This window comes from Periplaneta americana, chromosome 15, assembly GCF_040183065.1.
Source record: "Periplaneta americana isolate PAMFEO1 chromosome 15, P.americana_PAMFEO1_priV1, whole genome shotgun sequence".
NCBI classification, from domain to species: Eukaryota; Metazoa; Arthropoda; class Insecta; order Blattodea; family Blattidae; genus Periplaneta; species Periplaneta americana.
In genome coordinates, this window is record NC_091131.1 from 100637259 (window position 1) to 100925616 (window position 288358).

At 35.1% G+C, this 288358-nt stretch overlaps 5 protein-coding genes across 20 annotated transcripts in view; 3 read left to right on the forward strand and 2 right to left on the reverse strand.

Moving 5' to 3' along the window:
* Nucleotides 1–55408: 55408 nt before the first annotated feature.
* On the forward strand, nt 55409–65677 carry LOC138715222 (facilitated trehalose transporter Tret1-like). Its single transcript, XM_069847911.1, has 9 exons — nt 55409–55915; nt 56711–56846; nt 59211–59346; nt 60130–60354; nt 60692–60926; nt 62521–62734; nt 62845–62971; nt 63076–63266; nt 64187–65677. The coding sequence occupies exons 1-9, from the start codon at nt 55908–55910 to the stop codon at nt 64493–64495; spliced, it is 1581 nt and encodes a 526-aa protein (XP_069704012.1). The 5' UTR covers nt 55409–55907; the 3' UTR covers nt 64496–65677.
* A 2951-nt stretch (nt 65678–68628) lies between these two features.
* On the reverse strand, nt 68629–223486 carry LOC138715219 (receptor-type tyrosine-protein phosphatase T-like). Of its 7 annotated transcripts, XR_011336189.1 has the most exons (31): nt 204552–204699; nt 202989–203029; nt 195968–196084; nt 194707–194841; nt 191453–191733; nt 191026–191224; nt 186730–186911; nt 186234–186363; nt 183253–183366; nt 180214–180360; nt 178067–178149; nt 175167–175236; nt 174842–175041; nt 171205–171401; nt 165581–165728; nt 157237–157496; nt 153389–153450; nt 148788–148948; nt 144583–144670; nt 143955–144031; nt 142304–142438; nt 140602–140742; nt 137556–137680; nt 135902–136037; nt 132993–133242; nt 132491–132705; nt 130857–130994; nt 128844–128995; nt 127385–127520; nt 75692–75825; nt 68629–70057 (listed from the first exon to the last, which is right to left on the reverse strand). XR_011336189.1 is itself a non-coding variant. In XM_069847903.1 (30 exons), the coding sequence occupies exons 1-30, from the start codon at nt 204572–204574 to the stop codon at nt 75757–75759; spliced, it is 4212 nt and encodes a 1403-aa protein (XP_069704004.1). In that variant the 5' UTR covers nt 204575–204699; the 3' UTR covers nt 70535–75756. The 7 variants fall into 7 exon arrangements, 5 of the variants coding, with proteins under 5 accessions (XP_069704004.1, XP_069704003.1, XP_069704002.1 ...); XM_069847903.1 differs by lacking the exon at nt 68629–70057 and having other exon boundaries at nt 70535–75825; XM_069847902.1 differs by lacking the exons at nt 68629–70057; nt 75692–75825; nt 204552–204699 and adding exons at nt 123533–123890; nt 223449–223486.
* LOC138715217 (platelet glycoprotein V-like) lies at nt 82509–89870 on the forward strand. 5 transcript variants are annotated; one of them, XM_069847894.1, is made up of 3 exons: nt 82509–82744; nt 84569–84834; nt 84961–89870. In XM_069847894.1, the coding sequence occupies exon 3, from the start codon at nt 85002–85004 to the stop codon at nt 86127–86129; it is 1128 nt and encodes a 375-aa protein (XP_069703995.1). In that variant the 5' UTR covers nt 82509–82744; nt 84569–84834; nt 84961–85001; the 3' UTR covers nt 86130–89870. The 5 variants fall into 5 exon arrangements, with proteins under 5 accessions (XP_069703995.1, XP_069703996.1, XP_069703992.1 ...); XM_069847895.1 differs by having other exon boundaries at nt 84569–89870; XM_069847891.1 differs by having other exon boundaries at nt 82511–82744; nt 84569–89870.
* On the forward strand, nt 95327–125713 carry LOC138715221 (uncharacterized). 3 transcript variants are annotated; one of them, XR_011336191.1, is made up of 6 exons: nt 95327–95463; nt 96756–97886; nt 103513–103584; nt 110582–110644; nt 114610–115146; nt 115441–125713. XR_011336191.1 is itself a non-coding variant. In XM_069847909.1 (5 exons), exons 2-5 carry the CDS (start codon nt 96756–96758, stop codon nt 115093–115095), a joined length of 1752 nt encoding a protein of 583 aa, XP_069704010.1. In that variant the 5' UTR covers nt 95327–95463; the 3' UTR covers nt 115096–125713. The 3 variants fall into 3 exon arrangements, 2 of the variants coding, with proteins under 2 accessions (XP_069704010.1, XP_069704011.1); XM_069847909.1 differs by having other exon boundaries at nt 114610–125713; XM_069847910.1 differs by lacking the exon at nt 103513–103584 and having other exon boundaries at nt 114610–125713.
* Nucleotides 223487–225824: 2338 nt separating the features above from the next.
* The window catches only part of LOC138715218 (receptor-type tyrosine-protein phosphatase S-like), a 476906-nt gene continuing 414372 nt past the window's right edge, over nt 225825–288358 (reverse strand). For all 4 annotated transcript variants that reach the window (XM_069847896.1, XM_069847898.1, XM_069847899.1 and 1 more), the window contains 19 exons: nt 287893–287968; nt 283748–283959; nt 278023–278225; nt 276515–276662; nt 267697–267974; nt 265686–265747; nt 262205–262380; nt 261868–261955; nt 258164–258240; nt 255461–255595; nt 253479–253619; nt 251473–251600; nt 250033–250168; nt 247615–247864; nt 241057–241271; nt 238310–238447; nt 235047–235198; nt 230689–230824; nt 225825–228144 (listed from right to left, as the gene is read on the reverse strand). In XM_069847896.1, coding sequence (XP_069703997.1) covers nt 228070–228144; nt 230689–230824; nt 235047–235198; nt 238310–238447; nt 241057–241271; nt 247615–247864; nt 250033–250168; nt 251473–251600; nt 253479–253619; nt 255461–255595; nt 258164–258240; nt 261868–261955; nt 262205–262380; nt 265686–265747; nt 267697–267974; nt 276515–276662; nt 278023–278225; nt 283748–283959; nt 287893–287968 — 2826 coding nt within the window. In that variant the 3' untranslated portion in view covers nt 225825–228069. The remainder of the gene's footprint in view (nt 228145–230688; nt 230825–235046; nt 235199–238309; nt 238448–241056; nt 241272–247614; nt 247865–250032; nt 250169–251472; nt 251601–253478; nt 253620–255460; nt 255596–258163; nt 258241–261867; nt 261956–262204; nt 262381–265685; nt 265748–267696; nt 267975–276514; nt 276663–278022; nt 278226–283747; nt 283960–287892; nt 287969–288358) is intronic.

Below are 288358 nucleotides of genomic sequence, written 5' to 3' on the forward strand. Positions count from 1 at the left end.
TCTAGCTGGCTTGAAGGTCATTGAAATCAGTCCGGCTACATCAAAGGTACCGACGCGAAGTGTCCATTCTTTATAATCCCTATTCGCTGGTTACAATTTGTTACTACGTCATCTGGTAAACTGTAGTTATGACAGCATTTACTGACTCTTTTCAAGCCGAATTTAACACACACAACAGCATGACGCGTTTCAATTTTCATTCTATTTCTCAATTTAAATTTAATCAAATTTCCTAAATAAACAACATCGGCATTGAGTGTGGAAGGATTAGAAATGATAAAGCACGTGTAGCAAGTTCAAAAAAGGAATTTTCACTAAGAGTAATATAAATCCACATCGCACTTCTCTTATAAAGTGCCGTAAAAATTAAAAAAAGCCGTTGCGTTGAGGAAAGTTGCCACAACTAATAAACAAAGCGAGCTCCTAATGAAACAGAACAAAGATGCACTGACTTCTGTACCTGTTTGTCCCTACTTCCTGATTCCTCATGCTCTTGAGAGTTATGACCAGGGAAAGGAGGTTCATGCCCTAAAAAGGTGAAGAATATGTATGCATTTATGTCGTAAAAATAGATAAATATGCTACAAAATATGCATTATCAGTCTGAGATTATTTTAACAGAATAATAAGGTATAGGTAACTTATGTTTAGTCTATGGATTTTGAAGTGCTTGCCTCATTGCTGAATGCTCCATTTATGCTATCACAGTTCACAACTAAGCAGTGACGTATGTTTTCTGTTGCCATTCTTCGCCTGTTGTCTCTCAGCAAAGCTTTGTAGCGCGAAAAACTTCGTTCTACTTCACAAGAAGTAAGAGCGGCTTGCACAAAAGCTGTGAGCTGTTCTACAGAAAATTTTGTTGCTTTTTGGGGTGCTTTTCCTGCGAGAATATCTTTCATATCTTTAAGTTGATAATAGCCAGGGTTTTTGGAAAGAATATTTGCTGTTTTCTCGTTCACTTTATTTCCTACATTTCCTGGAACTGATGTTAAACTGGATATTGTTCTATCGAAATCTGCTAAAGACTGGAGTAAAGGAATACCAATTGCTAACTTGAGAGGCTCCCTATGAGGACGGCATCGTTACGTTCAAAATTCATAAACATAAATTAGTCGTGTTTACGAGGTTACACACTTTTAAAAATGAGGGAAAGACAAATAAACACACATAATATCAGTTTCCCTGCATAAATGTTAAAATGTGGTGCTTTTATAAATAAAGGCAAAATATGCACTTTTATGCACAATAAAAGTAATATCACTGTATTCAGAAATTTGTGATTCATGTAGATAATCTATCAGCATATTCACACAACGATAGCGAACAAAATATCCAAATGCATGAACTTCCTTTCCCTAGTTATGGCCCCATAACTCCTATACTGCGAGTTGATGGAGTGATGCAATCACTATGATGTTGAGGAGAGGAACCCCCACATGGAGACGTTACACATTATTTTGAAACGCTAAGTGATGCCAACCTTTTCCCACTCAATTAAGATTTAAGATTAAATAAATGAAAAAAACAGAATAAACAAATATTAATGTTGTGCGTCCAAAACCCCAGATATAGGCTATCACTAGACATCCTTTAAAAATAATAGAATTTCGACATGTCGCTAAATGACGTTTTTGGCACCAAATGGCTTCCAAAAAACACCAGATCTGGTGACGAAATCACAAAATTGGCAAAACTGCGTGCGCTTGGCCGTTATAACATCGAATATAAATGTTTATGAGGAGTAGGCGCAGATTCCAGCTATTTAAAGAAGCGTTCCTGCCACTTAAACCTCGTGCTGGGACTTGTATATATTCATTGAAAAACTAGTAGCGTGCTTCTTGCTTGTCTTAGATCCAAACAACTTGTTTACACCCTCCTGTTGATTGTATAACGAAATACAGCAGCGGTGGAACTTTGCTGTGCGCCATACGACGACGTAGAAGGCAGCGACGCGACGTAGAGCGTCTGAATATCGATGTTACAAAGCGAAGATGTGGTCAGCATCAAACTGCGAATTCCTTTACTTCTGGAAAAAGATCAGATGTGAAATATATTACGGGGTAGACTTCACAATCTTTCTGTACTGTTATGGCGAGATAGAAAACCCCGGCACCGTCCAGGCTTCCTGTCCATATCCTTTCGCTTTATCCATAGAGCCATCTCATCTGCTCTTTTATAAAAGAACGCTGAATTATTATTATTATTATTATTATTATTATTATTATTATTATTATTATTATTATTATTATTTCATCACAATTTAAAATCAACTAGATTACTAGATTGTAGACCAGGGATGAGACGATATTAGCTCCCAATCATGGTAGAAGAGCTCGACCTTGATCACGAGCGCATAGCGCATTCACTGTAACGCAGACAACAGGGATGTACATGCACATGCAGCGAATAAAGGCAGCAATTATTATAATAACTTGCGTTACTAAATTTCTGGCTATATAATAAGGCTAATTACTCAGTTATTTAATATACAAGTACAGCTGTCAAAAGAAAAAGTGGCCGCTCTCCTGAAACAAAGTTCCCTTCGGGTATCTTCGCTATAATTCGGAAACAGGCGATGTTACATGTTGTTGGACCACGTTGCCTGATATCTACAGTTATAATTGAAGTATTCTCTCTGTGATTCGATAGCGTAATGGTAGCGTTCAGGCCTCTTATTCATGAGGTCCTGCGTTCGACTACAACCTCGTGCTTTTTATGTTCTTTTTTGTTCTGTTTTTGAGAGAGACAAACTAGATATAATGGCTCCTTTCTCTTTTATGATTATTTTAGTAATTAACATCAGGTTCATTAATATATTATGCCATGACTTTATCATTATGATATTGTGACTGCAAATGGAAAGAAAAAAGATTTTATTCTCAATAAAAATATCTTTCGTGGCATAAACAAAACAAATTTACTGGCGTCAGCCTTAAAACATTCAAACAATTAAGCGTTCAAAAAACAAAACAAAAAGCCACAATTCAATATTTAGTCTATCTTCCTCTTATCTCGATCATCTTGCAGTAGAGTGGGCATGGAATCGACTAGTCTTTGCAAATAGCGACTGTTCTTAGACACGATATTCCAGGCATTATGAACATACCCACATACATAAGTGTTCTGTCCATGGGCAGGTCTTTCAATGCAAACCCAGCAATCTCCAATCTTTCCTACTTTCTGCCTTCCTCTTAGTCTCCGCATATGATCCACATATCCTAATGTCGTCTATTATTCTTTTCAACCAGAGACCCAACAAACTCCTTTTTCTCTTTCTAATCAGTTTCAGCATCATTCTTTCTTCACTCACTTTTTCAAACACAATTTTATTTCTTCTTCTGTCTGTCCACTTCACACGCACCGTTCTTCACCACATCCACATTTCAAATGCTTCAATTCGTTTCTCTTCATTTCGTAGTAATGTCCATGTTCCTTCCCCATACAATGCCACACTCCACACAAAGCACTTCACTAGTCTCTTCCTTAGTTCTTTTTCCAGCGGTCCACAGAATATCCTTCTTCTTCTATTAAAAGCTTCCTTTGTTCATGTTTGCAGTTTTTCTTGGGAAGGATAGGCCTAAATGCGGTAACATCCCGTTGCTTTCCGCACACCACTATCTCTTTCGCATCTTATTAAATTCCAGGGGACCCAAAGCGTGGAGATGAGGAGAGTGGATTTGACTAATTGGGCCCTCCGGACTTCACCGAAAGTCACGGCAAGGGTTAAATATTAATTCTATCAGGATGCTTGACCCGATCAGAGACCGGGAAATCTCAATTAGCCTTTGCCCCCCGCATCCTGGACTAGCTTCTACGAATCATCAGAAAAACTTAGAGTGTTATTGGGCCAATTTTGCCGAAAATGTTTCCACACTTTTGCCCTCGTAGCTCAGCGGACGAACGTCGAAATTTAGATGTCAACGTCTCAGGTTCAATTCCTCGTTACTCCTTTTCATTTTATTGTGGTTCAAGATAGTATAATGTAATAATACAAAAAGAAAAACTAATACCAGTATTATGCAACTGGATTTTTCCAAACCTAATATTAAATTTATGTTATTTATATCGCTAAAGAACGATTACAATATAAATAACTTGAATATTATTTATACAATATCACTAAAGAACGATAACACAATATAAATTATAAATATCGGTTTGTTTAATTAATATAAGATATTATATAATACTTATTTAATTATCTAAATAAAATAACCTATTTTACAAAGAAAGATGGTTATTTGGGTTATAATAATTACTTACATAAAATACAGATTATTTATATTGCGAAAGAACAATAACAATATAAATAACTTGAATATTATTTTATAATGCTAATGAAGAAAAACAGAATATAAATGATAACTTGAATATTATCTATATCACTAAAGAAAGATAACAATATAAAAAACGTGAATATTATTCATATCGGAATTTCACAGATTTATTACAGATGTATTTAAGAAATTGTAGAAGAATAGTAATTAGTAACAGTGTCCTATTTATTCTTCTTGGAGCCAAATTTGTAACTTTTAAAAGTGTGGTTACTATGTTGAAGTGTATGTGTTGTAACGGATGCTTGATTTGTTATGTATGTGAGTCAGTTATGTGATGCTTGATGTCGTCGCAATGTCGTAATTATAGTTTGATTGTGTTTGTGTGACTATTGCGTATTAATTTATGATGTATGGTACGGAAAGCTGCGTATTTGTGTTATAGAAGTGTTACGTATGTGTGTTGTTAATGTTTTTATATGTTTTAAATGGATACCTGATATTTATTTTGCAATCGCAATGCCTAATTTACGGTTTATTTATGTTTTGTTTACATCGCGTAAGATAATTTAATTTTCTTTTCCATTTCTCTTTATGCTTATCTTTTTTTGTGTATGAAACTATAGCCCTAACATACATATGTAAAATAGGGCTAACCACCATTGGAGATACAATAATAATAATTGTTATTCATATCGTTATAAAACGATAACAGAATACAAATGATGACTTGAATTTTATTCATATCTCTAAAGAACGATAACAAAATATAAATAACGTGATATCCATAAAGAACGATAACTGAATATAAATGATAATTTGAATTGCATTTACATCGCTAAAGAACGATTAAAAAATAAAATGAAAACTTGAAGAAGGCCCGAACCCACAACCTTTGAATCATTAAACAAGCACTCTACCGCTGGCCTACGAGGCGCAGACATGGAACACTTTCATAGTTCGGGAACTGCTTGTACAAGCACATGCATCGTGTAACATCGCCGCGACCCGAAGTGGACTTTGAAAATATTCGCTGTTCACGAATGCGGCCACTTTTTTTTTTTTTTTTTTTTTTTGACAGCTGTACATATATAAACAAATCGCAAAGGAAAGGGTTTTTAGAAACAAAAAGAGAAATAGGAAAAGTTAATTGTATGTAAACCATTTTATTGTTAAAATCAATTATTTATTATGTAAATACTTCACTTTATTGGTTAGGAGAAACTAATAGGGTCTACCTGCTCGACGTGTGTGATCTCTAAGTACTTTTGAGTATTTGTTGAAAAAATAATAATGGCAATATTGATTGAAATACAGTATATTGATTGTGTGATTGTGAAAATGTAGTCCTTACTCTCCAGTCGTGATTATGTAATGAGTTTTCTTAGAGTGATTTGTGAGATGCACGTAACACGAAAAAAAACAAATTGATTAAATTAAGATATTGAGAGCTATCGTAATTTTTGCGGTCAATCATTTGAGGGGATATGTATGACTTAAAACTTCCACAATTTCGGTCAAAATTGGTGAAATTTAAATTATATAAACAGATGTATAAAAATATTATCATCTGTACAAAATTTTGTGCAATTAGGTCTAATAGTTTCGAAATTATATTTTTAAGTATATTTTATATTGACGTTACTAAAAAAGCTCCTTGCATCAAAGTTTTCAAAATGTTTAGTTCATATTTGCTAAAAATCCTGAAAATAGTTATCGGAATAACTAGCATTGTGAGTTTAGTAATAGTATAAGTTGAAGTGCAATCAAAGACAAAATATTATTTCTAAATTAAAGAAACACGTAGTCTAATAAAAGTAAATATCCAGAAACAAGCAACAAATAAAACATCAACAATACATTTAAAATAAAGAAATAAAAGGAATCTAGATACTATCTGCTGACCCAAATATAAATTAATTTACCTTCAATGTCAATTCCGAAATGAATTTATTTCTCTCTTCTCCTGAATAATGCCTATATTTTTTTCATGTTGCGTCTCATAATGCCGTTTTATGTTGCTTTTTTTTTTTACACATCAAACACTGGACTTCATCTCCATATTAGAAGCATATATATTGTATCTTCCACTTTTCCTTGAAAGCTTTAAGCGCTTCCGTTCCGTCATGATGCGCTGTGTTCTAAGATCTGTACATCCTTTAGCAATGTTTACAGGTAAAAGAGCTCCGCGCGCGCGCAGGGGGCATAAAATAGCTCTCGCCCGCAAATATTAGTCACCATCGCAAGACTGTTGTAGATCCTTCACACCGGAAATGCATCGTCTAATTCTGCAAGGTGAAAGAGATTCTTTTTGGAAAAAAAGTCCTGGTGCAGACTTTCTCATAACAGTTTCGTTTTCCTGTCTCATTGCACTATTTCTTAATAATTCACTTCTTCACACTCTTATCAGAGATGCCAATAGTAACAGGAATCATTGCATTAATTCACATTCAACACAAGATTCGATCAGACTTCTATCATCGTGCTCGTCTCGAACTCCGTTACAGCTTTTCTTCAGACTTAAGAGCATACATAGCAAACGGACTCCCAACAGCATAATCTTCCTCCCATTGAAACTGAGTGTAACATGCTTCGTGTTTATCGCATGCTGTTGCAAGCGGTGGCTTGTGCCATTTGTCTTCGTGATTAGAGTAACACGCTGTTCATGCATGTCTAAGGTTGATTCATAATCACCGTAAGATTGAGGACAGAGTCACGAGTCAAAAACCCAAACCTTGAAAGCACTATTGTTGTCCTGTTGTAGTGGTGATAGTGATTCTATTATAGTAGCAGTAATAACATTTCTATGGTTATACTAACAGTAGTAATAGTAGTAATACGTACTTGTAGTGCAGCAATCCTATTGCTATAATAGTAGCAGCAGAAAATTTACTGCAGTAGTGGTAATGGTGGTTGCAGTTGTGGTGGTGGTGGTGGTGGTGGTAGTGGTGGTAGCACCAACACTATTGTACTCATGGACGTAGTAATAGCAGCAGCAATAACTATTGTATAATACTCATAATAGAAGCATAATAGTAATAGTAGTAACACCGTTGTTATAATAGCAACACTATTGTAGTAGTAGCAACACTATTATTGTAGTAGTAACAACGCTATCGTAGTAATATTAACACTATCGTAGCAGCAATAGCAGTGGTAGTGGTAGAAGTAGCTATCAGCAATACCAACACTATCGCAGTAATAGCAATATCAACACTATTGTAGTAACAGAATCAATAGCAACACTATTGCACGTAATAGCAGAAGCAATATCAACACTATTGTTACAGCAGGAGCAATAGCAACACTAAACAAGAAGAAGAAGAAGCAATAGCAACACTACTGTAGAAGAAGAAGCAATTGCAGCACTACCGTAGAAGAAGCAATAGCAACACTACTGTAGAAGAAGCAATAGCAACACTATTGTAGAAGAAGAATCAATAGCAACACTATTGTTACAGCAGAAGCAATAGCAACACTACCGTAGAAGAAGCAATAGCAACACTATTGTAGAAGAAGAACCAATAGCAACACTATTGTAGAAGAAAAATCAATAGCAACACTATTGTAGAAGAAGAATCAATAGCAACACTACTGTAGAAGAAGAATCAATAGCAACATTACTGTAGAAGAAGCAATAGCAACACTATTGTAGAAGAAGAATCAATAGCAACACTATTGTTACAGCAGAAGCAATAGCAACACTAAACAAGAAGAAGAAGAATCAATTGCAACACTCTTTTAGTAGCAGAAGCAATTGCAACAGTACCGTAGAAGAAGCAATAGCAACACTATTGCAGAAGAAGAATCAATAGCAACACTATTGTAGAAGAAGAATCAATAGCAACACTATTGTAGAAGAAGAATCAATAGCAACACTACCGTAGAAGAAGCAATAGCAACTCTATTGTAGAAGAAGAAGCAATAGCAACATTATTGTAATAGCAGAAGCAATAGCAACACTACTGTAGAAGAAGAAACAATTGCAACACTATATAAGAAGCAATATCAATATTATTGAAGAAGAAGAAGAAGAAGAAGAAGAAGCAATTACAACACTATTGTAGTAGCAGAAGCAATAGCAACACTACTGTAGAAGAAGAAGAAGAAGAAGAAGAAGAAGAAGAAGAAGAAGAAAAAGAAGAAGCAATTGCAGCCCCACTGTAGAAGAAGCAATAGCAACACTACTGTAGAAGCAATAGCAACACTATTCTAGAAGAAGCAATAGCAACACTATTGTAGAAGGAGAATCAATAGCAACACTATTGTAGTAGCAGAAGCAATAGCAACACTATTGTAGTACCAGAAGCAATAACAACACTACTGTAGAAGAAGAATCAATAGCAACACTACTGTAGAAGAAACAATAGCAACACTATTGTAGAAGAAAAATTAATAGCAACACTATTGTAATAGCAGAAGCAATAGCAACACTACTGTAGATGAAGCAATAGCAACACTACTGAAAAAGAAGAAGAAGAAGAAGAAGAAGAAGAAGAAGAATAGCAACACTACTGTAGAAGAAGCAATAGCAACACTACTGAAAAAGAAGAAGAAGAAGAAGAAGAAGAAGAAGAAGAAGAATAGCAACACTACTGTAGAAGAAGCAATAGCAACACTACTGTAGTAGCAAAAGCTATCCAATAATCGCAGAGGCTGATATATTAATTACGAAGGAAAATACAGCATACTATACTTGTTCTCATTAACGACGTCACAGTTTGTAATGAAATTTAGTTGGAGGCATAATAAAGGTGGGCAACGCCATTGACATGGTAGATTAATACTGTTAAAGACACGTGTTTTATTACTAAATATTAGCAACGATTAGCGTGTAATTAGTTTTCCATTTGCAAACCAATAGATTTGGAAAAAATAAACAAGTTTAAGACACAATTTGAAGTTAGAGCTAATTAACAAATGCACATATGGGCATTGTCGTTTTATATACAACAGCAAGGTAAGTTCAAAACTTTTTATTTTGTTCAATGGCAGGGCCTTTAACTTGTCTTCATTCGTCCCGACTCTACAAATGAGCTCTTAGACATCGCTAGTGTCGAGAAGAGTAGATCACTTAGTTCGTCAGAGAACTATCCAGAGTGCATCAGAGGCAGTGGATCTATACATTAAAATCGGTGATGGAGAATTGTTGGGATGTCACAGGGTAATCGGAGTACCCAGAGAAAACGCTTCTGTTGCCTGGGCCACGGGCTTCTCAACATAAGTTAGACCTATAAATTCGGGTGGAACAGGATTTGAACCCGGATTAGCCCAAAGCCCCCGTAGCAGCTAAAGTAATGATTCATCTTCTTTATCCGATTATTTAACTCCGTTCTACTGAATTTCAATGCAATGTAGAGAATGTCTTCGGACCAACACTATTCTCTGTCACAATACGGGCATCTCTGACTGTGTGATGGACAAGATGCAGGATCACCACGAAGGCGTGAAAGGACAAGTACAAGACAAGGGATAAACATCCAGGCCCGTGAAATGGAGATATATCTCGGCCCACGCCGGGAATAGAACTACTGACATCTGTTTAGAAAGAACATGCGCTGTCCATTATGCCATAGCGGCGGACGAAAATAGTGATCTAAATATAAAATAACGGAGTAATAGAACACTTTGGTTTGAAATATTCTGAATAGTCGTAATTGCACTTTCTATATTGGTGTGGATTGGGGGAAAAGCAGTTAGATAGACAAAGGTTAACTTCGGGTGAAACCCTCTGGCTACCTAGCCCCTCTTTATGAAGGAACGGTGAAGTCGCGAACATGAATTCAGCATCAGCGTGCACAGATTTTTCAGTATTTATCCAATACATCATGTAACAACAACTGAAATTCGAAGAAAGTCTAGGAAAAAGAACTCTAACAGGTATTAGAAATACGTAAACTAACCTGATCCAAATATTCACTTCTTACTAAGTCTGTTCTAAAGTGCGGGCAAGTTACAAGAAAGTCAGAAGAGGACGGCTGCCCGAACACACTGTATATTTAAAGCCGTCATTTTGTTTTACTTTTTAGCACGCTTCTTGGAACAGTCTGAGCCATGTGTCAAGCCGGCCAGAACTCGTCCTCCTACTCACAAGCCGGTACTTTTCCTCTCAGTTTCGCGAGAGCCATGTTTTATCTCCATATGTTCTACATAGACACACAACCTATGAAACTATGCAATGATATTTACATGTAAGAATGTTGAAAGCTGCAGAAGAACTCGGATATAATAACTAGAGTTATGATCTCGATACCGTCGCTACTTGGGAGTGTCAAAAGCAAAGATAGTTTTGGGAAAAGGACTCGATACTTTTAGTATTTTTCAAGAGTTCTTTCTTTCCTTCTTTCTTTCCTTCTTTCTTTCTTTCTTTCTTTCTTTCTTTCTTTCTTTCCTTCTTTCCTTCTTTCCTTCTTTCCTTCTTTCCTTCTTTCCTTCTTTCCTTCTTTCCTTCTTTCCTTCTTTCCTTCTTTCCTTCTTTCCTTCTTTCCTTCTTTCCTTCTTTCCTTCTTTCCTTCTTTCTTTCTTTCTTTCTTTCTTTATTTCTTTCTTTCTTTCTTCCGTTTCAGCTGTGAATAAGTCCACTATATCAATGTTTATGGGTTCATATGATTTATCCATCTCTTTTCCACGTTTTACAGAAATATGTTCTCCTTTTTCTTCTTTTACTTCTTCATGATTTGGACTATTTGATCCGTCTCGGTTCCATATTCTTCGGAACGTCTCTTCTTTGGCCCATCCGGGTTTCTTCTGCCTTAGAGTTGGTTTTTTAAGGCTAGTTTAAGGATTCTGATTTCCGTCATTCTGTCTATATACTCGTATATGTCGTAGCCATTATTCCAGTTTTGTTTGTTATTTCATTCAGTTCTCCTATTTCTAATTCTAGTCGGATATCTGTATTTTTCTTCTTGTCAAGTTTGGTGTTATAGATATGACTAATTTCTGCTGCTTGTGTTGTGGATGTATTAGCAGTGCCCGTTGATAACGGGAAATTAGCAAAATAATACATAACACAACATTCAGTGTAAGAGCTATTTTATGAAATTAAAACATAAGCGAATTCTTCCACTACATCTCAAAAGGCCAATGTACTTTATTTTATAAAGTATATTACTTTATACGCACGTTTTCAATTGAATTCTGTATTACACATCTGGACAGAAGGGCAACTTTTTAACCTAATATTGTGGCCATACATCGTCCATGCACATTTACAGCGTTCAACCTTCGAACGATTTTAAAATACAGGTAAGTAGCTAAAAACCGTGATGCAACGTTGAGAGAAATCAAGGCAAAGTGTATAGAGAAATGTATGAAGTAGTCACTTCAGAGAAAATACTTTCCCTTCATTCGCTGATTTTTCTTTTTGTGGAAGGGAAAGAATTTTTTTTTTTGTCCAGAGGAGTTTTTCATTCATAGTTTTCTGCACAAAGGCACTGCAAACCCAGCATTCTCCAATCTACTCATCTTTATTTCTTTGTATGTTATTTACATCTCAGGTTATTTAGCGTCTAAATGATATGAAGGTGATAATGCCGGTGAAATGAGTTCGGGGTCCAGCACCGAAAGTTACCCAGCATTTGCTCAAATTAGGTTGAGAGAAAACCCCGGAAAAACCTCAACCAGGTAACTTTCTCCGGCCGGAATTCGAACTCGGGCCACCTGGTTTCGCGGCCAGACGCGCTAACCGTTACTCCACAGGTGTGGACACTCATCTTAATTCGCTTATGAAATGCATTAGTCAATTTAACTTGATATTTTGTAACATCTGCTAAGATAGCCAAATTTTTTGGTTCAGGGATAATTATTCGGAATACATTGCATGGCCATCTTTACTGGTCTTCACCTGTTTCTCATCTCCTTTAGTCCGAGGTTCGACACAGCACGGTCACTAAAGCTAGTAGAGTTTGCTTACCTGTATTCTAAAGTTTAGCGTTTACCTTCTTAAATTATCCTTTTACACGAGATAACACTAATTTACAGCATATTGAATACAATACTTCATAAAGACATAATATAAACGCGGTTCCATATATTACCGGTATGTTATTGTTTTTAAGTCCTTACGTCCCACAGATTAAATTTCTCCAACTTAGAGTACTTAAGGGTGCACAATATGCGAAGTGAAAATTCCTTTATGATCCTTCATCATTGTTGTTACACCGGGGACAGAATTACTAGAGGCTTCAGGACGTCACTACAGAAGAACCCACACACAGCAGAATTGTTCTTTGCACTACAAGCTAAAAACGTTGACCATCTACCTTCACTGATCCAGCTGCGCTCTCACAATACAATAACGTCTGTTCAGAAAATGTTTTGCAGCTGAATGGTACCGTACCTGGTAGTGCGGGAGGAAGGGGTGGTCGGGCAGCTTAAAAGTAACCGTCTCCAAGCTTCTAGATGTTCTGTCTCCAGTATACACCTAGTATAAGTTTCTGGAAGGTTGGAATTACAATTCAGTAAAAAGAAGTCTCCGAAGAATTAAAAAAAAAAAAAAAAAAAACATGAACATTTGTGAAGCTTTAGGGTCTTACCTTACTTTACGTTTAAGTATGCGTTGTTACCAATGTTCCTGTTAAGTAGTCAAATTTATTTGTTTTATTATTAATGAGATCTTCATTTTGATACAATATTTTATAACAGTAGGTTGTAAAATAATCCTCACCCCTGACTGATTAACCGAAAATTTCAATCCCCGGTCGTGGGGTTGGGAAATCCCGTATGAGAAACTTATACGGAATTATGTTGTATGTACAGTAGTGGCAAAAAAAACCGGACCGACCCTTGTAGCTGATTTCAGAGCCTTGTTCACTCCAGAGCACGATAGACTGGTAACTATGACTTTCGTGGTTCGAATCCTGCCTGGGAAGAAAACTTTTTTTTTTTGTTCTTTATTCAGATTTATTCCCAATACTTTTCGATTGCTGGTAAAATTCATGTTCTGGGAATAATAAGTTAATTAAGTAGTAAAATATCGCTGCAATCGAAAAGTATTGGGAATAAATTTGATTAATGAACAAAAAAAAAGTTTCCTTCCCAGGCAGGATTCGAACCACGAAAGTGTTAGTTACCAGTCTATCGTGCTCTGAGTAAACAAGGCTCTGAAATCAGCTACAAGGGTCGGTGCGGTTTTTTTGCCACTACTGTACATAGGTTTAATATTGTCACCTTCCCTCTGAATGGTTCGATCAGAAAATAAAAATGCAACTTGTATGAGCTTAGTTCAAATGTCAGTCGTATAACTTAACATAGTAGAAAACAATGAAAGAAACAACATTAATTAATTCTATTTTGTTGCGCAAGTGAAATCACTAACGTAGTTCGGAGTAACCGGCGGCATGTGTTTCATTTCCGTTCACAGGAGTTACAATCATCGTTGAGATGTAAGAAAACGGTCAGTGGAATGGAAGTGAAAATCTGGAATGGAAATCACGTTGACATTTGTACATATATTTATTCCCGATTCGCATGAAGGTACTTCGAATGATAAGCAGTCTGAAATGCCTTCTGGCCAAGAACGGAAAGGCCACCTTCATGGCGTCTGGCTTTTGAAAACGCTTCAACCGGACCTCAAAACCGGGACATTTAACGACTACCGTTATTAAACACCTGTGCAAGAATCTCAATATTAAGCTGCACAATTGAACCTACCATAAAAAATATACAGTTCAATCTACAGCACCGGATCGAATCTCTCTACTCTAGTGTTTTTCCCTTTGTGGCCTGACTCAAAGTTCGACATATATGTTGACATAATATATTACATCAACTGCCATTATACAAGAGGCGCACTCAATTAAGTGGCTTGGTGGCCGGGATTCCATAGTAATATCCACTGTTGGGCGAAGAATCTAAGTAAAGGTTAATTTGTTGGTTCTAAAGAGTGTATCTGTTATAGTGCTGTGAATTGAATTTCGGCATAGCTCAGTGGTTAGAGCACTTGGTACGTAGAACCAAGGACCCGGGTTCGATCCCCGGCGCCGGAGCGAATTTTTCCGCTCTAATAATCATTAACGATACAAAAAACATGATCTTTCAGATGGTATTAAAAAACTCATTCATTAATAGATTTCTGTCCAAGGGCAAGCTTTTTACTACAAACCCAGCATTACCCAATCTTTTCTATTTGGTCTCTGATCGAGTCAAAAACCCTGATAGAACTGTTATTTAACTCTTGTGGTGAAATCCGGAGGGCCTAATTAGTCAAGTCCACTATTCTCACTTCCACGCTGGGGCCCCTTGGGATCTTTTAAGATGCGAAAGAGAGAGTGGTGTGCGGAAAGCAACGGAAAGCTACCGCGTTTATTTATTTTTTAGTAGGTTATTTTACGACGCTTTATCAACATCTTTGGTTATTTAGCGTCTGAATGAGATGAAGGTGATAATGCCGGTGAAATGAGTTCGGGGTCCAGCACCGAGAGTTACCCAGATTTGGTCATATTGGGTTGAGGGAAAACCCCGGAAAAAACCTCAACCAGGTAACTTTCCCCGACCGGGAATCGAACCCGGGCCACCTGGTTTCGCTGCCAGACGCGCTAGCCGTTACTCCACAGGTGTGGACTACCGCGTTTATCCTTCCCAAGAAAAACTACAAACATGGCATTGTGAGTCTTTGCACGGTAAAAGATTTCGAACGTAAGAAAACTGTAGAATGTAATATTAAAATATTCTCGATGACGTCGCAACTCGCACAACAATAATCGAACAAATATTTTGTTTCCATAGATATTCCTCCCTAAATGCTATGTTTGACTTGTCTGAGCTGCTTCTTAAAAATCCCCTCATTCAATCTATCCGCAATATGCGGAACCCGAATCACGTAAAGTGAAATGGGTAGGCATTGGATACATTACATATTCAATTTTAGTTTCAATTATGCGTGACTTTTGGAAAAACCATGTATATTATATGTGCAATATATATCGACGAGTCTTCAACCCCCAGCACGGTTTACCCCAAGTATACAGTATGTATTTTAAACTTTTTTTCGACTGAGATTTCCGTGACATGAGGTCAATACGATGCCGTGTCTTCACATTAACTCTAAAGCAGCGGTTCTCAACCTTGTCCACTGACGTACCACCATTTTTAATTTAGGATATTAGCTGTATCAATTACCAAATTTATTACGGGAAAACGTCATGTATCGCTCCGAGGATCACAATTTGGATTTATATGTTCCATTACAATAACTGATTGCTTTATTTAGGCATGTTTAATTAATAAACAGTTCCTCTTTGAATTTATTCAATCGGGTGATCCATAACATATATACAGAAAAATTCCTATAGGGCTAACCCTATACATTACATAATGGTAAATCATTAAATACTCAAAAATAAGATCATAAACCCATACCCTGCTGATGCTACTCGTAGAATCTGTAACTGGAAAAAATAAACACAGTTTCAGTGTGAAGGTTGTGCCCATTTAGCAAAATAACTTACTTGAAGGGTTCAGAGCCATAGTGGGCTAAGCGCCAATTATTAAAAACGAAGAAAGCAAGGGGTAAAGTCAAGTGAATACCATAGTTTATTGAAGATTGATATATCATTTAACTTTAATGTGTATACTTTATATTACTTGCTATATGTTTCCATTGAATTATGGTAATAACTTCATTTTAACTGTTGTTTTCTACGGTTTTAGTAAATGGCCCACTATGGTTCTGAACCCTTCATTTAAGCCAGTTTCAATTGAGTTATTTCGATTCTTAAATCAGGTTCAACATTCAGCCTTATTCCTGTACTTATTTTTAAAATAAATTAGAAAAGAAAATCCACATTGACAAAAGTAAATAGTTGTGAACACCACAAATAGTTTTACAGCCTTTTCTGAGATGAGAGAATATTAATTTCCTCTAAATCCATTCTCTTGATTACTTGCCTTAGACTTCTATCACAAGAAAACTCGTCTTTCTCAGGAGTAGTTAAGGATTCTGACAAGGTGTCAATAGAAAATGGGTCACTAATTCAAATATTCTGAAGTCACACATTATTGGAGTCATTTTACTTAAATTTTTAATTATTTTAAATTTTGAAAACAGGCATATTTTTTTTCACACTTTGAAGTACCATAGGTTGAGAACCGCTACTCTAAAGCATCAAACAAAGAAACATTCATGCCAATCCGTGTTTCGAACCCTTAACTGTAGGCCTATGTTCGACGCATCATTAAAGTGTGTGTCAAAGTCGTTGCATATGCAACAATCGGTTGTTACTGTTGTTGTTTAGTCAACTGTCCGAAGACAAGTCTGAACCTCACAAATGATACCAACAAGGTACCACTTATGAGGCAACTAGGCCAGGAGATAATGGGGTAAGATGGCCAATTCCTTTCCCCCGCTATTACATACATCGCCGATTAGCTACATATTAAACTAATAAGAATACAGTTGCAGACAAACAATTATTATTGTTCTTGAATAATTTCAAGGGAAAAACTATTCCGGGGCTGAGTATCGAACCCGAAACCTTTGGCTGAGCGCGCCAACGCTCTACCGACTGACAACCTAGGAACTGTAACCGATACCGTCTCAATTTTTCCTTTTATATCCACATCCCTCAAGTATGTATGTATTTATTCACACTGCAATGGGGATATACACTCAATAATGACAATAATAAACTTATTAATTAAAAATACAGTTAATAATAATACCAATAATTAATACAAATAATTAATACTAACAATAATTTATAATAATAATAATAATAATAATAATAATAATAATAATAATAATAATAATAGGGAATATCCTAAATTAAATGAAGCACGATCACTTAAAATAACATTTAAAATAAATCTAATTTGTATCTTAAATCTAAGTTCGAACTAATACCCACGAGTATGATATGTTCATATCTGCACAAGTACCTTTCCACTCATTTCGCTGTCAACTCACTCACTGCACTGGAACTACGACACATTTCACTGATTCTATCCTGATTTCACTAACACTTCAAAAACATTTCACTGTTCAAATACTTTGCACTGCCACTGTAAACTATAAAGCTTCCCTGACAGGAACACGTTTCACTGACACAACACACTTCACTGACACAACATAATTCTTCACTGATACAACACTTCAATAACAAAATATCATTTACATCCTTTACATATTGTGTATAATTACCGTCTATTAGTAAAATCCTTAAGCTTATTTTTAAATACGTTTTTGGCTGTTGGTAAAGCCTTTAGTAAGTCTGCAGGTAAAGTATTCCAGTCCCTGATAGTACGATTGAGAAAAGAAATCTTTCCAGTGTCCGTACTCTGTCTTCTTTCCCTCAATTTATATGAGTGGTCGTTTCTTTAAGAGTAATTTGGCGGCTGCTACCTATTTTTTTATTCCTCTCCAGGCAGGCTCACCTCTGTATGTTTTGAACAGTGCGCATAATCGAATTCGCGTTCTCCTGTCCTTGAGTGTGTCCCATTTTAATGGTGAATTTTTTTGACAACACTTGAGAGCCCGTTTTTTAATCGTTTCCAGTGTCTTAATATTTTCTAATCTGTAAGGATCCCAACATGCAGCACCATATTCCATTACTGGACGTACTAGTGATTTATATGCAATCTCTTTGGATTTATCAGAGCCTTTTCTTAGTAACCTCATCACAAAGTGTAACGCTCTCCACGCTTTTCCCGCTGTGTCCATAACATGTTCCCCCCAGCCGAGATCGATGCTAAATGTTATTCCGAGGTATTTACATTTGTTAACTTCCCGAATGGTTTCACCCCCTAACGTATACGATGCGACTATTTTATTTCTTTTCCTTGTAAAGCTGATGGCTTTGCTCTTTAGAGAATTTATTTTCATTTTGTTGGCTATTGCCCAATCGTTTATTCTATTTAGGTCAGTCTGAAGAAGAGTAGTCTCTTCATAACTTTTTATTTCCCTGTATACCATACAATCATCCGCGAATAAGGGAACCCTAGACAAGATATTAACTGGCAGATCATTTACAAAAGCCAGGAATAGAAGAGACCCCAAGACACTCCCCTGTGGGACTCCGGAAGTAATTTCAATTGGGTTCGATAATTCCTCCCCTACCCGTACTCTCTGAGTGCGACAAGTTAAAAATTCCTTGATCCACTGGAGTACTCTGAAGTCAATCCCCGTTGATTGCAGTTTAACCAACAATATATCGTATGGGACTACATCGAATGCGTGTGAAAAGTCAATAATCACTGCATCTACTTGGCTACTGGAATCTATTCCGTCTTCTAAATCCTGACATACAGTTACTAATTGACTCTCACATGAATAGCCCCCACGAAATCCATGCTGACAGTTATGTAATCAATTTGAGTTATCCCAGTGCTGCCTTAGATAAGCTGAAATAAAGTGTTCCATCTGTTTGCAAACCACAGAGGTGAGGCTGACCGGTCTGTAATTTTTTGTAGTCTGACAAGACGCCAGAATGTAACACCGGGTACACACAAATTCTGTGTGACTTGAATTGTGGTTTTCTGTTAACAGTGACGTAGACTATATAGCTATATCTGAAAGCCAGATTTGCATATCATACGTCACTGTTCGTTAACAACAGAAAACGACAATTCAAAAGTCACACAGATTTTGTGTGCACACAGTGTTGGGCTCTGGCGTCTTGTCAGCCCACTTGAGGTATGTGGATATAAAGGGAAAAAAATTGAGTCTGTGACGGTTACAGTTCCTGGGTAGCTCAGTCGGTAGACGTTGGCGCGCTCAGTCAAAGGTTCCGGGTTCGATACCCGGCCCCGGAACAATTTTTCCCTTGAAAAAGTCAGCTTCACAGGGAGCTATACCTGAAAGCCAGATTTGCAATTATTATTCTTCCTTTGACACATATCGTCAAGTGAGATGTACTGCCTGATAATAGATATACATATCAGCCAAAACCTCAATCAGTGGCATGGTTGTTATTATACTTTTGTATTTAAGTACCGTATGATATTTATTTTCATTATTTTATCTTCTGTTTAAATGGCATGGTTATTATTATACTTTGGTATATAAGTACCATACGATATTTATTTTCATTATTTTATCTTCTGTTTAAATGACACGGTTATTATACTTTGGTATTTAAGTACCATTGGTATTTATTTTCATTATTTTATCTTCTGTTTAAATGACATGGTTGTTGTTATATTTTGGTATATAAGTACCATACGATATTTATTTTCATTATTTTATCTTCTGTTTAAATGGCATGGTTATTATACTTTGGTATTTAAGTACCATTGATATTTATTTTCATTATTTTATCTTCTGTTTAAATGGCATGGTTGTTATTATACTTTGGTATGTAAGTACCATACGATATTTATTTTCATTATTTTATCTTCTGTTTAAATGGCACGGTTATTATATTTTGGTATTTAAGTACCATACGATATTTATTTTCATTATTTTATCTTCTGTTTAAATGGCACGGTTATTATATTTTGGTATTTAAGTACCATACGATATTTATTTTCATTATTTTATCTTCTGTTTAAATGGCACGGTTATTATATTTTGGTATTTAAGTACCATACGATATTTATTTTCATTATTTTATCTTCTGTTTAAATGGCACGATTATTATTACACTTTTGTATTTAAGTACCATACGATATTTATTTTCATTATTTTATCCCCTGTTTAAATAATTTATAACAGAGCTTACACGTATCGAAAGAAAAAGATGAGTCAATCATAAATCGTTCGAACTGAAATAGCTAAGTTTTCCAGATTTGGACTAGTCCATCTTCAAGCAGCTGTAAGAACAATGTGGTTCTGAATTCCTTGTAGTGAAAAAAAGATTAGAAACTCTGGCGCCAGCCCTTCCCTTTTCCGTCTTTTATGGCGGTATATACAGTATATTATTTCCTGCGCTGTAAGGCGATACAACTTCCGGTCAGCTTGTGTAAGAGTTGTAAGTTGCTTATTTCAAGCGTATCTATCTTCAGAGACGGATGTACAGTATATGCCATCACGAGACACCAATACAATGATTGTGTGTCAAATAAACCATCTGAATGCATAATTAATAAAACTACACACTAGCAACAATAACTGTAAATACAGCAAAAAACACGATTGTGCAGAAACATATGCAATTCGACATACGGTAGAGTTAAATTGTTATAAGCTACTTCATCTGCTTCATTCTCGAATCAATTTCCCCGTACAGATAATGAATATTAATAAAATCCGTCTGATACGGTAGTTCAGGAGAAATCACTGTAAAAAAGGATAGATTGCAGCCCAAGACCACTTCTTTCGGTAGAAGAAAATAAAAAACGAATACACAAAACTCAACTTCCAAGAAACGAGAACTGCGAATATGAGTATGGTTAACTCCATGAACACGAATGTAAAAAATTGGGTTGCGAAGTTACTTACAGTATACTGTTCTCCAACCAGGAGATCAACCGTGAAAGGAATGTGCTTACTATTGCGTCATCTATTGGAGCGAAGTAGATAGATAATATTATCGTTATAACGTCAATTTAAAAACCATGCGCTCTCCTGCGTATGTTATTTCCTGCATGGAGAGATTAAAAGACCAGGAGATTAACAGTGATCTAATTTTGTAACTAGGGTAGTATAATATGTGTGTGTATCAATGTTATTGTTTGTGCTGTGAGAGCTAGCCAATACAGATACGAGTACCTACATGTGTGACCTTATGACATCAACATTCATTTACAGCATTACCCCACTTCGTCTCAGTCCCCAAAGACTTTCTCGTGGTTGGAGTAGTGTGTGTTAACAGTTAATTAATTCATGTGGGCTAAGTAATTAATTTGCCAATGTGATACTGTATCACTAAACCGAAGGCTCACGTAGATGGATACGGAAATGCATGGGAACACAACAATCGACAATCTATTGTGCTGTGTTTCTAATGCGTAAGTTCGTTTAGCAAATGTCCTTCACTTCCCAGGCAGACCGCTGCCCCGTCAGTTTGTTTACCCTTTTGATGCTCTGGCACAACAACTCCACACATCAAACTGTTGCGTAGAACTTATCGTAAACAATCATTATACTCGGTCCAACGCTTGAAGCTATATCGATTTTATTGTGATTATAACGCAGTATGACATAATTTGTTTCATTTAAAGATCGGATTGTTAATAATAATAATAATAATAATAATAATAATAATAATAATTATTATTATTATTATTTAGAGCAGCTGGCTACGGACTGAAAGGTCCGGGGTTCGATCCCAGGTGGTGACAGGATTTTTTTCTCGTTGCCAAACTTTCAGAACGGCCCCGAGGTTCACTCAGCCTCCTATAAAATTGAGTACCGGGTCTTTTCCGGGGGTAAAAGGCGGTCAGAGCGTGGTGCCGACCACACCACCTCATTCTAATGCCGAGGTCATGGAAAGCATGGGGCTCTACCTCCATGCCCCCCCAAGTGCCTTCATGGCATGTTACGGGGATACCTTTACCTTTTCATTATTATTATTATTATTATTATTATTATTATTATTATTATTATTATTGCAAAACCAGTGAAGGTATTCGATGTAAATATGGTACTGTACGACAAAAGACAAAATTCGTATTGCTCAAAGCAGTGCAGTTCTTTGAACAGAGTTGGCCTAAAGTCCATATGTGGATTTTCTTTCTCATTCTGAAGAATACACGGTGGGACTTAAAATGACGTACGACGCAGGGCCTCGCCAACACAACAAATGACAGTGACAAGCTCCCATGCCCTTGGACAAGCAAGAAAAAAGCTGATTAGTTGATTATATTTGATCAATGCTACGATCTGGAACTTATAAAATAGAAGTTGATGGCAGTTCAAACAATTCTTAATGTCAACTTCATTGTTCCCCATAATGTCATAGAAAATAGAAGAAGCGATGGTTCCATTAACGGTTTCTGGTCTGGTTGCAGGTTTGGCCAACCATCTCTTTCACAACAACCTTTATTACAATCTCTTTTACTTCAATTGAGGTTGAATTCTTACTTTTCCCAATAACATTTCAATTCATTCTTTCGTATAACAGTGACATCATCATTGTTTCTATTTAATTCGGAGAGGTGTGACAACTACTTTGCCATCCAGATAATGATCGGAATTCTCACTCATTTCTTGTGCGTACGCTTCTAGCTAGCAATTTGACAAACTGAGCCGTTAAGCTGTGTTTTACGAATGGTGGTGGCAGTCGGTGTGCAACCTAATAACTGGAGATGTACATTATTATGGGTTTGCTTTATTCGTAATTTCATTGTAAAAGCGAACGTCCATCCTTATATTCCTTACTTATTTTTATTGGTTAAATCTATGTATATTGCATGGTTTGAATGCAATTTTCAAAATGTAATATATATTCATTTCATTCAGACGCTAAATAACCTAGATGTTGATACAGCGTCGTAAAATAACCCAATAAAAAAAACTATACTGTCGTAACTCCCAAAACACTGTTTGAGAAAATCGAATTTAAAGATTTGAAACGCACTTCAAAATTCAGGGTTTTAAGATAAACATAAGATTTTTTTGTACACAGATTTATATGTCAATGGGGCATTGAATTTTGAAGTGTGTTTCAAAATTTTAAACTCGATTTTCTCAAAGCAGTGTTTTGGGAGTTACGACAGTATAGTTGTGAGGGTGTGATATGTATATATCTGCAGATTAATTGCAACCACCTATAAATAATACAAGAACGACAATTGAGTGATACAACTGTTTGAGATTAGTAAACGTGCACAAAACTGAAAAATTACTACGACGAGCTGGAGTTTCCAAATCGTTTCTATGTTGTGGGATTCATATTTTAGTTGAACTTTGAATTTCGAATTTCTTTAACATCATTCTTCACAAAATATTCCAACGTGTGGGGTTCAACATAACTCGTAACGTCTTTGAAAATTCTCACGCACAAGTATATTCAATATAGCCTACAATAAAGTAAACGTAATATATTCGTACGTATTTACGTATTTGCAATGGACCATACAACTGTTACAGCAACAAGCTGAATAAGTACTGAACGAGCATTGCACTTAATCCAAGTTACTGTTTGTAACATTGTGTTCCAGACTTCAAGCTCCTAAAATAGACACTTTTTCCCATTCAATTAAAGATACGTAACAACTATACAATCTTAATTATATTTTTTAATGGTTCTGAACTGAAGAAGTTATCTTCACTATTACTTTGTACAGCATTTCTTCTTTGGGAAAAATAAATAGCAATGTTGTAACAATAATGAATTCCTACAACTTATAATTGGAGGCGCAGATAAAAGTAGTCCGCCTCCCGTTTGAATGCGAATGCGATGTTTTGACTGGTTGAAATTCCATTATCGACTTCTATCGTATCGTATCATAACGAAATTAGGAAACGGCTACAATAATGGACAATTTTTTTGCATTAATCGATTGTTCCCGTCAGTATTTCATCAGTCATCAGTCGAATTACACGTGTCTGTTCGCATTCTGTAAAATGACTTACTGGAAACAAGAAAGAGTGGAAACTGTGGAAGCATATGTGAGAGCAGGTTCGATTAAGGAAACCCGTGAAATTTCCAGGGACAAGTTTCCGGATAGAGGACAACCGGCAGAGAACAATACAGTGTTTGGTTAAAAAGTGGCGCGCTATGGAATCTGTGCAAGTGTATCTGAACACGATTAGACGTGCACAGCTGTGTATTGATGCTGCAAGGAGCCACTTTCAACATCTTGTATAAAAGGAGGGTCCTTTTCAGCACTCTGCTTCTATATTTTTCTTCTATATTTACTCTGAACTTACATGGGCTACTTTTATCTGCGCCATTCTGTATTTTCACGTCTCTAACGCATCCGGAGTGCAGTAGTAAAGTATTAAATTACTATGATGCAAGAGATAACTATTTAAAATAAAAAATACGGGATATAGATATTGGAAATTATTGCCAGGTACCGTGCACTACGCAATGACTGAAATGTAATTTCTGCTGCAGGGTTGTGGCTTCGAATCCCTGCCAATTATGCGGATCTTTGTCCGTTGCCAATATGATGTTCTTAATGCCTTAGTTACTTTGAGGCCTGGAGTCGTATGGATCTCACGTAGTGTTAGTCCCGCCACGTGCCTCTATCCAAATGTAGTCTAGGGCTCTAAAATGTCAGCATAACACTTAGGTCAAGGCCAACAATTTCGACGTTATGCGCAAAAGAGCAGGAATCGATAATTGCAAGAGATGATGGTGGATACTTACATTTTTTTCTAAAATTTAAATCCAATTCTCCTGGTCCTAGAGGTCTTTAAAAGCACTTCGGCCTTGGACAAATTGCAGCTTCGGACCGAAGCTCACGATTCGACCTTGAGGCGGCACGCGCCTGTGACAGACCTGCTTGCACATGCTTGCCGTTAGGTTAGGTTCAACTCTGCAGTGCTTGGGAAAAGTGACGTAAGTCAGTTTCCACAAACCTTTTTTGACTATTTCGTTTATATGAAGTCATTCCATTTCCGACCAATGAAGTGTAATGAAATTTTGAATTCCAACCAATCACAGTCAGACTTTGCGATAATTTCTGCAGCTAGATTTATCGCTATCAATTTATCGTATGGTCGTTCTTTTGTTTAGTCGTTGTCGCCAACTGTTTCCCCGTAAATTGATGATCATGAATACATTAAGATGCAACTACACGGATAAACTTTTCTTTCAACTTTAAAGCAATGAATGCAAGATTGATATTTAATATTAATTAATATATTTACGCAGTGAAGACCACTTTCAAAACGGCGCACCATGTAGACACAAAATCTTTATGCATCTTAATTGGACGTACCTTTTAAACTTGATTCTTTCAATATTCTTCCTAGATTGCACGCATACGCGATTGGAATATTGAACTGTGTAGATGCAGCTTTAGTTCCGTTACACACTATAGCGAGAATGCGTTTGTCGAGCTATAAAAAATGCTTTCGTGTAGCACTCATTGTAAGTAACGGTCGAAACAAGGCACAGCTAACATTGGTCCTGCTTCCACAGGTAGGCCTAACGTAACCTATAAAATTGTAGCCTATAACATTTGTATTGAAATTAAACAATTAATAGACGTTCAAATTTATGTAACATTATCGATATCAAACTCAAAGACCTTGCATAGTAATAATGTCTTTGATCAAACTGCCTTTCGTATGACGTAATAAAATTCGTGTTTTAATTAGGCCTATCTATACAGAGATGGCTTCACTGTGTAGCAACATGTCTCGCTGTGAATACATAACCATTGGTATATAGCTGTCCCCACTGTTACTGTTAAATTAAATTATGATTTCAGCAGATAATGAAAATGTATTTGTTATAATAATAAGAGAAAAGTGCAGTACATATAATTAACATTTTTAAACCTGTATTTCGCTTTTCGCAATTGGCATTACTGAATAATAACATCGAATTTCTTTATTGCAATAATCGATATTCATCTACGAGTATTTCAACTTCACAATGTCTGAATAGGTTAAGTATTCGTTAATATACAATTATTAACATTTTGTGATCGAATTTTAGGGATATATTATTAAAATTTTTATTTTATTCACGAAATAGTCCTAATAAATGTCACTCGAGGTCTGAGATTTCCCAGATAAATCCACTCGCTTCGCTCGTGGATTTATCGGCAGATCTCAGACCTCTCGTGACATTACTACAGATAATTTATTGACAACTTACACTGGTTTATGTCGATTTGATTTTTTTCTGTATGAATTATTGTAATGGGAGAAATACTTATGTATTTTTTTTTCCAAGCGAGCAGCTGTTCCGTAAGTTGTCAATAAATTATCAAAAAAAGTTTGTGGAAACTGACTTATGTCACTTTTCCAAAGCACTGCAGAACTCGTATTTGCAAAAAGTGAATTCTAGTTTCCGGCTCTTTGTCATTTAATATTCTCTCTTCTTGTGAAGTGGGTTGATGCAATTAGAATGAGAAATTGCATACTGAGTTCAAGTTTACATTCTTCAAATTCGCTCACAACTAAAAAAAGAAGGCTCTCGATCCTTTTCAATATTATTTTCGATTTATACAAATACAATACCAACACATACATACAATACAATACACACATAGGTCTACAATACAATACACACATACAATATAATAGTCTACATTACATACAAATCATACATTACAATACACACATACAATACGTACATCTAGTGTCCTGCAATGTTCGAACATGAGAGAGGCAACCAAGGCATTAAAAACTTTATCTTATTTTATATGAAAAAATAATCGCAAGATCTGTGCAAAAATCCTTAAGCGGTTAAAGCATGAGTAGAGGACAGCGAATATTTGTATAATAAGGTGAAACAAACACGACAGGCCTCTTTCTGCAGAGCGAACATCGGCGAATATCGAACTTCGCCATACTCGACAAACTTGAACCGAACATAGCGCCTGTAATGCACGACGCTAGTACATACAATACAATACAATACAATACACACATACATTACAATGCACACATACATACACATCAGTGGCGTATGCTGAACCTGGAGTTTGGGTGTTCTATTAAAAATATATAGTTGGTCTATCTCGCACAATTATTATAGGCCTAAGTGAAATGTCGGGTCAACATTAACTGCCATTTTTAATATATAATTTAGTATTATTTATAAATAGAAACTATGGGGCGGATGTTGATGACCTAAAAATATACTTAAAAGTATCATTAAAATGCCCTTAAACTAATGGAAAAATGACATAAAATTAAAAGAAAATGACATTTAAATATTATTCAAAGTACCGGTACTCGCACCACAACTTCTTAAAAATTAATCACCTTGTTTCAATGACTGCCCTGGAAATGCCGGAGAAAGGAGGCAACTACAAATAACGTTATTCAAAATTGCATTATTTATGATCAAACAATAACCATGGCCAGCAAAATAACCTGTTTGAAGTTCCAAAAACCGCTAACTATTCTACAATTTCATATTGTGAAATAGAAAAATGTCTAGTGTATTGTTCGCTTTTTGTTTTATATTGTTGCACTAAATTCGGAAGTGGCGGGGTAGGTCTACTCTTATTCACTATATGTAATTTCTCTCCTAGTGGGAGAGAAGAGAATGGCTTTTGCAAAAGATCTTTTACAGTGTACATTTGCAAATGCTATTATCATTAAATAAGTAATTTAATTGTTCACCTGCGCTGGCACACAACTATGAACCCTAGTAAAGCCTAAACACAGTAAATTCACTCACACAAACAGTAAACACACACGTCAAACACAATATTTTGTAGCGCTATTGACAAGTTGAGCTGCCTGTATACAGGACGACCTGCGAGCTTGAGAGAAGCGAGTATCCCCACCATGCCACCTTGCGCGCGCAGAGCATTATAGCAGTAACTCTCAGCAGGGGATGTTCTTTTGTACGGACAGAACAACCAGACCAGAACTCATCCCACTTCGTCAGGAAGAGCGTAAGTTTTAAAACGAAAGCCGTTCTGGGGATGGTGTGCACATTCAACCAGCAGGCATTTAAAATATTTAAATGGTAATAAATTAAAATTAGTCTTGAACTATGTACGTCAACTTCCAATGAGATTACCACGCATTTAAATTGTGATACATTAAAATTATTGTTGCATTATATAAAACAACTTAAGATAAAACATGAGATTACCGAATTTACAGGGTATCCAGCGCACACCTTGAACACCCGCAATATACGCCCCTGATACACACATTTACACTAAAATACTTACACACAATACATACATACACACACAGACCGATTATTTAGTCCTGACAGCTCAGCGACGCGAAAGAGGGGAAGTAATAGGAGTAGTGGGGAGAGCTCCGGAGTAGAGGTTAGGGCGAGCAGTTGGTAAAGGAATGCAGTACAGCTTAATTGTACTAGAAACATACCGATCTACCGCACGCATGACATCCGATCGCTCCGACGGCAAGCGAGAGACTAACCCAAACACCCCTTGGCGAAACTAAATGGACTCGCCTGACCCAGGCGCACATCGCAGGGGGCTGTCAGGACTAAATAATCGTACTGTAAATACATGGTTAACAAAGCTCAGTTACACCACCAATCGGCATCGGTGCTGTCGGCTGGCACGCTCGTATAGGAGAACGTTGTGAAATGTATACGTTTAGTGTTTAGTATGACGGTGTGTTTGTGTTCAATCACTGAGCTTTGAATAGCCCTGTTTAGAAACTGCAGTCTACTATACAAAATGAATTTATATACGAGTACGATTCATGCGAGTCAATCCGGAATTACAAAGGCAATTTCAAAAGAAATTCTATGATCTTGTGAATAAAATTGATATGCCGGTAAAGACAAAAAGCGCATGCAGCAGCGTATGGTTCACAACGATAATCTGAATAACATTTACATGTAATGCCGCGAGTTAGCAGTCAGAAAGCACTAAGAGATGCTAGAAAGTTTACAATGCTGGAAAAAGTAAGTGTCGTCTACGATACACTTTTTAAGTCGGTTATAGAACAACGCTGTACTAGGTTATCTAGCGTTGATGAAATTGGTGATAGCGAGATATTAGGCGACGGGAATCCCTCACTGTTAGGTAAAACCTCGGAAAAACCCAACGAGGTAATCAGTTCAACCTGGATTCGAACCTACGCCCGAGCTCAATCTGACATCCTCAGCTGGAAAACGTGTTATTGCCTAAGCGACACCTGTGGCTTCCTTGATAGAATATCCGTGTTTGGAAATAATCTAACGCAATCATGGAAATGTGATTATACAGAGTGTTAACTTATTTGTAGAAAACCTTTGGGTACTAAAAGACCTAAAAACGAGCAAAAAAAGTTCATGTAAATGTATAGACAAGTTCGCCTTGTTTTTTAATTGTACTGTAGGTACTTTTTTAGTTCATACATGTTTTCCCATTTTATTACAACTTAATTTCTACAGTTTTTTTTACAAAGATCATGCATAACTCTACAGACAGTGTTCAAAATGGCCGCAATGAGTTCTAATATAGGCTTCTAAGCGCCTCATCATGGACTATGTCTTGCTCTCGCCCATATTCCAGATGTCTATTGTTGATTGCTGACATCCTTCTTCAATACGCTGGCAAAGAATTTCAATGTTCTCAATAGATCTTGAATACACAATTGCTGAGGTCAGGGGAACGAGCAGGCCAGGATCTTGGTCCTCTACGACCTATCCATTTATTGGAGAGTCGCTGACTTAGAATCATTAAAGGAGTAAGAGAAAAATGAGGCGGTTTCCCGTCATGCATGAACCACAAACGGTGAATTAAATGTAGTGGAACTTCTTTTAAATGATCCATTAAAAATTCACAGTATTGTATTCCTGTAAATGTTCCAGGTAAATAAAAAGCCGATTAATCTGTCATTAATTATTCCATTCCATATATACTCGCAATATTAATACTGAACTGCTGTTGGTGTCTCGTTTCCAAACATGCAAGTAGATTTTCGTCAGTTCATACATGAGTATTGTGAAAGCCTACCCTTCATTCCTGGTAAACCTTGCTTCATCGGTGAATATGTACTGTACAGTGGTATGGCGGACAGAAAGCGTTGGTCCTGAACACGTAACTGCAGTAACTAAATACAAAAGGGTTGTCTAGGTTTAAAATCAACTTCGCTAAGGCCTTTAGATGATGTAACAAGAATTTTAAGAGAAAAAGAAGTACCAGAACAGATAATTGCAGTAATAGAAGAAATGAATAAAAATACAATAACAAAAATTTGTATAGAAGAACAAATGACAGACGAGATAAAATGTCAAAAAGGAATAAGACAAGGTGATTCCCTCAGTCCCTTATTAGTTTAATAATGGACAAAATTATATATAGTGTGAGAGATTTACGGGGTTATTTGATGGGAAATAAAAATTTTAATATAATAGCTTATGCTGATGACGTGGTACTGATGGCTAGTACTGAAGATGATTTACAACGATAGCTATATAATTTTGTAAAGAATACAGAGAAATATAATATGAAGATATCTACAGAAAAAAGTAAAATTATGTGTCTCTCAAAAGAACCAATAAGATGTAAACTGGAAATAGAAAAAAAAAAAAATGATCGAACAGGTGATGAGTTTTAGATACCTCGGAGTGGATAAAACGAATGATCGCCATGTAATAAATGAAGTAAGATATCAAACACAACAAGCAGCTAGAATTTCAGGATGTCTACGTGATGTGGTCTGGAAAAATAAATACCTTATTACAGAACGTAAAATAAAAATATATAAAACAGCAGTTAGACCAATTCTAACATATGGTACAGAAACTAGAGCAGAAACCAGTAAAACCAAACAACTTATGAGGACAACAGAAATGAACACTCTAAGAACAATACTAGGAAAAACAAGATTAGATAATAGTACATTATGCAACGAGCCTATAATGGTAGTAATTAAGACGCGAGTATGTTTATGAAACGACTTTTTATGCTCGACCATATTTATAGCTTGAAATTATTCATAAGTATTCATGTTATTCTTATCTGACTGGGTAGCGGAACTGATCTTGTGCAATATCTCGTAAATTGTGAGATGTGCGCAGACGCGAAAGTATTGATTTTTTCCGAGAAAGAAATGTCATTGACCTTGATATAATCTAGAGAGTAAAATAACGTTAATCTTGATATAACCTTGAAATTGATTTAGACATTGAAAAACGAGATGACAAATTGAATTTATTTGAATATGTTTTACAATTAACGCTAATTATTATAGTAACAGAACATAACCTTCTGCGCCAGTATTGGATTTCCAGCCTCCGTGACGTTTCGCTAGTTGTCTTTCGATTGCATATCCGAGAATAATCGATACTTGCGCTTTCATATTGCTACAATGTGTTTTCTGATTGGTGGAACACCTGAACTTTAATGAATAGGTGTACTTTAATGATGTCCATTAAAGGGCTGCTACCAGGTGTATAATTACTACATTTCGGCATGGTCGAGCATGAAGTAAAAAATGAAACAGTCCGACAAGAATGTGCTATAATGGAGGTGATTAAATTCACAAAAGCAAGAAGACGAGAATGGAATCTCCGTGTAGAACGAGCAGAAAGAAATAGATTGATCAGAGCAGCCAGAGACTTTATACCACGCGGCAGGAGGACAAGAAGTCGCTCAAAGAAGAGGTGGAAAGAAGGATGTCTTTCATCTCCGTCAGATCAAGCGTGAAGAAAAACAAGCGAAAGCTTAAACAAAAGAAGAAGAAGAAGAAGAGCTAAGACCTTGCACTATCTGAAGATGGATGGATAAAGTAATTGACTTCAAAGGATTTTCCACACCGTCACATGACTCACATTCTCAGTTTTTTCTATGTGGCTGGTGCTGTAACGGTTATTGTCTTCAATATTGTCTTCTTCTAAATCAGATGTTATAGAGACCCTTGGTCTTTCATAACATGAAACTCCTTATTTCTTAAAAGAGCCTCTTTCCACAAGACGTTCATGTATTCTCTTGAAGGTCTTGTTGGATAAACGTCTATTAGGAAACTGTTCAGCATACAAAAACCTTCCTTCATTCGCATTACAATCAACACGTCATACAATATGAGATGCATACATGTTATTTCATGGTTAGAATACATTTATACCACAAATACAGTAGTAAATAACAGATACTAACAAATCTCAGTAGCAATAACAAATTCCGAAGCTTCCACTATCCCTTGTATTCAGTTACCCTACGTCACAAAGAGCGAGTGTCCATTTTTGTTATTTTCGGATTATTAATTATTCTTAATAAGAAAAGACTCCTCTATCACATCAAAAAGCTGGTAGTCCAACTCCCAATAGTTCACGAGAATCTATTTGTACAAGGTAGGAAGTCAATGTCATTGTGGGGCACTAAGGGCGAATGTACACTTCCAATTTCAGAATTAATAATAATAATGATAATAATAATAGTAATAATAATAATAATAATAATAATAATAATATTTTATGGACAGCCGACTAGATAACACGGACAACCGCCTTTATGGTTTTGCATTGTATTGTATTCATTTTACATTCCATGCTACTCGTACATCGCTTCACAGCTAGAATATGGAACATGTCAAAAAAATCTTAATAGTACCACAGTCTAGTATATACAGTCACGAAGCTCAATACGTAGTAAATGCATCCATAGATAGTTGCTGATCGCTACTATCGCTTCATTGCAGACAATGCGAAATAGTACCTGCACAGTCTATTGTTCTTAGTACCCTCATAAACTCAAGCTTCGTGACTGTATATACTAGACTGTGATAGTACTATAAAGTCTTAATTATAGTCACAGTCTAGTTGAAATATACACAGAAGAATTTTACAATATAGTCTACTAGTATTACTCAACCAAGCTCGGAATAGGATGGACTAGCGACGCTACTATAGCGAGCGACAGGGGGAATGACGGCCGGAATGCAAGTGTACGAGGGTTGTAGTTTGCAAACTCGCCGATTCTATTCCGAGCTTGGTTGAATAATACAACACAAAGGCTTAGTATCAATACTTAATACAAGACAGAAATATTAAGTGTTGTTGTTTATTCAGCTGTCCGGAGATAGATCTGAAAGATCATAAGTGAAAATAATAAGGAATCATTCATGAGGCAACTAGGCCAGGAGATAATTGGGTAGGGTGGTCAGTTCCTTTCCCCCTCCATTGCATACATCGCCAATTAGCTACATGAAAAGAAGGCGTGAGAAATTAGGTACTTCTTTAATTTGGCCCTAAATATTCTTATGTTTTGAGGTTGATTTTTTATACCCATAGGGAAGTTATTAAAAATTTTTATTGTCATATAACGCACTCCTTTTTGATAGCACGATACATTTGTTGAAGAAGTATGAAAGTCATTTTTGACGCGTATTTATGCTATTAACTGTTGAATTACTTACAAAGTTTTCACCATTACATACGAGTAAGTTTATTAATGAAAAAATATACTGACAGGCCATAGGCATTATTTTTTTGGTTTTTTTAAAATGGTCCTATACGATTCCCTAGATTTTGCACCCAGTATTATTCTAATTACTCTTTTTTGTAGTAGGGTTATACTGTTACTAACTGTAGAATTTCCCCAGAATATTATTCCAAATCTCATTACCGAATGGAAGTATGCAAAGGCGTATATTGTTTTTTAAGGTATTGATATTTACTACCTCTTGCATAAATCTAATAGCAAAACAGTTTTCTTCGTGTTCGTAAGGCGGTAGTCCTCTATCAATTTCATTTCGTTTTTGCCTTTCCTGAAAACCTCAGAATTGTGACAATTGTCCTTAGTGAAATGAGGTAATCTATACAAATAATAAATCTGTAGCCGAAATTTTTCTAGTAATTTTCGATTTTCCAAAAATAATTGTTCCTGACATATATAATTAACCACCCTGAAACCGAAAATCGCATTTTTGAAATTTTTGTTTGTATGTCTGTCTGTATGTTTGTTACCTTTTCACACGATAATGGCTGAACCGATTTATATGAAAATTGGAATATAAATTAAGTTCGTTGTAACTTAGATTTTAGGCTATATGGCATTCAAAATACTTCATTTAAAAGGGGGCTTATAAGGGGGCCTGAATTAAATAAATCGAAATATCTCGCTTATTATTGCTTTTTGTGAAAAATGTTACATAACAAAGGTTTCTTTGAAAATGATTTCCGATAAGTTTTATTCTTTACGAAATTTTGATAGGACTGATATTTAATGAGATAAATGAGTTTTAAAATTAAAATAACGCTATCTAAGACGGTGCAATGAATTAAGAACAAATGACTTCGTCCATAAGGGGCCTTGGACAACAACAATCGAAACAGGGGCCTTGGACATCAACAATCGAAAGCTATTAAACATAGCCTACAGAGAATGTTTCTGTGTTTGTATGAAGTAATATCAGAAGCTAAATTAACCGATTTGTATAATTAATTATTATTTCACCATTGGAAAGTGTAGTTTCTCTAAATGGACATAATGCTATCATGTTATTACAGTAACGTCTGAGTAAATCGAGGACAGGTAAGATTAAAATAGCTTCTTATGCACAGAAAATTTGATAGGCTATTTTGTACATTCGTTTTCTGTATTTCTTAAAATAATATTTATGTACACTCATTTTAATCTCAGAGAATTAACGAACAACGAGAGTGTATTGATTTAGTATGCAGTAATAGTACGTTAGCTTAGCAATCCATTATTTTATAATTCAAATTTTAACTATGCTCAATTGAATCGTGTTAAAATACATAAAATATATATGCAATAAATGCAATGCAAAAAAAATTGGGTAATGAGCGAAGCAGATTATCTTGCGCTGTTGTAAAAGTTGTTCCCTGGATCAAACGTCCTATTTCAATTATACAATTACTTTATATTTATTTCTAACAGGTGCAGCGGAGCGCACGGGTACGGCTAGTTTATAAATAAATGACTATATCTTTTTTTTACAGGTCTACTGAATTAATAAATATGAACAATTAATGTGAGAACTAAACCACATGAAGTAAGAAAGTACCTGCAATTTAAAGAACAAAACGAAGTTTATAATAGGTTCTCTATTTATTCCCCAATGTTTTCCTACATATTTTTAAATTATATTTTATTTAATGACGCTCGCAACTGCCGAGGTTATATCAGCGTAGCCGGTGTGCCGGAATTTTGTCCCGCAGGAGTTCTTTTACATGCCAGTAAAACTAGTGACATGAGCCTGTCGCATGTAAGCACACTTAAATGCCATCGACCTGGGCCTGCGCCACCCAGGGTGACTCCTACACATTAGTTAACACCCTATACAACATAATGCGACAGAATATAGGTATGTTTATTTGTGAATTTGGTTAATAATAGCAATTATTACAACACAAGTATCAACTGTTCTAATCCAGAAGTTTTGAATCTCACTTTCATGATCAGAAAACTCAGTTACGAACTCAAGACAAACACCGAGAAAGTTTAACCTGGAGAATTGGCTGCAGTTCAAGAACAGAGTCCCAAATAAGCTTGGACATAACTTTGTATGTTTGTGATATGCGAGGAGCCCCCATATGCTTGGTACATACACGAACACACGCATCTTTCGAACTGTGATGATTGGCAAACACATCGCGACAAGGCAGTGCACGAACTGCTCTCGTGATTTGTAATCGAAAGATCAACGCGCGATTACCTTAATCCAGGGAGACGTTAGGAAATTTCCTTATGCCGCCGTACAGCTGAGTAACCCGAATATAGGCCTATGCTAAGGGGAAATGCCCTCCGGACTTAAGTAGATTAACTTCTTAGAAATAATACTGTTAGCTAATCAAGTGTTAATATGTAGTTCCGAAGTTGATAACATAATAAGCAACGAGGCACTGTGTCGGAAAATTCAGGGACCACCTCGCAACCATCTTTTGGAGCCCTTCTTTAGTCATCGCTTATCAACAGAACTCGAGTGGGATTTAATTGACTATTACACGATTAGAAGAAAGTATATAAAAATTAAAAGAAATAAAGTACTCTAGCACAATAAAATATTAACTGACTTGCTAAAATTATATTCACTAAAGTGGTTTCACCAAAACATTTGAACGGAGCCGCCATTTTCGACTATCTATGCAGGGAACAAATGACGATCGCAAAGCATGTTTTACGATACCGTAAAGAATTTTCAGTTTAAAATGTTGGCAAACAAAGAAACACATGGTAGAGAAGTGATAAAAACAGAAGAAAGTATATGAAGACTAGGAGAAATCAAGTACCGTACTCTAATACAATAAAATAGATATTAATTTGTCTTACTAAAATTCTATTTCACTAATGTTACCTTCACCAAAACGTTTGAACGGAGTCGCTATTTTCAGTCGACTACCTATGCGGGTAAAAAAAAATTACGATCGCAAAGCATGTTTTATAGTACCTACCGCAAAGAATTTGCAGTTTGAAATGTTGGCAAACAAAGAAACACATGGTAGAGAAGTGATAAAAACAGAAGGAAGTATATAAAGACAAGAAGAAATCAAGTACCGTACTCTAATACAATAAAATAGATATTAATTTGACTTACTAAAATTCTATTTCACTAATGTTACCTTCACTAAAACGTTTGAACGGAACCGCCATTTTCAGTCGCCTACCTATGTGGGGGGGAAAAAATGACGATTGCAAAGCATGTTTTATAGCACCGTAAAGAATTTTCAGTTTGAAATGTTGGCAAACATAGAAACAAATGCTAGTGAAGTGATAAAAACAAATGCTAGGGAAGTGATAAAATTGTGTGATAAGCAGTCATGATTGGCTGAAAGACGCCCTTTCGTACCGTTTTATTGGTAAAAAGTAGTATGACGTAGTAAAAGTGTAATAGTCAATATAATCCTCTTACAGTATGTGTGATGTTAACAAACCAAACTGACGAACTCCCCTTTTTGTGTAATTGAGTTACATCGCAGAGACGTTCCCTTTAGACCCCATGAAGACGCATGGGGGACATGGAAGAAGAGCTCCAAGATTTCATGACCTCGGCACTAGAATTAATAATAATATGCACCGACAGCAAAATAAAAGTGAAATGAAACAATGTGATACCAGATTAATAATGAACTTCGGCAGAGCTGTCCATTATCACCAACCCTACTTCAGATTTACATTAATGAAATTATTTCCGAATGGAACCAAATCTATGCACTAGGCATTGCCTTGACAACATCTACAAAATAAAAAAAAACTTCCTTTTTGGTGGATGAAGGCGCACCGTTAGCCGAACGGCTAGAACAACGGCTTTCCACGCTGGTAACCCGGATTCGAATCCCGGTAGATCCAAGTGGAATTGGAGGTGGACAAAATAAGATGTTAGGTGGTAGGTTTTCGCGGGGCACCACTGCTACAAAATTATCATGATCATTACACTGCTGGTGCGCTGTAGACTACCTTTCATTGTGCACCAAGGGCAACGCTCTGCGGCAAAGAGTTTATAAGCGTGGTGGTGGTGGTGGTGGTGGTGGTGGTGGTGGTGGTGAGAAATTAGGAAGAGGTGCCGTATTTTATATTTTACTCGCCAACAACTTTATCTTGTCTATAATATTATTTCAAAGACTAGTCAAGTCTCTTTAGAAAGATAATACAATTTCAATACAATCTTCGATTACATAATTAGAGTCAAGTAGGCTAATATGGTACAGTTAAATATGGTACAGTTAATTTTATACGGACTTTAAAGCGTGTCAAAAGCTCGGTTTGAAAATGTTACAAAAAAGCGATTATGGAAGTAAATTTCATGCTTTTTAAGAAGCAATATTGAGAAGAATTAAAAAAATTTATTATCAGTCTCATAAAATATGTATTAAAAGAAAAGACAGTTTTATGGCTTGAAAAAACTTTGATGCAATACTCGCCTACCTTTATTATTGATCTTAAATGAATAAAGATCCTACAGGTATAATAGTTTTAAATTCTCCTTTTACTCAGAATTGTGTCAGCTTCATTTTTCTCCAAAGAAAAGCTCTGGATGTTGATCAGTCTGGCAGTAATTAGTGTATGAATGAGAAGAGCTATTATTATACAATTTTTAGAGCTATTATGATACATTTTTGGGCTATTATAATACGCTAGAAAGTCTATTATGATATGTTTACTATAAAAGAAATTGACCAAGTTGATTAACTTTCTAACTTAAAGTAATTTATTACCTCTTGAGGGGTATTTTATAATTTCTCAGCTCTTTGGAGATGTCTGAATTGACATCTTGAACCTACGATACAGTATAAGTTAAAAAAATCACACATGGAGACTTATATTTCCTTATTTATCTATTTACCTAACAATTTTTGATAAATAATTCTTCCTACTGCTAAAATTTAACAAAACTTTGGAAAATATATTCATCATTATTTAAAAACGTATTTTAATTTATTTTAGCAATACAAACTGTATCATAATTTTCTCAATCTATTTCCTTACACAAAAAAGCTATTTCGACTTACTGAAATTTTCTAACATTGGCAGTAAGGTGCTAAATTTCATCATTTATTTATTTATTTATTTATTTATTTATTTATTTATTTATTTATTTATTTATTTTAGTTGGTTATTTAACGACGCTGTATCAACTACTAGGTTATTTAGCGTCGATGAGATTGGTGATAGCGAGATGAGGGCGAGGATTCGCCATAGATTACCTGGCATTCACCTTATGGTTGGGGAAAACCTCTGAAAAAACCCAACCAGGTAATCAGCCCAAGCGGGGATCGAACCCGCGCCAGAGCACAACTTCAGACCGGCAGGCAAGCGCCTTAACCGGCTGAGTCACGGCGATGGCCTAAATTTCATTAAACTGTATAAATTTTAATCGGAAGTCCTTACGAAAGTTGCTAAATCTTAGTCAATTTTAATGTGATTTCAACAAAACATTTACAGGTGATACATTGAGCATAAGGCTATAGCCTTACTTCATTGATCTGTATAATATGGTCAGATTTATAGCACTATATCAGAATATCCCTATAGGTGTATCACAATAGCCCACACAGAAGGCTATTATGACACACTGGTTTTGTTTTAATTTTATCCACTATTACAAATAAAAAATAAATTTAACTGCACATACTTCACATGTGTCTAAAGTAGCACATGACTTAATTTTTTTCTTTTCAAATTTGTATACGCTTTGACAAAAAAAAATTACAGCTAAAGATTGATTTTCTTTTATCGTAATAACCCTGCTTGACCCTACTGAATTTCACAATAGCCACCTACAATTTTCTACACTCCACATACTTCGTTTTTCCGCGAAAGCATGATCTTGTGACGCTAATTATTTTCCAACAGATTCCTACATGTTAACCTTTATATCAGTACGAATCATATCTCAACCACAAGCCAGAGAGATAATTCCTTGCTGATGGTGACATCATATCGTTGTTGCTACTCCATTAGGCCTATATAGTTATTTAATATCTACGTCCTCTTCCTCTTACAGAAAAGCGTAATATTATATCAGCTTGTTAATAGTTCACTTTTCAGTTATGTGCCAAAATATGTACAAATACGGACTTCCCGATTATGTGGCCATCCTAACACTATAACCGCACGAGAACACAAAAAAAGATGACTAGATGGACTTGAATTCCTTATAGGAAGGAAAAAATATCAAATTATTTCGCCATAAACGGACTCGAATTCCGACGCAAATAGCAAGAGTAACAGCACGAATGTTGTACATTTGAATAAATCTACCAGCCCAGAAGCGCAGATACGAGTGAATTTAAACCGAAGTAAATGCACAGGACGAGCGGTGTTTTTTTAAATATTTCACGAATATATTCCTTTATTATCAAACACTCCCTAAACAGGAATTGCCTAGCAGACAAATTATACCATTTACAAAACAAAATTTTGAATAGTACAGTAGTGGCAAAAAACCGGACCGACCCTTGTAGTTGATCTCAGAGCCTTGTTCACTACAGAGCACGATAGACTGGTAACTAAGACTTTCGTGGTTCGAATCCTGCCTGGGAAGGAAACTTTTTTTTTTTGTTTCTTATTCAAATTTATTCCCAATACATTTCGATTGCTGGTAAAATTCATGTTCTGGGAATAATAAGTTAATTAAATAGTAAAATATCGCTGCAATCGAAAAGTATTGGGAATAAATTTGAATAAGGAACAAAAAAAGTTTCCTTCCCAGGCAGGATTCGAACCACAAAAGTCTTAGTTACCAGTCTATCGTGCTCTGGAGTGAACAAGGCTCTGAAATTAGCTATAAGGGTCGGTCCGGTTTTTTTGCCACTACTGTACATATTACATGGATAATTTGTTATGAATATAAAAACCAACGCAAGAAAGAGAAAAAAAGAAATTACAGCGCAATGTCTTATCTGAGGTGATTTCTTAACAATGCAATCGAACCTTTCAACGCAAGCAAACAAACATCGGTAATTATAGATGAAGACAAATGCAAAGCCTTGCAAAATCAACAAACTGCTTCGGGATGGATCCTCTTGCTCCGACCATCAAGCCTATTACTTCTATCTGTTGTAATTTATATTTCTCTTGATAATACAGGATTGTTGGTTCATATATGATTGTTTTTCCTTATGGACATCTTGCGGTTGGCTCTTGCAAGTCTCGAAACGAACTGTAGGGTCAATTATAAAACCTCTACGTTGGTCTTGAAAAGCGATCCTATCTATCCTATGAGTGCTGCCGGTGGTTGATAGACCATGAACCTCTTCGAAAACAGTAAAGCCCGTTATTACCCTAGATAATATATACCCAGATTGCTCGGCCTTATAGGGTTTGACGGTAACAACTTTTGTCAGGTTTACTATGCTGCCATCTAGTTGTTACATAAGGAGTCACGTCATAACTCCCATTTGAATTGCATTAGCGACTGTACTGTCATCTCATGTTCGTTTACGGCGGACGGGTGGCGATCCTGGCGGTTGTTCTTTTCAAAGTGCTACCGATTTTAACATAGGAATGAGCAATCTGTTATATATGTGATCTGGGGTATTACGTAGTGTTTGAGCAATGACGCTTCTTCCTTTGTGGTGTCTGGTATTGCGCAAAGTCTCGCCACGCGGGCAAGAACCGAGGACAACTCAAGAACTTTTTCAATGCAACTGGATCATTGTCGAACTTGGGTTTATAGGCGTCCTGACGTCGTATGCTACCAGATATAAACAGATTTAATAACCTAGCTTACTACTTTGTCATCCAGAAGTTGAAATGGAAATGGCACTGTCGAAATATGTAAATAGTGGTAATGAAGGTATTTAGGTGCCGAACATTCGTTTAAATGTGATTAATATGTCGCAACATAATACAAGGTGGTGCTATCGGGCATTCGGTTCGTATTGATCATCTGTACGATGATTTCGGTTTACGAACTGCAGTGACCTTAAGACCTTGACTATAACTGATATACATTATAATATACTAGTTAGGTACAGACAGAAAAATCAGTACTTCATTTCTATTGCGTAACATTCAAATTATAAACTTAATATGAAGAAGCTATTGAAACACAACTGCAGCAAATCTTTCATAAATAAAGAAGATAATTATTTTAAATAATTCAAAATATGTAGCAAAATTATAAACTCGGTTTTGCGCTTCTAATTATTTCCCATAAATTCTCCCGATCGGTCAGCCATTTTTGTTTTGAATGTCATTGCAATTTGATGCATATTAAGACTGTAATGTTGGTTCCTAGTGATTTCTCCGAAAAAAGAAATGCCGGCTAGATGCGATAATTTTGCTTTGTTCTATATGGCTCTAATTGGCTGAAGTTCAACGGATACTTACAGTCTATTGGTGAATGAATGGTGACTGTAGGCCTAATAGTTATTATTTGAAATCTTTCTACAAACCAAACCAGTAGAAGATGTTAAGTGTCGTCGACACACAATTCTTCATGTCGTAATCTCTCGATTTTATATACTGCCAACTCCTGGTTTTGTTCAATAAAGAAAACTTTCCTCCGTTAATGCTGTCATCATGAATATTAAACTTTAAGTCTAAAAAGAGGTTTATGTTCACTAAATTACATAACTGACTTCAAGGCTTCTATATTTTTTATAATTGAAAATCTTTATACAGAAGTTTAGTGCTTTAGTGATACCAAGAACCAGCTACCTTGGCTCCGTGAATAACGTTCAGCAGTTTGACTCCCGGCATGGGCAAAGAATTATCTTTCGTTCATGAGACTGGGCGTTTGTTCCATGTTGTATACTGTCATGTGTTGCCTCTGCGGTAATTATTATTTTGTCTTTTCGCCATACTAAATTTGTTCAAAGAAGGCAATTCTTTAAAAGAAAAATAAATATAAAAATTCCAAATACATTTATATTGACTCGCTTGAAGTAAAGCATATATATCGTGGGCTTGCTTACTTACTTAAAAATGCCTTTTAGGGAACCCGAAGGTCCATTGGAACCCTCACATAAGCCCGCCATCGTTCCCTATCCTGAACAAGATTAATCCAATAATTTCGAGGGGAAAAATTGTTCCGGAGCCGGGTATCGAACCCGGGACCTTTGGTTTAACGTACCAACGCTCTACCATTGAGCTACTAGGGAACTCTAACCGACACCGACACAATTTTTCCCTCTATATCCACAGACCTCAAAGTGGGCTGACAACCGTCAAGCAACCAACTTCGAGTGCACACTAACTCCGTGTGACTTAAATTGTAGTTTTCTGTTCACGAACAGTGACGTGTATTATGCAAATCAAGATTTCAGGTATAACTCCCTGTAAAGTTGATTTGAATAATTTCGAGGGAAAAATTGTTCCGGAGCCGGGTATCGAACCCGGGACCTTTGAGTTCCCGAGTAGCTCAATGGTAGAGCGTTGGTACGTTAAACCAAAGGTCCCGGGTTCGATACCCGGCTCCGGAACAATTTTTCCCTCGAAATTACTCAAATCAACTTTACAGGGAGTTATACCTGAAATCTTGATTTGCAAGATTAATCCAGTCCCTACCGTCATATCCCACCTCCCTCAAATACATTTTAATATTATCCTCCCGTCTACGTCTCGGCCTCGCCAAAGATTTTTTTCCTCTCAGGTCTTCCAACTAATACTATACATGCATTTCTGGATTAGCCCATACTTGCTGCATGCCCCGCCCATCTCAAACGTCTATATTTAATGTTCCTAATTATGTTAGGTCAAGAATGCAATGCCTGCAATTCTGAGTTGTGTAACTTTCTTCATTCTCCTGTAACTTCATACCTCTTATCCCCAAATATTTTCCTAAGCACCTTATTCTCGAACACATTCAACCTCTGTTCCTCTCTCAAGGTGAGAGTCCATGTTTCACAATCATAGTACAGAGCAAGCGGTAATATACCTAACTGTTTTATAAATTCTAACTTTCAGCTTTTTAGAGAGCAGACTGGATGAAGAAAGCTTCTCAACCGAAAAATAACAGGCATATCCCATATTTATTCTCCGTTTAATTTCCTCTCGAGTGTTATTTATATTTGTTACTGTTGCTCCAAGGCACTTTAATTTTTCCACCTTTTCAAAGGATAAATTTCCAATTTTTATATTTCCATTTTGTACTATGTTCTGGTCACGACACATAATCATATACTTTGTTCTTTCGGGGTTTACTTCCAAATCTATCTCCTTACTTGTTTGAATTAAAATTAAAAATTATGATTTATTTAACGATGTTCGCAACTGCAGAGATTATATCAGCGTCGCCGGTGTGCCGGAATTTTGTCCCGCGCGAGTTCTTTTACATGCAAGTAAATCTACTGACATGAGCCTGTCGCATTTAAACACACTTAAATGTCAACGACCTCGGCCGGGATCGAAACCGCAACCTCGAGCATAGAAGGTCAGCGCTATACCAACTGCGCTACCGAGGGCGACGGTTTCAAGTAAAATTCCCATGTTTTCCCTAAGAGTATGTGGATTTTCTCGTAACATATTCACGTCATCCGCATAAACAAGCAGCTGATGTAACCCGTTCAATTCCAAACCCCCTCTGTTTTCATGGACTTTCTTAATGACATATTCTAAAACAAAGTTAAAAAGTAAAGGTGATAGTGCATCTCCTTGCTTTAGCCCGCAGTGAATTGGAAAAGCATCAAACAGAAACTGGCCTATACGGTTTCACCGAGACACATTTTAATTAATCTAACTAGCTTCTTTGGAATACCAAATTTAATAAGATCATTATACAAAACTTCTCTTTTCACTGAGTCATATGCATATACCGTAGGCTTACCGGAAAAAAATTTGGTAACTACATAGGAAAGAAATGAGACTTACCAACTTTTTCCAATAAGCCCACGATACGATCATTTAGAGAGAAATGATTTAAAGACAGTAAATACAGTATTGTTGTTCAGTCAACTGTCCGAAGATAGGTCTGAACCTCACAAGTAATACCGGCATGGCACCACAGGCCAGGAGATAAGGGGTAGGGTGGCCAATTCCTTTCCTCCTAAGTACAGTATGTCACTACATAGGCTATTTGCAGCAAATACAAGGAGCTGAAATAAAACTTTCAATATTAATGCCAATAAAGTATTAAATCTAATCAACTATTTTAATGCAAATAAGTCTGTGTAATCAAAAGCAGTGCACATAATACTGATCATTTTTCCTTGAATATTAGGTTAAACGGAATTGATTTCTAAGATCTATAAAAAAACAAAATTTCTTGGTTTGGAATTGGATAAATACTTGAACTCGAAAACACAAACTGCACGTAATACGATTAGAATACATTGCTCCTAAATTGTTACGTTATTCAGTTAGCGAATTCTTCCCTCCATCAAAAGACAATACCATACCCATCGAATGTTTCAACAGCTCTCAGCTTGTGTATTACGTAACTAGGACGCTGTTAATTTAAAGTGCTCTAACACTAATTGTTCTGTTTACTAACTCAACAATTCTTAGTAAGTTAGATTAACTCCTAACTTTACAACTGACGTATTTTAAAATACGTTCACATATTGGCTTCTACCAGATTAATTTCTAGAGAGTTCTTTGAACAGGGACTCGCCATAGCAATCAGATGACGGCTTTTCACTGAAGGACAGCGTTTCGTTCCCCGGAAGACTGACGGTAAACGAAATAGCTGCAAGACAGGGTTTCTCCTGCTATCTCGCTTTTCATTCCACAACTGCTCCATTTTCATTTCGTCAATAGTAAATGTACACGCTTAAATAAAAATGTATTCTGTAATTAAAGTAACTTAAGCGCAAGTAATAAAATTATTACGTGGTAATGATTTGTACTTTGTTGTACGAAAACTGATCATTAAGTAAGAGTCTTACTTTGCTAAGGGTTTGAGGTAAAACTTATGCACAAATTATAATTACAGTATTAAACTGCAAACTGATTACTATGTTTCTACATTCTCCTAGACGATTTATACATGAGGCGTTCAGAGCTAAAGTGGATCAAGTTGCAAATTTTTATAAATTGAATTTAATTCACTTTCTGATTATCTGAAGTTGGATCTTTTCCGAGCAGTAATGAATCAAGTCTTAATTCCAAGCATTCGCCGGCAGGTGACACCAGTCACTTTTGGCTCAGATTATTTGTTCACGATGTTCTGAGCCATAGTGGCTCTAGTCACCAAAGCGCTGCATCAATTAACATCACAATTTTTTATATTTTATAAATATAGAATTTATTTGAGAATTGGGCAATAAAATTATTGCTAGTGAAATTAGATAATCCACTAGAGCAAGTTAACTTTAAGTCCTAATCTCAAAACTACGTCTCATGGACTTGATCCACTTTAGCTCTGAACGCCTCATATAATATGTACACTTTCCTATCGCGGCATAAGCTCCAGATCGGGCGTCGGAAACTGCACACCAAAATTTTCTACCTGGATTTCGGTCATATAGGAACTGCACACCAACATTTTCTACCTAGATTACGGCCATATGGAAACTGCACACCAAAATATTTTCTACCTGCTTTGCCAATACTGTAGATAGTTATAATTTACCAAACTGTTTTAATTTTGTTCTAAATAGAGCGTCTGTTTACATCTAAAAGTGAACGGGGTAATTGAGTACTGGTATATGACGACTGTAAATTTTATAAAGCCAAGGAATTGAAAAATTATTAAGTAATCTGGAAGTGTTGTGTTAGAAAATGCAAAGCAAAAATTTATAGCTTGCTGAACAATATGGAAGTTATTAGAGAACGCGGTAGACATAACATGTGGTGAACATTAGTATATTAAATCGCCAAATAATTAATGCAGCTACGAAAAGAAAAGCCATCGATGTTGTTAATAGTAAGTCATCAAAAATATTTCATGCTGTTTGTAAAATCTTGCCTACAGAAAACCTAAAAGTGCGTGACTTATACAAATCGTGGAGGAAACTTCAACTTACCTACCTAAATCGCAACCCGAAGTTCATGACAGACTGATTCATTTAAACTTTATTACTAAACGAAGCGAAGATTTCATTCTTTTCAATAACAAGAAGTCGGGGAATTCTTCGCTATGGAACTAGTTGAGGTAAAAACCGATAGGTACTAGACTTGAGAAATTTGCAGATTATTTAGCCTACTAGAAATGTACATCTCCGAAGATGCAATTTTCTCTCCTACTGTATGGGCAGCCCTGACTGCATCGACCTCTCGCACAACAAATGACTGTGAATCATTTCACAAGCATTTTAATGTCAGTTTTTACAGCTGTAATCTTTCATTGTATAAATTCGTGAATCAACTTTTGGGCATACAAACTGAGACTTGTATTATTAAACTGCAAAGCACTGAAGGAAGTAACCGAAGTTTCAATGTAAAGTCAGCCAAATGCAAAAGAAACGTATTTTGTAAATTGTTACAGTTTCCGGGTAAGATTAGTAAAACCCTCGTGAATCAGTGTGCAGTATCCGGATCAAAGTGTGCAGTTTCCATTTACCCCTTCAGATTCCCTCTCTTTACATATCCGACCTTTGATGTTCCAACCAATCTTGGACAGCATCCTGTATAGTTGCGTCATCCAAAAACCCGTTGCCCCCCCCTTCAAGATGTTTATTCAGTGGCTCAAACAAATGAAAATCGAATGGGGCTAAATCCGGGCTGTAATGAGGATGCTCCATAATGCTCCAGTCAAAGGACTGTAAATTCCTGTATGTTCGCTGTGTGAGGTCTGGCATTATCGTGAAGATGTATAACAATAATAACGAAGTATTTATTTAAAGCTAGCTTATATTCAATAAAAGATAAATTTCACCAAAGACAGACAAAACTAGGTAAAAAAAATTTCATTTTGCCCACAGATGCAATGAGAAAATCGTATAAATTAAACAATATTAAATGTTTATATAGTGCAAACACACGCTTTCAGAGACACTGTGCTTTCCACTGAAGCTCTGTAGTGAAAATATCTTGAGATGCTTAATAAATGTAAGAATATTAATCTAAAAATACATTCGAATTTCTTCCTGCAATCGCTTTTGTTAACATTATGTATTAGTCGTAGTGACAAAAAATAATTCGAAGTCTTAAAAAATGTTGAACTCTATAAAGAACTCAGGTGCCATATAATTTTTAGTCGCTATGGCTAACTAATGCCAGGAACTTGTCTACCCCTCATTTCTACAATAAGTAAAACGCATCTAGATACTTTAGATTTAATTTAAGTTTGGAATTAACAAATGAAAAATCAAATGCCATCACGAACTTGAAATAAAACAAATAATTGTGAGTGCGTGCTTTACGATCTCTACACATTACAATAAAAGGCTGTAAACATTTTAAGAGTTTCAAATGAAAAATTTCTCCTTTCTGAAAGAAAAAAAAATTAAAAACATATTTTCATCTTTCCTGATGAAGTGCTCGCTACCAAAATTCTTCTATTATAGTAATCTCCAAGCATCTAGCTTTGTTTTGTTTTCGTATGTTCACTGAACAGCAGACCTTAATGTGTAAGTAGGGTTGGATGCCGCCGAGCTATATTCCATACTCGTACGTACTTACACTATTGCGGATTTCTTGATAGTTCTACGTAATTAAATACAAGATTCTAATGATAAATAACAAAATTGGTAAGCAGACATGTAGATGGGCCATCAAACTTCTCCAAAGTGTAGGAGCGGTCTTCTACTATGTTCCTGAAAGCTTCAACGGCAGAAGATCCGCAGCTCAACTGACTGAAGTCATAAAAATCTTATCCAAATATGGAAACTTACAGCAGCATGACATTTCAGACATCGATATCAGTTCTAGACTACGCTGATACTTCACCCATCATTCCCTGATGCCTGAAATTTCTCACAGCTGCAAAACCGCATAATCATGCCACGACAATCTAACTTCCGTCATCAACCGCATCTTATTAAATGAGTCAAGGTCCAATTCCGGTTCGGTATCAATTAAGTCATCGTAGCTGAACATAATAAAATTGCCACTTCTGGTTATGGAAAAAGAATCATGGATACAGCTCTGACTGTGATGCTAGTTCTGCCCTCCACTGCACTGATTATGAGATGCGCTTCGAACAGGACTACATGCGCGTCCTACGTACAGCACAGTTGGCCGGGAGAGCGTGTAGGTTCAAATGGGCCAGCTCTCAGGTGCTCTTCTACGCGATTGATTCTTTTGTTATTTTACGACACTTTATCAACTGCTGTGGTTATCTAGCGTCTGACAAGGAAACTTTTCATCTTCAATTTTAATAGAATATAGCTCATTTCGAAGATCATAAAAATGAGAATACGAAACAATCTTGAAAATATGCCGAAGCTGTTTCTAAAGGGCGTAAATCCTAGTTATAAGTTACTACATGCCAATAAACATTCAATACTTTATCATTATTCCATCGTTTGCTTAGCTAAACCAGTTAGTGACGCGCCTTTAGAGTAGAAGTTCTCAGTTCGATTCCCAGCTACTTCTTACTTTTTGTTCTTTTAAAAACAAAAACGTGTAGAGGGCAGAACTTCTCAATACCGATAGAAATATGAAGATCCCTCCTCACCTGGTTCTAGCTGAACGGGCAAGAATATTCTTGCTGTGCAACTATTTGATCTTTCAGTTTGTTTATTACGCACGGTGCATTACATCTTGAATTGGAGACTATTTTGGTTGCTAGATGAATCCGTTAAATACAGCTCTTAACTTTTTCAAAGTAGTGCATGATAATTTCGAAAATTTTGAAGTGTTCTAGTTCCCCAAGAGATAACACTGCTGCCGAGTACTTGTATAAGGACTTATTACACTTAATTTACATACGGAAATAACAAAAGTACTTTAGTACCCATCATCTACGCAGACAATAGGCTAGCGATCGCAATAAGCCGTAATCAGAAGGCGTAAACTAATGACTGGAATCTCTAGATGTGGTTAAAACTCGAAGGCTTCCAGTTAAATCTTGGCTTGTGACAAATGTGGTCGATAGAGTTGTAATGATGATAAATAACTCACTTTCGGTTAATCAAAGTCTGTTAGCGTTAAGGAAAACTCCGTATAAATGCATCAGTTGTTGACAACACTAGTTCGACATCAATGAACCGTGAAGTAGTATATCTTCAAAGTTTCATCAAACACATACAGTACTCTCAAATCCAAAGCGATTTTGTTGAATCAGAGGTTGTAGAGTACTACCCAGTGGTATATTTTATTTTGCCTGGATTACGTAAAAAAAAATCCACTTTTCAGAGCGTGTGACAATCCTAATAAAATCGCTGGTCAAAAGGCAGATATCAAACCGTAGAATACTATAAAAGAAAAATATAGATTCTAGAAATAGGCTGTATCATCACAAAATACACAATTCAACTGTAGATTACAATAAGAAAAAATGTGAATTTTAAAAGTGAAATAAGTCTTGTAAATGTAATAGAACCCTACCGCTAAACTAAGGAATATGTTACGAAAAAAATATAAATTTTAAAAACATAGTATAGTAAAGTAGGCCCTATAGGTTTGCCAATTTTGGTTAACACGCCTGTATGAATTTATATTTTATTTTAAATTTACCTGGCGTCAATACAAAATTCTACTACCTATGCAAAGAAATTTATAGACGAATGATAACTCACATAGTATATGTGTGTGTCGATCACTGCCACGAGATGGCAATTTCTCTACTCCGCTGACACAGCAGTTCGTGTATTGCGTCACGAAAGTTTGTCTTCTTGGAATTTCTCCAGATTCTGGAAATGAAAGTACCGGCACTTCTGATTATTATGTCACATCTTGACTGAAACAATTCAATTTTATTTTTAAGCAGAAAAACACTGATATATGGCTTATTTTTTTCAACACAAGCAAACATTTAATCCATTGTTAATATTATGTGAAAATATTAACAGAAAAAAATGTTTAAGATAGGTAGTTTTGCCAAATTTATGAATAAATATTTATCGTACTGTCTTTTCCCCGAAATCTAAACAAATGTAAATAGTTTCACTTATATTTAGTAAATTTTAAGAATATCGGTACATTAATAGTGAAATTATAGAAAAAATAAGGCTTTTGAGATAGTCATCACTTGCGTTCGATAAATTTGCAATATTTGTATTTACAAATGTTTCAAGTCTGTCATATAATAGCTATATAGCTCCTATCCTTTTTTCTCAGTACTTAATAATTTTCTAGGGTTGTAGACCATGATAACATATGTAATGCTTATAAGCTATGATTCACATACTGCATCAAATTCTAAACAGTTCTACACTGCTACTTTGCTCTTTAATGTTGTGGACCTATTCTTAATTTCATTGTATTAATATTACAATAGTTTATTTAGCTCGCGAACTAATCTACTTACGTATGAAATTCTAAAACCATTCGGTACAGGATTATTTTATTCGAAATTACACGTAATATTAAGACTTTCAGTGCATCGGTACGGAAATTCGCATGGCAGCACACACTGCTCTTAACAAATGGCGTATAGAACTGATCTATGCTCACCAAAATTTAATCACTTGTAGAAGTCCAATAACCTCAAGAAATTCTTGTCTTAATTAATGTTACCACAATAGGTTAATCACAATCTTAGCACGCACAATCATGTAAACAGCAATACAAAACCATACACATGGACACAGAAAAACTTAACCAACAGAATCTCGACACAGACTACATCCATTGCGACTACATTACGCAGACAAATGAATAATTCTGATCCATCCCTCTTTTATGTCATTTCCTACTTTAACAATCTTCCAGTAGGTAATGTTTGCCTTCAGATCAGTGCTGCTCCCATGCGGCTACCTGAATATTACTTGTATTTTGATTAGATGGGGGTTCGTGATTGAGCGGTAATTTCGAACTCATCAGAAGATATATGAAGATGTCATGAATGATGGATGTCACTTTCTTGTCGAAAATGAACTAAGACTGTCAATGCATAGCTTAAGACATATAGAATGTACATACAGAGTTATATGGCATTAACATTGACAATCATTGTCCAGTATTGATCGGAAAATCACAGTTGAGCGCTAAGCATTTCAAACTTTCAATTGCTTCTCCTGTAAAATGTATTCCAAATAACATCCATCATTCTTGCAGTGGACTCTTCATATCGTTGTTGTTCCTGCAATAATTTCTATGTGAAATATTTATCGAGTCTCAGATTTTTTTGCTCTTTTAAATAACTTAAATAGTGATACAGCAAATAATAAAATCTCCTAGGGTAATTATATTGATTTGTTTCGAAAATGTAAGAATTCACAGTATCCTATGTACGGCTGCCATAGGACGAATAAAAGTGTTTTTTCTTCCTACTGGAAATTTTTATATTTTTCACATAGGAGTTATTGCAGAAACAACGACAATATACAATGCAACACTTTCTTCTTTCGTACGCGATTTATCTTCATTATTTGGAGGATCATCGTGGGTGCCCATAACAGAATAGCATACGTCGGAATTCCGCACTAATACCACAGTCTAGTACGAGTATAGGCCTATACAGTCACGAAGCTCAATACGTAGTAAATATGCATCCATAGATAGTTACTAACCACTAGGATCGCTAATATCGCCTCATTACAGACAATGCGAAATAGTACCGGCACAGTGTATTGTTTCTAGCACCCTCACAACTCAGGTTTCGTGACTGTATATACTAGACTGTGCTAATACTTCGAATTGTACCGACATTTGATCTTACTTACTTTAAATGTATAATCTAATAAATTTTGGCGTGAAACGTCTAAATTCTACAACAAGAAAAGAAAATTTGTAATGTTTTGAGAAGAAAAATGTACTCTGACGTCATACGTAGTACGTAGGCCTACATGGTAACAGAAATGTACATGAACTTCTTGTCTCGTCGTTTTCCACACGGTTTTCTGGCTAGTCCGGCATCCAGCTCGATGGATGTTACCATAGCAACTGAATCACTTACATTCAGAATGAGGATGGCAAACATGCCTCACTCCCAACCACTCTCTAAGACAGGAACACACTTTCCTTTTCCCCCTTGGTTAGAATACTTTCCCCACATTATACTCCTCAAGGGGTTGGGCCATATTTTATTAGCGCCAACTCAAAGACAATCGGCTAGTCTCGTAAACAGAGACAACTCACCCTATCTGCGGCTTTCCTAAGACGCTAAGACAAATGTCGGAATGATCCCTAAAGTAAATGGACCACAGACCTACATACCCACATAAATGTCGGTATTTTCCAAATTAAAGCCTTAAAAAATTGGAACCTTGATTTTCGCTTCTCGCCCTGGGTACGATGCGACAGAATGAGCTTATTTGGTTATTACTCTCCCAGTGCTCGGATCCCTTGTCTAGCGAGGAGAGCGACGCCCATTCTCAACATTGGCTTTGCCCAGGCTTTTAACATATTCCGCGACTCTGTACTGCTGCTGTTCAGTCGTGCTGCTGATCGTGTTTGCGACATTCCTCTCCTTCACGTGATAGCTATTATATTACGTCCATTTTCGGCTCGTCCACTTCAAAAATTATCTTAAGTTCCTTCAACGGAACGGTAAAAAAAAAAAAAAAAATGGAGACAGACAGGTGGCTTCGAGTTCAGAAAGATTATTTCTTACATCCCACATTCCCTTGCAAGGATGTGCGATCAGTGCCTTTTTGTTATTTTTCCTCCCATTTCCCTCTTTTTTCATTCATTCATTCATTCATTCATTCATTCATTCATTCATTCATTCATTCATTCACTCTTCCGCACGGTCCACCTCGCTACATTTACTTATTGGAGAGGGTGTACTCATCCTGCCTGCGGTAAAATAATCTTTTGCGCAACAGATCATAGAGGATAGGGACCGATGGCAGGCTTATGTGAAGACGGAAATGAACCTCCGAGTTCTTTGAAAGCCATTTGTGAGTGAGTATACCTATTTATTTTTTTCGCGACTGAGAAATTATCTGTTCCGGTCTCTTCCTAATAGCTATCGATTTCATTCTCTGAATTCTGTGGTATCTTTTTCTACTGGTTTGAATGTTGTAGCCCTACATCAATTTTTAAATGTGGAAATATTTACATTATTTTCATACATGCTGCATTCATTGTCTTTGTATTGATTCGTTACTATCTTAAGTTAATAATTACACATTTCTACCTTGCAAATTTTAATTGATGCTTTCTGCAACTGCTATAAAAACTTAATTTGTGAAGTTTGTTTCCTGTATCTGTTCCTTATTTCTGTAATCCATGCTTAATATTAGTACAGGAACATAGTTTTTAAAGGATTCTTACAATAGTTAGACATATATGTTGAAATTTATAGTCTTGTTTTCTTGTGTACCAGTGTTCATCGTCGTCGTCGTCGTCGTCATCATCATCATCATCATCATCATCATCATCATCATCATCATCATCATCATCATCATCATCATCACCTACTTCAACTTCAAGGATCTAAAAACTGATCTCGTTTTCCCTCAGTTCTGTAATCGTGAAATTGTTTAGAGTATCTGTCGTCCATTCGATGCAAATGCTTCATTTTTGTTGGGATTTTTTATCTCATCAACAAGGCCGGATGCTCAATTTTTCTCTATATCTTCATTTCCAATTCGGTCACAGCTCCTGTATACAGTATGCCAGGACAGATCTAAAAAATCTCATCTCTGCTATCTGTATCCTATGTTTATGCTATTGTGATCAGGGTCCAGCTTTCTGCTCCGTGGGGATTTGTGGGGACTATCATTATTTTAACCTTCAAAATGTTTGAATATAAGCTTCACCTTATAATTCATTTTAATTGTATCGCACAAACATTGCAATTTTTTTATTTTCAAATAATTTCTTCAAAATTGTTTATATTTAAAATATTTCAAAGTACAGGTACTTAGAATCACTGACCTATTCAACAGGAGCGTCTATTACAAATTAAAATTGTTAATTAATTAATTGCGTAAGTATGCGTCATTAAAGATATAGTTTATTATAAAACAACCTCTTGAATTTGCAGGTTGCCGAAAAAGACAAGGTAAACAAAAAATATAATAATAACGGGAATTAAAAACTTAGGATTTAAGTGTATACATAATAAATGTTGAAGAAAAAGATGCTAAATTAATATGAAATCGGGGATCAAAATAACATTTACGTGTTGCCTCTAAAAATTATTATATAAATGATTTTTTAATATATGCAAGGACCCATTACAATGACAATGTTTTTAATTTTGTTAATGGATAGTCCGAGACTTTTCCAAATTTCAACAAAATAGCATGATATAGCGTCGCGTGCTCCACCATCAATCCGAACACCTGTATCTCGCCTAGCTTGTATTTGGCTTTATAGTAATCCAACGTAGGCTCATAAATGCTCTTCTTCTCTTGTTCACCTCGTCAACCTTTGTGATGTTCAAACCTAATGGTAGAGTCGAGGATGAATCCTTTAGAACTATTTTCTTTAAAAGCGATTATGTCGATCCTACGACAACTACCATTAATGGTAAGGTCATGGACTTCTTCGTAAATGGAAAAATCAATTTTCTTAAGTTCTTCAGCTATGAAGGAGCGAACGCGATGGTGGCGTGATTTCCAGATAAGTTCGCCATGAGGACAGGACCCTACGACATGAGCAAGTGTTTCTTTCTTCCTGCGACAATGCCGACAGAGTTCAGATTGTTCAGTTTGTTTGTAACTGTGCAGAAAAAAATCATACCTAATAGAGCATTTTTTTTTCATTTTAATTTTTGCATATAACTACCGATTTATCCCAAGTAGATAAGAGCAGCTATAGATAGACTTTCTCTATACTGGTTCATTTCAATACATTTATAGTGAAGACATCACAGAACTCATTGTCAGACATCAACATATGCTGTGAATACCGTAAACTTTTTAAAAGTATTCCGAAAGCTTATCCTTGATCCTTAAGCTCATCATTAAACTCATGAAATCAGAAATAAATAATGACTGTGTCATAGCAGTATTAGAAGACAAACGCAGATTGAAGCCTCGTGATATTACAATGGAAAGGAAGTGGTGAGTTTACAATAGTGCTTTATTGTGAAGGGAAAAGCTTTTCTAGTCAATTGCTCAAATTTCTAGGAGCAAGTGTGCACCGCTATAATAGTAATGTGCGCATTTACTCTCACGTGTGCCCCGTCTTCCGCACCCGTGCAGCTCCTACGAGCTCAGGCATTACACTACTTGCGAAGTCGAGCTACCAGAGACTTTATGCACTATCGGAAGAAACGGTACCTCTTCGTACCGTGTGTGGTGCGATGATAATAATAAAATAATCTAATGAATCATGTACACAAACTGAACTTTGCCCAACTAATAAAGCATATGCCGCTAACCTTCTAAACCAGATGATGGTAGGGGACTGGGAACAGGCCTTTGTTTGTTGACGTCACACACTGGCGGGCGATTATAAATAAAACGTGAGCGGAGGGGACTAGCGTGCTCAGTTCAACTTTGCAAGCCGAAGAGATAAAAGATATGCGTAAAGAGTTAACACGTGTTACTACACAGGAACATAACTTATTTTCAAGTTATCATCCTCATTGGACAAACTGTGGTTTAGTCACTCTGATGTTGAGTTACTATTATTCAAGCTACTCTGTGAATTAGTTTTATTTTATATTACTAAATTTAATTCAACTCAACAAACTAAAATTTAATTGAATGGCGATTGTGTCGTCGAAATACGTGAAATTAAATTTTAAAAGTCAACTTATCTGTGATAGAAGAACCAAGTCATCGTTATCATCAACATCATCTTCATCATCTTCCTAGTTTTTACTGAAAACCAGCACCTGCCAACATGAAAAGGTATGTACGTAGTAAAGTACCCAGCTGATAACTAAGAGCGCACTACCATTGTTGCGCTGATTAATGAAAACGCATTGTTCTGTTTCGGCTGAATTAACAAAAGTGTCTAATTTTCGAACATGCATCTAATTGTGAATATTAAATTTTAAGGATCATGTTGCTAGAAGTGAAGTGCAGTCATAAAATCTTAAATTTATTTCGATCGTATTTTTCGATGTTTAGTAAAGCTAGAAACTTCATAATTTTCGCTCAGTACCCTTTATTCACTGATTATATTAAGAAAACAATAATTATAAGTTGTGTTTTTAAAATCGGACCCAAATTATACGTTTAAATGGCACTCGTAGCAAAATCCTGTATGAGATTTGTTTTTTGGAAATACATTTAAGTTTTAATTCGGATGCGTAAATTAAAACTGTACTTCAATTTTTTAATTTATGTATGTGGCTATGAATGCTATGATACAATGTCTTTATGACAAATAAATGGCTAATTTGTTGGTTTTCAACCATTCTGAAACAAGTGAATATGTACTCTTCATTGCCACAAAGTCGTATGTAGGAATTATAAAGTGCAAAGTAATATAGTATTTATTTAAAGAAATATACATCATTTGAAATAAAAACTATAACATTTATTGGCAAGCACCCTTAAAAAAAAATCTAGTAGGCTATATTTGGGTATATAATGTAATTGCAAAAAATCAGCACAGTAAAAGAAAACAATACGATATAATTAATTTATATTAATAATCTACATCTGGGAACTAAATAATAATTTTTTTTTGTCTTGCAGCACAAGTGTGGCAATCGACGTGGAGAGCAAGGCTCTTGTGGAGTCTGAAAATGAGAAAAACGCCACCATTGTTGGTGTGAAGCCACCCGGCTACAAGAATGAAGCCAAACTGCAAAGGGGTAGTGCTCTCAAACAGGTAAGCACAAAAAAAAAAATATATTCCAAATTGACGAGTTGATTATACTGCGAGTCGAAATATTCGGAGAAAACTTTCCCTACAACAGCTTTGTCCACTATAACTTTCACAGCATCTTTCAGTGTTCTGGCCAAGCTTTATTTGTACAGTGCGCACGTGTTATTGCTCGTATATGTGAAGAACTTAGAGAAAAATAAAAGATAATTCTTTGAAACACTAGATCGCTTTAAATTCCATAAAAATGTGCTCATTTGTCGTCAGTGCAACTCCTAAAATTTATTTAAATGGAAACATATAAATTTTTACTAATGCATGGCAGACAATGTTAAAGGTTTCTACTACATTTAGAGTTCTTATCGTTGCGGGAAGTAAAGGAAGGCCAGAGGAAAGGGACATTATCAGAATTGTCTTCGCGAAGTAAACAACGTGATACAAACTTCCTTAGATTAAATCCCGTACAAACACTAACATATCTAAGCAGAGAAACATTAAATACTATATTGAATTTTCTGTATTTAAGCTATTCTGTATCATTTGTCTATGAAAGAAAGTATGAGTGATTTTCAACTTAAACATAATACTGTTTGTTAATGGAAGACTTCGCAATTTATTGTTTCCGACACAAAGAAGAGAGAAAAATTCAATGTTCTTGGACTTACCTGTCAGTAATTTATTTTCAAGACCAAGAATATGCCATCAGAACTTAAAATTGCAATTACTGACATCGAGAGACTGAAAAGATTCCGTTTGATACATGTAATATACTCAACAATTTTATAAAACATAATTATTTTCTGTTAAGTAATCCCCTGATTTTAAAGGGCTTCATAATGGGAAATACTCCATAGCCTAAATGTTTGCACTTCAAGAATATGTATTAGAAATTGATTTTATTTGGAAAGTGAATTATCTTTAGTGTGTTGCTAGTAGATTTACAGTTTAACATGCATAATTGATCATTGCCGGTAATCATACTACAATTACTAAAAGAAGCACAATATCTGAATTGGCTATATGCTTTCAAAGTAAATAACATATCTCACGCCAACAATTGTCATTATCTTGGTAGCATATTTTAAGCTAAAATATACACATTCGAATCTTAATTAAGATTAAAGACATGTTTAGTACTGAAAATATGTTTGATTAAAGTTAAAAAATTGTACACAACCAATTTTGACAATCATATGCCTTAAATGCGGTCTAGTTATATCCAGTTATATCCGTGTCCGTTTTTATGCTATATTATCAAAATCATAAAATTCCTTGTAGGTCGAAAACTTTAACAATGAAATGCGAAGTACACAAGCTGTATAACAATTATTAGAATAGCTTATTGCGGGGCAAGTTTGTAGCATATGAATGAATCTTATCGCATTGACCGAATTTCACCAGCAGAATAATCTTGAAGTCTTTACAGTTTCTACCTTCAGCTGCAGATGGCTCTGCAAACTAAGTTCTGATGGTGCTCTCTGGTATCTAAAAGTAGAAACGATGTGAAAATTATTCTGCTTAAGGCATCATCCTCACCAATCATCGCGGCAAATGAATTCAGATTACAAGTGCCCTATTTCAGGAATGGAATTCAATTCTACTAGTGTCGGTATATTCTCACAAAAATGTCTGTTTTCTATAGATACCTAGAAACAAATTTTACCCAATCACAACCTGAAGTCTATGAAGTTATGCACAATTCACTATCATTTTAAAACTTTAGAATAAATTAATACTGGCTATCTAACAGTGCGGAAGATATATTAAATGCAGCTTTAAGAACTGTATATAAGGAAAATGCCTTAAGATCCGATCTGTAAAACATGATGCAGAAATAAAGTACTCTTAATGTTTTATTTTTACGAAAAATTTTCAAGAATTTATTTAAAAATGCTGAAGCATCAGTTACTATAAATTTAATCCTACAGACAGTAGTGCAAAGGAAGACTGACACTAGAATTTTTATCGTGTATTATCACTATAGATATGATTTCAACAAACAACAGTGATAAGCGAAATAATTAATTTTTTAACTGTTAATATAATAATTAAATTCTATTGTTCTACTGATGTGGAAAGAACTTCACTGTGGTGCTTATGATGTTAATTTTATTTCATAATCCGATGTTACAAAAACTTTCATTCTTTCCAATCCCAATGTTATATTTCTGCACTAAGTTCAATCTATGTTCACTGCAATTCACATCATATACTAAGACAACTACTACAGCAGATAAGCAGTTGAAGTTTTATTTCTTACAAAAGTAACTGAACAGAAACATTACCATCACTTCTTGTAATACATTCCCATGCAATAAATATGTATTTCGGCAGTGTTTATGAAAATATTTCCATTTTTAATTTTTGCAGGTAATTGCAGCATTTATAGCCAATTTGGGAACAATCAACACAGGTCTAGTGTTTGGATTCTCTGCAGTCGCAATACCTCAACTTGAAGAAGAAGACAGTGTTATTAAAATCAACGATGAACAAGCTTCGTGGATAGGTAAGCAAACAAAATGAGTAAATCCTTCTAATGACCTTGAGTCCGATATGTGCAAAATGTTTACAAGTCTCTCTATTTCCAAAGGAGTGTCTGTGTAACTAAGTTATCATACATTGCTAATAAAATAAATAAAAGGTCTTCATGTCGGCTGTAGTTAAAGACACAAGAAAATAGGTCAAGTGTAATCTATGAGTAGGCCTATGGTGAATCATGCTATGTAATAAAATTATTCTCACAAATTTATGGAAGTTTCTTACAAATAAACAATATAGAATACAACTCAAATTACAGAAAAAATATTTAGTTTCATATTTAAAAGATGTATGTTTCAGCATAGTTATGCTTGTTGTTTTTTTTTAATTGCCAGCTTAAGTATTTTAAAATCATGACTGAACTTAAATTGAATGATTATCACAATCATTTAGTGCAAAATATCTAGAAAACAAAGTTTCGCTATACTGGAGAATTACCATGGTAGCTTTGAACCGTGCCATTATGTTTACCACCAAATTGAACTAAATACACAATGTTGCAAACATAAGAACATGATTTTGGTCTGTGGTGTCGTTAGAAGGAGAAATTTGTTTCTTTTTCTCCCTACTCTTTAAAAGATTTATTTAGTTTATAAAACTGAACTGTTATATTTTAGTCTAAATTTAAAGTTACGACATTTTAAATTATAACAACACAATTGGTTACAATCCAGTTCTTTAATATAAAAATATTACTTAATGTAAAACAAATTAAGATAAGCAACTATAATGTTATATTTGCTCTTTCCAGCGAGTCTTTCATCTGTGACAACACCAATTGGCTGTATTGTGAGTGGCTATCTCATGGATCTCATTGGGCGAAAGCGGACACTCATCATAACAGAAATCCCTCTCATTCTTGGCTGGATATTAATCTCAACATCTTCGGCCGTTGAAATGATCTACGTGGGAAGACTGTTGGTCGGACTTGGATCTGGAATGGTTGGAGCTCCAGCTCGGGTGTACACTGGAGAAGGTGGGTCAACTATCTTTCACTTAACTTTAAATGAGCAGAATTCCTCTGAGAGTTAAAAAGGTTTATAATAAAAAAACAAAAACAATCCACATTCGCAGCTAACAGTTAGAATGGACAGTTCCCAGGTATCTGTATTCATCTTTTCAGGGGTCTTCCATTCCTCCTCCTATATAATTTTTCCCCGCTTTTCACAGAAAACTCTTTATAAAATAACATACTTCTCTATAATTCAAATTATTAGTAGAAGCTTACAAATGGTTTCTTTAAGGAAACTATACTGGTATCTTTCCCAGCTATGGAACTTTGCAAGAACATGTCCATGGTTTGTGTTCTTCAGTGACCCAACCTCACCTGCGAGGCATGCTGTCTGCATTGGCATCTGTGGGAGTTTCACTTGGCGTCCTCATTGAGTATGCCTTGGGGGCTGTCGTGACATGGCAAGTGCTGGCTGGTATTAGTGCTGCCATACCCATGATGGCACTTCTCCTCATCATGCTCATGCCGGAGACACCCAACTACCTTCTGTCTCGTGGACGCACAGAGGAAGCCAAAGCGGCGCTGAAGAAGTTCAGGTAAATGATTTAATCATGATTCATTTCATAAATAGTAAGATTTTAAATTCGTAGTTAACATTTTGGAAACCCTTGCTACAAAAAGCTACTTAAGCACCCTTCCTTGGTAGAAATGAGTAAATAAACTGCATTTTTGTCTCTGACAGTCTGTTCATTTAACACCCTTATCATTGAATACAATGTAAAACAAACTTAAAATATTTCAACATGAATCAATATAATATGCTTACATTTAGATTGGATGTTTCGAGTTTTCGAAGACTTACAGTACATTAATTTTACGCTTCTTTTTTTCGTAAGAACGAAAATAATATGTAATAATAATAATAATTTAATAATTTATTTATTTAATCTGGCAGAGCTAAGGCCAGTAGGCCTTCTCTTCCGCCCAGCCAGACTCTAATTCTAATTAAATACATTTGCTTACATAGTTATTACATTAATATCTAGATCATAAAACAACATGAAAGTAAATGATGAAAATTGGATAACTAATGTTAGTGTGACAATAATAAACACTGGTAAGAAATAGTTATAATAATAATGATAATAATAATAACAATAATAATAATAATGGTAATTATAATAGTAATAATAATAATAATAATAATAATAATGAGATAATTTATATATTTATCTGTGATATATATAACCATTAAACACTGAGAAACCTGAAACAGCTTGGTACTGAAAACTAAATAACAGTACCGTATTTACTCGAATATAGTACGCCATCGAATATAATACACACCCCGATTTTTATCCTAAAAGCCAGAAAAAATACTGGCGAATAAAATACGCACCTGTGCTAAAAATCACTGAAGATTAAAATTATATTATCAAGACAGGTTATAAAGACACCCTCACCTCTAGCTATACATCATTCATCCTCACTTGCAGTATCACAACTGCAACTTTCTGTCAACAAATCTGGGTTGATGTCAGAACATTGATTGATTGATTGATTGATAATGAGTAATGACTAATGTCATATTACCCTTTCAGTAATTGGTAAATCCTTTTGTTTTATTTAAATACGCTTAATTGTTAAAAGTTCTAATATAGCCTACTATCTCAGAATAAAAGAAGTCATTACCGTAGTTGAAAATAATTTTCGTATTAATAATGACTGTTGTCAAAAATGGATATGAAATTATGAATGAAAAGTGAGCAAAAGACGAGAAAACATGAACCCACAATGGCAGTTTCTGTCAGCCGTCTCCAGTGAGTATCTTGTATCATAAATAGAGCGTTAATTAAAATTTTTAGTCTAGTTGTGTGTGTATGTGTGCAAATATAATAGGCACTCCAGTTACCAAGACGACATTCTATCAAAAAAGGCGCGTATTATAATCATGTAAATATGGTAATTTTATCTTTCCATCTTGTCTCTACTTTTTACCAGGTAAACTGATAAGATACATGAAGTAGAGAAAGTATCATAATGAAAATAATGTGAACTTTTTCTTGGCAGTCAGGAAGAGAATTCTGTCTTATCTATTTCTGTAAAAGCAAAAACGTTTTTCCACTCACTTTCCCAAATGATTAAGAAAAACGTCAATCAACCATAACATTCATATATTTTTTGTTACAGAGGAGAAACGTGCAATGTAGACAAGGAAATTGACGACCTGGTGTGTTTTGCTGCCAAGAATAATGTTGTTCGACTAAAGGGATGGAAAGAAACCCTGCATGCCGTTCTAAGCCCTGCTGCTCTGAAGCCTTTTGCAATCCTCTTCGCATATTTCGGCATCTACCAGTTCTCTGGTGTTAATTCAGTCACCTTCTATGCAGTCCAAGTCTTCAAGGTGAATACTTTTCATTTCTATAACTATTAAAAAACACAAATAATGCTAAAACTGTCACACACTGTTAAAATTATATCACGCATTAAGAAGATTATTTTTTTAAATTTCAGGAATCTGGAACTGAAATGAACAAATATCTGGCAACTGTGTTGTTAGGTGTTGTACGTCTGTTGTCCACCATTGTTGCCTGCATCTCTCTCCGCAGATGTGGTAGAAGACCACTCACAATGATATCAGGTGAGCATACAACATACATGTCAAAATAAACTCTTTAATCACATAATTATTTAATATGAAACTATTTCAGAACTACGGTATTTAATGATATCCTATTTTTATAGGAATTGGATGTGGATTGACAATGGTTGGACTCGGTTCCTACATGTATATGAGGGAAGGCTGGGCTGCAGAAGGTATTGAACCAGTAGCAACCTGGTTTCCTGTGGCATGCATCTTTATCTTCACAATTGCTTGCACACTTGGTTTTCTTGTTGTACCATGGGTCATGATTGGTGAAGTCTACCCAACGCAGGTAAATAAAACAAATGTTATTTCCTTATCATGACAGTAGATCTTGTAAGATAAAAACACTTCTTCCCCCTGAAATTTACTCCATTATATAACAAATGTCTACAAAAACTTAATTTTTTGGACATGAAAAATGATATATTTATTAGTATTTCTATCTTTGAATCTGTCAGTTTCATTTGTTTTTGAACATTTCTAGTCGAAATGTGACTTATTTTTTCGGAGCAATGATATTATTATTATTATTATTATTATTATTATTATTATTATTATTATTATTATTTGTAAATGTTGTGAAGTATTGAAAAAATTAAGAGTAAATATGATTTCTATGTTTTTATGCGCAGAATACATTTACGAATATATTTTGTTTCTTTCTGTATACAAAACATTACACAGTATTTCTGTTATTTTTTTTAAATTTTGTCATAAATGGCCAGAGAGAATTAAGACAAATCTCATATAATCTCAAGAATAACTGTTGTACTATATTGTTTGCTTTCAGTTTAGGACAGAGGAAAGAAAATCCTTTCCCCCCCACTTTTCATTCTCTTATGTAAAAATACTCTTGTAAAGCTGTTTAAATTTTAACACTTCATTAAATTTCTTAATTTAATTTTACAATTCAAGTCTCGGAATGCAATTTATATGCAATACTTATAATTGATTGTCTTTCATTATTTTATAAGAACGATTTTAGTTAAAATAAATTCATATCCAGAATAAAATTTGTAGTAGTAATATACAATAATCACAATAAACACAAAGATGACAGTAGATTCCGTACACTTAAAATATTATAACACTTGTAACAATATATAGTTATAATCTTTCAAATAATATCGTTCATTATTGTCTCACGTTTCTTGAAACTTTAAAGTTACTTATTTGTGGAGTAACAGTCACGATGATTTTATGTTGCAGGTGCGTGGAATTGTAGGTGGCATGACAACTTGTTCTGCTCATCTATTCGTGTTCATTGTGGTGAAGACATTCCCTCTTCTCCAGCAAGCAGCCAGCAGCCATGGAACTTTCTGGATCTATGGTTTCATCTCACTCTTCGGAACTATCTTCTTCTATTTCTGTCTTCCTGAGACAAAGGGCCGAACATTGCAAGAGATAGAGGACTACTTCTCAGGCCGAACAAAAACTATTGGAGGCGAGCCAATTACCACTCTCACCGGACACAAGCCTATGATCTTGGAACCACAGAAAGGAGCAATGCTTCCTTAAGTGCCTTCAAACACTCTCAGTCCAAATCTCTGGTGCTAAAACACACTTGCGATGAAATTAAATTCATCAATCTGCAGTAGGGTTGTCACCACAAAATGTGATACAAAAAGCAGGACAGAAAAGAGTACTTCTATACATGACTCCACAGCAAATGATTCTATAAGGAAGAAAATGAATTCTTCTGACTGCTGTGAAAGTTACCAATGTCAGTTTTTTTGTATTTGGTAACACATATTTATATTATATTTATCACAGACAATCAACAAATGAACTTTGAACGTGGAAAGAGATTTTAACTCTGAAGGAATGGATAAGTAGTTTTAGTGTTTATAAAATTAATATGAGAGTTATTATAATATTTTAAAATTCTCAAAAGTGCTCGCATTTAGCACAAACTTCAAAGCAATAGTTCAGTTCCTTTCAGTATTCGAGAAAAGTGACAAGAATTAGTGTAAGTGAAATGATATTTGTTTTGAATTGCAGCAACATTGTAGAGACATGAAAGCTGAGAACAGTGATCAAGAATAACATTTGTATTTAAATACTTCTGAAACTGAGAATTACTGTAATACTTTCAGATTTTTACAAACGTTCGTTTCATTAGTATGCTCTTTTATACACTGGATTGTGAGTATGTCCGTAAGATATTATGGATACTGCTCAGCTTAGTAATGGAAGGAGTGAAATTTTCAGTGAGTGGCAACCCAAAATGCAAGTAATGTATTTCCTGCTGAAGCTGACAATATTAATTATATACTAATTTCTGTTCGCCTGCAGTTTACGTGAGATCCTTAATGGTTTTTGTCTGGAGAGATATACAAATTCATACTTAATTTATTTGTGATATTTTATTTAGGTTAATTTCCATGTTTTTATGAAACTCTTGACTGATATAATAGATAGCAATAAATGGTACAAGATATTAGTGATAGGTTTTATATTTTACACAGCCATACTGAATGCACTGTGGTAATGCAAAAGCAATGCAGAATTCAAGTACACGTTTACTGTTTAATAATAGTGATGAATGTGACTTAACTTGTGATATGTATGCGACGTTTTTGTAAGATGTGTGTATGTGATAGTAAAACCTGTACTTCAATCGTAAATATTTTTATATAGTGTGAAAAGTATTACTGTATTGTTATGCAACTAGTGAAATTACAGTATTAATGACTGCTATACACATGTAAATTCTTTTTTCCTTGATTTATCCTTCCAACATACAGTTCCTGGATGATATACAATTGCTCTGTGGTTTAACAAAACCAATGTTGAATTCAACCTTCAATTTCGTTACCAAATAAACCTAAATTCTTAGTACAAATATCTAAACAAAACATAACAATTTTAAGAATTTATCTGGTAGAAGTGAGCAGTTCTTTCCAATTTGAATATTTGTGATTCTGAAGAAGTTTTTTCTTTTCAGTTTATCCCGACTGAGTACTATACAACAAACATATCTGAAACCCCGAGAAATATGTGAACAAAACTACCTGATTCTGCTTCCTTGTCTGCAACCATCTCCTCCCCAGAACCTGTGCTCCTCTCCAAGCCTGACCATTTGTTTAGTTCACAAATCGAGATACTACCTAGTGAGAGTCTGTGGTTGTCCATTTGCTAAATCTTCCGCTTTTCACGTCACGACTCCGTGGTGTGTGCATCTGTATATAATATTAATAACATATGTAATAATTAGTGATAAAACAATTTATTTTATTTTAAGACCTGCTGAGAATAACTTTGACCATTTGTGTGGACATTGTGCCACTGTCATACTTCTATGACGCAGTGCATGAGAGTAAACCACTAGAGGCCCTGCCAAGACTCTGGAATTCATTACCTGCTAGCATCAGGGACTGTCGAAATAAAATTGAATTCAAACGCAAGCTTACTAGGCACTTGGTCAGTAATTGAGACTCGTTCAGACATGGTTTCTTGTAAATAGTTCTCTTAATCTATCACAAAATATCTCAATATATGGTAATTTCATCACTATAGAATTTTGTTATTCTAGGTTTAATTTGTAATTCAGTAAATACAAAAATATTCTTTCTTCTTAACTTCTATGATAAATTGTCTAGCTTTCATTAATCAGGTAATCTTGTCGTACTTCAATTTTTATTGTAATTGTAATTGTAAATTTAAAATTAATTGTAATTTTATTCTTCATATTATAGTTGTAATCCCCTGGCAGAGGGGCAGAAAAGCCCTGATGGCCTTATCTCTACCAGGTTAAATAAATAAATACTACTACTACTACTACCAAATACTACTAGAGGGAACCCAAGAGCTGGAACTTAAACTGAGAGGATTCAATCCAACATTGGGATGGGAATGTGGTGTAGCTTAGTGGATAGAGCGTCAGCACGTAGAGCTGAAAACCCGGGTTCAAATCCCAGTACAGGAGAGAATTTTTCTCCATTCCACTTATCTTTCATCTATTGAAGATTTGAAGTTATGAAATGTGGCAAATGGCAACTGGCAACACCTATTAATTTGTTGTCCTTGTCCTTTCCCTTGTCGAGTTTTATACCTCTTTAATGAGCTGAGTTATGGTATGGGGTATTTTTGCGAAGGACAGGAGGGACACTACCGTTAAGCTATTTGGTCAGGGTTTCAGATCAGTTTGTCGAAAATACTGGCATCTACACATTCATTTAGATTACTGATTTACCAGATCAGTTCAGTCATATACAGAAACGATCTCATATCTTAAGTCTTCTCAAATGTGTAAGAGCTTTCCTTTCATAAATATATGTGAATAATTTTCTGTATCTTTTAGTTTTTCTAAATAGTAATAGAAATAGAACCTATGCAAATTTCACCATACCTCTGCACATACTCTTCAAATGCTCGTCTCCAGTGGTTGTGGCACTATTGACATTAGCTAAGTTAGTAATTTATAATGTCTGAAGTGAAAAAAATTAATTGAAGATTTCTTTTAAAGGTTTATGACCTCATGACGTAATTAAACTTTCGTTTTGGCCATTAAGCTTTTTTTTTTTTTGCATAATTTAGCCTTCATTGCGTAATTTCAAGCTACAGCTGATGTGTGATAAGTGCGGTAACAAGGTTATAGGGTGTGGTTCTCCCTCTATATCTGTCATCTCTCCCACTCTCTGCCTCATAGGTACATGTAAGAGAAATAGTTAAACTGAAAAAATAGTAATGATACCAGATATAGTATGCTAAAGATATCACATCACTTTAGAGCAAGACAAAATTGCCTCTTCTTTACAGTGACTATATGAGAGCCACTGTACCTTTCTTGACTTAGACTGCCATCTATTGACTGAATACAGCACTTTTTCCTCTTTGACTCGTGTATTTTTTGCAACAGAATTTACATGCAACAGCTGTTTTATTAGTTACTGCTTAGAGCAGGGACGTGCAAACTTGGCTAAAATAGCAAAATACGTACCAGCATGGCGTAATACCTTCCCCCCACCACTACAGCATAGGTACACACTATCTGCCAGACAGAGGACAGTGGCGTGTATGTCACATCAGATGAAGGAACAGATGAGTCGCAACGAACTGTTTCATTATGCATCTCTGAAGGCTTTGCCAGATATTTCAGACGACAGACGTAAAGAATATAGTAATGTTCTTGAAAAACTACAAGGAAAAAAATTTAAAAAAAAATTGCAAGATTTCAGAAATTTAATAAAAGTTACTTAACTGTATGTAGTTCATTTTGGAATTCGTTTGCATTAGAAAATACTGAGGTTCATCTCAAGTTACAAATGGAAGTAATTGAACTTAAACATGGCATGCACATCAGGAATGAGTCTTCGTCTCTTAGAGGAAAGGATTTATTCAGGAAGTTGCGGAAAGATAAATACTTGCAGATCCAAGATTTTCGTGCTAGGTTAATAATGGCAATATTTGGATCTATGCATGTTTGTGAGAAATTCTTCTCACACATGAACATCACGAAATCTTCTGTATGGTCAAACATAAGCAACAGAAACTTAAATCCAGCTCTGCGACTTGGAATATCACATTTTATTCAAGAATCGTCTTAACAATTCAGAGAAAATATTAATATTGCTTTTCGTAATATTAATACTGTGTACATTATTGGGTACAGTTTATTAAAAAGTTAATTTCATATAAGCAACTAATTAATAATTTATTTAATGCAGAAATTGTCAAGAGGTTTTATATTCACATTATTGTACTACATTGTATTGCAGCAGCTAAGACATATAATTAATTTATTATTTTTCCTCGATAGCTTAGTTTAAACGTTTTACTATATTATGTTCTATGATTAAAATTTAAAATAATTCAAACATAAAGCGGTAATTATTCTGTTATATTCATTAATATGCCACTTCATAAATATACTACTATTTATGCTTGAACCTGGTTGAAACAAGTTACCTGATTGGGTTTTTTCCGGAGTTTCCACTCAATTTCTGGCGCTAGACAATGGACTCATTTCACTGGCATAATCATTTTCATACCATTCAGACACTAGATGACCATAGTAGTTGATAAAGCGTCGTAAAATAAAGTACTAAAGAAATTACTTGAACTGTATTAATACAAAATGCCGTGATTCATCCAGAAAAAAAAAAAAACAACGATGAACGATATTATGATCCACCACTGCTTGTAGTAGTATTCTTTCTCTCTTTCTATCAAAACCTGTTTTCAAGTCCCCCACTTTTTGTGTGTCCTCCCTACTCCCTTCCATACCCATACTTGACTTAGAGCTTAGGGGGTATCCACAATAATTATGGTAAATAGGTACTCCTGGGTCTCTGGTGTTGGACATTGCTGATACTGTCCAACCACTGGTCATTCAGCTGGTTCACTCAAACTGCTTGTTAAATTTGTCGCAGTTCGTAGAAATGGCTGTTAAATCTGTGGTGTTTGGGTAAAGGGAGATAAATCATAAAATGAGTTTCGAGATAAATGAAAATTAAACTTGGAACCCTTATTCCAAATAATTTTCTGCACAAATAAAACACATCAACTGCTAGTATTTAACTTGTGTGATCATCTGGGGAACAAATTTCTATCTGCACAAAAAATGACTTCTCCCCCTTTACCCGAACACCACAGAAATGTTTTAAGTTAAAAATGGGCTGCTTACAGAAAGGAAGAACATTCATTTAATACGAAATTCTCTAGCTCATTACAGTAAACACAGCAATTTTCAGCAGGATGCCAAAATGTGCATGACAAGGAGTGCAGTGGGACGCCAACCATCATCATAGACGACCTTGTGGAGCAACGCATGACGTTAGGCCCATAGACCTGGCACAGCTGACAATAAATTTCAATCGGCGCTATGCCATGTGCATTCAAAAACTTCATCACTGATCGCACTTCACACGCAGCGGGAGCTGAAATAGGAGCGTCCATCTTCAACCAATGAAACGAAGCTACTGAGAGCACACGGGAAGTTCCGCTAGTGCATGTGCCATGCCAGGACATACTCTATCATGTACATGCAGGCGCTTCACGTAACATATGGTTTGCTAGCTGTGGGACGAGTGGGAAAGTTACTTTATGGACGCGCCTTGTACAACAATGGACTTTCAACTACAAAATATAATATTAAGCACATCAATAATAAACTTTTTTGTCTTGTTTAAAATTTCTGACACAATTTATTATTCCATTTGAATGAAATAAATCATTTCATTAAGAGTATTGAGAATACTGTCTGCATTATTGATCACTGGGCTGGTAGCTTTAAGCTGCCCTTACGTTTCAATCTAATTTACAGAGAGCAATCAGTGTAGTGCAATAAATTGTTAAAGCGTTCAATCAAGTTTTTTAGTAGTGATGGTAACAATACTCTAACAAAAATAAAATAATGATATAGTAATTGATATTTCGGAAAGTGAAAAGTTAACTTGGTAAATGTTCAGTATATCACCTTCACTTCGTAGCAATGTCATATTGTATTTTGGTCCATGAAAAATACTCGTTTTTTAGAGAATCATTTACCCCTTCTATTTCGTAGCAAACCCATATTGTTGTTTGCGCTCTCTTTGTGTGAAAATAAAAACTGCATTTTTGTCTCTGACAGTCTGTTTATTTAACTCTCTTATCATTAAATACAATGTAGAACAAACTTAAAATATTTCAACATGAATCAACTGCTAGGATAAGCATTCTGGCAGATGAGTACCCTGTACTAGATTTACTATGTTAAGATTATTTAATAGACTCAATGAAGAAAAAGAAGACAGAAGTGCCATGTTCTTATCAGTAGCGGCTCGCCGTAAAAAAAATAGGTGAAGTGCTGTTCACATACACAAATGCATAAACAGTTTTACTAACATAATGAGTAGGCCTACTATTCGTAAACTGCGTGCAATTTTAATACAGAAGTTCTAGATCACATGCAAACAGGAAAATTAATTTATTTCACAACTCACTCAATTTCTTGCATACCAAGTCAATCCTCCTATCTTTTAAAGCAACAAACCTGTCGATGATGTCTTCATAAAATGTCTGAGTTTAATTGTGAGTGGACAGTATATCTCTATGCAAAGCTATGGAGCTAATGATGAAAGTTTGTCCTGTGGTGCAGCATTCCGAGTGAAATTTTCAATATTTTCAAACAGAAAAGCTTCTTTTATCGAAAGAATTTGTTTAAGTTATTTTATACAACTTCTCTATTTGCTTAGCACTTTTTAAAACAAAGAACAAATGCAATTGTAGGTTGTTCAGAATTTAAAACATATTTTTTATCCTCATATTTAAGTCTGCAAAACGGCATTTCTAATTAATTACAAACCGTGTCATTTTCGAGATACATATTTCGCACTCATTTATCAATATTTTCTATGTACTGGTACTTAAGTATCTGTATAATAGCACTATAGTGTTTAAACATATAATATACAAGTACACTATGATGTAGGATTAAAACACTAATATACTCTAAATACATTAAATAATAAGTTAATATATATGTACATAGTATTAAACTACATGTGTACATTTGCGTGCACTTTAAACTTCCAAATACAAGAGCTGGAACAAAACTGGCAAGCTCATGAGAAGAAATAATACACGCCGCGGAAAACAACTTTTAAACTTTGCGAATGTATGTGGGGTGTATTCCTGATGAAATAACATAGAGCCAGCTAATTTACCGCTGCAAGGGTGGCTCTATGGACACAAGAAATGAGGATACTATTCTCGAGTCAGGTAGTACATACTGTAAAATTTCACAGTCCTTAAATAATAGCCCCCGGCCTTGGAGACCAGGTTCAACCCTTCTCTATTATTAGTACTGTTAAATCTGCAAACTGGTTACTCCACCTGCAAGTCTGACAGTTCTTCGTAACTGAAAGGCTCAGAAACGCACTTCACTCATACAATCTTTCTTTAGTGCGTGACGTCACGTTACCATGGAAACCAAGTGCTGTATGAGAATGGGAGCCCAAATAATTTCACCTCTACAGTACTGTAAGTTCCAACAGACACCGCTCGGCGCTCGTAACAGTTGACATTATTCTAGTCAGCGGACGGTTACAGGTACTATTTATACAACTAAACACTGTTCATAATGACTGAAAATAAAACTTTTTTTTTTTTTTTGTTTTAGAAATATTGTACTGCTAATAACTAGAATTAATGATTAATACGAAATAAAATTATGTTTTACGAGTAAATAGGTGAAGTCGCACTTCACCTACTTCACCTGAATAACCGCCCCTGGTTCTTATAGAGGAAAAAAATGAAAATAAATGAAATTGGAGTGGCCTTTGAATGTAATCCTTACAATTCTCTGAGGTGTTTAGGACAGCAGACAAGAATCTATAATGCATCTGCAGCAGGGGCGTATTTTGCGGGCTACCGGCGGTAGCCCAAGGAAATTACAAAAGAAAAAGTTTATAATATAACGTAATGTAATAATTTTGTATTATTAGTTTTACCATAGTAATTAAAATTAAAGTAATTGTTAGATATATTTTGTGTAATAATAGGGTCAGCGGTAGCCCAAACCCTTTAACCAGTATACGCCACTGATCTGCAGCTGAGTGGTAACAAAATTATTTAAAATAACACTGTACAGAACTGTAGTATTTCATGAATTACAGCCCCAATATTGTAACAACAGGCTTAACTTTTGTAATTGTGTGTTAGAGAAAGTTGTTGTTGTTGTCTAGTGCCTTGCATTTGGCAATGAAGCCATTAGCAGTCGTGCTTTCCAATACTTTTGAACTGTAGTTTCTTCTGATCTTAATGCTTCACAGGTCTTCAAGTGGTCTTCATTCATTTCTGCTGGATCGTTACACAGGACACATATGGGTGAAGCTGAGATACCTATTCTGTAGAGATGACTTGCTAGACAGTCATGATTTGTCAATAGTCTGAAGGCTGCAACTGCTGTTTTCCTTGGTCTCTGGGGGATTATATCTGGGTTGGAAAGTAGTGTAATCCATTTTTTGTCTTTAGCATTTGATTCTATTTCTTGTAGGTATGAATGAGAAAATTTTGTAGTGATCAAGCGTTTTATTGAGGAATATGAGAAATTAAATTGAGATTTTTGTTTTATTGTTGTGCCTTTCTTGGCAAGTGTGTCTGCGGTTTCATTCCCCATGACTCCACAGTGTGCTGGAATCCATTGGAGACGGACAATCTTATTAACTTTTTGGAGTTGTGTTAATATTTTGTAGCATTCTCTTATTTTTGTTGACTTCTTTGTAGCATTTGAACATATTCCCTGAATTGCAGCTTTAGAATCTGAAAGAATTACTGTCTTGTTATATTTATTTAAGGGAAGATTTAATAATTGTCGGAGAGCAATGTGTATAGCCTCTATTTCACCATCACAATTTGTTGTCTCTCTGCCAACAGAATGATAAAAGGAAAAATGTGTACATGTAACTCCAGCTCCAGTAAGGTTTTCTGTGTTTGATCCATCAGTATATATCTGTAGCCATTCTTCTGTAGGGTATCTAGTATTGATCGTTTCCAGTGCTAGAAGTTTTTGTATTTCTTTTGGCGTATCTGATTTACTTATTTAAAGTATATAACGAAGAAATTGATTCCAAACTTTAAATAAAATGTATAAAACGAATTCCCATATGCTAGATGAACTGGAAGAAAATATATAAAAAGGAATTGGGTCCATTAAAATAGAAGAACTGATGTGTGTGGATGACAGTTTCTTGAGGCGTGAAATATGTGTGCCTAAGACAGGCTTGCAAATAAGCAGACGCACACACATCCCAAACATCTATATTATTTTCGTGGGCACCTTAGATATCAATAACAAAGGTGCCAGAATTTGAAAGAAAATCGCCGAAAATTATCCAATGAATATTTCAAATTTTTAAAACTTTGTATTATTTGGCAATCAATATTTGTTACGTTTCCTCTTAAACAGGCCTATGTTTGTTCTTAGAGCATACTTCAAGAATTTTCTTCAGTGGATTTTCTTTTTCTTCAGTGGGATAAGGATATAGAAGTTACATCACTCACTATTACCACTAGATGGCGTAAAAGTTTTATTAGCAAGAAATGGGACTGAAGCTAAACAATCAGTGTTATGAACTTTGTGTGTGTGCTTTCTTTTTTCTTTTTGCTAAATATAATGGATATTAGTTATTATTTAGAGGAGACTATTTTACAAACGGATCGCAAGACTATAAATAATAATGAACAAGTCTACTTGAAAAGAAGATTTACTAATAAATCTTCTTCTTTGTCAAACATGGAGGTTTTTGACACAGCTAAATGGCCAGTAGGACTTCATTTAACTGAAGCTGGAAGCTAAGAAATACTGGAATTGGCGGAACATTTCACAGATTTCCTTCCTAAATTCAGTGAACATCAGTTGCTTGATGGATGGTTTGAGTTAAACAAGTCTACGAAGACCTTTTGAAACACTGAACAAAAATATTACAAATCAGCCTAAGCATTTCAAGATTTCTTGTGTATTGTTGTAAATTGTTCCAACAGTGCCAGTGACTACAGCTGTGTATGAAAGTAGTTTCAGTTGTATAAATAGAATAAAATATACCTACAGAATCATACTAATATTTTAAACAAACTGCCATGATTGTACCTGTCATCAACTTTAAGATATACATACAACAATCTTTGTAAACTTGGAAAAAGAAATGTAATGGGATGGGATGGGAATACCTGTGAGAAATGAAACAATTTATACATTGTTATTTGTAGACGACCAGTCGGTCATAGCCCAGGATTATGATGATATGAAATATGAGAAGAAAACTTATAGAAGAATATAATAAATGCAGAATAAAAATAAATTCGGAAAAATCATATATATTATGTGATGAAGAAACAAGAGTTTTAATTTTGGAAGAAGAGAAAAGCTGTATCAAAGACTGAGATGAATATCAGGTTTTAGGCATCAAAATTAATAAAAATGGCCGGCAAGATGGATACAGAACAATGGATACAGAAAGTAAGATCAGCAATAGGAATATTAACTGAAGTGTTGTGGGACAAAAATATAACAAAAGATACCAAACTGCAAATTTATATCTCAATTATTCGAAGTACTTTAACATATGGAGCAGAAAATGGCAGTCGAATAAAAATATGAAATATACACTATTTAAGACTCTCCACAAGACATTCTACATTGGAAAAATTTAGAAATGAGGCAATAAGAAGAGAAATGAAAGTTTAAACTTAAATTTTAGATTTTGTAAAATATAAGCAGTTGGAATGGTATGGGCATGTTTGACGAATATTACATCAGTGGCTACCAAGAAAGATTCCAGAGTGGATACCACCTGGAAGAGGAAAGAGAGATTGTCCAGAAGCACTTGGATGGATGATATCAGAACACAGATGAGCGAAAAAAGTTTAGGAGAAATGGACTGAGAAGGCAGAACAGAATGAAGAAAGAAAATAGAACTGGAATAAACTTTGAACACAGGACGATGTATTTACATTGTATAAATACTCAATTTAATGACTATTAGCACGAATGGAACATCTGTCACCACCTTTGACACAACAGAATGCATTCAAAACTGGTTTGTTAACAAATCAAGCTGGCCTATCTTTAAGATGCAGTAAATCAGGTACCTAAGAAAGGGGATCTACAGATTTTTTGGGGGGCCTCAGAATATTCCGTGCTTATTTGCAAGACTGATCTAAGAGAAAATGGACAAAATACAGCATCATCTGTGAAGAGGGCGAGTACTGAATGTAATGTGTTACATATACCTAAGTTTCAATCCTGTTAACTCACGAGAGCACGCATCCTTGTTTAGCAGTAGAGACCTGACTGCCTATCTGGTATGCAGCCGAAAATGTCCCAATCTGGATGGCTCAGCTGCACTGTATATTATCTGTAATGCCTGTAATCATTAAAATAGTCAATCTACATTCAATGAAAAATAAGTGAAAAACGGAACAGGTCTGTGAAATAACACACAGCTTAACATGTTACACAGAACTTCTCAAATAGGCTACTGTAGTTCCAACCAATCTACTTGTTAGAACTCATTCGTTTTTGCGCACATATCTTTTTTTTTTATTTTAGTAGGTTATTTTACGATGCAGGGTTTTTTTTTGTTAATTCGCTTTAGAGTTGTTTTTAGTGATTGATTAAATATTTTTATTTTACTTATTTGGTCTTATATTTATGTCTTGTAATTGATTTTCTTATTGTTTGCTGGTAATTTGATTTATCAATATCTAAGGTTATTTAGCGTCTAAATGTGATGAAGGTGATAATGCTGGTGAAATGAGTCTGGGGTCCAGCACCAAAAGTTACCCAGGATTTGCTCATATTGGGTTGAGGGGAAAACTCTGGAAAAAACCTCGGGCAACCTCAACCAGGTAACTTCCCCCAACCAGGAATTGAACCCGGGCCATTTGGTTTCACGGCCAGACGCGCTAACCGTTACTCCACAGGTGTGGACTTTTCGTTATAGGTTCCTATTAGGTTTCATGCTTTACTATTGAAATTTATGTACAACAGAGAAGTTATTTGTTGAGGGTGTTAAAGCTTTAAATTACTAAAGAGAATTAAAACTGAATTAAGCTAGCATAGTCGAATCAAGTTTTTGCCTCTCACTTCTCGGTGCTATTCGTGTCAAAGAGCTAAAAAAAATAAAAATAAAAATAAAAAATAAAAAAAAAAATAAAAAAAAATCTGAAATTTCAAAAAAACAATTTTCCTCGAAATTATGCGTAACCACTGAACTTTCTAAAAAAAAATGGCTTTTAACATATTCCTTCTTATAACTTAGACTTATCACGTTATCATTTTTATTTCCTTCCACTAATATTCACTAATATCCACTAATACAGCATGGTGTGGAAGAGAAGGCCTGATGGCCTTAACTACACCAGAATAAATAAATAAATTGTATATTGTACACGATATACAATTGTATATAAATTGTATATCGTGTATCCTGCTGACGATATTTAGTAGTTCTACAGTACTGTTAAAAAATCTGTAAAACAAAACCAAGGCAATTCCATCCATTGTTTCACCTACTGCGTATCAAAATGTAAAATACACAAAATACACAAATAAGTACGGTAGGCCAATATGAGTCCATGTAAAGACTTTAATGCTTACAAAACATTCACAGTTTTTAAGGAAACGAATGACGACATACATCTTTAACATATTCACTAATTCATTCTAGGTCTTCAAGAACGATATATTATGGTAGCACACTAAACTGTTATTAGTATCTATCCACATTTCATCTCATTCACAAAATGAAACTAACTGATAGTGCAAGTAATGATGATGGAAACAAATGTAATATTTATTATTTGATTCCCAGTTTTTGTTTGATTATAAAGAATGGAAGTCGTTTTCCTTTCCAAGTTCTTGGAAGTGGCATTTCATGCGCTTTTTGTAATCTTTCTTCAACATACTTCTTCGCATCGAACTTCTCAGCCTCTTTAATTTGGGCAATGAGTTTTGCCTGAAAAGCCTTCTCTTTTCTCATCTCTCTACGCTGACGAACTTTTGCCCATTCATATTTCATCCTTATACGCAACTTCCTTAATTTGTGTTTCTTCATCTTCCTACGCCTTATTACAATTAATCTTGCTGCTTGTTTTTCAATTACATAATTCAGAGTAGGCGCTTCGATGTAATGTGTTGGTTCATAATTTGATTCTTGATTAGGGTTTACAGGTGGTGCTTTTAAAATATCACTATTTGAAACAACGGGTAGCTCAATTTTATTTTGTGGTCTGTAAAACTGAGATGATAGTTTCACCACATCATCTTGTTGCCGCAGTGTAATAGAATTTAATTTACCACATAGTTTCGCCACATCATCTTGTTGCCGCAGTGTAATAGAATTTAATTTACCACTTAATAAGAAGTTTACTGGTGCAGTTTTAAAAACGGTACTATTAATAGCTTGCTGTAAACCATGATCCATGGAATATGCTGCCAGCTTGTCGCATCTTCGCGAAGTAGATACAGAATGCATGTATTTGTAATTACTGCATAAACCAAAGCAAGTAAGCCCTGTTGAAGAAAATAACCTTATTAAAATTGAAATATACATAATTTAAGTCATGAGACACAAAATAGTAGGCCTAAAGTTTTCCCCACATAATACGAATGTATAACGTTCAATAAACTGTCTGAATTCTAACACTGTGTTTACATCCTTCCTTATTAAAAATTGAACATAGGTATCTGTATAATTTTTCGGTAATTCGGTAGAAAACGTTGCTCAACATGACGCACATCGAGTATCAGTGGCAAGTTAGGTTTCGTTTGTTTAGGCTTTTGGTATGTCTACCAAAAAACATGTGCCGGTATACAAGGTATATCAAAACCTCAACAAACCAAACCTAATCTGACACTGATCCTCGATGATGTCACTGATGTCCATCATATTGACTAATGTTTTCTACCGAATTACCTATTTTTCTTTCGTAGATGAAATGTTGGATGAATCATGAACTTTTCTACTGATAATACCAACTGTATTTACATAACTATTACATGCTGGTAATTCTAAAAAGTTACTTCCATAACCTAACTTATCCTACAATATCAAATCTATGAAGAATGTAGCGTAAAGAGAAACATTAATTCTTAAACATACTTGGTAATGTAAATCTTTGAGTAAATATCTTTTGCAGTCTAAACATTACGCCTATAAAATTAACTTCTCTAACAAACAATAACAGAATACTTTAACACTTCCAACATGCAAACTCCGTACGCCCATCAGAATCAATGTTGCCATCTCCAACTCGAAAATTTCCTCAACCAAACAGGCAAACATTTCCCCAAATTTCCTCAAAACGTCTGCGAATTTTGAAATGGTGCAGAAAATGCCTCGTAATAGCCCTGATATATATGATGAAGATATTATTACAAAAACACCCTTGTCAAAATTGCTATTTTTCAGGAAAACAATAAAAATAAATAGAACAACACATGTCAGCTGTTTCCGTATAACTGTTTATCCTTGTGGCTATTTCACCTCACATGTGTCATTTTTGGAGTCTATAAACATTTGAAATAGTAGCAAATGTGTCCTTAACTCAATTTCATTAAAAATGTCTAGGGCTGTTTTTGTAATAATGTCTTCATATGGTCAAGGGTAATAGGAATAAAGAGATAGTTTCATCAGCAAATGTGGTGTTTTACCTATTATAATATCTAGAGCTTTCATATTGTTATATTTCTACTGTCAGTAATGATGTAGGCCTAATAGTAGGGGTAATATCAAATACCTTATACATAGTTGGTAACCACTAGGATCGCTAATATCGCCTCATTACAGACAATGCAAAATACTGTAGTATCGGCAGTCAATAATTGTGGTAATATTATAATTCGTGTAGATTTGTAAGTACGTCGGAAATTGATGTTAATTTTTAAACGGGTTTTCTTAAAACAACTTTTTTTTATGTATATATGCACCTATATCTCAGAAACTATTAGTGTTACAGAGCTGAAATTTTGCACACTCGTATTATAATGACTTAATGGTAGCATTTTTTTTTTTTTAATTTATTGAGTATACCCCAACGAGTATAACTCATAGTATTGTAGGGGCTATACAAGAACACACACATATGTTATACAATATAATTGAAAAGTCATGAAACTACAGTCTGTGAAAAACAAACAATAACACAAGAATTTATGAAAGAAATAAAGCAAAATAAGAACAAATAGTAAGATAACATAAAGTTTTGGGCAGAAAGAAGAAAAAGTTTTAAACCATAAAATAAAAAAATTAACTGAGAATTAAAATAATCTTCCCAAAAACGTAGTTTTAAACAATTATTAAAACACCGGAAATTTGGTAAAAGTCTATGTTCTAAAGGAAGTTGGTTAAAAGTTGTTGTTAAAAAATGGTCAAGTCCTTTCGTTCCATAAGTTACGGAGCTATGCTGAGAAAAATATATATTGTCTTTTTGTCTTGTTAAATAAGTATGTATATCTTTATTAAACTGAAATGTAATATTACTATGTATTAAATTGTTAATAACTTTGTACATGAAAATAGCAGCACCTAATTTGATAATTGATTCAACTGGTAGAACGAAAGAAAATTGATATACTGTAGATATTTAACTGGAGTCAAATAATTAAAACCCAATAAATTTCTTAAAGCTCTATTTTGAATAATTTGTAATGGTCTCAAAGCAGTTTTCTTATTATGTCCCCAAATAAATGACATATACATTAAATGAGAATGGATAAAAGCATAATATACATTTAAGAGACAAGATATAGGCAAAGATCTTTTAAGCCTTTTCAGCGAAAATATGCTTATCCCTTGTTAAATGTTCATCAACAATCAAACCTAAAAATTTAACTGATGCAACTTTTTGTATTACAGAATCATTAAACTTTAATTCTTTCGGAATAATATAATAAAATGAAGGTTTATTAAAAATCGTATACACAGTTTTTTTTCAAATTCAAAGAAAGCCTATTTGCGCTTAAGCAGTTTTCAAGAGTAATAATGTCTGTCTCAAACTTTTCAAATAGTTCTTCAATGGAGTCAGTAATATAAAATACACTAGTGCCATCTGCAAAAAGAGTGGCAGTCCCATGTAAATGAAGAAATTTTATGTCGTTGACATAAATTAGAAAGAGAAGAGGTCCCAAAATTGATCCTTGCGGCACACCGCATGATAATAAGAGAGTATCACTTTCCAAGTTATTCACTGAGACATATTGATACCATTCACTTAAATAACTCCGAAACCACTGTAAAACAATAGCTCTAATACCAATAGATTCCAGTTTACGCAACAAAATGGAATAATTAACTGTATCAAATGCTTTTCTAAGATCAATGAATAAACCTGCTGGAATTTTATTTTCGTCCAGAGCTTGTTCTATACATGTAACCATGTCAACAACAGCATTTAAAGTAGATTATGATTTCCGAAAACCATATTGATGTAAAAAAGGTAAAAGTATCCCCGTAACATGCCATGAAGGCACTTGGGGGGCATGAAGGTAGAGCCCCATGCTTTCCATGACCTTGGCACTAGAATGAGGTGGTGTGGTCGGCACCATGCTCTGACCGCCTTTTACCCCCGGGAAAGACCCAGTACTCAATTTTATAGAAGGCTGAGTGAACCTTGGGGCCGTTCTGAAAGTTTGGCAACGAGAAAAAGTCCTGTCACCACCTGGGATCGAACCCCGGACCTTCCTGTCCGTAGCCAGCTGCTCTACCAACTGAGCTACCCGGCCACCAAACCATATTGATGAGTATAAAAAATTTTATTCTTGTCAAATAATTATATAGTCTTTTTTTTCATACATTTTCCAATATTTTAGAAATAACAGGCAATATTGAAATAGGACGATAGTTTGTAGGATCATTACAATCACCATTTTTAAACATTGATATACTATGTATTACAAGATTCAGATGTATTTTTGTGTTGAAAATGTTAGGTTTTTCTCGGTACAATTTTTATGAAAGTGTATGAATTTTTAAAAAATTTTGCTAGTAAACGTAGATAAGTATAATATTGCAAATATGTATAGAAAATTTTAGCCTTGTAGACTAACCATTTTTCAAGAGCAAGGTGCATGAATTTAATATTTTTTGTTCTTTTTTTCTTGTTTCATTTGAATACAACTTTTTTAAAACTCAATTAAAGCAGTTAATATAACAAACTAACAACCAATGTAATCCTAAAAGCATGTAGAGTAACGTGTAAAAATTTGAAAATAACACCTTTTATACTTTAGGAGAAATAACCTTTTAAAACCAGAATTTGCAAACTATGGAAACACCTAGACTACTTTGTCCCTTTAATTGGTTATTTAACGACGCTTTACCAACTTCTATGGTTATCTAGCATCTGAGTGAGATGAAGGTGATAAATGATAATGCTATCGAGATGAGTCCATGGTCCAGCGCCAAAAGTTACCCAGCATTTGCTCTTAATGGGTTGAGGAAAAATCCCGAAAGAACCTCAACCAGGTAACTTGTTCGGAATTTGAACCCAGGCCTGCTCGTTTCACGGTCAGACGTGCTAACCGTTACTCCACCGGTGGACTTTAAGCGATAATAAATAAATATGTAACTTAAAGAGTACTTGAAATTAGTGTTGGGTTGTGGCAGCGGTTTTTTGGTGACTTGTAACATTGATTTTATTGCGTGAATACTGCACATCTATGTAGCATGTAACACAGAAATCTGTGAAGACAACATATTCTTAAGGGCTGTCGAACTTCTCACTTCCCAATGCGAAGTTAGCGATCTGATAGCATAGAAATCTGTGATGTTGCCTCCAAATTTTACCTGGAACCTTCTTTCTGGAGCAGGTTTCTTGTATGGCACATGAGACACCGAGTTTAACTTCCCTTCCAAGGGAAGCCATATGCTAATAATATTTCATTGACATTAAAAACTCATTGCTCTCGGCTGGGCTTGAACCTCGGATCCAACACTCATTTTAGTGAGTTGAAGGTAAAATGTAATGTGGACAAGACGATACAGGGCATATAGTTTATTCCCTCTCATGCAGCAAAGAAGCAATGGAAATCCCTGAAATTAAAATAACGCCTAGAACGAGAGACAAGCAACTTGATGATGATGATGATAATTGAAGACAAAGGCTAGTAATAAAACCAGGAAGACTCGGTGACACAGAGCCAGGATGTGGTCCGCACTTTCCTATGAGATATATAAACTACCAACTTTGTTGTATCTCCGTGCACAGAGTAAAGGCGGTAAGTATTGCTTCTATATAAGTTCCGAATTTCGGATTTTATACGCCTATAAAATTAAATTTCAGGTGTGTTTGAACTATTTTACTTACATATCATTTAGCTGTGTATTTGTGGTAAGTATAACTTGAAAACAACTGACTAGAACATTAAGGAATCCTTTATTCTTAGTCATACATAACGTCGGTTTACAAGCAAAGTGTATTATCTTAAAAATATCATTTCTGAGAAAAAGGCGTACCATAATGTATGTGTATAAACTTAGAAGTGGAAAATTAAATATACATAAAGAGAAACAACTTACTAAAAATAATATTTTGAGAATTCAGTTGTGTCAAAAACTTCCAAACGCCTTTTTCTCAGAAGTAATACATTTGTGTATTTTTGACATAACGTGTTTTGCTTCTAATCCGACGAGTCAGGCGAAATAACAATGGCTTTCTCCAAAAGATAAGTATCTTTCTTCGGAAATTACAGATAACTACAATTTGTGATTAGAATAAAAAAATATAAACTCCTGTGCTTGCACAATACACTGCTATCGTTATTGCTGTCATGATGGATGTTGGATAAGAGAACCGAGAAGCGAGAACCTGCTGGTGAATAATCAAATCGTTATTCGAATGATAAAAGAATTCGAGAACATTTATTCGAATAAATTATACGAGAACTGATTATTCGATTCTGCGCATCACTAATCTACTTCAAAAGTGTGAATCAACATAAACTGTACAGTACTGTACACATGCCACTATTCTACAATCTGTTAACTTTAAAACTACATAGTAATGAATTAATGGTCTACCTTAGTGAAGAATACCGGTAGTGTACTATCCGTCGAGTAGGTCTATATTATACGTGAATAATAATAATAACAATAATAATAATAATAATAATAATAATAATAATAATAATAATGTAATAATGTCTAAATAAAAAAGCAAAGCATTACCATAAAATCCCCAAAGAATTCTCTCTCATCTTGAAAATTAGTCGGAAATCATCAGTCTCGAATCCATTGCGTAGGCCTAACTACTTCACTTCAGATTTACTACATTAACTTAATGAAAGGACTTTCTTATGCGTTTTTTAAGAACTTCGGGTTTTGGTATCCGTAAACGACTATCTTGGCCTTGATTTTTGCTACTTAATTACTTTGAGCATAATTGAGAGAGAAACAGACGGACAGATAATATCGAGAGAGATCAGAAGAAGAGAGAGAGAAATGGGGAAGGACAGAGTGTGTGTGTGAATCAAAAGATTTACGGTTCGATTCTCAACTCTGCCAAGGAATTTTTCCGTGGTTAGGAATTATTCCCTGGTATGTATGGCTTGGGTGTTTGTGTCGTCCTTCTGTTTAATTTCGAATTTGATAGATATAAGCGTATTAATGACATCACTTCAGGTTCACCCTATATGTATTATCGTAATCATCATGATCATTAATATTCTTGTTTAATTAAAATCATCCTTGTGCTAAGTCGGCCTGGTTGACGCAGTTGGTATAGCGCTAGCCTTCTATGCCCGAGGTTTCGGGTTCGATCCCATGCCAGGTCGATGGCATTTAACTGTGCTTAAATGCGACAGGCTCATGTCAGTAGATTTACTGGCATGTAAAAGAACTCCTGCGGGACAAAATTCCGGCACACCAGCAACGCTGATATAACCTCAGCAGTTGCGAGAGTCGTTAAATAAAACATAACATTTTTTCCTTGTGCTAAGACCTCCAAGCCATTTCTTGAACTCACTACTGGGTAACAATAAAAGTGATCAAACGATTTCAAGTGCTGTAAGACTCTTAAGATCACCAATCAATGTGACTACATTATAACAGATTTTTATTCAACAGAACGACACCCAGTGGATTTAAATAAGCTATTCGTTTGTTTCAGGAATGGAGAAATTTCTGTTCACAATGCTGGCACTCATAACTTCAGTGACTGCCTATTGTCCCAGTAATTGCCGATGCACGAAGTACACTACACAGTGTTCTCTGGCAAAGCTTTATGGGATACCTCAGAACTTACCTAGCACAACACAAAAGCTGGTGGTGAAGAGTGACAACATTACAGAGCAGGGGCGTATTTTGCGGGCTACCGGGGCTACCGGCGGTAGCCCAAGGAAATTACAAAAGAAAAAGTTTATAATATAACATAATGTAATAATTTTGTATTATTAGTTTTACCATAGTAATTAAAATTAAAGTAATTGTTAGATATATTTTGTGTAATAATAGGGTCAGCAGTAGCCCAAACCCTTTAACCAGTATACGCCACTGTTACAGAGATATCCGCAGAACTTCTGTTGTCTACTGATCCAGAGACCATGAGGACACTAGAGTTTCACTACACAAACACATGGACGGTACAAAATTCCACATTCCGTGCCATGACGCAGCTGAGTACTTTGGTGATCACCCATAACAGAATCGAGTCTTTCCCTTACAATACATTCTGGGGGCTACGCCTCCTCTACAGACTTATTCTTTCACACAACCATATCCAAACTCTCAATCCCCGAATGTTCATGGGCCTGGGGCATCTGAGTACATTAGATCTTAGCAACAACTATATTAAACAGTTGCCAAGCGAGTGGTTGAGTAGGATGAGAGACCCAAGCAGTTGTCTTCTGGAAATGACCAAGCGACAAAGGATTAATTTACTGGACTTGTTGAAAAACCGTATACAGAATATCACTACAGGAACATTCCAGGGTGGGTGCTCTTTCACCCATTTAATCTTATTAAGGAACGATCTGGGAGTTCTTCAGGAAGACATATTCACAGGATTGAGTTCACTAAAAACACTTGATCTAAGGAACAGTAAGTTTAGACTGCAAGGGTCAGGAGCATTCAACGGACTCAGTTCTTTGAAGCGTCTCACAACTGAGGGATCCACCATTAAAACTGTCAGTGGTGACTTGCTGCAAGACATGACACATGTGGAACACTTGAACCTGAGCTACTCCCAGATACGAAGTTTGGAAGTCTCCGAGAGGGAAAATAGCAAGGAGGCTGCTCAGACTGCAGTCACGATCACAGGACCATTTTACATGCAAAAATATCGGAGAGGCCTTTTCATGGATGGAAATGCTATTAAACACTTGAGAACTAATGTGTTTGTAGGACTTTCGGACCTAACTAGTCTTTACTGCTCTAACAATAAACTTTCAGTTTTGTTCCCCGGTGCATTCAAGGGACTTTCTCAACTGAAGATTCTCTTATTGTTCAGCAATGAAATACGTATTATATTTCCAGGAGCGTTTGAATATCTTTATGAGCTCCGATATCTAGATCTGTCTTACAATCGAATAAATGCTATAGCAGAAGATACATTTATAGGGCTCCAAAATCTAAGGAAATTAAAACTGACAGCCACACAATTGCATACCATACATGATGACGCCTTCAGAGGACTTGGCTTCCTCAAGAGTTTAAGTCTCGATTATAACTAAATTACTGGGATCGGCAACGGAATGTTTCTCCACCTAAGAAAACTTGATCAATTCGATATCTCAAGGAATTCTGGCCTTTTTCTTTACACAGATGATTGTAAAGACCTCCAGGTGGTGCAAAAGTTCACTACGAGTATCGTCAGAAAAGAATACTTGAATAGTACGGGAGGCTCTCTTATGCGTGACTTACTGCGGGATGAATTTGTAGAAAGACTGAATTTCAATCAAATTGAGTTAACGTTTAAGGGTCAATTCATGGACTTGCAGTTCTCCACTCTTGAAATACAATTTGGCGATATAGAAATAATCAGACGACTAACATTGATTGGATTGTCAAAATTAAAATCTTTAGTACTTTATTCATCTAAGATTCACACTATTGAAATAGGTTCTTTTAACAATTTGCAAGAGCTAACGAGTTTGAATCTTGGTTATAACAAAATAGAAGAACTGAAACCAGGTGTGTTTCAAGGGTTAATAAGCCTAAAACGTCTTAGTCTTATTAACAACAGAATTTCAGAAATTACCGAAGGAGTATTTAGCGCCTTCTGTGGAAACGAGACTACTACAAAACATATTCACAATATCTCACTGTGTTATTTATACTGCTACAGGCAGAAACATTGTAGAGAATGATTCTACTTGCAGCAAATTCTATGCTCTTATAGAGTTAGAACACTTGAAGTTGGACTCTAATAGAATTGAAACAATACATGCTCGAGCTTTTATACACAATCAGAAGCTACAAGTATTGTCTTTGCTTGATAACAGACTGCTTGGATATGAATTTAGTTTCATTCATGTTCCTTCCCTTCGAGAATTGCGCTTGAGTCATTGTAACATTGTGAAAATTACGTCTGATGCATTTAAATGTGTTCAAACTTGGAAGTCATAGACCTGAGAGTCAATGACATAACATCCATTGACGTAAAAGCTTTCAAAGAACTGAGAAATCTTAGATTCGTAAAACTTAAAGTGAATCGCTTGCAATGTGACTGTGATATGTTATACACATGGGAATGGTTTAACAGAAGAGGCGTAAAGACAGACAGTCCCAATTGCTCTGGACATCAGAATTTAATGTGGGACGACGTATTTTCCGATATGGAATGTAACTATTCTCACATACTTTATGAAATATCAGATATTTCCAAGATCTCAGTAGACAAACTGGAATTCTTTAAAGTTTATGTGGAGCCCGTAATCCTTGGTCTCATATTTCTAATCGGTATTATCGGAAATAGTTTCATCATTTTCATCTTCGCTGCGCACCCAACATGCGCACTGGGCCCAACGTGTGTATCCTGAACTTGGCACTCGGTGACTTCCTGTCGCTCGTGGTGAATCTGCTCCTGAGCTACTGGGACATACTTCACGTGAGCTGGATCTAGGCACTGCGATATGCAAGCTCTTTTTAGGTGCCAGAGACGTCTCGGTGGGCGTCACTGTGTTCTCGGTGGTAGCGATGAGCATACAAATGGCACCGGGTTGTGGCCCAATCATTTCAGAGAGACCAAGGTTTGTGCGGCTTGTTCCAGCACAAGACTATGCTCATGTACACGTTGTTGGTGTGGGGCATCGCTTCCGGATTGGCCCTGCCCACACTGTATACCGCCACCGTGGACGTGAGGTGCCTGTACGCCTCGTCCGGGGACGATTACATTCGTCGCACGTGGACCATCCAGCTGGTGTTGTATTGTGTATTGCCCTGTGCGTTATCACTCTCTTGAACGTCAGGACGGCTCGCCTGCTGAAGCAGAGCGCGAAGGAGATGCCCGGGGGGACGCAGCTCTCCGCAGCGCAGGGCAGGGAGAAAGTGGCCAACATGGTGGTGGTGCTCACCCTGGTGTTCAGCGTCAGCTATGTCCCAAATTTCTTGCTGAGGGTGTTGTTCGCGTGGGCGGTGTTGGAGCACGACTCAGACTTTACGTTCTTCGTCAGCTTCGCGTCCTTCTGCCTATTCTTTCTCAACTCTTGCTTCAACCCCATCGCCCTCCTAAGCATCAGTATACCCATCAGAGATTTATTCCTCAAGTATATCCGATGGCACCGGCTGAAGACGAAAGACACACAGGTGGTCCCAGGGGAACAAATTCCATTTCAGACGATTGACGAAATTCGCGCCCGACGTCTGGCGGCTGCTGCTGCCTGCAGACGCACTTCACGAATAGGAGAGACAGTTCAGGCTGCAGAAATATCCATACACGTTTGACAGTGTTGTGAGTACTTATTCAAAGAAGCGACAATGTGCTTCATCATGTTTATTCCACGGATTTCCAATCTCAGAATTATATTTAGGTGACTAAAATAGACAAGTTAAGTGGTGTAATTTGGCTTTATGTAGGCTTACGTTAAAAGAGACTCTTAAAATTAAAATGAATATAGAGTCAACATTTTTTGTTAAAAGTTGATTTAATCCCACAATAAAAGTCACAAAATAGTGATGCAAAAATTTCCAATCAACGAAATATCACTCTGTTTACGAAGTATACGTGCTACTGTCCTGGAATGTTTGAACATTAGAACGGCAATCAAGACATAACAAATTTCGTTTTATTTTATATGAAAACTAATCGCAAGATCTAAACTAGAATCCTTAAGCAGTTAAAACACGATAGAGTGGAAGTAGAGAACAGCGAATTTTTTTATAACAAGTTGGAACAAACGTGGCAGGCGCTCTTCTGCAGAACGAACATCGGCGAATATCGAACTTCTTCATACTAGACAAACTTCAACCGAACATAGAGTCTGTAAATGCACGACGCTAATACGTACTATATATTATAAAGGGTGGAAGTGAAATAGCCTTGGAGATTTTCAGACCAAATAGCTCATGTTTTATGTAACAAAAACTATAATATCATATTGGTGGAAAGTTAATAGTTCTTTCAGAAAAAAAAAATATATATATATATTTTTTTTTTCTCAAATGTTTAACAACCTCTTATTCGGTAACTATTGTGAGTAGGATCGTGATTTTTATTCATATCGAAAGGGAAATTAATAAAGAATAATTTATCCTTATGGCGCAGTGTGGAAGGTTTTCGTGTAAATTTAATTTTAAAACCCTCTAATTTCAAGCCACTGCACTTGCGAGTTGGTTGCAACACAGCACCAGAGAACAGCTCATCTAGCGAAACACACCGAGTTCGTTGATCCTCTACATCTGTTAGAGGCGATGTTCCCCGACTGGTGAAATTTCAAACTTAATTTTCCAATTAACCGTACATTTAATCACGAAACATAATGTAGTTTTTCTATTCATTTCAGTGTACCCTATTGTCCTTTTCAATCTCCATGGTTATATATATATAATTTCAGTAAAGATGTCTTCATATTTGCAATTGCAGATGTTACACTTTCACAAAAATGTACTACAGCTTCACGTCCACATAAAGATATCTAGAGAAAGAATTTCCCAACAAGTTTATTTGAAAATTCTTGAGACATTCTAAACTTTGACAGACTGCAATTACGCACTAAAATGATGATCGTATATTTTCACATAGAAAAATTAGTATTCACATATTAATATATAGGCCTAAACTATTTTTTGTATAAGATTAGTTTGCAAAGTAATGACATTTACACTATGTTTTTCAAGTGCATTATAACTAGTATATAACCTTCAAGTGTTAAACATTATTATACGAGTAACTATGTATATTTTACAATATTATAATATTATTTATAACTGAATGTGCAGATTGCTCTCTAGAGTGTTTCGTGCTAATAAAAAGGACGTAATCACAATTAACATATTTTATTTTATTGATATAATTTACGGACGCGCAAAATATTTGTTTCGTCTATTCTTTACCTATAAATTAAATAAATGTTAATAGTGTCTTTTAGTTTTGAGCAGACAGGAAATCTAACAAATAAAAATATACTTTTGTACGTACTTAGGTCTACACGTTGTACGATAGGCCTATAAAAAAACTTACATCGAAATATAGTATCGGTACTGTCGGGACCTTTTCTAATTGCCGAATAAAGGGAATGTTTTACACCAGTGGTCGTCAGCACTCGCTGAAATGTGCAACGGGTAAGCGGTGCCGTCCCGTGTGCACCGTCGTGCAGCAGGAAGAGGTAGAGAGCATACCCGTTAGCAGCTACGAGTGCACCATGGTGCACTGTGTTCTCTGCGGGTAAAAGACGATGGCCCCAGGGTGCTCTGCGCTGACGACCCCTGTTTTACACACTCAGTGACTCAGATACATTTATAACCATATACTCGTAATATTCTAATAAATAAATTGTAGTAACTCGGGGAGTTCTCAGAAGTCTTCGAAATGAGAAAAAACGAAAACAAATTAAATAAATAAATAAATAAATAAATAAATAAATAAATAAATAAATAAATAAACGAACGCGTGGACGGATAGATAGATAGATAGATAGATAGATAGATAGACAGACAGACAGACAGACAGACAGACAGACAGACAGACAGACAGACAGACAGACAGAGAGATAGATAGATAGATAGATAGATAGATAGATAGATAGATAGATAGATAGATAGATAGATAGATAGATAGATAGATAGATAGATAGATAGATAGATAGATAGATAGATAGATAGATAGATAGATAGATAGATAGATAGATAGATAGATAGATAGATAGATAGATAACTGTTATCTGCTGTTACTATAAAATAGTCATAGTGCAAACTTCAAGCTCGAACACAAATACAGGGTTAAGAATAATATTTTTTATTATTTAAATGGGTAGCCTATTCAATGCTACAAAACTGTATTTTTCGAAGATAAGAATTGGATCTTTTTTCCCCTGGTCTTTTATTCTTAAATCTGTTATTTAACAACGCTGTTTGTACTCTGGGGTTATCTAGCGTCGATGAAACTGATAACAGCGAGATGTGTCTGAAATTTGTCATAGAATTATATTACATTCGCCTTACAGTCAGGGGAAAGATCGGAAAAATAACCAGCAAAATAATCAGCCCAAAGCGGGTTTCAAACTCATGCTCGAACAAGTGTGTCCTGCTCGCCACCTCTAGACTACGTTGTTGGCCTTCCGAATGTATTATTTTTCACTAAAGAATCGTATTGGACTGGACAATGATAATTCTCTTTGAAGGAAACAATCTCAGAAATACCATTCGTAAACATAAAAAACTTTAGTCCTTTTTGTGTTTTCCTTAATCTTTTAAGCTCTGAAAGCGCATTTATAGATAAACAGTTAAAGGTCAGTGTATTATGTCATAAGGAAATGGTTAAGAACAGGGAAATCTGACATCAACTTGCAGGAATATTTGTTTCTTTCATTAGGAGTAGTTTCCGTTCTGTTAAGGGGTTAGGTACAGCTTACAGGAGTAAAATTTTTGGAAAAATTCAACATTTTTTTCCTCCATTATTGTATCTTGTACAGTAATGAAAATTGGTATGTGAAAAACACCCATCCTTCTGCTATATGAAAAAAATATATTTACGATTTAGAAAAATTATTTATATATATTCTTTTTTCAAAATTCAAAATGGTGGTAGTTTACTGTGCAGTAATGAAGCGTTTCCTGCATAACTCAAACTTGTTAACTTTTTCATGTTATCTCTTTTATTTTATTGCTAAAACTCATGTTTACAATATCATGCTCTTTCAACTACATTCATTAATAAATAATATATTTTTTTATTTTGTGTTAAAGAAAATACTAATATTTGACCATTTTTTAAAATGAATTTATTTTTTATCACACAATCTATCAAAGGCAGAGAAGTAATCTTGCATAAGTACACACAAAAAATTTCATCACAGAATGTTGGATAGTTTTTGAGTTATGTGGGAAAAGCTTCATCACTGCACAGTGAACTGAATTTTGAAAAAAAAATGTAAATAATTTTTTTAAATCACAAAAATATTTTTTTCATATAGCAGTATTTTACACATACTAATTTTAATTATTGTACAAGATACAGTAATGGAGGAAAAAAATGTTGAATATTTCCACAATTTTACTGCTGTAAGCTGTACTAACCCTTAACAAGAACTGTCGAAACTTGAATTCTCCAAACGTGAACAATTTCGAACAAATTGTCACTACGCGGATTTCGACAGTTTATACAGAAATTATGACTGAGAAATTGGTGTTGTAGAAGTTTTCCTCAAAGTATTTTTTCTCCCCTTTCATTGCCATTCCGTCACTACTTCATCAGTCATCACCGCAATATCTCACCTGTGAGTAGCTTATTTAAAAGCTACATAGAATAAAGAAATGTATGTACAGAGTTGGTTTTTAACTTTTCCCAGGGTCCAACGTAAAAGCAAACCCATATAAAACACTTGTTTATTATAACTTAGGCCTATGTAATTATTAATTTTACACATATTCCACAACAATAATAATGTGTGTGTCCACCATTTACCTCCCAGACAACAAGTAATCTTATGTCGGTTATCAAAGAAAGAAAAGTGTTTTCACTTTAGAGAGATCATGATAACACTCTTGATCCTCAGGAGATTTTCTTCCATAGCATACCCGAACGCCGGCTGGCGACGCACGGAGAGGGCTGGCCTAGGGACGAGGAGGGTTGTTGGCTCGAAACATGGGTACGCAGCGAACCCTAATGTATCAGCACGTTTGGGTTTTGGAATGCGCCTTGACAGAGAGTTAACTCAATAGATCGTGAAAAGTTGAAGTGCTGGGTCGTAGTGGCCCCATCCCGAAATTACATTTCATTTCATTCCATTCGATACAAATCTTTGTCACGCTATTACGAATGATTGCGTGCTGTCAAATGGTGGACACACAAATTACTAATGTGTTTATGTATGTTTGTTTTTACGTTGAACCCCTAAGCAAAGGTTATGAGGTCATGTCCAACACAGTATAGTAGGGCTATTCCACAGCATTCAGATGTAAGTTGAACAGAACAGACAGCATGTTTATTATAGTTGTCAAGAATGGCTCTTGAAGTCATGGAGGCTGATGAATGGAAGGAGTAAAACGCGCAGGAAACATCCTACTTATAAAAAAATTGAGTGTCCCACTTCATAATAAATTAAATGTAAACAACTCGCCACTCGCCGTGTTGGCTCTTCTCATGTCGATGAGGAACGAGCAATGGTGATGCGTTCAATGTGCATTGTCAACTAGAAGTCTGCACGGGCCGAAATTCTTAGGCCCGGCTCGAGCTGAACCAGATCCGAACAACCCGAGACAGACCCGAAATCCGAAGACAACAGGAGTCAGGAATAGCTGCAAGAGAGATCTCTCCAGGAGGGGCATGAGAAAGAGTAATCTCCCAGTCTACCAGGTAAAACAAATAAACAGAGCTCTGCGTCTATGACAGAGTAGAGACGAGACAAATTGCTGTTACAAAATACGAAGTCGAACTAAACAATAACTTACGATACCGATAGTCTACTTTTCTGCTAATCGTGCTTGCATTAAAGTTTTCGTATTATTTTTTAATCGATATATAATTCGCGGGATGAGGGAAATAATTTTTCGTGTTTTTAAGGCCCGAGCTCGGCCCGAACCCGAGAAGTATAAATCAACTCCGGGCCGAGCCAGGGTGTGCCTAGGCCCGCGGACTACATCCGAGTCCATGCAGATCATCGCCCACTTGGCCGTATCGCCTCTGTCCGTATGACCGGATTCCATCCAGAATTCTGGCCAAAGAATCCTGAACGGGTTTCCGTACGGTCCAAGATCGAAATATTGAAGGTGTAAATGAAATGGATGACGCGAAGCTTATTTTCTTAGTCCAAGAGATTAAAGAGCTTTACAAGTTATCAAATTAGAATTACAGCAAAGTAATACGCAAAAACAACATACTAGGGCTGGATAAAAAGTAATGGCAACAGTTCGATATTTCTGACATGGCTTTATTCACAGGGGTACAACATTTACGCACCTTCTATAATAGTCGCTCCCCTTATTTATTACCTTTTGCCAAATGTTTGGAAGGCGTCGTACACCATCAGCGCGTCCATCTTTGTTGATATTCCGTATTGACCGCCATATAGCACGGATAAGGTCCTCTCTGGTATTGTACCGGGTACCTCGCAGTGGTTCTTTCACTTTGGCGAAGAGATCGTAGTCGCATGGACTCATATCGGGTGAGTACGGTGGATGTTCCAGAATCTCCCATTGCCAGCGGCGCAAGAGGTTCTTGACAGCAGCAACGGTGTGACTCCTTGCATTATCATGAAGAATGATGGGATTCTGTACCACCAAGTGTCGTCGTTTTCTCCTGAGATCTTGACGAAGGTGGTGCTGCAACGGCACATGCTTCACGCAGTCCTGAAAACATTCTTGTGCACTACGACCTCGTGTCACTTCAATTTTGATCCAGGAACGTTGCTCTATATTTGTAAACATGGTCTTAGGGCGCTCGCACCATACCTATGAAAGTCAACGTTCTATACACTGCAGTAGATTGACAGAGTACTGTCGCCGCTGGCTGCACTAACTCATCTAACAGTCCTTGTTCATGTCCACATAGTTGGCAGCTCTCGAACGTACCATCGTCACGTGACAGCAATGTTGCCATAACTTTTTATCCAACCTATGTATTATGGGATGAGATTTGGAAAATGTTGAATCAACCAGGTATGTTCTTCATAGTTTATTTAAGTTACAGAGCTATGACGATTAATTCGGAAATGCAGACAAGTGAGCGAGTAGAGATAGAGTGGACTTGCCGTCTGTTTACATGTAAATCTGGCAGTAGGTGCGGCAACTCTAGCCCAGTCCAAGGCCGCCGTGGTCCACTCTATCTCTAGTCTAGACGCACTGTATAATAAAAATCCGAATGCACCGAACGAATTTTCCGTTAAGTGAGCGCCCATTTTTAATCTGCTTGCTATTCGTATGTAGGCCTATTGCATATTTTTATAACATTTGGAATTATTGCTCCAAATCTCAGAACTTCAATGATGTTGTAAGATCTATGGAATAAGCTACAATAAATGAAATGAAAGTTGAAAATGATAAAGACTTTCATCGTTCTTAAAAATCGAATTGAGCTGCGAACATCGAAACTAATGGTAACCATTGGACCACTGTAGACAATTTTCCAGAGAACACCGCTTAGTTATGCGCATGTTAGACTATAAAACAAAGTTTTGCATTCGGATCTTTTTCTCCACTCTATGCACGAAGGTTGCAATGGCAAAAATTGATAACCTTTGACGATAACCTAATATCGCCTAGCCAATGTGATCTTTAAAAGTCGTTTGTAAACATGGAATTTCAGTTATACAACAACTGAATATTGTGGCGAACTGACTTGGTCTCTAGTTTACATTTTACACAGCAAGATTCTCACAACCGTCAGCAAATTAATGCTGACATTCTTAAAAGGTAAGAAATATGTATTAATTAATTATTTATTAGTCGTTCTAGAACGACTCTTTTAAACCACTGACGTTTCTATCAGGCGCCTTCATGGCGTATAAATTGGATACCTTCACATTAATCATATTGAAATAGAACTTAATTTGTAAGCCCTCTACAGAAAAAGTGAGAGGGGATTTGAGAAAATCCCTATGATAATGAAATTATGATAAATAGGCCTAAATACAGTTTGCTGTTAGACTTAAGTTCGTCTAATGAAAGGGATGAATTTAAGCTTTAAATAACAGTCAAGACATAATGTACTGTTAAAAGGACAAGTAAAAAATTATTTTTGAGCCACTTCGAGATTCATCCTTCGAAGAGGTGGAAAAATTGAAATATCTTGAAGCAACAGTAGGTAACAAAAATACAAATGACATTCGGGAATCATCTAGTCTGCTGTCAAAAGATATTAAAGTTTGGATTTATAAAACATGTATATTACCGGTTGTTCTGTATAGTTATGAAACTTGGACTCTCACTTTGAGAGAGGAAAAGAGATTAAGGGTCTCTGAGAATAAGGTTCTTAGGAAAATATTTGGGGCTGAAAGAGATGAAATTACAGTAGAATGGAGAAAGTTACACAACGCAGAACTGCACGCATTGTATTCTTCACCTGACATAATTAGGGACATTAAATCCAGACGTTTGAGATGGGCAGGGCATGTAGCACGTATGGGTGAATCCAGAAATGCATATAGAGTGTTAGTTGGGAGGCGGAGGGAAAAAGACCTTTAGGGAGGCTGAGACGTAGATGGAGGATAATATTAAAATGGATTTGAGGGAGATGGGATATGATAATAGAGAGTGGATTAATCTTGCACAGGACAGGGACCGACGACGGGCTTATGTGAGGGCGGCAATGATCCTGCGGGTTCCTTAAAAGACATAAGTAAGCAAGTAAAATAATAGTAGCCTACTAAGTTTGCCTTGTCCGTTCAACCGATCTATTTTGATGCGTAAGAATGTGTGTACGGAAAACTGTTTGTGATATGCTTCTCGGAATTGTTGCTACTGTAGGGATAGCTAATCGTATCTGTACTTAATTTATTTGTAATACTGCAATGGTACGGCCGTAATATAACTTCTCAGCATAATTTTATTCTCTGCTACTCTCATTTCACTATAGCCAAACCACAATCTCAGACAGTCTAACATTCTCTTCGGTATAAAAGGATCGTTAAGTTAAAAAAAAAAATCTAAACCGGTTTATCTACTTGTCGAGCTATCTATATACTGAGGAGTGTTTTATGTTTCAGATGACAGATATAATAGACGCGCAGAACCTCGGAGCAGTACCTCCTCCTATCCAGATCCTGATTTTACAGCTATTTTCTCTAGCATTTCAGCAGTTGAAAAACGTATCATTAGAGCACAAAGGCGGTATACAAGACTGGAGAGAAGGACAATGTGGTCAAGGGGATATGATTCTGAGCCTCTTGAACGAAACACAAGATCAAATACAAATGTTAATTAACATTAGCAGCAGTAGTGGAACACTAGCGGAAAGTAGATTATCGGAGCAAGAGCTATTATTGAAAAGTAAGTTGCAAGAGCAAGACAATAGACTCAACCAATTTCTTCAAACTAAGTTCCAGAAACAGGGAGACAAGATGGAATTCCTCGAAATGAAACTTGATACTCTGTTGTTAAGAGACATAAAAGGTCAGGACAATTTAATAGAACTTCTTAGTTCTAAATTGAAACAGCAGGATATCTTACTGCAGGAAAAGTTTCAAGAGCACCATAACAAGTATGACGCAGTGCTTCAATCTATTATGCAGCAACATGATACAAATTTAAATTCATCGCTTGAAAATTTATCCAAATGGAATTCGCAGCTAGAAATCGCATTTCAGGTACAAGAAAAGAAATTGGAAACTCTGCTTCAATCAAAGATACAACAACAAGATAAGAAATTCAATACACTGCTTCAAGATACAATACAAGATGATATGACCTCGTTGATTCAAGCAATAGAGCAACAAGGTAACCAAATGAATGCATTGCTTCAAGCTACAACCGAACAAGATGATAATATGGATACAATGCTTCAGACAACGAAACAACAAGATAAGAAACTGGATTCCTTACTCCAGGCTACAACCCAGCAACACGATAAGGTTAATTCTGTGCTTGAATCAATTAAACAAGAACAAGATAAGAAATTTAATTCGCTGCTTGAGTCCATGATAGAACACGTAGATAAGAAATTTGATCGCTTGCTTCAAACAACAACTGACCGACAAAAAGAGACTTTGGAATCGTTTCTCAAAACTGTAGTTGAACAACAAGAAAAGACAGTGGAATTTATCGAAGAGAGAACTACGACACTTCAGGAGAAGTTGGAAAATTGTAGCACACGGCATCATAGCAGCGAGAAGAGCCAGGTAAGAGTAATCTAGTATTATTCTTATTATATTATTCAGAAACACTTTGCAAGAACTCCACTTCCATGCTCACCTACATGGCGTATATAGGAGATACATTTACCTTATTATTATTATTATTATTATTATTATTATTATTATTATTATTATTATTATTATTATTATTATTATATAACTTAATTTCCTCTGTATTTTAGACCAGTAATTACGTAATAACAGAGCGTTCTGTTCGGTTCCCGGTTGGGACCACCCTCACCAGACATTCTTGCGTTCATGAATCGATAACCCAGACATATGCCGCGTCATACTAAGCTCAAGGTCAGAGAAGACACGTGTTAAATTGTATTACAGGTCAGCTAATTTCCAACCTGCAATGTGATGTTCATAACTCTCTTTTAAAGTGCAAGTGTTCAAGTGCATGTGTGTTTTTATCAAAGTTGATGGTAGCCCAGTACGGTATTTATTGATGTCACCCCACAAGTTTACATCAGAACACACAATTTTCAAGTATGAACTCAGATATCGTATAATATAAGAAGAGAAACTGCAAGCATTACGAAAATATAATTTTGGCGTGTGAATAACAATTTCATCATAAGATGTCGCAAATGTATGAATGCAGACGGACAACACTTTGAACAATTTACATATCATAGGTTGGTACTCATTATGGAATGGAAATACGATTGTATACATGTCATTAACCAAACTTACACGAGTGACTAAAAGCACACGGGAGGTTACGAATCGATAATGACTCAGTCTACTTCGGCCATGCAAGCATGACTGATGCGCGTTCCTGGCCAGGAACCGATCTGAATGCTCTGTCTTTGCCTCAATAGTGCAATGATTTGTCGATGCCAGTGACTTACTATCGTAAAGCTCTGAATGAGCTAAGTTACTTCTTATTAAACAACGTTTTTTGTACTTTGCATAGATCAAATGTTTAATAACGTAACAATGGTAGAATGACTGGAATCAGACGTCATAAATCTTCAATCCAGTCGTGAGTACCCAAGAAATAAAGACTATCGGAGGATCGTACAACAATCTGAAGGAAAAACGAACCTCTGGTCTTTACGAGATCGCAAATGAATAATAATAATAACAATAATAATAATAATAATAATAATAATAATAATAATAATAATAATAATAGCTACAAGTGAATTGACTTTTTTTACGAATATAATAATATATAATAGTATCAGTAAACCGAGCGAGTTGGCTCAGACGGTAACGTTTGAGATTCGCGTTCGGAAGGTCCCGGGTTCAAATCCCGTGCCCAACCATCTGACTCGAGTTTTTCATGGTTTACCTCAGTCACAAAGGCAAATACCGGATTGGAAATTTACATGCCATGATTCATCACAGACTCAGTCATCAATATCATAAACATTAATAAAAATCTAAAAGTCAGTTACATGAACACAAGCAATCTGTAACACACGACAATAGAAACAGGAACTCAACACAGTACAAAAAAAAAAGCTTACTGGTATACTCAAAGAACCTAAACACACTATATGACCAGAGATGTTAAAGCGTGTATAAATAAACTTTACAAAAAATAGTATCAATAAGTGATGCATATAAACAAGAAGTATTATTATTATTATTATTATTATTATTATTATTATTATTATTATTATTGTGGCTTGGCGATGGCAGTAGTGGAATACCATAAGCCAGAGAGTAGGGGTAATCTATTTCAAGACTACAGTTTTCTTTTCTTTGCTAATGGCAAGTCCTTGACCTTTCTTTCGTCATTCACACATGAAGCCAGTTCTGTATAATAGATTCATTTGTTGACAGAGCCGTTGCTCAGGGTGCACTATAGGAGGCTGATCGAGACTAAAGGTTTATTTATTTATTTTTTATTAATTTTTTAACTAACGGCGGGTACTTTACCGTTCGTCATTCACTCATATGAAGTCATTTCTGTAGACCAGTAGTATTCAATCTTTTCTGCTAGCATACCCCCAAAACATAATTTTGTTACATTTGTATCCCCAAACTGCATTGAAATTATGAATAAGAAATAACAAAAGAATATGCCCGGTAGTTCAGTTAGTACAGCAGCTGACTGCGGAATGGAAGGTCCGTGGTTCGATCCCGGGTGGTGACGGGATTTTCTCGTTGCCAAATTTCCAGAACGGTCCCGAGGTTCACTCAACCTCCTATCAAATTGAGTACCAGGTCTTTCCTGAGGGTAAAAGGCGGTCGGAAAGTGGTGCCCACCACACCACCTCATTCTAGTGCCGAGGTCAAGAAAGCATGTGGCTCTACCTCCATGCCCCCAAGTGCCTTCATGGCATGTGAAGGGACTACCTTTACCTTTTACAATAGTAATATGCGTTACAAGAGCGGTATGTTGAAGTTTTCATGTTCGAGGAAAAGTTTGAAAAAGCGAAACGTAGTTATTTTGTGCGAAGATCGTTTACAGTATTACATACCTGAAAGAAGAATTTCTAATTAGTTGCAATGAAATCTCCATCTTGGTTTCTGTTCAATGACGGCAAATTTGCAAAACATAAATATCTATCTTCAACATTGTTGCTTTAAAATGTTTTCTGTGTTTACTATACTCCAGCAGGCCGTGATATACGTCTGTCTTCCCCCCCCCCCCCCCCAGTCTATAAATGCGAACTTAAAACAGACGGTAAGGTTATGTAACTTGTTGATTTTTTCACGGCTTCCTTAATGTTACTTGCATCACAAATGCAGTAACTTTAGTGGAGTTGTAGTTTACTTAATTTTTGCAAATATTTAAAAACAATAATTAACAGTGCAATTTAGGTGAAATTGCAGTGGTAAGTTTCCAATTTATAATTATTACTAAATTGAACGTCTCTAAAAATAATATGTTAAAAGCCTAAAGCAGTAAAATGAATATGTCACTTAAGCGGTAAGAAGAGGGAAATTGTTATGTGTTAGGTTGGGAATACTGAATGTGGAATTTTATACTTTCCGCGGATTGGTTTTGTGCGGAAACCAAGTAAATACGCACGATCTCGCACAAAAGAATATGATTGATGTTGCATGTAAATAAATGGTTATTATTGTACAGATAGAAGTAAAGTTATTGATATAATAATAATAATAATAATAATAATAATAATAATAATAATAATAATAATAATAATGAATAATGTAAAATTATATAAAATAATAATAATAATAATAATAATAATAATAATAATAATAATAATAATAATCCGTGGTGCTACAACCCATGAAGAGCCCAGACCTAGTTATTTAAGCAAAAAAAAAAAAAGAAAAAAAAAAGTCAAGAGTTGATATTGTAAAAGAAAATACGTAAACTTCAATAATTAGTATAGTAAAATAAATTTGTCAGCATAAGTTTTCGGTGGGATGCAACTTGGCGTAATCCTGGGGGTATGCGTACCATAGATTGAATAGCAGTGCTGTAGACCATTTTACTGACAGATTCGTTCCCCGGGGTGCGTCATAGGAGACTGGTCTATGCAATATCCGTGATGGGATGATTAGGTTTTGTTGGGATACCACAGGACAACTGAAGCTTCCAGAGAAAACCCTTGTGTCATCTGTACCAAGGGCTTTGCACAACTCAAGTCATAAATCAAGGGTAGACCTATGTCGAGAATCAAACTAGGATTCACAGAATTATGAGTCCGGTGCTCTAGCCACTGGACTGCTGCTGTGGCGGCTAGACTAAAATTTAATTCTGGTTAATTTTTGTCGTGTTTAGCTATATACATAAAGAATGTGTGTGACCGGTAATAAATGTTAATTACATAATCTTTCTGGTTTTGATAGAAAATGCAATTACAAAACCATTCTAATTCTGATTTCACAGTGAAAAGCTGCTGTAATCCCAAGTGTTAAATAAACGAACAATCATAATTTTAAGTAACAGAAGATACTGATGGGTGATGAGTATGTGTCGATTAGTTTTCTTCATTTCTTCAAATATTAGCCTAATCATAGCTTTACGTTGAATTAAGTTATTTTGTCCAAAATGACTGTAATTTACTGGTAATATTAGTTGTAATATTTGAGAAAATACCTTACAATTAGTCTGAAATGGTGAAATTTTATTCACATATCGGTAACATCAATAATCCATCACGGTATGTATTTATGTAACAAAATTTTATGGCATGTTTGCAGGAATTAGCTTTTTAAATAATATTTTTGTTCAAGCAGTTTGACATATTAGCCTACAAGAGATAGACACTACTGGAACAAGAAATTCTGCACTTTCAATTGCACATTTGATGGATAATATTAGGTTCATTCATAAGTTCGTAGCGTTTTGTTCACCACAACAGTGCATTATTACGAGATTGTTTTTCTTTTGCATTTGATTTTGGAATGTTGTGCTTGTAAATACATCTTGAATTAAACGGATTTGAAGAAACCTTGTGCTATATATGGGCTAAAAAAAAAAGATGGAGTATCAAGTGGGGAAAAAACTAACACTTCCGATATATTTTTCCGTTTGAGTTTCATAGAGGAGCAAAGGAAGCGGAGGCGGCTCGAAACATTTCTGCTGTGTAGGGGGAGAATGCTATTGGAGAAAGGACTGCAAGAAAACTGTTCTGTCATTTCAACACTCAACACCCCGTACATAAGTTAGTATACATCCGCAAAGATAATATTATGCGTCTGGTGGTATAAAGAAGGTGTCGTGTACTACGAACCGCTTCCCAGGAATTTAACCACAATTGCTGAAATTTATCGCCAACAACTCAAGACGCCTTGCGGCCGCAATTGAAAAGAAATAACCGGGAAGACTACATGAAGTGCTGCTGCAACATGATAATGCAAGCCTGTACACTCCGCCTACATGACGAAAACAGATAACCAGGAGCTTGGTTGGGAAGACATTCTACATTCTCTATATTCTCCCGATCTTGCGCCCTCAGATTTCTACCCCTTCCGTTCTCTATCTAATAATCTTCAAGGGAACTCCTTTGATAACGAAGATTATTTACAAATTTGGCTTGATGTCTTCTTTCACACAAAACCAGCAGATTTCATCAGACGCGAAATCGAAAAACTACCCCTGCGTTGGCAGAGGATCATAGATGATGTAGGAGAATATATTAACCATTAATTTGTCTTCTCTTCATCTCAAATAAAAATTGCCACGGCGAAAAAACGCTACGAACTTTTGTGTCAATCCAATAAATAACCTGTGTATCTTGCAGACTGTCAAGAGTTTTGAACCAAGAATGTACAAAGAAAAATAGGTAGAAAAGAGTCACTTGTAACTTGTCAATTTAAATTGAAAATCAGTATTTGTCAACTTCGAAAACGTTTTAATGAACTATCATGCTGCTCCTAAATAAATGAAACACACACTCAGTCACAGTAAACAAGATAAACCTCAGGTCTGCGAACACACTACGTGACTTTTCAGAAAAACAAATATGAACAGGGGAGATAGTAAAATATTAAGACATTTTGTCATTTTTCTATAACAATAAAAGCTCTAAAAATTCTGTCTTGTCAAACTATGAAGGAAAGCGAATTTTTCAGTGACATCTGCATGCAGCTGAGCCTGGCAATTGAATATAAGTTAGTGTTCAGCAAAACATTGCTACTCAAATTGTAAATGTGTCTATTGTTATTACAGACTCAAATACCTACGACGGAAGAGGAAATGGTGACCGAAAAGGAGATTAAAAACATTGCAACAACAACAACGGTAGGATGATGGAATCATACGCTATAAATTTTCAATTCAGTCGTGAATAGGCCTAACCAATAGATAAATAAAATCAGAGAATCACTGAAAAATCTCAAGAAATAATATATCTCTGGTTATTATGACAATGGAAGCGACTAACAATAATAATAATAATAATAATAATAATAATAATAATAATAATAATAATAATAATTATTATTATTATTAATAATATTAATTATTATATTATTATTATTATTATTATTATTATTATTATTATTATTATTATTATTATTATTCCAAACAGGTTTACAATGTAATATCATATATTCCTGTGACCAATGTCTTACGTTCTTATTCTTTTCCTCCAATTCTATCTTTCCAATCCCGTTCTTGCAGTCCTTTCTCTGCCAATGCTTTATTTATGTCTTGCAACCAGGTGTTTTGCGGTCCATCTCTGCCTCTCATTCCCTCTGGAATCCAATCTAAAACTCTTCTCGGTAGCCTTCCATTATCCATTCGCTTTACATGTTCATACCATTCTAACTGTATATTTTACGAAATCTAAAATTGAACTTTCTTTATTCATATGTTGTCTGATCACTTCATTTCTTCTTTTTTCAAGTTTAGAATGTCTGGCCGAACGTCGTAAAAAATCCATTTCTAATGCTAATAATTTTGACAGCAAATTTTGATTTAGCTTCCATGTTTCCGCTCCATATGTTGTCAAACTTTGGACTATAGACAGATAAATATTTATTTTTGTTTCCTTAAAGATATTCTTGTTCCATAATATTCCATTTAACATTGCTGTTGCTGATCTTCCTTTATTTATCCTATGTTTAATATCATCATCCTGTGTAGCATTTTTGTTAATCTTGACTCCTAAATATTCAAATTCATTGCACCCTTTGATGATGTCTATTCCATCTTGCAAAACCAAATCTCTTGTTTATTTTCACCGCATCCCATATAGAATGTCTTTTCAAAATTTATTTTTAATCCCTATTTGTCATACTCTTCAATCAATTTTCTAAACATACACGTATATTCTGCATCATCATATTCTTGTGCTATTATTACTTGATCATCCGCAAACAGCAATGTATTATGTTTTTTTTCACCATAGGGAGATCCATTCCAGAACATTTTCTCTTCCAGATTTCCAGGGACCTTTGCAAATACATTTTTAATAATATGGGAGACACACTACACCCTTGCCACAGACCTTTTGTGACCATAATATCGGCTGAAAGATTTTTTCCTATTTTAACTTTTGATATCGCGCCATTAAACATATTTTGTATTGCAGTTATTAAGACCTTGTTGATTTTTTCATTTTCTAATACATTCCATAATTTGGCCAATGGAACACTATCAAATGCTTTTTCTAAGTCGACAAATATAAAATGAATCAAATACAGAATATTATGATCTCTGTGGTTCTGAGAGAATTTGGTACACATAACACGACTATTGTCCATTCTGTCGCGATATTCGCTATTTTTGCAGAGCGTATGTAGTGATTAGTTCGCCATAATATCGCAAAAATGCAGTACTCACTTTGACAGTGTGTGTTTCGACAATAACGCACTTGCTTTTGCAAGTCTGGTTGCTTTAATTCCTGCACTACATGCACTCTGCTCGTAAACGCAATTTCTTTGCTGCTCTCTGACATGTGCCATATGAGTAGCCTGTCTCATGGCTTAATCAGTGCAACGATTTCTTTGGTGAGATCGTAAACTCTCTCGAACATCGTCCACAGACATTGCAGGTCTATGTTTTCCATTGTCACTAAAAAGCAAGCCAGCTGTCTCCAGTTTCTCACTATCGATAAAATTGCTGACTTTGGTGAAACATTGTGCACACTGAATTCTGTTCGAAATACCAGTTGCGTTTTAAGCAGGGAATTTGTCATCCAGTATGTTTTCAGTACAAAAATACTCTGTCGAAGTGAGTACTTTTATGTTTGCGACATTACAGTGAACTAATCACTACATAATTATATTCTCCAATAATATCCAATTCCCAATATCGATATCAACAATGCACGACAATCGTGGCAGAGGTACAGTACGATTATTTAGTCCTGACAGTTGCCGGCGATGCGCGCCTTGATCAGGCGAGTCCATTTAGTTACGCCAAGGGATGTTTGGGTTAGTCACTCGCTTGCCTTCGGAGCATTCGGATGTCATGCGTGCAATAGAGCAGTATGTTTCTAGTACAATTAAGCTGTAGTGCATTCCTTTACCGACCGATCGCCCTTAATCTCTACTCTGGAGCTCTCCCCACTACTCCTATTACTTCCCCTCTTTCGCGTCGCTGAGCTGTCAGGACTAAATAATTGGTCTGTACCAATATAAATTTTCCCAGAACCATAGAGATCATAATATTGAATTTCAAGTTTATACTAACTCCCATAGAAAAATTATAACTCATTAAAATGACAAAGGTTTAGATGACTCGCACTGTGAATGCATTTATCCAAAGAGAATGAACAGGACAGGTGTTATTTGTTTAGACTTCAATAGAGCAACAATTAAGAAGACATACTTTTGAGATAACAGGAATCAAAGTTTTTCTCTTATTTTGTAAACAACTGAAAATGTTTCTGCATGGAATCAAAATGAGCATGTTTCAGTTCTAAACGGAAGTTAGTCGAAATGTTGTAATGAATGGCAGTTAAAAATAAAATAAAAATATTCATACACAGAATTACACCCTCTTATAACTGCAACACTGTGGATTTTGGCTTACTTCCCATACATATGAGAAATTGTCTTATGATCAATATCTACCTAACAATAACTCCAAAAAGCCATTTTTTTATATGTTTCTGTATTGAACTGGGCCATTAATATGATAACATCAATAAATTAGGTATATAAATAAGAAATGTTTAAAATACCACCACCACCGCTGCCACCACTGCTGCCGCCACCACCACCACCACCACCAACATCACCACTACCACTACCACTACCACCACCACTTGACGATGGTGGAATACATAAGCTATGAAGCTGGTGCAATCTATTTAAAAATGTAGTTTTAAGGACAGCATGTAGTGATTTGCGTTGAAAAATAATGTGTTCTTTTTTTTGTTTTTAAAAGGTACAGGAAGGCATAACTAATTATATTTTATAAGCATTATGCGTATTTTTATTCAAATATATCGAATTTATATTCCAATAGAGAGAACTTATATTTAAAAAATGAAATGGAAATCCTCCAAAATACAGACACCATCACCAAGCAAAATTACTTCACATATAATAACAAATACTACATTCAAACCGAAGGCCTACCCATGGGATCACCCATCTCCAGCATCCTAGCCGAAATTTACATACACAACATAGAACAGACATACATTCTAAACAAAGACAAGAGCAAACACGCAGACATCATATACTGGCACAGATACGTAGACGACATACTAATACTATACAAAGGAAACAAAAGACAGATTGAAAACCTACACAAACACATAAACGAAATATACCCGAAACTACACTACACACTAGAAACAGAAAACAACAAATACAGACAACAAACACATGTTCAAAAAATACAGGAAACCTACCAACACAGTAACACACATACACAACATTTCCAATCACCCCACACAACACAAACGCGCAGCATTCCGATCCATGATACAGGTACCGTAATTTCCCATAACTATGGTCCTGGAATACAACTATTCAAAGAACATTATTCAAAGAACATAGACCGTTTGTAGATAGCTGCAGTGACTTGACTTCAAACTACAGTACAGCAAAAATATAGATAAACGAGATACAGTACTACCAGTACATTATAGAGTACAAAATTTGAATGAACCATAGTTGTGTTCCAGGACCATAGTTATAGGAAATGACGGTACACAGACTCATCAACATTCCTATGAACCAACAAGACTATAGTGAAGAAATATACACTATCAAATACACAGTGCAGGAAAATGGATACAATCCCAACATTCAGTAATAGACAATATCATAAGAAAGACTAAATGCAAACAAGAAAATGCCACACAAACATAAGGAAACAAATATATCACACTAACATATGAAAACAAGAACACATAAAATTACATCATCATTCAAGAAACAAAAATACAACATTGCATATAGAACACGAAACACACTACAAAAACATCTTAACACACAGACAAGACACACAAATAATACAACTTAACAGGAATTTATAAACTATCATGCAACAGTTGCAACGACTTCTACATTGGACAGACTGGAAGAGCATTTCAAACACGTTACAAGAACATATCACAGCCATAACCAGACTTCACAACAATTCAACCTACGCAGAATACATCACAAGCTCCAACCACAGCTACAGTAACATAGACAACAAATGAAAATACCTGTAGTACATCCAGCAAAAAAACCAGAAACTTGACACCCTAGAACTGAAATTTATAAACATACTAAAACACATCCACAACACATCGTGAACACTCAACTCAATTTCAAAACACATACCCTTTTCGACACAATCATGAACACACCCCACAACAGGAAACCAGAACATAGTGCAGGATCTCCACTAGGCTTTGGACAATGAAGCACAAGACTTCGAAACTAGTCAAGCAAGGTAAATCCTAAATATTAACACGGTAAAGAAGTTGGAAATTTAATCAGTGATATGTAAGTGTTAAAAGTGTATATACTCGTAGAAAAATGAAGAAAAAAATATCTTGGTCTGAATTTGTGATATTTCCTTCACATATCAATAACATCAGTAATCTATGGATATTTGTTGTTTAGTCAACTGTTCAAAGACATGTTAGAACTTCTTACATGATTACCGATAAGAAATCATTAATAAAACAACTAAGTCAGGAGATAATGGGATACGGTATTTTCATCATATTTTTATTCCAACGGCTTGGCAGATAAATTGATTTGAAAGTGGGGTAAAGACCATGAGGTTCTGTGCACTTACACCTTTTACAGGTCCATTGTGCCATCTGCAGTACAGGCTGATAGTGGTTATAGGCAGTGGCGAAGCTAAGATGTAAATACTGGGTAAAAAAAAAGGTATCCCCGTAACATGCCATGAAGGCACTTGGGGGGCATGGAGGTAGAGCACCATGCTTTCCATGACCTCGGCACTAGAATGAGGTGGTGTGGTCGGCACCACGCTCTGACCGCATTTTACCCCCGGGAAGGACCCGGTACTCAATTTTATAGGCGGCTGAGTGAACCTCGGGGCCGTTCTGCAAGTTTGGCAACGAGAAAAAATCCTGTCACCACCTGGGATCGAACCCCAGTGTAAATACTGGGTAGGCTGAAAAAATCTGCTTTCATACAGATAATATTTCTCGCCTTTTCTATCAAAATTTTTTGTGACACAGATCCCACAAGATAATGACCATTCATTTTCACTCCCAAACAGAATACAGGGATAGCAATATAACTTATTTGTCTCAAAACACCCTGCTAACCAAGGATATTTCTTATACTATGAAAATTGAAAATTTCTATTTTGTCTTCTTTCATCCGCAATTTTAATATGTAAATGTGGTGTCGATCTAATATCTTTGTAAGCACATTTTGTTTCATATATCCAACTTGAAAACAGTTTCTCTTTTAATTTTACAAATGACCTGAATGTTCTTTCAGTATGAGCCATTTTTCATAAAATATATAACACGCACACATGCATGCAATTTTAATTAAACTAACGCAGCACATTCATAGAACACCACCAATATAGCATAACGTATTATTGTGATGGAAGGCTAGCCTCATTTTATTCGGAGATGTTGCGAATCAATACTCCCTTCCTGGTCGCCCCTCAAGCTTGCGAGTTAACGTCATAGCCATGACTTTAGAAGCTTCTGCCACAAGCTTCGGACTGAACTTTACAGAGAACAACAGAGAAGTTAATATACGGAAGGATTGGAGTGAAACCGTTATTACGAACTTATAGGACTACTGTTACGAGATATAACTCAAATTTTTTGGGTAGGCTAACTGCTAAGCCTCAAAAGCCTCTTAACAACTTCGCCACTGGCTATAGGAGACTGGTCTTTGTATAAAAGATCATAATGTCTCTAGATCTATTACCAGGCAGTACATCTCATTTGACGTTGTGTGTCAGAGGAATTGTTTGTATGCATCAGCAATGAATGCAATGGAGGGAGGAAAGGAACTGGGCACCCCACCCCATTATCTCCTGGCTTAGTTACCTCATAAGTGGTGCCTTCTTTGTATTACTTGTAAGGTTTAGATCTCTTTGGACAGTTGACTAAACAAAAACAACAATGTCTCTAGCTTCACTCGCCTGATATCTTCTGGTTCCAACATAGGTTTGACACATTACATTAGATACTATTCGAACAAAATACATATATATAACATATATATATATATATATATATATATATATATATATATATATATATATGTACTTTCAACTGCACATTTGGGTGTTAAATAAATAGCCTCTGTGTCTTGCATACCATACACCTATCAGAAGTTTCAGACCAAGAATGTACAAAGAAAGAAAGACAGAAAAAAGTCACTTGTAACTTATCAGTGTAGGCTGAAAATCAGTATTTGTCAGTTTCGAAAACAACATTTTAATGAACTACCATGCTGCTCCTAAATAAATAAAACACATACGCACCCATAGTAAACAAGATAAACTTCAGGTCTCCGAACACACTGCAGGACTTTTCAGACAAACAAATATGAAAGTGGAATAAACATTTTTTAGACATTTTGTCATTTTTCTATAGCAATGAAATCTCTAAAACTTCTATCTTGTCAAATTATGAAGAAAAGCCAATTTTTCAGTCACAGAGCAGCTGCATGCAGCTGAGTTTGGCAAGTGAATATAATAAGTGACTCTTCAACAGAACATCACTATCCAAATAATTTGATTATGATGATGATGATAATAATAATAATAATAATAATAATAATAATAATAATAATAATAATAATAATAATATTGTAAAGCTTTGTACTTTTTATTGCAGACTCAAACACCCACCACTGAAAAAGAATTGGAGGCCAAAAAGAAGATTGAGAAATTCATACAAGTAAGTCAGTTACTGAACATTCGAGTTACACTTTCCAATTTTTACACGGGAACTGACTAGTCTATTCGTATTTCACTAAGTTTCACGCTTCTTTTTTCTTGATATACCGTAACAGAAAATGGAAAGAGCTCTACTAGGGACTACAGCTACTGTCAAAATTAGTTCCTAATTCATGGGGTAGATGCATGGACATTGATGGCATATATTATAAAAATAAAAAAAAAAAGAGTATGAAATTTCTAAGATCATTGGTGAGTTACAATATTTTCGATCATAAATGGAATACAGACGTCAGACAAGAGTTTAATGCTTTATAACAAACATCATATATATAACAGATTACACAAGTGGATAGGGTGGTAGACAATGTACTTAGGAAGGAAGTAGTACTATAGTTTTACAGTGAACTACGAACTACAAAAAAAAAAAAAAAAACGATATGTTGGATGTCCTCAAAAGCTACGGAATGATCAGCTGAACGACTCAATTGAATATGTGGAAAAATAAACAAAACAATGAAGAATAAACAGGATACATAAGTTATATGGAAGCAAGACATGAGCAACGAATAATAATGATAGCAAGAGGCAGCAAATGAATGAAATGAGATTTTTATAGCAATGTTGATTGTAACTAAACAGAAGGTGAGAAATGAGAATGTAAGACAATAACCGAGATTATTCAACAGCAATGAAAATGTGGTAGAACATAAGCAAAAATGGCTAGACTGCTGAAGAAGAATGTGTCAAAAGACACTACCGTACAAAATATAAGTGGCAGTTCGTGATAAAATTCATACGTGGTACCTAGCAGTTAACTTACAGCTATAAATTTTGCATACTGAAAATGCCTTCAAAACATGCAACATAGCTTTAATCCCGACAGAAAAGATACATAACAAAATATGAGGAAGGGGGTTCATTTTTTACAATAAAATTACAAATAAAATATAACTATGTAGAACAGCTGTTATTAAAATCATTATAAACAATAAAAATGTCAAATAATACTGTACACATCATACTGTCATATTAAATATCTTCCTTAGTTCTGCTCGAAAAGGAAGTCCATTGCTATGAGTCAAGTTATCAATAACTTCCTAATTGAAATTGGAAATGTTTATGATGATAAAATCTTTTTTCACTGAAAGTATAGCTAAAACCGAAAGCTTCTCTTGTCCCATGGTATTTTTTTATAGTCTGCTCTATGTTTAGAACTGGAGTGGTTAGTCCTTAAGTTCTAATTTCCAACTTTTCTTCTGCTGAATGCAAACTGAAGGGTTTTAACAGCAAATTGAACACTGAATTCATGTTGAAAATACATTAGTTGAGCCCCTGTCGAGTTTAAATAAACATCACTAACAGCAACAAGACTATTCAATACCGCCTTGCCACCAGAATTCGCAATGTAGAACATTTTGGTTCAAGTCGTGAAAGAAATAGGCTAAATGTGCGCGCACAAGAAACCAGTGAGAATTCCGATCGTTTATACAGTGGCAGAATAACTGACACACATCGCTAGATTGAACACAAACGAAGTTATGTTGCTATTGACTCCCGAGAGTTTTAAAAGAATCGCTGTTCAGAAACAATTAATTTCAATGTCATGGGGAAGAGAAACAGTTTAATATCGATTCAATTTAAAAGAATATAATACAGGAGATGGTAAAAGTAACGGTTATGCAAACCTGCAACCAGACTAGAAACCACCACTGAAAAATATTGAAAAACACACTACACTACCTGTACATAGAAGAAGATTTGGTAGACAAAACGAGAGATGGTTGGATCAATGAGATATGACATGACATATCATCCAAAAACCAAAGAGGTAAAGCTGCTCTTTTTCCTCTAATTATGTTGCAAAAACGTATAATCAAAATTTGTTTGAAAAGGCGACTGGATTATCCAACAAATTTGATCCATTCTGAATTGAATGTTTTTAGAATTGACCAAATTTATAAATACTCTTTAATGAAATTCTATCATAAAAATAGAATGAAATTTGTAGCTCAGCCACATGCTCATAATACGAGACGAAATGAAATTCTTAAATTAGTTGAACCTAAATGTTTCACATCCGCTGCTTTACTACACAGTACAAATTATGGTCCACGGCTATATAATTCGATAATAAAATTTCATCCAGAATTGACTACTTTAAGCAATGAAATTTTCAGATCCAGAATTAAAAAATTTATATGACAGACTTCCCTGTATATATATTATGTACCATGTATTGTAAAACAAGTTTATTTCTATCCTAAGTGTATTTTTCTATTTTATCTTGGTTACTATATCAACATGACCTGCACTAATTATACTACTAATAATAATTTAATATTAATCCATCAATCTAAACATCGTCTCTTTTTTCACTCAGTTATTATTAGTATTATTATTTACTAATTTTATTACAATCTTTATGTGAGCTTTTTTCTTAAGTATTTTGTCTACAAAGTATGTGTATCTATGTAACGGAACTGTCCCCGAACACGAGCTTTGCTCTTTCGGGGTATTTTAATGTAACGTTTTTATGTATATGTTATTATTAAATAAATAAATAAATAAAAAAATAAAAGCGTGATGAAGAAAAAGATGATCAGTTTTTAACTTAATTCTTCTATATGGAAATGAAACAGGTCCGGTAGTAACAACTGGCACAAAATCATCTTTCCTTAAAGACAAGAATAAATGTCAGCTCAAATGGTTGTCTAATGGTTGACTTCCAAAGCCGAGCTTTTGATAACTAAGCTTGTGGCTCTTTCAAGCTAGTTTCGACGTAATATCCATTTTCAATTTATGCACATTGTACATTTGCGGTAGTGTGGTATTTTCATACAACTATGGATCAATGAGATTTTAAATATCTTACTATGAGCTGAAAACAAAGCTATGGCTAACATGGACAAAGAATTTGATTTTATTAATTTCCATTCTTAGACAAACGATCTTTTACATATGTACTAATATGGAATCAACAACTTTACTTCATTTTTTGACAAAAGAGCACTTATAGACTTTTTTTGAGCAGTGTATAATGTAAACCGGTACCATATATATATATATATATATATATATATATATATATATAACTTATTACTTAACAGAGGTATACCTGTCACTGTTAGTTGAAGATACTATGAATGTTATGAAAACATAGGACACACCACTGGTACTACATTACATGATGACTGGGGCAGGGTTTATTTAAACTATATTCTGTTGGTCCACGTGTGTCTGTGTGTATGCTTGTGTGTGCATGTGCGTTTATGAAACATCAGTCCAATTGTTAGGGTCGGTCCATTGAGAAATTTTCCAAAATTTCCAAATCCGCCTCTGACTATGAACAAACCATTACAAGACAGACTCTCACTTCAATATGTGGTAAAACACCTCGAATAACGATAAAACGTTGCCTTTGGTTTAGCTGTTTCAAATATATATATATATATATATATATATATATATATATATATATATATCCTATAGCTACTCAGTGGCAGATTGACCATGCACAGATTGTCCCTCTCCAACTGTGTGCTGTGTATGAGCTCATAAACAACGTGATCTTGATATCAATGGTATCTTAAATGTGGTAAACAGTAAAGGAAGAAATAATTCACTGTGCTATAGCATTACTCGAAAGAGCTTGCAATTAAATTCAATACTGGTACTGTTACCAGCAAACAAAATTTAATGAAACATAAACCAACCTAATAGTGTGAACACTTTTACCAAAAATGAATAGGCTATCAGTATGCATTACGACAAGTCGTGTAGTAACGCCTTGTTAGTGGGATCATTTACACAGTGCAATTGTCAGGTTATAATTTTGCAATAACTATCTTATTCTCTACATTTCACGCTTCTTTTCCCTGTCTCAAGTGCTCCTAAACTATTACTTCTTTAGTCCTAATGAAAATCTGGCCTTATATGTATTATGATGTCTCCATTTGTTCATAGGAATTGGCAACCGTTGACACTGCTGAACGGGAATCTCGGCTGGAGAAAGCAGCAGCTGACGACAACGTGTTACTGGTAACTGCATTATTGAAAATAGGGACAGACCCATCAAAGCAAGGACATCGGAAACGAACACCTCTGCACCGCGCAGCCAAGGCTGGTCACCTTGAGGTGTCGCGTCTGTTACTAGATGCTGGCGCTCCCATAGAGGCAGAAGACGATGCACGACACAGACCATTGCATGAGGCCACCCAGTCCAGGAATCTGGCCCTCATGAACCTGCTGCTTGACCGGGGCGCACTTGTAGACCCTCGTAATGTGTGGAACCAGACGCCACTACACTGGGCGACCACTATTTCTGTTGCAGAGACCCTCGTCAAGAGAGGTGCCAACATTAAGGCGAAAGACACAAGTGGAAGAACCCCAGAGCAATATATGAGAAAGCACGGATTTCACAAGGTGGCCGACTGGCTATCCGAACAATAGCATAATGTAGCACGTTTCTAAGGAGAATGAAGTGTAACAACTCACTACAGGGTAAATAAGTGATTCAATTATACCCGTATTATAGGCCTTCCTTGTGATCAATCTCGTTTCTAGGAGTGAATACACACTATAGACAGAGACCTCAACTCATCTCGCCAAAAAATTGTATAAAACTCTCGACTTGTTCCACATCTTACAGCTTGAATGTTAATGTAAGATCTATGGAGTACAAAAATTAAATTATATGAAAAAAATATTCCACAGATGAAAGAGAGAAACTTTACATTCTCAGATGACCATGCACTACTACTTTGCAGTATTATATATATTTTTTTTTCTTTTCAGAGGAGGGCCTGCAAGCAAGCATCACAGTCTTAGACTTATTGTGCAGCCTCTTTATGTTGGAATGATTGCTGAAGTCCATTTAAGATCGATCTTCAAGAGCATGATTCACTGCTAGGTGCCATCATATCAGCATCCAGTTCTGACTGGACACTGTTCCTCCGCCTGCCTGTGATATTATTCTGCACCCTCCTCAGATCAATGGCATCTGTTCGCAATTCATGTGCCTGAATCTGTTGCATCCTCAACCAGAAGGCCATGCTGCTGTCGATTCCACGACTCACCAAGACGCCATCTATCTGTGAGAGCTACACTCCCCTGACCTAACCGCAATCCACTTATTGAAGCCACTGCAGCTTCTCCGGATATGTGCAGCTCCCACAAACAGATGCCATCTGTAGGTGAATCCTGAAACCACGTCCGACATGTCCTCCTGGTCAACCTGTAACTATTAAAGATGATTAATGAAATGATACTAATGAAGGTGAAATGAGTCCAAGGTCCAACGCTGGAAGTTACCCAGCAATTCTGTTTCGAGTGGTTGAGGGATAACCTCGGAAAAAACCCCAACCAGGATTTGAACCCGAGTCTGCTCATTTCACAGTCAGACAGGCTAACCGTTACTTTACAGCAGTGGTGAACTAGTACTGTATTTGAAACAGCTAAACCAAAGGCAACGTTTTATCGTTATTCGAGGTGTTTTACCACATATTGAAGTGAGAGTCTGTCTTATAATGGTTTGTTCATAGTCAGAGGCGGATTTGGAAATTTTGGAAAATTTCTCAATGGACCGACCCTAACAATTGGACTGATTAGGATCTCTCTCTCTGTCTCATAAACGCACATGCACACACAAACATACACACAGACACACGTGGACCAACAGAATATAGTTTAAATAACCCCTGCCCCAGCCATCATGTAATGTAGTACCAGTGGTGTGTCCTATGTTTTCATAACATTCATAGTATCTTCAACTAACAGTGACAGGTATACCTCTGTTAAGTAATAATATATTTTTCTTCCATCTCCTTTTCTTCCGCGACGAGATCGCAATGTTCATTATTGACTTACTTCACACACATTTCAATTAGCACTATGTTAAATAAACAGCCCTGAGTCAGTAATGATCTTTACTCTGTGAAGTGTGGTATGGTTAGCAGAGTACAGACCCTACTGTATGTCACATTGTTTTCTCTTAAACAGTACGGATCAGAGTCAGATTTATAATTCCGATTTAAATACATTTTTTTTCATTTCATTTCATTTATTGTATTCCATAGATCTTACATTAACAATGAAGCTTTAAGATGTGGAACAAGTCAAAATTTTACAAGATTACAGTTACAATTATTTGGCGAGATGTAGTGAGATGAGGTGAGGCCGAGGATTCGCCAACAGATCACCTGGCATTTGCCTTATGGTTGGGGAAAACCTCGGAAAAAACCCAACCTGGTAATCAGACCAAATGGGGATGTAGTGAGGTGAGGCCAAGGACTACGATAGACCACTCAGCATCCATCCCACGGCTGGGGAAAATCTCGGAAGAAATCAACCAATCAGACCAAATGGGGGATCCAACCCAATCTCGAGCGCAGCTCCAGATCAGTAGGCCAGCGAGTCTACCGACTGAGCTACGTTGGCAGTTATACTAAAAATATACAGTTCATAGCCAATCAGATTATTAAATTTACAAACCCAAACGATCATTCATCAGTTGAGCTATAAAATATAATACATAGCAAGTAAATTAATTCTATTTAAAAGCATAAACAATTCAATCAATTGAGATAGTCTATACAAAAATTGATAATACATATCATGCAAATTACTTCAAATTACAAGCGTTAGTATTCTATAATGGTTCGGTAGCTACAGGTATATGACTGACCAGATTTATAAAAAATTAATTGCTGTTATACATTCTACATTTTCATCAGGCAAAGAGTTCAGTTAATGGCTGTTCTTAGTCAATGCCATATTGACTGGGAAAATTGCATTGATAAACTTGTGAGACATAAACAGGCAAGGGGAGTACATAGATTTTCCATAGCAGATTCATTACAATACTTAATGACATTGCCATGATTTTTCGGGATTCTTACCTTCGAATGGAAAAGTACCGTACTAGTCAAGATGCCCATCATTGAGATTAAACATGATAGGACAGAGCTTTGAGGAAAGTGTCTAGATCGTTCTTCGGTCTATGAAAAGATCTGTATTAATTTTAAAGATTATTATGATCATTCATGCTGTTGAAATAAATGAAAAACCAAAACCAGATGCATGACTAAATAGACTCTTCTAAAATATGATTCGATTCTTACAGCTCAGCTTTTCCTGCGCAATTTCTATTTAAGATTCCACTACCAAAATACTTGCAAATGAGCAATTTTCTTAAGACATAAACTACTACGCATAAAACACAAAAAGGCTTACAGAAATTTAGAACAGATTTTAAGACATGATAGCTTTGTTAATGGTGTGAGTGAGAAAATGGAGTAGATGAACTTCGACTTGCAAATTGAAACTTCGATTCCTGAAAAAGAAAGTGCAGGGAAAAAGTTTCACCAGTGAGATTGCTCAAGTCGAAGAAAATAAAGTATGAAACATGCTTCACTCGTTCCCTAAAAATTGACTCGTGCCATAATGTATAACATTATAAACTTGTTTCATAATGTACTATTGCTCAGTGTGTAAAAACTGTACCCTATACTGTTTCAAAATTTTAAAAGTATACAACTTATTGACTAATTCTTATTCTGTTATTGGCCTTGCTTATAGTTTTTGTTTAGCCTCCCCTATACACAAATTGCATGTAAAAGAAGTTTTAAAATTTTTAAGTTTTGTTAAAAACGGGCTTAGAAACAGCATGAGTAAAGAGTATTTGGAAGTATTCATGTTCATGGCAACAGAACGAGATGTTCTTAATAATGTTTATTTAGATTTCTGTCTACTTTTTTCATAATGTGCTACGACATTATTCCAGATTTAGAGGCCTTTTTCCTTAAGATTTTAACAGTGAGATTGGTTTTACTGTATTTTGCACATACTGGTTTGTAAAAGTAGCAAAAGTAATGTAGTGTACAGTATATAATGGGTCGAATTTTATGTAATTTCTTGGTCGAACTTTTGTCCCAATCCAACCCTAGTCACAGGATGTTTGAAGTAAGAGTATTATTAAACATCTGAGTAATAATTTAATAGCAATAACAGTAGTAATTTAATATCAGTAACAGTAATAATTTAACGACGTAACAAACTGATAGTTGGTATATGAGAAACTTACACTTTACTGAGTTGGTTTTGCTACACTGTGCCCGAAATCAAGTTGTCAGTTTATCACTAGTGGACAACATTTTGCACGTGAAATCCAGAAAATTGTTCCTTTCTCTCTCTGAATGTATCAGTGCTGTACTCGCTACTTGTCCTAACCACACTCTCCTCTTGCTTAGAAAACTATTAGGTTGATTCATCAATTCGTAGCATATCTTTTTTTTGGTAAATTCAGAATTATTTATTTTACATGGAATATATAAAATAAAGCATTGTTTATGACTGACTTCCAACATTCTTCTAGTTTTTGATTCCATGTCTGAAGAAATCTGGTGGTTTTGAGCTGAAGAAATTGTCAAGCCAATTTTGAAGAGCATCTTCTTAAAGGAAATTCCCCGTAGGTTCTCAGATAATGATAAAATCTATTGGAGCAAGATCAGAAGATTCCAGTGGATGTGGAATAACCTTCCACCGAGCTCTTGGATAACAGCTTCCGTAATATTAGCAATATGTGGATGGGCATTATCATCCTATAAAATCACTTGATGCAGTCTTCCTTGTCGTTTTTCTTGAATTGCAGCCCTAAGGATCGCACCATGAGCATGTTGATAATGGAATGCTGTCTCTGTCTGTGCATCCATGTCAGCATCACTGACATGCAATGAACAGCAAGGCTTGAGCTCTAAATCACATTTCATAAGATCCATCATGGTCGAACAAGGAATGCTAGGCTCTGCAGACTTTTTCTGAGTGGACTTCTGTGGATATTTCTGCACTTATGTCTCAACAGCGTGGTATGTTTCCCTCCTCACTATCGGTCTTCCACTTCGACAATGGTCTTTCACACTGTCTGTTGCGAATGCGAGTTTTTCCCACCACAAAACTGTTGCTTTTCTTGGCAGTTCCATACCAAAGCGGTCTCAAAATTTCAATTTCACAGGATCTATGGTGTAACTAGAATGAGATCTTTCATGAAACCAAACTGCCGTCACCTATTTCTGCTCGATGGTATATGGACTCTGATCAGCCATGTTTGCTTATTACTCCCTCTGCATGGTTACCACAGTTACTAACACGTGAACATAAACCTTCGCAAAATAAAATGGGATATGTCCTTTTCTCAGTCACTCACTATATGTGCATCTTATTTATAAAGCAAGTCAGTATAAAGTTTGCTATAGTATATTACTTGACGCTGCATGGTCCTCGTTGGAAACAATGCAGGCTGTTCTGGAGATTTTATTTTTTATTTTATTTTTATTTAAACTTCACCACCAACAGAAGCAAGCTACTACAGTTGAAATTGTCTGTCGCAATAAATAATTATAAAATGGCAGTCAGTTTGTAAGCATAACTTTTAATTCATCTGTACTCTGATTCTGAACATTATTATCATCATTTGCTATATTGCCAAAAAGACAGCGAGGCAAAGAGAGAGACAAAGAGAGACAGAGAGAGAGAGAGACAGAGAGAGAGAGAGAGAGAAGGACTGAGAGCAAGCGGCAGAACTGTAATAGTAGGGAGCAGATTTTTACGTGCTAAAAATTTTAATACATTTATTTTTTATATGCAAAAAATAAGAAAATATTTGCTATAATGAAAAAAAAGTTTAAATATGGCAAAAAATAGCCTGCTTAGTTTGAAAAAAATGTACTCACCAGTCACACTTCAGTATCAGTTGCTTGTAGTTGTCCGAGAAATGCAGTGAACAACAAAGAACATCTTCAAATTCTCCATCACAAATTCATGCCAATTATCTCTGAACAACGACTTATACTGTGAAAACGATCCTTCCACATCACAGGATGTGATACATGCATATTTAAAGAGAGGAATGTCATAAAAACATACACAGTCAATTTCTGTCTACAAGCGCACCCTCCAATACTTGAGCAACTGCACACAAGTTTTTATATCCAATGCTTCTCCCGGACACTTTCTGAACTTTGTCCAAATACGTTTTTAATATATCTACATATTCCTGAAGTCGCGATCTCAAACTCGATTTGATTTTCAGCATTTTAAGAGGCTTATTCTTATTGTAAATGTTTCTAAATACTAACAGTGCCAGAGAAATCCTTCTTATAGCGACACCACTATATTGTCTAATGTTAGTAAGGCCAGTTAAAGGTTTACTAATAGAAAAGTTCCACTCTTCCATCATGCAACAGGCTACACACACTAAGCACCTTGTGACCCAATGACGGGGAATCAACACAATATGTTACTGAGTTATTTGCTGGGGCATTGCGTCACTTTGATGTTCCCAAATCTGAGCTTTGTTTATACTTGAGATCTTATTGGTTGTGTATTTCAAATGAAGCCAGCGTCAGCAATAATAAACATTCCTAGAAATTATATGTTGCAAGACCTCTCGTTCTTGTTCATGTGAATTCATTCTCCAGTAATATCGATAATATGCTGCCTAGCAGTTATCACTTCTCTGAACTTGTGGCATAAATATTACGGAAGTACAGCCAAAGATACTGAACAAACAAAAAAAGGATCACGCATACACAATACAGTATGTGAAAACCTAAGAACATAACGTACATCTAATTGATAAAAAGTGATTTAATTTTAAAACATTAGAGGTTCTTCTAAAAAATTAATGAAAATATCCAAGATTTCTGTGTTTATAATTTAACAGATTTCCTGAAAATAGGTACGAATTTTCATAATTTTTTGTGAGTATATATGTTTTTATGTGAAATGAAATTCGGCTTTTACACTTGAAACTTCACATTCGGATGAATTGTACATTTAGATTTCCAGAAAATATGTATTTACATTAATTTTTTTTGTCAAAATGTGTGTTTTATGTGAAATAAAATTCAGTTTTTACGCCTGAAACTTCACATTCAAAATTTTTAACTTTGTTATTGTGTTTTCATCATGTGAAAAAAAAATAAATAAATTTTGAATCCAGTTGCTAGTAATAAGTTATTTACACATGATATTTTTAGAAAAAAAAAATGTCGTATCTAATAATATACGCTAAGACTTATATTTCTTTTAACTTTATTTTATTTTTCACTAACAAGCTTTGTAATAGAGTCCATAATTGTAATTACCTATCTTTAAGAAGGGGGGAAAAGACTAACTGTAGTAACTTTCGAGGAACACCACTTTTGTTCACGTCGTACAAAATTTTGTCTAATATTCTTTTGAGAAGATTAACTCTATATGTAGATGAAGTTATTGGGGGTCATCAATGCGGTTTTAGGCGTAGTATATCGACTACTGATCAGATTTTTTGTATTTGACAAATATTGGAGAAAAAATGGAAGTATAAGGGTACAGTACATCAGTTATTCATAGATTTCAAAAAGGCATATGACTCGGTTAAGGGAGAAGTTTTATATGATATTCTTATTGAATTTAGTATTCCCAAGAAACTAATTCGATTAATTAAAATGTGTCTCAGTGAAACGTACAGCAGAGTCAATATAGACCAGTTTCCAATTCACTGCAGGTTGAAGCAAGGAGATGCACTATCATCTTTACTTTTCTACTCGTTGATAGGAGTCAACTAGGCCAATGATTAAAAAGAAATAAACTAAAAGGTTTTACGTCAAAGACTCATGCTTATATCAGTCCGTCAGCTATTTGAAATCGAAGTGGCCAGATTTCAGTCCCTAGCAGACTCTGTAAAACCTGTGACGGACAAAGAAACTCGTAGACCACTTGCCTTCTAGTTCTTCTCTGTTGTATCAATCCATCATGTCTCTAAGCAATAGCCAAGAATGAAATGATTTTTAAATAGCGAATTATTAGCCTACTTATATTTATTTACTTTTTAACTTAGCTCTAGAATATGCCATTAGGAAAGTCCAGGATAACAGAGGGGGTTTGGAATTGAACAGATTACATCAGCTGATTGTTTATGCGGATGACGTTAATATGTTAGGAGAAAATCCACAAACTATTAGGGAAAAGACGGGAATTTTACTTGAAGTAAGTAAAGAGATTGGTTTGGAAGTAAATTCCGAAAAGACAAAGTTCGTGACCAGAACATTGTACGAAATGGAAATATAAAAATAGGGAAATTTATCCTTTGAAAAGGTGGAAAAGTTCAAATATCATGGAGCAACAGTAACAGTTTATAAACGACACTTGGGAGGAAATTAAACGCAGAATAAATATTGAAAATGCCTGTTATTATTTGGTTGAGAAGCTTTTGTCGTCCAGTCTGCTCTCTAAAAAAATGAAAGTTAGAATTTATAAAACAGTTCTGTATGGTTGGGAAACTTGGACTCTCACTTTGAGAGATGAACATAGGTTAAGGATGTTTGAGAATAAGGTGCTTAGAAAAATATTTGGGGCTAAGAGGAATAAAGTTACAGGAGAATGGAGAAAGTTATACAACACAGAACTGTACATGTTGTATTCTTCACCTGACATAATTAGGAATATTAAATCCAGGCGTTTGAGATGAGCAGGGTATATAGCACGTATGGGCGAATCCAGAAATGTATATAGAGCGTTAGTTGAGAGACCGGAGGGAAAAAGACCTTTGGAGAGACTGAGACGTAGATGAGAGAATAATATAAAAATGGATTTGAGAGAGGTGGGATATGATGGTAGAGACTGGATTAATCTTGCTGAGGATAGGGACCAATGGCAGGCTTATATGAGGGTGGCAATGAACCTACGGGTTCCTTAAAAGCCATTTGTAAGTAAGTAAGTAAGTCTTTGTAATAGAACCAGTAAGGAAGAAGGGAAAAACCCTCACGAACTTTTGGTGAAGTGGAAGATGGTATATACCTCAATATCCCTCCTCTACTTCTCCTCCTGAACATATCGTGGACGTGCAAGATTATTTTTCTAGAAAGCTGTATTTATTAATATATTAACAATATGAACAATTAATTTGTACATAATAGATGTCTAAATGGTGTGGTTATAAAGTTACCATTCACAACATACCGAGCATTGCATGAATAATAAAAATTTAGCAATATTTTACATTTTTGTTTCTGCAGTTGTTATTTTTCCTTTGTATGGCTAAAATATTATCACCCGTAAACTATCATACATGTAACGTTAACAGCAAAAATGTACTGCTTAACTGAGTTTAAAACATCTCTTTTTGTGATCTATCAGTTAAAATTCGCATATATCTGGAAAGAGTCCAAATAAAGGAGAGCTGCTTGGTACAGGAGTTCAAATTGTCCCTGAAAAATAAAATAACAAGAAATAATATTGTTACTAACACGATTATATTAAAAGTACTATTTAAAGTTGTCATAAATTTTAACTCATAAAGAAAGCTAGAAATTGGCTGGATCACTGGCTAAGAAGAAACTGCCTACTGAAGGATGCACTGGAAGGAATGGTAAACAGGAAAAAAGTTCGGGGCAGAGGAAAATGTCAGATGATAGATGCATTAAGTGATATGGGTAGTATGCGGAGACTAAGAGGAAAGCGGAAAATAGGAAATGCTGGTTTGCAGTAAAAGACCTGCCCTTGAGCAGAAAACTATGAATTAATCAATAAATATTATTGTTCTATATATACTTTTAACACTTTATATCACTGATTAACTTTTCAACTTCTTTACTGTGGTAATTTTTAAGAATTTACCTGACTGACTAGTTTCGAAGTGTTGTTCTTCACTGTCCAATGTCTAGTGGAGATCCTGCACTATCTTCTGGTTTCCTGTTGTGTTCATGATTGTGTCGTCATGACAATGAAGAACAACACTTCGAAACTAGTCACCCAGGTAAATTCCTAAAAAATTAACACCTTAAAGAAGTTGAAAAGTTAATCAGTAATAAATTTTAGTTTAATCTCAATTGTGAAGGTGAAGATATTTATAACCTTTCAGAATTTAATATGTTGGCCATCTAAAAACTTTTCTAATTTTCTTAGGACATTTTAAGTGAGTATACAATCTATATAACATACACATTATGGGAAGATGTAGAAAATGATTATAATTATTCAGATATTATGATCTGAGTAAAAGACAGCTAATTGAACAGCGTAAATGTTGTACCAGTAATTGTTGTTATTCTTCTTTCTAAAGTCTGGCCACTAACAGAATAAAGTCGTACACTGTAAACACATGCAGATGGTTTTAACGTCTCTGAATTGCCAGTGACTCTTGTTTGTTGCCATATGAACTTATCTATTAGTGTTCTAAGACTTACATCACTTTATTCTTTCGCTGGACAGAGTATGTCATATCTTCAAAATTACTGTCATCATCATAATCATGAAACTAATACAGTGATGATAATAATAATAATAATAATAATAATAATAATAATAATAATAATAATAATAATAATAATAATAATAATAATAATAATAATAACTGTTACCACCATTATATATATTTTCTTCTTCATCATTATCGTCATCATATTTTCATCTTCTCAATGGCATGCACTACTGAATAAAGTTTGGGCACAGTCTATCTACATTCGAAAAATTCAATTTGGGCATAAATAGACGTAAGAAATATGCAATAAGTGCATCTTATACTGTGGCCTATGGCGTTTTTAACACATTTGCTAACAAGGATAACCATAGTTGATTAAGTGTGACTTCTGTTGTGCATGCTAAATGACTATCATAATCATTTCTACTATTTACTACTGGTACTAGAAAATGATTGAGCTGAGCCAGGCTACCTCTATGAAAGTACGGAAGTAAATGTGTTAATTTTTTTTCTGTTTATTTGTCAGATATTTTTTTTACTTATATAATCACTGATAAATAATCAGTGTTAAAAGGGTGTACACAAGAATGAATTTTTTTTTTAATTGAACAAGTAATAGCTGCTTTACTGTGTTAATATTATGGAAATTAGCTGGCTGACTAGTTTCGATGTGGTTTGCGTCATTCTCCGACAAGTCAGCCAAGGTAATTTATCATAATATTAACACAGTAAAGCATTATTACTTGTTCAGTGATTATACAAGTGTTACAAGAAGGATGAAGCATTTTTTAATTTGAAATACAGAAAACAATAAATTGTATACAACTTTGAGTAATCTAATTATTACACTAGAGAACACCCGCTCTACTCCATAAGGAATTCATTTTATCCCCCTCCTCCAACATTACCATCACCATCAACACCACCACCATAATCAGGGACAAGGAGTTCCGAAAAAACAATATTTTTAAAAACACATGGCATTACATTGTTAATGTTAAAATAGTGAATGAGTTATCGAATAGAAAATAGAATAAGCTGGTTTCATACTTCATAGTTTTGCATATTTGGTGCATCATTAGCCGAACAGTTATGACTTTTCACGCTGGTAATCCCAGTGGATCGAAGTCCTTGGCCTCACCTTACTTCATCCCTGTTTGGTCTGATTACCTGGTTGGGTTTTTTCCGAGGTTTTCCCCAACCATAAGGCAAATGCCAGGTAATCTGTGCCGAATCCTCGGCCTCATCTCACTACATTTCACCAAAAATTGTAATCTTGTAAAATTTTGACTTGTTCCACATCTTAAAGCTTCAATGCTAATGTAAGATCTATGGAATACAACAAATGAAATGAAACTTGTGATGAATAAAGACAGTGTTTGGCGGTAGATTTCGGGGTACTCCTACTTCTCCTAGATCCACAGTTAAGGTGCTTTGCTCCTAGAGGATGTCACATGGATAAAGAAGTGCAATTTCGTTTATTTACTGGTAATGCATCATATTTTCTAGATTTTAACATTCTAGTGCATGTTCTATGTATTTTCGACATTTTTGGCACCATACTTCTTCTATAATTTTTAATACTTAGTATATTTTCATCTTTTATATGTTTTAGTCATGTTAAAAAATTATGTAGCCTACCTAACATTACATTTCAAATGCAAGGGATTTCCGTCATAAACAATGGATTATCAATTTATATAAAAACATCGAAGAAGAGTTGACACCATAGGATGTAACCTGCTGCAAATGCAATTAAACAACAATTTTGAGACATGGAACGGTCTTTTGCTCTGGTAACAGATGATAGGCGAAGTTTCATTCTTCACAACCAATAAATGACATTAATGTAATCTGCTGCAATCCTTAAGGTACCATTTGTAAAATTGAAATTGCCATACTTACAGTAATGTTATGTTATGCTGGAATAGTCAATTACTGCATTCAGTTGTAAAAACTTCAATTTTTTAAGTTCACCATTATGTTTAATGAAAATGCATTTGACTTAGACATTTCATTCTATTAATCAAAGAAAAATTTTAGACAAGATGAAACCATAGTGTACCGTATATTTGATTATTCATGTACATATTTAGCATACTTTATACATATTTACATGCAGATTTCCTCACTTAAACTTCAGTCGTCATCATCATCATCATCATAATCATACAATTGCATTCGTCTTCATTTTAATTATTACGACCACTATCATCAACAAAAAGTATCTACCAAAAATTATAACAACATTATTAAAAATATGTTGATATGTATGATGGAATTGATGGTGGTTTTGTTTTATATGCAGAAACAGTAAATTAGTAAATAAAATGTAATGAATATGTTACCAGGGAAATGCTATAATTGTCAATTAATTTATACTTTTGATACTAGAATTTCTAATTTCAAAATGAAAAAATGCTGTCTTGGGTATTCGTGTATTTATAGAATTACACGTGTAACAAGGAAAGGATATGCATTGAAATTACTGAAAGTACTCACATAAGATGGTACAAACTGCTCTCGATTTTGACGCACAGTTCGCACGGCATGGCAGACATCACACTCTTGAGTCAGTTTAATTTTGTCCAGAAGGAATGCCAATGATAGGAAGTATCCACAGGCCTTGGCACCATCACTGTAATGATTACAAAATGTATATTATAAGTAGGTCCTACGTCCATTTTATTTCCGGGGTTTTCCCTCAACCCAATACGAGCAAATGCTGGGTAACTTTCGGTGTTGGACCCCGGACTCATTTCACCACCATTATCACCTTCATATCATTCAGACGCTAAATAACCTAGATGTTGATACAGCGTCGTAAAATAACCCAATAAAATAAAAAAAAAAGTCCATTTTATAACTTCGTTTTACTGTTACTTCTGTGCTACATTATTACTGCACTACTTTTGCTCTTATGGCGTCACATCCAAATATGAAGTTGTCGGTGCCATCTGTAACATTTTCTGTGGTTATTTGATCCGTGAAACTTTGTACAGAGTTTATCACGTATGACGCAATCGCCTGCCCACATCTCCCACAGCATGTTTACTGCATAAGCCTAGCACAGTTGCCGTGTCACAGCCTGGTTTGTCTCCCCTGAGTTGTGCGTAAACTAATAATGTGACTAGATTAAGCTTACAGCTTTATTTACAGAAGGTGCCTAAAATGATGTCCCTCGGCTGCTAGAGAAGTCTAATACCTTTTGAACACGTTATTAAACACTTAACGAATTTCGGCTGAAATTGTTGAAATCACAATCACTGAAATGCTAAACGAGGCAACGATTTTATTGGACTATTTTCTACGGCAGCTCCTATCTCGTCTAATTTTTGCTTGGTTAGAACGCTTGGTTTTCTAGTTTCTTTTAGGTTTAACACGGATCCAGTCTCTTTAAATTTTTCTAATAATCTGCATATTGTCGATTTATTGGAAATATGTACTCCAGGAAATTTCTGTATAAAAGCAAGCTGACATTCCACATACGGCTCTGTTCTTGCATAGTTTAACACAATAAACACACGTTGCTCTGTAGTTATAACATAGTGAACGAAACAACACACAGTAAGAATGAACAAACGTGTACTCAATCACACAACAAACGAAACTGAACGAGGTTGAGTAATATGCACTATTTACAGCTAAGGCGCCTGCAAGACTAATCTTGTTACGAGAAACGGGAAAGGCCGCCAGCTGTGCAATTTGTCAGTGCTGCCTTTCTGCCAAGCTAATGCTTTCCGAGCAATGCCAGAGACCTTGAGTTGCGTTGTACGTGAGAAACCTTAATAAGGTAGTAGTATCCTTTTGCTACTATCTCTTTGATGACGACCGTGAATTTTTTTTTAATTGTGATAGATAAATATGAAGTTACCTCAATAAAAACTTCCTCGGCAATACTTTTGTTCACGATAAAATGTACACTTATGTAACAAAAACTATCCAGAATCAGACAACTTACAGGCACGTAACAACAATTGGTCCATTGCCATTGTACAGTCGCTCTGCCTCCTGCCAGAGTTCGAGAATGACGAAAGCAGATGGTGGAAGTTCCTCATCACTCTTCCATCCCTTAAGATGCAAGATGTTCACTTTTTTCTCATTATCTGTATTCTGAAAGAAGTAACCTGCTATTAGTATTATTCCTCCTATACTATATTAATCAAAGTAATGAAGAGAAGAAGAAGTGTCATTTAGCCCTACTGTTTGATGAAAGAAAACTTCCAATCATTCCTCTTTGAGGTGAAAGATGATAACACACTTGTGGCAGAAATGGCTCTAGAGGTCCTGTAACTGTTGGTATACAAGATTCATTCTGTTTACTAATGATCTCGTTAGAGTAGGAAGAAATGAATGTCTCCATCCTCAAGCAGGAAATATTTCGTTATGAACTGACATTTGGCTAGACTGGACATTCACATTGAATGTAACAACAGCCTGCTTGAGGGAAGAAGAAGTCGAAGGAAGAAAAAACAGTCCCATTAGTAAATAATTGTAGAGGGACTTGGTAACCCATACATTTAAAACTTTTTATTGACTTCGAGAATTTGGATGCTCATGAAAAGAATGGGAAGATTCATTTTGAAACAAAACAGATCAATTGACCTACAATATAGGCCTAGTTGGTGGATTATTATTATTATTATTATTATTATTATTATTATTAATTAATTTATTTGTTTCTTTCTTTACATCCAATTACGTTAAATAGAACTGCTTAAAAATAAACGAATAGGTAAACAATAGTGTACTAATGAATATCTGTATACATGTACTCGATCCATAAAACTCTTCTGATTGGACGTAAATACAGCTGAGTGATAATGTGCAGCAAGCAAAGTTTATGCCAAAGATTGCAAATATGAAGTGTTGCAAAAAATAAAGGACTTAACTTTTATAGTAATTATTAGACCAGGCAACAACCGTGTTCTTTCAGGGAAGAATATAAAATAAAGCAAAATAGGGCACAAATAAAAGTGTGCTGTACGAAATGTTATGTTATCATACTTATTAATATACGCAAAGGCATTGCTCATTTTTTTAGAAACACCTAGTGGAAATATAATGAATGCACCTCTAACTTCAAAACGAGTTCAATTATTCAATGTGAGAGGAAACTGTAATGTTTTGAGTAATTATACCAGTGAGAATCAATGAAAAAATTAGATTGGTATGTAGTAAAAGTATTTTATAAAATCTGTGCTGCATGAACACTTCAAAATCTAAACAATCTAAGAGTATCACTCGACCATGTAGAATGGTCTTTGCACTCGACCTATCTGCTGTTTTGCTCACACTCTTAACTTCTCAAGCGCATGGATTAAGTCCATGTCCATTTCTAACAACTACATGCATAACATACATAAGCAAAAATATTAACTGAAAAGTATAAGCCTACAATAAAATGTAGTATTTGCAGTGATATCTTCTTAAGCTCCTTATACCTAATGTACTCAATTTTCTTCAATATGTCGAAATAAAAATCATATATTTATTTACATGGCTTTTAGAGAACCCGGAGGTTCATTGTCACCCTCACATAAGCCCGCCATCAATCCCTATCCTGAGCAAGATTAATCCAGTCCCTACCATCATATCCCACCTCCTTCAAATCCATTTTAATATTATCCCCCTATCTACTTCTCGGCCTCCTCAAAGGTCTTTTTCCTTTGGCCTTCCAACTAACACTCTATATGCATTTCTGGATTCGCCCATACGTGCGCTGTGGTTGTGCCAGAGAATCAGTCTCATTTCGGGGTTTCATAACAAGCTGTTTTTTTACGATGATGGGTTGTTAATACTTTGCCCAACCTCCAAGCTGGAGGACCACCCGTTATCAGCTTCTGCGACTGCTTATTCAATATTTTCGCAGATACCCTCCAAATCTGGAGGCCATCTCCTCTACCCTGAGGATAAAAATCATATAGTGCTAGAAAAAAACAGTATTCTGCCATAATAAGAAATTTATACTCACTGTAGCGTAACAGTTCATAATGGTAATACTGAATGTTGTCCAGTTTGCATGATCACATTGTTGCTTACACCTGATAGAAAGATAAGGTACAGCGTTCAGACTGGGATTTTCTTCTGTGGGCCAGAACTTGCACACATTCTGAAAATGAGAAATATTACCTGTACTCGAATGCCAAAATTAGGAGAAAAAAAAAAAAAAAAAGAAGCAGAATGATAAATTTCTACAGCTAGCTCTGTTTTCAGAAAAAGCTACAAATAACTTTAAATATTTTATGCATACAAAGTAACTACACATATTTAATTATATCAATTAATTAAACTGGGTAGGAGACAGGAGTTAGTTTGAAGTGAAAATAAGAACCGAAATAATATAAGAAATGTTAAAAATTTATAGACGTTCATTTCGTATTTGGGTAAACTTGATATTTCAGGATAATATATTATTTTCTAGGAAGTAATAAATAAAGAGTCTAGTGCAGAAATGTTTAAACTCTGCTTATGGCAGAGAATCTCTTTCATTTCTTAATATAACAGAGAACTTTGAACACACGTTTTCAAGCTTCTGAGGACAAAGACTCTTCTTCCACCAAAAAGGCAAGCAGTGAGTTATGCTCATCGTATTCAATAACAATGTTAGGCATATACCACAACAAAAAACTCGTGAACGTACATACTAGATGGTGTCAACTGACATATTTTGCAAAAACGAAAAACTAATTTTGATGGAAGAGGAGATAATGCCAAGAAAAATTTCTGTACAACAAAACAATTTTTACTGTGTTAGTCCTTGTGTAAAATAAATGTATGGGAAACCGTGGACGCTTTGAATTAGGTCAATGACCAAAAGTCTCCTTAAAAGTAATGCATTAAACTAAATTATATTTTTGCTTCCTTCAACATTGCTCATTGTTCATCACAGTGAGGTGAATCCATGTTGCACAATTATTATTATTATTATTACTACCTCTGATAACGGAACAATATTAGAGGAATGTTGACAGGTAAGACTGAAGAAACCCATAAAAGTCTACTCCTAATATCGTTCTCGCCCACCAAAAATTCCGTATAAACTCACAAGGATTTAAAATCTGATGCTCTTGTCATTCGGCTAATGGTCCGTCATGTTTAAAATAAGGAGCTAAATACTTATTCGTTACTCGTATTTCACTATTTACTTTAACAATATCCAGTACTCGCAAACTATACAATCAGATGAAATAGTGACATGATTGATTTTCAACAAAAAAGTCACAAAATCACCCAAGAATCAAATTAGATTCTTGGTAAAATACTTTCAGAATTCTGCAAATCGTCTAATAATTATGAAGACAAATGGTGTGCAAGATAAAGTACCAGTAACACAATTTTATATAATAATTTATCTCCATATTAAAATATAACTATAACTATGATGATTAAATTTTCACTTCAGCAATTACCATACAAAAAGAGATAAATGACAAAAGAACATGTGTTACTAAATTTATAAACTATATTTATTATTTATTTGTTTTTAATTTATTCTTAGGTAAGAGATATTAATTCATATATTTATATTAATTTTTATAGTTTATTCCTCCAAAGCATAATAGTTTCTTCCAAATCTATAACGACAATAAAAGTGTGTCAACTGACCTTAATTTGTTCATCCAGTTCATTCAGTACAACGATGAGTGAGACGTTTTTCTCGTCAATGAGTCTCCAGAAATCACCAACTGTTGATGGTAGTGGAAACTGTGTAGCCACAAACTGATCCTTAACTTTAAATCCATCTACTGACACTGCATTTATATAATCAGAGTTTCCGTCCTTATGTGGAAATTTGGAGATGAATATTCTGCCAGTTGTTCCTTAAAAATACAAGAATACCCATTAACTTAAAACAGTCATGCTTTCGCATTCATCAGACACAGAACAAACTGTATCTTAACTAAACTCTTCCAACATAACCTCCTATATCATCATTCTAATTAGAATATTAGGTTGTAAAACACGTCATAAAACCAGTACTGGTACCAATATTAAAACGAAAATAGTATACGGTACCTATAAAATGAATCATCCAATCTAAAAACAATTTATTTTCTGTAAAAAGTTTGTACTTTACAGAATTATATAATTCATAATAAATACCTACCAGGTACAATATGCTGATATCTGTTCTTAAATTTGAACTTATCGGCTGGAAGATGACTTGAGTGACATGTTGTAGGTTTTAGAGCTTCATCCTGCCATCTGAGATCATGCAGACGATTGAATTGTCGAAGCAGAGTGCCAGATTGATACAGTTCTTCCACACAGCTCTCGAATTTTCCATCACACGGGATGCTTGTTTGTTCAGCCACCAGACTCTCTAGCAGTACCAAGTGAACCAACTTGTACTGATTCTGAGTAAGAACAGCACACATCACACTTAATTCTATCGAATTATAACATAAAGAATGCCATGTCATTGTCATATATTTGCTGACTACGCTCTTAAAAACTAACTTTTATAGCAGTATATAACTTTTTGTTAACATTGATAGCATTAATGCTGGTGGCAGCAATTTTATTTGAGAAGACTACTTAAAGAAAATAATTTATGAAAACTAGATTACATTTTAAACTGTTAATTTTACACTATTTAAACATTAATGAACTGTATACATATTTTCGAGTTCTAGAACTTTTGTCACAAAGATTTTTCGATTATTTGAGAAACCGGTACATATAATTAACAAATAATTATTGCTCCAAATCATGTTGAACTAATAATACAATATCATTCAAAGTTGATCAAAGATGATGAACATAGAAAGAAACACTGTGTTGACACAAAGAAATGTATGCTACACTGTTAGAGAGACAGCTATAATAATATGAAATTTTGCATTGGGCCTATCATAATTATATAATACCGTGTTACTGATTTCTCTCTCATAAAAGTAAATACCAGTACAGGTATTTTGGAAAATACACTCTGTACCTACATTCAGTGTTGTTAAAACAACAACAACAACAATAACAACAACAACATCATAGAGCATTTCACACTTTCATTTCATTTAGCAAAGGTAAAGGTATTCCCTTAAGCGCCATGAAAGCGCTTGGGAGGTATGGCAATATAGTTCCACGCTTCCATGACCACAGCACTAGAATGAGGTGATATGGTTGGCACATGCTCCAACCACCTTTTAATCCAGGGAAAAATCTGGGGCCTATTCCACCATTAAACTTTGCAACTTCGAAACATTTCACTTGTCACTTTTCAACTTTTAAGAGTGAAAAATCTTCTTGTTCCTCCACAAATTAGAGACTGCTCTGCACTTTTCAAGCAAAGTCTTTGCAACTCTATGTTGTTGAACTCTGTTTCCTAGCCAATAAAGACATACGAGTAATTAATAATTGTTATTTAGATGAAACAGAGAAACTTCTTAAATTTGGTTCCAGGCCCAATTCTTTCAAGAATCTGTTTGAGTTGGCGTAATCCGAAAACATTCACAAAATTGGGACAAATATAAGTTAAGTTATGGAAATTTATCCTGACTTTATACACCTACTCTTTTTGGGTTCTTTGTCACTTGAATCACTTAATAGTAAATGTTCTCTTCATATGATATTTCTTCTCTAAATTATATTGAATCCAAAGCAAAAATAGACTGAATATAATGAATTTGATCTTAATGGCAAAGAGGCTCGACTCTTTGCAAAAATCCCATTCATTTTTCAGCATATGACTTTGCACTTCAAAATTATTGTAATGGTGGAACAAAAGTAATAATATATTTGAAAAGTTCCTCTACTTTTCCTTCTCACTTTGCGAGCCAGTTTTGAAAAGTGATACAGTAGTGGAACAGAAACTACAAAGAAGAGTGCAAATTGCAAAGTAAAAAGCTGAGAAGTTTAATGGTGAAACAGGCCTCTAGTACTCAATTTGAGAGGAGACTGAGTGAACGCTGGGGCCATTCTGGAAGTTTCGGCAAAGAAAACAAACTGCCAATACCTAGGATCTTCCAGCTCATAGGCAGTTATTACCGGTACTACTAGAGTACTTAGGCACGAATGACCAATTGTGCATCCCATAAATTAGAAATCAACCCAGGAGACTGCAGTAGATGACCAACTGAGTTTCATTTTCTGAATTTCCTCTGGAGGCAACATGTGTTTCCCAAAGTATCTATGCCTCATGTGGCTTCAACCTGGGCAGTCCAGCAGAATGTTGTTGTTGTTTTCTAATGCCAGGCGTTTGACAATAAAGTCATTTGACCTCTTGCACTCCAATATTTTTCAAAGATATTATCATGACCAGCCAATGAAGCACAGATTTTGAGGTGTTCCGAATCCATTTCTTGGTTTGAGTTGCACAATGGGCAGTTAGGGGACTGATATATTCCAATGTCCAGCAGAATGTAAGGTGATGACTAAACATGCATCCCACATTTCCTACAAATATAGATTTTGTATACTGGTAGGTACTTTAAGGGTTTAATATTCTTCACATAAAAAGTTTGTGTTAATAGAAATAATGTAACACACTTCTACAAAGCATTAGCGGTATCATTAAATGGTGTTAATGGTAAAAATAAATTTTCTTATTTGTGGTTGCGAAAACTGGATTCTGAAGAAATGATGGAAAAGAAAATTTGAATCTGCAGAGATGCAGTTCTTTAGGCAAATAATGGATTAAGTATACTTACATGACCACATCTACAGTACCAACATCAGACAGCAATTGACCATCTTTAACTTGGGAAACAAAACTGAGCAAATTAATCAATTGTGGTTTCAATCTATAGAAGGTATGGATGCACCTAGAATGTTACTGATTTTACAAAACATACCATTTGGTGGACGACGTTTGTTGGAAGACTTATATTACGATGAGTAGACGATTTTTTAGATAGAACACAAGCTACTAAGCCTTATTTATCTATATTATTTTACAGTTTTAAGTGAATTCTGTATGACTTGACCAAAACACTTGGATATGAATATTTAATAGCGTAAAATCAATAACATATATGAATATAATTATTTTTAATACAAGATATACAGTATACATACTAAGTTGTACACCATATCAGACCGTTGTTCTCTGATTTGTTGCTGGAAGCTCAATACATCTACATAACCTTCAGCTGCAGCCATACGGAGACAAATATCTGCAAGAATGACGGTGCCTGTTCTTCCAACTCCAGCACTGGAATGAGACAGGGGCTTAATTTTAGAACCCATACTTAATTAGATTAACTGTTAACTTACCTATGTTTACCTATGACATATTATAACAACTCACATTGTTATTATAACACTCTGTGACAAGAACTCTTATCAAAATTTTAACTAATCTTTCTGAATTAGCAGAGAAACATAATGAATCTCCAGTGATTTATATTGGGTGTGCAGTGTGTTGTAGTGAAAGTGCAGTGAGCTTCAAAGCAAATTCTGAGAGTTATTATAGTGGCAGAGAAAAGAGATTGATTTATAGTGAAAGAGTGCGAGTTATAGTGAACGAGATAAAATAGCTTGCAATTAGGTCTAGGTTAGCGATTTTGAGGTTAATATAGTAAGTACGATTCTATGGAATAATAAGGGTGTAATTGATGATTTGTTATTTGAAGTGTTGCATCAGTGAAGAAATGTGTTGTGTCAGTGAAGTGTGTTTGTATCAGTGAAGTTTTATAGTTTATAGTGGTACCGGTAATGCAAAGTATTTGAACAGTGAAATGTTTTTGAAGCATTAGTGAAATCAGAATAGTGTCAGTAAAATGTGTCGTAGTTTCACTGCAGTAAGTGAGTTGGGAGCGAACTGAGTGTAGTGTTGAAAGGTACTTCGTTATTTTAAGTAATCATGCTTAATGAATTTAAATACTATTATAGTCACAATCATGCCATGGTATGAAAGAAAAATTTCACAACTTCGAGCGGGAATCGAACCTGCGACTTCCTGTTCTCCGGTCAGGCGCTCTACCACTGAGAACAGGAAGTCGCAGGTTCGATTCCCGCTCGAGGTTGTGAAATTTTTCTTTCATACCATGGCATGATTGTGACTATAATAGTATTTAAATTCATTAATATGTCACATCAACGGACGTGTATACGTCACCAAACATCGTAAGATTAAGATAATCATGCTTCATTTAATTTAGGTTGCTCCCTGTTAATATTATATTATTATTATTATTATTATTATTATTATTAATTGTCGTTATTGAGTGTAATTAGTTACCACTGCCACCGGGTATTTACCCATTTGCAGTGTAAATAAATGAAGAGTCCACTGCAAGAATGATGGATGTCATTTGGAATACATTTTGCAGGAGAAGCAATTGAAAGTTTGAAATGCTTAGCGCTCAAAGCTTAACTGTGATTTTCCGATCATTACTGGACAATGACTATCAGTGTTAATGCCATATAACTCTCTATGTACATTCTATATGTCTTAAGCTATGCATTGACAGTCTTGGTTCATTTTCGACAAGAAAGTGGCATCCATCATTCTTGCAGTGGACTCTTCAAATGTATACATACAACATTTTTTCAAGTCTCTGGCATTAGAAAGTGTCAAAGAGTAAGCACTATGCTTCAGATAGTAAACGACCAGCAAAAGAGCTATAGAAAAGAGCATTGCATAAAATGGTACCGGTTAATTCAACTCTAAATAGAAGTTTGTGGCTGGTAAAAATAAAAGTAAAATATAGGACGAAAAGATACATACCTGCAATGCACTACAATTGGACCTCTTCCTGGTTGTGTGATCAACAGTCGCTTAAGATATGATGCCAGAGACTGAGGATAAAGTGGAACACCATTCTCTGGCCAGTTAAAATGGAGGTGGTTAACCTAAAAAATAAACTCACTTGATACAGAAACCTATTACTAGGATGTAATTTACTTTCATTAGAACATTTTTTGTTTTACACAAATATAAAAACTATTGTAAAGAATATGAGACATTTACAGTAACCAGACGAGTTTTCGTTATACCGGTAATATAAGAACATTTAATCACAAATAAAATTCTTTTCTTTTTTTTCTAAAGTTGTGCTTGTTGACGTGTAGCCATTTGTGTCTCTGCCTACTTTTTGGCGATTCGATTATGATGAAGAATCCTGTTTTGAGGTTGAGGCACCCATTAGATAGGATTCTGTTAGACCTGTATGATAGGATGACATGTGAATATGGAAGTAGCCAAGATGGATGAAGATGAAGGTGATAATGAAAACGAAATGAACCCAGAGTCTAGCACCGAAGTTACTCAGTATTTTCTCTTAATGAGTTGAGGGAAAATCCCGGAAAAACCCCAACCAGCAACTTGTCTCAACCAGGATTCGATCCCAGATCAGTTAGTTTCACAGTCAGATATGCTGACCACTATTGCAAAGCGGTGGAATGACAAATAAAACTAATACCAGTACTGTACTTTTGTTTCTATGTCGAACTGTTATAGGGGTTACCTTCATCCACTATAAAATTAACGAAAATATTACAAATAATATGCCCCACACATACACAAGAGCGCACAGAGAGAATAGGGAGAAGGGTTAGAGGGTAAGGAAGAGAGAGCTAGAGAGAAGGGGGCAGAGAGAGGGAGGGAGGGGGAGAGAGAGAGGGAAGGAGGGGGAGAGAGAGAGGGAGGGAGGGGGAGAGAGAGAGAGAGACAGGGAAAAGGGGAGAGGAGACAGTGTGTGTGTGTGTGAGACTTAGCCCTAGTTATATATATAACTGCCACCAGTGCCACCGGGTGTTTGCTCATTTGCAATGTAAATAAATACATACCGGTACATATGTGAGTCTCTCTCATGGATGGGTAATTTGCTGTGTTTTTCATCAATCATCAAATTCGTAGACACATTATGCAATTAACTGTAAAGATTTTAACAGATAATTGAATGAGCCCTTATATGGACTGGGTTTAGCTGATGATCGTGACTGTCGTGGATGCAATTTATAAAGTGAAATAGAACAATTCTGTCACTATCCTATGCTCGCAAACTTAGGGGACTTGTGCTGGGAAATTTCTGACCTGACATGACAATCAACAGCAGATGATCTCCAACATCCTCAAATTCGTCTAGCATCTTTGAATGGCTTAAGAAGTTAGAAACACAAAGAAGCTGTTAAGAAGATAGTAGAATAGGCCTATATAGGTGGCCTGAGTGAGTGTGAATTTGTCTCATCCTCCAATCCAATCCAGTACCGGTACTTGAGCATATCACAATGTCAGTACAGTTTTGCTAATCCAGTTCATTTTATGGATGATGGCAGGGGATACGCCTATCCCAAGAAAATCTGCTCCAACACTGTTTTATTTCCACAAAAAAATTCCACTTGCACTTGCTAGGATTTTAACGTGAGTGTCAGGCTATTTTGCTAATGGTCCGCCAGATTCAAACTCACTAAAAATTTTAAGACTGAAATTAGTTACTAAGATTAGACAAGTAAGTCAAATCATTAAAATTTTACTAATATAATCAAATTTCTAATAAATTATGTAAATCCAATGAAAAATTGTAGCATAGGTGTTTTCTTGTATTAATACCATAGTTCTCTGAATATCTTTGTTTATATTTTCTGTAATACAAATGAAACAATCATACTTATTATCGGCTTAGAGTGTAAACCTGCTAACTGCCAAAAAGAAAATTTTATAAATGAAGCAAAAAATTAAGTTTAAATTAACTCTGAAAGTTTAGGACCAAATCCTAAATACAGGTGGTATTTGTACCTGTACTTCGAATTTGGTTCTCAATTTTCAGAGTTAATTTAAACCAGTTTTATGCTTCATTTGCAAAATTTTCTTTTTGGCAGTTAGCAGGTTTACACTCTAAGCCGACATTATATTTTGATTACAGACATATTAGTTAAGTAATTCTAAATGAAATAATTTGTATCATTACAGCTATTATTTTGATCATTGTCATCATTATCACGTAGCCAACATTAACGTCTTTTTCTTTTACTTGGTTATTTAATGACGCTGTATCAACTAGGTTATTTAGCATCGATGAAATTGGTGATAGCAAGATGGTATTTGGCGATATGAAGCCGAGGATTTGCCATATAGTCCACAACTGTGGAGTAACGGCTAGCACGTCTGGCTGCGAAACCAGGTGGTCCAGGTTCGATTCCTGGATGAGGTTTTTTCCGGGGTTTTCCCTCAACCCAATATGAGCAAATGCTGGGTAACTTTCGGTGATGGATCCCGGACTCATTTCACCGGCATTATCACCTTCATCTCATTCAGATGCTAAATAACTTAAGCTGTTAATAAAGCATCATAAAATCCTACTTAAAAAAAATAATACTTGCCATATATTACCTGACATTCGCTTTATGGTTGGGGAAAACCACGAAAAAATCCAACCAGGTAATAATAGTCCAAGCAGGAATCGAACCCATACCCGAGTGCAACTCCGGGTCAGAAGACAAACATGCTATTGCCTGAGCCACACTGGTGGCTAACATTAATTTCAAACACACTCTAAATGAAATTACTGTAAAGAAAAGCTTTTGCTTTGGTTATTACAAATTAAGAACTATTATTATTCACTTGAAATTTCGATATTCTGTGTTTTGAAAACATTTTCTTTTATTCATGATATATATATATATATATATATATATATATATATATATATATATATATATATATATATACTTTTTGTATATAAATTATCGTTTGGCTATTTTGTGGCCATAACTATATTGTTTAATGGTTTACGTTCATCAAGAAATTAAATTAATGTGTTTCAATATATTACCTTCCTCATCTTACCCTCACACGTGACACTTAGTATTCTAAAAGTGTAGTCAGCAAAAACTTTGCTGGACTCGTTTTTAATAGTTATGGAACCATAAGTGATTTCCTCTCCGGACTCTGGCCAGTACGGTTCACATTTTACCTGAAATGAAAGTCAAATTAAAGTATCATACTCCAAGTCATCAATAATAACAATAGTAATGAAAGTGATGATAAAACGATGACTAAAAGACGAGCAAAATACGAAATTTAATTGGTATTCTAAACCATTCCCGGCATACCCCCGATTTATAACTTGTATTGGGCAAGTCCATGGTTCAAGTAACACAAGGGTTTCTCCAGAAGCTTAGATTCCCCTGTGGCATCCCAATAAATCGTTATCATCTCATTTCATTGCGGGTGTAACTTAGACCAGCCTCCTATGGTGAACACTGAGCAACAACTCTGTCGGTAATAAATTGGTCTATATAACTGGCTTCATATGGATGAATGACGGACAGTCGAGTAACTAAGGGTCGCAGTAGGGGCTTCTTGATAAGGACACTCCTCTTAGCTAACGTAAGTCACAAGGAAACATAGCTTGAACGATTATAAATCAACAGTTAACTTATATGGTAAAACCAACTTCTTCAGTACAACAAAACTCCAAATAGATAATAGACGAAAAACTTTACGGGAAACATCATGTAGTTTATATTTAAAGACAAAATGTAAATCTACTGAAATTACTGTAATAGCAAACAGAACCTAGAGAGTTGATATTATTTCTTTAACACTGTTCTGTCTAGCTCACATGAGATACAAAATTGCTTTCCATAGCTGAAACTCATACTAAGAAAATTAGAAATTATCTAAAATACTGTTTTGAAAATATGTCTTGGAAACAGAGCTCAGTGTTCTATCATTAAAATATTTTAGCAAAAATAATTCATGATTAACATATAAATTACTTCACATATAGGTACATTCCACCAATAGTCTATATGTTACCAATCTCAGAGTCAGCTAAACAAATATTTGGCTATGCCTTATATCAAATAAACACGAAATGCCTGTTAGAAGCACAGAAAAACAGAATTCCATAATAGCACATAGAGTATTCAAGGATACAATTATCAGCAGGAATGTGTGGCCTCCTCGATCCTCCAATCTAACCCCTTGTGACTGAGGAAATCAAGGAAAAGTGTACAAAAATAACCCACATATCCTGTTAAGACCGAAAAATAAAAGCAGGAAAAACATCACTTCCATTTCCCAATGGAAATTGTAGGAAATGATGCATTACTTCTGAAAATGATACGACAAATGTTTGAAACGAGAAGACAAAATAGTTTCAGCACTCCTTTCTTAACTTGGGTAACTAAATGAAGTTTTAAATGCTTTTATTTAGTAATATTTTACACTATCAGTTTGTGGTGTGTCTAATTACTGACACAGCACTGCATATCAACAATAACATGCTCTTGGCATAGCTGTATCCACATTGCAATTTATCTACAATCTATCCACGCAGTGGTTTATTTTCTTTAACTGTTAGATATTCAAAATATACACATAAATGTAATCATTTAATATGCGCCCAGCTAACAAGATAAACTTTAATGTAGTTTAATTATATTTTTCATATTATTGTTATGTGTATGAATGCCAACATGCATAATGAATTACTACAGATCACTAAAAGAATGAAGTATCTTACTCACCTCGTCATTCTCCACAACATTAGTCAGTATAGAAATAACTTGTACATGTTCTTGCCAAATCATTCTCCAGAAATCAGAAACAGTATTGCGTTTGGGACCTTGTGTCGCAATGTAGAATTTAGGTGAATTGTATCCCTAAAACAAATGGGGATTCGCAAAAAAATAATAGGGCATGAAAGTTGTTAATAATCGTAATTCAAACATACACGTCATTACGGTACAATAGTTATTTATAAACCCTGTGTAGAAAGTAGAAATCTTTTGCGCAGGTGGAAAGATTCTCAGCATGAGCTGTAGACGAGTATTGAAATTACACAAGCGCAAAAGAGTGCATGCTACACACAAGTTTCATAAACAATGTTTCTTTATTACTATGACAAAAACATTATTTATCCCTAGACTGCTCACTCTTTTTTGGACTCATTACTGCTCACCTAGGGTATGTTGTCACCCCACGACTTTTCTCTCCTCCCTCCACTACAGTTATTGAAACTTTTATTGTCTTTGAATAGCACAAGCTATTATTAGATTATTGGACAAAACTACAGAAGAAAATGGAGTCATTTGAGGTGACGAGTCACCTCGGGGAGCATTGTAGGGTTATATAAAAAATATATTATAGCACTACAATAACACATATTATCCCACTAAATAGTAGTAGTAGATTATGAACATGATGGATCGATTTGAAACATTAGTATGGTGACAAGTGATATTTATAATTTACATACGTATATGCCATGAAGTGTGCGATAGAAAACCCTTACTTGTTTTTTTTTAGTTGGTTATTTAACGACGCTGTATCAACTACTATGTTATTTAGAGTCGATGAAATTGGTGATAGCGAGATGGTATTTGGCGAGATGAGGCCGAGGATTCGCCATAGATTATCTGGAATTCACCTTACGGTTGGGAAAAACCTCGAAAAAACCCAACCAGATAATCAGCCCAAGCGGGGATCGAACCCGCGCCCGACCGCAACTTCAGACCGGCAGGCAAGTGCCTTAACCAACTGAGCCACGCCGGTGGCCTCTACTTGTTGTTATGGTAGTAAATAAAAATGTTTATGCTTATATTGTTTTGACTTTTACACAACAGCGCTCTTTCTAAAACAGAAGTGTATAGATCCTTCTGTTTAAAGAGGAACCATTAATGGAGTAGCGTATCTTGACAAATCATTAATATCCTCATCCCATAACTTGACTAAGATTATTAAGAAATAATACACGTTGCCATCAGAACAGAACACCCCCAGATTCCCATTGTGACGTGCGTAAATACCGATACTTCAATAACAGTTTTCCAGATAGGTGGATTGGAAGGGATAGTCTGATAAATTATTGGTCACCTTGTTCACCTGCTATTATCATTTTTTTCCTGGAAATTCATAAAAAATTACTTATATATCATCGTTATCAGTAAAGTCTAGATATTTTGATGTCTAAGATGTATCATCAAGCATTATGCAGCGCATTAGGGGAAGATAATAAATATAGGTGGTAAATTCGTTGTGCCAAAAATAGAAGCCATGTTGAACTGTAACCGTGTCAGAAAAATTTGAAGTGTTTAATTTAAATATTTAATGCTTGGAATGTTAAGTAGGACTACACACACGCATAAAATTGTAATTTGTTATTCCAACAGAACTTACATTTATGTAATTTGCATTAATGTAGTCTGATAACGGATCGCCTGGTATCTTCTTGAGCTTCACTCTCGTATCATCATCTGAAAATTATAATATGTCTGCATTAAAAAGAGTTATTAATAAGAAATACCGTATATAAAAAAGATGTGTTCCTTCGTAAATTAACTTCTTGAGCTCATACAATTACGGTACAGTACCAATATATAAAATATACATGATTCCCTGGAATTTCATTCACTGGAAAGATTTAATATTTTATATCTATGTTTCTATAAAAAAAAAAGAGTTCTACAAGTCTAAAATTTATTTTACCCTACAAATCTGCTCAATTCTGCCTAGTAAATTATCAATATGCTTATTATAATGTTCATATTTATTAGCACTGCAATTCGGTGCACTTCCAGTGGCAGTTCTATATAATATACAATAACATTAGGCTACAATAATTACAGCAATAAAAGAACACAAAATTAAGTCTAACTATAAATAAATAATTCTTATAATCCTAGGACTTATTAATAAAGACTAAACTATAAAGCATGTCTATCCAAAAGTAAACCTAACTTACAAGTAAACCTATTTCTATTAAACCAACCATAATGAAACATTTAATAAGATAAATGTCACTCACAAGCCACTAGTTCATCATATCTATTCTTTTCCTTATTTTGTGGAAGACGTCCATAGTTACAAGGTCGAATCAGTCCCCTTGCAAATAGCTGAAACATTGAATATGATACAATTATTATACTGTAGAACTTTTTAGCCTCATTTTCAAAATACAACTTTTATACAATGTGAAGGTTCTACTATATTTTGTAATCTTTCTTGGATGTATCGTGAGGCAAAACAGACCATTCAAAGATATACATTTGTTTCTTCACTGGCCTACTTGAACCTTCAAAAATAAACTATTCATCCTGCTTGGCAGAACAGGTCACACAATTGTACCTACACCGATTTCACATTTCTGATAATCCTGCATTGCACCTCTTGCAATAATCATGATGAAGATCTGGAACACATTCTTCTATACTGTCCATCCATAAATCGCAAAAGAAGTAAATTAAATCATCAGTACCGGTACCAGTTGCAGAAGACACAGCCCTGCAATATATGAATGAATTTAAATTCATTAATATGTCACATCAACGGACGTGCATACGTCACCAAATATCGTAAGATGAAGATTACACCTGCAATATATATTGACTACACCCCAACTCTGTCTACTAGCAACAGGCATCTATAATGAACACGGATCAAAATGCTCCTCATTTCTCGTGAAAAATAACAATGAATAGACTACAGTGGACTATAGTGGATTTTATGTTGTCAGCAAACAGCTGGATACATTAAGAAGATTGACTGACTGATCCTGCTTGGCAGAATATGAGGGATAGGGCAGTCTTAACTAAATAACATATTTTGTTAATACCTTTTTTTTTATCGATTAAGAATGTAGGTAAGCTCTCTTGAGCCCCTAACATGATTTAATACTTCAGCGCAAATTTATTATATCGTGACTTGTGTTTGATCCTAGTTATTGAGTGGAATGATACTTTCTAACATTTCCTCTCACTATAGGCCTACGGTACAAATTTAATTCCATAAACATTCTCCATTTCACTCCATTCTTTTCATTTTACAGCATTTCGTATCTCACAAAATGGTTACTAGGTAATGTGTGAGCTTCAGTGATGCTGGAAGGAGATGACTAAGCCACATTATGCTCACGACTATGCGCTGTCAAGGATGTCCAGTAGGCGAGACCTGTTAGTACACACATGATACTTGACAGACACTCTCATTTCTTTCCATCTCGGCCAACTCTTGAAAAAACTGGTGTAAAGTCAGATTCACATAACTATTGGCATTGTTTCTTGAAGAAAAATAAAAATGGTCCAGTAATTTCATTCTTTTTTCTGGCCATGGTACACCAAACATTATCTCGTGAATGATTACTAATTTACAGATTATTTCACGAGCTGGAACCTTTACATAACGAAATCTTCGAACTTGTAAATTTTGACATGCTCACCCATAAATTGAGAAATCTGCATTTGTCAGAGACTTCAGTGAGTTGGTTCGAATCCTACTTACGGGAAAGACAACAATGTGTTGTATCCGGGAATCGAAGCTCTTCCTGGCTTAACATAACATCAGGTATACCACAGGGTTCGGTACTCGGACCATTGCTGTTCACAATATATGTCAATGATATTACATCTCATGTAAGGATTGTAACTATCACTTGTATGCTGACGACCTTCAATGCTACATCTCTTCCCGCTTAGATCGAATAAATGACGCTATAGACAAATTGAACGAAGACATTGACTCGATTGTGACATGGACAAAGAAATTCCATCTTAATATCAATACTGGAAAGACACAAGCAATCATATTAGGACACAAACGGCAAACCGACGCTGTAAAGCACCTCGACATTTCCCCCGTTAAAGTAAGTACAGTGCATATCCCTTTCAGTTCTTCGGTAAAAAATCTTGGCATTCACATGGATAAAATCTCAACTGGGACATGCAAATCACAGAAACCTGCAGAAAAGTATATTATATTATCCATGTGCTAAAAAGGATAAATGTTCATCTTCCCTCTTGCTTAAAAAAGTTCCTTGTATTTCCCTATTGTAATTGTAAATTTAATATTAATTGTAATCTTATTGTTCATGTTATAGTTGTAATCCCCTGGTAGAGGGGCAGAGAAGGCCCGACGGCCTTATCTCTACCAGGTTAAATAAATAAATACTACTAAATACTAAATACTAATCGTGGAGATGGAATTCAGTCTTGTTGGAGAAGAATATAATCATGCAAGTTATTAAAAAATCATTTTAGTCCTTTTGGCAGGATCGTATAGCTTCTGGCACACACTAATTTTGTATGGTTTGACTTTCAACAACTTTATAGCTCTATGCATGAAGAGCAAGAAATTGGGCAAATGGTATAATGAATTTTTTTAATGGAAATTTTCCAAGCAGTATACAATGGCATCCAATGTGCCTTTCGTCAAAACCCTTTTTCCTTTCTACGTTTCTTATATGTACTACTTCAGTCTTCCAAAATTTACGTACTAATTTACAGATTATTTCACGAGCTGGAACCTTTACATAACGAAATCTTCGAACTTGACAAGAGGACTCTGCACATATAAGAAGAATATATAAACACACAATTGTTCTAAATAAAATCTGAACTAAGCCATATTGCACACATTTTAAGTAGATAATGCACTGTAACTACAAAAACGCCTTGTTACAATCAGAGACAGTATAATTACTGTATAGTGATTAAACTCTGTATTTATTCGGTATTTTCCAATACCACTAAAGAAAACTGCATATGTGTAATACCACTATGACATCATTATATAGGATATTTGCATTAGTATATGCGTACTGGGCAGATAACTATAAAATAGATGAATGTGTACATCAATTTTTATTTTCGTAGATTATTTTACGATGCTTTATCAACAGCTCTGGTTATTTAGCATCTGAATGAGATGAAGGTGATAATGCCGGTGAAATGAGTCCGGGGTTCAACACCGAAAGTTACCCAGTATTTGCTCATATTGGGTTGAGGGAAAACCCCGGAAAAAACCTCAACCAGGTAACTTGCCCTGACTGGGAATCGAACCCAGGTCACCTGGTTTCGTGGCCAGACGCGCTAATCGTTACTCCACAGGTGTGGACGTGTACATCAATAAAATACTGATATAATACAGGTAAAACCATTCAAATTGAAATAAAGCATCAATACTTTTAATTAATTTAAGCTGTGTTTTCAACAGTTCGTTTTGATGAGTGCCTGATAAGCTCCAAGAACTTACTATATCAGCATTAGAAACCTGTACTACCCACTCCCAAAACTTCATAACTATTGTAGGTGGCTCTGTCAATCCTGAGGTAGGATGGTCCATCATCCGATTCATGACTGGAACAATAATCGCATGTAGGGTGTACAATGGGCCAACGTAGACCTGAGTGCATGAATCAATTCTAGGTCCAGCACTCGAAAAGCTAGCCAGACAGTCAAGGTGGGCTGATTTAAATGGAAAGAAAGAAAACTAATCCACATACCGATATTTGGATTACCAGGCAATGTCCAACACATCCAGATGCATACATAAACAACTGCATAACTTCTCTTCACGCAGTAACTTGCGCAATGGCACATAATCAGAGCTAGTCCTAAATAAAATTTGTTTATTTCCTAACAGTTTATAAAGTTTTCTTAGTAAAATCTTAAATTAATTATTTTAGGGACTATTTAGTCCTCAGTTTTTACAGATATATAGCCTATAAGTATCGGTAAAAGAAAAACTGATATCTGACATATTTTATCATGTAATGGTATTCTATCTCTAGTTAGAACAGTTGGATAACTCAGACTGATTGAAAACATACCACATGTGTGTAGTTTGACCTCGAAGTGCTAACAACCAACCAATACCGATGTCTTTGTTTATGTCAATACAGAGAAAGCCCGCACATGGCCCATGGCAGACTGAGACAGTTAGTAGTTTTGTAATGCAAGTTTCTAAGAGAGTTTCTATTTTAAGATATAGGTTTCCTAAAGAATTCTGGCAACATTTATTCAAATTTTATTACTTTGATTCACACGCACGCACGCACACACGCACAAAACACACAAACACACACACACACACAACACACACACACACACACAAAACACACACACACAACACACACACACACAACACACACACACAACACAACACAACACACACACACGCACACACACACACATACACAACACACACACACACACACAAAAAAAGAGCAATACTTACTGCATGTTGACGCTGCAATTCACCAGATGTTAAGCCGATCTTTACATAATTCTCTAGGTCTCCAATTGCCACTCTGCGACTGAATCTCCTAGTAGTGGAGAGTTTTGGTCCCACAGGTAATGGCATTTTACTGATTTCCAGATTAGAATCAGTTTGGTTTTCTGTAAAAAAAAATTCACCAAGTAAATTTCGACAAGAATGATAGAGGTAGATGTTATTTATTATATTACATTAAAACATTAGACATTTTGAACATGATTCTTCTTCTTCTCCTTCTTCCTCTTCCTCTTCTTCCTCCTCCTCCTCCTCTTCCTCTTCCTCTTCTCCTTCTCCTCCTCCTTCTTCTTCTTCTTCTTCTTTTCTTCTTCTTCTTCTTCTTCTTCTTCTTCTTCTATTATCATTAACATGAATATTACTATAATTGAAGTCATTATTATTATTATTATTATTATTACTGTCCTGCGCTGTGGAGTTGTGGTATAAGGCATCATGTTACGGAATATGTGCTGGTTCGAGTCGTCATGGGAGAAGACATTTTCTCATGAAATTTAGGCCGGTGAGTTTTTTTTAGTAGGTTATTTTATGACGCTTTATCAACAGCTTAGGTTATTTAGCGTCTGAATGAGATGAAGGTGATAATGCCGGTGAAATGATTCCGGGGTCCAACACCGAAAGTTACCCAGCATTTGCTCATACTGGATTGAGGGAAAACCCTGGAAAAAACCTCAACCAGGTAACTTGCCCCGACCGGGAATCGAACCCGGGCCACCTGGTTTAGCGGCTAGACGTGCTAAAGGCCGGTGTATGGGGCTGTTTGTAATGCACTTGGGGAACCATGATAGGTAGCGAAATCCGGTTACGAAAGCCAGCTATAATGGCTGGAGGTTTATCGTGCTAACCGCACAATACCTTCCTTCTGGTTGAATGATCGTCCACCTCTCCTTTGGCATGTGAGCATGAGGCCAGCAGCTGGCTGTTAGTCTTGGCTCTTAAAGTGCTATAGCACCACGGATTATGTTGTTGTTGTTGTTGTTGTTGTTATCTAATGCTGGGCTTTGGCAACGAAGCCATTAGCGTTCTTGCTCTCCAATATTTCTCTGTGGTGGATCCATCAGGTAGAACTTCACATGTTATGAGATGATCTTCAGTCATTTCTTCTTCTTTGTTGCATAGAAGGCAATTTGGATTTGTGTAAATTCCTATTTTATTCAAGTGTTAATTAGCACCACGGATTATTATTATTATTATTATTATTATTATTATTATTATTATTATTACGGATTTGAGAGAGGTGGGATATGATGGTAGAAACTGGATTAATCTTGCTCAGGATAGGGACCGATGGTGGGCTTATGTGAGAGCGACAATGAAACTCCAGATTCTCTAAAAACCATTTGTAAGTATTATTATTATTATTATTATTATTATTATTATTATTATTATTATTATTAATCAATAAAGAAAAACATACATTTCAATACTGTTAAGCAGCATTTTTTCTGTGAAGTGATGCAGTGTCAATTCAATGTCCATAATTGAACAGGAACGCAAACTGTTCATACAAAATGTTATTAAAAATAAGCAGTCGAAAGTTATTTACTTTCCAAATTAAGCAAGAAAATCCTTCAACTCTCTGCCTTTGCTTTTCGAACATTTTTACTACCTATTTAAGTATAAAATTATGCAGCAACCATTGGAGTTTCCTCTGAAAAATAATAGAGCTATTTTGACGAACGTCATTTTCGAGTTCTTACAGGTTATGTAAATTTTTTGTACATCTCATCTTCTAAAATTATCCAGAGATAAAAAATCACAGGAGATAATTCTATGAACTGAGAGAGCTACACGAATAGACACAAGTAACTCTGTCCTCAGACACTTAATGAATTATTCGCATATTAATGGACAGGGCCTACTAGTCTGTGCTGTGAAAAAATCCTGTTGGAAAACGGCAAATGACGCTCCCATTGAGTTAGCTCGCTAAGAAAGGTATGCAAACTCATTGCCTCGTACTTGGGTCATTCCATGTCAACTCAACCAAAGGGTATTGCATCAACACCAAGACACTGGCCCATTTTTTTTTTTTTTTCAAAAAGTTAGTTCACGTTAAAGAACTTGTAAACCCCGCAAGAAAAGCATTTATTGCAATTAGTTTAAGAATCAGGGCTGTCCAAACTTCTAAAACCCATATTTTGCGACTAATAAGTATATCTTTTTAACGACAACTGAGCCATCAATCATTGAATTTTTTTTTATACATTTTATTACTGAAAGTTGCAGTTCATTACTAAAAAAAACTAATTGATGAACTAGTGGACTTACTCGTGTTAAATATGTAATATTCGTCCGGCTTACAGCTGTTTCAGTGCATCACGCACCATCATCAGAGCCTACTAGATCGCGGCGTCATCTCGAACTTCTCTGCCTGTTAGGAGGGTGTGTTTTATTGTTGGAATGTGTTGGATTGTGGAGTCGAATAGTGTGTGTGTACTGAAATTGATCTGTGTGTTGAGGATTTGATCAGGGTGTGTTTTAGTGTGTTTGTATATTTCGTATTGTTCTAGTGTGTTGAGTTTTTGGTTCTTGGGTTGTGTGTGTAGGATTTCCATGTCCGTATTTATGTTATTGTATGTATGGTTGGCATTGGTTATGTGATCGGCGTATGTAGATGTGTTGTGTCCTCTGGTTATAGCTTTAATGTGTTCTTTGTAGCGAGTTTGGAATGATCTGCCTGTCTGTCCTATGTAGAACTTGTCGCAACTATTACATGTGAGTTTGTATACACCTGTGTGGTCGTATTTATTTGTTTGTGTTTTTTGTGTGTTGAGATGTCTTTGTAGTGTGTTTTCTGTTCTGTATGTTATGTTGTATTTCTGTTTTCTGAATGAAGATGCGATCTTATGTGTGCTTTTGTTTTCATATGTTAGTGAAATGTATTTCTTGCGTTCTTGTGTTTGTGTTGTGTTTTGTGCAACACTAGCATCATTCGATATCACCAACTTATACACTAATATACCAATACAGAACACATTACAGATACTAAAACAAATGCTCACAGATAACAACACACCACAAGAATACATCGAAGAAATCATCGAAATCACAGACATCATAACAAAGCAAAACTATTTCACACACAACAACAAATACTACACCCAAACAGAAGGATTGCCAATGGGATCACCCATATCCAGCATACTAGCACAGATATTTTTACACAACATAGAACAAACATGCATACTCAACAATGAACACAACAAGTATGCAGACAACATAATATACTGGCACAGATATGTAGACGATATACTCATATTATACAAAGGAAACAAAAGACAAATACACAAACTACACCAATACATAAACAAATTACACCCAAAACTTCAATACACACTAGAACTTGAAAACAACAACTCCATAAATTTCCTAGACATCACCATAACAAAAATCGACAACAAACACACCTTCAAAATATACAGAAAACCAACCACCACCACCACACACATACACAACACATCTAACCACCCCATACAACACAAACATGCTGCATTCAGGACAATGGTACACAGATTACTCAACATACCCATGAACCAACAACACTACAATGAAGAAGTGAACACAATCAAATTCATAGCACAAGAAAACGGATACAATCCAAACATAATAGACAACATCATAAGGAAGACAAAACAAAAACTTAACAAACACATAAATACACAAAACACAACACAAACACAAGAACGCAAGAAATACATCACACTAACATATGAAAACAAAAGCACACATAAGATCGCATCTTCATTCAGAAAACAGAAATACAACATAACATACAGAACAGAAAACACACTACAAAGACATCTCAACACACAAAAAACACAAACAAATAAATACGACCACACAGGTGTATACAAACTCACATGTAATAGTTGCGACAAGTTCTACATAGGACAGACAGGCAGATCATTCCAAACTCGCTACAAAGAACACATTAAAGCTATAACCAGAGGACACAACACATCTACATACGCCGATCACATAACCAATGCCAACCATACATACAATAACATAAATACGGACATGGAAATCCTACACACACAACCCAAGAACCAAAAACTCAACACACTAGAACAATACGAAATATACAAACACACTAAAACACACCCTGATCAAATCCTCAACACACAGATCAATTTCAGTACACACACACTATTCGACTCCACAATCCAACACATTCCAACAATAAAACACACCCTCCTAACAGGCAGAGAAGTTCGAGATGACACCGCGATCTAGTAGGCTCTGATGATGGTGCGTGATGCACTGAAACAGCTGTAAGCCGGACGAATATTACATATTTAACACGAGTAAGTCCACTAGTTCATCAATTAATTATATTCAAGTGTTAAAAGTGGTGTATGCAAGATTCAAAAATGGATAAAAAAAACTTGTTCCTAACACTGCTTATTAGACATGTAATAGGCAAGAAACTTTTATATTGATTTTAGAAATTTATTTTCCATGTACGAACATAAAAGTATAGTTTTATTTTCAGTGCAATGGAATCCACATATACAGAGTTCATAAGTAAGAAATAATGCACTCACCACAAAGTTCATCTTCTGTTTTCAGCTCCAGTGTATCTCCTTCTGATTTACTTTTTCTTCTTCTGAAATGTAGAAGAGAAGAAAGTTAAGATAATAGAACACATTTTGGCGGTATTTAAAAGCCTAAAACACTGAAGGCATTCTGTACCTTGTACCATACTTAAAGAAAGACATACATGTCACAGCAACTACAGAGATTCTCTCAGACAACCTACTCTGTGTAACTTTCACCATGGCAGTCCATGTAGTTGTTCTCGTCGGAATATAATACAGTGCAGTAAGTTTCCTTCAGTTCCATTTTCAACTTGAGGTTATTTTGAGTGGTCAAATTATGGCAAGAAAAACTGAAGTAGTGCCTCAAAAAAAAAACTACCCAAAAATAGTTTTTTGTACAATATAATGTCCACTTGAACTCGTTGGAATTTGAACATGACACTACAGTTTAAAAAGCCAGCAGGCTACTCCAATATTCTAAGGTACTTCAGTTTTTGCAACTGTCTTTGTTCGTTAAACAAATAATAGCATGTATAATCAACACTTGTTCGCAAGTTTCGTCAATGTGCTCCATTTGACTGGGAGGTACTAACCACGATTGTGGTAAAAGACGACTGTGGAGTATTTGTGCATCCACAACCAATAGTCACCTCACCTACAAGCCAAATGACTAGTCTCTTAAATCGAGACAACTCATCCTGCCTAAGGTTTTCCGTGGTTCCTAAGGTGCTACAACAACTGTCGGGATGAGCCCTAAAAGAAGTGGGCCACAGACCTATATCTCCCTCCCCATTAAGATTCCGGTATTTTTACAAACATATAATAGAATCACCTCCCAACTAGTACTACAGAGCCAATTGGCTAGTCTCCTAAATTTCGATAATCCATCCTGCCCTTCGAGTCATAATCCAATGACCTCATCTAAGAGCCAATTCGCTAGCACTCATCCTGCCTAAGGTTTTTCCGTGGTTTTCCTAAGGCATCGAGACAAATGTCGAGATGAGCCCTAAAAGAAATGGGCCACGTACTTCTCACTCCCCATTAAGTTTCCAGTAATTTTCAAACATGATTTTTCGACAAACATGCCCTGGCTCAGGGTTCATACATTAAAAAAGAAGAATTAAACACATTACTAGCAACCTTCAATTTAAGCATAGGCCTATGGTCAACTTTCCAACTATAATACAAAGAGGATCGATTTATGCAATTGATAATATAATTATAAGGAAAGATAGATTAGAGAGTTACCGGACAGTTTCCATTATAAATGGTCTTTCAGGTCATGATGCACAACTAATAAGCATAAACAATAACCTTGCTGCATCAAAACACCAGACAATTTAGGTTGAGTCATAAATGAAGAATCTTTAAAGGACTTTGAACCTATACTACAAAATTAAATCTGGGAATCAGTATATGATAATGATGATATGAATAAGCTAGTAAATTCAATGCGTTTCATAATATATTCCTAAATATCTTTGAATCCAGTTTTCTTGTAAAGTACAGAAATTCTCAAACATCTAAAAACAAATGGATTACACAAGACATAAAATCTCAAGTAAAACTAAGAGGACTTTATATACTGTAATCAAAGTAGAAATAGTAATGACTCCACTTTAAAAACTACTCTGAAATATTACACAAAGTCATCTTAAAAGCAGAACAACTTTAATCAAACGAAATTATTCTAAACTCGGATAATAAAATTAAAACAACTTGGAACATGATCAAAAAAGAAAGCGGAAAGTTTAGAAGTAAGGAACAAAGCTACACTCTTGTAACAAATAATACAAAAACATCAGATACCAGTACAACAGAAGTTGCGAACATATTCAACAAATACTTTCTCTCAATAACTGATAATCTAAACATCCTACAGAATAATAACAATAAAGCTATCGAATTTTTAAGAGCGTCTGTTCCTACAACTTCCCAAATATTCAAATTTTTCCAACAGATCCACGAGAAATAATTACAATTCTAAAGCAATTAAAACCTAAAAATTCATCGGGATATGATGAAATTACAAGGAAAATATTAAAAGCCAGTTCACAAATAACAGCCAAGTCCCTATCTTATTCATGTAACTTTTCAATACTTAGTGGTGTATTTCCAGAGAGACTGAAATATTCGGTTGTTATTCCTTTATTAAAAAAAAAGGGATAGAACCTCGCCTGAAAACTAGAGGCCCATATCCCTTCTACCAGTCTTCTCCAAGTTTCTCGAAAAAGTTATATATAAGAGAATATATCATCATCTTAACAGATACAACATTCTCATTCCAGAATAATTTGAATTCAGGAAGAATAAATCAACTGAGCAAGCGATATTTAATTTAACTGATAAAATTTTGGAAGCAATTAATAAAAAATTACAAGTAGGAGGAATATTCTATGATCTCTCCAAAGCTTTCGATTGTATTACTCATAAAATTCTACTAAAGAAATTAGAATACTATGGTATTAAAGGCATAGCATACCAAGAGTTTGAATCATATCTTCAACATGGGGAAATGTTCATACAGGGGTCCTGCAAGAATTTATATTAGGGCCTCTTTTTTTTTTTTTTCTAATTTTCATAAATGATCTTGACTCCTTAATACAAGGAACAGGTTATCCTATACTATTTGCAGATGAACAAGTAGGCTATCATAATTACAGACAACAATTTTGCCACATTCAAATATAAAACAGAAATAATTCTCCTTCAAATTTATGACTGGAGCATTAGACATTAATAAAACTAACATAATTCAATTTAAAACCACTTCAAATTTAATCACTGAAACATTAGACACAAATAACAACACTCGTATACCCCTACTGGAAACATCAACAACCAAATTTCTTAGTTTGTCTATTAATAATATATTAAACTGGAAAATCATATTAAAGAAAATTTAACTCCCAAACTTAGCTCAGCATGCTTCACCATTAAGTCGTTACAACAATTTCTAATACAACAGTATCTTAAAGACAGTATATTTTACCTATTTTCATTCCATCATGTCCTATGGATTAATATTCTGGGGAAATTCTGCAGATAGTAAAAATATATTCTTATTACAAAAAGAGCAATTAGAATTCCTGACATTTCACAGTACATATTGTGTAAATGTTTAAATATATTAAATGGTAACCATATTGCATTGTATAATATGTTATTGTTAGTACGGTATTAATTCTGTATAAATTACATATTTGAATTTTTATATTTTGAACATAAGAATTGGACACATCCTCTATTCTATGCTGTAAAGCATATTATGGAGGATAAATCTATCTATCTAAACCAGACTGACTTGCATTCACAGGAGCCTTCTGAAGCAGATCACCTTCCTAACTGACGGCAAGTATAATAAGTGTAGGATTTTTAAAGTGAGTGATATATCTCTACGACTATATGTGCTTTTTTTTATTAACATTATAAAATGTCACAAAAACAAAAGTTGCCCACACAAACGTAATAAAGATTGCCGTGAGAGACTATATCTACAGAAATTGTTTGTATTATTTCGATTTATGGTCATATTCAATAGAACATTCTGTAATCATTTATATTTCCGTAAAACAGGTTCATATTAATTTTTGGGTCGACCTGGTTGGCGAGTTGGTATAGCGCTGGCCTTCTACGCCCAAGGTTGCGGGTTCGATCCTGGGCCAGGTCGATGGCATTTAAGTGTGTTTAAATGCGACAGGCTCATGTCAGTAGATTTACTGGCATGTAAAAGAACTCCTGCGGGACAAAATTCCGGCACATCCGGCGACGCTGATATAACCTCTGCAGTTGCGAGCGTCGTTAAATAAAACATAACATTAACATTATTAATTTTTGAGTGTGATGAGACTCACCTCCAAAGAATACAGCATCCAGCTATTGGTATTATCAGTAACAGAAAACTGGCCCACAATGCTGGGTGGATGAGGGATTTAAGTTCTTGTTCCAGTCTAACAATACTGAATAGGTATCTGCCATTGACTTGATTGACTGCTACCAAAATCACTTCGTAAAGCTCACTCTCAGTCAAACGTTGATTCCTGTATAAAACACCCACTGTTCCATTGCATTCTGATCCATTTCCCACTTCGAAATATATATTTTTATCTTGTGGCTGCAAAAGACGTACAGAACAATTAAAGCTCATAATTTTAAAGTACTGGTAACAATAATTTTATTATACGAGTCTTGTGAGAGTACCACGAGAAGCAAAAGAAGCACTTAATTTTAGTCTAAAGAAAAATTAATAAAATAAAGCTATGTCATTACATTGCAAGTATATCTTCATGCCCTATTGTTATTACAAGCAACTAACTATAATTTTGTTTTAATAATGTGTATGCTGGTAGTTAATTAGTAGGGCTCAGAAGTTGATGAAATATCACCTTTTTTCTGAAACATCACAGACAATGCAGGATGCAATATAAACTCGTTTCCCTTCAACACAATCCAATATAGCCTATTCTTATTTTGCATTGTTTTTGCATATTTCGGTCTTTGATTGTCTATTGGTCATTTTTAAAGAAATATTATACTTTTTGCTGCATTTTTGTCCTTTTCTGCTATTTAACGAACTTTTTTTTACGTTGTGGTCTAGTGTATATTTGGGAACCTACTACAGACTGCTTTTGCAATTCGATTGCACCATACAGGAATTTCCCTTGTGGTTGCATCAGCATTGACTCCTGATCACGTGTATTACGTGCTTCCTCCCATTCAACAAAACAGAACAAATACTGCTGCTGCAGTGCACGCAGTCAGCACTTTATTGTACATCACAAGTGAAGACGTAAAAATACCGAAAGTAAAGTAAAACAAAGTATTTTGCGATAGTAAGTGACAGAGTTTGGTGGCAATGTATTTTTCACAGATAGAAGTATACTATTTTGTAAATTGTGTGAAATTAAAGAAAATGCAGATGCAGCCAAATACTGTAATAGTGAAAGCAGCCATGGCAATTAAATCATTTTTCACAAAAATGGTTCACGTAACATTCATGGCACATGTACTTCATAGAGTGTGTAAACCAGTGCGTGAAAAGTTTTCTGCGAGTTAATGAACTCAATGTGTGAAGTCGAAAGAAAGTTTAGTGCTTTTGATGAAGATTTTTTACACCCATGACGTCAATTGAAGTAAAGAGGAGTTTTTATTATTATTATTATTATTATTATTATTATTATTATTATTATTATTATTATTATTGACCTTTTTTTTAAATTTTGCATCATATTTTCAGAAATTTAAGGTAATTTTATAGGTCATTTTTCTGTGACTTTTAGGTCATAAACTTTCGAGCCCTATTAATTAGTATTGTTAACCAAGAATAAGTAATAATCTCTCAAATTAAAAAAAAAAATGTTACCTTCGAAATTCAAACAAAAAATTGATTTATTGAAATTTTAAAAATTACAGTTGATGTATGGGAAAAGTGTAAGTAGAAAATTGCATAGTGCAAATTTAAGGGGTTAAGACTTTGATATAGGCCTACTGGCGTAAGTTAGAAATTTGAAATTTTAAGAGAAGATATTTTGAGACTTTCTTTAAATACATCAATTGTAGCTGCTTTCAGACTCATCACCAATCATGATTGTTTGGGCAAACACTTCTACAGAACTGGAATACTTCCATCAGCGAACTGCCCTTTGTGCTACAAAGAGGAGGAATGGATATGAGACATACAGTGATTCAGGATGTCTGTAACAAACTCTGAGGATCGATAGATCTCGCAATGAGGATCATATTTCATATAACAACCCGTGTTCTCTGATGCCTCATTTAGTAGCTAAGCGACATTGAAAAAAAAAAAAAAGACAGGTTTTACTGACATTAACAATTATGAAATGAATTATTTTTCAAGTATGTTTGCTGATAAGTTACAAGTGTTCAAAGTGTCTATCATGATCCTGATTACACTCATTACATCAGCAGTGGTTATCAGCCTGTGTCGAATTTGATCAAAAGCAGCTAACACTCACATAGTCGGTTCCTCTCTGGTGTCAATTCGAGTATTGTATTACTTCACATCTCCCAAAAGAAAAAAAAAAAGATTAAGGGTATGAAGTCGGGCCATCATGCTGGCCACGCAACAAGTCCGGCTCTCCCTATCCACTGCTCCCTGTAGATAGGCTGACCAGATTTTTTATGGTCCAGCAGGGGACATTGGCAATTTCAAGAAAAACTACAAACCTAGTCACTCTCCATTGAAATGTTAAAGAAAATACATGTAACAGTAGATACAATGACAGAACTTTGCACACTAAATTTGTAGAGTATCTTAACTTTTTTAATTAAATGCATAAACACACGTAACTACTATACATAATTATAGGCACTAAGAATTCGACATCAGTACTGACACATATATGGAAGGCTTTCACATAATATTGTACACATTGAACTCTAACACACACATTTTACTTGTCTGAAGAATACATCTGTTTAAAGATCTGGTCATTCCCATACAGCTTCACACTAAGTTCTTACATGAGAAATGAAAGTTTTTCACTTGTAACAAACCTTTAACTGTTTAAACTTTCATTCTTGATTTTTCATCAGTCCAGATTGAGTTCATTGTGGATAAAAGTCTTTCAACTGATGAATTACTGCCTGGAAGACACATGATTAATGACACTATTTTGAGAAGATTTTCAGATGGAATGATTTTTTTTTTAATATTGAGAAACATCATACCATTTTTCACCTGTTGGTTTGTCATAAAATTCCTCATTTTTTGAACTTCTTAAAAATGGACACTGCGGCAGTTCTAACACTTCCACGTAATGCGAATGCTAAGATGACCAAAGACATAGAAGACATAGATGCTATGTTCTTCTGAAAGAGTGCAGAATATCTCATATTGAGTGCGCTGGTTCTTCTGTTTCATACTGAGAACCATTCAGAAAAGTGCCTGAATCGCAGATGTTCTATTATGATACTTAAATATTTACGTACAAAATATTACTGAAACAAAATCAAAGCTTCTGGGGACAAATTAATTTCCAGGGACAAAAATGGGGACATTTGGTCCCTGGCGATAGCAACTCAAAACCGGGGACTCTCCCTGGAAATCGGGGATGTCTGGTCAGCCTACCTGTAGATGTTGTTCAGATGTGCTCGTACAACTAGGTTGAAGTGCATTGGGATGTTATGATGAATCACTTGTCCCCTCACATCATGAAGGGTACATCTTCCATGAGCAGCACAAGCATGTTCCAAACAGTGCTTCATTCAAACGAAGCAGCAAAATGATAGGACACTTGTAACCTGTCCGCAAGGTTACGTGAAGAAATAAATGAATAATTCATTTCATAATTAATTGTAAATGTCACTAAAACCTGTCTTCTTTTTAATGTTGCGTAGCTCCTATACAAGGCATCAGAGAACATGGGTTGTTTTACGAAAAATGATCCTCACTACGAGATCTATCGATCCCCAGAGTTTGTTGCAGAGGTCTGAATCACCCTGTATAATATGTGACGCATTTTCAAATTTAACCCTGCGTAGATGTGGCTCACCATTGCAACATCTTTAGTGTGGTCGGTCTCTCAGACCAACCTACCAATATGTTCTTTATTTTTAATTTTATTTGATGTTATGATAGTGGGTAAGATTGCTGACTTAAATTTTGAGAATCTGTGAGTTCAATTTGAGGACAGGTAGGTACCAAGTCTTGGGTTCGATCCTTGTTATTGCCGTAGAAATTGTTTAATTGCGGGTCCCATTCATTGTAACTGAAAATCCTTATAAATTGTGAAGGGTGACAGAATTATTGTGAATTTTATGGAATACCCAATATAAATATGGGCATTCTGTTAAGATTGGTTTTTTCTAAGCGCTGGGTTCAAATCTTGTCATTCCAATGGGTATTTTGTTTTATAATTTCTGTATCTATAGTCACTAGATACGGAAGAGACTTATAGGCCTATTTATGTATAAGGAATCGACTCCATTGTTGGGGATCCAGCTTTCAATTAGTTACATTTTAGTAAAGGGTCCTAGGTTCAAATTTGTCATTTCACTTCAGGATTTTATTAACTTAGATCCCATTCTCCATATTTTGTAGAGGCAACGAAACTTGACAAAAGGGAAAAGTGTTTCTTTCTACAATACAGTATAAATTTCCTTTCATCAGCTACACACCATATCACCAAATTGATTGAATTTACCATTTTACCCTCTCATTAGAGAAAGCTCGAATCTACGCGCGATATGAGAAAATTTTCATATTGGGAAGTCATGATTTATACAATATAATAAATGATTCTGTGGTGTTATGACAGAAGCTGATGTGTGCAATTTTGGTAAAAATCTTTTCTTGTCTATATATGTTGCAAATGTTTTTATCGTTATGGCAAGACATGGCATGTCTACTCCCATTAGTAGCTTATAGTAATACCAATAAAGAAATATTCCTCCTAATGTACCCCTGATTTTTCCTGAAAGAGTAAACTTCAAAACTGCTCTCCTGTAATATAAAGAAAACATGCATATCAGCTTATGCCATAACACCATGGGATTATAACTTACAATTCGTACCAAGTACTGTAACTATAATTTTTTAAATAAATAAAGAACCAAAATTCTGATTTATTGTTAACAAAACACTAAAAACCAAAATAAAAAATAGAAAACAAAACAAAAATTAGTTACACACTTCTGTTCATTGTTCATTCACAATCTTTGCACAACACTTCAATATGTTGAAGACACAAGAACTTGTTGCACTTTCTGCAGTGATACTTAGTTTTTCTGTTTTGCTTGGAGGTGCATACATGGCATCTTCCGATGGCCGGCAAGGGATGGGGTTCTTCTTGTTTGCGTTGAATATTCGAAACAGCAGCAATCCTCTCCCGTAGATGTCTTGGGATGTTGGTCATAGCGGCACGGTTAGCAAGGTGGCTTTGTACAAGTCCCATTCCCACCTCGGCGAGAAACTTTCTTCGCACAATGTTTTGTGTTGGTGCATTCTGACTGAATACGACTTGGTTTGATACCTGCAATGTTTATGATGGCATAAAAGAGTACCATAGGCCAGCGTCGTGTATTTCTTGCCACGTTGTAATTGGCGCACAATTGATCCACGACGTCGACGCCTCCTTTAATCGTGTTATAATCCAGAGTTATATCTGGTTTCCCTGTTTCTTCGTCAATGATGTCATCATCATGCATCGAAGATATCAATACAACATTCTTTCCTTTAGATGGAATGTGTGAAACAAGAGTACAATCATGACGAAATGCAAAAATACTGGAGGGAATAGGCCTTGATTGTTCCTGAACGAATTGAGGGGGTAACTGGCGTTTGTTTTTCCTTATGGTGCCTATAAGAGTTAGTTTATGATCTTCTCGAAGCCTTTCACACAGATCAACACTCGTGAACCAGTTGTCTGTTGTAACGTTACGGTTCGTTCCAGAAATAGGTTGTATCAGCCTTTGTACAACGTCAGCTGGAGAGTTACTGACAGCATAGTTCGATCCCTCTGGTTGCTTCCCTACATAAACTTCCATTTTCGAAGTATAAAATAGTTTTGCGTCGCATAAGGCAAAAACTTTGATTCCGTACTTACTAGGCTTTGAAGGAATGTACTGACGGAATCCAGCCTTCCCTCTAAATGCTAGAAGCATTTCATCAACTGTCGTATACTGACTGAGGCTAAAGCTGGATTCGCATTTATCCACAAATAGCTCAAAAAGATCGCGAATTGGAGCCAGTCGATCTGATTGTAGTCTCTCTCGTCTTGTCTCCGAATCGTCAAATCGGAGGTGAGCCAGCAGAAAAGAGAAACGTTGTTGGGACATCACTAAACGAAAAATTTCTGGGGAGTTTCCATCCGTAGAAAACAGTTCGGAAACATTAATCCTATTAGATATTTTTACGCCAGCCAAGATGAGAATGCCCAATAGAGCTTCTATTTCACTACGATCTGTGTCACGAGTGTGATATTCTTGTTCATATTTTCCTCGTGCACAGATCTGGATATGCTGATTCGTGTAATTAACTATTATGTCACTCATTTCAGCATGAAGAAATGCCTCCAAACTTCAAGGATATCAGTTTTTTCTCTAACAGGCCCTCTAACTACCGGTAAGTGAGTTATTATATTCTTCCGTCTAGTTCTGACATTTCTCGGGGGTGCATGGATTCTCCACTTGAAGTTATCTTTTCCAAAATAAAATAAAGAATCTTTACCTCCATGGAAGTACTGTTTCCGTAAAGATTCTGCATCTTCATCAGCGTCAAGTTCTTGCTCACTTTCGGAATCCTCTTCTCTCGCCTCTATGATATCATCTTCGTCAGCATCTGATTTGTCATCTGCCATTGCTTCAGGTTCGGAATCTGTTTGAACACTTTCCAGTAGCCTCTGAATTCGACTTTCTTCTTGTTCGTATTCCATTATATCTAGAACATACATGAATAATAATAATAATAATAATAATAATAATAATAATAATAATAATGTTGATAAAGCGTCGTAAAATAATCTACTAATAATAATAATAATAATGATAATGTGATGGACGTAAAATAGGCCTAGATCGTATTTTATTTTTAGTCTTTTCATCAATATGGTAATTTTACACTTAATCTCCTTACAATTATTATCATTGTTGTAATTAAATTAACAAAATATGAAGGTTATTACATTTATTCTATTATATAAATGAAAGTTATAAATACCTGCTTGTCGATGTTCAAGTTGCGGCAAAAGTGTGGTCGGTCTCTGACACCGGATCGCCTCGTCTTGCTTGAAAAACTGATCTTTTGTAAATGTCCTCGCTCTGACATGTAAAGGGCAATAAAAAAGAAAGCTACACAAAAGTACAACCCCTGTCCTTGAGTGGATGGGGAAAAAAAATAACTTGTTTCTAAGGTCGGTCCCTGACACCGTGCCACACTAACGCAGGGTTAAATATCGGTACCATCTCTAAATACTGGAAGCACAGATACATACACAGGCAGACATGGATACATACATTGCATCCAATACATACATACATACATACATACATACATACATACATACATACATACATTAAATATATAAAATAACCAGAGTTTGTATGGTATGTGATAAATGCAGAAGATGCAAAAATTATTTCAATCACTGTAGGTCATCCTTTCCGGCCATTTGAATAACATTTAACATGACATGAATAAACAAACTCACAATGTTAATCTGTTTATGAGAAAAGTGCATGGTAACCAATTTCAACCTGTTTACTTGTCTTTTTCACAATAAATAAATTATTTCCAGCTGTTTTGAAGGTACTAATTTTACCCAAAGAAAACAATTACAGTACACCTAAATAATATACAGACTTTCATTTACGGTCTATTTTCACAAAAAGCAATTAATAAATAATCGGATATTATATGAAACAGAGTCGTAAGTTGAAGAAAGGCACATTTTTTGTATGAAACATTTAATTTTATATATAGATAGCTGGAAGGAAATACACCTTAAACTTCAGCAACAGTAAGTGGGGGAGAGGGGAACTTGATACATCATTCAGAATAGTAAGCTATGTTTTAGTACAGTATGTAGAAAATTAAATTAGTTAAGAAATTAACACAATGAAGCAATACGAACCCCAAGACAATCGAATAATAAAAACTGTCCGATGAAGAATTACAATTATTTGAACTGAATATTTAAATTACAGCAATTATACTAGCCCTCAACATTATAGAAATTCGAGGTAAGTAGAACACTTATTGCAAAGCACTTATTTTTCTACATTCAGTATACGTCGTATTTATCTAAAAAACACTAACAAAATATAGGAAATTCTGTTTTGAGTTTCTTTATTCTTAATGTTCATAGCAAAATACTCATAACAAATCTACAAATATATTCAAAATGTAATATTTTGATAAAATATAAAATAGATAGTTTTACATTAACTTTAAAATGTCACTGAACTTGCAATACCGGTATTTTAAATAAAAACATGTGCTATTGATAGCTCTAATTCACCATTTACCACAATATCCTATCTCAATCTGAGGGAACATTTTGTGTCACTACTTACCCCATAAGACCCTAAGTCTACAATTTTCTCCCAAACTTTCACATTGTGTAACTTGTACTAGCCTCCTTATCGAAGTAGACATATTCATAAAAAAACTAACTTTGAGAAGCCTAAACATATCCTCTAATAATTTCTGTGAACATATGAGAGAAGACAAGGGCTTACCTGTATTTCTGCAGCAATCCACCATTCCTTTTCTTTAATTCCTGCTTTCTCTACAATCTGTTCCGTTAAATTCCTTGTTAATGCAATCTGGTCTTCTTTTAAGGATACATTAGTGTATTTGTTTAGTGAAATTATTATAAAATAGAAACTGAAATAAAAACATTAAAAATACTATGACGTGTAAATTCTTCCCTTATTAGTAACCGAAAAAAATGGCACAGGGTCACAAAAATGATTTCTGACAAATCAAGCCTGTCACTAACATTTTTCCTTGTCCCTATTTAATTTGGAAACAGAATACAGTAAAGGAAAACATATTATTTTATTGAGTGCTTTCTAAAGTAATAGTTGAATTATGTTTTATTTAACGATGCTCGCAACTGTCGAGGTTATATCAGTGTCGCCGGTATGCTGAAATTTTGTTCCCTAGGAGTACTTTTACATGGCAGTAAATCTACTGACTTGAGCATGTTGTATTTAAGCACATTTAAATGCCATCAGCCTGGGCCAGGATCGAACCTGCAACCTCGGGCACAGAAGGCCAGCGCTCTACCGACTGCCCCATCCAGGCCGACTCTAAAGTAATAGTAAAAAGTATAGAAAGTATCTGAAAAAATCAATATTTTGTTTCTAGAAATTAATAATACTTACCGTACTTACAAATGGCTTTTAAGGAACCCGGAGATTCATTGTCGCCCTCACATAAGCCCGCCATTGGTCCCTATCCTGTGCAAGATTAATCCAGTCTCTATCATCAAATCCCACCTCCCTCAGATCCATTTTAATATTATCCTCCCATCTACGTCTCGGCCTCCCCAAAGGTCTTTTCCCTCCGGTCTCCCAACTAACACTATATATGCATTTCTGGATTCGCCCATACGTGCTACATGTCCTGCCCATCTCAATCGTCTGCATTTAATGTTCCTAATTATGTCAGGTGAAGAATACAATGCGTGCAGTTCTGCGTTGTGTAACTTTCTCCATTCTCCTGTAACTTCATCCCGCTTAGCCCCAAATATTTTCCTAAGCACCTTATTCTCAAACACCCTTAATCTATGTTCCTCTCTCAGAGTGAGAGTCCAAGTTTCACAACCATACAGAACAACCGGTAATATAACTGTTTTATAAATTCTAACTTTCAGATTTTTTGACAGCAGACTAGATGATAAAAGCTTCACAACCGAATAATAACACGCATTTCCCATATTTATTCTGCGTTTAATTTCCTCCCGAGTGTCATTTATATTTGTTACTGTTGCTCCAAGATATTTGAATTTTTCCACCCCTTCGAAGGATAAATCTCCAATTTTTATATTTCCATTTCATACAATATTCTGGTCACGAGACATAATCATATACTTGGTCTTTTCGGGATTTACTTCCAAACCGATCGCTTTACTTGCTTCAAGTAAAATTTCCATGTTTTCCCTAATCGTTTGAGGGTTTTCTCCTAACATATTCACGTCATCCGCATAGACAAGAAGCTGATGTAACCCGTTCAATTCCAAACCCTCTCTGTTATCCTGAACTTTCCTAATGGCATATTCTAAAGCGAAGTTAAAAAGTAAAGGTGATAGTGCATCTCCCTGCTTTAGCCCACAGTGAATTGGAAAAGCATCAGATAGAAACTGACCTATACGGACTCTGCTGTATGTTTCACTGAGACACATTTTAATTAATTGAACTAGTTTCTTGGGAATAGCAAATTCAAAAGAATATCATATAATACTTCCCTCTTAACCGAGTCATACGCCTTTTTGAAATCTATGAATAACTGATGTACTGTACCCTTATACTCCCATTTTTTCTCCATTATCTGTCGAATACAAAAAAATCTGATCAATAGTCGATCTATTACGCCTAAAACCGCACTGATGATCCCCAATAATTTCATCTAAGTACGGAGTTAATCTTCTCAAAAGAATATTGGACAAAATTTTGTACTCCGTCAACAAAAGTGATATTCCTCGAAAGTTACTACAGTTAGTCTTGTCCCCCTTCTTAAAAATAGGTACAATTATGGACTCCTTCTATTGTTCTGGTACAATTTCCTTTTCCCAAATAGCAAGTACAAGTTTATAAATTTCGCTATGTAATGCACTTCCACCCTCTTGTATTAATTCTGCTGGAATTTGATCGATACCTGGAGACTTGTACTTTTTCAGATTTTCTATAGCAATTTCGACTTCTGAAAGCGTGGGTTCGGGTATAAATGGCTCAGCAGTTTGTATTTCAATTTCGTCCCGATCATTTCTATTTGGCCTATGTACATTTAGTAGTTGCCCAAAATAGTTTTTCCATCTGTTTAGGATTGATGGAGAGTCTGCAAGTAAGTCACCATTCTCATCCTTGAACACGTTTACCCTTGGCTGATATCCGTTCTTAAATTCCTTTATACCCTTATATAAATCTCGAATGTTTTTATTCTTACTATTTGTTTCTACCTCATTCAGAAATTAATAATACATTATAATAATTTAAAGTGTACTGTAATAAAAGATAAAACAGTGAACATTCGTACATTAAAATATAAAGGTTAAAATCTCAGACACCATAACAAGAAAACAGCCACCGGCGTAGCTCAGTTGGCTAAGATGATTGTCTTCCAATCTGGAGTTGCACTTGGACGCGGTTCTAATCGCCGCTTGGGCTGATTACCTGGTTGGTTTGTTTCTGAGGTTTTCCTCACCAGAAGGCGAATGTCGGGTAATCTATGACGAATCCTCGGCCTCATCTCGCCAAATACCATCTCGCTATCACCACAACAAAGAACGCTAAATAACCTACTAGTTGATACAGAGTCGTTAAATAACCAAGTAAAAAAATAATATTTCTCTAATTCATACACAATTTTAAACATTCATTTCTGAAGTTTGATTAGTGTAATATGTTACTAGTCAGCAATGTATGCAATGGAAGGGGAAAGGAACTGGCCATCTATCCCATTATCTGCTGGCTTAGTTACCTCATGAGTGTCACTTATTGGTGTCACTTATGAGGTTCAAACCTTCTTCGGACAGTTGACTACAAAACAATATGCTGAATATTTTATATTATCTTATGTTATTTTTATGCAGTAGATTTTTGCAAGAGAATGGCTTAATAATGTCTAAATTAAGGATGGTCGATTTTTATTACCAACACGTCATGACAACACTGCATTATATGAGCAGAAAGGGGTATGTCAGCTTCTAACAGAAACCCTATGTAAAAGGAGATAAATATTTGTTCTCTTAGATTTAAATACACCATTGAACATAATTTTTACTAGGTACTGGGAACAGCCAAATTTCTAGTGGTACAATTTTCTCCATTAAGTAATATATTATTATAAATGTGAAATTCAGATAAGTTGAAAAAAATTATGGTTTATTTAATGACGCTTGCAACTGCAGAGCTTATATCAGCATCGCCGATGCACGGGAATTTTGACCCACAGGAGTTCTTTTACATGCCAGTAAATCTACTGACATGAGCCTGTCGCATTTAAACACACATAAATGCCATCGACCTGGGCCAGAATCAAACCCGCAACCTTGAGCATAGAAGGTTATATCGATTATGCTACCAAGGCCGACCAGATAAGTTGAATCTATGAATAAATTTGATTATAGTCATTCTGAGTAAAGGAGACATAATCATAGTGTTTAAATTCTTCTTTTTTTAAACAAGTTATCGGTATATTTTAATGATGGTACATCAACTGCACAGTTATTTAGCACTGGGTGGAATTAGTCATAACAAGATTGTATTACGACTAGGTAAGTCTGAGGAGTCGCTATAAGGTTATCTGAGGTTTGCCTTATAGTTGGAGGAAACCTCAGAATAAACTCACCATTTAATCAGGGCAGGCAGTATTCTAATCCATATCCGGGCATAGTATCGAATCTTGAGTCCTGCTTACTATCCTGAAACTAAGCCACTTGTAACTTCTTCTGATCATAGATATTAAGTTATAGACCTTACTTAATTACAAATAGCTTTGAGAGAGCCAGGAGGTTCATTGCTGCTTTCACATAAGCTCGCCATCCGTCCCTATCCTGAGCAAGATTAATCCAGTCCCTAGCATCATATCCCACTTCTCTCATATCCAGTTTAATATTGACCTCCTATCTACGTCTCGGCCTCCTCAAAGGTCTTTTTCCTCAGGTCTCCCAACTAACTCTCTATATGCATTTCTCGATTCACCCATGCATGCTACATGCCCTGCCCATCAAAAACATCTGGATTTAATGTTCCTAATTGTGTTAGATGAAGAATACAATGCGTGCAGTTCTGTGCTGTGTAACTTTCTCCATTCTCCTGTAACTTCATCCCTCTTAGCCCCAAATGTTTTCCTCAGCACCCTATTCTCGAACACACTTAACCTCTGTTCCTCTCTCAAAGTGAGAGTCCAAATTTCATAACCATACAGAACAATCAGTAATATAACTGTTTTGTAAATTTTAACTTTCTGTTTTTTTTATAGGAGAGTAGATGACAAAACTTCTCAACAGAAAAATAGCAAGTACCTATTTCCCATATTTATTCTATGTTTAATTTCCTCTCGAGTGTCCTTTATATTTGTTACTATTGCTCCAAGATATTTGAATTTTTACACTTCTTCAAAGGATAAATTTCCAATTTTTATATTTCCATTTCGTGCTATGTTCTGGTCACGAGACCTAATAATATATTTTGTCTTTTCGGGATTTGCTTCCAGACCTATCTCATTAGTCATTAGAAACTTGCTTTAAGTAAAATTCCTGTGTTTTCCCTAATAGCTTGTGGATTTTCTCGTAATATATCCACATCATCTGCATAAACAAGCAGCTGATGTAATTCGGTCAATTCCCCCCCCCCCCCCCCCGTGTTATCCTGGACTTTCCTAATAGCATATTCTAGAGCAAAGGTTATAGGCCTGTCAGAAATCATCCAGGAAGTCAGAAGAATGTAGAAAATTTTGATGATACAAGGTAAATATATCATACTGCAATGAGTCCCTTCTCATGTGGGACTATTTGGTAATGAACAAGTAGACATGTTAGTTAAACAAGATTCCAAAGTTCTACAGACATCAGCAAAAAATAGAAGATTACAGGAAGTAAAACATAAGATTTACCATAATAGAATAGAACAGAATAAGAGGAACCATTTAAATAAGAAATATGAAGCCACCGATAAATAATATTTTGATAAGATTAAACATCTTCAATGAAGAACTGTGGTAGCACTTTTCAGATTGGAAACAGATCACGACTGCTTAGTTGAAAAACCTTCGAAGAATGGGAATGGTCTGAGGAATAGGGTGCTCCTTGTGCGGAGAGGATGTAGTTTCAAACAAGGAACACCTGTTACACTGGAGACAACTAGATCCAAGGAAAAAAGACCGAAAAATCTAGTGAGGACTAATGGTGTGAAATCAGAGTCCAGCCATTTGAATACAACACGTCTACTGCAGCCGAGCTAATCTAATGCAATTTATTAACCATTATTATACAAATATCACTATGTTATCAACATTTCTGATAACAGTTTTAGTAACATCACAAACGTTTACTGGTATATTAGAAAACAAATGGAGAAAATCCAATATTATGAACATTTGCTTAATTAATTAATATGCATATTGATAGTGTACTAACCTTTTCGTTGTCATGTCAAGACTGGCTTGTGGAATAATTACAGAAAACGAGGTGGGTCCAATAGGCTTGTGTTTATCAAGCTGAATAGAACTTACATTAGGAGCATTCACTGGAATTTTAATATCATTTTCATCATATTTAAATTCTGTAGTAAAAAATGATACTCTGTATTTCGTTGCAGGTAGTAAACCCTCTACCTGAAAATGAATACATTTTATATTAAATAAGTACCGCATGAAGGATATATAAGCTAATATCTTACAAAATTATTAAGATAAGAAAAATAAAGACTGCATTTGTGTAGGATTTATACCCAAGTCTTCAAATCATGTGTGTATTTCTAAGATGACACAATTATAAAATGTGATATTGATCATCATATGCACAAGCTAACCAGCGCAGCAGGATGACACTGGTCACTTATCTTCAAAAAAGATGTAGTGAGAACCAACATATTTTGCTTATTGTTTTAGCATATGTGAGACTCTAAAATGTCACGATTTTTATGTTGACACAAACGATTTAAGAGTGTGTTGTCCTATATATTGTATAGACCTGGATCACACAGATCGTTGAAAGTGTACACAGGTGTAAAACAGCAATATATTATGGACATTCACCTAACAAGGGAGTATTTTTTTAATAAGAAAGAGCAACTCCGATTAGTTTTGCTGGATAGCCTGACTTTTAAATTATTTGCAATAAGAATCTCTGACAGTACATTTTATGTCAGTCTAAAAAAATAATATATACCGGTACCAGCAGCCTTTTTTATTTCGGTTCACTTCTACAATGGAATTTTGCTACTTAATTCGTGTAGATATTTTTAAAATTTAAACCCTAAATTTTTGTCAGGAGAAGTTTTCAACCCAAGCAGTAATTTTGTAGAAAAAATTATCAGTATCGGTTTACTGGACATATACAGAAAAATAAGATTTTTCCTTTTTAGCCCTATTTACATAAATGATAGGAATGTGTTAATATTTTGAAAAAAACATTTTTGTAGATGGCATAAAGGTCTAACATTTTTGTTGTAAGAAGTTTTCAACTGCAGAAATAATAATAATAATAATAATAATAATAATAATAATAATAATAATAATAATAACAATAACAATAATACATACCGGTGCACATTTCTCATTTATGTGGATTGATCTTGAATGCAGAGAGATAAGCGAAAAGAGGGAACCAACTTAAATGCAGGGTGAGTAGAAGCGACTTGTCTGCCATAGTGAAGGCAACATTTCTAGGGGAGGATGATCCAAAGAAATCACTTCACAGGCCTAGATACTTTAAAGTGCCAGCCTCATATCCTAGCTTTTCTAGTCTAGCGTTTGTAATCTGACGTAGATAGATTCTTTTACTGACAGGTCCCAAGCATCAAGCTGGATTGATCAACAGATTAATACTAAAGTAAAAAATATGGTCCACGACAGAGGAATTGGGATCTGGTTTACATTATAAGGAAACAATAGTAGATCAAGACCATGTTGCTATGCAAGTAGGCATTGTTATTTTTTCATGGACGAAGAAAAAGTAAAAGGAACACGCTAAGTGAATAACTACATTCTGACCTATAACACTCATAGTTTTTCTTAAAAAGAGGGCTTGACATGGATCAGAGCAGACTGGAACGGCATTCTGGTTCGTGAATTTCAAGAATCTTTCCATTCCATCTTGTAAGAAATGGCTACGGTCTGTTCCAGTTCGTTTTAATTAGATACGATATTTCAATACATTTTTCAATTAAATGTGAATTAATACTTCTTTATTGTATTACAGTATTAGTATAACCTCTTGCTAATTTAAAATACTCTTGCAGCATACCTAATTGATATATTTGATACTACACTGAGTACGCCTATGCTTGAATAATAGAGCGGCATTAATGAAATTAAAAGGACCAGGACTCAGCAACATTTTGTCACTTCGTATCAGTAGAATTTCTTATTATTTAAACTGCGAGCTGAGTATCCATTTCGAAGACTTTGCAAAACAAACGTTACAGTCACAAGTGTAGGACCGGAAATAATTTTCCTTTATTAGTAACAATATATGCATCGAATTTAATATGTGTGCATTTTATTCAATATCTTTTTTTTTTCTCGGCTGAATGAAGTGACTACCATTTGTGGTTTTCATCTGTGTGAATATGATAAAAGGATGAAAATTTCCGAAGAAATATGTCCGAAATTGATGTGTACATAAATATTTCAAGGTTAATTATATATTATATTTCTTCATAGTTTTCTGCCCAAGGGAAGGTATTTCACTGCAAACCCAGCATTTTCCAATCTATCCTATTTTTTGCCTTCCTCTTCATCTCCGCATATGATCCACATCATACCGGAAGGGCATATCAACAAATTTTGCGTTGCTGAAATATTTCAATCAAACCTATGCATGTATGAAAACAATCGTCTAAGAATGGACATGAGAAAGAATTAAAGAATACACCTGATTATGTAGGCAGGTATAGGAAAAATAATTCCATATAAGTAAATAAGTAAGTAAGTATACAATGCCTACTCACTTCACTTTACGTGATTCGGGTTCCGCATATTGCAGATAGATGGCAACACTGTGACCCATTTTCTAGTTGCATACCACTTCGGCGAGTCAAGCTGTACATGATGTGTATCTGTGGAATGTTATGTCTTGTTCTAGAGTGAGTGTACGTGTAAGTGTTCGTGTAAATGTAGTGTATGGAATGAGTGGTGATGATGAAGATGAGAAAGGGAGAAGGGGAAACCCAGTGCCAGCACGTAGTCTACTCCTGTCGAACAGCACCAAGGGGGCTGCCAGGCTTAATGTCCCGTCTGACGGACGAATCACTATCAACAGTGACATATGACTTATCTTCATATGCACTGCAGAGAGATTTGGGATTTAACCCAGGCATATTGGTGCACAATTTAGTGATTAGAAGTTGTGCATCGCCATCTTTCCTACTCTCGAGGTAAAAATTTCACATGAAAATTTCTGACCCGCTGGGGATCAAACCTGTGCTGGCTAGTCTGGAGGCAGACATGCTACCACAGAGCTACTTGCAGTTTTGTTGATGCGCCCTTCTGGCATAATGCCCTCGACAATGCATGTAATTCTTTGTGTCATTTTAGAGGTCATTATTTCTGTTGTCATCAGCACCATCGTGTCCATGAAAAGAATAGAGTTTTCCAGTTCATGAAAATGTCTATTTCGAGTCTTGGTCAAGAAGAACGAAAATCAGCAGGAATCTTATTGCAGTAACACAGAAATGGAGTAAAAAACTCTTAGCTATTTATTTATGAATAAATCATAAAATTTAAGATTTAGAATAGAACAATGGTATCTATCACTCATTAGAATGTATGATCCTGAGCAGAGCCGTAAAGAACAATATAATTACGGTACATGAAAGCTTTCAAGCATAATATATTGAGAACATTTGCAAAAATGATCACCTAGTATTAGCAGGTGTACTAAATGAAAGGTATTTGTAAAAAAAAAAAAAGAACAAAAAAAAAAGACACTATGCAATTCACTTTTTTCGAGCATTCTTTCACATTACCATAGCAGTACTGACCAATAACAATGCCGATAATTTTTGGACATTATTTATAGGTATAATATTAAATAATATCAAGTCACTTACTTTCAGAGAGCAATTGTACTGCTGAGGCACAGTTATATTAATATTCCTAACAAGCTTCTTCACTTCATTTCTTCTTAGATCAGTGTCAATCACTTGTACCTTCATTGTAAAGTTAACTTCGCAATTACGTATGGGATGGCAGTTTACTGTTGAGTTTATACTGGGTAAAAGAGATACCATCGTCAAATTTACTTGGGGTTCTGAAATCATAATGTGAAAAGTGAGATCAGTAAATATAAGGTTCAGTATTAAATAAATCAGATCCAGGTTAACAAGAGCATCGAAAACTGCGAGTGTGTGAGGACGAAGAGAGAACATTTTTTACCTTTGTCTTCAGCAGATGTTAACATCAAGTCTACGGTATTCATACACGGTTTCTCTCTTTTACTTTGGGCCTGAAATAGGAAAACGTGATTACAATCTACATTACATGGTGTAGCTGGACATTTTAGAAAAAACTCAGAATAAAGCACTTTACTTGATAACTGGAGCAGTTAAAACTACACTCACTATGGCCATGTGATTGTACACAATGAATCCCTCTATAATGACAGATGTAAAGAAGCAAGCAGCAAGTACATTCATTAAAATGACGTCACCAAGTAGCTTGAAAAAGTAAATACCACCCATAGAGGCATGTCAAAAGATGAAGAATGACCTAAATACCAATATATCTATGTTTCGTATTAAAAAACTAGTCAACCCTCTAGGCTACATGGCTATAACACATCAGTTGACAATTGATGTTATCAAAAAGAAAGATACACTAGATATGGTCCAAAAAGCTACTACACTGAACATTATAAATGATAAATACCCAGAACCAGAGTGGATTAGAATTTACACTGATGGATCACAAATCAATGACACTGCTGGAGCTGGGGTAAACTATTGTAAACTATTCTCTCACTACGTCCCTGTCGGGATATACATGACCAACTTTGATGCAGAAATACATGCAATACAGCTAGCAGTTAACAACCTCATGTACAGGATCAATATTTTTACAAAAGCTGTAATATTGAGCGACTCCAGAGCAGCTATTCAGTCTTTATCATCAAACCATAATACAGAAACAGCAATCAACAAGACATCAAATACCTCATGTTAAAAATAAATATACAGTGCTCCAGTGGATACCTTCACATGTAGAAATCTAAGAAAATGAGATGGCTGACATACTAGCCAAAGAAGGAACACAAATACAATCTAATCAAATACTTGTTACACCAGAGGTTCACTCATAGAAAAATTATAGACACCTATCAAACAGAGTCAGTAAATAAATCAGAAGGGAAAAGATGGGAAAACATACAAGTTAGTTGGAAATCACTAAGTAATAAACCAAAAAAGAAGTGGTGGCTCACTTCAGACTAACAACAGATCATGACTGTCTGGCTGCACACTTGAATAGAATAGACATACTTCAATCAGACAGATACCCTATTTGAAATACCGGTGCTACAATGAATTCAAACCACCTTCTAACGTACCTGGTTTAGATGTATGCTTCCAAAATGAAGGTAACATCTGTAAATTATATTGGGGTGCTAGAAACTGTATGTAGGATTAACAATTTGTAACATAGACTATGTAAAATAATGTAACATTATGAAAATGTACCGGTATTTCATCTGTATCAATTTGCACTTGATTGCTTGTCTTTACCGATTTGTGTTGTATGTAATTAAAATAATTTTATAATTTGTAAACTTAGAATAGGTATGTAATATGTAATACTATGAAACTGTATCTTATTTGTTTTATTTGTCTTAATTTCTACCTGACTTGTGTTCTTACTCAGTAATTTATAATGTAGTTTTTTTAGTAGGTTATTTTACGATGCTTTATCAACATCTCAGGTTATTTAGCATCTGGATGGGCCGAAGGTGATAATGCCAGTGAAATGAGTCTGGGGTCCAGCACTGATAGTTACCCAGCATTTGCTCATATTGGGTTGAGGTAAAACCCCGGAAAAAACCTCAACCAGGTAACTTGCCCCCACTGGAAATCAAACTCGGGCCACCTGGTTTTGTGGCCAGATCCGCTAACCGTTACTCCACAGGTGTGGACTAATTATGTAGTACGGTGCCAGATATGTAAAGGATTAAATTCCAATAAAGCCATTTGTAACAACAACAACATGATGTAAGCAATCACATAACGAAATTATATCTCTAAATATCTTCTAGGTATTACATTCAGTACTGGAAAGTTTTCATAGTCCATGTATAAAAGCATAGTCAAACGACAAACAGACGACATCCAACATCTTAGACAATGATTAGGAGCTCTATAGTGTTACTACATATTATATTCTAATGCTAATATTTGCTGATAAAGAGATATGCAATGAGTAACTGACCGACTGGATTGATCCATCAACCTTGCAACCAGCCAAGTGCAGTAAATGACTTGGATCTTCTGATTTCCTTAAGAGTGCTTTCTCGATATAATCTTGCCAGAGGACACAATTGAAATGACTACCTCAGAGCAACCCTCTGAAACTCTTCCTAATGTTATTTTCTCATTTCAGTTTCACTCTTTTCAACGACACCTTTCCTGTACTTCATCTCCCTCCCATTACAGTTATCTGCCTAGGAGACTTGTAGTAATGTATATCTATAAAAGATTATACAGCTTTCTCAATTATTTTTATTTAATGGTTAAATTGTTCACCAATATGATTGTTAATCTTTCAATATGAAAAAATAGTTAAGTACTAACAAGATTTAAAAATATTCTTGCTTTAATTGTGGCTTGAAATTGTAACCTATAGTTTTCAAATTCACAATGAAAGAAACAGAATAAATCCACACATAAACCAAATACCGGTATGGAGATAATGTCAGTATGTTACGTAATTTATAAACAATTAATAGGCTACTTATCACACAATTTTGAATTATGTCAATATAAATAAGCCTGAGAGAACAATGCCTACAACGATAGAGGTATCATTATTGATTGATGCTGTGTTCCAAAGACGATTAAGTGTGTTAGAATCAAAATTCGTATTTTAGTTCTCATAAACCTAATGTGTCTGGTTTATGGCAGATTGAAAATGTTATGGAAAGTTAAATCAATAAAATTTTGTCGAAGAAGGAACACAGTTTTAATGTACTGATGTTTTCACATAACCTAGATCTTATATGACAATCCGATTTTCACAATTCTTTAATTTCAAATGCTGAGAATGATCGTGAAATTAAAAATATATTTCACCTGAATGAACTCTTCATTCCTCTGCCAATACACAATAATATTATATTTATCACAGTACACTTCAGGTTCATTTGGTTCTAGATCTGAAAAAAAAATACAAATGAGGTAATAAAAATAATAAAAAAGTTAAGAGTTATATCAAAACATACACAAAATGAAAATGTTTTGGGATATTCTCGCAACCCTTCTTAAATTCAAAAGAAAGAAAACTGGATCTCTATCCTTGACAAGGGCAATGACAGAAAAGCGGTACTGTAATACAATAATTTATAATATGAAATCTTACAAACATACATTAACAGCATTGGCAAGAAGGATTTTTAGTCTTTTGTATCTTGTTGGGAATTGGAGTATCATTTATAGTTTTTTTTAACCATTATTCATAAGAAATATATAATTATAAGGGCTCCTACAAAAGACCTTTTCAGTTTCGAACACATGTAATTTACGTTCTATGAATCTGAGGTGCATGAAAATAGTACCAATTGAAAGAGAAACTCAAAAAGTTTAGTTCCTTACCTTAAAGATGTTCAACGTGACTCCCCTTGGTAACACGGCACACATCAAGCCTATAATTAAGTTCCATTTAGATACGCGCATTTTCCGACCCCCAGATTCTGAGGTTATGTCTGTTCACCTTACCAGAAAGAAGAAAAGTGACTTCGTCAGGAAACACCACGGAACAAATAAATTCATCATCGTTTTCAGTGAATCTTTCTTATGTCCAAGCCACTATAGGAACTTGATAAAATACCTTGAAAATGTCTTGGATTTATAGTATTGATTAGTAGAAATTGATGTGATCACTGGGAGAGCTGTAAGCCCACCCAACCCACCCTAAATACAGTACTTTACTTATATACAAAAATCGTCGTGCGTGAACGAAGAATACCGCCATATTTCTTTAATGTAACAGTGGGTTTCAGTGTTGCCAACGTAGTAATAATACTAGACACATAATCAAACCTAACCTAACCTTTCTCATAATACTACACCCCTAATCAAACCTAACCTAACCTGTCACATAATACACACCTAATCAAACCTAACCTAACCTGTCACACAATACTACACACCTATAGTAACATTCCTCACATTTAGTATCATTTCGTTTTCATGTATTGCCGGCTCTGCCAATCATGTTGGTTTCCATCTATTGGAAGTGGATCGTACTAATATTCCTAATTCGAAGAAGACAGTATGGCGACTTTCATAATAATTACATTTTACATATTTCGTGATATACTAAATGTGTTGTGGTTGTGATAAAAGTATTGAAAATTCATTTATAGTGCCACATTGGCAGTGAGAAAAGTGTGCAATATTCGTTCAGTGGCTGGTGGATGCTCTACATTGACCTCGTTTTCAATTAAAGTCTGCTTACTTATGCAGATATTTCTTCGTAGCACTTTGTCCTCTGGTTTTAGGGTTTGCAACAACTGCAGTCGATACGGATGAAAATGCAACCATTTGTGAAGAATCTTGCCTTAAAATCAGTGTATTGTAGGCATTAAACTTTGTTCGGTAATGCCGTTGCACATTAATAACCGACTGGTTCACATGAAAATCAAGCTTTTCTGTCCTCTATAGCAGCCATTTTGCCTCAACAATGAACAAACTTGTTTATATGCGCTGTTATGAGGCAGTGTTACCAACTATAAAAACAATGTTGCCACAACTAAACTTTTTGAGTTTCTCTTTCCATTGGTGCTATTTTCATGCACCTCAGATTCATTATATGTGTTCGAAACCGGAAAGGTCTTTTGTAGGAGCCCTGTACCTATAAGTAGCTACCAGTACCCAAATAAAACAAACTTTTAGTTTGATAATTCATGGCATAAATCAACAATAATTTGAGAATGTCGCTGTGTCTGTGGCTCAAGCCATAATACACTGATCTTCCATACAAGTAGCCTGGGTTTAACACCCAGTCAGGTCATGATGAAATTTGTGGTGGACAAAGCAAATGTTGTGAAGGGTAGGCTAATATTTAGTCAAACTATAGGGTTGATAATTATTTATGTGCAATGAATGAAAACACAATCTATCTATTGCTTTTGATTCATTCTAGGAAGTGATAAGTATCATCACACACACACTCGAAAATATATCACTGTCGAAAAAAGTAAAACAAAACATTTACTTACTTGGCCGACAATATCTTCCTTTGAATCCTGGACTACAAGAACAGGTACTGTCTTTGTTCACTGGCCAGCAGATAGTAACACCACTACAGTTAGTCAATTCAGAAACTGAGAACTTATTACAAGCCTGTGACATGTTGAGTCTTGAATCTGGAACAATACATGAAACAAGTAGATTCTAAATTGTACAACTTCACAATATCTTAAAATTTACATTTTATACAGTCATTCAGAATTTATCCTTTCGTTCCCTCTCAGAGCATTTCATGATTCAAGAATAACATGTGATCATACAGGAGAGAGGGAGAAAACAGAGAGAAAACAGAGGGACAGACAGAGAATGAAATAAAGGGATGAAGAGAAAAAAGGGTTAGAAGTGGGGTGTGACAGCATTTAGCTGTCACAGCTTCGAACTCTGACTGCTCCGGAAAAATCGCTGTAATAGATAATAACGATTTTGTCACAGTATGATTTTTGTGTTTGGATGATTCTTGGTGACTGTGATAGTCTCTCATCACGAGCTGATAGATGTTTATGTTTATCACTCTTCTACAAATTGATAGACCAGTGCCATGTCCTATATCAACAATATTGATTAGCTCGGTGAGTATAACAAATACAAACATGCTCTGAGCTGTGTTATCGCAATGTGTGGGCACATATATTCGCTTAAGAAAGTTTAAAAATTATTTGGGAGTACTTCGGCAACGAAATGGTGACATCAGACTTTTTCAGATGAATGAGATGATAATTAATTAAATCCCAGTTACGTTGTCCTTCAAATTAATAATGAATCTTCTGACTTGCAGTTGTCTGAAGCTGTCATATATCTATACATACATCAGTTGCCATTGCTATGAGTCACATATTGGTTGGAGGTGGCGATTTTTTGGAGCTGTGATTTTGAAACTACAGTCACAGTCGGAACCAGCAACAGATCTATCACAGCGACAAAATCACAGGTCTTCACTAGAAGAGGTAGAGAGAAAGAATATTTTCATGGGTAATGCTTGGACTCTGTGTGAGATAACCATTAACAACGAAACCCTTGATTGTTGTTTAGAACGTGATTCTTGACAAGATGACTGTAGATAAGTAATTCTTTTGTTATTGTCACATAATTAAACTCATTTTGGCATGACATATGATATTTACACGCTAGTTTCACCATTACTTTTTTAGGCAAGTGTAATAAATATAATATTCACATTTAATTAATACAGAGCCAGTGTCAAAGATGATGCTTTCCTTTGAAAAAATAAGATAAGAGTTTGTTTAATTATTGATCAGGCTTCCTGAAATGTCGCTCCAATCGCAAGGAGTGACAACATATGTCTACCAATGATGCCTTAGCATTTTTAATTGATGAGCCGATATCAACTCCACATGGAGTACATAACAAGGTTGTCATATCTCGAGTTAATTGACGACTACAAAAAAGATTGTTGTTGTTGTTTAGTCAACTGTCTACAAGTACCAACAAGGCATCATTCATGAGACTAGGCCAGGAGATAATGGGATAGGGTGGCAAGTTCCTTTTCCCTTCCATTACATACATCACTGACTAGATAGATATTACAATAATCAGATTTCAGATAAAGAAAGGTTAATAGTTTTAACTTCAATTTTAATTAAAAGTCATGTTATAACTTAAAATTTATTCACTGTGGATGATGGTGTAAAAATCAATGTACTGATGTCAGTATAAAAATAATTGTAACTAGGAATAATCTTTATAACAAAAATGTGATAACACTGCTGGACATTACAAATACTGATGCATGCAAAAAAAGATATAAAGCCTGCTGCTCGGGTATTAATTCAACGATTTTACTTTACATAGTAGATGAGTCACCCATGCATTATTTATACGAAGTTATACAATCACGCACATTCAGTCAATTCTGTAAACACAGTACTAGTTATCATATAAATGGATATTCGGAGACTAAGAGGAAGGCAGAAAATAGAAAACATTGGAGAATGCTGGGTTTGCAGTGCAAGACCTGCCCTTGGGCAGAACACTACGTATGTACTGGATTAGATCATCAACCTGGCGTTCTGATTCTACTAATTTATTTCGCAATAATGCGCTTACAGCTCTTAACTTATCAACTTCCACAAGACAGACATTTAAACTTTCTGATTGTTGTTTAATCAATTTTTTATTTTCGTCTAGTTTCTCATGCAGTAAATGTAGCGACTTACCCAAGTCCTTTTCTGATTTCTGACTACCTACATTTTTTTAATTAGCTATCTTTTCCTTCACACTAAAAACCGATTTATACAGAGCAACTGATGAAGGAGGGTTCGCTGCCATTACAATCTTCACAACACCACACTTTATTATTGATTTTAACGAGATCTGGATCTTCTTCATTCAAATTTACACATTTCACATCAAATAACTTAAGAGCATTCAGAACAGCTTAATTTGAATGTTGTTACTTTGTTGTTGCACTTACTGCAAACACTCATTATTGAAACAGCAATTTGCACTTCGCTTTAACAAATACATCTAAATTTCGACAACCTCTCAAGCAGAAAACGAATCAATGCCGGAACACAGCTGGAAAGCAGGCAAATGTGTGTCTATAACCTAAGGTACGCCAATGGCAGAGATAGTGTCAGAAATACCAAAAAAAAAATCACATAAAAACAGAGAGGTTAGGAATGGAGATTTAATCACCTAATTATTTATGACATTATAGTGATGTATGCAATGGAGGGAGAAAGGAACTGGCCACCTTACCCTATTATCTCCTGGCTTAGTTGCTTCTTGAGTGATGCCTTATTGACATCACGTATGAAGTTTCAACCTGTCTTCAGACAGTTGATTAAACAACTGTTATTTGTTGTTATATCGGGAAATAAAAAATATTGTTGTTGTCTAGTGCCTTGCATTTGGCAATGAAGCCATTAGCCATTAATAAAAAATATTAAAAGCGTAATTTATGATAAACTCATTTTATACATTGAAACAGTTACTACAGTTGCATTCTCATGATATAGGTTAAAGTAAATGCACAGATATTTTTTTACCTGGATATTTGCTCGCTGGAGACGGAATAGTGAGATTTGTGTCACGGTATTGCAATGGACGACATGATATTCCTCGATTACTTTTAACATTCACACGAGATATTCGAACGTCACCTGCAAAATGCAAAAAGAGTCAATTTGATATTAATATTAGAAGACATATAAAAGACAATGTAATTTTATGAAACAAACAATATGAATTTGCAATGATTGGTGCCAGTGGACGTGCAGTGGATTTCACCCAAAATTAAACTGTGCTCACCCTTTTGCCACAAGTGTAGCTGAAACTAGTTTCAGAACACTCTCAACTCCATGTATTAATTAGCCAACCGGTACTTTAAATGCTACTGTATCGTATTTAGTTTGGCTTTAGCAATTAGTTAAAAATCCACAATATTAGGTACTAGTATTTTGAGTTCTTAAATCTCCCTATTTTCATCTCGTTCACTTTTGTTTTTCTCTCTACATAGTGCACAAAATAGAAATGAAATTATGCTCCAGTCAGTAGTAATATTTAATACCTACCGTATTATAAATATTTGTCTTTACTAATAACAATTTATTCCCATGAAAATTTTAATGGCGTGTGGCACATAAAAGATAATCTCAAATTTTGAAGTTCTGGCCATCAGAATGTTTTCCCATTTTAAATATGATGGCAATGCCACTCGATGTTCCTAATACCATTATGCAACCTGGATCCAGCACAAACCAGAATAAGATCATCGAAGTTAGAAAGATGATTTTAAAATTGCAAATTACTCAACAATATAAATATATATGGTATATACATACTAGGTTCAAAAAGTTTCCGGAATTTGCTAGTATCATAGAAACAACGTACCTTAAACACTATTCTACAGCATTCCCTTCAAAATAGTTGCCTTCCGCAACAACACACTTTTGCCAACGCGTGTAGATTTCCTGGAAGCAGGCCTGGAAGCCATTTTGTGAAACCCGTCTTAGTGCTCTCGTCGCGTTTGCGATAACCTCTTCAGCATTGAATCTCCGTCCTTTCAGATGACTTTTCAGACGGGGAAACAGAAAGTAATCAGGTGTTGAGAGATCAGGAGAGTATGGTGGGTGATCCAAAGCAGTTATGTTGTGCCTGGCAAGAAAATTCTTTACAATAATTGCGCGATGAGCAGGTGCATTGTCATACATAAGGAACCAGTTGTTTTCTACCCACTTTTCTGGACGTTTCCTTCTCATTGCGTCCCGGAGGCGACAGAGGATTTCTACGTACAATTCTTTCGTTACAGTACGACCTTCTGGAATGAACTCATGGTGGATGAGACCCTGAGAGTCGAAGAAAACTTCCAACATAACTTTTCCTTTGGAAGTGTCCCTAGGAAATTTTTGCTTCCGAGGAGATATTTTCGATTTCCACTCAGATGACTGTCGTTTAGGGACTGGGTCGTACAAGTAGCACCAAGTTTCATCACCAGCATTAATTTTGTTTAAGAAATCACCATCTTCATCAGCCATACTGATCATGTCCCCAGCAAGAGTCATTCTTGTTTCTTTCTGTTCTGCCGACAACATTTTCGGAACTAACTTCTGAGACGAGTAATGCATGTTGAGATGCTTGTGAAGAACATTGTGTACACTTCCGACTGATATTCCGACCTCTGCTGCTATATCTTTTATGGTTTTACGTCGGTCGTCCCTCACAACATTACGCACACGATGAGCAATTGCTTCATTTGTTGCAGTTGTTGGTCGGCCGCTGCATACGTCATCTTTGATGCTATCGTGGCCACCAGAAAAGCGTTTGTGCCAGGCATATGTACACTTGAGTTTTTTTCATTGCTGCTTCGCCATATGCTTCTTCCAACAATCTTAATGTCTCTGCAGGAGTTTTGTGTAACAAAACACAGAACTTGATGTTTCTACGTTGCTCTGTGAACATAATCACAAAATGCGACGAACAAACAAAACACTATGATAAACAATTGCCTATAACTCAAAACCAACAATCGCCATTATCAACAAACTTTAAGGAAATGACATCATGAATGTTATCAACAAAACAAATGTATAATATCCCTTGTTATATATTAATACAAAAAATGGTAGTAAAATTCCGGGAACTTTTTGAACCCAGTAGTATTTTTTTGTTCATGGATTTTATCTAGAACAAAAATGGAATATTACATTGTACTTCCACCATCCTGTGAATAAAGACTGACATTTTTTTTTTTTTTCAGTATCTGTACCCTACATTTCGCATCTATGTAAAGTAATAAATATAATTAATTAAGTAATTTAGATTTATAATTTTCCTTATGTTTAGATTTATTAAAAATCGCTTTATCATTTTACATTGTAATTCTAATTTCTACACGTTTTCGAACGTTTAATAGATTTACATCGTCAGTATCCTTATGTCTGTTACGTGGACACACAGCAGTGGCGGGAAGATTTTGCATTTCTTCATGTTTTTTGGCATGATACTGGGAGGAAAGTCGATCGATTGAAGGCAGAAAAAACTGATAATCTCTACCGAGAATATAACTAATTTTTTTGTTTAAAATTCTCCTTTTATTCTCTTTTCAGTTCATGTGGCTGATCACTTGATCAGATACCACGTGCGGAAGAATAATGGACACTTCATACTGCTTAAAATTGTGCGTAAATTTTATTGATATATTAGACTAGCTAATAGTACACTTGAAAATAGTTTTCATAAGTTTTTATTGTAATATGTGCTGTAAATATATACCATAATGAATTATTATGAAGAGATGCGAGAGATTCAATGGATATAAACTGAGTTCTTTATGAGGGTAAAACAGACATACAGCAAGAACAAATAACTAGAGTAATCCATTGCCAGAATTTCATTTCTCGGAAATTAAGCTAAGTTAACTATAATTTCTCTGTGTAAGTGATCACACTTCAGGTGAATTTATAATTATGTTATACTGTGTTCTGTTATTATTGTATACGACTAAAATAAAGTTCATGCTCATGCTCACCCTTTTCTTTACATTCCCGAACAGCTCCTATAGCAAAGAAAAGTTTTGCCTGTGAATAAATAATTAGCTGTGTTCCATTCTTCCATCCATCAGATAAATTATGAATAATTCTTTCGGTTCTCCATTGCTTCTGCAACATTAATGAACGTGACATAAATTATATTTTCGTTATGACAAGGAATGGACAATGATGTTTCATGACTTGCATGATGATGATGATTGTGAATTATGCTTTGTACATATTGGTGAGTACGTTGAGGTACAATATGGTTAAAACTCCCAATCATCTAGAATATATTTGCAGATTACTGAAAAATAAATAGTAACCCTTCTCATGTTAGAGCATTTTCATTTCATGTCTTCCCAAAAGGTTCACCTTGTGCAATAAACATTCTTTAACAATATGTTTCTATATAGAACAAATATTTGTGCAACACTGGTTATGAACCATTATCTTGAACTGTAGGCTATAATAAATAACAGTAAACGAACTCACTTCACTGGGTGATAACTTTATTACAGTTTCACTGAAGTTGCGTGTAACATAAAACAGCTCCACATTCAAGTTCGTATTCATTTGTTGGCTGTAGTGTAGAATATACACACACAGTCTGGATGAAGATGGATGAAACACAGGACTCTTTAACTTAGCCCCAGTGTTGTCCCACCTGAAAGTATCTAATCAACAATTTTTGTTACAATGGATACACTAAGATTTAATACATTCAGGTTCTACACGTAAAATGAACATGGAACGAAAAGAAATTATGTTTCTGTAAGGAGAAGGCACATGCAGAATTAAAGTGGTAACAAACAGTTCCTGAACTACTGTGTGATTTAGATCAGTAGTTGTTGGTAGTAGCCTACCAAGTGTTCTGTATGTCTTTTTATACAGAAACAAAAAATAGAATATACGTGGTGTACTCACAAGAGACTTTATTCGTTATGATGGTCTGTAAAAGGAGGAATAAATTGAATGATGAAGTTGTTATATATTTCAGTAAATAATCACTCTCGTTGAAGTCTATAGTTAAGCGAGTATTCACAAGGGGAATCTAATTAAATAAAGATTCAACAGTGTCTCAAGTGCAATTAAGAAGTTTGAAAATCACACTTAAAAAGTAGTTGCTTTATCACAACTTGTAGCATTATTACTATCGCATTTTTCTCCTAGATTTTCATTTTCACTTTTACTGCACTGTTTTTGTTTTCCTGAAACACCAGAGACTAGGGTTAAAATTCATTGTGAACAAAGATGGTGTTTATGGCATCTTTCTGCAGGGTTTTTCAATTTTCTGGGAATGGGAAATGGCACGCAGATTCACCCATCTGTCAGAATCGGATTCACAGATGCAACCCACGTCACCTGTCAGACTGGAAAAACAATCGCAGATAGGGCGCACGCGCACAACGGACCATGATAAGTCTAAGTGCATGCATCATACAGTCAGGCCCTCGAAAAACCTACCAGCCAGCAATCCAAGCCTATTTCCAAAAGCAAACTTTCTTTTATTTGGCCTGGTCTAAATGAAAGTGATCAAGTTTGTTTTTTACTTGGGACATTACTATGAATTTCAGATGTTACTTGTGTTAGGTAGGCTACGTAAGATTTCAATTTCATTAAATAATTACTTAGTCTAATCATTCTATCTTTGTTACGGTATAAATATAAAGTACAGGACATTTTGAAGTCTGTTAAGGTACTTCAAATAATCAAGCTAAAGAATGATAGAATACCGGTATGTAAACACGTAACACAGCTCTAACAACATACAGGATGAACTGTAAGTAATGTCATTAATTTCAGGGAGTTATTCTTAGAGATATTTCAAACAAAAAAGTTAAAAACGTTAGACATGCTTGAGACTAGTCTTACTTCAACAGTGTTTTCTTCCAATTGATTTAAAAATTTAAAATACATGTACACTATAATTATCAGAGTATTAAAACACATAATATTATAGTGTATTATGTATTTTACATTTTTAAATAAAAAAAGTTGAATATAATTTTGCTCGTTCTTGCTTTTTGAAATAAAATTTTCTTATGTGAAACATTTCAGAGCATGTTTTGGAAAGCCATTAATTTAATTCTCAATATACTGAGTCAAGTGTATTATGGTAATAAATGATCGAAAAAATTTTAGTTTTGTCCTTTAAATGTGCGGAAATTTGATTTGAACAAATGTAACTTTGCATCCTACAAAGGCATTTTACAAAGAAATGTAACTTTTCATTCTGCAAAGGAATTTTACAATGTTACATTTGTTCGGATCAAATTTCTGCATATTTAATGGATTAAATTTCTGCATATTTAAAGAACAAAACTAAAATTCTTTCAATAATTTATTATCATAATACACTGCTCTCTTAAACTGACTCAGCATATTGGGATTTAAATCAATAGTTTCCCCAAACACGCCATGAAATGTTTCACATAAAACAATTTTTATCTCTAGAAGGAGGCAAAAACGAGAAAAATTGTATTTCACTTTTTTGTTTGAAATATCTCAAAGAATAACTCCCTGAAATTAATGACATTACTTATGGTCCACCTCGTATATTTTAACTAATATCAGGTACCTGACTGCTCGTCATTCATTCATATGAAACAAGATGTGTAGACCAATTTGCTGATTGAGTTGCTGTCCAGGGTGCACCATAGGAGACTGGACTAGGCTACACTCACGATGAGATGAGATGAAATGATGCAGATTTGTTGGGATGCCACAGGGGAATCGGAGCTCCAGGAGATAATCCCTCTGCTAACTGACCACAGGCTTTCCCAAAACAAGTCATAAATCGGGGGTATGCAGGGGATCGAACCCAGGTCTACAGAATTATAAGTCTAGCTGCTCTAGCCTCTAGACCGCAGTCTAACAAAATATATAGTAAATTATTTTAGTAGATAATTATACAAATTAGAAAGGAAATCTAATTTGTGTTGTTCCAGTAATCAACATGTTTATTAATTATGATTTATGTTCTTTGACAAGATTTTTCCTGTCCATAAATCATTACATTTTTATGTACTTATAGAAAAAGAGCCAGTGTTACGGACATGTACTCAGATAGAGTGCGGGCAGTTTAGATGTCCCAAAACATTACTTGGTCAGTTGGTGGTCCAAGCCCCATACAATCACTTTTATTCCTCTCCATGAAAGTGCAGCACTCTTCCTATCTGCAGTCAATTGTGAGTGAGATTTCATTGGAGAGTACAGTAGCATTGTGAAATGGTGAGATATTTACTGTATTGTCGTACAACAAACAAATTCCACAATTTGGGACACCTGGCCGAAATCTACGGCTGACCACTAGGATCCAGAATACAAAGCAGAGGTTAAATGAAAAATACAATATGATTGCGGAGAGAATACGGAACAATGATAAATTTAAAAATAAAGTATAATTTGAGTTCAGAGAAACATAGGACTTTTCAAGGAACTTAAAATTTTACCGGTACCCTGTGTTTATATCCTAGAAACGGTATGCTTTATTCATAAAAATTTAAATTCCTTTAAAACAAACTCAGAATATCACGAGCACAATACTAGTACATCCAATAATATACATTTGAATTATCACAGACTTGCTAAAACTCTCAATACCCCTACACATACTGGCAGTAATTTATATAATAAACTTCCCCCACATGTCAAGGCACATAACAATAGTATGTTTAAGAAATCTGTTAAAAATATATTACCGACACACATGCCAATATGCACAAAGGACTATTTAAATATAAAGTTTTAAATTTTAACCATTTATTCTTGTGAGTATTGCCCTTCTGTTCTCTCTTGTTTCATGTGCCTGGAGACCTAGTGGAAGAGAGGCAGCATCAAGACTCAGAAGAAAGAAAATCAATTGCCTGCTAGCGTGTGATTACAAAATAATTAATTGTGCTTCTCTTAAAATAAACTCATCATCTTATTTACAAGTAACTATTCTAGTGTGTTATGCATTACTGACTGAATTAGTAGTATTAGTAGTACATTATTTGCTTAGTGATTAAGTACATGGGTATATTCTAAGTAACTAGTATTCTATTAAATAAGCATGTGACATGTTACCATAGATTAAGATGACTGTAAAACTATTGTATCATTGTTAGATTAATGTACACTGACGATGCCATGAATAATTGTATTCCAACGATTACTACCTACCTACCTACCTACCTACCTACCTATCTATCTATTCATATTAAGTACAGAAAATTGTGTGGCAGAACAAGACAAGCAAAGCAACAGAGGGTAAATTTTAATAAAATGGGTTCAGTGACTAACTATAAGAGAAAACGAAGACATAAGAAGAAAACTTAATGAAATAGAAACTGCCTTGGAATGTAGTCCTCGAAAATATTCTTTCTGCATTTGATGTAAGTCTTCACAATGAATATACGATGATGCATCTGACCATTATACAACACTACTGTACTCTCTAATGAAATCAACTGCTACTCCTACTCCGACGAGCACCACACTTTTATGAAGGAGAATACCAAGAATTGCATGGGGCTCAGGCTGCCGACCAACTGAGCAATGTTTCGGGACTTTTAAACTGCCTAGTCTGTATAAGACGTTTTAAAATGTGAAGATATATGAAAAAAATGTAAAATATCAAGTAATTTCATAGAACTGTTATCTCAAAAGTATTATTTGTGACTGGTACTATCAGTATAAGTCAAATAATTTTGTTATAAGAATGAACTTAAAATAAAAAGATGTTAATTTCAAAACTTCTATTTATATGTACTCAAGGCACTAGAATATGTACCGGTATGTACTCACAATTATGAATTCGAAAGTAGGCTTCAATGTTGTTTCCACTCCGTACATTTAGATACTTAGGTACCAGAGGTTGCGCGTCATTATACTCGAGAATTGTTTCATTTCTATCAGCAGTCTTTATCCTCAAATACTGACTATCTCCTGCAATTTTAGAGTATATAGTCACATGAATCCACTTCTTTGGAATTACCAATACTTTCTGTAAGAGAGGCAAGGTAATTATAATTTGAAACATTAATTAATAAATTCATAATGTTTAAAAAGTATTCTAGTGAAGGTGCCACATACAAAACAAGTAAAATTTATAACATTACCAAAAATTCAAGCTGCTTAATATTTATGACTTCTTTCTTTGCATTGACAAGTCCCAGCTGCAAGTTAATAGGTCACTGGTTACCCCGCATTTCACACATACAGTAGCACTTACCTTGTATTCGTTCACAGTCACATTACATTCATTGACTCCAGAAGGACATCTTCTAAGAGCACATCTTCTTTCTGTCTTTCCTGTCTCAGATTTCCAACCACCAAGTAATATCCAATAACAGCCTTTTGTAAATGGATCCTCTTCTTTACAGATCACAATATGTGCTTCTTCAATTGCATTCACTGAGACCGTCATTTCCCAGTCAGAAACGTTTGTTGGCAGAGCAACATTATTTTCTTTAAGGAAAACGGTTTCTCCTTTGGCATGTATAACACGCAGATCTGGAAGGAAGCACGACATAATTTATATCAGATTTGTTTAAACAGAATGTAAAAATGTAAATTTAAATGATGACGATAAAAAAAATACAGGTTGGTTCTAAGAGAATATAAGGATTGTCAGTACGTATATGTTTACACAAAGAGCTTACCACATCCAAGGCATTTCCATAATACCATTAGATCATTCTACAATATTAAAATATTTATTCATTGTTTTTATGAAATCGAGCTCTTTGTAGCCTGCAAGCAAGAAAGCATTTGTATTTAATATGTTCTTATGCATTACTTGAGCTAGACTACTTGAAATTTCAGAATTTGAAAATACTATATTAGTACCTAGACTAGCTTACTATGCTTTTGTAACGTTTCAGACTCTCTTCTATTTAAAGTGCAGACATAGTGCATACTTTCTTACTTGCTATTCATTATTTCATTATTATTCCGTGCTAATGAATTCAAAGATAATAATCAGTTTCTTTTGCAATATATGGTAATTACATGATAAGAAGATACAGTTACCTTTTCGCAATCAACAATTTAGGAAATAAATTATAATGAAGTGAGTACCGTTATGTACTGTATGGAACTTAAGAGTAACTTTACAACAGGTACTAATGTGGAATAAGAAATTTTAGGTAACTAGAATCACCAACACTTCTGATACTAGTCGGTGATGAGATGAATGGACGACTTCATTTTGTGACAATGTGGCAATTGGTATTTAGATATACTGCGACTTGAAAATACCAGGCATGTCAATAAGTAAGTTACAAATTGAAGTAGCAACTACATTTTTTAATGACTCGGCTGAAGCTATCACCACTACACGGCAAGTGTCAAGCTGATTGATGTGTGCACAAGCTGCACATGAAAAACAAAGAAGCAGCAGTTGCAAGATGGTGGAACCTTTGCACGAGTGTATCATTGTCAAGGAGAGCTCCATTGTGCGATTTTTCTAGGAAAAAGGTTTGGCAGCAAAAAATATTCATAAAGAAATGCTGTCTGGGTATGGTGAGGATTGCCTGTCATTTCAAGCTGTCTACAATTGGGTGCAGAAATTCTCTGAAGGGTAGAGAAGTATCCAAAACAGAGTTGGTCGACCAGTGAGGTCATACAAGATTTGAGAAGAGAGACCGTGTATTCCTTCTCCTTGTGGTATATGAGGTACCGTAATGAAACAGAATATTTCTTGACAAAATGGGTACTTACTAAATTCTATATAGGTAGTTATAACCAATTGAAGTCTTTCATTCCACTATTCATGAAAATTAAATTTCAATTTATCCAGAAGTGACATAATGAAGATATCACTGAAGACGAAAAATAAAGATTTTAACTAATCCAGGAGTAATACACCAAGAAGCACGAAAATCTACAGGCTATAACTACTAAGCAGGCCACCTTCACAGCATAGAAATTTACAACAAACCAACTTGTTATCTGTGTAATACAAATTAAGTAATGAATCTGGACAACCTCATCAATGCATTGGTCTGTTCATGCATGAAACCACCTCTCAAAACTATTGGAGTGTACGAGCACTAATGGCGTTACAGTATTAGCACAGTCTAGTATATACAGTCACGGAGCTCAATACGTAGTAAATATGCATCCATAGATAGTTGCTAACCACTAGGATCGCTACTATCGTCCTCATTACAGATAATGCAAAATAGTACCTGCACAGTCTATTGTTCCTAGTACTCTCATAAACTCAAGTTTCGTGACTGTATATACTAGACAGTGGTATTAGAACAACAACAATACTTTCCTTACGACGAATTTTACACAAGTTAAAGTTTATACAGGATAAAAACATGTGCAAAAAGAAGATCTAGGTTGAAATATCTGGAAATTTTAAACTCATGACAGAAAAATGTGAACTACTGCAAGTTAGTCCCTTGTCGTATGTTTTAAGTTTGTAGTTTGTTGAGACTCAAAGTTAAAATATTTTATTTGCATTCAAAACAGCAGATTCCTATAGCTACTGGTGCTGTACATAGCTTATGTTCTTGAGGAAACAAACACGAATTACCCATACACTAATTTTAGTTTTCGTGAACTACCATTGATAGTATGATTTTCATAGTGAAAATTTTATTTTTTATTTTAGTAGGTTATTTTACGACGCTTTATCAACATCTTAGGTAATTTAGGTCTGAATGAGATGAAGGTGATAATGCCAGTGAAATGAGTCCAGAGTCCAGCACCTAAAGTTACTCAGCATTTTCTCATATTGGGTTGAGGGAAAAACCCAGAAAAAACCTCAACTAGGTAACTTGCCCCAACCGGGAATCGGACCCTGGTTTTGCGGCCAGATGCGCTAACTGTTACTTCACAGGTGTGGACTAGTGAAAGTCACTTCATGTATAATTAAATTTCCAGTATTTTTATGTACCATACAAGTTTTGTGTCGTTCACTGCACAAAAAGGGTTGTACAAATTTAAAATAATAACAAAGCCAAAGAAATGTAGAGACATGGAGAACTGACTACCAAACAGTTAGAAATGGATGGTTGGGTCATTCGAACGAAAAATATGATAGATGGACGAATGGACAGACAGACATATAATTATTTTATGTTAATCTAGTACTTCTCTGTTATTTCCTCTTATTGGTATTGTTGTATTTTATCTTCTTCTCTTATTTGATTTTAATTTTATATACACATTTATGTATTTTTATTTTTCATAGTTTCGTTTTATAGTTTTTATAACCTAGAAATTTTTTAAAGGTTTCTCATTTTGTCATAATTATTTTTCTACTATGATTGTATTTTATTCGATTTCTAGAGTGTCATAGTTTAAATTTGTGTTATTGGGAAGGCTGTCTAATCCATAAAATATGCAAAACTTCCCGTTCTCTTTCGAGACTGTTACCTTTATTAACTCTGATGTGTCTTGTTCATGCATTCCTTTGTTATGAGTAGGCCTACCATACTATTATTTCACATTTATGGAATACATACTTACAATTCCATCGATAGTCAGTAATTGGAAGTTTCAGACGATTCTTAGTAACAGACTGGCCCCATCCTGTCCACATCTTACAACTCGTAGGTTCCATAAAGTTACAATTTAATGCACTTTTTTCAGTGATCCATTCAACTGCAAAACAAATGTGAAATTTACATACTATTTACATCAATAATTACACCTTACAAACAGTTATATGAATATTGCATGAGATCACACAAGTCTTCAAGTACGAGAGTAAAGCCCATTCGTGTTTTTGAATATATAACCACCACCACTGCCACTGCCACTACTCTGTGTTTGAGCAATGAATGAATTTTCACTGAAGCCAATCTTGTAGTTATATGTCTATTTTATTTTAAATCCTTACCACGTTATTATATCGTCGTCGTCATCATCATCATCATCATCATCATCATCATCATCATCATCATCATCATCATCATCAATTTTTTCTGGCAATATGAACTTGTACGACAATTAAATATTTTAATTACAATAAATCTTGATGCATTGTAATATATGCGTCTAATTCTCAACAAATAAACATAACAATTAAGCATCAGCTCATGGAGTAACTTTTGTCATGAAGGACGATTAATGGTGTATTCTGCATCCTACTTAAACTTATATATTATTTTAATGTACCGAAGTACATGTGATATTTCTATGCAGATATTCTGCGTCATCATATGATGAAAGAGTACTGGAACGGAGAAAAATTCTCTCCGGCTCCGGGATTTGAACCCATGTCCACATGTGTGGACTTCAGTTCTACGTTCATAGACATCTATGACGTAGTGCAGAGGGCGGCCACTTGAGGGAACCCAAGAGTTGGAACTTAATCTGAGACGATTCTGTCCGACGCCGGGGTGGGTATCCTGTGTGGCTTAGTGGATAAAGCATCAGCACGTAGAGCTGAAAACCCGGGTTCAAATCCCGGCGCCGGAGAGAATTTTTCTCCGTTCCATTACTCTTTCATCATATGACTACTTAAACTTAATAAAATAAGACACAAACTGGTTATCATACTTGTAGTTATGTTATGAATAATGATAATGGTGGTGGTAATAGAGTTATTTGTAGTTATAGTAGTAACAGTGGAGGTGGTGATGGTGGTGGGAATTAGCAGTAGTGACGAAAGTCAGGCAGGAGTAATGCCAACTTCATTTAGTGCATTCATGATTCAAATTTCATCCTAAAGTTTCTGGATAGTAAACAAAAACAAAAAAAAAACTGAACAGAATCTTGGTATTACCTTTCTCGTCTATTACATCTTCTTGAGGTTCCCAAGCCAATCCTGAGTAGGCAGCTTCGTCTTGTGCCACACACCATATACTGTTGCTTCTCTTCAATAAAGTCACATTTGGAGTTCCTACAACAAAATACGCAGTAAAGAAACTGAACATATAAATATCTATCAATGACAAGAAGTGGTAGCATCAATTTTGCTATTTTCAGTGATTACAGTTCTGTCTTAATTTTTCGTTTGACTTTAAGCACCTAGTCTCATAGACTAACAATGTTACATGGCTAAGTCCTACACCTTTCAACTAATAACTTTGCACCCTCACACCGACAAATCTTTTAGTAGGCCTAATGGTAACTATAGCTTATATGTGCGATTATCACTTTTATTAAAATAATAACTATTTCGTTAATTTTTGTGATTGAAATAAACTAGTTTCAATTTATTATTACATTTCTTCCATTCTGTCTTTTCTTGTCCGTCATCACTTCTTTCACTATCTTACTCCTCTCCCATTACTACCCCAAAATATTATACTTATAACTCTGTACTCCCCTCCTCTGTGGCACATTTCCCCTGACTTGACATCTCTGTCTGTTTGCACTTTTGGACCTGACTGCTAACTTTTTCACATTTCTGTTTTATTTTAGGTCTTAGTTTTCTTTTCTCTTGATTTATTTTCCCTCTACACCATTTCCTTAAGTCATACTGATTTTTTTCCTTGTTTTCCCCCCTTCCTTCATCACTGCTTTCTGCTCTATTATCTCCTATCTCCATCACTCTACTTTTCGACAGCTTCTATTTGGTTCTTAGTTCCTTCACTCTCTTCGGAAAGGACCACAGCTGCTTTCCTTCAGTCCACACCTGTGGAGTAATGGTCAGCGCGTCTGGCCGCGAAACCAGGTGGCCCGGGTTCGATTCCCGGTCGGGGAAAGTTACCTGGTTGAGGTTTTTTCCGGGGTTTTCCCTCAACCCAATACGAGCAAATGCTGGGTAAGTTTCGGTGTTGGACCCCGGACTCATTTCACCGGCATTATCACCTTCATATCATTCAGACGGTAAATAACCTAGATGTTGATACAGCATCGTAAAATAAAGCAATAAAATAAAAAAAAAAGCTTTCCTTCAATTGCACTGAGGTCATGTTCTGCTGAGTCTTCTGAATTCCAATTCGCGTCACTCCTACTTCTTCTTCAGATGAAGTCACTGCCTGCTTCCCTGGTACTTTTGCTGAGCTCATCACTTCCACACGTCTCACTGTTCTCCTGTACACTGACTGTATTCATGTCACTAACCTTGCACTTCGACACGATACAAATCCTTTATATTTCTGCTGACAGGTTGTTTTAGACTGACCGATGATTTTCAAAGAAATTATGAAGCTATCGTTCTCAACACAATGAGAGATTAAGTCATTTACTTAGGATCGTGTCTGTTGGTTCACTCTGAAATGATGTACAATGTATTTTTCTTCACAACAACTCCTTGGAATTGTCTTTTAAATATGCTGTATGTAAGTTATAGGCAAATTTGCCAAGTAATGTTCCCAAAACTTGCACCCCACTCCCTCTTAAATGCCTGGTTACGATACCATGTGAATACTTATATAAAAATAGAGATGGACAGAAAGAGAGAGAGTAAAAGTACGAGAGGGAGAGGAGAGAATGAGAAAGGGGAAGAGGGGGAGAGAGAAAAAGAGGGCAGAAGAAAGATAGAGTAAGAGAGAGATAAAGTGAGAGAAGAAGAATGCGTTGTTATATGATAATATGATCATATAGAACCATGACATCAATGACATGGTGATTGTGACGGCAGAGGTGGTGGTAATGGTAATGTGGTGGAGGCAATGACAACAGTTACTGCGTCTACTAATACTACCACAAAAACGTGATAAGGAATTTATCGAATCCTTATAATTTGCGTGGAATGTTTAAGCTATTCGTGATAATTATTGGAAGTATAATTGGGATTATGATGTTTGGGATTTGAAATAAATGTTTGATATTTCTTTTCATTTCTGTTTTCATATTCCTTGCATATATATTTAATAAGGAAAAGCCTTCATTCCAGGTCACTTTGTCCACTTTATATTGTCCACAGTCATATAGTCTATCTACATTTGGTACACGGACATTTCGTCCACTTTTTTTTTTGTCAAAGGATTCGTCCATTTTCAATATTATCAATATATCATAGGTCCACAAATATTTTGTCCATTTTCTTTGGTCCACATTTTTTGTTCATTTCTTCTAAAGTCCATTTAAAATTTTGTCCATATAGCTAAATACAAGACAAGTTAAACTGCAGTTAATAGAAAACAATTTCATCATTATTAATGTACTTTCTTATGGTTCCCATGATAGTGAAATCCAATTTAATCTATATATGTGCCAGAACTCTTAATGAAGAATCAAATTTATACAGTATGATTTCAAAGACAGTACAATGGCATATTTACTTCCTTCGTCTAAAGACTAGGATAAAATAGTTCATAACAATTGCATATATCAGTTCCACTCATTCAGTAAAAATGGAGACTGACTGCTTTCGCGATGAGAAAATTGTGATATATGTAATGCCCAATATATCACAAATAGGAACATATCTGTGGTGCCTGGGTAAAGGGGTATAAGTCCAAAAAATCGAAAAATGAGTTACGTATGCCATGATGTTCGGAAAGGCATATTCTATAATTGGGTAAAGCGACATAAGTCCATCCAGCTCAGAAAAGTGTGTATATAGATGTGTAAAAGGGTATTAATCTCAAAAAGCTAATGTTTGTTTGGGTAAAGGGAGATAAGTATACTTATATCCATTTACACGATTTGGAATTGTACATACGTGTTTGGTACTGAACTTATACCCTTTTGCACAACCTCTTGATGAAGACACGTATAGACCTGTAACACCGTACTTAAAATTTACTGGCAGTTTGGCAAATATACTGTGTCAATAGCAAGAATAACAACATTTTTGCATATTTAATGTCTGCATATATCATTCGAATAATTCATGTGCGGTACCAACATTATGCAAGAGTATGGCATAACAGCTACATTGTTTAATATCGAAGTATCCATTGAGAATTGATGGACAGATGGTTCCTGTATGCAAAAAGTGTTTCTTGGCAACATTTGATGAGATTATCTCTTCCTTCTAAATCGATACTGTGAAAATTCGAGTCAGTAAGTCGCACAGTCTATGAACAATTATTTTATAACTGAATCTAAAAATCAACCATCCCAAAATACTCGTAGATACATATCATATGTCATGTGATACCTTGAAGATAAAACTGAATTGTTTATCCAGAGATGGAAAGACAGCAGTACAAGCGTCCCTATTGCAATATCAAGATCTGGCTGATAAAGCATATCTTGCAACATCTCAAGGCAAAGAATATGCAATCAGTGGGTTATTTTACGATGCTGTATCAATATCTCAGGTTATTTAACATCTGAATGGAATGAAGGTGATAATGCCGGTGAATTGAGTCCGGAGTTCAACACTGATAGTTACCCATCATTTTCTCATAGTGAACTCTTGTTTGGAGGAGAGTGAAATCCTCTTTCATCTTGAATTATTATACCTCGAACTGAGTCTTTTGACAATCAGCTGCAATGAGCAAAGAGGCAGTTATCTTTTCCTATGATCAGGGATACAAGCTGTACATAGAACACTTCATGATATTATAATAGGCACAATAATTATTAAGATTCAATTTATGACAAACGTATTGACAAAGTCACATGTTATGTTATAACATTTGACTTACATCAATGTTTACAGACAACAATGTTGAAAACTTCTGTTGCTTTCTACAAGCGTCAAATTTGGACTTCTAATTTGACCGTACATAACTGTAAAGACGGACAAGTCACATGTTTTATGTGGAGTGAAGTTGATGGTGACCGGGGGAGCTAATCAAATTGCATCTTGCATTTCAAAATTTCTCTATAATGTGCCTTTCCATGTGAAACATGTAATAGTGTATTCAGACACATGAGGGGGGGGGGGGACAAAAAAACTCTCACGTGCTGGCTATGTATGTATCTGTTCTGAAAAATCTTCCACACTTTGAAACATTGAGTCGCAAGTTTTTTTTTTTTTTATAAAAAGCCACACTCCGACCATGCCTAAATTGAGGAAAGAAGAAAAACTGTGACATAAAAATCCACATTCTTCATGACTGAATGCAGCTTGTACGACTTACAGGCAAAAAGAAGCCATTCAATGTGATTGAAATGAATCAGTCAGACTTGCTTCAATATCACTGGTCTGCAGTGATTTTGCTACTGAACAAAAACAAGTATACCAACCCTAATTCGAGTGTGCTCATTACAGATCTGAAGTCTGTTCCTTTGTATCACGCACAAGGTTAAAATAATAACATTTTTAATTTTACATTTTAATACCTTTAGATCAATTTAATTTATTTTATTGTGATTTTGTTACTGAACAAAAACAAGTGCACCAATCCTAATTTGAGTGTTCTGATTACAGATCTGAAGTCTATTTTGTCTGTCACGTCAAAATTTTCAAGTAATAATATTTTTAATTTTTAATTATGATGTGTGACACTACGCTCAGGTCAAAACTGAGTGTTCTTAAACTCGAAGCTTGGGACACATTTGTACTAGTGTCAACTAGGTTTTTAGGAAATTATCGAGCTGTTAATTATACTGAGCTAGTATATAACATGCTTAGAGCATTTCAGAATCTAGGTTGTTGCATGTCTTTTTTTTAGACCAGTGTATTCTGACTTATTCAAAGATGCTCTCGAAATGAAGAAAACCACAGAATAAGGTGAAAGATCTCTCTGTAAAATTATGAAGTGGTTCAAATTTACAAAGGCTGTTGACATAGTATTGTTTAAAGAAACACTTGATACATGAAAAGATTTCAAGACACTGAATGTCAGGCGAAGAGGACAAACACGTAATCTACTCCAGTTACCTGTTTCATATCAGGACCTTGTACCAATTTCTTGTCAAAAGAAGAAAGATTTATTGGACCTGCTACCGGTTGTTCCAAATATATTTCATTCCTTTTACACTGCACTTCCAACAACCTCAACAGTACAAGACATCCATCCTGTCACAATCGAAGAAGTCTATGAAGATTAGTGATTTTGATAATGTTAAAGAAAGTGCTTATTAATTCTTATTGTCTATAGTTTGAAAAATGTTATCTTATCATTCCTTAGGTACACTGAGGCAGATACTATTTTGAAAATAACATTTTATTGACAGTGAAACATCTAATACTATTGGTGTTATGAACAGTAAAATTTACTTTCTTCTTTAACTTTGCTTAATTTTTTTAATGCAGCTGTTCAGCCATCTTCGAACATTGTGTAATTTTTAATAGTCATTATGTTTCATAATATGAGCTTTGCGTGTTTATTCTGTAAGAGATATTTCGGGGTAAAAGGAGATAAGTTGTATGTAAGTTTGTGTAAAGGGGGATAAGTTGTCCAAACTTACTATAATATAAAAAACATTATGAAAATATTGAAAATAAGTAAATGTTTGTAATAGAACTTGAAAAGCATTAAGCGAAGGACAAAATAACCAGAGTACATTGTAAAAAGAAACACACTGGGATTTACAGATTTGTTGCAAACTTTGTTTTTGCATTTTCTCAAAAGTTAAATTTAAGACTTATACCCCTTTACCTGGGCACCACAGATATATGCTCGTATTAATCTATTTAAGGGAGGTAAGCATACACATGTTGAGAACAGAGCTGAAGTTGGTGCGAAAAACGTTATGGTAGGAATCAAAAGAAGGGACGAACAACACCCAAATGAATCTCCCACAGCACTATAAGGGAAGAAATTCAGGCCATCGAAGATCAGGAAATACTACTGAATTTACCAGAAAGAAATTCATTATTACGTACCGTCAGCAGAGCACAAAATGTACTTGATTGATATTTGCGTGCCATGAACTACAGATTAAAATTGTACAATACCGAAGAGAGGGATAAAGAGAGAAATAGAAAATAATTAGTAGGCCTATGTTATTTAAATTTTTCTTTATTTCCTTCTAAAATTAAATTTGTAGTTAAATTTCATTGTATATGACTGAAATAAAGTAGCCTAATATAATTCTGTGAATAATATATTAATCCTACAATGGACCATAAATATTGTAGACTAAAAATATATAAAATGGACAAAAATTTCTAAGCACATTTCAGTATAGTGGATGAAATCATACAGTGGACTATTTTTATAAGTTGATATAACTAGGTGGACAAAATTGTTATGGATATAAAATTACTGTGGATTAAAATCTCAACTGGACGAAAATAATGTGGATGAAATGTCACCGAACAATCAGTTTGGGAATTGGAGCTGTATCATTAACTGGTTCATAATTTTATTGTTTCCTCATTCCATGAGGCCTAGTCTCGACACATCAATATGACGCCAATAAAGAAAGAAGAAGAAAGCTTTTTAATGCTTTGACATCTCTGTATCTGTTATTGTGGAAAGTGGAAACAATTATTTTTAAATAGGCCAGTATCTTAATGGACTTTTTACAACATACTTTTATTTTAAAAAGCTTGAACTTTCGAACTCTCCAACCATCTCTACTAGCCAAACACATCTCAGTAACGCAGTTTGTACTCAAACCATCCACGCTTCATGTAAGGATACAGCTATACCGGCATAGCTTTAATGTTGCTCAAATCATATTTCTGGGTGCGCCAGTCAACAATGATCACATTACTAACTGTAATCTGCATGACGCACTCTGTGATTCATCTTAGTATTTGCTACTAATTTAATGAATCACCAGGCTTTTCACTTAAGAAACTGGTTAAGTTCATGTATGTGCAAATAATTTCTTAAGTTAAACTGACAGTCGCATCTTAGTTAATTCAAATGATTCCTTTTAAATTATTTGGTTTCCTGGGATATAAGGAAAATGAAAAAACCTTTTTGCAAAGAAAGAACACTTCGAGACACAATCATTGTCTTCAATTATTAACTATTGTGCATTATATCTTTTAATCTTACCTTCAGATGGATCAAGAATGGCAGCAAAAGTGTAAACAAGGCTGTAACATAAATGTTTAATTTTAATATTAAGATATTCAAGATGTTTCATACAAAACAGTATTAAGTGCCCAAACTATACTATAAACGATATAACTACTGGTAACAAATATGAATAACATATTATTCGTATAACATTCAGTGGCGCCTGCTTTTGGAAAACAATGGGTGGAGTTATACGTTAAAATAAATTAATCTCATAAATAATAATAATGATAATAATAACACGACAAATTATTGGGTGGGCTCTGGCGCCAATGCATACATTAGTTTATAGTAATGAGAAGTTAAGGATGTAAAACTGACACACTGCTATTCACAGATGATCAAATTATAATTGCTACATCTGAAGATGACCTTTTTTTTCACTTGTACAGAGGAGGAACCCGAAGGCTTGCACTGCAGCATGAGGCTAATTGTGCTTACAACTCCTATTCTGTGAATAAATGGGTAGCCAAACAACCGCGCTCTTGTATGGTACAAGTACAGCATGCCGCACCATGAACTTAATTCAGGTTATGGTATGGATGATGATGATGATGATGATGATGATAATGATGATGATATGTGCATTAATGATGGCAAAATGAGTGTGGGATGAATTTTCCGATATGCTACTGCTTTTAACAATTTTTAAACACACTTAAATCACTATTCAGGAAGATACTAATCTGGAAATATCTGTTATCCTCGATGGTCAAGTCATTTACATCAATACAGATTCTTATACATCTTCATTATACAACTTTTAACACTATATCACTTAGGAATACAATAATGCTAACTTTCACATGTTAATACAACTAGGTTTAAGAATACCTTAGTTGACTAGTTTCGGCTTCAGAACTGCTGAAAGTAATCATTATTGTATTCCTAAACAAATTTTTAGCACAACATCCTTAGAAACGGAAGTATAGTATGGAATCTCGTGTTAGATTCGTAGTATGTAAAAACAATTGTTCAATGAAAAGTCCCCGGGTAAAAATTCTCTCTAGTTTCATACCTATATAAAAATCCAGCTATCCTACTCATCACCTTCACCTACTGTTTCATCTAATAGCAGTAACGAATCCTATTTTACATGTTGTACCATTAGAAACATAATTCTTATTAAAGGTCGTGAAGAAATGACTAGGGGCTTTAAAAAAATTATATAGAAATAGTATCAATCGTGAATGTGAATGCTGTAATCAAATATAATTCGTTGCAAGAGCATCTTCTCATAAACTCTTACGATCAATTGTCAACAGCCACACAATTTAATAGTGCCATCATAAAGAAGAGAAAAGAAAATTACAGGGAAGCTATAGACTTGCAATTAGTCTGATAATAATTTCTCTATCCAATAAAATTTACCATAAGAAATTAAAAAAGTTCTTGTAAAATATCTTGTCATACTGTCTCTCTACAGTGACTAAATAGTTCATATATACATACAATCTAATCTCAAAAGTATATACATACAATCTAATCTCAAAATCAACATATTACACGCAATTCAATTTAATTTTGTCTTTAACTTACATGAAGTTTAGTATGAACTCCATGCTTCCACGCTTCACCACATGTTAGTGTATCAGACAAGTTCTTGCTATCAGTAGTCTACTCGCTTGAGAAAGATGCAGAATGCACTCTTCCTGGTTCTTCCTCACTCTCAGTGACGAATCAGCCACATCCATTTCCTCCTTCTTATCTCTTTCAGGAATTTCCTTATATACACATGCCAAATAATAGTACATTCTTTTCCTTCTAGAACGAAAGATATTATTCTATGTGGGAATGAGAACCAACCAATAGCGAAGAATTTTATCCCCACCATAGCATAATCCAAAGTTTTCTCACCATAAGGACCAGGCTTTGATTACTGGCGGATCAGTGGGATAAGCAGTAGGTAGAGAGATATATGGAAAAATGTATTTCAACTACTTGAGTTTTCCTGGTCAATTTCATTCTATTAATACTTTATTCTCACCAACTTGTCAGTGTTGAGAATGACTTACAAAATCGAGAAGCTGCCACCAGTACTCACTAAGATGCTACTACCACTGCTATAATATAGCTCACGCAAGGAAAGATTACCAAAAAGCATTGGTGGTGTTGCTGTCTGTTTTGACGTGTGTATTTACACACGTCGAGGGGTTGAGAGATGCAGGCCGATGGAAGTAGTCTCTTTCAAGAAGATGAACAAATGAGGACATCACTGTGGAAATAAAGAACGTAGCAAGAGAAAAATTCGAAGCTAATTAAACGCGCAACATATGTTTACGGATGGAATATTAATACCGTGCGATACAAGACACGTATTCACATGCAATGGAACAAACTGAAGTCGTAATGTGACTATCACAATGCAAGACTGATTCTATCGGCGTCATTTCTCTTCAGACTGTACTCTTGAATATCATTCAAGCTATCTCGTGACCTTTCCTGTCGCCTGTTCTTCCTTATCGCACTGTTTCATTCGCATTCCTTCCGTCGGTATTCCCTGCTTGCGAGACCTATACCAATGCTACTTCACTTCCATCACTTCTTCATACTATTGCTATACTACTACTGCTGCACTACTATTAGTACTTCTTCTACTTTCACCTCTTGCCTTTTCACTTCCATTACCACTAATAATAATAATAATAATAATAATAATAATAATAATAATAATAATAATAATAATAATAATAATAATAATAATAATAATAATAATATACTTTGGCCAGAATTTTCCACATTACAGTGGTTTATAGTCTGCTCACTCATTTGATCCTTAGGCAACTTCCTTTTAAAAGTACCGGTAGTGTACAATGACAGTTGGTCTTCTTCCCTGCTTGCTTTAATAATGGCAACGGAAAATGGGTGGGTACATTATTGCCACGTCTCCTAGTTTTATAATATCGAGAAAAAATTGTTACAATATAAAGAAAAGCAAATAGAATTTATTTTGGTTTATTAGTATTAGGATTATTTTTTGGTTATTTAATGATGCTGTACCAATAACTAGGTTATTTAGAATCGATGGAATTGGTGATAGCAAGATGGACGAGAAGAGGCAGAAGATTGGCCATGTGATTACCTGACATTTGCCTTACACTTGGGGAAAACCTCAGAAAAATTTCAACCAGGTAATCAGCCCAAGCAGCAATTGAACCCAAGCCAGAGAGTTTCGAATCAGCATGCAAACATGTTAGTGCTTGATCTACAAAGAGGTGGCCTAATATAATAATATTATAATTAGTCTGACGTTAGTTAGCTAGTTAGGAAGTCAAGTCAGTCACAAAAAATTTTATATTTATATTATATACAACCAATATTTACTGTCTTCATTATATTTTCTAAGTCTACTTTATAATGTGTTACTCTATATTGTAATTATTAAACGATTTATTAGAAAGTTCATTATAAATTATTTTATGAAAAAAAAAATGTTTTCTCTCCTTCAAACCCCTCCATTACGAGTAAAAAATCCTGCGTATGGGTCTCATAGAAATATGAATAGTTTTAGATATTGCACGGTCAGCTAGTAAAGGTGGAACTGGTGTTAGCAAGATCGTATTTTATCGAATTTCATGCACATTGTTGTTGATGTCTTTATTACCAGTCAATATTCAATTAGATATCGAATTCTGAAACTGAACCAAGTTAGATTCATTTAATGTAACATATTCTTACTTCTCGTTGTCTTTGTCTCCAACATCAATCACATTTGTAAAATTTCATTTTGAAACCATTGGATGTGGCTGATACATCATTGAGAGTGAGGAAGAACCAAGAAGAGCGCATTCTGCATCATTCTCAAGCGAGTAGACTTGATAGCAAGAACTTGTGTCTGAAACACTAACATGTGGGGAAGTGTTGAAGTATGGAGTTTCTATTAAACTTCATTTAAGTTAAAGACTGCATTAAATTGAATTGAGTGTAAGTTGTTGATTTTGAGATTAGATTGTTTGTATTTACGTAATATTTAGTTACTGTAGCGAGACAATATGACAGGATTATTTTACAAGAACTTTTTAATTTCTAATGGTGAATTTTATTGGCTAGAGAAATTTTCAGGCTGATTGCAAGTCTTTAGCTTCCCTGTAATTTTTTTCTTTCTCTTCTGAAGATTGATTAGTGTAATATGTTACTAGTCAGCGATGTATGCAATTGAGGGGGAAACGAACTAGTCACCCTACCCATTATCTCCTGGCTTATCAAGAAATATGCCTTATTGTGTCACTTATGACGTTCCAACCTGTCTTCGGACATTTGACTAAACTAAACTAAATAGGCATTCACACAATCTCTTCAAGTGAGGTTACGAGGGAAATGGAAGCAAATCATGTTTCAGACAATGCCTGTACCCTTTATGGCAGGGATGCCAAACATGCGCTCCCTAGAGAAAGTACCAAAAGTAGCATTTTTGTCCTGCTTCTTATTTCCTCGTTCCTGAGTCTGTCTCTTAGTGAAATAAAGTACCAAGGTACAGCTTCAATAAGGAATGGGAATATGATTATTTTATTATTGAAGGAGAAAATAAAGCTAATCGATTATTTTCTGTTCAGTTTCGTTATACAGGGTGGATGGTAACCTCTGCACCAAAATGAAACTGGTAACAGATAGTGAGAGATTTGAAAAATCTAAATAAGAAATAAGTTTTTTCTCTAACATTCACCATGTTAGAAGAAAACGTTATATTTCTATGAAGTATTTGGCAACATCATAGCTACTGCAATAACTCTAATAAGTGCGGCCTGCACTTCTTACCTTCCATTTCCCACTGCTGTATTCAGTTGGTGACACACAACAGTGTGTTGTGACTTGTGTTGCAAGATTTATTTTAACGATTTCCGCAATTATTCAATTTAAATTCATGGCTAAATGGTTTAATTTGCAAAAAAGAAGAAAAAGACATTAACTGTTCAGATTATTTTTACCTATCTGCTTGTATAGCAATCAGCCATTTCTCTAGGCCATTACCGCAATAGAGTGCTGTAAACATTGGGCAAAGACTATTTTTTTCTGTTTAACGGTGATTCATCAAAAAAAAAAAAAAAGTGTAATAAAAGTTTTGTTATATTTAACATGTAGAATCACCTCTTAAATTTTGGTGCATCGGTCCTCTTCCACCCTGTATACAGTATTATAATATAAGAAGTTATTTCATTGCTGCTCATGGTAAAAATTAAATTTAATAAATAAATAAAATAAATTTAGCCCGTACACATCCCATAAGGGCAAGGGCCTCCTGTTGTCACAGGGAATTGCTCATAAGTAGGCTCCTAAGGTGAGCGAGTCCTTGGGAGCTTGGTCATATTACTGATATTTCTTCGTTTCACTGTTCCTGACTTTCCTCTTCGATCATTTCTACCATATTCATCTCCCACACTTCCTCATATCACTTCACACGAATTACACTCACTGTCGTTGACTTTCTGTCCTATCTGGTGCTTGTTGATTCATGTTTGGTCCCAGCTGCCTCCATACTTCTCTGTCTCATGCCACTCTCGACCATTGACTTCCTGCTCTGGTTCTGGAGTAGTCCGCCCATCTGGTTTTTTGTCATCCCACGTGCTGTCGTCCTTCTCTCAGGTCCTACATTGTGATGCGATTTGTCCATTTCTGGTGATCCATACGTGCTACGTGGCCGCCCCACTTCCATTTTAGGTTTTCTGCCCTTTCTACCACATCGCGCATTTTTGTCCTGCTTCTTATTTCCTCGTTCCTGAGTCTGTCTCTTAGTGAAACATTTAGGATCTTCCTTTCCATTCTCCTTTGACAAACCTGTAGCTATTTTTTTCTGTTTTTCTGTCAAGGACCACGTTTGACAGCCATAGAGTAATGTCAGCATGACGCATTTAGGGGGAAAAAAAACAAGCTTATAGGTATGGAATTATGTAAAATTGTTATTGTATCTTTTATTTTATGGAATTTCCTTTTTATTTGGGAGTTTTTAATTTAATAAATGACAAAATGGTTAAACTTTCACTCTATCTTAACGTATGGTATAATCTTTTGGGGTAATTCACCTAATGCAATCCAAATATTTAAACAACAAAAGAGAGCAATTAGAGCCATGGTTCAAGTGTCTCAAACTACCAGCTGCAGACCATTCTTAAAAAAAATTACATATCTTGCCATTACCCTGTATTTATATTTATGAAACCTTAAATTTTATCAAATATAATTTGCATAGCTTTCCTATAAATTTCAGACACACACCAGTACAATACAAGAAACTAAGATAATATTTTTATTGAAAGTTTTAACACAACTCTATATAAAAACAGTTTCATTCATGCTGGTCTTCTTATGTATAATAGCCTACCAAATTATCTTAAAGAAATATCTGCACATCAGAAATTTAAGAAAGCTCTTTATAAAATTTTAATCAAAAACTGCTTTTACAGTATGAACGAATTTATTGAAAATTGTTATAACTGAATAGAAAAAAAACGCCTTACTTCAAAAAAAATTTTACTTCCTCTTTTCCAGATCCTGACTTCGAGAAGGATGTCTTCTCATGAAGGACGCAATGGTTGAAATTGACTTCTGACTTCAAGACATATTGCAAACGGGACTTATAGCCGAAATCGACCGACCTGTAGTTTTCTTCAATCAAGTTCCAAGTTTTGTATATTTGTATTTGTGTTGCATTTAATTATAGTTATTACTTTTATGTATATTATGTAATTAATTATTAGTTTGTAAATATGACATGTCCCATATTATGTATATGATCAGTGGATGCAATAAATGATTATTATGATTATTATTATGATTATGATTATACCCCGATACAAGACAGGATGGCATTTCAATTTATCATAACATACACACCATTTAAAATGTCCGTAAATCATTCGCAAACAAAACTAATTGGAAGAAAAGCATAATTCGAAAAGTAAGAGACACAAATACACGATTAACAATATGGTATAAAGCACATACCTTTTCACATGTTACTAATATAAAACCAACTGAACTTGCAACAAGCGATCATCATGCTGTAGTTTCTGTGTTTCTTGCAGAGCCATTCATGACAATACGAATACCTAAGCTATAATGCGAGGCAAGTGATCTCACTTTCTCTTCTGTTCATTATGGTAATGGCATCATATCCAACAGGAATATAAATACCAAAGCTTAAAGCTATAATTTCAAATCAACATCGATTAATTAAAATAGCCAACACTGTCCAGGATTATGCCTCAACCCTTTAATGGGGAGACCACCACCGCCACCGCCACCGCCACCACCACCGCCACCGCCACCGCCCCCGCCCCCGCCGCCGCCACCACCACCACCACTGCTGCCACCAATGCTGCTGCTGCTGCTCCTGCTGCTGCCGCCGCCGCCACCGCCACCGCTGCCACCACCACCACCACCACCCCACCACCATCCAAGTTTCTACAATGGAACTACATCAATGAGAAGAAAGAATCACTCAGAATGGAGTTCCATATAAGCTTTTAATAATTGAGGACTTTTTGTTTGTGTTTATAACGGAATAACGAAAATATTTATTTTATCATAAACACAAGTTCTAATAGACGGAAATTTAATTAACTCTTGATGTCACAATGTCACAACTCTTGATGTCACAATGTCACAACTCTTGATGTCCCAATGTCACCTACAGGTGCCGCTTCCTAAAAAGCTATTCAAAATTACCAGTATATTAATTTAACCATAAATCAGCGTTGGAATTCGATTACCAGATGTCTATTAAGGCATTTTCGATGCTGAGGTATATTTAAATTAATTTACTGGTAATTTTGGACAGCTTTTAGAAAGCGGCACCTGTAGGTGACATTGGGACATCAAGAGTTAAATGTATAATTATGCAAATGAGATTACGTAAAAGTAAATTTATTGGTTGTGTCTGATGTTGATGGGATATTTCTGAGTTTATTGATAATTACGCTTTTTCTCAAAGAAATATGTGGCCACACTACAATTATCATTGCTTTCTAAATACTTACTTTACTTTTCAAGAAGGAAACAATTGTGAATCTTCAGTGACAAGACGAAAGTGACAATATTGCAGTGATAGATAGTTCTGTTGTTTGAAATTCAGTGAATTCTTACACTCCATTGGTGAAATGGTACATAAGCTAAATGGTCACTGAAATCCCACCGTTTCTTGAACTACTCGACAGAGTGATTGTAGAAAATATTAACTATTTATTCATGCTCCTTGCCACATTAGAATTCAGAGGAGTAATAATATCCTTCGTTTTCTGACCAATGTGCTCAATCCTTACAGCACTGTTTTATTTTGTTTCTGAGTTCAGACAGTACATAAATGCTTTGCATGCAGTTGTATCTCTCTCCAGGATCTAAATTTAAAGAACATCAAGAACTTGCTTTTGAGGTAATGGATAAACTAGATGATGATTCCAGTTTCTTATTTAAAGTTTTATGGACGGATGAAACAAGATTTTCATAACAATGGAGTAGTGAATCGCCATAATGCACACTACTGCAGAAAATCCCAATTGGGTGTAAGATGTCAATTATCAACAAGTATAGGGTACTGTACTAATGTATGGTGGGGATTAGAGATAGACGCTTGTAGGTTCATACTTTTATCAAGAAACTTTAGCGGCTGCCATGTATCTACAGTTTCTTCAAAATTCTCTGGTTGACTTCTTGTCAAAAACTACCTCTTCAAAACAGACTTCAAATGTTCTTTCAGCAGAATGGTGCGTCAGCACACAATGCAATAATTATTTGTGTATATCTGGACAAGAAATTCCCACGAAGATAGATTGGAACCAAAGGACACAATAAGATGGCCATCATGTCTCCAAATATGACATCATTACACTTCTTTTTATAGGGACACTTGAAATCAGAGGTCTAAATATACAGCCAGAAAATGTAGAGAATCTGTAAAAACAGGTTTTGGAGGCATGCAGACGTATTCCTTAGCAAGTAGTACTGCGTAATGTCAAAGAGCTGGTACAAAAAATAATTTTGAAAGGTGTATTGCAGAAGAGGCGAAAGAATTTGAATATTTACATTGGAATTTACTTTTTCAAAGATATTTTTCCATGAACAGCTAAAAATGTAAACATGATATTTATTGTTTAGGATGTCCTATTTATTTATTTATTTATTTGAATATACAATCTCTTGAACTCTACTTTACCCGAAAGTACATTAGGGTTTAAAGTTCCTGAGTTTATATTATTATAATGAGAATTCATTTGACGTGGGTAACCCAGTCTTGCTACTTAAAATTAACATTTATAATTTGAATCAATTACAAGTTCTTAAATATATTACATAAATCACAAAACTGTTTATAACAGCATGTTTTTTGAACACACTGAATAATGGTTTTTCATATATTACATTACAAAAATGTAAATGTCCGATCAAAATAAATCTTTTGTTTTCGAATACTGGACAATGAAACAAAATTTAAGAAAACATTACTTTGTGTTACTACGAATTTCTGTAATACACTGTATAATTGCCAACTATTCCAAATGGTAGGCTTTGGTCAACCCAATAATGTAAATACAAAACTATTTTTAGATAAACTAAACTAAAATATTCTAGTTAAGGGAGTGTCCCAAAGATTATGAAAGCAGCAGCAGCAGCAGCAGCAGCAGCAGCAGCAGTAGTAGTAGTAGTAGTAGTAGTAATTTATTCACCATAAAGATCTTTACAAATCATGGCTTCGTCAATGTTATTTCTAAGTCTTAATCTAGTTTCTGATTATACTATAGATATATTTATGAATTTGTAGCTTTGTTATTGCAGGACATCTGCTGACATGATTTAAGAAGAACTGTATCTAAGATAGTATAAAAATAAAATAATAATAATAACAATAATAATAATAATAATAATAATAATAATAATAATAATAATAATAATAATGTTAACAGCAATAACGATCTATATGGCTTCACAATTACACATTAGTAGGCCTAGGCACTTTCATGAAAGGTCTAAAGACATAAATTCCTCTACAGTATATGGCATATGATGCAGCAGCAACCTGTTGACGATGCTTTTAAACTTCTTTTCATATGACTCTGCATCATAATCCACAGTTGATTCCCGATTTACCACGCAAATCGTCTGTAGCTGCATTTAGATTGGCAACAGGCCATGACTGTTTGGCCAAGCATCTCATAGAAATGGAATATATCAGTCTCCTAACTGTCCATTGTGCAACTCAAATCAAGAAATGGATTCAGAACATCTCAAAATCTGTGTGTCATTGGCTAACCATGACAATATCTTTGAAATATTGGAGTGCAAGAGGTCAAATGACTTTATTGTCAAATGCCTGGCATTAGAAAACAACAACAACAACAAACAACAACAACACTTCATATGAGAATGCAACACACCCTGTCGCAAGAAAAAGGAAGATGTCAATGTCAGTACGATCATTTATACCTGGAGCAAATAAAAACAGTTGAAGAAGAAATAATAATAATAATAATAATAATAATAATAATAATAATAATAATAATAATAATGATCAATCAATCAATCAATCAATCAAACTTCTTAATGTATCCAGCTGTTTGCTGACAACATAAAGTCCACTATAGTCTATTCAGTTGTTTTTCATGAGAAAAGAGGGGTATTTTGATTGGTGTTCATTATAGATGCCTGTTGCTAGTAGCCAGAAGTGGGGTGTAGTCAATATATACTGTAGGACTGTGTCTTCTGCAACTGGTACTGATGATTTTAATTTACTTCTTTTGTGGTTTATGGATGAATAATAATAATAATAATAATAATAATAATAATAATAATAATAATAATAATAATAATAATAATAATAATAATGGAATTGGAATGGAATTTATGGGAGGGGGGCACTACTATGGCCCAGCACTGCAACCTGTTACGATCTATTGTGCTAGGTGCATTCCCAAACCCAAACCGGCTGACTACACTAAGGTTCGCTGCATACCCAGGTTTCGAACAGGCAACTTCCCTCGTCCCTAGGCCAACCATCACATGTTCAGAGGATCACATGTGGTAAAGAGGATCACATGTGGTAAAGTGGATCACATGTGGTAAAGTGGATCATATGTGTATTGTCTAGATAAGGCAGCGCCACATGGATCACACATGAAAAGAAAACCTTTCTTCTGTAAGTGCCACTAAAAATAGTTTTCTTTGCATGTGTGATCCATGTGGCGCTGACTTATCTAACAATACACATATGATCCACTTTACCACATGTGATCCTCTTTACCCCAGTTTACGGTATTCACCATGGCTGCAGGATACTTATTCTTGAGGCACTTAAAATAGATTACACGGAATTTAATTAACTTTATCAGAAGTTAAAAGAAATCTGTTTAGAAATATAAAAAGAATATATAAGAAAGATTTTTATATTAATTATTTTTTTGTTAATAATTTAACTGGAATTTATGAAAAATAATTTATAGAATTAAATAATATAAATATGTAATAGATACCAGTAATATGAATTATTTCGTGACTTTTGGGTAGACAGTGTCTGCCTTGTCTCCCATAATGCAACGCCACTGACAATATGAAAATATTTATTCACTGTGTTAATGAAATTGACCTCTTTGTAATTCTGTTAGCAAGAAACCATGCATTTTAATGTGTACTTACGTATGCATTACACTCTTCACACTTACTGGAGCTAAACTAAGTTACTCGAAATTTCAGAATTTGAAAATGTTATGTAATGCTCTGCCTTTCTAATGTTTCAGGTTAAAGCGCAGACATAATCTATAGGCCTACTTTCTTACTTGCTATTATTTATTTCATATTATTCCAACTCTGCTAGGTAGAAAACAAATGTAAAGAAAATACATGGACATGAAAATGAAAGAAAAGAAGCTTTCAAAACTCAGCTGCTGCAGAAAGAATCAATAAGAGGTCTATGTTAAAGACGATTAAACCTATATGTAGCACAGAGATTACTAGCAAGAACATAAATCAAGAATTGAAAGAAATAAAAGTTACCACATTACAAGCAACAACAAAAACATTACGCATAAAGAGAAAGAACTATAAAAGAAAGAATCTGAAAATTTGGAATGAAGACAATTAATTAAAGAAAAGAAAGATCCATTACAGAGCCTAAAACATATAAACGAGAGACTGATGCTATTCTAATAGAATATAAGAGGAAAACTGTTCGAAGAGAAGTGAGAAAAATTAAAAGACATTCATGGTAGAAATACATATATACAGTAAAACTTAATTTATATTCCATTTTGAGTCTTTCGTACACTACTTTTAACACTTGAATATAAATACTTGATTAAATGGCGAACTTAGTCGTGTTATTTATGTAAGCATGTGCGGCTTACAGCTGTTTCGGTGCTACTTGACACCATCCTCAGAGCCTTCTGTGTCTTGGCATCATCTCAACATCGCTGCCTGTTGTGTGGGTGCGTTCGTGTGATGAAGAGTTGAGTCAAATAGTGTGTGTGTTCTGAAATTGATCTGTGTGTTGAGAATTTGATTGGGGTGTGTCTGTATATTTCATATTGTTCTAGTGTGTTGAGTTTTTGGTTCTTGGATTGTATGTGTAGGATTTCCATGTCTGTATTTATGTTATTGTATGTGTGGTTAGTATTAGTTATACATCTACATATGCCGAACACATAACTTCTTCTTTATACTGTGATTCTGACATCAACCAAGACCTGTTGACCTAAGTCCCATTCCTGCTACCAGTACTGGAAATGAGAATGAATGTGATGTGTAGCTAGAGGTAAGGGAGTGCCTTTATAACCATGCAAATGGCTTTTAAGGAACCCGCAGGTTCATTGCCGCCCTCACATAAGCCCGCCATCGGTCCCTATCCTGTGCAAGATTAATCCAGTCTCTATCATCATATCCACCTCCCTCAAATCTATTTTAATATTATCCTCCCATATACGTCTCGGCCTCCCCAAAGGTCTTTTTCCCTCCGGCCTCGCAACTAACACTCTACGAGTATATGCATTTCTGGATTTGCCCATACGTGCTAGATGCCCTGCCCATCTCAAACGTCTGGATTTAATGTTCCTAATTATGTCACGTGAAAAATAAAATTCGTGCAGTTCTGCATTGTGTAACTTTCTCCATTCTCCTGTAACTTCATCCCTCTTAATCCCAAATATTTTCCTAATAACCTTATTCTCAAATACCCTTGATCTCTGTTCCTCTCTCAAAGTGAGAGACCAATTTTCACAACCCTACAGAACAACCGGTAATATAACTGTTTTATAAATTATAACTTTCAGAATTTTTGACAGCAGACTAGAGTAGCAGACTAGCTTCTCAACCGAATAATAATACATGCCTTTATAACCTGTCTTTTATTGTAATGTTGAATGGTTTTTAGCACAGATCCGTATTATATTAGCCAGTTTTTTTTCCTCTGGATTTTAAGATTAAAAAATGGTGTGTATGTTATATAGTAGTAAATACGTTATTTTCGCGTTCTAACAGTTTCACGGCAAACCTAATTTCGAACAAAACTGAATTAGAATGAATAAAAGAAGTTTTATATATAGGCTACCTCTCGAGGTTTAAAATACGATCGTATGGGTGAGAAAGCGTATAAAAGAAAGACATACCGGTATAACTGAAATAAATTAACATGGAAAGCACAGGAATTTTGCCAGGACTTCAGGAAAAACGTGTGAGAAACGTATAAATGAAGTCCCGCACATTCACAGACAGTGCCGTAAATAAAACCTGTGGAGCTTGAGCCTGTGTATGTATCATTTGTGGAGGCAGTTTCGTGCATACAACTAAAGGCCAGAACACACCGGACACTATACTATGCAGCTAAACTATAAAGATATATAGCTATAGGCAGCCAAGTTCCGATTGTCGATGGCAGGAGTCTGAACTACTGAGCTTGTTGTATGATTCCTGTTTGTAGCGATTCATCTTCAATCAGTAATAAGAAGTTGGTGGGCCTATAACATTAATGCAGCATGTGATTAGGTCTATATGTTAACCTGCACATTGAAAGAAATCTATAGCCCGCTATAAGCTGTAGAACTCTGCTATATAGCGCGTATTTCTAGGAAGTCATAGTTCATATGTATTTGTGTTATTGTGAGGGCAGACTAATCCATAAATGGAAAACTTTTCATTTTCTTTCGACAGTGTTACCGGTACCTTTATTAATTTTGTGTCTTGTTTGTTCATTTCTTTGTTATGAGTACTAATATTTCATATTTATGGAATACATACCATTCCATCGATAGTCAGCAATGTAAGGTCTCAAACGATTCTTAGTAAAAGACTGGCCCCATCCTGTCCACTTCTTACACATCGTAGGTTTCATGAAGTTACAATTTAATGCACTTTCTTTTTCAGTGACCCATTCAACTGTAAAAGAAATACGAAATTTACATATATTATAATTTACACCAGTAATTATATCTTACAAACAGTTACATGAATACTGGATGACAGACATCACAAAACCGTTTAGTATAAGGGTAAAGCCAATTTGTGCTTTCGAGCATTAACCACCACCACTGCCACCATCACTACTCAGTGTTTGGGCAACGAATGGATTTTCACTCAAGTCAATCTTCTATGTTTGTTGATTTTATTTCCAATCCTTACCACGGTATTATATCATCATCATCATCATCATCATCATCATCATCATCATCATCATCATCATCATCATCATCACCAAATTTTTCTGGCAAATTGTATGAGAATTAAATGTTTTAATTACAATAAATCCTGATGCAGTGGAATATACGTATCTAACTCTCAACATATTAAACACTGCAATTATGAATCATCTTGGAATATGTTGTTGTTTTCTAATGCCAGGCGTTTGACAATAAAGTCATTTGACCTCTTGCACTCCAATATTTTTCAAAGATATTATCATGACTAGCCAATGAAGCACAGATTTTGAGGTGTTCCGAATCCATTTCTTGGTTTGAGTTGCACAATGGGCAGTTAGGGGACTGACATATTCCAATTCTATGCAGGTGTTTGGCCAAACAATCATGGCCTGTTGCCAATCTAAATGCAGCTACAGACGATTTTCGTGGTAAATCGGGAATTAACTGTAGATTTTGATGCAGAGAGTTCCATTTTTTCCCTTGGGATTGAGGTATGAAATTTTGTTTGTTGAAGTCTAAGTATGTAGATTTAATAAATCTCTTCACAGAGTAATACGTAGATTTAGTAACAGGTCTGTAAGTAGCAGTGCTGCCCTTCTTTGCTAAAGCATCCGCATTCTCGTTTCCCATGATCCCACAATGGGATGGTATCCATTGGAATACAATTCTTTTATTGAGTGATAATAATTGAGAGAGCATTTTAGTTATTTCTGCTGTTTGGAATGAAGGTGTGTGTTTAGAGACGATTGATAGAATAGCTGCTTTGGAGTCTGACAATATAACTGCATTCCTAAATTTATTAATGTGGCATAGAAGATTCCTGAGACATTCACTTATTGCAATGATTTCACCATCAAAACTTGTTGTTCCATATCCAAGTGATCTATAAAGTGAGAAGAGACAGCACGTAACACCTGCACCGGCACCTTGTTCTCTGGAGATCAAGGATCCGTAGGTGTATAAATGAAGCCAGTTTTGTGGAGGGTACCTAGTATTAATTGTCACTAAAGACAATTGTTTCAGCATTTCAGTGTTTACTTCTGATTTCAGTATTTCTTCTGTTAAATTTAGATTATATTCTATATTAAATAGAGTTATAGGGTTTGGTTTAATTTGTAAGTTTTCTTTTAAATTCGGGATATTGATTTTCTGTTTTAATTCTTGAACAATGGATATGAAACTTTTTTGAGTTTTCAATCTACAAAGAGGACTGTATGAATGCCAATTGTTACCTGGTAATCTGATAAGTTTTTCATATTGAATCAGTGCTTTTTCTTCTATTGTCATTTTGATGCTGTTAATATTAGTGAGGAATCTCATAGAATCTATTGGCGTTGTTTTGATTCCACCAGTAATGAGTCTGAGAGCTTGGTTTTGAACATATAAATGGCAAGTTGTAGCCGATTTAAGTGAACACCATATTTTAACATTTTGGTGGCTACTTCATTCACACACAACCCCCAGAATGTCTGGAGGACCACACCTGCTGTTGGTCGACGGGTCCATTGGACCTAGCTGGAAGACCTTGTTGATCACCAGCTTTCCCTCCTTAAGCCACTGGAGGACGATTTTACTGCCATAGCAGGTCAGCACTAGGAACAGAAAAGTAGAAAGGGGAGGAAGGAAAGGGAAATGAACCCCTAGGCCTCGAATGCTCTAATGCCATTGGGGTCGAAGAAAGTAAGAGTTCAGTCAGAGGACTGGATAGGAAAGGGTAAAGAGGGAATTAGGTATTGGATAGAGGAAAATTATACCAAATTCAGTCATTAACTCATCAAGCTGACCAGTGCTAATGGATGAGTAGCCCCACCCTTTAGTTCAGCTCGTAAAATTATGCTTACTAACAGCTGCACCACGGGAAGGTAGGGATGGGAAATTGGGTATTTGTCCAGGTTGGTTCCTTAAAGCCTTCAATGGAAAGGATTAATGGCTCTCCCCCCTGTATCCGACAGATACCCTTTTGCAGCCATCTTGGAATATAAGTTCTAACTCTCAACATATAAACATGTAATTATGAATCACCTTATGCAGCAGTAGCAGCAGCAGCAATGTTTTTTATTGGTTATTTTAGGCCGTTTTTTCAAGTCCTATGGTTATATAGTGTCTGAATGAGATGAAGATGACAATGTCAGCAAAATGAGTCCAGGGTCCAATGCCGAAAGTTACCCAGCATTTGCTCTTAATGGGTTGAGGGAAAACCCCGGAAAAAACCTCAAACAGGTAACTTGTCCAAACCAGGATTTGAATCCGGACCCACTCATTTCATGGTCAGAGATTCTAACCATTACTACACACTTCATTTAGTGTATTCATGAATAAAATTTCGTCCTTAAGTTTCTGCATAGTAAGTAATGAAAAAACTGAACAGGATATTGATATTACTGTACCTTTCTCGTCTATTACATCTTCTTGAGGTTCCCAAGCCAATCCTGAGTAGGCAGCATGGTTCTGTGCCACACCCCATACACTATTGCCCCACTTCAATAAAGTCACACTTGGAGTACTTAGGCCTACAACAAAAATATGCTGTTAAGAATTCGAATATATAAACAGCAATCAATGACAAAATTTGGCTATTTTCAGTGATAAGTAGCCTACTGTAACTGTTTTGTCTTAAATTTTCGTTTCACTTTAAGCACCTAGTCCTATAAACTAACAATGCACATGAAAGGTAGGTAGTGACTTACATGGTTAAGTCTACTCTTTTGTATTCTCACACTGACAAATCTTTTAGTAACTATAGAACTTATGTGTGACTATCACTTTTATCACACAGAACTCAATATAAAACAAATACACTCCTAAACCTTCTACACCTGCATGGGATTACGGGTTTTGTTATGTATTTGTGTATACTTATGCAAAAATAGAGAGAGAGAGAAAGTAAATGAACGAGAGGGAGACGAGGGAATGAGAGAGGGATAGAAGGGGCGAAAGAAAGGAAAAGGGAGGTAAAGAGAAAGAGGAAGAATGTGTTATTATATGATAATACAGGGTGAACCAGCCAGGACTAGATTCCTAACTGTACTCACGGTGGCTGACTCATACATAATGATCCTACCATATGTGGAGGATTCGTTCCGCACTTTTGTGGTTAGTATTGCGTAATGATGTACTTATCGAATTCACAATTCATGTTCGAAATGACGTCCTTGTGATATCTGGCAGGCTGCACATCTCCTGAAGACATGTCCAGCAACTCACCACAGTTCGTTCTCTGAAATGGCTCGAATTTCGTGCTGGATATTTTGAGCTACTCAAGTAAATGTGGGTTATTTGCGTAAACTTCACTTTTAACCACTGAGATGGAACTATGCTTCGTCATTATAAAAAATTAAGGTGGGGTCAAGTAGTCCATCATACATTGACTGTTGGAACCACATGCAAAATCTAAGTCTGCTCTGATAATCGGGTTCCATTAACCTCTGAACTACACAAATTTTGTAAGGTTTTAATTCTAATTATTTCATACTTCTTATCATTGAAGACTCTGACACCTCTATCTGCTAAGCTACATGGCAGGATGATGTCGTAGGACTTCTCTCTAGTCGATGGCCAATTTCATCTAACATCTCCTCAGTGAGAACATGCTTCACACATGTTCGTTTCTTATCCAATACTGATCCAGTTGTACGAAATTTCTTCACTGAATTGTAAATCAATGCTTTAGAAAGTTCTGGCGAATCAGAGAATGACTGACGGAAGTTTGTTACAACTGTTCTCCAAGATTCGTATTTCACAAAGTTATCGCAAATAAACACTCCTTGTTTAAGAGTATATTTCATAATGGATACACTACTGCACTCTACTAAATGTTCGGTATACAGCTACACCCTCACTGTGTGAATGTGTTTACGCAAGTAAATACGAAATTTACGCGGGCAAGAGGTCTGATCACTGCGATGTCACAGCAGTTACTATGCATACGACTTTCTGCTGACGCCAGTCTAGCCCTGGCTGACTCACTCTGTATTATGACTATGAGCATATAGAACTGACATGGTGACTGTAGTGGCAGAGGCGTTGTAATAATAACAGTAGTGGAGGTAGGGATGGCAGTGACAACAGTACTGTGTCTGCTCATACCACCACCACAAAAAAAAAAAAAAAGAAGATTAATCGAATCTCTATAATTGCGTGGAACCTTCATGCCATTCGTGATTGTTATTGTGAGCATGGTGATTATAATGACGTTTGAGATTTAAAATAACAGTTTCATATTTCTTTTCATTTCTGTTATCATATTTCTCGCTAATGAAAGTGAAAGAACATTTTTATAAAGAAAGAACAATTCGAGACTCACTCATTAAATATTATGAAGAAGTATTCTGTATTAGGTCCATTAATCTTACCTTTAAATGGATCAACAATGGCAGCAAAAGTGCAAACAAGTCTGTAAAATAAATGTTTAATTTTAATATCAAGATGTTTCACAGAAAACATATTATAGACGATATAAGCTTAAATAATATGAATTAATGCATTGTATATACCGGTACAGTCATTTACAGTAATGAAAAGTTAAGGTTGTAACATACAGTATACATATTGCTATTCGCAGATGATCAAATTATAATTACTACATCTGAAGATGATCTCTAACGTGCAGCTTATATTCTGCAACAAGTTAGGCCTGCCTCAGATTTTGGACTCTCAATTTGTATTGATAAAACGAAAGTGCGTAAGGGCCTAAAGGAAAATATATCATTCAAAGCAAAATCTACTAACTGTAAGTTCTCCATACTGTACTACAGGGTGAACCAGCCAGGGCTAGATTCCTAACTGCACTCACGGCGGCCAATTCATCTACATAATGGTGCTACTATATGAGGATTTGTTCCGCGCTTTTGTGGTTAGTATTGCATAATGATGTACTTACCGAATTCACAATTCATGTTCGAAATGACGTCTTTGTGGTATCTTGCAGGCTGCATATCTCCTGAAGACATGTCCAGCAACTCACCGCAGTTCATTCTCCGAAATGGCTCGAATTTCATGCCGAATATTTTGAGTTTCTCAAGTGAATATTGGTTATTCGCGTAAACTTTACTTTTCAGTGTGCTCCATAAATAAAAATCATTTACATCAATATAAATTCTTAGCACACCCTTAGAAACGGAAGTATAGTCTGGACTCTCGTGTCATAAATTCATAGTATATAAAAATTGTTCAATGAGAAATCCCAGGGTAAAAATTATCAGTAGTTTGACACCCATATAAAAACATCCAAGTATCCTATTCATCATTCTCACCTACTGTATTATCCAAATGGCAGTAATGAATCTTATTTTGCACGTTGTACCATTAGAAATAGAATTCATATCAAAGATCGGGGAGAAAAGAATAATATCTAAAAGCTTTAAAAAATTAAGCAAAAGTACCGGTAGTGGTAACAATCGTGAATGTTGTGAACAAACATAATTCAATGCAACAACGTCTCATGAACTCTTACAAGTAAAATCAATTGACAACAGTCACCTAATTTAATAATATCAGCATTAAGAAGAGGAAAGAAAAATGAAAATTACAAGGAAGCTGTAAACTTGCGATCAGTCTGATCATTCTCTATCCAATAAAATTCACAATAGAAAATTAAAAAGTTCTTATAGAAAATCCTGTCATACTGTCTCTGCAGTTTCATTTCATTTATTGTATTCCATAAATCTTACATTAGCATTGAAGCTTAAAGATGTGGAACAAGTTAAGATTTTACAAGATTACAATTTTTTGGCGAGATGAAGTGACTAAATATTAAGTATATACATACAATTTAATCTCGAAATCAACAACCTACACTCAATTTAATTGAAGACAGCTTTTAACTTACATGAAGTTTAGTAGGAAATCCATGCTCCAACACTTCACCACATGTCAGTGTATCAGACTAGTTCTCACTATCAAGTAATCTACTCACTTGAAAAAGATGCAGAATGCAGTCTTCCTCGTTCTTCCTTACTCTCAGCCACATCCATTTCCTCCTTCTTATTTCTTTAAGGAATTTCCTTACATACACACGCCAAATAATAATAGTTTTCCTTCTAGAATGAAAGACATTATGCGTAGTTCTACGTCAAAAGGAGATGACAAAGAGAATAAAAGGAATACAAGTCATAGTGACGAGGGGGTTGCACTTTTATGTGAAAGCCAATTACCAAGGTACCCCCCTTATCTAGTGAGGAGAAAGACGTAGTTCTATGTTAAAAGGGGAGGACAAAGAGAATAAAGGAAATACAAGTCATAGTGCACTTTTATGTAAATGTCAATTACCAAGTTACCCTTCAAATTGACTTCTTTCCTTATAGTCTTCAAATGCTATTTCAGATATTATGAAATGCCATTTCAGTTATACATATTCATATGAGACGAAGAGGAAGGCGCGGAAATGAGGGAAGATGGGAGAATGCTGGGTTTGCAGTTAAAGACCTACCAATACCCTTCGGCAGGAATGAATGAATGCGTGTTTTCTTCAGATCCCATAAAAACATATAAATTAAGTTTTACTATACTGGTACTACACATGTCTAGGAACAAGATAACGGGGTGTAGAAGAAACAAGGACTAGTGGATTGGATGGAAGTGACTCATGGGAGTACAACTGACATTTGGAACCAAGCAATAAAACATAAAGGAACTATGAAAATTAAAAGGAAATCGTTAGAAAGTATCATTTGGCCCATGTTATATGTAACAAAAGAGAAGCACAAAGAGTGCTTATCTGCAGGACCTATTGGTCCTATTCAGTGGAAGTTCCAGCAGATGGGCCACATGGGCCACTAAAATTCTAAGAATTTTTTTAAATTTCGAAATAATGGAAACTGGACAAAACATTCTTTACTTCCAGTGGCATGCGAACTATGCATGTTATCTAATAATATAATGAATATTCATTTATACAGTATTTTTGTATTATGTAAAATTTAGACATTGTTTAAAAATAATAAAAAAAAAGCTTAGCATATAGGCTTTCACGACCAGTGTCTAGTTGAAATGGAGCTTCCGGGCTAAGATGCCGTGGTCTACTTGTGTAGATATTCCCAGATGTTTTGTATACTACTGCGGCAGATATCTTCAGTGATTAGGTATCCTAGGTCGAGGTCTTCTGCTAGGGGTACCTGTGGCAGCTGCAGTAGGAAACGAAACATCTGGGAATATCTACACCAGTAGACCACAGCATCTTAGCCCGGAAGCTCCATTTCAAATAAAAAAAGTTGTTAAGGATTCGCAGTAGTTTGAAAATATTTATAAAACAGCGAATATTAGGCTGCTTTCAATTTGTAGGTGAAGGTGCAAGCTACTTTAAGTTCGGATACACCCACAATATTTGCTCAAGAACCACCATTGCCCGCCTTTATGAGGCAATACTGAATATTAAAGACATCAGACTACAGCAAAGAGAGAAATTAGAAGAAACAAAGGATGAGGGAAAATTAGGAAAATCAAGACCAAAAATAATTGTAATATTAAAAAATTACACAAAAGAAATCTCGGCTGAAATTTCTGTAACTTATGGATACAAAAAGATAATGTGTTCAACAATCAACAATAAGATTATGCACAGCCTGTGTTCCATAATTTAATGGATACATCAAATTTGATGTGCAATAGGACAGTGACAACCGGAATTTCGAAAAAGGAGAAAGCAGAACAGAATGACAAAAATATGATATTTGCAATTACCAGTAATTGGCGATAGAAGTTACAAATAAAAGAACGCATTTGAAATACAAAAATTCATTAAAAATTATAAATATAAAATATTATGTTCAGTCGAAAATGAAAAACAGTTAGCAGCATACACAAATAAAGGAGAAACAAGAACCGTAGGCAGGCTTGGAAAAGTTCGTTAGTCAAGAGAATGTAAGCCTTTGCTGTGGAATATGGAAACCAGTACTCCAATCTTGAAGAAGAAGATGGAAGAAAAAACCATACAAAGCAAGATTGCAAGAAAGAAGAAAGGAAGAAAAACAAAAAAGGAACAAATGAAAAATAGATCAACATCGGCACAGAAATTTGCATGTTAATTGCACAGATGTAAACAATTTTCATGCTAACAAAATCTCTACTGGTACATCTGCAAAAGCTGCTGAAGAAGGGTTATGAGTAGGTTTGTCCCAAAAAATCGGAACATCCCAATTTCTTAACTTTGACAAGTGTTCAGCTCAGAATAAATAAAATCGAAGAAATCATTATTTTAAGGAAATTAATAAAAGATCAATTTTTAATAAGAGAAATGTATTTTCACGTTCTTCATGAAATAACAATATGTGTATAATATGATGCATTTTCTTTCTTTATTATATTCTCTATAGAGCATAACAAATATTTTATTTCATTATTAGTACCATGAAAAATATATCTTACACTGAATGTTATGATAATATAAAAAAAATATTTTGAATTCCACTAGTAGGTAGTACATCATAAAAATAAAAACAGCTTAAAAATCCTGAAGTATAAAACACTTGGACTCTTTTTATTATAAAAAAATACGCAAAAATGATTACTCATTTCTAAAATATCCCTTTCTACATGTATAATAAATTTAGACATCGCTCTATTTAACATTTATCTCCATTTCTTTGAAGTAATGCATGTCAACACTAACTATGGGCACCACTCATTTGCTTGTTTCAATTCAAAAAAGTACATCAAGTGTATATTCTCAGTAATGCATTATTCCAGCGTCTTTATTTGATGTCTTGATTTCCATAAATCATCTATTCCCGGACTAAATTACATGTGCAGACACTGCTCAGGATGTAATTGTAGTCTCCCATGTAATAATATAGAAACAATATACAGATACAATTACAAGAACAATTCCATACCCCAGGCTGAAGAAGCATAAATTTAATGTGCTTTTGTGGAACAAGAGAATAAACATTATAAAGTTGTGTGATATCAAATTTGTTCGTAACTGTTGCTTTAAGCTCATCTCATCGCCTAACTTCAGTAAAAGTACACTTTATTTCGTATACATTTTAAAATGCTGAACTACTTTATTAATACGGAACTCAGAATAATCTTACATTTACAATGAAACTATTGAAAAAGACAGGTACACATAATTTCTCACTTCGGAAAAAGTTTAATTTGAACATGATGTGATTACCATCTTACTTCCTTTGCAATGATCATTACAAATTTACTCTGTAATAATCCCCCCTTTAATAATTTTCTAACAATATACAGTTACACAATTGGAGAAAAAACTGACATAAAAAATTATATCCAAGTGCTCAACATTAGAGACCAAACATTCATAGTTTAACACGTAGGATTATCATCCAACTTGCCACAGTTCATTATAGATTCTTAGTGTAAACGGAGAGTTTTGTTTACAACAATAAATCCATTCGCTTACATTTTTGTATGTTAACAACAGCAAGAAGAGATGTAAGTTTAACAAAGTCAAGTTAATAAGTTATGTAAGTTACTAATAATGCAATGTAGATCTAATACCATTATTTTCTATATGTAGTAAAACTATTTTCATAAATAACTTTACTTTTGCTGGATAATTTCCATAAAAATATATGCATATTTAATTCATACATTAAGTGAATTATGTTAATCATTATTGTCGTCATCACCATCGCTGCCGCCATCATTATCATAATTGCTTTCGTCATCTTCATGTCACTATCATCATTACCATCCTAGAAATTACTGATAACTGTCATCATTGTATCGCCGTCATCATTAATATCGCAACCATTAACATTATTTACCACCACCATCGTCGTCATCACAACCACTATAGTCATAGTCATAGAAATTGTCATTATCGTCAAAGTCATCACTAACAGCATTAAACAACACCATCACTACCAAAGAATACCTAGTTTCTTCTAAGTATCTCCTATTTCATTTTTATCATTAAAAAGAACATCAGAATGAATATAGTATGCCTGAAAACGTGAAATTTATTATTATTATTATATCGATCATAATGTCTCTAAAAATTAAATTTAGTTATGCCTACAAAAGTCTTATTAGAGTTTGGAATTACTCGTTCATTTTAACTGATATAGAGTTTTAAATGTTTTTTTTTTTTCTTACAGAAAGTGGAAAAAAGAAAAAGAAATCAAAATAAACTATGTAGTATTCACAAATATGAAATTAGTAATCACAATGCTTGTAAAAGTATCATTTCCCATGTACCCAATGGTTCACTTTCTTTAGGCTTATATACAAAAACAAGAGCTATCAAATTAAGTCACAGAATACTTACTGTAATTTTAACACAACCCACAGATGGACAAATACCATATCACGTTTTCGTTTGTTTCTAACAGTTCATTTGCATTGCTTCTGTAAATTTTATCTTGACTAATAACAGCTAAAGATATTTTTATAACATATTATTAGCTATATAAAATTAGCACAAAGCGTAACTCTCTTTGCTGAATTCTGTATATACCGGTAACTTTGTTATTCCTTTGTGATCAGTTAAAATTGGCATAGGTTTGGAATGTGTCCAAATAAGTAACTGCTGCTTTGTAGAGGAATTCAAACTGTTCCTGTAAAACAAAACCAAATATGTTTTTATCATTACGAACACGGTCTAATCCTCAGACATGAAATCGTAACTAATCAAATTTAGTTAAATATTTCTTCATATTAGAGTGTTAAAAAAAGGGGTCTAATATTTTAAGAGATAATAAAACTCATCAAAACAATTAAAAAAAAAGGTTTAATAAACATTTGTCCTGACATTAATATCTTCCGAGATATTAGAATTAATTGTTCACAATGGATGCTCGATGTACCTTCCATTCATCCTAACACAATCTCCTGCTCAACATCTTAGGGAACCACGCAACCTTTCAAACACCCTTCGTTGGTCTCGGATGTGCTGACATGTGTTGAAGACATGCCCCTGTAGCGTTTGAACGTCTTCAATGAATGTTCATACACTAAGTTTAAGTGTCCCCATTACCAAAAGTCCAAGGAATTAAAATCTGGGGAACAAGCAGGGCATGGTACAGGATCTCCCCAGCCAATCCACTGAAGATTAAATACCCGTGATAGATGTTGTCTGACTATGTTATGGAAATGGGCTGGTGCTCCGTCATGCATAAACCACATTTATACTCTTACGGTATGACACTTCTTCCAGTAGGACGGGCAGTTAGTTTGCTAAGAAACGCCAATAATGAGAACCAGATAATCTACGGCGTAGAATGTGTGGTCCTATTAACCTGTCACCAACACACGAACTTTAAAGTACGTTTTTCGTAAGAATTATTAATTTTAGGACTCATGTTTATTGGACTTTATTTTTTCTTGTTTTTATGCATTTAATATTAGACCGTTTTTTTAATACCCTGTATGACACTGATGTTCATATTAGTCAATAAACTGATCAAGCTGTCGAACAACAGATTAGTCAACTGACAATTGTTCAATTAATAAACCATTAGTCAATATGTTAATAAATACAGAGTGGAAGTGAAATAGCTTTGCAGATTTCCAGAGCGGATAGCTCATGTTGTATGTAACAAAAAACTGTAATATCATAATGATGGAAAGTTCATAGTTTTTTCAGTAAAAAATGTTTTTTTCCAAAAGTTTAACAATCTCTTATTCGGTAACTATTGCTAATAGGATCGTGATTTTTGTCCTTATCGATAGGAAATCTAATAAAGAATAATTTATCTCTCTGGCATATTTCAGTAGCATGCACGGTTTTCGTGTAAATTTAATTTTAAAAACCTCTAAATCCAAGCCATTGCACAATGTGAGCAAGTGTAACGTCTTGGCAGAGAGCAGCTCACCTACCTAGACTCACCGAGTTTGTTGATCTTTTACAACTGTATCAGGAGTAATGTGTGTTTGCAACGATATTGTCGGACTGCTGAAACTTCAAACTTAATTTTCTAATTAACCGTGCATTTAATCACAAAACGTAATATTGATTTTCTATTCAATTACGTGTACTCTATCGTACTTTTCAATCTGCAAGGTTATTTCACCTTCACTCTAATATAAAAAATTCAATCAAACAGTTAATCAATGAACCAATCAATCAAATAGCCGTGAGCACTTATTACAGGCCTACATGTGTGCACATGTCTGAAAATCAATATGCTGAACAGAATTTTGTACTAGTTATTTTCAATTCTTGCAAGAACATGACAGGACGAATTAATATGCTTAATGATGTTCCTACTATACCTGATCAGGCACCAAAAATGAAATATAAAGTTCCAATATCCTTGTGATTTGTTGAGAATATTCATCGTTGCAAAGTTAGTAATTATTATTAGAAAATTACTTACTTACAAATGGCTTTTAAGGAACCCGAAGGTTCATTGCCACCCTCACATAAGCCTGCCATTGGTCCCTATCCTGTGCAAGATTAATCCACTCCCTATCATCATATCCCACCTCCCTCAAATCCATTTTAATATTATCCTCCCACTGTTTTTAGAAAATAGCTAAGAAATAATACATCAGGTCCTTATGGTTATCTCCCTCCCTTACTTCTATCCATCTTTCTCACTTCATCCTTGCGGTTTATTCTTTTATACTTCTTTCCAATTCCTCTGTCTTCTTTCTCATTCATTTCATTCTTTCACTCACTCACTCACTCACTCACTCATTCACTCTTTCTTGCCATTATTTCATTCCTTTCTCATTTCTTCTCGCTTTTTTCTTTTCCTTCGTCTCCCCTCCCTTTCACATTCTTTCTTTTTTATTAATTAAAGCTTAGTCTATTCGTTCTATTATAGTCATAGGGTAGGTTGATTGGTGGTTGGTTTGGTGCATAGGTAGTTGGGTGAATGAATGGGAGAAGGAGTGTCAGAAGGAGTTATATGTCTGAAGATGCCAGACTTAAGGCAAAAACGTTTACAACAAATGTATGCAATGTAAACTACATCATAAATTACATTAAATTGATAAGTCACATGACTGAATAACACTTTTAAGTAATAATATTAGAATTGACTTATCTGAAACTTCAAAATGAATTGTAAAGAATAAAGGACTTAGCTTTATACAAGGAATTATCTTGGCAGTCTAATATTAACTAAACAGTACCAATCTTCCACAATACTCACGTAAGATGACACAAACTGCTCTCGATTCTGACGTATTGTCCGGATAGCATGACAGACATCGCACTCTTGTTCCAGTTTAATTTTTTCCACAAGAAAGGCCAGTGACAGAAAGTATCCACAGGCTTTTGCACCATCACTGTAAAAATGTGTAACTTTGAAAACATCGGTAATGCTACTTTTACCTTCACTGCAACATTAGAAGCAAATATTAGAGCAGAGTCAGTATGTATATAGGAGGTCACGTGTCAGCGTATTCCGAATCTCACTGGACTGGTGGACAACAATGACGTCACGCTGCAGCGGAATAGGAACAAAACTGCCGGAAGGACTGATGGCTGTCATGGCGACTGTGTAAGTGGTTATCTGTGCTACGCTAGCAAAATTTTGCGAAATTTCCGTACTGCCATCTCGTTCAAAGAAAAGAGATCATAAACAACTTATTTCTTGAACCGGTAGTAATAACTGATCCGTTGACATGTTCACTCATAAGCCATTAACATATTGTTTTTACGTTGTGCTCATTACAAACAATACAGCAGAACTAAAGCAGAACACACTGCCATGACACAACAGTGCACGATGTCATTCGTCTGCTAATTCCCGCCCTATACAAGAACCAATCAGATTCACTGATGGCGGCTGATGGAGACTGCCACCACCTTTGCAAGCTGATGGCACCAGTGCGACACCAGTGGAGCATCAATGACGTCATTGGTGGAATTCGGAATACCGTGATGCCATCGGATTGCTCACCGGTGAGATTCGGAATACGCTCTGTATTATCGGGAGAAAGATAATTTCTGTAGGAACATGTGTGGTCCACCTATCCACCCTAAATACTACATTTCTTTTATAAATCTGTGCTTCATTGGCTGGTCATGATAATATCTTTGAAAAATATTGGAGTGCAAGAGGTCAAATGACTTTATTGTCAAACGCCTGGCATTAGAAAACAACAACAACAACAACAACAACAACAACATTTCTTTTATGCAAGAATTAGAAGCGAAGAAGGAATATTAACAATTTAAAGCTAAAGTATTAGAGTAGTATCTACAGAAAGCAGTTGAGGTAATGTTGCCAATGTTTAGAAAGTAGTAGTATAGTTTATGGAGGAAAATGCATTTCTGCATTTATCTATCTCCTCATCTAACCCACCCTAACCATGTCAGTGTCCGAATCCTGGGTCCTATTCCACAAAAGTATGGTCTAATATCTTTGAAAAATATTGGTGTGCAAGAGGTCAAATGACTTTATTGTCAAACACCTGGCATTAGAAAATAACAACAACAACTTTAAGTAAGCTTTGGATACGCTGCCTCACGGGAGATAATTATGTGAAATTTGACAATGTATCAATAGGGTCCATTCTGCCCCAGAGGTGGGACAGAACGGACCACTTTCATATTATTTTATTTTTTGTTATTGGTTGCCCCTATACATTTCTATGTGTAACCTTTGTGCTTCATAGTGAAGAGGACATATTAAAGAACATGTACACAAAATTTCTGCTTTTTATTTATAACATATAACATTTTATATCCATTTTCATGTTAAAGGTTTTGTTCCGCCCCTGGTTCCCCTACATTTCATTGGTTGGTTAATAGTAGTCAATGTCATAGCATAGCAAATATGCATGAAATATCAAAGTTTTTTAGTGTGTAGATAAATTCAATCTGTGATAACACTATAATGACATATAATTTCAATACAGATCCTTATTGTGTGTTTTCTTTAGATTTTCGCTAAATGTACCGAACAATGTCTTTCCTTGCCTCTAGCTCTTTTAAAATAAATAATTTCGTCTTTGTGTTAAAAACACCATTTTCACGAATTTTCCTTTTTGCGAAACAATAAGGCCGGGGACACGCTGCGGCAGTAACGCGGCATTACATGTAATGCGCAGAGGAAATTGTGCACTCTCGAACAAGCGGTGCGCACGATACGAACCATCTGACCAGCGCGCAAGCCTCGAACACCTTTCTAGTTCCATTCTATCTAGCACAATGCACGACCATGGAAAGCGAGGAAGCTTTGTTAACTGCTATTGGCGCTTTGGTAGTAATAGGATACATTTTCAACAGAAAGAAACGTAGACCTACAGACTGCACAAGAAGCGGCTAGGGAGTAATTTGTTAAATGCAATAAACTTTCAATAAGCGGCCAGTATAAAAACCTTAGGACTACTCGGCTGATTTCCACCAATTCTGGAGAATTATTGATAAAAATTGGGGCAAACTAAAAAATAGCCACCAACGTGCGAGAACCAATCTGAAGTCAAGATAGGATAGTAGGCCTATTTATTGTACTAAACTCAATTCATTCTTTGAAGAATGTTATTGTGTAATTAACAAAGTATGTAAAACAGTATTTTTGGTTGATCGTCTGTATATGTCAATATTCCAGGTTCGCACTGACTTTATGATTCTTGGTGACAGGGGATTCGTTTACAAGCCTTCAATACCTTTTGCGAATTTCAAAACAGATTATTATCGGAGAAATAATTCCAGAAGTTCGCCCAGCAATTGTCAGCACATTAAAGAAAAATATCAAGATGAGTTAAATCATAGTACCAACATAATGTGCTTCTTTAATGGGGATATTTTAATTGCAATACAAACAATGAAACATTGAGAGAATTACAGTTAAAAAATTCGAAATATCACACCAAGAAAAATCAATAATATTTCGAAGTAGCATTGTAATAAAGAAACACATACAATGAAACTACAAACATTTCCTTTTTCGAGTAATCAAAATTTGATTGCCAAATAAAAAGAAATTATGGTTTATTTAACGACGCTCGCAAACTGCAGAGGTTATATCCGCATTGCCGGTGTGCCGGAATTCTGTCCTGCAGGAGTTCTTTTACGTGCCAGTAAATCTACTGACATGAGACTGTCGCATTTAAACACACTTAAATGTCATCGACCTGGGCCGGGATCGAACCCACAACCTTGAGCATAGAAGGTCAGCGCTATACCAACTATGCTACTCAGGCCGACTTTTCCAAATTATGTTTTTAATTTAAGTGTAGTCAAAACGAGTATTTTAAATCAGCCAAAGAAAATGATTTTAAAATAAAACATAGGAATGCAAAATATATACAACAAATACTACAAAAATTGTTATTCAATTTATTAAAAATAATAAGAAAAAAAAAACAGAAACCATTAAACGTGCTGGTTTTGACTATCGGAGCAGCCTATGTGATTAACATTCTGGGGATGGAGTTTTGACTGGAGGACGTTGGGGAGAGCCAAGAGAGTTTGATTCAAATCCGAAAGTGACAGGGTGTAGTGTAGTAAGAATGGAATTGGAGCTTTTGTCATTAAAAGTCGGCTTGAGAAGACTTGAGTCGGAGGACGTTGCGGTGGTTCAGGAACTGAAGCATAATAAGTTGAGGGAGTAATTGATTGAGTAGGTTGTCTAGGGTAACCCATTTGGGAATAAGACATCAAATAAAGGTGCAGATGAATGAAAACGTTCCTGTCCATAGTAAGTTGGTATTTCAAAGAAGTTTCGTTTTGCTTTCACCTGAATGTCATAAATAGCTTGCTGAATTCCTTTCCTAGTAGTCGCATGATATGCTATTATTTTCGATAAAAGAAAGTACAAAATGATTTGCGTTCACACTGTTCAACTGTGATCTCTAACCTCCCAGAAACCATCGGCGTGGTTCAGGCGGTAGCGCGTTTGCCTGCTGATCCGGAATTGCGCTCAAGCATGGGTACATCAATACTTGCACCAGCTCTCGACTCTATTGGTACCGATACGCACGCACAGAAAAATACGACGGTTATCTTGAAGTGGAAGATCACGTTTAAATATTGACAAATAAATGATAAATATTTAAATTACCATTATTCTTGATAGAATAAGTCAGACAAATATTATATGAATGATGATAAACCGTTCCTTGCATCCTGAAATACAAATTTATTACCAAGAAGGTGGACATAACCTAATTCAAGGTATAACTTCATGTGGCAAACATCAGTTCCTCTGCCATACAATTTTATGACGTCACTAATAACATTTTACTAATATTATACAACTGTTGTACACTGTTTTATGTAACAAAATTACAACTCCATACTATAGGCTACAAGAACTTGCCATATTACCATATTTACCCACGTAAAAGATATGCAGAAAAAAGAAAGAGACGAAACACAAAGTAAGGCAGACATGAAGAAAGATGGAAATAAATATAAAAAAGAAAGAAATACAGAAAATGAGGCATTCAAACAAGAGTGCCGTGACTTATGTTCTCAAAGGGGTGTTTCAAACAAACCAGGCTACAAGGATGAGAATCAGTGTGTAGAAGCTTTATTGATATATAATATGTTACTTACAGGCATGTGACGACTATAGGTCCTTTGCCATTGTAGAGTCTTTCTGTTTCCTGCCATAACTCCAAGACAACAGACGTAGAAGGTGGAAGCGTTTCATCACTCTTCCATCCCTTCAACTGCAAGATTTGTACTGTCTTGTCCTCTGTTGTACTCTGTAAATAATTATTTTTACTTAATATTATTTTGTTGACTGTACCATACCCCGTCATCGTCGGCATCATCATGAGCATCATTGTTCTTATAATCGTCATCATCATTTCACAACAACGATTATTTCATTACTATGCAGAAAAAAATACAATATGGGTTCACTTATAATACTGAATTATAATCTGAAAATGATCCAAAATGTTGTTAATCAAAACTGATTTCTGACTTGCTACTCAGTATTACGTGCAGCTTATTTAGAAGAGATAATTACATTCTTATTCAATACCGGTATTAAATGCTTAATGATTCAGTTCTAGTGGCTCATACTTTTCCACAAATTGACAATGTAATCTTGACGAGCATTCTAAGATGAGAGTTCACAGCATATGAGTAAAGATAGGTACTTGTGAATTACAGTAAGGGCAGTTAAATCAGTAATCAGTACAATCTTAAAGATATTTGAAGACAAGACTGCTGTATAAGCTGCTGTTGCAGATTTAAGCAAAGCTTTTAATACGATTTCTTGTATTGTAATAATACCGTAATGAAAAAGTGCTCTTTTATGTAATGGAAAATTGCTAATTGAAATTTCATTGACAATTCCAAACTGTAGACAATTTCTTATTTACATAATAGGAAATAGATGAGAATGAAACATCAAATCTACAAATTGGTAAATCTGCGGTTCCTCAGGCAGGATTCAATTTTAGGGCCACTTCTGTTTATCATTGATTCATTATTATGAATGATTTGCCATACATGTTAAATGCAAGTCAGTGTTACATGCTGACGACACAATCTTTCTTACAGTAGATAAGAATATTGATAAGGTAAAGAACAAAGAAAATATTATACTGAAGAAAAATAAACTTTGGTCTATCATAAATTAACTAAAAATATGGTACTGGTAGGCCTACCAGCAAATGAAGAAAATTCTAAACAATGTACTTCATATTAGGTAACAATGACGATACTCCTAAAAAGCAAAATTGTTCGGAATTCACAATGATAAAAATACTAACTTCGGAAGTTTACATTAATATTAAATTGTAAAAAAATTATATATCCAAACATGTACGCCAGAAGCAAATGATATGAAAATGCAGGTGCAAAATTATCATACTAAAATAAACAATATAATATTACATACAATATTAAGGATAAAAGAAACTTATCCTAAACATTACTTACCGGTACAGTATACAATCAGAAGTCAATATTCTAAAAAAATATAGTATATCCTCTAAATAAAGCTTCCTACACATTTTTATTCCAAACAATATTTTACACTTTCTGTTCACATAAGACAAGAGTTAATTTACGATAAATATTCATATAAAACAATAAAAAGAACTAAAAATCTCTGAAGTTTGATTTTACCATTCAAAACAATCTTGTACAGAATAGGATATATTTTTGAGAAGCCAGGTTTTCACTTTTACATTTAAATTGTTTAGTGAGACTTTCTGTGTTTCTTTTGGTATCTGATAACATGTTAAACAGCTTGCAACTCAAGATGTAAATACTACTTCTAACTTTAGACAGTTTGCAATAGGGTATGTTTAGTTTTTCTTTATTGTAAGTATTATGTTCATGTTTATCATTCCTACTGGTGAAGATATAAAGATTTTTCTTTATATATTGGAGTTCAAAGACGTATTCAATAATTTCAATGTGCTTGGTACTTTTGTGATAATTTTTATGCTTTTTCCTGAATTAATAAGACCTCATTCAGTTTGTTATTGCTTCCCCACACCAAGACTTCATATTTCAATATGTTATGATAAAAAAAAAAGCACTTCTAAGGTAATGTTCAAGCATATTGTCTCTAATTACTCTTAACAGGTACCTACAGGACTCTGGAGTGTCTGCGAGAGATATATACTCGATACAAATCAGATCTCCATCTACTTTATATTAGTCTCAAGTGTTATAAAAAAGAGAGTGTACTATTCACGTATTATGGTTATAAATGCAGTACATAATTATCTTAAAGCTTTAAAGGACCAAAAGAAAATATTAACGATCTTTCGTGCAAATAAAACATAGCCCTAAAAGTTAATTTAAGAAGTGATGCATTTGTACGAACTTCGAACATTTTAAGTTACTCTTAAAACATTTTTATGATTTTGGTGAAACAAAATGAGAATTGTCATTTCTCAAATTTATGCACTTTTAAAACACCTATGTTGTTTTTTATTCAATAAAACTAATCAGGTCCAAAAGTTCAAGTGTAAAAATTACATACCAATAATTATTACTGTTAAAGATGCCACAGTCACACAGTTTATCATTTAAAATAGTAAGTATACCCACAAATAAACAGATCATTGCACAAATAGTCAGAAAATGTTTAAAGATTTAGGAAATCGGTTTTCATTACAACACTCCTCTACAGATTTATGCAGAAGGTAATTGCAGTAAAATAAAAAAGCCTCACAAACAGATAAGAAGAATATAAACTTGCATTAGAAGATATGACTAGTCCTACTGCATATTAAAATCTTTAGCATGTTATGACGTATGATATCATAATTTTATTGTGCCTTGTTTCTATACTTTCTTGGGCATTAGTCACCATATTAGGTTTTAAAAAAGAAGAACCGGAACTTGGTAATATTTGGAAGTAAATAATGTAACTTAAATAACATAAAACTCAAAAAATCTTCAATGAGTACCGGTACTCAAATGACTTGAATGACATATTGGCTCTTCCAGTATTAATGTATGGCAGCGAATTCTGGACACTAAATGCCAACAATAAATAAAAAATTAGATCATCTGAAATGAGATTTACGAAAAAAAAAAAAAACAAAAAAAAAAAAAACAAAAAAACTACACAATATACTGTCAGATTATAAGAGAAATGAAGAAATTCTAAAATAATTTAAAAGTCATTCCAGTTTTAGATAAAATTCGAAATACAAAAATAATTAGTTTGACATAGATGCCACAGGAATATCTTCCTAGAATAATGAAATATTATCAACCTAGAGGAATAAGATACTAAAAGACCTCTAAAATGGCTATAGTGTGGTGGTGGGGGTGGTGGTGGTGGTGTTGGTGGTTTTTAAAATGTGTGAGGAGGAATCAATTACTTAAGTGGTACTTACTGAAGCATCACGATCCAAAATTGTTATTCTGTAGATGATCTTATACATGGAATCATCCTCTTGCCTACATCTGAGTGCAAGGTATGGCATAGGGTTCATATTTGGTTCACCTTTAGTAGGCCAGAACTTGCATACATTCTGAAAATTTGAAAGTTCATAATATTACAAATTAATTTATTAACAAACTTATTAGCCTACCTATGATTGAGGTTCTGGCTGATATGTATCATACAGGTAATGATCAGGCAGTAATCTCACTTGACAGTATGTGTCAGAGGAAGAACAGTTGTTGCATACATCACAAGTCTGATTAGTGAACTACGAGGCGCATTCAGAAAGTAAGTTTCCCGATTTTTTCTCCTTGAAAGTAAACGTAATTAGCCGTGTCAATTGTGCATGCGTAACAGATCTATGACGTATCAATCATATGTCAGCCGGACAGGTCCCGCCTGGTGCCAGTAGCGTGGCAGCAGTGGTCCGAAATGGAAGCTCTTATTCCTTCTCCCGCCGCCTGCGAGGTTCGGTCGGTGATAAAGTTCTTTAATGCACAAAGCATTGCGCCAATTGAAATTCATCGGCAGCTCTGTCAGGTCTATGGGCCGAACATCATGAGTAAGCAGATGGTGCGTCGCTGGTGTAGACAGTTTTCTGAAGGTCGTCAAAGTGTCCATGATGAAGAGTGCAGTGGGCGACCGTCCCTCATCAATGATGATCATGTTGAGCTGGTGCGGCAGTGCATCATGGAGAACCGTCGCTTCACGATTATGGAGCTGAGCAGCCATTTTCCGAAGATATCGCGATCTTTGTTGCATGAGATTGTCACTAAGCACCTGCTGTTCAAAAAAGTGTGTGCCAGGTGGGTGCCGAAAAACCTGACACCCGAACACAAAATACAATGTTTAGGAGCAGCACTGACATTTCTGCAACGGTATCACGATGACGGCGACGAGTTCCTCGACAGGATCGTCATGGGTGGTGAGACTTGGATTTCACACTTCACCCCGTAAAACCAAGCAGCAGTCAATGCATTGGCAGCATAGTGGATCTCGGGTCAGGACGAAATTCAAACAGACGCTGTCAGTACGGAAAGTGATGTGCACAGTGTTCTGGGACAGGAAGGGCATTCTGCTCATTGACTTCCTTCCAAGAGGTGAAACAGTGAACACTGACCGTTACTGTGAAACACTGCGATTGCGACGTGCCATTCAAAACAAGAGGCATAGAATGCTTACTGCAGGTATTGTGCTCCTCCATGACAATGCTCGTCCACATACGGCTCGGCGCACAGCAGCTGTTTTGACGGAATTTGGCTGGGAGTTGTTTGATCAACCACCCTACAGTCCTGATCTTGCTCCCAGCGATTTTCACGTTTTCTTACACCTCAAGAAATTCTTGTCCTCCGGTGAGCGTTTTGGCAACGACGAAAAGCTGAAGACGTCTGTCACACGCTGGTTCCATTCACAGGCGGCAGAGTTCTATGACAGAGGGATACAAAAGTTGATCCCACGATACGACAAGTGTCTCAATTCTGATGGTGGCTATGTTGAAAAATAGCTGAAACATTGCTGTACCTGTTGCCAATAAATGTTTTCCTGAAAGTGTGTGTTCTTTTTTTTTTTTTAAGGGAAACTTACTTTCTGGATGCGCCTCGTATGTTACTAATCAGCGATGTATGCAACAAATTTACAAAACTTATAATACAGAAATTAATAGCACATTTATTCATTTACAAGAGAATCAAATACGGTAATATTCAGTACGTATGCAATAGGACTTGACTCGAAACAACTTAAGCATAAATTCTTTAGAATATAATTAATATTTCATCACTACTCAAAACCTACTTTTAAATAATTATTATTCAAAATCTTTATGAGTAGTCACTGTATCCTTTCTTCCACTCAATTCCATATAGTTAAATTTTACCGAAGAATGTACAATGCCTTAACAATACGAAGAGTTGATTATGCTTTCACTTCATTGCTAAAATTATTCACATACTCTTACTCTAAGAATACATTATCTCACGAAATTCAATTTATGTGACGTAAATTGAAACATTATTTTTAATTAAAACAATCTGAATATCAAATACTGTAATGTAGGCCTACTTATAAATTTACTAATGTCAAAATGAAGATATGATGCAAGAAGAATGTGATGAATTGGGCCCGTGCCAAGAACTCCAGAAGAAAGAAAAGTGAAGAGATTGTTCACAAAAACTCCTATAAGGAAAACACTACCTAAGCTTAGATATTTGGACAATCTGAAGGAGGACCTAAATATTTTAGAAATTTATGATAACTGGAAAACTGTCAGGACAGAGTGCAGTGATATTATACTGTAAATTCAACAACTGAGAACTTTCATAGCTTATAAAATAATAATAATAATAATAATAATAATAATAATAATAATGATGATGATGATGATAACACTAACAATAATAAAATGAAGTTTTAGTTTAAACAAACTTCCCCTAAAATAGGAGTTGCCCTGAAGGACAAAGTATACCAAATATACAAGTATTAATAAATGCGTACAATTTTTGTGAGAAATGTAATTATTATTGTTGTGCTATTAATTTACTTTATATATGTGATTTCTCAGAAGATAGATTGAATATTTTAGAGCTGTCAAAGAAACAGTCTTGGCCAAAGAGCATTCAAGATTGAACTCTTCCCAGAAATTAATAAATTCATAATTAATTAATTAATTTTTTATAATAATACACTTTGTCCACTAACCTTTATTTCCAGGTCTACTTCATTCAACACAACAACAAGAGAGACATTCTTCTCAACAATAAGTCTCCAGAAATCAGCAACAGTTGATGGTAGGGGAAATTGTGTAGCTATAAACTGGTCTTTAATCCTGAATCCATCTACTAATACTGCATTTATATAGTCGGAGTTCATGTCATCATAAGGATACCTGGAGATGAATGTCCTGCCGCTTGCTCCTAACAAAAAGCAATAATTATTAGACCACTTTGTTGCCCACACTAGACGAAGATCATGATTGTCGGAAGAAAAATAAAGAAGGTAAACTTGCGAATACTAAACGAGGCAGTAGAGTAAGTGAACAGCTTTAAATACTTAGGGTATACATATCATAAGCAGTAACACGAGCTGCTGCAAGGAAGTCAAAAGGACAATGGCAAAGGAAGCTTTTAATAGAAAAAGAAGCATCTTCTGCGGATATCTGGAAAAAGAATTAAGGAAGAGACTAATGAAGTTCTTTGTGCGGAGTGTGGCATTGTATGGGGCAGAAACATGGGCATTACGACGAAGTGAAGAGAAGTGACTAGAAGCATTTGAAATGTGGATATGGAGAAGAATAGAACATGTGAAATGGTCAGACAGAATAAGAAATGAAGCTGTGCTGGAAAGAGTGAGTGAAGAAAGAACGATGCTGAAACTGATCAGAAAGAGAAAAAGGAATTGGTTGGGTCGCTGACTGAGAACAAACTACCTACTGAAGGATGCACTGGAAGGAATGGTGAACGGGAGAAGAGTTTGGGGCAGAAGAAGATATCAGATGATAGACAATATTAAGATGTGAGGATCATATGCAGAAACAAAGAGGAAGGCAGAAAATAGGAAAGATTGGAGAATGCTGAGTTTGCAGTGAAAGATCAGCCCTGGGGCAGAACGTGTGTGTGTGAGTATGCGTGCGTGCGTGTGTGTGTGTATGTATGTATGTATGTATGTATGTATGTATGTATGTATGTATGTATGTATGTATGTATGTATGTATGCATGCATGCATGCATGCATGCATGCATGTATATATGCAGGGTGTTTCCGAGGTGGTGTTACAAACTTTCAGGGATGATGGTGAAGGGCACATGTATCAATTTGATATAAGGAACCATGGTCCGGAAATGACTGAGTCGAAAGTTATAAGCAAAAATAGTTGTGTGGAAATGGAATTGTAATTTGGCACCACGTGCCCTCCTTCCCTTAACCTTTGGAACAGTCGTAGAAAGATGGTATGGGCCGGATGTCTCCTATGTGGGTACTTGTGAGCTTGTCTACTGTTCCCATTGGCTCATCCGTATTCGAAAATCAGGTCTGCTTATTCCGCTCTCGTGTACTCCTCCATTTCACTAGGACTGATTGACTGGTCACTGCAACTTGTACACATACATCGCTGTCTACAGACGTGCATATCAGGACCGACCATGTCCGTTACACATTACGCTATCTGCATTGCTTTAGTGTAGTTTCCTGTCCACACCCCTCAGACAGCCCACTGAATTGAATACTGTAAGTAGACAACGTAAACAACGTCAGATGAATACAGTACGTGTAAGATGTACAGATAAATACACATAAATAAGGCGTACAGAGGAATAAAATTATTTCATTTCCACACAACTATTTTTGCTTGTAACTTTCGACTCGGTCATTTCCGGACCAGGGTTCCTTATCTCAAATATTGATACATGTGCCCTTCGCCATCATCCCTGAAAGTTTGTAACACCACCTCGGAAACACCCTGTATAAGTGGCGTGTGGTGGTATTTTATACAGGGTAAGCAGTAAGCAACGCGAAATTAAAACATTACAGTACAAATAAATAAGGGTACAGTAATAAATGCAAATTTTTTTTGTAGCACAAAATTGAATGTAGCTAATCCTTAATGAATAATACATTAAATAATGATAATTATAATGATGATAATAATAATAATAATAATAATAATAATAATAATAATAATAATAATAATAATAACAACAACAACAACAATAAAATCAGTGAAACTTCTTTCTATGAATGCACTTGTAGCAGAAAGTGACAGAATAAGTTCACAGAGTTTCATTAGTGTCTCCTAATGCTGCATCCAGATGGTTTGATTTGATGAAAACTAATAGTTCATTAACATTTTCCTTTTACGCAGGTCTTCGGAAACATATATGACAGTTAATTTGGATTAAAGATCAGGAAAGTCAAACATGGTGGGGTAACTATCTTTAGGGAATCAAAACTGATCTCAGGAAACATCCTTTTATTCTGATCTGAATTAATGGGATTAATGAGTTCCAAGAAGCGTAGGGAATCGAGATTACCGAACCTGTTGTTGAGCTGTTGCAAATTAAAATTGTATGAACAATTTAACAAAATAGGTACTGTACTTATGGAATGTCTTAATATCAAGTACTTTATTCAATCTTTCTATTTTTCTGTCTGGCTCATTTACATTCCCTCTTAGTTCTATCACGGCCATATTTCTTCAGAGTTCTCACGTCTTGCTTCTAGTTTTATCTTCAGCTCTTTGACTTTATTTACACAATAACCAATATAACGAGACTTTGTTTGCGATACAGAGAACCAGACGTCAGTAAGAGGAAAAATACTTTCAAATACGTCAACACAAAATAGATGTTAAAGTCCTTCAATTAAACTATAAATTCACGGGCAGAAATCAATGCCTTGTGATCTCACTTTTCATCAGGATCAGTCATTTTCTGAAATAATGAGATTAACTGGTCGCGATGTTCCAAAACTATTTCCACTAATTGTGAATTGAAGTTTCTGCGTGTGACGGACACTTTGGACAGTCTCTTCCTGACTTCCTCACATAGTGCATGATTTCTCTTAGCTGATTATGAAAAAAAAAAAAAAAAAGTTGCCAGTCCATTTAGAGTTAAGAAGAATACTCTGCAGCCTTTGATATTAGAAGCCGACTGTGACAATACTAAGTTCATATTATAGATATAGGCTATATTAATTTGTCCTACAGAATTTATCTGTAATATTGACACTTAATATTTTAGGAGAAAAATTCGCTCTGGCGCCGGGGATCGAACCCGGGTTCTTGGTTCTACGTACCAAGTGCTCTGACTACTGAGCTACACCGAATTCAATCCACAGCACCGAAGGGAAACATTGAAGGAGGAGAATTCGATCCGGTGCTGTGGATTGAATTCGGATAGCTCAGTGGTCAGAGCGCTTGGTACGTAGAACCAAGGACCTGGGTTTGATCCCCGGTGCTGGAGCGAATTTTTCTCCTAAGATATTAAATATTAAGCTCAGTTTAAAGACATTATAAAGTATAACATTCGACATAGTTTCCTGTATTTGAAGAATCTCTGCCCTCATTGTGAGCTCTGAAACCTTGTTCTTGCTTTCCCAAAAACAAACAACGTCGATCAAATGTTTCATAATGTCTCTGTTTCTGCTAACAAGTTCATTATGATTTGGTCACTTACTTTTTTTGGTTATCAGTCATGTGATCTATCCCAGACGTACTAAAAGTTTTTTTTTTTTCAATATTATTGCATGCAGGCGATTCTGAGAAAGACTGTGCTTTTTTTATAGTCTTGCGCACAATATTCACATTATAACCCCCATGATTCCAAAGAATTTTATCGTTTGAAAAAGAAGGTAGGGTCAGCAGTATAATTTTTGAACTGAAGAACAACCAGTCATTGTTGTCACATAAATTAGAATTAAAATGTCTTACGCAAGTTTTAACTTTGGTGCAAATATTTAATTGAGGAGTTGGACAATCTTTCTGCAAAATTAATTGTTTGTTTTCAAATTGTTGTGTATATCAATTCTCGATGCCCGTGCGTCCTACTTTAAACGGTTCAAACCTACCCGCGCAAATGAGAGTCGCTGCTTTCTCTCTCTCAGAAAGCAGGTTGGCTCGCTTTTTTTTTTTCCTCTTGTGAGGGAGAAAGCAAAGATCGCGCGGCGACGAGTCACGTTGGCAATAGAAATACCCCCAGGCACTGTGACGTCAATGGCGTCCTCAACCACCATTGTTCCGAGGGGTATAAATATAACGCATCTCCGCGACTTCAGTCACTCGTTCGTCAGATGGCAAAGAGGTAGCTCTAGCGCGACCTCCGTCACTGACAGCAGTCTCCCAACCAGGCCTACGCTATGGTTGTCTTTTGTTCGGACGTGTCTGCACACGCCCACCACTCCGGGAACAGGGAGCCAAGCTGCGCCCCTGTCTCCTGTATTCTTTCCTACACTAGCCTCACTTCTTACGTATTCTAAACTTATTTTATTCTAGTCTCGCTACAAGCCTCATCACCACCTCCAACCGGCACACTTCTCTCCCCTGATCACCCTTATCTCTCACCATTCTGACTTCGACTCCCAGCTCTTATCCCGGCTTGTTCGATTAAACACAACCATCTCCTCAGCCCCCCTCTAGAGTCGGTAAGTCGCGAGTGCGCTCTGTTGATCCGTCGATGATAGAGGTCACCCTTCCCCGCTCCTGAAGTCGGTAAGTCGCACAGTACGCTGTGTTGATCCTCCGATGCCAGGAGCTTGTTCTCGAAGTCGGTAAGTCGCACAGCACGCTGTGTTGATCCTTCGAACTAGAGAACTAACCTTCTACCTCATTCCATCTCTCTCGTTATCCTACCCCCACAACACACCTGAGAGCAAGCCGATTTTCCCCAGGCACTCCCGTTACCCCTACCTCCCTTTCATTCAAGTCATACTTTACTATCACCCCTCATAACTCTCCTCGCATCGAAGCCTCAGGACGAATTTCTAAACTATCAATTTCTATCACGACTCTCCCGTTACCCCTATCACAGAACTAGGAGGAAACTATAGTTATACTTTCACTGTTATTTCTGTAATAAACAATGTTACTTTAAAAACAGTCTTTCCTTTAAACTTCACCACAGTTTCGTATCCCCCCACCCACAAACCACAACCCTCTTGTCACGTCACTCCCGTTTCCTCTCCCCACCTCGACAACACGTCGGAGAGTGAAACGACGAGGAGTCCGGCGTACGACAAAATGACCGAGAAGAAAAATTACACTGAGGAAGACCACATATTACAGTCACATTTAGCTGAAGGTCCGGTATCCATCTCCATTTCCAACAAAAGTGCTGCCACTACAATAATCAATTTATGCAATTGCATATCTCAGTTCCCTAATAATGCACAATATTTCACTGTAACACTAGTTCAGTTTATCGCTAAGATAAAAAAAACTGTTACAAACACTTACGAAACACAACATATAATGTTAACCATAAACATTAAAAAAAAAAAAAAACATTCTTCATTTCGGATTGGGAGTAGATTCAACCTCACTAAACCGAACAGGGCCTTCTTTGCACTCGAAAGAAAAACAGTTCAAAGTATTGCTTCCTGCTTCCAACCAAGGAAACAGCATGGGAGTTTAGAAGGGGGGGTCGGGTGGATAAGACTCGACTGCGGTAGGGATTTTTCGGCAAGTTGCGCAGTGCTGGATAGTGATGATAGTACTGAGGAATACCGTACTAAGATATGGCATGGACATTGACTCAATGGAGGACACTCGCTGCAAACTGGATAGCAAAAATTACTTCTTCTATATTATATATCAATATAATTGAATATCCTGCACAAAATAATATGTTCATCTCATCATTTTCTTCCTCATAAATCCAGGGTTTGCACTGCTTACCTTGCTTCTATGGAATATACGCCACTGGTATAGATTAATATCCATATTTTATAGTACGAGTTTTGAACATTGATACCTTGTGAAACCTGCCTGCGTGATAAGGGAAGAAGAAAGTGGACTGAGAAGCTTCCCTCCCTTGATACGCTTCAACTTGTAGCAAGCGAGCTCGTTTACCCCCACCTTAAAGTTATTACTAAATGCTATGGCGCACGCAAGCATTTGATTTCACGAGATAACAATTGTTGACCTATAGTAACAAAATAGTTACCGTATTTCATGTTTAATGCACGAGGTTGGTGCAGCAAAAGTCGCAATAAAGTCAGCTAAATTGAAGCCATCTGGCAATGTAAATGCATTGCAACTGCTCAATCCTGACAGCACAATGAATTTCTAATAACAATCAATTTTAAATTTTTACTGCCGATATACTTTTCAGAATTTTATTTTACTTCTGGTATGTCATACCAGCCCAGTTCGACCACTGGTACAAAGTGCAGCCAATTAATAGTCTAAAATATTATAGTGAACATCAGAGTAAAGACATAATATATCACTTATAACTATTTTGTATTACTCTTACCAATTATTCATACAGTATGTATACAATAAAATTAATTAATTTTCTCACACAATTTCGCTGTACCAGTGCCGCTGTCTTCAAGTTTTTATGATTTAATATTATCCCTGCCACGCTCTTCCCCTCCTCCCCCTCAAAAAAATTTTCTATTTAAAATGAGTTGTATAAGAATATGATCAGACCTATGTTAGAATGCTGTCTACAATACCTCATTGCAATTCTGTGTTCACATTATGCAGTTGCTTCAGCTTAATCTATATACTGTAATATAAATGGATAATTCTGGTGTACTTACCAGGAACAATTTTCTGGGATCTGTTCTTGGATTTGAATTTTTCTGCCGAAGGAGTACTTGACTGTGCTGTAGACGATTTCAGTGCCTGATCTTGCCACCTAAGGTTATGCAGGTGATTGAACTGTCGGACAAGAGCTCCAGATGTACGCAACTCGTCAATTCGTTTCTCTAAGTTACAGTCACATGGAATGGCAGATGGTTCAGCCACCAGACACTCCAAAAGAACCAAGTGAACCAACTTGTATTGATCCTATAATAGATAACATACATACAGTCAATTTTACCAGTGAGTATAACTTTAAACTACTTCCTAACTTCATTTTAAGTGACTGATGTTCCATCTGTTTACAACATATTTGTAAAAGAATTAAAAACACTGTAAACAGATGAACACCAATCACTTGAAACTAAATTACACAGCGATAAAAATTTACCGTTACTCCAAATGACTGTAATATTTATTAACACAATTTTAGCTCTAGATCATCTTCAGCACTGCTCAGCCACTATCAACTTGGCGTCCTTGAGTGAAAAATACCGGAGAACACGAGAATTAATTATTTCATTATCAGAAATTCAGTATTAGCAAACAACAACAATTATTTTAGCCCTACTATCTATTATGAAGATAATGTAAAAATGTAACATCATTCGAATTCGAATGTATGAACTAGATGGCAATTTACATTACATTATTTCTTCTTGAATTCATATATTTAATTTTAAGTCTTTTATGATATTTATGGCGAAGTGAAGAGAAACGACGAGAAGTATTTGAAATGTGAATATGGAGAAAAATTGAGCGTGTGAAATAGACAGACAAAATATAAATGAAGCAGTGCTAGAAAGAGTGGATGAAGAAAGAATAATGCTGAAACTGATCAGGACGAGAAAAAGAAATTGGCTGGGTCACTGGCTAAGAAAAACTGCTTCCTGAAGGATTTACTGGAAGAATGGTGAACGGAAGAAAAGTTCATTCAGGGCAGAAGAAGACATCAGATGATAGATAACATTAAAATTAATGGATCATATGCGGAGACTAAGAGGAAGGCGGAAAATAGGAAAGACTGGAGAATGACGGTTCACAATGAAAGATGTGCCTTTGGGCAGAACACTATGAAGTAATTATGATATTTTCGTCGTACGAATTTCTAATCAACTTCATTTCTTCCTTTTATCTCCATTTCCTTCGTCCCTTTCTTTTTTATATTTCATACCCTCTCTTCCTTTCACCTCGTAAAAAATCACTATCTTTTTGTTACATAAAATCTTTTCCATCCAGAATTACAGGTGCATTTATTTGATTTTGCTCTATAAAAGAACATGTATAAAGAAGGGAAGTTACTCCACACTCAAAAGAGCAGAGTGTACGCACTAGTAACAGTAGTTATGTTGGTAGCACGATCTCCTGCTTGTAACAATAGCATACCCTTAGCTACACAACCCCAATTGAAAGACATGCCAATGATCTGGCCCTTGGGTTGCTGCCAACTGAAATACTTTATTTAACAACAGACTATCACTCACCTCAGTGCGGACAGACTTCCATTCCGCACTGTACAATGATATATAGAGTGTCCCACAACTTTTGGAATACTCCCGTAACTAGTGTATTTCAGTTTATCTAGAAACAGTTTTGTATTTACTTTATAGGACTGACCAAAGCCTATCGTTTGGCAATTAACCAGTGTCACAGAAATTCATAGTAACACAAAGTTATGTGTCTTTTAATTAGACACTCTACATTTCATTCCATAAATTTGTTGCACTCTTCATCCTGATTCAAATTATATAATTTATATGAAGAAAAAGATATAAGCATGAAGTACCATAGCTTTGTATTAAAGTCATTAACAAACCAAAAACAATTTAAAGATCACGTGTAGGTTATATTTTTAGCAATTTCATGAAAAAAAAAATCATTGAAAAGGTAAATTAAGCGACTTATCCCAGTTACTAAAATTCCTTATCAAACACTCGAATACTGACACTCCTTTACAAAACTTTAAGAAAAAAAATATCTTCCGAAATGTTATGGGAAAGCTTTGTAAGATTAAGCCTATAGTGTTAAAAAAAACAAAAATCTGGATGAGCATAGTCGAAACATCAGACTCTACAGACAGGGAAGTAGAGAATACCATTGACTGGGCATCATAAATATGATGCAATAATTTCTAAGAAATCTTGCCTATTAATATGCCAAGAAATGATTGCTGCAAACCATGTGATGGTTACAAGATTATTCAATGAAGCCAAAGACATAATGTGGACGTGGACAGGTAGTGTGAAGTACCTCAGTTCTTCCTGATATAGTACGTAAACTTGTTGTATTATTTCATAAATAATTTGTTAGTGGGATAAATATTATATAATAATCTATACTACCAGTACTTTTTACATTAAAATGTCCATGCATACCAAATTATCCACCATGTTGGCCCTCTGTTCACGTATCTGCTGCAGAAAGCCCAATATATCTACAAAACCTTCTGCAGCAGCCATTCGAAGACAAACATCTGCAAGAATGATGGTTCCTGTCCTCCCAACTCCAGCACTAGAATAAAATGAAAACCATTATTTGTATACCGGTATATACATATTTTTATGTTCGTTAGACAAGCTGTAATTCGAACAGCTAAATCATGGACGGCTAAATACTGGCTCAGAAGCAGCAACTGGTTCCACGTTCTTCAAAGTCACTCATTGAACCTCTGCCAATGTATTCCTTCCTACCATATGTCTTCATTCTGCCAACGAACTTCATAAGTAGTGTGAATTAAGGTAGAAGAAAAATGCCGCTTTCAAAACCAACCAAGTCTTACAAACGCAAATTCCATGAAGAGTGGATGAAAGAATATTTTTGTGTAATGGAAGGGAAAATATTAGATGTCTCCTTCACTGGAAAATATTTTTTCGAGTAAAAAATACAATATGCAACGACATTATCAATCACCCCACAAGAGTCACAGTGAAATCACAAGTTAGCAAGATATGTTTCGTTATTAAATTAATAATAATAATAATAATAATAATAATAATAATAATAATAATAATAATAATAATAATAATAATAATAATAATAATAATAACTTTAGTTTTCAGTGAATACTACAGGTCTGAATTGGACAGTGCAACTAGAAGAGTTAAAGGGTACCTAAATTAACAACTCAAAAAGACAATAATGTACCTCTTGTCAGTTATATTGTTGCATATGAAACAGCTCGGTGAATGAAACCCTTAAGTGTTAGTGAAACTAACCGAGAAAATATGTCCTGAATTTGTGAATAAATTAAAAAATATATAAATTGTCAAGAGACACCACGACACAATTAAAAATAGCTATGGCAAATATCACCTCAAATTTTGAAGCCTTGATGGCTTCCAATAATGTAGAAGATTATTGAGAAGTTAATTTAAATACAGAAAAGTGGTTCAAGTTTAAGATTATCTTGCATATTAATTAATTCGTGATTCACTTGTATGTCCATAGTTTGAATGCAAAGAGCCAAGAATGGGTTTGTAAGGACTGTTTGCAGGCTGAATGGTTTCTTGATCTAGTCTATGTGTCTTATTAGCAGTGTTATTTTCTGTTCATGAGCTGGGAACTATAGAAGTATATGCAGAATTGTTTCTTCACTTGTACTGCATTTTTACTCTTCATAGTTTCTGTTTGAACAGATATTGAACAAACCAGCCATGTATTTTATATTTTATGTTGTGAGTAAGTAACTAAGTAATTAACCAAGTAAATAACTAATGGTAAGTAAGTAACTAATTAAGTAAGTAAGTAAATAAATATAGATTCTCATTTAACCAACAGAACTATTATTGTATAACAGAATTTAATCTAATACAAACCTGCAATGCACCACAATTGGACCTGAGCCTGGTGGAGTAGCCAATAGCTTCTTTAGATATGATGCCACAGACTGAGGATACAATGGAACGCCATGATCTGGCCATGATGTGAAATGAAGGTGATGCACCTGGAAATATAACCAATTTTTATTTATAGATAAAAAAATCGTTAAAATTAATTCACATAAGTTTTCAAAGTCTGATTTTAAAAGTTGTAGATGTATCTCAGATGTGGCTATGTCAGATCTTAGCTAAATTGCTCCAGTGCTTCCAGATATGGTCAGCTAACAAAGACTTTTGCTAATCTGGTAGTTCTACTTCTAAGGTGGAAACACAATATGAGTTTCATTATCTCTCATAGGATGATTAGCAAAGATGAATACGGTATCGAAAATGGATAGAAATCAATAGCAAATTTAGCTCAAAGCCTGCCAGTAAAGGACGGATTCCTTTAAAGAAAAATAATACACCTCACCAAGAAGAAATTAAACCATAAGTTTTAATAAGGAATAACGAATTATACCAACGAACATAAAAATAAACTACAAAATAAAGCAAAATGATATATTATTAATCTTTTAATTGTGTACTGGAATGAAAAACTGGACAAGAAATAAACTATATTTAATTAATTTTAATTAATCTTTAATTTAAGATGCTAATGAAGTCATGACAAGTCACAAAATAATAACAGAATAGCCAACGCATCGAATTTATTTATGGAAAACTACTGTATCCAGTTGTGATATTCGGCCAGTTCACAGCGGTTCAGACGAACTGGTTGTTAAATTATTCTAGGTAATATTTGCAATTACCATGAACATATACCGTACAGTATATTATGTTTAACATATGTACACATGCTAGAACTGGCTGTTAAACGTTTTGAATATCGCCACTGGCTCTATCTGCACCCTGCCCATTGTAACCTTTGCGTAGCCTAATGTTGGTCGTGAGAGATGTGATGCTAACACAGTGATCACTACACAACAGCTGACTTTACTTAAGCGGAGTTTACCATTCTGTATTGTTAATTTAAATGGTAATTATTATGCAACTCTAATCTTTCTTTATTACTGTCCTCTTAGAAAGGCCTAATTTTTTTTTATGTCCACTGTATTACATTACCTGCAGGAATGAAGGGACACCCATACAGGCCCATACAGACTAATTCCTTTCCTGCTCGTAAAATTGACGAGTCCTTCGCACCAATTCTGATGCCTGACTATTTACATAAAGGATTGTCACTACGTAAGTTATCACTTATCAGCTTCTCCTGTGACATTTCACAGCAGCACTACAAATTTATTTATAACTTTACAATATTAACACACAAATTAAGCATGTGGTAGTAACATCGCGTAACATAGCATGCAGCAAACTGGCAACACAGCAGTCCTCCATGTAGCAGCTGATAGAAAATACTATGTTCTGATTGGTTCAGACGGCTGTCACACAGCGTTCAACTTTTTCATAGGAAGGATTGCCAACACAAATAACTAATGCCAAGTGCAAGGTTACAATGGCTTGGGTATAGACAGAAAATTTAGTGTACAATACTTACACAGTATGATTATGCATCAATTTTTTATTTTCGTGACATTTACACAAGATAATGATAAGAAAGCCTGAGATTAATTTTATACAAAAAAAGATACTACTTGGTTCTGTAATAATGATAATGATAATGATGTTGATAATGATAATAATAATAATAATAATAATAATAATAATAATAATAATAATAATAATAATAATAATAATAATAATACTTTTTAGTATTGAAGTTCATTTAAAGATATGAATACTTTATTAGAATTACCTTTTGTAAAACTTAAATCACACCTAAGCTACTGAAAAAGTAGCAACATAAAACATTATCTTTAATTCTGAAATGTACTATATATTTCATGGCACTTGCTTCACTCTTTCACTATTACACTAGAAAGTGGAATGTGTTTACGAATACGTATACTACTGAAGGTAGAGTAGGTTACAATACATACCTTTCTTGTTTTACCCTTGCAGGTAACATTTAGCATTCTAAAAGTGAAGTCTGCAAATATTTTGTTGGAGGCATTCAGAACAGTTACTGACCCGTAAGTTACTTCTTGTCCAAGCTGAGGCCAATACTGTTCGCATTTTAACTGGAATATGAGAAAGATGTAAAAAGTTAATGATGATGTTAGTTATAATTTTGTGTAGATGTTTTACTATGCTAGAAGAAAATTTATTTCATATACTATCATTTACTACGTGATGTGACACAAGAATGTAATTAATAGGTACCATGTCGTACATTATTTGTTGCCAGAAATTAATAAGTAATAACTGTCTTTTCCTACAAATGCTCATACAGGTTCAAAATAGTCTGATAGTAAATGTACGTATAAATCTCTATTGTTAAAATGTCAATTGTAACCTGAAAAATTATGAACTATTTAACACCTTTCCAAAAGAGAACAAAGTTGTATACAAATATAGTCAGTGGTTTCATTGGTATCATGTAGATAAGTACTTGGGATCAGACATTTTCACTCACATCTGAAATACTTTTCTGTGAATCCATGATTCACTTCCATATAAGAGAACTGGTACAGCCATTACCTAATAAAATATTCATTTGAGACTGCTGAGTAATAAATTTTGTACATGGACCGGTTACCAGCCCAATCGCATAACCTCTAAACCGAGAGGATAGGAGTTTTATTTCATAGTTCCTTCTCGTAGACGGTTACCTACTCATAACTATAGAGTTCCATCTACCTTGCTTAGGAATTTATCCCCCTCCCCCGTAAGCAGGTTTGCCTCTTCCGTCTGTCACATCGGATAGGTATTTATTCCTTCCCCACTCCAGCCGTTGAGATCTTCACCCATATCCCGGGGCAGGAGCTCTAGTTATACCCCGAGAAACTGGGTCCTTGACAGAACTTTCACCAAAAATTGATGTTCACCCCTGTGATGAGAATTACTCATTTATATACAGATATAATAAAATTCCTAATGGCCATCAGAAGATGCACTAGAAGAGATAAAATACCAAATACACAAATAAGAGATGAACTGAATATATATGCAGTGAATGATAAAATTTACAATACAGGCAAAATTAAAGAGAACATTTGTATAGAATGGAAGAAACCCAAATCCCAAAAATGGCCTTGAATTATCAATCTTTATGTAGAAGAAATGTGGACAGACCTACAAAAAAGATGGCAATGAGATCGTAACAGGCTGAAGAGCCTAATACTTGACAGGAGGATGATGATGGTGATCTGATATACTTGTATATGTGGCGGTGGCTAACAGGCCTAACATGCAGGAGGTCTGGGTTCGAGTCCCAGCGTGGTCTGGGAGTTTTCATGTGATAAATCCATAGTGATGCTTATGGCAGACAAGGTTGCAATTGGGATTTTTCTCGGTGTTTCCTATTTTCTCCAAATTAGACATCTACAGATACAACATTCCGTTATCATTCAGTATCATTCCCTAAGTGCTGGTTGGCGACACATGGAGGGAACTGGTCTAGGGATGAGTGGGGTTACCTAATCGAAACCTGATATGCAGTGCACCTTAGTGCCTTAGTGTAGTCAGTCAGTGTGATTTGGGAATGCGCCTAGCTCGAAGATTAGTGCAATAAATCTTCAAGATCGCAGTGCTGGCTCGTACATTTTAGCAAATAAAATTGTTATAGTGCCACTGTTTACTGCAACAATATAGGTAGTAAATTTCAATAAATGAAACAAACGGCATTTAACATCATTCATGTGAAATATGTAATCAGTACCAATTATTTATTGCATTATATTAGCTAGATGTAAAACTGAATGCTCTGTATTTTGCAATACTAACTGTGCCTAGACCCAGTACAGTGTTCACAATAAAATTAAAATAATATATCGTTGGCTAGTTCTAGTGCAGAAATTTTGCGTCTGATTAAGAGTTAAGTAGTCAGACATAAAGACAACCCTTAACATATTTTGCTCACCTTGCCATTCTCCACAATATTAGTTAACATGGCGATCACTTGAACATGTTCTTGCCATACCATTCTCCAAAAATCTACAATGGTGTTCCGTTTTGGCCCTTGTGTGGCAATGTAGAACTTGGGTGAATTGTAACCCTAAACAAGTAATAAAAAGTAGTAACTGGCACAAGATACGAGTACAATGAAAGGAACACATTCTAAAATAATTAAGTACGAAGTTCTGCACTTCCATAACACAGGAATATTCCATTTGTAAGACAAAATCGAAGATATACCGGTAATTTGTTGCGGATGCTTATATTTTAAAGTATAAAGCAACTAATTTATTTACATGCATTTGTCAACAAGTTTTTTTTTATATATCAAAATAAATATACAGTATATCTTCAAAGTTGTCATTCATGTATGTGGTTACACAATTTAACAGATTGGAACTAAAAACACTAATAGTGACACCGGCCGTGAAAGCCTACACTCCAATATAAAAACACTAATCTTATGTTCATCACATAAGCCTAGGTAGTCTGCAGAATTAGCTCTGTGGTAGCGTGACTATTTCCAGACTAGCCAGCCCAGATTCGATTCCCAGAAGGTCAGAAATTTTCGTGTAAAATTTCTACATCAGGACTAAGAGACACAACTTCTAATCACTAAATTGTGCAACAATATGTTTGGGTTAAATCCAAAATCCCTCCGTAGTGCATATGTTACTGTTGATAGTGATTTGTCTGTCAGACAGGGACATTAAGCCTGGCGGTCCAACATCATGTATAGTGTGGCTTGCGGAAGCGGTGTGGGGGGGGGGGGGGGAACACGCACACAACCTATACGCAGTACTCCTAGGGATAAACAGAAGAATGATGAAGTTACAAAATACCTAAAATGCTGAGTAAGTCTTGAATAATATGGCATTTGAAAAACGTTTAAGTTCAATTATTTATCGTATTTATTTACTTATCACTTTCTTTAAAGGAGATTTTAAACAAGAGATGATTCAGTACTGATGAGTTGATATTTTACGTCGTTATTCCTTTCACGGCTACAATTCACTTCATAACACTTTCAATACCAGTATTGTATAAAATATGATAAAACTTTTAAAACTCCAAAGTGTTAAAATATGTTAAAAAAGTAACATACCTTAAATATATATGCTTCGTAAAGGCAGTATGGCATATGTATGATATATTACCATACCGGTATCTTTATTTAAAATATTTTAAGACTTTGAAATTTTAAAGTTTTACCATATTTTATAGATGATATTTTATTGAGAATGGATTAATAGAGGAATGAAATTGATAGAACAAACAAAAGTAGGCCTATCTGTGGCTCACAGCTGGTCTAACCACCGAAAATTTTACAAGACATTTCATTCTTTGAACAATAGTATTTTTAATAAGAAGTCACTACCGGTAGTTATCACAGTAATCACAGTTAATGTGGAGAGTTTTTTCACCAACCAAGGAAAGTTTATAACACTTCTTAATTTCGTTTCAAGTAGGGCAATTGGGTTCCATCTTTTGTAATACTTATTTGTCCATAAATTATACAGTTACAACACCATACAACAAATTTTATAAACAGACAGAATATCAGACAATACAGCTTTAATAATTGTACAAAATTACCCTGACTGGTAAAAAGTTAACCAACTTGGTTGTATGAAGTAAGTGTCTAGTAAGAGAGGATTTACAAACCGAAGTGCTTCCAATATTCAGTACTAGCCATCCAAGATTCTCTCTGGATTAGGTAGTCTGCTTCACTCTTATGAGAGATATTTGAACAATCTATTTCTGTAATATCAGTGTGAGGTTAAAGCACAGTCTAGTATATACAGTCACGAATCTTGAGTTGTGAGAGTGCTAGGAACAATAGACTGTGCCGGTACTATTTCACATTGTCTGTAATGAGGCGATATTAGCGATCCTAGTGATTAGCAACTATCTTTGGATGCATATTTACTACGTATTGAGCTTCAGGACTGTATATACTAGACTGTGGTTAAAGTCAATCTCGATTATTAAAGTATTGGTATTCGACAATATGTCACTTGCTGTCACTGCAATTCATATTTTAGTTTATAAACGTCATATTCTTTTTAGGTGGTTATTTAAGAACAGTGTATCAACTACTAAGTTACTTAGCGGTGATAGGATTAGTGATAGTGAAATGGTACTTGGCGATTCACCATAGATTACCCGACATTCCCCTTATGGTTCGGGAAAACCTCGAAAAAAACCCAATCAGGTAATTAGGTCAAGCAGGAATCGAATCCATGCCTGAGCGCAACTTCGGATTGGCAAGCAAGTGCCTCAGCCGACCAAGCTACTCCGAGGGCTAACGTCATTTATTACAAGACTCTCAGAGCCGAATCTAATTATTAGATATTTAATTGATGTATGATGATATTTTGAAACATGGTGTTTACTTTGAATTTAAAATTAGCCGTAGATAATAACAATAATAATAATAACAATAATAATAATAATAATAATAATAATAACAACAATAACAGCTCAGTCTGTTGAAAATGTAATTTCATATTATAAATTCAGAAAAACTGTTCTAAATGTGAGCATGTTTATTGAAGCAAACATCTTATCTTAATTTTATTGTATAATTCTTTCTGATATCATGAACAGAACATGTGAGCAAATTACTACCGAGTTTTGTAACAAAACGAAAAACTCTTTTACTTACATTTATGTAATTTGCATTGATGTAATCAGAAAACTGATCTTCTGGTAACTTCTTGAGTTTCACTCTTGTCTCATCATCTGCAATTGAAGTATTAAATTAATACTCTCCTCCATTAGCAATATTCATTTCAACTTGTACAGAATGTACCAATTACAATAACTTTACTATTTTACGTGAAATAGAGCAATGTTACCAAAGAAATTTCTTTCTTTATGAAGGTTCGTTATTTATTAATTAGTTATCAGTGAAATTTTAATGTATCATTTAATTCTTATTGAACTTTATGTTTCAACTTTTCAAGACATGTTAAATCATTTATTGTTATTGTCAACAGCTTCTGTAACACAACAGCCATCTGTTCGATACAAAGCACATTACATGACTGAAGTCACTGTTCTATGTTGAAAGAAAAGAGAGATACCCTAGGTGTCAGGGTAAACTGTGAAACATCACAACGCATATTGGGTATGTCTACAACGTCAGATGTTAAAGGTGAATCGGTATTTGACCAATATGACGTAGTGGAAAAGAGCAGAAATAAAGCAAGACTGGATATGAATTAGTATATAATAAAATATAATAAAATATAATTAAATAGAAAATACAAACAAGTATAAATATAACATAGTACAATAATATAATAATAATTAAATAAACAATAATTAAGGAAATCGAATATAAGTAACAAAAACGCAATAATACCAATCTGCACATAACTCAACCCCAAGGGAAAAAATGGAACTCTCTGCATCAAAATCCACAGTTAATTCCCGATTTACCACGGAAATCGTCTGTAGCTGCATTTAGATTGGCAACAGGCCATGATTGTTTGGCCAAACACCTGCATAGAATTGGAATATATCAGTCCCCTAACTGCCCATTGTGCAACTCAAACCAAGAAATGGATTCGGAACACCTTAAAATCTGGGCTTCAGTGGCTGGTCATGATAATATATTTGAAAAATATTGGAGTGCAAGAGGTCAAATGACTTTATTGTCAAACGCCTGGCATTAGAAAACAACAACATAACTTTCCTGAAGGTACATTCAACTGTGCCAAATACAATACACAAAATCTTACTATCGGCTCGTAATCAAGAAAGATATAATCTTGTTCAGTATTAGAATAATTTTGATGTTGAATCGGTAATTGAGGAGTCTTTCTACCAAGTTATAGTATAATATTTATACTTCAACAATGGACAAATCCCAAGTTACGATACCCCATACTTATGTTCCTAATCCAAAACATTCGAACTGAACTAGCTCTCTTCGGAGTAACTTACTGCCTCGCTTGCTGTCACCCTTCTGATTTGCCTGTAGCTTAGAATTTAGCTATCCAAGAAGACTAGGTTTCCACCTCTCCTTGCTTACCTATGTACCCATGCTGCTATGACGTAACGGATATGAAAGGAAATGCCCATAAATATGCTAACAAAAAAGATAGTGTTCATGGATGTGAGATGACCACGCTGACTGAGCCAGCATACACAGCTCAACTACGAAAAATGCGGAAACACAAGTGTAAAGAGTATGTGGGGAAGTGGAACTTACAGTTGAAGATGAAGCATCATTTGGTTGTAATAAGATCAAAGGTTGGATTTTGTTAGTGTACTTTAAACACTGTATGCAGTAAAGGAATAAATAACTGTCCATCTGTGCTGCTGGCTTCAAGTCCAATGGCTCAGCAGAGCTGAACGATAATCCAACCAGAACGGGGGTAACATGTGGTCAGTATGATGACTTCCCTATTTGCTATAGCTGGCTTTCCAATCCACATTTCGATACCTATTGTACCTCTTCAAATTTATCACGATACTGGGTGGGTGCCAGTCCCATACACTAACCCAAATTTTATGAGCAAATCTCATAAGTGACACAAATAAGGCATCACTCATGAGGTAAATAAGCCAGAAGATAATGGGGTAGGGTGGCCAGCTCCTTTTCCCACATCGCTGACTAGTAACATATTAATCATACTTGAGATTTATGCAAGAATTATTGTTCTTACTCTGACGTATATCGATGTTATTGCTTGCTAATAGATGTTTCAGCCAGAATCTCAATCAGAGGTAGTAACATGATAAAGGAATTTTTGCTCGATCATATTATAATAGGCCTACGCTCATTACATGTGACATAATTGTACCTTAATGACATACATTAAAGTACTGCTATTCATTATGTTATTCCAACTAAGCATATATGTAATATTGATTAATATCATATGCACAACAACCCGCAAGCCTTGATAGGAGCAATCCAAAATGACAGGTACAAACTGCACAATCAATAACATTTAAAATAAAATAAATTCTGTTCATGTTAATTTTTATTTTCTAATAAATTGAGTTAATTTCCTGTGTTTTAATATGTATTGCTTTGAGGTTAAAATCGTCAAACTAAAGCCCTGCAAAAAATCAACAAATACGATGTACATGCAAAAGTGCTCCGTGCTTACCATATGTTGCACTACTCGGGAACATGCTGGAAAGACTCTCATAGTCCGTGCCTGCCATTTATATCGATAGTGAGAACATGCTGAAGATACACTAATGGTCACCATTTCATTATCAGCAAAGTAACAAGGCAAGATATTTGTAAAAACTCAAAACTGAGACATTTAATTATAGTCGAACAAAAACAGTCGTATGCATCTTGCCTATAATAGTAATTAAGATACTCGCGTCTTAATTACTATAGGGCTCATTGCATAATATACTATTCATTGCTGCAAAACGCATAAAATGTATAATGAGAAAGTATGTGTCACCTTCGTGATACTCATTAAAAAGCATACAGAAAGAGATTAATATGAAGGGTTTTTACGTTAAATGAGTAACGTTCATATCCCTTTTAATGTTGTGTGTAATATGATAAAGTATAGTTAATCCAAAAAAGCGATTTCTGATGGAAAAAAAAGGCTACCAATTAAATGGATAGCATTCCCCTAATTACTAGTCCCCTGCATTCTAAAAGATTTAATAATTTTGAAGTGTAACAGTAACTGTCCAGTATCAGTAGCAAGTTTGTCTACAATTTGCACTTGACAACATATGCTCCCTACATAGAAACAATGTCTCTTCTAGCCAATGCTATTCACAACGTGATGAAAAGTGAGATATAATCGAAATTTATTTACAGGAATTGTATTTCAAGATGTGCTTTCTTTAAAATTACGTATGCTCGTATTTCCAACTCTTCTATTTTTGAGTTACCGATACTTAAATATTTATCTGCTGCAATATTTCCTTATTTTATGCACGCATAACACTGCTATTATTTTACTGTTAGTTTTAAAATATGTTTTGAAAAACCATATTCAGCATCTCGCTGTGACCAAGTAGTTGGACAGATGTGTTTAATTAACACTTACATAATAAGTGAAAATTTAAATAAATATATATATATATATATATATATATATATATATATACATCCACAAAAGCATTCTTGAGTAGTCTTTTGCATCATTCGCCTTAGTTATGTCAACTGGAACATTTCTTGTAGACGTAACAGTTCTTACAGGATACGGCATGACAGGAATATGATGATGGTACAGGATTAAAATACCGGTACTTCAAACTATGTAGAACAGATGTTACAATATTGTCTATTTCTATCGAGAATTTTTTGTAGCACTTAAGTTTATTTGAAAAAATTGTGTATGTATGTATAATATACTGTTGTTAAAAATAACTTACATGCCACTAAGTTTCCATAACGATTCTTTGATTTATTTTGTGGAAGTCGACCATAGTCCCAAGGTTGAGTCTGACCTCTTGGAAACAGCTGAAATAATGAAGTAATGTATAAACATATAAATATTATAATATGTCGAATATTCGTTTCTCATCATAATTGAAGTTATTTATGTACAATAGGTAGGCCTACAGTATTAACTTCGTACATACAGGTATCAGGAAATTTTATGTGAAACTTGTTCTGTTATTGTGTCATTCCTGTGTTATTTTTAACAGGTACAACAATTTCAGACTAACAGTGACATTATACAGGCACAGCACAATAAGCAATACATACCGCATGCTGACGTTGTAGTTCACCAGATGTTAGACCTTCCTTAACATACTTCTCAAGATCTGAAATTGCCACTCTCCGACTGAATCTCTGCGATGGGGGAAGCTTTGGTCCTACAGGCATTTCATCTGGTTCTAACTCTGGCTGAGTTATATTTTCGGTAGACTCACTCTGGTTTCCTGTTAGAATAAACCAATATAATATTATCATTCAGATTTACATTAACAACTTTCATAAACTTTGGGCTTATGTATGTGGGCAGTGTGTTACTTGAGAATACCAATTTCTAATCAGAACTTACATAGAGTGTTCCGATAGATAGTGACAGTATTCAAAACTTATATAGGCCTAGGTCTCTTTATAATTCCTGATTATCTAATATAATGCAATAACTACTCAAAGTCGATGACACGAAAATAAAGGAAACGTAGTGGAAAGAGTTCACTGGAGACCTTGAGTGCTCGCAGAAATCTAATCCACAGATTCTTTGTTCACCATATCTTCCAAATCATTTGGAGATCTAAACATATTGTCTTCGTGAAAAGCCATCATCAAACTGACACTGCTGTAGATTGTTGTTTAGTCAACTGTCCGAAGATAAGTGACACCAATAAGACATCACTCATGAGGTAACTAAGCCAGGAGATAATGGGATAGGGTGGCCAGTTCCTTTCCTTCTCCATTGCATACATCACTGACTAGTAACATATCGGTACTATATTAATCAGATTTCAGAAGTATACAAACAATTGTTCTGACACATTGTCAAGCGAGATTAATTGCCTGATAATAGATGTACAGTAGTGGCAAAAAAACCGGACCGACCCTTGTAGCTGATTTCAGAGCCTTGTTCACTCCAAAGCACGATAGACTGGTAACTAAGACTTTCGTGGTTCGAATCCTGCCTGGGAAGGAAACTTTTTTTGTTCCTTATTCGAATTTATTCCCAATACTTTTTGACTGTAGCGAGATTTTACTATTTAATTAACTTCTTATTCCCAGAACATGAATTTTACCAGTAATCGAAAAGTATTGGGAATAAATTTGAATAAGGAACAAAAAAAAAAGTTTCCTTCCCAGGCAGGATTCGAACCACGAAAGTCTTAGTTACCAGTCTATCGTGCTCTGGAGTGAATAAGGCTCTGAAATCAGCTACAAGGGTCGGTCCGGTGGTTTTTTTGCCACTACTGTACATATCAACCAGAACCTCAATCAGAAGTAAGCTGTAGATGATATTTGAAATATGGGTACATGCTCTCATTCAAAGGATATAATAAAGGTCGACCCTCTCGAACTTTCCTGATTTTGATTGTCTATGAAAAGAATACCATAGGCGCAGGGAATTTTTTTTTATTATTATTTACTGGGAAGTTCAACTCAAATATTTTCGTCAATAATATGGACGACACTGGTGATTGTCTGTTGATTCAGAAATAAAGCAACATAAGAATTACCCTTATAAGGTACAAATTACTTAAGATATCAAGCCGACCGATCAATCTCAGTGACAAGAATTTGCAATTGAGATCCTAGAAAGCATTTCACGAAAATCAAGATTTTTTAGTCATGTTATGTTTTCTGCCGAAGTGACGACGCAACATCTCTGGGAAAGTTAACCAACATAATGTCCAAATATGGGACTCTCAAAACCCCTATATAATCATGACGCATATCAAAGACAGCCTTAAGCTAAATGTATAATGTGATCTTATGCAGGATATGATAACTGGATCTTTCTTTTTATTGAGCCTACTGTCACAGCATTTCCGTATCTAGACATACTAGAAGAATACCTATTTCCACAGATAGTTCACAAACAGCCCGCATAATCTTCCAGTCTACAAAGATAGAGCACTGCATACAACACTGGATAACACTTTCTCACTTACTTGTGGTACAATAGCATTGCCTTTTCATTCTCCCGATATTACTCAGATTTTTTTTCTTGGGGCATGTCAAGGACATCATGTACTCCACCATGTATACCTCAACAACTTACTACTTTGTGGAAGCAGTAGAACTATCACACCAGATATGCTACACAGAACCTGGACTGAAATTGTTTGTATAGGTGCTGTTCCTGCTACTGACTGGACTCTTGTAGAATCCTATTATAGATTGTTTTTATGAAATTGTTTGAACTGTACCTCCTAATAAAGGTGACAAAAATGTCCTCGCATTTTCCTTTTTCTTTTAAGAGGTAGTTAAAATCAGGAAATTTCGAGAGGATCACCAGGTATATATGGATTTTGAAGTCAAGTGGTCACAGATATTGGTAGAAATGAAGATATTAAGGGAACATTTTTAAGCAAATAGAGACCATTAAGGAGTTCACGGAAGAAGATGGGTAATATAAAGTCTCTTTGTCTCAAAAGCTAAACTTACCTTCATGTGATGGGTCTGTATGCCTGGGGAGAAATACAGAGAAAAGAGTGAAGAAGCACAAACACTCGGACATGTGTCCATAAGAAGATATCCAGCTGTTTAGATCGTATTTGGAAAGTTACAAGAAAGAACTACTGGTATTCCAATCTACAGAGTGTCCACACGAAACCTTTGTCACTTCAGATGTAAATAACAAATATTGAGACATGATATCTGGATGTGGTTTTCTGCATGTTAATCAGAAACTGTTCAAGTTTTTATGGAAATTTCGTTAGATTGCTAAATTGCGTTTTTTGTTGCAGGTGTGAAATTTGGTGAAATCTGAAATCTGTCAGTGAAGAAGATGTGGATACCTCAGGAAATGGAACAATAGCCTATGTATCCTGATTTATCGAGACACGATCAGTAAGCCCTAGTAAGTCCATTTGCAATGCCGCCAGGGAAATTGAACTTGCTGCGCTCGACTGTCCACAAAATCCTTTACAAGAATCTGAGGCTGTATGCATACAAAGTTTAGATAGTGCAAGCTCTTCAGCCAGATAATCATCCATGCCGCACAGCATTTGCTGTTGACATGTTGGCTAGAACCGATTCCTTCCGGGACAAATACACTTTGCACACATACAATGTCTTTCACACTTGTGCTTTGCCACTCACTGCCCTTTTGCCGCAGCACACTCTCAGTCTCTATAAATTTTCGGTGCCACTTCGGGATTGTTGGCCATTATGGTTGTTCTCTTCCATATTGGGTCCGGACACAATGTTGCATCTATGTATCTAATCATGTCTCGATAAACCAGGACACACATTGTGCCATTTCCTGAAGTGTCCATATCTCTTTCACCGTCAGATTTCACCAAAATTCATACCTGCAACCAAAAAACTCATTTCAACAATTCAACAAAATTCTCATAAAAACTTTGACAGTTTTTGATTAACATGCAGAAAAATGCATCCAAATATCGTGTCTCAATAATTTGGTTACTTACATCTGAAGTGTAAAGATTTCATGTGGACACTCTGTATTACAAAGTACAATCTTAGCACCTACTTGAAAAGACTATGATACTAGCAAATTATTAAATTAAAAACTACTCACGACAAAGTGCATCCTCTGTTTTTAATTCTAATGTGTCTCCTTCTTTCTTCATATGTTTTTTCCTGAAAGAGAATAACGCATATAAAATGATCATCAGTTTTCTCTCACTAATCGTTAAAAAAAAGTCCAAGTACATTTCACCTCTGGACTTCACCAGTTGAGTAGTACAGAATATAAAATAACAAAATTAGCATTTCGCTAATGGTGAGCCATGAAAAAGAAAAAGACAAAGAGACAAGATGATAAAGAGACAGAAGGAGAAGACAAAAATGTTACTGGGAGAAACAATATTAATAACACTGATAATGTCGACAGTGATACAGTATATGACAATGATGCTGATTATGATCGTGACAACAATGTGGTGGGGTGACAACATTGCTCTTTCCGTATAATCCTGCCTTTAGAAGTATGTGATGCCAATTTTCTGTAAATAAAGTCCAAATGCTAGATTCTTATCAACAAATTTTCCTGGTGAAATGAAGTTAATCTATTCCTGGAGGCAGAGGAGAGAGAAAAAGAGATTAAGAATGTAGGTATTTCAAATATGCTCAAGATCAGAACTGGGAACCATTTCTGGCATATACTATTTCTGATATTCACTCGCGACTATGAACTACAGTATGCAACACTTTCTAAGAAAATTTAAAACTGTTAAAATTATTTATTGTTACACCTATGAGATTATATTTATAATTATGCTGATGTCAACATCCAAAGCTGAGAAATGCTTTTAAACGCGAAATGAAAGAAAACGCGAAAGACTTACTACGTCATTGCATGCAAAACAAACAAAAAAAAAACTTTCGTGGAAACATAGAAGTGCTTTAACAATAAAATAACAGAGTTATTTGCAAATATGAAGGCACACAGGCTGCACTTTTTTTTATCGTTATCAACTAAGTGGCACTGACATTAACACTGTTAAAGAAGACTATTCATCTTTTGGCGGAAGAACTACTTTTTTCAGCTTTTACATTTTTGTTTACTTAAATATCTGTCGAAAATGAAGTCTCTCAAAACCATTTTGCTGGTTACCAATATAATTTTTGAAGAGTCGGAAAGAAAAGGATTCAACTATGAACTTGTACCACATACTAAACTGCAAAACTATCAGCTTTTCAGATAAGAGTGTTAATAACATCAGAGTTATTTACTGGCATATTAGGAAACAAATGGAGAAAATACAATGTTCTGAGCATTTGATTAATTAACATAATTTTTAATGAATAATTTCGTAATATTATAATATTTGATGTGATTTGGCGTTGGTTCATGTTAGTACCGGTATACTTTTTAGGAAGTTGATACAACCCCTCCTGCCTGCCTCAGCCCCCACTGAGATGTAGCAATCATAAAATACGCATGACATTTGAATCCTACAGATTCAAAATTCCCTATATCTACTGTCACAAATTAAAGGATTTTGACAGTAACTGGTGCAAATAGAGGAAATTTTCAACCCAACAGTGACTTTTAACAAACCTTTTGTTTTAAATTCAGTCACTTTTTGAATTCAAACTATATATAAGTTATTTATTTAATGCAGCAAGCACTTGATACAAATTCGCTTACAAATTAAGAAAAAAAAATACCAAACAGAACATACGAGTAGTTAATAAAAGGAGATCAAGAGTCTTGGAGCAGGTGTCTTGGTTCCCAGTACTTTTCCCATACATTGTTCTTAGTCAAGGCTGGGCATATTTCAAGGTGAGGTAGATCCATAGGAGAAGATACAGTGCAAAGTGTGCAATTGGAGCTATTCTTAAAATATATATAAATCATTAGAATCATTCTTATCAAGCATTATGTGAGCATAACTCAATTATGAATAAAATAGTCTTTAGGGGGCTTTGAATCTAGAGGATTCATTTAATGCATTTTCGTTTAAGTTCCTCAAGCATTTTCCTTTTCAGTTTAAACATAAACACAAAAATGTAATGGAGGGTCATTCAAGAAATTATTATGTATACAAATCAGCACTACTTTCTAATTATTTTAAGAAACTGACCTCCATATGAATAAATATACGACTGCTGGTATTATTAGTAACAACAACAGAGCAGCCCATGCTGCATTGCCACCAGGTTCTGACACACGGTATTCGGATTTTGTCTGCTGGTGTACATTGTTAATGCTGTACTCAAGAGATTCGTCTAACTGGTTGACTGCTACTAAAGTCACTTGGTAATTCTCTCCAGGAGTCAGAGGTCTGTTCCAATATGTTTTGTCAGAAGGCTTGATGTTTGAATTATTGCCCACTTTGAAAGTGCGCTGTTCATCATCAGGCTGCAAAAAATATACAATTTAAAATAACTTACTATAGGCTTACATATGAGCCGTTCAGAGCAGAAGTGGTGTAAGTCAAAATTGGGTAATGAGGTTTAAAATAAAAATTATGTAAAATACCGCGCAAAGTAGCAATTAATATGTCCTTCGTGCTATCCACTGACTCCTAATAGTTTAAATAAAATGAATATTAATTGCTACTTTGCGCTGTATTTTACAGAATGTTTACTTTAACCCTCATTACCCATTTTTGACTTAAACCACTTCTGCTCTGAATGGCTCATATCATTCTTACTTTTTCACAGCAAAATATCAAATATAACACTGTTTCTCATTATATAAAAATTTTCGACATAATGCCACTAACCAATGTTAAAAGTCATTATGCATCAATGTTAAATAACAAAATTAAACTTTTTTGATATATGAAATGCAAAGTACTGAGATACGGGATACCGGTATTGGGAAAGAAAAAAAACTTTGAGAGAATGAATGGCGAAAACATATTTTGAGCAGAGGAACTAGCTCCAAGGATGATACAAACAGGACCATCCGTACATGATCAAGTCCCACATACTGCAAGAGGTGGCCCTATGTTTACAAAACACAGCAGATCTAGACTGCGAAGTCGATAAATATTTCCAGAACTTAATGGTTCGATACTGGTATGTAAACTACCTGTAGCGCTAGGAGAATACTCCGAATATAAACGTGGGAAGAGAATTCTCGTAAGCCATATCAAAGACAACCTTTAAGGAGAAGGAAATCCCGACACAAAAACTATGGTCCTCCAGCTTTGGAGGTTGCTCAGTAGGGCAAGTAACCCACAAGTGTAACAAAGTTGATACTCATAAATCTCAGAGAATTAGGTGGACAGCGAATAGTAAGCTTGTCGATTACGACAACATAACCCAAAAGGTACTCAGAACATCGGAAGACCTCAATCGCCGATGGCAGGACAACCTCTGAGAAAAAATTAATAAACATGCGTGCACACATGCACACAATCACAACAACACTAAATAATCTAGTGGTTCATACAACATCGTTAAATAAACTGAAAAGAAATAAAAATAGAAGAGGAAAAACTTAAACACAGGTACAGAAATCTAAAGATTAATAAAATAAAAGAAAGTGAATAATGCGATCCATCATCGTTGTCTTACCAATATGTAGAAATGCAAACATCAAGACCAATTTATTCCTCAGCTACTTGGTCTGTGAAATATTCACCATATGAATTTTATTTTTAATGGGAATATGATATGACTCTGCTCTTTTTCTTTTAAATCAGTGATGCTTTGTAAACTGAGATTATCTAGACTAGACTCTTGTGGAATTGATGACAGTGAGGTGAATCCGAGGATTAGCCATGAGACTACCTGATATTAGTCTTGCAGTTGAGAAAATCTCTGAAAAAATGTCAAGTAAGTAGCTCTATTGGGATACGCAACCACAAGCAAATGCTGTCTCAGTTTACAAGTCCTCTTTGCCAACCTCTACAGACGCAAGTGGTCATGCAGTTGTTTCCAGTTGCTTTCTGCATTGATATTAAGGGCGATTATGAATTATAAAGCAATGATGGAATCAATACAAAATAGATACGAGGTACTACCAAAATATCCAAGAATTTTCTCGTAAAAATATGAAGTCCTAATTTCCACAGGCACCTTCAAAGTAGTCAACTTGGAAACACTTGTAAAAGTCTGCCAGCGATAGTGTGTTCAACACCTTCCACAATTCTGTTTGCATATCAGGAGTCAAAACGCCGATCTTTCAAATTGAGATAGAAGCCAGAGGGTCCAGGTTAGGCGAGTAGGTAGCTACAATAGAGGACAGTGATCATATTATTTTTTGTCAGAAAGTTGTGTGCAGGCATGTTGCCATGGTGAAACACCTAGTCTCTGCTCTTCCGTAGCCCTATTTCATACCATTTCCGCCCCTATATTCAAAGATAACTTCACGCTCTTTCGCAATCACTGAGTTGTGCATGATGAAGGTCGATCAAAATGTTTTTCACCATCCACAGGCTGCCATCTTTGAAACCACTCACACAGTCTAGTACATAGTCATGAAGCTCAATATGTAGGGAATATGCATCCAGTGACAGTTTAACTTTAGTTGCTAGCCACTATGATCGCTACTATTGCACAGTCTATTGTTCCTAGAACTCTCAGTTGCTAATTGTTTGAAACATTGTATTGCGAGAAATGCAAAAAATCACCTCAAGCTTCGTGACTATGTATAGCTCGCGCAAGGAACGATTACAGAAAAGCAATGGTGGCGTTTTGCTGTCTGTTTTGACGTGTGTATGTAGCGTTGCTTACGAGATTATACAAGCTGGCGCATAGCACGATCGAGAGTAGGTCTCTGAGAGTGATGACAATTTCTGCCGCTAGGTTCGCCTCGCTGTACTAAGAAATGATGAATAGTTCCATTACTAAGCATTGTGTATTGTGAAAATAGTTTGATTAATTGTGCATTATTGATCAAGTACGAAAATTATAAATATGCCAAGCATATTACAGTCTTATTTGAGATTTATTGATGACTTGTTAAATATCAGTATGCAGATTTTCAGCGTCATTTAATGGAATTTACAATTTTGTTTCCCGAAAGTCTGAATTTGTTGAATTAAAATTTTGCTTCCAAACTACATTGTTCATATGGTTCATTTACTTTGGCAAGTTGATTGTTTTCAGTTCCGTGTTTTTCCTTCAGATTTCGTTCCCTCTAATTTGTTATAATTGCTGAAATTGAACTACCGGTTTCTGCTACTTTCAGGCGTTATTATTATTATTATTATTATTATTATTATTATTATTATTATTATTATTATCATCATCATCATCATCATTATCAAAATCAAATTAATATAATGCTTAGCTTGTCTTGCCTTAATGCAATCAGTAGCGTTATTCGAGGAAAAGAGTATGATTTACCATCATCATTTAAAGTGGCGAAATATTCCACGACAATGTTAATTATTACTGCTGAATATTGACACATAAACGATTTGCATTATTTAGGATACAACATACGCAGCAATGCGATTTTAATGTTGAGCATGCCGAGTTTAGTGTAACGTACTCCCCTTATCCTCCAAGCCAAATCAAATTTTATTATGACATTACGAGTAACAAAAAATAAATAAGTAATAATTACTACAATTATTCGTTGTGATAAAGTACAATTATCACTGCATGGTGTACCGAAAATTTTACTTTATGTTTTCATTAAATTGACATGTCATGAGTGACGACAGAAAACAGCTCAGGGGAGCGAGATTCAGACATTACTAAAAATGAAATGGGGATCGGGGAGAGCAGATGCGCATGTGCCTATGATCGGCAAATTCTAAAAAATATTGTCCCTGAGATTCCTGAGATATTTGTTTATGTTTTGGGAAATGGTCAAATTCGAAAACCATTTCTAATCACATATATTGCAGTCTAACTTCCTAATTAATTTAATTCTAACTCCTAATTTAAAAACTGTTTACACACACAGTAAAATATCACAGCATTTGCTATTACTACCCACTACTGGATTAATCTTGCACAGGATAGGGACCGATGGCGGCGGGCTTATGTAAGGGAGGCAATGAACCTGCGGGTTCCTTAAAAGCCATTTGTAGGCCTAAGTAACAGGTTAATCAGCAGGCCTATTAGATATTTATTTCACCGCTGCAAGTTGTGCATGAAAAATCGCACATTTGTACTAATCATGTATTGTGACTGCTGTTTGCTTTAGTAAAAATCATAACACTTCAACGTCAATATATTTAAAAAAAAGAAAGGAATAAGTTAGGCCTACTTACAAATGATTAAATTATGAAGTCAGGGAAATGGAAGATAATACATTACCTTAATTCATTGGAATAATAATAATAATAATAATAATAATAATAATAATAATAATAATAATAATAATAATAAATGAATACGTGAAAAGGGTAGACTAGGCCTACAGTGTTCATGTAAAATATATTAAGTTTCTTTCATTATTTCCGAAAAGGTACGGTGTATGAATTGAACAACAGAAAGGTAGTTTATAATATGTAATATCTTTTAATATCAAGAATGACAGCCTTTTATTGTAATATAATTGAGACGTAGAAGTTTGGAAATTACGTCTATTGCCCATAAAATATTGTACGAAGCAATTAATAAGCAATGGTGAGTCCTTTAAATGTCCCAAATGTCAATGTCATTTAAGTGTTCTGCTATGAATATTTAGTACAGAACAGTGCTCCGAGCGGCGGAATTGGCATTACGAGGGAACCACTTCAGACCCACATTTCAAGCGCTATGCGCCAGCTTGTATAATCTCGTAAGCAACGGTATGTAGGCATGCCAAGGAGGCGAGAGGTGTGGGCCAATGAAAGTACTGTCTCTTCCAAGAAGATGGACAAATGAGGACATCACTGTGGAAATAAAGAACGTAGCAAGAGAAAAATTCGAAGCTAATTAAACATGCAACATATGTTTACGAATGAAATAATAATACCGTACGATACAAGACATGTATTCACATGCAATGGAACAAAGTAAAGTCCTAATGTAACTATCATAATGCAAGACTGATTTTATCGATATCATTTCTCTTCCGACTGTACTCTTGAATATCATTCAAGTTATCTTGTGACCTTTCCTGTCGTCCGCTCTTCCTTATCACATTGTTTCATTCGCATTCCTTCCATCAGTATTCCCTGTTTGCGAGACCTATACTAGACTGTGCCACTCATATGTTTTTACTTAGTTTAAATCTTGCTCGTGAATAGTCTCTTATGGCATTCAGTAAGTTTCAGATGCAGTTTTGTTGAGCTTGAAACAAAATGTAATCTATAATATTTTTAATTATTAGACCTAATATAATTAGAATCTTGTTAGGTTGGGATGGATTGGGATTAGTTTCTTATTGTTTAGTTATTTATTATCAGAATGTTAAATCTTATAATGCGAGACCTATACTAGACTGTGCCACTCATATGTTTTTACTTAGCTTAAATCTTGCTCGTGAATAGTTTCCTGTAGCATTCAGTAAGTTTCAGATGCAGTTTTGTTGAGCTTGAAACAAAATGTAATGCAAATATATCTGTTCCTTAGCACAACCATTTCGAAAATCGTAGAAACACAAATACAAGATGTAAAAAACAACCAAAACTTGGAAGCACGTATACACTTAAAAAGACGCCACTCAGATTAGTGGCTGAATAATCCACCAAGATCAAGAGACACCAGGTTCGTATCATTACTGGTTTGCGCGGGATATTCAAATTTTCGGATATTTAAAGTTACACTTCGTACACATAGAAAATCTGTTCCGTTTCAATTTTGTCTTCATCCATATATATTCAAATAGTCTCATCGGGACTTCAACATGGAATTTCGAGATTGAAAGCTACATTTGGTTAATTATGCAGCTTCTAGATCAAAGTTATGTCTGTTAGGCCTAAATTCTTAAATAAGTCAAGTTATTTGCACGAGTTTTTTTTAAGATTATTATTTTAAGAAATTGATGAAATATAGAGACTCATGAACTCTTCAATTAAATTTTACGCACTAATGTACTAACCGAGATGTAGGTCTACTTATGTGGCTATATTTTATTAAGTGTATCTCAATCCAAATTACATTCAACATTGGTAATATGACGCTTCATAATGAACAAATAAGTGCAGTTTATATTTCCTGTTTGTTGTTACATTTCATAATCATATTATATACGGAATGAACCGTAAGTAATGTCATTAATTTCAAGGGCTTATTCTTTGAGATGCCATATTATTTTCAAACAAAAAAGTTTACTGATCAAATTTCCAAGTTCTTTACTGTGTTAATATTTAGGATTTACCTTAGCTGTCTAGTTTTGAAATCTTGTTCTACACCAGCGTTGTCAGACACAGCCTAAATGGAGCGGAGCGGAGCGTGCTCCGGTGCTTCCACAGACATAAGCAAGTTCAAGCTCCGACTGGACGTCTCTAGCTCCACAATCGGTTTTGGAGCTTACAACTCTGACACTACTGTTCTACATTGTCCAAAGCCTAGTGAAGAACAAGAGTTCGAAACTAGTCAGCCAAGGTAAATCAGTAAAGAAGCTGGAATTTAGTCAGTGATATGTAAGTGTTAAAAGTATATATAGGAAAAAAAAAGTTTAATACAATATTGCTAGTTTTTGCTTCATTTTCGAGACAAAAATTGTTTTGTATGAAATATTTCATAGTGTGTTCTGGGAAAGCTATTGATTTAATTTCCAATATGCTCAGTCAATTTAAGAGAACAGTGTATTATGATAATAAATTATTGAAAGAATTATATTTTTGTCCTTTAAAAGTGCAGAAATTTTATCTGAACGAATGTAACTTTTCGTCCTGCAAAGGAATTTTACAATGTTACATTTGTTCTTATCAAATTTTTGCACATTTAAAGGACAAAACTGAAATTCTTTCAATAATTTATCATACTACACTGCTAAATTGGCTGAGCATATTGGGAATTAAACCAATGACTTTCCCAAAACACACTATGAAATGTTTCATATAAAACCTGCTTAGTATTATTCGACAGAAGTAGGCTACATGCTGGCACCAGGTTTTCCAGTCTCTCTTCCTCATCTTCATCATCATCGCCCATTACATACAGTACACTTACACACGAACACTTACATATACACTCAGCCTAGTACACAACATAACTCTTCAAAGGTACACATCATGTTCAGCGTTGCCTGCCAAAGTGGTGCACAAATTGAAAATGGGTCACAGTTCTGTCATCTACCCGCAATATGCAGAACCCGAATCAGCAAGTGAAGTGGGTAGGCATTAGATACATACACACATAGATATAATGTATTTTGTAGTTTGTATGATCGTAAGTTCTCGTGAAGCCTTCATAAAAAAACAAATGAACCATATCCACTCTTGGTGGCTTAAGTCATTTACCTGTACTATTGAAAGTTATTGCTGAAATAGTACATAATACAAAAATCACAAATTAATATGAACGAAGAAAAATTAATAAATCTTGAGTAGAATTATTCTCTTTTGTATGACAAAACACAAAAATACTGTTTGGTTCGATTCCACTAGATGTGAGCGGCAGCAGACTTTTCATTTCGATTCGGTTCGATTCTGCTAAGTAGGAGCAGACCTTTAGGGTGTTGTGGAGATGAGAACGGAAGGTCAGACGAGTCAGTACAGCAAGTGGTATCGGCTGTACGATATTCAGCCAAATACAGCAACAATTTAAGTACCTGGAGGATAGTGCAAGCACCCTAACGGCATGTTTACGAAAATGGAACAATGTTCGTGGATAAGAAGTGAAGTTGCACATGGTCGTAGTACACAAAACTATTATCAGAGACTGCATGAAGTATGTGGTGATGTAGAGTTGTCATTGCATACAGTGGCACAATGGGTGAAAGTGTTTCGTGAAGGAAGAAATGCTGTTCAGGACAGGCCCCATTCAGAACTACCTCAAACTGACAACCACATTATTCAACTTCTTGCTTCCCTGCTGGATGTTGATAGCTCATGGGCTGCGCATGAATTAGCCGCAGAGATAAGATATATATCACAAACTTGTGCTCCACATTCTGCACGATATTCTTGGGTTATGCAAATTGCGCGCATTAGATACCCCATCAAATCACTGAGCAGCACTATGAAAGTGCACAGGCATTGTCAAACCACTACCACAGGAAAGGTGGCGACTTCCTTGGATAGATTTTCCATATGAACGAAATGTGGGCTCACTCATACAAACCACACATGAAGCAGCTGTCAAATGAATGGAAGCATCCTGGCCCTCCTCGTCCAAGGCCAGTGCGCTCTGCACAAGGTGGTCTGAAAGTGATGTTCATTGTGACAAATGACATCTATGGAGTAATACTACATCATGCTGTATCACCAAAGCAGATGGTAGATGCTGCCTACAACTACAATTTCCTGCAACAACACCTCCATCCAGCTTCAAGAGAAAAGCAACGGCACCTTCTGGAAACGACCCATATCATCCCTCATGACAATGTGAGGAGTTACACTACTAACGTCGTGGCAGATCTTCTGTCCTGCTGGCAATGGGAAGTACTGGAACATCCGGCATACTCACCTGATATGATCCATGCGATTATGATCCCTTCCCCAAAATGAAAAAGCTATTTAGAGGGAAGCATTACAACACAAGAAAGGCCATTATTGATGCCATAGGGCAGTCACTTCGGCACATTAACAGAGATGGACGCTTTCCACAAATGTGGCAAAAGGTGGTAAACACAGGGGGCGATTACATTGAGGAAATATAAGTGTTGTTTCCTCTGATAATAAAGCCATTTGTAAATTATAGCACTGTTGCCATTATTTTTTATCCAACTTCATACATATGAATGTATTGAAAATCGACATACCAGTATCTTTAAAATGACTTTTTTGAGTTACATCTCTTCATGTGGAAGACGAAGAACTCCAAAGACTTAGATGAGACACTGTTAATAGGATGATTTACTCCTATACATAAATATACATATTGAAAATGACTAACTTGTAATTTTGCAGCAATCCACCACTTCTTTCCTTTAATACCTGCTTCCTCTGTAATTGTCTCTGTTAAGGTTTCTGAGATTATAGGTCCCCTTTCTTCTGATGAATCATCTTCAGTTTTGCTCGGTGTTACAATTATAAGATAAAAACTGAAACACAATATTAAATATTTCTTACTATTCGTATTTGTATTTTATTATGTTCTAAGGATCATACAAATTGGTGCTGGATACATCACATACACAAATATAAAAAAGCTTTCACGCAAAAGTTTTCATCACAAGTTCTAGGAAGTTCTATGTACAGTAACTACATTCGTTACCAATGGAAAGAAAGTATCTGCTAACAGTGGAGATGATGTGGCATTCGAGAAGTACAAGTGCAGCAGCAGCAGCAGCAGCAGCAGCAGTAGTATTAGTAGTAGTAGTAGTAGTAGTACCGTAGTAGTAGTAGTAGTAGCAGGAGCAGCAGCAGTAGCAGCAAGCAGCAGCAGTAGTAGTAGTAGTAGTAGTAGTAGTAGTAGTAGTAGTAGTAGTAGTAGTAGTAGTAGTAGTTCAAGTACTGACAGCAGTAACTTACTTAGTAGCAAAAGTTAGACGAATCAAGTAGTAATAACAGCAGGAGTTCAAGTAGCAGTACCTACTAGCAGCAGCAGTATCAATGAAAAATTCAAATAGTAAGGATAAATAGAGATAAATCAAGTAGTACAATAGCAGCAGTCTCGCCTAGCAGCAGCAGTAGCAGTAAAGTCAAGTGAAGTTGTTCCTTAATTTCCATATAAATGAAGATGTGTGTGAATGTGTAACACTAAAGTTTGAAAAGAACATGCATTTGATTGCATTCGTTAAACAATTTATGATAGAAAAGCTTTTGTACTAAAATTCCTATACTTACTCGTATATGTGTAGACAATAATAGGTTCATTATTACTGCTGCAGTGAGCAAAACAGTGTTTATATTACAGCGGTTAATATTCTTTCTAGTCTCTGATTTGTATGTAGGCCTAATATCTAAATGGATGTTACTTTCATAATTATTCGACTTCAATTGTTTTGTTGCTATAGAATAGTGTAACAAATATAGGGATTGGTTATCAATTAGCCCCAGGAATTCTGTAACATTCAATATCTAACATTATTAATCCAGTTTTCTTTTCAACAAATAAAGATCTTGTGGAAGCCATTCCTACTAAAGTTAAAAATTGGTCTGCCTCCTTCCCTAATTCACACATCAAAGACTGCTGTAGCAGGATCTGCTGAAACACCACCACTACCGCCACCATACTTCATCTTACCTAATTTCAACCCAAGTTGTTTCCAATGTGATTACTTCAATATTGGATTAGAACGAATATGAATAATTTGATGTAACAGTTTTTTTTTTTTTTTTTTTACATAAAGGTAACAGAAATATTTGGATTAAATTAAATTATTATTCTCATAGTTCCATCTCACACAATGTATACAATTTGATGTTATTTTTCAATACCATTCTTGAAGTAATACTAACCTTGTATTAGTAAGGTATTGATCTGCTTTTGGAATTGTTATACCAAACGATGTATTTGTTACTTCAGTATGTGTATCAAGCTGAAATGATCTAATATCTGGAGCACTCACTGGAACTTTTATGATGTCAATAATATATTCACCAGGTTGATTTGTCACAGCACGAACGGACATATTGTACACTGTTGCAGGCAACAGATCCAGCTGAAAATAAAATATGACATTTTTTATTTCCATGTTATGATAAGTGCTTTAAACTGTGAGAAAACAATGTATTGTAAGCATAACGAAATTCAGAATGTACAACAGAAATTACGACTTGTCGAGTTCAATCATAAATAGGTTCAGTTACCAGAAATCAAAATGTGAAATAATGACAACCCATAACAAAGATTACTGGTAGAGACAGGTAAACATGGGAAAAGCAAAGACGCAAAGAAACAGAAAATCCTTGTCCTAGGGGCAGCCATTAACGAGGCTAAGCAGTTGAATTGTCAGATAAGCTGGAAGGTGTAAAAATGAACGGTGTTGTGAAGCCTGGTGCACACTTAACTGAAGAAACTAAATCAGCTAACTGTGACATGAAAGAGATGGAAAAAGACTTTATAGTCTCATAGAAAGGGGAACAAAAAAATATTCATTCACTCATAGTGTTCTGACCAAAGGCAGCAAATTCAGCATTCTCCAATCTTTCCTATTTTCAGACTTCCTCTTTGTCTCCGTATATGATCCATATATCTTAATATCGTATATCATCTGATATCTTCTTTGCCTCGAACTCTTCTCCCGTTCACCATTCCTCCCAGTACATTCTTCAGCAGGCAGTTTCTTCTCAGCCAGTGACCCAAACAATTCCTTTTCCTCCTCCTGATCAGTTTCAGAATTATTCTTTCTTCATCCACCCTTTCCAACACAGCTTCATTTCTTATTCTGTCTGTCCACTTCACGTGTTCTATTTTCCTCCATATCCACATTTCAAATACTTCTAATCGCTTTTCTTCACTTCGTCGTAATGTCCATGTTTCTGCCCCATACAATGCCACACTTCACACAAAGCACTTCAATAGTCTCTTCCTTAGTTCTTTTTCCAGAGGTCCGCAGAAAATGCTCCTTTTTCTATTAAAAGCTTCCTTGGCCATTGCTATCCTCCTTTTGACTTCCTAGCAGTAGCTCAGTATTTGAAGCTGTCCACTTGCTCTACTGCTTCATTTAGAATTCGCAAGTTTACCTTCTTTATTTTTCTTCGTATGACCATGGTCTTCGTCTTATTTGCAAGAATGAAAGTGAGAATAATTCCAACAAGGGACACTGACACATAAGGAAATATTTGGAACAAAACAAACATACCGTAATTGTATGTGAATACCTGACAGACATGATTTAAATGCAACTTCACCTGAAAAAAGAGAAGTGATTGCATGTAAGAGAAAACGAAAAAGGAAACAGAAACTTATGATAATGTAAAAATGATCGATATTTATTTACAAAATAGTTTAATCATAAGATAAGTTCCACATGAACTGGTCTGACAAGAAAGAAGTGGCAAAAAAAGATACCATATGTGATACAAAAACAAAAATTTTATCATGCATAAAACAAATCCTAATCATCCTGTCAGAAAAACAGCAAACACTGAATGCAAAGAAGATAATGTTAGAAAGTCAACAAGACAAAAGAACCTACCACAAAATGAAATTTATTATGATAGATGAACTACACAATCTACACAGCATTATATAAATCTGTCATGGGTAAGAAACACCAAGACTAATTCAACACAACTAAGCGTAGGCTATTCCACTTAATTCTACAGTATATTAGCAACAAAGTAATGCCAATTGAGAAACATATAAACGAGACAAATTCACATGTTGCTATTTTAACAAAGGATAGCCTAAATACAGCATGGTGCAAGATGGGTTGATACTTTTAAATTTTTAATAGAAACTTTATTTATTGGAACAGCATTATAAATGATAACCCAGCACAATATATCTTCATAAATTTCAAAGTGCAACTGAACATGCATCTTTCCATTTCATTAAGTGTTTGAGCTCTCATTGGAAACAACTTCTCCTTCAAAATTCCCCATGTAAATTAGTTGCAAACTTCAAGTCTGGACCAATTGGTGGCCAAAAGTGCCTACACAATAAAATTATTAGGATAATCTGGATAACAATGCAATCCCGGTATCATGCGAGGATAGAAAAAGGTGTGAAGGAAATCCAACATGATATCAGCTATGTGTAGTGTGACATTGTATTGCATGAACCACTGGGATTCAGAAACTGAGTTACTGGTACTATTAATGTTCCAGTAGAAATACCTTCCAATGCATACTGCTGAAAATTAAGATTCACTGAAGAAAATTGGTGGGATCAGATAGTGGATAGAAACAAATGCTACAATAGCAGAATTGAATTCGCACAAGAAATAACTAGAAAGTAGAAAGTAAAGAGAATGTATTATATGAATAATATGGACTCCAGTAACTTACAGATATTTCCAGTACAAATTCAGTTTTACCGGACAGTTACATACGATTCCAAATATGTAACAATTAAATGTCATTAAAAATAGTTTTTTTTTTAAACTGTGTATAGGTTCATCCTGCGGTGTAACAGCATGTCTGAGCGTGAAACGAGTGGGCCCAGGTTCAAATCCTGGTGGGACAAGCTACCTGGTTGAGGTTTTCTCCAAGGTTTTCTATCAACACATTAAGAGCAAATGCTGGATAAATTTTGGCATTGCACCCTGAATTCATTTCGCTGGTGTGATCATCTTAATTTCATTCAAGTGCTAGATTATAGTCGCAGTTTATAAAGTATATAAGACAAAAAAAAAATTGTGTATAGATGTATAATTTTTACTTTCGAAACACTAGCACATTATTATTTTATTTATAAGATAATTAAAAAATCACTTCAAACTTTAAAATGTTATAATTATTATAATATTTTGTCATACAAAGAAAGCAAACGAGCACATCACTGTGTCGGCAAACAATGGAGTTTGGCTTTTATAAAACATTGGAAGTATGTCTTTCTCTTGTTCAACAAAAAACCATTCTTTCTGCGACACTATGCATAACATTTTGCAGACTATGTCTTGAACTCTTCACAATTTCTTGAGAGACAGCATCTTTCAGTTTCTGTAGGGTTGTTGGGTATGCCAAGAAAACTAGCTCTTTAAAGTAATCCCACATTTAAAAAATTGGCCGGATTGAGATCTGGAGAGTGTATAGACCATATTGTCGGAAACTGCCGACTGATGACACGATCACCAAAAATCCATGTAATTAATTAGGTACTGTTTTGCAAGAATATACATTTTGGAGCCATGCACCATCTTGCATGAAGATTATATTTTCCACATCATCAGTTTTCAGTGAAGAAGTTCTGTAGCATACTATATTAGCGTTTCTGTTTACTCTGACAGTTTCTATTATTTTATAGTCGTCTTCTTCAAAGAAATATGGGCCAATGATGAACTGTGAAGTGAAGGAACACCATACAGTATCTTTCAAACCATCAGTGGCAAAGCTAAAGTGTAAATATAGGGTAGGCTGAAAAAATCTGTATACAGCAGATGTTCCTCGGCTTTTCTATCAAAATTTTTTTGCGACACAGACCCCACAAGAAGATGATGACCACTCATTTTCACCCTCAAACAAAATACAGGTAAATCAATATAACTTAATTGTCTCAGAGCACCCTGTTTGCCAAGGATATTTCTTATATAATGAAAATTGAAATTTTATGTTTTGTCTTTCTCCATCCGCTATTTTAATAGTATCGTTGTCCCTGCAATAACTCCTATGTGCAAAATTTTTCAATAGAAAGAAAAAACACATTTATTCATTCTCTAGCAATGGTGCATAGAAGATTATGAATTCTTACATTTTCGAAAGAAAGAAATATAATTACATATAAGAGATTTTATTATTTGCTGTATCACTATTTAAGTTATATAATAGAGCAAAAATCTGAAAATCGATAAATATGTACATAGGAGTTATTGCAGGAACAACGACGATATATAAATATAGCTTCGATCTTCTTTGTAAGTTCATTTTGCTTCATATGCTCAACTTGAAAACTATTTCTCTTTTAATTCTGCAAATAATGACCTCAATGTTCAAAATTAGTATGAAACACATACACACGCATGCACTCTTGTTTAAAATAACAATGCAGCGCATTCACAGAACACCAACACAGCACGGCGCATTATATCGTGTGTTGAGGCTAGCCACTGAGTCATAGTGAATCAATATCCTCTCCTTCCCAGCCTTCCCTCAAGCTTGTGAGTGCTGCTGCCTGTGAGCGAGGTCACTGCACATTGCTACGAGGTTTCTGCCACAAGCCTCTTGCACTGAACTGTCCATCCTGGAATGACTGCCAACAGTAAATGTAATATGTGGAAGGATAGGAGTGAAATCAAGTGTTACGATAAATCATTATTATGAACTTATACAGTTATTAGATATAGCTCAAATTTTTTAGGAGACTAAGCCTCAAAAGTCTCTTCTTCGTCACTGTAAATCATGAAGACCTTGTTGAATTGAAAATTGGAGGTCATCTTCAGGCAAAATTCTGCAATTGTGTGTGTTAATTCCACCATTAGAAGTGTACTTCGTCTGTTAAAAAAACTTTATCCAGCCAATGATTACTAAGACGAATCTCTGCTAGCACAAATAAAGTAAAATTATATAATTATTTTCTGGTTGTAATTTTGAATGCAAATACGGTTTTGGTTTATATACGTACAGATTAAGATATTTTCTTAAAACTCTCCAAACTGTGCTATAATTCATTTGAAGATGTCTGGATATCTGATTAACACTACTAATTCCATAATAATTATTAATACCAGTACTCATTTTATTAAGTATCTAAACCACCTCAGCAGCAATAACATCATTGATTACCTCTGGTTTTACAGATTTCTTCTTATCAGCAACAGAATCAGTTTTCTCAAACCTCTTGATTAAATCCCCGCAATTACGAATAGAAAATGCGTCCTAAATTTTCTCAGGCCTTGAGAAACTTTACTATTGCTTTCATAATAGCATTGAACCAGCTCTATCCTAACATTATTGTGACGATAGAACCACGGATTGAAGCTTCAGTTTTCTACCTCAAATATTATAATAATTATAAACGTTTTAAAGTTTGAAGTGATGTTTCAATGACCTTATATTTCCAACAGTTTTTTGTGTAACATATTTTACTAAAATTATATAAAATATTATCAAGTTACGAGTAACATTCCAAACCTTATTCATCAGGTTTTTTTTTCCTTTATTATGTTGTTGTTTTCTAATGCCAGGTGTTTGACAATAAAGTCATCTGTAGCAACAGAAACACATTAAGCATCTAACTAAGAAAATCATTTCAAATCATTGTCCTTTTAGACCAGATGATTGGAGTTCTCAGTTCTTTACCAATTCCAGAAATACTTGGTGTAATGCATGAACCTCATGTGAACCTTCGCGTAAAAAAAATCAACTATCAGCCAATGCAAACATCTTAAGTAAGCTTACCGGTACTTGGTTAGTGTATCAAATTGAAATATTTCTCATTAAATCAATATCAAAATCTATCCTAGTACCTACTATGAAATGTAGTACCGTAGTCCCTTTTAATATAATGATTACTGTAGAAATACCGATTATAATGACCATTAAATATCGTCAAAATCATGCGAATCTGAATGCCACTAACCTGTACAGAGTAAATTCGACGTGGTTCACCAACATTCACTCTTGTCTTGACAGGATTTGTCATTCCTCTTTTTCTCAAATACGTTTCAGTCTCATTTGCTTCAACTTCAAAATATTTAACTTTCCCATTTGGTTGGAATGGATGCTCCCATGTCACAGTTACATTTGTTGAAGTTACATTTGATTTTTTCAAATTTAGTGGTGGTCCCGGAGCTGTAAACGAAGTGATTATAAATTATAAAACATATTCGCGATAAATGTGAGATGATGTTCTTGTACAAATACAAAACAAAATGTGATTCTATGGTTTGCGATTAAATTGCCAGGATCACTGAAACAGAAACAATTTTTGTAGATCAGTTAACAAATAATTAATTTCAAATAGCTAGGACTGACTTCCTTATAATTTATACATCATAATTCAAAATCAATACAAGAACTTATGATAGGACAACTTTCCATTCAGCTATAATGTAAATATAGAATAGGCCTACCGGTAAATTTTAATTTATAAAAACATTTACTATCACAATTTAATTATTACTGAATGCACTTCACAGACAGGCAAATTGTTATAATTCTTTATTGCTTCATAGTCTACTGGTAATATCGTATGAGTTTAGTGGTCTAAAAGGTGTAATCTTCGTAGAACATTTCTAATGGTAAAATGATTATACCAGATAGTAGAAGTATATAGCATTGTGACTTCATTTACTGTCTTTACCAACTTACTGAACTTACCAAACAGATACAGTAGCCCATACCTGATATCAATAGCAATACTGAACGTCAAGAAAAGATAAATAAATTAAGCAATACTACAACAGCTTGCTTGCTCTTGAAACAATCCACACAAATAATCCCAGAAGATGAATGCCCATTTCCTCCTCTGTATTAACTCAACATCTATTCATCTCTCCAATTTGTACTATGTGGTGAATCCAAATATAAAGAGCGATCTACTCTATCAACTATTTAAATTACTACTTACATCAAGTTGAAAGGTGGAAGAAAGTCAACATTCCGAGCATTGACAACCAGCCAATTAACTAACTTAGGTTCATTATTTATACTGAGCTTAGTTAGCTGTAGTGGTAGAATGACAGAGCAAGGTGAGGACAGCATTTTTCATTCGCCATCATTTCGATAATGGCTCCTGTGGTTACTTAGTCTACTATAAGATTGGATACTGTACTGGACCTTTCAGTATTTCCAGCTGACAAAAATGTTAGAAATGATGGAAACGAATATTTATAATGCTGTGGTACTTTCCTCTTTTCCAATCTTTGGAGGGAAATTTGTAAAATAATGTTCTATGATTGATATTTACCTGCATGATTTTTAAAGCGTTCTAGCAGTTAGAAAGAAAGAAATGTACAGAGGTGATGTCTTAAAGCTCTTTCCAACCACTGTAAAACTCTCCTTACAAAGTCACTCCCAAATGGTCTTGCCTGATCCATCCCTTACAGATTTCTTTCACATTATTTGCGGAGACATCATACATTCATTTTTTTAGAAATTCAATAGGCTTATACACGATGATATGTTACTTCATCTTACATAAGAGAAAAAGTTGCAATCAATCAATCAATCAATCAATCAATCAATCAATCAATCAATCAATCAATCAATCAATCAATCAATCAATCAATCAATCAATCAATCTTCTTAATGTATCCAGCTTTTTGCTGACAACATAAAGTCCACTGTAGTCTATTCAGTTGTTGTTTTTCACGAGAAATGAGGGGTATTTTGATCGGTGTTCATTATAGATGCCTGTTGCTAGTAGCCAAAGTTGGAATGTAGTCAAATATATACTGCAGGGCTGTGTCTTCTGCAACTGGTACTGATGATTTTAATTTACTTCTTTTGTGGTTTATGGATGGACAGTATAGAAGAATGTGTTTCAGATGTTCATCATGATTATTACACCACAGACAAGTAGGATTATCAGAAAGGTGAAATCGGTGTATGTACAATTGTGTGACAATGTGACCTGTTCTGGCTCTTGTTAAAAATGTCTGAACATGTCTGGGCAAGTTTTTGTTCATTTCTAGGTCATTTGGTTTCTTTTGTACAGACTGTAAAATTATTCCTTTGTCAGAAGAAAGCCAATTGTTGATCCATAGGTTTATAAAATGAGACTTTACCGAAGCAAAAACAAAACTTTTAAGAAGAGGATGATTATAGAAAAATCCCAATTTTGTAATACGTAATAAGAAGGTAAAAGGTATCTCTTTACACGCTATGAACGCACTGGGAAGCATGAAAGTAGAACTCCATGCTTTCACGATTTCAGCAATAGAATGAGATGGTGTGGTCAGCACCACACTCTGACTGTCTTTTACTCCTGGGAAAGATAGGATGGTGAGTGAACTTCGGGAACCGTTCTGGAAGTTTTGGCAGAGAGAAAAATCCCAAGATCCAATAATTTCTCCCTCTCTCTCTCTCCCTTTTACAGTGCTTACTACTCCTGTTCTATAAATTATACTTATAGCTAAATGGCTGCACTCTTGTACTCATACAAGTACAGCACACCACACTGTGAACTTAACCTGGTCTATGGTATGAATGATGATATGTGAATTAATGATGATGAAATGAATCCAAGGTTCAACGCCAGAAATTACCCATCAATACTGGTTCAATTGCTTGAGGAAAAACTCCGGGAAAAGGCCCAACCAGATAACTTATCTCAATCAGGATTTGAACCTGGACCGGCTGTTTTACAGTCAGACGTGCTAACCATTACTCCAAAGTGGTGGACATTAATTATTTCTCACTATTATTGTTATATTTCATGTTCTGCATCATTTTCAGATTAATATATCTTAGATACCAGTATTGAAAATGAGGAAGAATCTAATTACTTGAAGAGAAATTTATGTGCAAACACAGACAGATAGGATGTAAAATAAATGACTTTTTTCGGTATTCAGTAGTCTGAAAAAGTGTAGGAGTGAGAAAATCTCTAAATTAATTTTTTACAGAATCACGTTAGGCCTACTTTCTCTTAGAGCCATTATAATGAATCTATAAAATTGCAAACGGAATTTGAGATCCTTTTGAATAGTACAAGGTTGTTCTCTTTTAATAATTGCTTTGTTCTCATAGCCCCACTAAAGTGATGTCAGCACTTACACATTTACAGAAGTAAGAATTACTGGAGAATTATTCCTCTTGATATGTGTGATGCATAGAAAGAAATACATAAATGTATATAACTAAATACAGCAATGCCCAGGTAACACTTATAAATTCCCTGAAGAATGCACATTTATTTTTTGTCATTCTGTGAAAAAAATCATGTTTCATAAGCGAGCTCCAACTTTTCAAATGCTAGCTTTTCATTCCATGCAAGTGAACGATTGTACATTATACAAGATTGTAATTGTATTCAGATCAGGAAATTTGGGGTTTCCAATCTGTGTTTAGATATGAGATCTTCGATGTTTCGGAACTACTTACAGGTTCCATTACCAGAGACATGTCACAAAAATCCTAAAGGATCTTCTGCTCTGTTGGGTCCATTATGTCCGTCCAGTCATAGCAGACTCAACAGAGCAGGTGACACTTCAGATCTGACTAACCACATAAAATGGACCAGAATATGAGAATCCTTCATATTTTTGGTGATATGACCCTAATTATGGCATCTGAAAACAGTTCAGAACCATCAGGACATTAAGTCGCAACATATGGTAGGAAACTCCAAATTCTTCTTTTTCTATTTTACTTGGTTATTTAACGACACTGTATCAACTACGAGGTTATTTAGCGTCGATGGGATTGGTGATAACGAGATGATATTTGGCGAGATGAGGCCGAGGATTCGCCATAGAATACCTGACATTTGCCTTACGGTTGGGTAAAATCTCGGAAAAAGCCCAACCAGGTAATCAGCCCAAGCGGGAATCGAACCCACACCCAAACACAACTCTGGATCGGCAGGCAAGCATTTTAGCCAACTGAGCTACGCTGGTGGGGTTCCCAAACTCTTCTTGTTGACCAGTTAGTTAGTTAGTTAGTTTGGATGTTAGTCTATTTACTTGTGTCAGGATGACTGAAAATGTCTTTTGCACCACACTTCCATTACACTGATCACCACTGTAATTCAGTCTAAATTAAACATATTGTTATGCATACCTTTCTCTGTAGTTGTTGCTGTTAAAGTAACTTTATCCATTGAATAAACATCTGGTTCTATGTTTTTACTTCTAATCTGAAATAAACAAAGAAATAAAAATGTAGAGTAAAAAATTTAAACATTAGAAAATAATATTTACCATCATTTACGGCAGGGGTCGTCAGCACAGAGCAGATTGGGGCTAGCGTCTCTTACCCGTGGAAAACGCAGTGCACCATGGTGCACTCATAGCTGCTAGCGGGTATGCTCTCTATCTCTTCCTGGTGCATGACGGTGCACACTGGACAGCACCGCTTACTCTTTGCACATTTCAGCGAGTGCTGACGACCAGTGATCTACGGTATATCTGATGAAGTTCATTATTATCATCATCACTATCACTATCATCACCACGACCATCATTTATAATAACCCATTATCTTTCAGCAGTCATCTTTCGGTCTTCTCATTGATCTATCAATGTTT

Excerpts from the sequence above, each read along its gene's own strand:
- LOC138715221 (XM_069847909.1), top strand. The coding sequence starts at position 96,756 with ATGACAGATATAATAGACGCGCAGAACCTCGGAGCAGTACCTCCTCCT. Across the intron at positions 97,887-103,512 it reads ATAGCAGCGAGAAGAGCCAG|ACTCAAATACCTACGACGGA; the intron begins GTAAGAGTAATC and ends TTGTTATTACAG. Across the intron at positions 110,645-114,609 it reads AGATTGAGAAATTCATACAA|GAATTGGCAACCGTTGACAC; the intron begins GTAAGTCAGTTA and ends ATTTGTTCATAG.
- LOC138715217 (XM_069847894.1), top strand. The coding sequence starts at position 85,002 with ATGAGGACACTAGAGTTTCACTACACAAACACATGGACGGTACAAAAT.
- LOC138715219 (XM_069847902.1), bottom strand. The coding sequence starts at position 223,471 with ATGGATTTCCTACTAAACTTCAT. Across the intron at positions 175,042-175,166 it reads AACATCTGCTGAAGACAAAG|AACCCCAAGTAAATTTGACG; the intron begins GTAAAAAATGTT and ends TTATGATTTCAG. Across the intron at positions 153,451-157,236 it reads GGATGCTGTATTCTTTGGAG|AAGAAGAAAAAGTAAATCAG; the intron begins GTGAGTCTCATC and ends TCTACATTTCAG.
- LOC138715222 (XM_069847911.1), top strand. Across the intron at positions 56,847-59,210 it reads GGGGTAGTGCTCTCAAACAG|GTAATTGCAGCATTTATAGC; the intron begins GTAAGCACAAAA and ends TAATTTTTGCAG. Across the intron at positions 60,927-62,520 it reads GCGGCGCTGAAGAAGTTCAG|AGGAGAAACGTGCAATGTAG; the intron begins GTAAATGATTTA and ends TTTTTGTTACAG.